Source organism: Prionailurus bengalensis, chromosome A3 (assembly GCF_016509475.1).
Source record: "Prionailurus bengalensis isolate Pbe53 chromosome A3, Fcat_Pben_1.1_paternal_pri, whole genome shotgun sequence".
Taxonomy (NCBI): domain Eukaryota; kingdom Metazoa; phylum Chordata; class Mammalia; order Carnivora; family Felidae; genus Prionailurus; species Prionailurus bengalensis.
The window spans coordinates 60,754,502-60,995,030 of record NC_057354.1 but is presented as its reverse complement, the minus strand read 5'-3'; the positions used below and the strand labels follow the sequence as shown (position 1 = coordinate 60,995,030).

Below are 240,529 nucleotides of genomic sequence, written 5' to 3'. Positions count from 1 at the left end.
AGTTCGAGCCCTGCATTGGGCTTGCTGCTGCTGAGCCCACTTTGGATCCTCTGTCTCTGTCTCTCTCTGTCTCTCTTGCTCTCTGACCCTCCCCCACTCGCACTGTCTCAAAAATAAGTAAACATTTTTTAAAAAGTGGTAGGGAACTATGTGAATAGGTTAGGAAAATGGGAAATTATCTGTTACCTAGTAGAGCAGTCACCTTCATCCTTTAAAAATGTCCCCTCTCCCACCTCCCAGGCACTTGCACCTTCTTGCTGAGAACTCCAGTCCCCAGGGCCCTGCCATGTGGCTCAAGAGAATTCTTTCCCTCCTTAATGCTTCTTGGACCAAACCTTGAAGCTGGGTGGAGAAAAAGCTAAAAATATTAGCAAGGCTTTCCTAAAGGTTCAAAGGAAAACGAGAACCATGTACAGTTTCTAGAAGCCTGTACAGACAACCATAAAGCTAAGAGCATAGCTGTTGTTTTATTTCTGTCCCTCCCTCCTTCCCTCTCCAAGTCTCAGGAAACCTTTCACGGCTATCCCTGAGAACCTCACTGATCTGGCAAAAGAAAGACTATACTATTTCTAAGTATACTGCACCTCATCTGGGGACATATTTTTATCAAATGCCAAGCGCTGTTCTAAGCCATTTGCAATTAATCACTCGTTTAAATCATTCAGTTCCCAGAAGAACCCTGAGCTGAGACCAGCCATTACCCCCACTTTACACATGAGGTTCTGCTATTATCTCCATGTTGTGGATGAGAAGTCTCAGGCATGAAAATGGCAAGTAATGTGCTCATGCAGGAAGTAGTGGCAGAACTAGGATTTGAACCCCCAGTCTGCACCCTCAGCACCAAAACAGGCTGCCTTTCTAAAAGTGGCAACTAATTCTGCAAACTGAAAACTGCCTTTTAGTTTAGAAAAGAAAGAAGGAGTAGCCCTTCCCACACTCCAGAAGAGGAATCCTTTGGAATTATCAGAAAACAAGAGTATTTAAGTCTAGTGTTTCATCCCAGGATTCTGCTCTTGGATCTTCATAAGACAAACTGCCTGTCTTTCTTCGGGTCCCAAAAATTCAGACCCCATAGGTGTAGGCATCCCTACCTGGGCAGAGAATTAGAGCCAAGGAACAGCCAGGAACCATCTAGGAAAAAACGATAGTATCCTTCTTATGACAAGAGGCCTATTGCCTGGTGAGTCTTGGTGACAGGGGTCAAACTGAACCACCTCACAGTCAGAGGCCACATGAACCCTATTCCTGAGGGACTTTCTCCACTGGCTGGCTGTCCAGCAGTATCCAGATCCCAGCCCCTGTCCCTCCCAGTCTCCTCCAGTAATAATGAGTGACCGTGTCATTTCCCTCTTTCAAAACCCTTCTGTAGCTTCCATCCAGTCAGGAGAAAATCCAAATCCCTTAAGAGGGTCTGGTCTGTTCCTTGCCCATGTCTTTCATAGACTTCCTTTCAGTGCCACCATCTGCTCACCGCACAGCAGCCAAACTGCTCTTCTTCCAGTTTCCAAAAAGCTCAACTTCTTACCTTCTTTGATGTGCTTGCTTGAGCAGCCCCCTCTCCTGGAATGCTTTGCCCCTGCCCTTCACGTTACCCTCACCCCTTTCATCCTTCAGGTTTTAACTTGAGTGTCAGTTCCTTTGGTCTTTTTTTCTGGCCTGTATTTCCCACTTGCACCTCTTCTTTAGAGCACATATCACACTTTGTAGGGGGTCATTTTTGGTTCCATACTGAACTGCCCCAGCAGAGCATGATTCCCAGAGGGCAGAGTCTGTATCTGTTTTGAACATTTTTGTTGCGTATCCAGCATTTAGCACAGTGCTGCTACATAGTAGTTGCTTGATAATATCTTAATCCATCAACTCCCATCGTGATTCATCACAACCTTGGATTGCTCTATCTACCTCAAATGCATTAATCTACAGTACCCACTCTCTCTTTTCATCTCTTTCCCACCCTGGTCTTGCTCCCTGTTTCCCGAACCTTTTGCTCTTTCGCCTTCCAGGGACCTTCTGCTCTTTGTTCTCTTGTCCTAAGAGTCATACCTGCACAGCATGTATCCTTTGCAGCCCTGATCCCCATGGATATTACCCCAACTATTCTCTTCCACACCCCCAGGGCTATCATCTCTTGGTCCTCCTGCTCTGCCTTCCTGGTTGAAACCCCACCTATACATGAGACTCCTCTGTTCTTACAGCAAGGCCTTTCCATGCTGCCAAGGAAAATCACAGAACCATGCAGTCCAAAACCACAAATATTTGGGACGCCTGGGTGGCTCAGTTGGTTAAGACTCCGACTTTGGCTCAGGTCATGATCTCACAGTTCATGGGTTTGAGCCTCGCATCGAGCTCTGTGCTGACAGCCCAGAGCCTGGAGCCTGCTTCGGATTCTGTGTCTCCCTCTTTCTCTGCCCCTCCCCCCCTCAGTAATTCCAATCCCAAAGGAATCACTGTTGCCATTTTATTGTTTTCCTTCCAGTTTCTCTTTTATAAAAAAAAGGCATTGGAGTTAGCCTGCAAAACCAAATGTCTTCTGCATAGTTGAGATGAAGCCAAACACACAATTCTGAGTCCCAATTTTTTTTTTTGCAACTACATTATAACACAAGTATCTTCCATGTGATAGCTAAGTATGTTAATCAAGTATATAACCAAGTAAAAATAAATTTTAATAACCGGCTAATAGTCCATTATGTAGATATATCATAATTTGTTTTACCATTTCCCTGGTGCAGTTTCCAACTTCAAAGTATTCCAAACCATTCTTTGACAAATATCTGTGTACATAATTTGTCTGCATTCATAATTATATCCTTAGGAGAGATCCAGAGGAGGAATTCCTGAGTCAATGGCTATGAATGGGTCTGAGAGTCTGATTGAATCAGAGGTAGAAGACCCAAAGGACACAATTGGACAATACTTTCATTTGTTTGTGGGCGGCTTCTTCCCCTGTTCTCCAGAGCAACTAGCCCTGACTGCTCTCATGCGGCGTGTGTTCTCTGTCCCCATCATACTCTTTTGAACAGATGGTTTTGCTTCCTTCTTCAGAGAAAATTAAAGTTATCAGGACTGAACTTTCTCAGTGTCCCACCCCCACCGCAACAACACTTATCTCTGTACCAAGATGTAAGATGGTATCTCCCTGACTCTTAAATTTTAAATAAGATTGGCTTGCACCTCCTTCCTCCAAGATTAGCACCTAGGAAGATGGATCAAATATGTAAATATGATCATGATACCTATCATTTCCTGAGTACCTATTATACATAGTACTATACTAGTTGCTTTCCAAGATCCCCATTTGAATTTCTCTTGTGACTAAGTGTCAGAGCCCAGATATGACTCTAAAGTTTTGACATTTACATAGTATTTCTAAGTATCTCCTACATACAGGGCTGAATTTTTACAAATTTGAAAGGGGGTCCATCATAATCCCATTTTTCACGTGAGTCTGGAAATGTGGTCTAGAGATCAGGGATTCTCATCTACATCATTTGATGTTGATGCTTTGTTTTAAGAAATTCTATTAACATTTAGTCAGGCATTGAGCACCTGTTTGCTTTCTTTTATATTTCCTACTTCCTTACCTGTTATTTACATGGCATCATCTGTCACCACACATCCAGGCAGGTACAGTTTTGTTCACACAATCGAGCAGCAGTGTGCATTTCAGCTCTAACTAGTGATTAACTCTTTTCAAGACAATTCTAACAGTCATGAGGCTCTGCACTGAGATCATATCTTTATTTCCATCGTTCTGAATGTTTTCTCATAAATCTTTACAACATTTTTTAATAGGTGGCAGATTATAAAACCAAATGGACTTATGTTCAGAATAAGTTCAGAGCATTCTATATTTTCCCTGGTGGAATGCATTTCCTTAGATACTTTTTATCCTTTGGGGCCAGTTTATTGATCTGTACTCAGGTATTTCAGGTTAGTGAAATAGGAATACTCAATAATCCTGGTTTAGTGTTGGCTGGGCCTGGGAAGTTCCAGTTGTGAGAAATTTATCACAGATGCTAAGTTTCATAAAATCTTACTCTTTCGATGGACTGGAAGAATAAATATTGTTAAAATGTCAATACTACCCAAAGCAATCTACACATTCAATGCAATCCCAATCAAAATTGCACCAGCATTCTTCTCAAAGATAGGACAAGCAATCCCAAGTTTTGTATGGAACCACAAAAGACCCCAAATAGCCAAAGTAATATTGAAGAAGAAAACTAAATTGGGAGGCATCAGAATCCCAGAATTTAGCCTCTACTACAAAGCTGTAATCATCAAGACAGCATGGTATTGGCACAAAAACAGATACATAGACCAATGGAATAGAATAGAGACTCCAGAATTGGACACAAATGTATGGCCAACTAATCTTTCACAAAGCAGGAAACAATATCCAATGGAAAAAAGACAGTCTCTTTAACAAATGGTGCTGGGAAAACTGGAAAGCAACATGCAGAAGAATGAAACTAGACCACTTTCTTACATCATTCACAAAAATAAACTCAAAATGGATGAAGGACCTGAATGTGAGACAGGAAACCATCAAAACCCTAGAGGAGAAAGCAGGAAAAAAACCTCTCTGACCTCAGCCACAGCAATTTCTTACTTGAAACATCTCCAAAGGCAAGGGAATTAAAAGCAAAAATGAACTATTGGGACCTCATGAAGATAAAAAGCTCCTGCACTGCAAAGGAAACAATCAACAAAACTAGAAGGCAACCAACGGAATGGGAAAAGATATTTGCAAATGACATATCAGACAAAGGGCTAGTATCCAAAATCCATAAAGAACTCACCAAACTCCACACCTGAGAAACAAACAATCCAGTGAAGAAATGGGCAGAAGACATGAAAAGGCACTTTACTAAAGAAGACATCCAGATGGCCAACAGGCACATGAAAAGATGCTCAATGTCACTCTTCATCAAGGAAATACAAATCAAAACCACACTGAGATACCACCTCACGCCAGTCAGAGTAGCTAAAATGAACAAATCAGGAGACTCTAGATGCTGGAGAGGAGTTGGAGAAACAGAAACCCTCTTGCACTGTTGGTGGAAATGCATACTGGTGCAGCCGCTCTGGAAAATAGTGTGGAGGTTCCTCAAAAAAATTTAAAAAAATCTACCCTATGACCCACCAATAGCACTGCCAGGAATTTACCCAAGGGATACAGGAGTTCTGATGCATTGGGGCACTTGTACCCCACTGTTTATAACAGCACTTTCAAACAGCACAGCCAAATTATGGAAAGAGCCTAAATGTCCATCAACTGACAAATGGATAAAGAAGATGTGATTTATATATACAATGGAATACTACTTGGCAATGAGAAAGAATGAAATCTGGCCGTTTGTAGCAATGTGGATGGAACTGGAGAGTGTTATGCTAAGTGAAATAAGTCAGGCAGAGAAAGACAGATACCATATGTTTTCACTCTTATGTGGATCCTGAGAAACTCAACAGAAGACCAGGGGGGAGGAGTAGGGGGGCGGAAGTTACAGAGAGGGAAGGAGGCAAACCATAAGAAACTCTTAAATACTGAGAACAAACTGAGGGTTGATGGGGGGTGGGGGGGGAGTGGAAAGTGGGTGATGGGCATTGAGGAGAGCACCTGTTGGGATGAGCACTGGGTGTTGTATGGAAACCAATTTGACAATAAATTTCATATTAAAAAATAAATACAAAATAAAGTAACTTGTAAAAAAAATAAATAAAGTTTATTTTTGAAAGAGAGAGTGGGGGAGGGGCAGAGAGAGAGAGAGAGAGAGAGAGAGAGAGAGAGAGAGAGAGAGAATGATAAGCAGGCCCTGCACTGTCAGCACAGAGCCCAATGTGGAGCTCAAACTCACAAACCATGAGACTATGACCTGAGCCAAAATCAAGAGTTAGACGCTTAACCGACTGAGCCAGCCAGGCACCCCTTTGTGTCTAACTTCTGTTACCATGATGTCTGTGAGAGTCATCTTTATTGTGTGTATTCATTCCTTTTTATTGCTGTGCAGTATTCCATTGTAGGATATACCTGAATTTTACCCATTCTACTCTTCCTGGGCATTTGGATTGTTTCCATGTTTGGGCAACTACAATAAATCTGCTATGAGCATTCTCATACATGTTTTTGGTAGGCATAAGCAATTTTACTGGGTATTACCCAAGAGTGGAATCCTGGGTCACATGCATTTGTAACTAGTTAATACTACTAAACACTTTTCTGGTGTGGGTGGAACAATTTACATTACCATGATTAGTGTAAAATTTCTGTTGTTCATATCTTTTCAATATATTTGCAGTATTGTCAGCCTCTTAATTTTAGTCATTCCAATGGGTATTGTAGTGGTATCTCATTTAGGTTTTAATATTAATTTCTCTGATACCTAATGATAAGCATCTTTTCATTTTTCATTGGCTATTTTGATATCCTCTTTTGTGAAGTGCCTATTCATGTCCTTCACTTCTCTATTGAGCAATCTTTTACTTATAGGTTGGTAGGAACTCCTTATATATTCTAGATATAATTCATGTACTTGAAATATATATATGTGTGTATATATATATATATATATATATATATGTATGTATCGAGAGAGAGAGAACAAATATCCAAATACCTTCACCTAGTCTGTGGCTTGCCTTGCTTTTCAGCATCAACCTCCTCTCTTCCTATGGCCAGAAATTTCCATGCAAGGAAAATCACAGAACCATGCAATCCAAAACCACAAGCATTTATAGTCTCCAGTTTTATGTGGGCTGTAATACCTTTAAGCATTCTCTGAAAAACAAGTGGGACAATACATAAAATAAGGACGAAGGAAATATTCCAACCCCAGAGGAATCACTGTTGCCATTTTATTGTTTTCCTTCCAGTTTCTCTTTTATAAAAAAAAGGCATTGGAGTTAGCCTGCAAAACCAAATGTCTTCTGCATAGTTGAGATGAAGCCAAATACACAATTCTGAGTCCCAATTTTTTTTTTGCAACTACATTATAACACAAGTATCTTCCATGTGATAGCTAAGTATGTTAATCAAGTATATAACCAAGTAAAAATAAATTTTAATAACCGGCTAATAGTCCATTATGTAGATATATCATAATTTGTTTTACCATTTCCCTGGTGCAGTTTCCAACTTCAAAGTATTCCAAACCATTCTTTGACAAATATCTGTGTACATAATTTGTCTGCATTCATAATTATATCCTTAGGAGAGATCCAGAGGAGGAATTCCTGAGTCAATGGCTATGAATGGGTCTGAGAGTCTGATTGAATCAGAGGTAGAAGACCCAAAGGACACAATTGGACAATACTTTCATTTGTTTGTGGGCGGCTTCTTCCCCTGTTCTCCAGAGCAACTAGCCCTGACTGCTCTCATGCGGCGTGTGTTCTCTGTCCCCATCATACTCTTTTGAACAGATGGTTTTGCTTCCTTCTTCAGAGAAAATTAAAGTTACCAAGCATGGAAATAAGTTTGCTAATCAGCTGACCTTAAAATAGGGAGATTTTCCTAGATTATCTGAGTGGGCCCGATGTAATCATAGGAGTGCTTAAAAATGGAAGAGAGAGGTGGATGAGGACCAGAGAGATGGTAGTGTGAGGACTCAGGTCAGTATTGCTGATTTTGAAGGTGGAGGTGTGGGGCCACAAGCCAAGGAAAGTGGGCAGCCTTTATAAGCCCAAAAAGGCAAGGAAATGAATTCATAATCCTGCTGACACCTGGATTTTAGCTTAATGAGACACATATCAGAGTTCTGACCCCTAGAATTTTAATTTGTGCTGTTTTAAACCACTAAATTAATGGTGATTTGTTACTGCAACAATAGGAAACTAATACAAAATTTATTTTAGAATTCCTTACTCATTACTGGAAACCCCACTTCTCCATCCCTACTTACTGACGCAGTCTATAGCAGAGGTCCCGTTAAACACGCCTTGGCTGAATTCCAGCTGAAAAACTTTAATATTTTAAATGGAGGTTATCATTCAAACTGCACTAAAGGGACTCAGACTCTTAGCTGAATCTCTTCCAGGCATTCCCACTTTTTTCCCCCACAAATGCCAAACACTAATAGTCTGAAATTTTGGATACTTGGGCAGCCATTTAATACCTTTCAGCAATTTAGAGACCTTTCAGAAATGTCCAAACAGTATCTTCTGGTAACTCAAAAATACTTTTGATTTTAACCTGGCCAAATTTTGTAAGACTTATTTTTAGTTCTTCCCTCTAAAACAAAGTGTGTTCATTATGCCATCTAAGAATCATAGTTTTGCTGGCTTTTAACATTAATATTGTTACTTTCCATAAAAGTCTTACTCTAACCTAACAAATATTTGTTTGCCCAGTTATCAGCTTCCAGGACTGGGGATGACTCTGAAAGATTATTTTGGCACAATGCCCATAACAGTCTTTTATGTTTGTATGCAATCATACTTTAAATAAGAGAAATGAGAACTTTAATTAAGCCTATGAAGAAAAAGTCTAAACTGCTACTTTTCTTTTGGGCAGAGAGATAAAACAAGCATATATCTGATTTATGTGCTGGCCCACATAGCTTCTTTTGCAAATGTGGCTTTAAATCAGCTAATCTTTTAAAAGTCTTTACACTGACTAATTTAGAAGCAAGGAGAACAAATGTGGGAGTATAAATGTAAGGCACTGAATAAGAGTGATAATCTCTGCCAATGAACACACTGCTGTGTTTCTGAGTACCCAATGCGGTTCACGATTTTCATTTAGATGGAGCTTCCTGGAGCTTGTCTTGCCTCCTCAGCATGATGTGCTACGTGACTAAAATTCAAATTTGGAAGGCGAGGTATGTCCAGGGTCTTAGAGATCATGTTTTTCAGTCCCACTGTATGGGGGCCACGTTGGGCAACTAGCCACAGGTTATGCAGTGATGACTGAGCTACGCCTCACACCTGCCTCTAAAAGAGGCTGTATTATGCACCTGCCCACCTCTCACTCACTCTGTAGCTTCCTTAGTCTCTGGTAATCAGCAGTAAAATTCTGACAGGAAGCTGATCTTCTTGGTAGAACAAATTAGCAACATTTGATAGATGTTATTCATTTGACAGATTATAAATAAAAGATAAAATATAAACAAATATAAAAAAGGAAATGTACTTTTTAAAAAAATCATGGAACGTTGTCGCTGTTTGGGCAGTTCCTTATTTTTGACTGAGTTATAAACAAAAACATGTTCATAAAGCAGTTGTTTGGTACCCAAAACATATGCTCTCTTCTGGAAACTGCTGGAGAGGCTCCCCTTGTCTCTATCAGTGAAATGATATGACATTAGGTGAAAGAACTAAGTGAATGTTTCCATAGCAAATGCTAACACTAAAAATAGTGTTTGGAGTGAAAGTAGGATGAGGAATAATTTCTTCATTGTTTCCATGGAAAAACAGGAAAGTGGAAATGATGTATCCACTGACTGTGCCTATGATGCCTTAGGTAGATTTGGAGACTTCCTTAAAAGAAATAGAATGGTGTCTGCTGACATGATAGCTCTCCAAACAACTGCTAATCATTTCACTGCCATCTCTATGATTTCTTCCCATTTCAAATGTCTGTGAGTCTGATTTATTTCATGTGTATATCAAAGTTCTTATTGACTATATTTTTATAGGTAAGTTTCCTATGGCCTGATCTGCATTTATTCTATGCAAAATTGCACAGGGAGCACCGGCCCTATGCAAAGTTGTGATGTAAGGGAAGCTCATTTTTGATGCACTTAGAGTCGTCTTGCAGTTCAGAGACTTATTCTGCAGGTGCCCTACACCTGTGTTAAACCAACATGCTAATAAACCTATCCCTTCAAAGATGTAAATGACAAGTATTGACTTACCCTATTCCTGCCTCTATCTCCGTTTAATAAGGGTATGTGTAATTTTTTTTAATTCTGAAGTAAAAGCTCTAGAAAATACATGCCTGTGGGTAAAAACCACCAGACGGCATTGGGGGAGCAGATGCTGGGGTGCAGGTCTCTAGTAACTTCCCACCACAACACCAAGCCCAAGCTGTTTTTCCATGAGCCAGTCATACATCAGGCTTTAATGGTAGACACATGTTCCTATTTAATTCTCACAATCCACCTATGAAATAAATATCTCCATTTCAGGAGTTAGGAAACTCAGAGGGGATTGCCGAAGTTCACATAGCTAATGATTGAAGAAGACAGAATTCAGACCTAACCTGGTCTAGCTCTAAAGCTAGAAAAATAAATAAATAAATAAGTAAGTAAGTAAGTAAGTATGGGGCCTCTCCTCCTTTCCATTATAAAGATTTTGGAGATTCTGATAATTGGGTTAAGATGATTTGGTGGTTCTGAACTCAAATGTTTGGTAGAAACTTAAATGTATTTCTTTTCAGCCTATGGTGCATAATATTAAAACCAGCCAGCTGGGAGCTCCTGAGAGGCTCAGTCGGTGAAGCATTCGACTTAGTCTCAGGTCATGATCTTGCGGTTTGTGGGTTTGAGCCCTGCGTCGGGGTCTGTGCTGACAGCTCAGAGCCTGGAGCCCCCTTCAGATTCTGTGTCTCCCTCTGTCTGCCCCTCTGCTGCTTATACTCTGTCTCTCGCATTGTCTCAAAAATAAATAAACATTAAAAAAAATTTAAAAACAAACAAAAAACCAAACCAGTCAGCTGTGTGAGCTTCATGTGGTGAAGCTGAGTCCCAAGCTTCTCTGCGATTGCCTGAAGCTTAGGGATGCCACCCCTTTGTCTCCTATGACGTATCTTCCTCCTGTGGCCTGAGAACAAATTTAGCTAAACTAACACATTCCTACTTACTCGTACACAAACAGGCTATGGCTGAGAGAAGATCTGTGATTAACGTCATTAATGAGCTTCTCAAAGGTGGCTCTGCAGTCCTTTTAGTTAGGCCATATTGAGCAAGTAGCACATCCCAGTATTTGATGCTCCAAAGACTTCTAAAAGTTGTGAATTTTACAACACAGATGACTTTATAGCTCAGCTTTAAAAGTAAAAGCTTTTATTTTTAAATGTTTATTTTTGAGACATATTGACAGAGAGACAGGGTGTGAGCAGGGGAGGAGTGGAGAGAGAGGGAGACATAGAATCCAAAGCAGGCTCAAGGCTCTAAGCTGTCAGCACAGAGCCAGGTGCAGGACTCAAACTCACGGAGGGGGAGATCATGACCTGAGCCAAAGTCGTATGCTTAACCAACTGAGCCACCCAGGTGCCCCATAAAAGTAAAAGCTTTTAAAAGTTCACCCCAGGGGCGCGTGGGTGGCTCAGTCGATTAAGTGTATGACTTCAGCTCAGGTCATGATCTCACGGTTGGTGGGTTCAGGCCCCGCATCGGGCTCTGTGCTGACAGCTCAGGGCCTGGAGCCTGCTTCAGATGCTGTGTCTCCCTCTCTCTCTGCTCCTCCCCCATTCATGCTCTGTCTCTAAAAAATAAATAAACGTTAAAAAAAAAATTTTTTTTTAAGTTCACCCTGAATTTCTGCCCTGGAGTACAATGGTGTAAGAAGGACCAGACTTAATAACTAAAAAACTGGAACAAAGATATAAGACAATTATGTTCAGACATTTAAATATAGGTAGCATAGGATCCTTGATCACCTTGCCTTTGCCTGAAAGTGATTTTGGGGCTGTACAGACAGAAAGACTCCAGACAGAGGTGGCAGCCTTGCTTAAAAGAGAAATGGAACTTAGAATTAGTAAAGGCTGAAGACGCTGGAATTTTCAGGACAGAGTTCTGGAAAGGAGGGAGCCATGGGGCAAAGAGCTCCAGAAACCTAGTCTCTTCTGTACCAGGCCATACATGCATAGAGTGAGGCTCCACAAAGCTGAGCAAAGGATGATATGAGTTAAAAGCTGAGAAATTCCCAGTACTCACACAGATCAAGCATATAGGCAAGCTTTGACCAACCAGAAGGGAGCGTCTTTGGAGATTATACAGCTTATTCTGGGAAGCACCCCTTAGTAGTGGGGCTGAACTTTCCCTGGATTAACTATACCCTAGAACCACCCCAGCAGAGAGTTATGGGTTGACTTGTGTCCTCACCAAAATTCACATGTTGAAATCCCCACCACCTGTACCTCTGAATGTAACCTTATTTGGAAAAGGGTCGTTGCAGATATAATTAGTTAAGATGAGATCATACTGGAGTCAGGTGGACCCCAGTCTTTGTCCTTATACAAAGAGGACATTTGTGGGGCGCCTGGGTGGCCCAGTCGGTTAAGCGTCCGACTTCAGCCAGGTCAGGATCTCGCGGTCCGGGAATTCGAGCCCCGCGTCAGGCTCTGGGCTGATGGCTCAGAGCCTGGAGCCTGTTTCCGATTCTGTGTCTCCCTCTCTCTCTGCCCCTCCCCCGTTCATGCTCTGTCTCTCTCTGTCCCAAAAATAAATAAACGTTGAAAAAAAATTAAAAAAAAAAAAAAACAAAGAGGACATTTGAACACAGACACACACACATGTACCCACAGGGAGAACACCATGTGAACACAAAGGCAGAGATCAGGGCAATGCTTCTACCAACCAAGGAATGAAGTAAACCACCAGAAGCTAAGCAAGAGACAGGGAATAGTTTCTTGCCCCACAGCCCTCAGAAGGAACCAGTACCACCCACATTTGACCTCAGATGTCTAGCCTCCAAAACTATGAGATAATAGATTTATATAGTTTAAACCACTCAGTTTGTGGTACTTTGTTACAGCAGGCTTAATGAGCTAATATATAAAACCCGAAAGTGGATGAGGAGTGGGTGTGGTCAGCAGGGATACTGCATGCTGCAAACATCCACAGCTAGTCCAATTGGTACCTGTTCTGCCTCAACCAGATTCTAAACATCAAAAAGCCAAATGACCATTTTATGTATTTAAGGAAAACAGAAACTTTGAGAGATCAAGTATCTCTAGGTGATACTCCTGTGAACGACTGGCAGAAGACATGTTGGACTTTTTAGGAAAGTTCTTTAAAGACTTTTCAGACAAACTTTACATGTTTAAGGATCATATTTCATTTGGGAGTTTTGACTAGATATTTATCCAGTGGTTTAACTTGTGATCTGAGGACCTACATGATCAACAGGGAGACCAAAAGTGAATCTGGTTGTCTTCTCCTTCCAGTAGGCTCAAATGTTATGACTGGAGTGGAAAAAACTGGATACACTCACATGACAGCATGTCTCTCCATGAACTGCTAGCCAGACAGCAGTGTGGTGAATTAACAACTGAATTAAAATTATCCTCCTTGGCCTACTCAGGAGAAGGTATTAGATGGCCAGCGAATTTCTTAATACTTTAAAAGCTGTAAATCCAAGACTACAGCTTTGTTCTGCAACTGAATTGGTGTCTTATCTTTTCCATTCCCATTTTTGAGACAGTTGGACTGTATGTAACAGCTTTTACATCAGGTTGAAAAGAATATATCATTTTATGCCCCATCCCTGAGTTTAAATTTTTAATATCTGATGAGTTGTTTTAGATATTTTGTTTGATTTCCTCACACAATTTCATCTTTTATTATATCTACAAATGTGTATGTACTTTAAGATAGTAACCTTACAAAAAAAAAGGAAAATAAAAAGAAGGAAAAACTCTTGGAAGAAATATGAATAAGTCTTCATACTCTGAAGGAATCACTGCAAAAACTTACATGCAGAATGACAACCCAACCTTTCTATTCCTTATCAAAGTGAGAGTCATTAAAGAGTAAACTACCAACAATCCCAGGCCCCTTTGAAAGTATAAGATCACTTCTGAGCCCTTTTGTGTTGAAGTGACAAAGGCAGAATGGGAATTCTCAAACAAGACCATTTCTCTTGTGACTACCAATGTGTGGCCTGCAGTAGGACAACATAGGGAGACTTGCTATGGTTTTTTTCCTATAATTTTTTTAACATAAGGTAGAATCAGCTTCAGAACCACTGGCGTTCTAAGAAACAAATATTTAAAAATCTCCCAAGATTCTCTCCTAAAGAAAAGTGGGAAATGCCATCTCCATAGGATGAGTGGTATGACATAATAAACAAGGTCAAAAAGCATGAGAAGGTGCTACCTAAATTGTGAAGGGTAAAATGAATGTAAGTGGTATTAGTGTTAGTAAAAAGAGCTCTGGCCCTAGACTTGGCTCAGCCCTGAAATAGTTGCCTATCTGTAGGCAAGTTTCAAAAACTTCCTAAACTTTAGTTTTCCTATCTGTAAAATGAAAAGATGGAACCATTTAGAATGTATTTGATTTCACATTCAGACATCCAATGGTTCTGGCAGAAGACTAACAGGCTAGCTTTCCTTCCTTCTTGGTAGATGAGAGATTGATTTACCATCTTGTTATTTGTTTTCTGTTTGTCCCATCTATTCCTTTGTTCATTGTGGGTGTGTATATGGAACTTCTAAAAGTGAAAAATACATTATCTGAAATTAAAAATTCACTAGATGGGCTTAACAGCAGACTAAACATTGTGGAAGAAAAAAACAAGTGAATTTGAAGGCCTACCTATAGAATTTAACTAAAATAAAACAGAGAAATTAGACTAAAAATAAAATTGAACAGAGCCTTAGTGACCTGTGAGGCATATCAAGTGTTCTAACATACATATTATTAGACTGCCAGTGGAGAATAGAGAGAAGAAATTTTAAAATATTTGAAGGAATAATGGATGCAAATTTTCTATATTTGATTTTAAAAAGTTGGTTCTTTGAAAAGATCAATAGAACTGACAATTTTTTTAATATTTATTTATTTGGGGGGAAAGAGAGAGAGAGCATGTACATGTGAGTGGGGGAGAAAGGCAGAGAGAGAGAGAGAGAGAGAGAGAGAGAGAGAGAGAGAGAGAGGGAATCCCAAGCAGGCTCCCATGTTCAGTGTGGAGCCCAATGCAGGGCTTGAACTCATGACCATGAGATCATGACCTGAGCCAAAATCAAGAGTTAGACACTTAACCAAATGAGCCACCCAGGTGCCCTACAACTGATAAATCTTAAGCCACATTGACTGAGAAAAAACAAGACTAAAATTAGGAATAAAAAAGGCATCATGATCAACCTTACAGAAATAAAAAGGATTATAAAGGAATACTATGAACAACTGAATACCAACAAACTAAATGCCTAATGAAAAGGAACATTCCTATACACTTCCCAACTCTATCTGTGAGGTTGATAAACCTTGTTACCAAAAACAGAAATGACAAAAGAAAAGAAAACTAAAGACCATATCCCTTATGAATAATGCAAAAATTCTCAATGAAATACTAGTAAAATCAATACAGCAACATACAAAAAGGATTATACACCATGAATAAGTGGAATTTATCCAGAAATGCAAGGTTGGTTTAACATAGGAAAATCAATCAATGCAATAAATCATATTAATAGAATAAAGGACAAATAGCATTTGACAAAATCCAACACTTTTTCACAATAAGAACACTCAACAAACTAGGGATTAAAGGGAAATTTCTCAACCTGACAAAAGGAATCTGTTACAAACCTACAGCTAACATATTAAATGATGAAATGCTAAATGCTTTCCCCTTAAGATCAGGAACAGAACAGGGGCACCTGGGTGGCTCAGCCGGTTAAGCAGCCGACTTCGGACCAGGTCATGATCTCATGGTCCGTGAGTTCAAGCCCCACATCAGGCTCTGTGCTGACAGCTTGGAGCCTGGAGCTTGCTTTGGATTCTGTGTCTCCCTCTCTCTAGCCCTCCCCCATTTGTGCTCTGTCTCTGTCTTTCAAAAATAAATAAATGTTAAAAAAAAAAAAGATCAGAACAAAAATACTCTCACCACTTCTATTCAACATTGTACTGGAAGTACTAGCCAGGGAAACTGGCCAGTAAAAGTAAAAAAAGACATCCATTTGAAAGGAAGAGTAAAACAATGTATATCTGCAGATGACATGATTCTGCAGACAGAAAATCCTAAGAAATCCACTAAAGACTTATTGGAACCAATAAGAAAAACATCAGAGAAGGTTGAAGTATACAAGGCCAATAAACAAAAATCTATTATATTTCCATACACTAGCAATAAATAATCTGAAACAATATTAAGAAAGCAATCCACTTCATAGTAGCATAAAAAATAATGAAATACTGGGACCCCTGGGTGGCTCAGTCAGTTAAGCATCCGACTTTGGCTCGGGTCATGATCTCACAGTTTGTGAGTTTGAGCCCCGTGTCAGGCTCTGTGACTGCTCAGAGCATGGAGCCTGCTTCAGATTCTGTATCTCCCTCTCTCTGCCCCTCCCCTGCTCACACTCTGTCTCTGTCTCTCAAAAATAAATAAACATTAAAAAATAATAATGAAATATGTAGAAATAAATTTAACAAAATAAGCATAAGAGTAGTACACTGAAAACTGGAAAACGTTATTGAAAGAAATTAATTAAGACCTAAATAAACAGAAAGTTATCCCATGATCATGGATCAGAAAACTAAATATTGTTAATATGGCTATACTTCCCAAACTGATTTAAAGATTTCATGCAATCCTGACCAGAAATTCACATGATGCTAAAATTCACATGGAAATACAAGAAACCCAAAATGGTCAAAATAATCTTGAAAAAGAAGAACAAAGATGGAGGACTCACATTTCCTGGTTTCAAAAATTATTGAAAAGCTACAGAAATCAAGACAGTGTGGTACTGGCACAGGAGAGACATATATATTAAGGCAATAGAATTGATAATACAAAAATAAACACTCATAATTGGTTTTTGACAAAAACGCTCAGATGATTCAATGGGGAAAGAATAGTCTTTTTAACAAATGTTATTAGAACTGGATATCCATATGCTAAAGAATTAATTTAAATATTTTCTTTCCATTATATGCAAAAATTAACTCACAGTGGATCATAGACATAAATGTAAGAGCTAAAACTATAAATCTCTTAGAAGGAAACACAGGAGTAAATCTTTGTGACCTTGAGTTAGGCACTGATTTCTTACATATAACACCTGAAAGAAAGCACAAGTGATAAAAAGGAAGATACGTTGGAATTCATCAAAATCATAATCTTTTGTGTTTCAAAGTATATCATTAAGAAGGTAAAAAGAGTGATGAATGGGGCGCCTGGGTGGCTCAGTCAGTTAAGCATCCAACTCCAGCTCAGGTCATGATCTCGTGGTGAGTTCGAGCTCCGCATAGGGCTCTGTGCTGAGCGCTCAGAGCCTGGAGCCTGCTTCAGATTCTGTGTCTCCCTCTCTCTCTGCCCCTCCCTTGGTCATGCTCTGTCTACCTCTGTCTCAAAAATAAATAAAAACATAAAAAAAAAGAGTGATGAATGGTACAACTTTAATCTTCTTTTAAAATACATTTTAGGGGCGCCTGGGTGGCTCAGTCGGTTAAGCCTCCGACTTTGGCTCAGGTCACGATCTCGCGGTCTGTGAGTTCGAGCCCCGTCAGGCTCTGGGCTGATGGCTCAGAGCCTGGAGCCTGCTTCCGATTCTGTGTCTCCCTCTCTCTCTGCCCCTCCCCTGTTCATGATCTGTCTCTCTCTGTCTCAAAAATAAATAAATGTTAAATAAATAAATAAATAAATAAATAAATAAATACATTTTAATTGTATCATATTGTACAGAAATCATTATAGCAGGTATCTTTTAATAGATCTGTATGAATACATATAAAGTATGACAAAATGTTACATAAATAACAGCATAAATGAATTTTCTGTAAGTGTTGGCAGTAAGCAGCTAGACCAGTGTTTTTTGACTCCAAAACTACCTATTCATGTGAGAATTTCATAGTATATCATAGATGTCACTAGAACCTTTGTTCAGCAAACTGACATCAGAATCACCATAAACTATTTTAAAGAAAAAGAAAGTAAAAAGACAATGAAAATATTTGCAAATTGTATTTTGATAAGGTACTTGTATGCAGAATATATAAAAACTCTCATAACTCAATAATAATAAAAAAATAACCCCACTAAAGGTGGGCAAAATATAGAACAGGCATCTCTCTAAAGACATGAATGGCTACTAAATTAATTAAAAGATGCTCAACATCATTATTCAACAGGGAAATTTAAATCAAAGCCACTACACACCCACAAGAACGGGTATAACGAAAAAAAAAAAGAAGTTTGGTAACTAAGCAGTATAATTAAAAAATAATCCATGAGTCAAAGAGGAATTGCAATGGAGATTATAAAATATTTTTACTAGTCATCAATGAAAATATGATCTATCACAACTTGTGAGATGCACCTAAATACTTTGCCTCAGTGGAAAATTTATTCTGTTCAAAACCACATATATTAGAAAAGAAGACCGAAAATCTGATATACACATCCATCCTCAAGAATATGACAAAATAACAACAAATTATCCTCAAAATGGAGAATAGAAAAGAGAAGAAAGTAGTAAAATAGAAAACAAAAAGCACAGTGAAAATGATCAACAATGCCAGAAACTGATTCTTTGAAAAGACTAATAAAATTGTTATATTCCTGTTGAGATTGACTTTTAGAAAAAAATGAGAGAAAGAAGGCAAAAGTAGTCAACATCAGGAATGAAGAAAGGGACATCATTATAGATCCTGCTATATTAAAAAGATAATTGCAGGATTTTATGAATAATGTTATGTCTAAAATTTTGTTTAGATTAAATGGACAAATTCCTTTAAAAAATTCAAAACACCAAAACTGATTTAAGAAGGATTATATTTGAATAGTCCTATTATTATTTTAAAAAATGAATTTGTAATTGAAAACCTTCCCACAATGAAAACTGCAGGCCCAGATGGCTTTACCACTCTTATAATACTATCCCAGAAAACAGATAGTTCCTAATTCATTTTTGGAGGCTGGCTTAGTCTTAATACCAAAACCCGATAAAGCCATTGCAAGAATGAAAATTTATACTCAATTTAATTAATGAGCAAAAATATCAAACACAATATTAGCAAATCAAATCTACCAATATATGAAAAGGTTAACATGTAAAAAACAAGTTGAATTTATTTCAGGAGTACAAGGTTAAATTACAACTTAAAAATCAATCAACATAAATTAGCTGCATCAACATTATAAAGGAAAAAGCAATATGATCAAAATAGTTGCAGAAAACCTTTTGATAAATTTCAACATCCATTCAGGATTAAACCTCTTGCATTAGAAATTAAAGTTAACTTTGTTAATCTGTTAAATAGCACCTTAAAAAAAGGAACACTAACTAATAGAAAACATATGTAATGGTGGAATGTTAAAACCTTTCCCTCTTTAGTGATAAAGAAGACAATAGTGCCATTATCACTACTTCTATTCAGTTTCAAATGGGTGATCCTATCCAGTGTACTAATAACTCAAGGAAAAATAAAAAGTATAAGAATTGTGACAAAATAAAAATATTATTTTCCATGGATGATATGATTAAATATGCAGGAAATTCAAAAGAATTTATCACTAAATTATTACAATAAGACAGTGACTTTTAGCAAGGTTGCTGAGTAGAGTACATGGTGAAAATATGAAAATCAAATGAATTTTATACATCAGCAAGAATAAAAAAATAAAAAATTTTAAATGATATGTACTCATTAACAAAAGCACCAAAAAATTCAAATACCTAGTGACAAATATTTTTAAATCTGTGGATCAATCTCAACACAGAAAATTATGAATGTTATTGAGAAAAATCAAATAAATAGAAGAATATATGTTCATGAACTAGAAGGCTCAATATGATAAAGATGCCAATTCTCTCCAAATGTATTCATAGATTTCACTCCATACATTTAAAAATCCTAACAGGTTTCAAACGGAATTTCACTAAATGATTTTTAAATTATGTAGGAATGCAAAAGCAAAAACAGCCAAGATACTTTTGAAGAACAATAACTTGAAGGAATACACTCTAGTGGATAGCAAAACTTCATGGTAAAGCTACAGTATCTAAAACAATGAGGTGTATTTGTCAGATAGAAAAATAGACCAATAGAATAGAATAGAGCCCCAAAACAAAGCCACACAAATTTGGATAGGTGATAGGACAAGTAGTGATGCATACCAATGGGGAAAAGACCATCTTTTCAATAAATGGTGCTGAATTAGTTGGAAACCTAAATGGAATTTTTAAAAATCTCAATGTCTACCTCAATTGTACACAAAAATCAATTCCAGATGGAAAATAGTTGCAAAATTAACAAGAAAACCAAAAAAGTTTATAGAAGAGAATATGAGACATCATTATGATATTAAGGTATGGAAAAATTTCTTAAACAGGACAGAAAAAATGCATATTCATCAAGGAAATTATTGATAAATTGGACATTATTAAAATTAAGAATTTGTTTATTAAAAGACACCATTAAATGAGTGAAAAGCAAGCCTCAGCAGAAGGTACTGTGCTTGTATATAGAATATATAAAGAACTATAAATTAGTAAGACAGAAAACTCAACAGAAAATTAGGTGAAAGACATGAATAGAAACTTCACAAATACTATACCAATTAGGAAATAAGCATCTGAGAAGGTGTTCAATCACATTAAGACATTAATAAAATGCAAATTATAGCCACAGTGAAACACCATTTTATACCCACCACCGTGACAAAAAATAAAAAGAGAGACCATACCAAGCTTGTGGGGCATTGTGAACTCCCTTAGATTCCCATTGTGCTGGTGGGTGTGTAAATTAATGCAAGTACTTTGGAAACAGTTTGGTATTATTTATTAATGTGAAAACTCTTGTTAATGTGTACACTCTTTAACACAGTAATTCCACTTCTAGATATATCGTGTGCACCAAGAGACATGCACACAAATGTTATAGTAGCATCATTCTTAAGAATCCAAATTAGGAAGCAATCCAAATGCCCACTTCCAGAAGAATGAATAACTTGTGTCATATTTGTACAATGGAGTAATGAAAATGAACAAAATGAAACTACAGGAGTAATTTAGCAATAGGGGTACATTTCAAAAACACAATATTAAATTAAAAAAAATAAAAGAAGAATACATACACTATGATTCTATTTATAAGTCTCCAGGTAGGCAAAATTAATTTATAAGAAAATAAATTGTAAGAAAATAAAATAATCAGGGGGAGGGGCCAATGGAGGAACAGTATGCAAGTTTTTTTTGAGACTCTTGTCCCCGAAATTCAGACAGATCAACACTAAACCTACACCCCTAGAAAAATGACTTGAGAATTAACACAACAATCTGCACAACATGAACCACAGAACTTCAGGAGGCACATGGCATGGAGAGGTGAACTGGGGGAGACAGAAGCTGCAGAAGTCAGGGAGCTGTTTTTGCTTGCAGAGAAAGGATGGAGACAGGGAGAATATGGGAAAAGCAGCACCTCCCAAAGAAGCTGGAGAGAAAGAGGAAGAGTGGAAATGGCCACTGAATAAAAAGGGACTGAACAAAAAAGGGAGAAAGGAGAAAGAAGACGGTTTAAATTCCATTAAGATTCTGTAAACGGGGGAATGCAGAGTCTGAAACTCCTTATTTGATACCTGGTGGTGCTCTAGTGGGAAGGGCAAATCCCTGGGAGCAGAGAGCAAGGTCTGAGGGGTCCTCAGGCCACATGGAGAGAGGCAGTTTCCCTCCTGGGAGGACATTTGGTAGAGGCTGTGCAGCTTCCCCACAGGCAAACCCCAGAGGATGGCCACATTTGCTGGTATTGGAGCGAGGAAGTTAAGGGTGAAGCCTAGAGCCAGATGTGTTATGATTTTCCATAATCCCTGAAATGTGGCTGCTACATAATTTTTTCTGGGGAAGGCTGGTCCCCAGCCATAGCCTCTGGGTAGTGGCAGTGGCATGGTCTCACGAACATTCCTGGAGGTGGGCAGGCACCCGGCCATTGCTAAGCAAGACCCTCCCTCAAAGGGTCAGAACAAGTCAAAGCCAAAGTCCCTCAAAAGTGAGGGATTGGGAAACACTGCCCCATCTGAGATAAAACTGAGGAGGGAGGTGCTGCCTGGCAGCCTGACAGAGTGGTCACAGACAGTGTAGAGGCAGGGAGTGGACAGAAGCTGGAGACAAAGGAGTGCTAGATTGTCAGTTGAGGAGAGCAAGAGTTCTGCTACTAGAGACTAGGTAGCTGGGTGATGCCATTTTCACCCCTCCCGTGCATATGCATACACACCTACATGCGCCACAACAATCCACCCCAGTAAGCTAAGCAGCGCCATCTAGTGGAGGACAGAGCCATTACACTAAGCCCCACCCAACTGGGCCAACTGCGCTCTTGAGAAAACCACAAGTCTCTCCACCTGCTTAGTTTACAAAACTGTAAAGTGCTTCACAGTTTGACTTCAGGGGAATCTGGATATAATTTCAATCATATTTCATTTTATTCACTGGTCTATCTATTCAATTCTTTTTTCTTTTTTTTTTCTTATTCTTGAATACAGAAGGGAAAAAAATTTATTTTTATGTTCCATTGTTATTAAAAAGATTTTTCTTTACTTTTTTCTACTATATTTTTTACCTTTTTGTAAATATTTTAAAATTCTATTTTACTTCCATCATTTCATTCTATTCTATTATATTCATTTTTTCAAATTTTCAAACATTTTCCCTTTTTTTCTTTTTTCCCTTTTTTTCTTTTCTTATCTTTCTCTTTTTTCTCTAATCTATCAAGCTTCTTTCGACAACCAGTTCAAAACACATCTAGGATCTAGCATCCTTTATTTAATTTTTTTCTGTTGTTTTTAATTAAAAAAAATTTTTTTGTTTATTTATTTTTGAGGGACAGAGACACAGAACCTGAGGGGGGAGGGGCAGAACCTGAGCAGGGAGGGGCAAATTCACACAGAATTTAAAGAAGGCTCCAGGCTCTGAGCTGTTAGCACAGTACTCAACATGGGGCTCAAACCCACGAACTGCGAGATCATGACCTGAGTTGAACCCAGACACTCAACTGACTAAGCCAACCAGGTGCTCCTTTAATTTCTTAATATTAATTTTTATTTTTATTTACTTTATTAATTCCTTTTCTTCCTTCAAAATGACAAAATGAAGGAATTCACCACAAAAGAAAGAACAGGAAGTAATGACAGGGACTTAATCAACACAGATATGGGCAAGATGTCTGACCCAGAATTTAGAATCACTATAATAAGAATACTAGCTGGGGTTGAAAATTGATTAGAATCCCTTCCTACAAGGTAAAAGAAGTAAAAGCAAGTAGGGATGAAATAAAAAATGCTATAACTGAGCTGAAATCTCGAATGGATGCCATGGCAGCAAGTATGAATGAAGCAGAGCAGTGTATCAGCGATATAGAGGACAAACTTATGGAGAATATGAAGCAGAAAAAAAAAAGAGGGAGACAAAGGCAAAAGAACACAATATAAGAATTAGAGAACTCATGATTCATTAAAAAGGAATAACATCAGAATCATAGGGGTCCCAGAAGATGAAGAGAGAGAAAAAGGGGTAGACCGTTTATGTGAGCAAATCATAGCAGAAAATACTCCCAACCTGGGGAAAGACACAGACATCAAAATCCAGAAAGCACAGAGAAATCCCTGTAGACTCAACAAAACCAACCAGGCACCACCAACCAACCAGGCACCACCAACAAGGCATATTATATTCAAATTCACAAAATACTCAGGCAAGGAAAGAATCATGAAAGCAGCAAGGGAAAAAAAGCCCTTAACCTACAAGGGAAGATATATCAGGTTTGCATCAGACCTATCCATAGAAACCTAGCAGGCTAGAAAGGAGTGGCAGGATACATTCAATGTGCTGAATCAGAAAAATATTCAACCAAGAATTCTTTCTCCAGCAAGGCTATCATTCAAAATAGAAGGAGACATAAAAAGTTTCCCAAACAAAAATTAAAGGAGTTCATGACCACTAAACCACCCCTGCAAGAAATTTTAAGGAGGACTCTCTGAGGAGAGAAAAGATGAAAAAAAAAAAAAAAGACCAAAAGCAACAAAGACTAGAAAGGACCAGAGAACACCACCAGAAACTCCAATGCTACAGGCAACATAATGGCAATAAATTCATATCTTTCAGTAGTCACTCTGAATGTCAATGGACTAAGTGCTCCAATCAAAAGACATAGGGTAACAGAATTGATAAAAAAAAAAAAACAAGATCCATCTATATGCTATTTACAAGAGACCCATTTTAGACCTAAAGACACCTTCAGATTGAAAGTAAGGGGATGGAGAACCATCTATCATGCTAATGGTCAACAAAAGAAAGCTGGAGTGGCCATACTGATATCAGACAATCTAGATTTTTAAAAAATTATAACAAGAGATGAAGAAGGGCATTATATCATAATTAAGGGGTTATCCACCAAGAAGATCTACCAATTGTAAACATTTATGCTCCAAATGTGAAACACCCAAATATATAAACCAATTAATCACAAACATAAAGAAACTCATTGATAATAATACATAGTAGGGGAATTCAACATCCCACTTACAACAATGGACAGATCATCTAAACAGGAAATCAACAAGGAAACAATGGCTTTGAATGACACACTGGACCGGATGGACTTAACAGATAAATTCACAATATTTCATCCTAAACTAGCGAAATACAAATTCTTCTCAAGTGTACATGGAACTTTCTCCAGAATAGATCACATATTGGAAGACATATCAGCCCTCAACAAGTACAAAAAGATTAGGATCATACTGTGCATATTTTAGACCACCAGAAACTCAAAATCAACCACTAGAAAAAATTTGGAAAGATAGCAAATACTTGGAGACTGAAGAACATCCTACTAAAAAATGAATGGGCTAACCAAGAAGTTAAAGAGGAAATTAAAAAGTACATAGAAGCCAATGAAAATGATAACATAACAACCCAAAACCTCTGGGACACAGCAAAGGTGGTCATAAGAAGAAAATATATAGCAATCCAGGCCTTCCTAAAGAAGGAAGAAAGGTCTCAAATACACACCCTAACATTACACCTTAAGAGCTGGAAAGAGCAGCAAATAAAACCCCAAACCAGCAGAAGACAGGAAATAAAAAAAATTAGAGCAGAAATCAATGCTATCTAAACCAAAAAAAAAAAAAAAAAAAAAAAAAAAACCCCACAAAAAACAAGAAACAGTAGAAGAGATCAATGAAACCAGCAGCTGGTTCTTTGAAAGAATTCACAAAATTGATAACCCCCTAGCCAGTTTTATTCAAAAAGAAAAAGGAAAGGACCCAAATGAATAAACTCAAGAATGAAAGAGAAGAGATCACAACCAACACAGCAGAAATACAAACAATAATACGAGAATATTATGAGCAATTATACACCAATAAAATGGGCAATCTGGAAGAAATGGACAAATTCCTAGAAACATATAAACTACCAAAATTGAAACAGGAAGAAATAGAAAATTTTAACAGGCCCATAACCAGTAAAGAAATCGAATACTAATTCGATCAAAAATCCCTCCAAAAACAAGAGTCCAGGGCCAGATGGCTTTCCAGGGGAATTCTACCAAACATTTAAAGAAGAATTAACACTTATTCTTTTGAAGCTGTTCCAAAAAATAGAAATGGAAGGAAAACGTCAAAACTCATTCTATGAAGCCAGGATTATCTTGATTCCAAAACCAGACAAAGACCCCACTAAAAAGGAGAACTACAGGCCAATTTCCCTGATGAACATGGATGCAAAAATCCTCAACAAGATACTAGCCAACTGGATCCAACAATACATTACAAGAATTATTCACCATGACCAAGTAGGATTTATAACTGGGATGCCCGGCTCATTCAATATCCACAAAACAATAAATGTGATATATCACATCAATAAAAAAAAGGACAAGAGCCACACGATCCTCTCAATAGATGCAGCGAAAGCATTTGACAAAGTACAGCATCCTTTCTTGATAAAAACCCTCAAAAAAGTAGGGATAGAAGGAGCATACCTCGAGATCATAAAAGCCATACATGAAAGACCCACTGCTAATATCATCCTCAATGGGGAAAAACTGATACCTTTCCCCTTCAAGTCAGGAAGAGGTCAGGGATGACCACTCTTGCCACTGTTATCTAACATAGTATTGGAAGTCTTAGCTTCAGCAATCTGACAACACAAAGGAATAAAAGGTATCCAAATCAGCCAGGAGGAAGTCAAACTTTCACTCTTCACAGATGACATTACACTCTATGGAAAACCCAAAAGATTCCACCAAAAAACTGCTAAAATTGATCCTTGAATTCAGCAAAGTCACAGGATATAAAATCAATGTACAGATTTCGGTTGCATTCCTATACAACAATAATGAAGCAATAGAAAGAGAAATCAAGGAATTGATACCATTTACAATTGCACCAAAATCCATAAAATATCTAGGAATAAACCTAACCAAAGAGATTAATAATCTACACATGAAAAATATAGAAAGCTTATGAAAGAAATTGAAGAAGACACAAAAAAAATGGAAAAATATTCCATGCTCCTGGATAGGAAGGACAAGTATTTTAAAATTTCAATACCACCCAAAGCAATCTACATATTCAATGCAATACCTATCAAAATAGCCCCAGCATTGTTCACAGAGCTAGAACAAAAATCCTAAAATTTGTATGGAACCAGAAAGGATCCCGAATAGTCAAAGAAATCCTGAAAAAGAAAACCAAAACTGGAGGCATCACAATCCCGGACTTCAAGCTGTATTACAAAGCTGTAATCATCAAGACAGTATGGTACGGGCACAAAAACAGACATTCAGATCAATGGAACAGAGTAGAGAACCCAGAAATGGACCCACAAACATATGGCCAACTAATCTTTGACAAAGCAGGAAAAAATATCCAGTGGAATAAAGATAGTCTCTTCAGCAAGTGGTGCTGGGAAAACTGGACAGCGATATGCAGAACAATGAACCTGGGCCACTTTCTTACACCATACACAAAAATAAACTCAAAATGGATGAAAGACCTCAATGTAAGACAGGAAGCCATCAAAATCCTCGAGGAGAAAGCAGGCAAAAACCTCTTTGACCTTGGCCGCAGCAACTTCTTACCCAACATGTCTCCAGAGGCAAGGAAAACAAAAGCAAAAATGAACTATTGGGATCTCATCAAAATGAAAAGCTTCTGCACAGCAAAGGAAACAATCAGCAAAACTAAAAGGCAACTGACGGAATGGGAGAAGATATTTGCAAACGACATATCAGATAAAGGGTTAGTATCCAAAATCTATAAAGAACTTATGAAATTCAATGCCTCCAAAACAAATAATCCAGTGAAGAAATGGGCAAAAGACATGAACAAACACTTCTCCAAAAAAGGCATCCAGATGGCCAACCAACACATGATAAAATGCTCAACATCACTCATCATCAGGAAAATACAAATCAAACCACATTGAGATATCACCTCACACCAGTCAGAATGGCTAACATTAACAACTCAGGCAACAACAGATGTTGGGAGGATGTGGAGAAAGAGAATCTCTTTTGCACTGCTAGTGGTAATGCAAGCTGGTGCAGCCACTCTGGAAAACAGTATGGAGGTTCCTCAAAAAATTAAAAATAGAACTACCCTACAGCCCAGCAACTGCACTACTAGGTATTTATCCAAGGGATACAGGTGTGCTGTTTCAAAGGGACACGTGCACCCCAATGTTTACAGCAGCACTATCAACAATAGCCCAAGTAAGGAAAGAGCCCAAATGTCCATCAATGGATGAATGGATAAAGACGATGTGGTATATATATGTGTATATATACATATACATATATATATATGTGTGTATATATATATATATATACACATACATACAGTGGAGTATTACTTGGCCACCAAAAAGAATGAAATCTTGCCATTTGCAACTACGTGGATGGAACTAGAGGGTATTATGCTAAGCAAAACTAGTCAGTCAGAGAAAGGCAAATTTCATATGACTTCACTCATATGAGGAATTTAAGATATAAAACATGAACATAAGGAAAGGAAGCAAAAATAATATAAAAACATGGAAGGGGAGAAAACATAAGACACTCTTAAATAAAGACAACAAAAGAGGGTTGCTGGAGGGGTTGTGGGAGGGGGGATGGGCTAAATGGGTAAAGGGCATTAAGGAATCTACTCTTGAAATCATTGTTGCACTATATGCTAACCAACTTTGGATGTAAATTAAAAAATAAATAAATAAATTTAAAAAGAAAAAACAGTGTTGAGGGGGCAAAGGCTACAAATTATGCCATACAAAATAAACCTATAACTCTGTTTTGGATAGAAGAAAGAAGAATGAAGAAAGAGGAAAGAAGAAGGAGGAGGAGGAAGAGGAGGAGAAGGAGGAGAGGAAGAAGAAGGAGAGGAAGGAGAAGAAAAAGAGGACGAGGAGGAAGAAGGAGGAGGAGGAGAGGGAGGAGGAGGAGGAGAAGAAGAAGAGGAAGAAGGAGAAAATAATCAGAATACTGGTTATTTGGGAAGACAAGAATAGTGATTGAGATGGGGTGCCAAGATAAGTGCTGAGATACTTGATGTGCTCCATATCTTCACCCAGTAGTTCTATGGGTATTTGTGACAATTTAGTTCACTAAACTTTTGTATTGTGTACTTTTCTGTATGGTTGTAATACTTAACAATAAAAAGTACCTTCTGTGAAGTATTGCTAAGTACTATTATTATTAGTATTCATGATTAAATTTTTCTAATAATAAAACGCAGAAAACTGAGATCAAATATTTCTCTCATCCCTATGGGTGACTTTTTCTCAAGGTCACCTTTGAGGAATTTAAGATACAAAACATGAACATAAGGAAAGGAAGCAAAAATATCTGGCATATCAGATGTCAGGTCTGTGATCCTATGAGATCATGGTCACAAAGACATTGTTTGCCAGAAAAAGAAAAATTCCTACTTCCCATTGTAGAATTCAGAGATGTCTGTTTTATTTTGCCCCAGATAGCTTTAAAACAATGAGCATTAATACACAAGAAGATAATGCAAAGAAGCACCCAGAGGGACAATAGTCTGCCTTGTTTGGTTTTGATGATCTCTGGAAACTCCTCAAATAGATGATTTTTATTCATTCTGTCTCATCAAGAACTACCCTATATAAACCTGCCATTCATTGCTATAAAGGGAGATACTATTCTATTATCTCATGTACAAATTACCCACTTACCCCAGTGAAGATGTTTGTTTCAAAACCTTTGAAGGTTAACCTATTGTTAGATGGGAGCTTGTTGAAAATCTGAAGTCATTTATCTTTTCATCTACTTGCTAAAAATCCTTGTCTCTGAACAACTCAAATTTCACAAATAACTGAGGTTTGTAGATAAGCAGAGGGACCTGAAAGATGTCACACTGGGGATGCAATAGCAGATCAGTTACAGCAGTAGCTATAATTCAATCAAGGTACAAAATTGAAGAAAAAAAAGCTCTTCCCCTTTTTCTAGAGCAAGTGTAAAATTCTGATCACAAATATAGTTTAGAACTTCTAACACAGAAAACTTTTGCAATAGGAAATTGAAAGTTCTGGGTTTATGTGGACATATTATATATACATATACATTTATGTGGGTTTATACATAAACCCAGAACTTTCAATCACCTGTTATAAAAAGTTTTTACCAGTCTGTGTGGTTGTTACTAAGTGGCGTTTTTCTTTAAGGCATTCAATATGGCTTTCCTCTAAAAGAGGTAATCAGGCCTCACATTAATGCCTACAAAATCCAGAATTAATTGCCTTCTTCAAAACAGAAGTCCTGAAAATATTCACATTTTTTCATCATGGGTTAACTTCATTACCAAATTTTAACAACTCCAGGATGCTGAGGAAGTTTTCTTGAATTGTTTCTTGCTTGTGATCACCTTCTTCAGTTTGCCTTTCACTCACTTTTGCAAAGATCTGCTGTCTGCTTCTTTCTGAAGAAATGATTATGGAAATCATTACATAGACTCACTAAAGCTATGTTTTGTTTAGTTAGAAATGTTTAGAAAGTGGAGATAAGTGGCCATGTTTCAAAAATGTAAATGCAATTGAAGAGAATCCTTCTGTAGAGCAGAGTCTATATTGCCAATGGATAGGCATGTACTTTACCAGCCATTTGGCACATGTATGGGAAACATGTTAAGACTGCATGCACTGGAGTGCAATTTCAGTGAGTAACTGGAGTTACGGAAAAGTACTGAGAGAAACCCTTTCCCCGATAAATGTAAAAAAAATAGGTTTCACTCATGTGCTCATTCAACAAATATTTATTGGACATCTATTAAATGAAAGCCACTGGTGCATAAGGCTAAATTGGTGAAAAGTGTTGCAGTAGTCCAGTGAAAGAAAAATAGGAAGAGCTATACAAAATTAATACCAAATTAAGCTTATACTTAAAAACAGACAACATTTTCCTTTGCAATATATACAAATATCAAATCATAATCTATACCTGAAACTAATATAATGTCATGTCAATTATACCTACAAAAAAACCGTTTTCCTTTGAAAATAGCAGAAACAAGATAACCATGAGACATGTTCTTGATTCTCTCCATTACTGTCATCAGAAGTAAAGCAAACTGTAGGCCTATTTGTCTAGAGGTCATTATCTTGAAGTACAGATAGTTACAGATGAAGTTAATTAGCTGTCCTTGCACTAGGCTTACTTCAAATTATCTTGACTTTGATGGAAACCATTAAAGAAACTCATCCTTTAATAACAATTCTTGAGATTCCACGGCCTTTTAAGAAAACTGAGGAAGCAGAAGATATTTCTTTTTTTTAATGTTTATTTTTGAGACAGAGAGAGAGAGAGAGAGAGAGAGAGAGAAGGAGCAAGCGAGCATGAGCAGGGAAGGGGCAGAGAGAGACAGAGACATGGAATCCAAAGGAAGCTCCAGGCTCTGAACTGTCAGCACAGAGCCCGATGCAGGGCCTGAATTCATGAGCAGTGAGATCATGACCTGAGCCAAAGTCAGATATACAACGACTGAGCCACCCAGGCACCCCAGGAGACATCTCTATCACATTAAAGAGTTGGAAGACTTCTGTTTCAGAATACTGCAAAATAGCATCTCTATTATGTAGGATGCTATAGCCTAAGGGATGATGCAAATGCATTAATAATTACTATAGTGTGTGTATTATACTGAGATAAAACTGGTTTAAATATAGCTCAACAAAATACATTTAAGTAGGTAGCAACCAGAAGATGGATTTTTTCCTTAAATCATTAAAACAGGACACCATATTTGTCATACCTAAATAGATACCATCTCAGTGTTACCATACACATAATTAACATTACCTCAAAAAGTGAAATAAACATAAAATAATAATTCTTAATTTCCTGAGGGACAAAAATGAGATATTTATAAATTTCACTTTTTCTTGTTTATGAAATTTGGTCTTCATTTTACTAAATGTACAGATATAAGCTATAAAATTTCCTCTATGTATAGCAACAAAAATTTAAAACACAAAAAGCTTCTGCACAGAAAAGGAAACCTTTAACAGAATAAAAAGGCAACCTACCAAATGGAAAAAGGCAACCTGCCCAAATACAACATGGGCAGAGGATCTTAAAAGATATTTTACCAAAGAAGGTATACACATGGCCAATAGCTGCATAAAAAGGTGCTCAACATCACTAATCATGAGGGAATTGCAAATCAAAACCAAAATGAAATATCTGCCCACCTCAACTAAAAGTAATAAAGATGCACTCTCTAACCACATTCCAAAGAAATTACAAACTATCATCCATGAATTTGGGTATGCAATCTGAAGGCCAAAAGGAAAAAAAATGAAGAAAAATGAACAGAGCCTCAGAGAAATGTAAGACACTATTAAATTCAGTAATATACATGTACTGGGAATACAGAGAACAGGAGAGAAAGAAGCAGGAAATATACCTCCAGAAATAATGGCTGAAAAGTCACAAATTTGACATAACATTAACCTACACATCTAACAAGCACAACAAACTGCAAGTAGGATAAACACAAAAATATCAATACCCAGACATATCATACTCAAGATGTTGAAACTAAAAACAAAACAAAACAAAAAATTTGAAAGGAGCAAGAGAAAAACCACTCAGTATGTACCTTAATAAGATTAACAGCTGACTTCTCAACTATTCTAAGAGAATTCCAAAAGACTGACAGCTGATTTATCATGAGAAACAATACAGGCCAGAAAGCAGTAGGATGACATGCAAAATGCCAGGCAAAATAACTTGTCATTCAAGATTTCTATATCCAGCAAAACTATCTCTCAGAAATAGAAGTGAAATAAAGACATTCCAGTTAACCCCAGAATATAACAAGTGTTGGTAAGGACATAAAGAAATTGGAACCTTTTGCTTTTGGGGGGAATATAAGATAGTTCAGCAGCTAGAGAAAGCATTATGGCAGCTCCTCAATAAATTGAAAGTAGAATATCATATGATCTAGTAATTCCACTTTTACGTATGTTCACAAAAGACTTGAAAGGAGAGTTTCAAAGAGATATTTGTACACACATGTTCATAGCAGCATTATTCCCAACAGATGAAAGACAGAAGCAATGCAAACGTCCATCAATGGATAAATGGATAAACAAAATTTGGTATATACATACAATGGACTATTATCCAACCTTAAAAAGAAGAAAATTCTGACACAGACTACAACATAGATGAATCTTCAGGACATTATGCTAAGTAAATAAGCCAGGTACAAAGGGACGAATATTGCATAATTCAGCTTATACAAAGTATCTAGGGTAATCAAATTCAGAGAGACAAAAAGTTTAATGGTAGTCATCAAGGGCTGGAGAAAGGGGGAATGGGGAATTATTGTTTAATGTGCACAGAGTTTCAGTTTTACAAAATGAAGAGTTCTGAAGATGATAGTTATGGCTGCACAACAATATGAAAGTATTTAATACCACTGAACTGTACATTTAAAATGGGTAAGACATTAAATATTGTTATCTGTATTTTATCACAATTTTAAAATAAATAATTTTTATGAACAATTATATAAAACAATATGTATATAATTATACTAATGGGCTTATATAGAAATGTAATTCATTTGACAGCAACATCACAAGGGGGATTTGTGGTAACAGAACTATATTGGCATAAGGAAATAAAACCAGTTGGTAATTTGAATTCACAAGAAGAAATGAAACACTAAAAATGGCAAATAAGAAGGCAAATATATTTTTTAACTCTCTCTGTATACTTATTCTCTCTTTTCTTCTCTAAGCTTTTTAAAAACTATAAAATTACATGAAGTACCTATAACAGTGTAATATTGCATTTTATAAATAAATAAAATATATATCTTATACTTATTTATATACACACATACAGACAAAAAGGGAGAGAATAGAGCTATATAGGAGTAACATTTTCATATATCATTGTAATTAAGTTAATAAAAATATGAAGTAGTTTCCAATAAGTTAAGATCTACATTATAATGTATAGAACAATCACTAAGGAAATAACTCAAAATTAGGGCTAAAAAGTCACTACATCAATTAAAATGTTATATTAGAAAATATTCACTTAATACAAAAGAAGACACTAAAATGGCAACAGAAAAAGAAGACATGAGATATATAGAAAACAAAATGTTAAGCAGTAGTGGTAAATCTAACCATACCAATAATAACATTAAATGTGAATGTTAAACAATCTAATCAAAAGGCAGTGATAGACCAGGCCAGGGGGTGGGGGGGTGGAAACAAGATCCAACTATATGTTGTCTACAAAATATACATTTTAGATTCAAAGATAGAATGAAAGTAAAAGGAAAGTAAAAGTAAAAGGACACTTTTTCATGAAAAAAAAAAAGGAGCAAAATAGGAATAAAAGGGAACTTCCTCAATGTGACAAAGGGCACTTATGACAAACCCACAGCTAACAACACTTACTGTGACTACATACTGTTACTCTTAAATCCGGAACAAAACAAGGATATCTTCTCTCATCACTTGTATTCAACATTTTACTGAAGATTCTAACCAGGGAAACAGACTAAAAAAAAAACAAAACAAATAAAACAAACAAACAAAAAACTTCCATATTGAAAAGGAAGAAGTAAAACTCTATTTGCAGATGACATGATATTATATCCAGAAAGTCCTAAGGAGTGCACTAAAAACATATTAGATAAAAGTTCAGCAAGGTTGCAGGATTTAAGATCATTATATAAATATCAGTTATATTTCTATAGAATAGCAATAAATAATATGAAAATAAGATTTAAAAATAACTGAACAATAGCATATAAAAGAATAAAACACTTTGAAATAAATTTATCAAAAGAGATGCAATGAAAACTATAAAACATTATCTAAAGAAATCAAAAAAGACCTAAATAAATGAAAACATATCCCATATCACACATTCATGGGTCAGAAGACTCAATATTGTTAAGAAGGCTATATTCCCTGAATTAGTCTGAATAGATTCAGTGCACTTCTGATCAAAACCAGCTGCCTTTTTGTAGATGTTGACAAATGGATCCTTAATTCATACAGAAATGCAAGCCACTCAGAGTAGCTAAATGTTTTATTATTTATATTGAAAAAGAAAAACAAAGTTGAAGGAAACCATACTTCCTGGTTTCAAAATTTACTACGAAGTTGTAGTAATCAAGACAGACTGGTACTGGCGTAAACAGAGACACGTAGGTCAATAGAACAGAACTGAGAGTCCAAAAATAAACTCATATTTATGGCCAGTTTATTTTCAACAAGGAATCCAAGTCAATTTGCTGTTTGGAAAACACACTGTAAGTTCCTAAAAATATTACTATATGACCCAGGAAATTCACTCCTAGGTACATTTAGAAAAGATATATCCATACAAAGACTTGTATGTAAATGGTTATTCATAATAGCCAAAAGGTGGAAAGAATCCAAATGCTCATCAGCCTCTAAATGGATAAATAAGATGCAGTATATCCATATAATGCAATGTAATTTAGCTATAACATGAAGTACCAATACCTGTTATAAAATAGAAACCCCTTGAAAACATTATGTTACATTAAAGAAGCCAGTCACAAAAGACCACATGTTGCATGGTTCCTTTTGTGTGAAATGGCCAGAATAGGCAAAGAAGAGAAACAGAATATGATTAGTGGTTGCCTAAGGTAAGGGGTTGAGTGTGTAGAGGGGAATGGAGGGTGAGTGGCTAATGGGTATGTTTTTTCTTTTGGAATGACAAAAATGTTCTAAAATTAGACTGTTGTGGGGGCGCCTGGGTGGCTTGGTCGGTTAAGCGTCCGACTTCGGCTCAGGTCATGATCTCACGGTCCGTGAGTTCAAGCCCCGCGTAGGGCTCTGTGCTGACCGCTCAGAGCCTGGAGCCTGTTTCAGATTCTGTGTCTCCCTCTCTCTCTGACCCTCCCCTGTTCATGCTCTGTCTCTGTCTCAAAAATAAATAAACGTTAAAAAAAAATTAAAATTAGACTGTGGTGATGGTTGCACAACTCTGTGAATATACTAAAAACCATTGAGTTAAATACTTTAAATAGGTGAATTATAGGCATGTGAATTATATCTCAATAAAGCCATTAAAAGAAAGACAGAGAGAGGGAAGAACTGGAGTTTTGACTCAAAGGAAATGTTTTGAGGGACAGGAACAAAATGTATATATTCTCATTACCAGAGAACACCATAAATAGGCCCCAATGTGTACAAGTAAAGGAAAGAACATTTATGAAGTACATGAAGATAATGAAATAGAGTGCTGTAAAGCTATAAAAGATATAAATGTACTTTATTTCTCTAGAACATTAGAATAATGTAGGTTGTTTTGGAAAACTAGTTTTTGTATGCTAATAAATTCAGTTATCTTGTTCAAAATTTAGAGATCTTTTAATCATCTTAGCATTCATAAATAACCACTTACATTTTCATTATGGTGAGAGATGAAAAAAACTTAAAAACTGAGTCCAAATATATCTAATGAAACAAAGCAAAAACACATAAAGTGGGGACACAGTTAAATATACTTTCATCCACTCAACATACATATAAAGACTACCTGTCATGTATGTATGAAGAAGAAGTCTGGGGATAAAGATATAATTGGGTAAAAATATATTCTTTCACCTCAAAATATCCAAAGTCTATTAGAAAATGAGTACATGAACACAAATATGTGTAATACAAGGCATTACATGATACATGCCTAAAAAGGTAAGCATTTTAGTAGGATGTCAGAGAAGGGTAAAATAATTGAGAGCTGATGGGGTTAGAGAAGACTTCAAAAGCCTTCTAACTATTGACCCATCTTTCATCTTCTCTTATAAACCAAAAGAATAGGAAATGGAATTTGGGGTGGCGGCAAGATGGCGGCTTAGGAGGACGCTGGGCTCACCGCACGTCCTGCTGATCACTTAGATTCCATCTACACCTGCCTAAATAACCCAGAAAACCGCCAGAGGATTAGCAGAACGGAGTCGCCGGAGCCAAACGCAGACGAGAGGCCCACGGAAGAGGGTAGGAAGGGCGGCGAGGCGGTGCGCGCTCCACGGACTGGCGGGAGGGAGCCGGGGCGGAGGGGCAGCTCGCCGGCCAAGCAGAGCCCCCGAGTCTGGCTTGCAAAAGCGGAGGGGCCTGACGGACTGTGTTCCCACAACAAGCGCGACTTAGCGTCTGGGAGGTCATAAGTTAACAGCTCTGCTCGGAAAGCGGGAAGGCTGGAGGACAGAGGGAGGGAGAGCTGCTGAGCCCCCGGACAACAGAGCTCAGTTTGGTGGGGAACAAAGGCGCTCGCCAGCGCCATCTCCCCCGCCCATCCCCCAGCCGAAATCCCAAAGGGAACCGGTTCCTGCCAGGGAACTTGCTCGCTCCGCGCAAACACCCAACTCTGCGCTTCTGCGGAACCAAACCTCCAGCAGCGGATCTGACTCCCTCCCGCTGCCACAGGGCCCCTCCTGAAGTGGATCACCTAAGGAGAAGCGAGCTAAGCCTGCCCCTCCTGCCCCCGAGCACCTTGCCTACCCACCCCAGCTAATACGCCAGATCCCCAGCATCACAAGCCTGGCAGGGTGCAAGTAGCCCAGACAAGCCACACCACCCCACAGTGAATCCCGCCCCTAGGAGAGGGGAAGAGAAGGCACACACCAGTCTGACTGTGGCCCCAGCGGTGGGCTGGGGGCAGACATCAGGTCTGACTGCGGCCCCGCCCACCAACTCCAGTTATACACCACAGCACAGGGGAAGTGCCCTGCAGGTCCTCACCACACCAGGGACTATCCAAAATGACCAAGCGGAAGAATTCCCCTCAGAAGAATCTCCAGGAAATAACAACAGCTAATGAGCTGATCAAAAAGGACTTAAATAACATAACAGAAAGTGAATTTAGAATAATAGTCATAAAATTAATCGCTGGGCTTGAAAACAGTATACAGGACAGCAGAGAATCTCTTGCTACAGAGATCAAGGGACTAAGGAACAGTCACGAGGAGCTGAAAAACGCTTTAAACGAAATGCATAACAAAATGGAAACCACCACAGCTCGGCTTGAAGAGGCAGAGGAGAGAATAGGTGAACTAGAAGATAAAGTTATGGAAACAGAGGAAGCTGAGAAAAAGAGAGATAAAAAAATCCAGGAGTATGAGGGGAAAATTAGAGAATTAAGTGATACACTAAAAAGAAATAATATACGCATAATTGGTATCCCAGAGGAGGAAGAGAGAGGGAAAGGTGCTGAAGGGGTACTTGAAGAAATAATAGCTGAGAACTTCCCTGAACTGGGGAAGGAAAAAGCCATTGAAATCCAAGAGGCACAGAGAACTCCCTTCAGACGTAACTTGAATCGATCTTCTGCACGACATATCATAGTGAAACTGGCAAAATACAAGGATAAAGAGAAAATTCTGAAAGCAGCAAGGGGTAAACGTGCCCTCACATATAAAGGGAGACCTATAAGACTCGTGACTGATCTCTCTTTTGAAACTTGGCAGGCCAGAAAGAATTGGCACGAGATTTTCAGGGTGCTAGACAGAAAAAATATGCAGCCAAGAATCCTTTATCCAGCAAGTCTGTCATTTAGAATAGAAGGAGAGATAAAGGTCTTCCCAAACAAACAAAAACTGAAGGAATTTGTCACCACTAAACCAGCCCTACAAGAGATCCTAAGGGGGACCCTGTGAGACAAAGTCCCAGAGACATCACTATAAGCATAAAACATACAGACATCACAATGACTCTAAACCCGTATCTTTCTATAATAACACTGAATGTAAATGGATTAAATGCGCCAACCAAAAGACATAGGGTATCAGAATGGATAAAAAAACAAGACCCATCTATTTGCTGTCTACAAGAGACTCATTTTAGACCTGAGGACACCTTTAGATTGAGAGTGAGGGGATGGAGAACTATTTATCATGCGACTGGAAGCCAAAAGAAAGCTGGAGTAGCCATACTTATATCAGACAAACTAGACTTTAAATTAAAGGCTGTAACAAGAGATGAAGAAGGACATTATATAATAGTTACAGGGTCTATCCATCAGGAAGAGCTAACAATTATAAATGTCTATGCGCCGAATACCGGAGCCCCCAAATATATAAAACAATTACTCATAAACATAAGCAACCTTATTGATAAGAATGTGGTCATTGCAGGGGACTTTAATACCCCACTTACAGAAATGGATAGATCATCTAGACACACGGTCAATAAAGAAACAAGGGCCTTAATGAGACATTGGATCAGATGGACTTGACAGATACATTTAGAACTCTGCATCCCAAAGCAACAGAATATACTTTCTTCTCGAGTGCACATGGAACATTCTCCAAGATAGATCATATACTGGGTCACAAAACAGCCCTTCATAAGTTTACAAGAATTGAAATTATACCATGCTTACTTTCAGACCACAATGCTATGAAGCTTGAAATCAACCACAGAAAAAAGTCTGGAAAACCTCCAAAAGCATGGAGGTTAAAGAACACCCTACTAACGAATGAGTGGGTCAACCAGGCAATTAGAGAAGAAATTAAAAAATATATGGAAACAAACGAAAATGAAAATACAACAATCCAAACGCTTTGGGACGCAGCAAAGGCAGTCCTGAGAGGAAAATACATTGCAATCCAGGCCTATCTCAAGAAACAAGAAAAATCCCAAATACAAAATCTAACAGCACACCTAAAGGAACTAGAAGCAGAACAGCAAAGGCAGCCTAAGCCCAGCAGAAGAAGAGAAATAATAAAGATCAGAGCAGAAATAAACAATATAGAAACTAAAAAAACTGTAGAGCAGATCAACGAAACCAAGAGTTGGTTTTTTGAAAAAATAAACAAAATTGACAAACCTCTAGCCAAGCTTCTCAAAAAGAAAAGGGAGATGACCCAAATAGATAAAATCATGAATGAAAATGGAATTATTACAACCAATCCCTCAGAGATACAAACAATTATCAGGGAATACTATGAAAACTTATATGCCAACAAATTGGACAACCTGGAAGAAATGGACAAATTCCTGAACACCCACACTCTTCCAAAACTCAATCAGGAGGAAATAGAAAGCTTGAACAGACCCATAACCAGCGAAGAAATTGAATCGGTTATCAAAAATCTCCCAACAAATAAGAGTCCAGGACCAGATGGCTTCCCAGGGGAGTTCTACCAGACGTTTAAAGCAGAGATAATACCGATCCTTCTCAAGCTATTCCAAGAAATAGAAAGGGAAGGAAAACTTCCAGACTCATTCTATGAAGCCAGTATTACTTTGATTCCTAAACCAGACAGAAACCCAGTAAAAAAAGAGAACTACAGGCCAATATCCCTGATGAATATGGATGCAAAAATTCTCAATAAGATACTAGCAAATCAAATTCAACAGCATATAAAAAGAATTATTCACCATGATCAAGTGGGATTCATTCCTGGGATGCAGGGCTGGTTCAACATTCGCAAATCAATCAACGTGATACATCACATTAACAAAAAAAAAGAGAAGAACCATATGATCCTGTCAATCGATGCAGAAAAGGCCTTCGACAAAATCCAGCACCCTTTCTTAATAAAAACCCTTGAGAAAGTCGGGATAGAAGGAACATACTTAAAGATCATAAAAGCCATTTATGAAAAGCCCACAGCTAACATCATCCTCAACGGGGAAAAACTGAAAGCTTTTTCCCTGAGATCAGGAACACGACAAGGATGCCCACTCTCACCGCTGCTGTTTAACATAGTGCTGGAAGTTCTAGCATCAGCATTCAGACAACAAAAGGAAATCAAAGGCATCAAAATTGGCAAAGATGAAGTCAAGCTTTCGCTTTTTGCAGATGACATGATATTATACATGGAAAATCCGATAGACTCCACCAAAAGTCTGCTAGAACTGATACATGAATTCAGCAAAGTTGCAGGATACAAAATCAATGTACAGAAATCAGTTGCATTCTTATACACTAACAATGAAGCAACAGAAAGACAAATAAAGAAACTGATCCCATTCACAATTGCACCAAGAAGCATAAAATACCTAGGAATAAATCTAACCAAAGATGTAAAGGATCTGTATGCTGAAAACTATAGAAAGCTTATGAAGGAAATTGAAGAAGACTTAAAGAAATGGAAAGACATTCCCTGCTCATGGATTGGAAAAATAAATATTGTGAAAATGTCAATACTACCCAAAGCTATCTACACATTCAATGCAATCCCAATCAAAATTGCACCAGCATTCTTCTCAAAACTAGAACAAGCCATCCTAAAATTCATATGGAACCACAAAAGGCCCCGAATAGCCAAAGGAATTTTGAAGAAGAAGACCAAAGCAGGAGGCCTCACAATCCCAGACTTTAGCCTCTACTACAAAGCTGTCATCATCAAGACAGCATGGTATTGGCACCAAAACAGACACATAGACCAATGGAATAGAATAGAAACCCCAGAACTAGACCCACAAACGTATGGCCAACTCATCTTTGACAAAGCAGGAAAGAACATCCAATGGAAAAAAGACAGCCTCTTTAACAAATGGTGCTGGGAGAACTGGACAGCAACATGCAGAAGGTTGAAACTAGACCACTTTCTCACACCATTCACAAAAATAAACTCAAAATGGATAAAGGACCTAAATGTGAGACAGGAAACCATCAAAACCTTAGAGGAGAAAGCAGGAAAAGACCTCTCTGACCTCAGCCGTAGCAATCTCTTACTCGACACATCCCCAAAGGCAAGGGAATTAAAAGCAAAAGTGAATTACTGGGACCTTATGAAGATAAAAAGCTTCTGCACAGCAAAGGAAACAACCAACAAAACTAAAAGGCAACCAACGGAATGGGAAAAGATATTCGCAAATGACATATCGGACAAAGGGCTAGTATCCAAAATCTATAAAGAGCTCACCAAACTCCACACCCAAAAAACAAATAACCCAGTGAAGAAATGGGCAGAAAACATGAATAGACACTTCTCTAAAGAAGACATCCGGATGGCAAACAGGCACATGAAAAGATGTTCAGCGTCGCTCCTTATCAGGGAAATACAAATCAAAACCACACTCAGGTATCACCTCACGCCAGTCAGAGTGGCCAAAATGAACAAATCAGGAGACTATAGATGCTGGAGAGGATGTGGAGAAACGGGAACCCTCTTGCACTGTTGGTGGGAATGCAAATTGGTGCAGCCGCTCTGGAAAGCAGTGTGGAGGTTCCTCAGAAAATTAAAAATAGACCTACCCTATGACCCAGCAATAGCACTGCTAGGAATTTATCCAAGGGATACAGGAGCACTGATGCATAGGGCCACTTGTACCCCAATGTTCATAGCAGCACTCTCAACAATAGCCAAATTATGGAAAGAGCCTAAATGTCCATCAACTGATGAATGGATAAAGAAATTGTGGTTTATATACACAATGGAATATTACGTGGCAATGAGAAAAAATGAAATATGGCCTTTTGTAGCAACATGGATGGAACTGGAGAGTGTGATGCTAAGTGAAATAAGCCATACAGAGAAAGACAGATACCATATGGTTTCACTCTTATGTGGATCCTGAGAAACTTAACAGGAACCCATGGGGGAGGGGAAGGAAAAAAAAAAAAGGTTAGAATGGGAGAGAGCCAAAGCATAAGAGACTCTTAAAAACTGAGAACAAACTGAGGGTTGATGGGGGGTGGGAGGGAGGAGAGGGTGGGTGATGGGTATTGAGGAGGGCACCTTTTGGGATGAGCACTGGGTGTTGTATGGAAACCAATTTGTCAATAAATTTCATTAAAAAAAAATAAACCAAAAGAATAGAGAAAGTTAATCTTTATGCATTTTTGTTTTGATTTTAATCAATATTATAAAAGATTCAAACAGTTCTTCAAGGTTATTAAGTCTTCAGCCAGCCTCATTCTCACCTCTACACTTCTCCCTCCGAAAAACAATCATTTTTACCTCTTTAGCTGATTGCTTAGGTATCCTTATAGTTAAATAACATACTTATATTGCTATTTCTTGATTTTTCAGTTTTAGGCATATCTATTGACTTATCACTATGGAAGAAGAAAATGTAGCTTTAGTTCCTTCTCAGCCTTTATCACACGTTGCTTCTTTCCCATTCCTTCATCCTCTCATTAATTAATTTTATAATTTTTCTTAGATTTATATTCAGTGCTCACATTGTTATGACTGTGAAGTAGTATTTACAACTAAGCCATCTGGTAAGCTATAGTTAATCTTTCTCTTCCTGAACTACTTTTTGTTTCCCCTACCTTGTTTTTCATTTGTTTGATCTCATATTGCATACCTGCTGAGAACTACCAAATCTTTTCCTCCAGCCAAGTTTTCTCTCTTGAGTCTCAAACCTATAGATTTCTTTATTAATTCAACAAACAATAAAAACATCTACTGACCACCTACTATATTGTCTGACATTATACTGAGACATATTAAGACTCGAGATATATTATTATCTCAGTTAATCCACATGATAACTATCTTAAGTTGGGTACTATTATAAACATATCTTTTACAAATAAGGGAAATAAAGTTTAGAGAGCTTAAGTTTAACTTACCCAAGTACACAGCTAGTAAGTGGAGACATGATGTAAAGTCAAGCAGTGGGGCTCTAGAATCTATGATCTTAACTACCTATACTCTATATTCTTTCAGTGAAATATATATTAGCTGGAAGCCACCATAAGTCTAGCACAGTCTGTACCATGATAAATAAATCAGACTATTCTCCTTGCCTTCATGGAGCTCACAGTCTTAGCAGGTATAACATACAAAGAAGACCACACAATAAGAATGCAATGGAGCACAAAGGATAAGTAAAATTAATAACAAATAGAAGTTAGACAAGAAATCCAGTTAGACTTTCATTTTTTAAAGCAACTATTTGATAAGCACATATTATGTGCCAGGCACTATGATAGGTGCTGTGAACACAATGTTAAGCCAAACAAGAATTTTCCAGGCTTAAGGGGGAAATGGGAGAGAAAGAAAATGAGCAATCCAGGCAGAGGAAAGAGCATGTGCAAAGGTCAAGAGATAAAAAAGCATAAACAGTTCCAAGTGCTGAAAGTAATTCAGAGTAATATATCAGTGTAGGGTAGGAAGAGTGAGATATGACATTCAAGAGATTAAAAAAAGAAGAACCAAATCAGAGAGACCTATGAAGGCAATGTTAAAGAGCTTGGACTTTAGTCTAAAGGCAAATCTGATACTCATCGGGTATATGTGTGGAGAGGAATGTGATTGTATTTGTGTTTCAAAACTATTTCTTTGATGACAGTGTGGAGAATGGATTAAATGGAAGTATGACTGAAACAAGAGAGATTAAATAGGAAGCTGTTCCATTATTCTAGACTTAGAGTTTATTATGGTCTGAATTACAGTGAGAAGAGAGAAAAGTAGATTTATTCCATAGATATTTAGGAGACAGACTTGCTAGGAATTGAGGATAATTCATTCCTTTATTTGTTCCAGAAGAATTTACAGAATACCTAGTATGTGTCAAACATTGTGCTACACCCTAGCAGATATAGTGGTGAAGGTAGATACCATCCCTTGCCTTGATGTATCTTATAGTACAGAAGGAAAGACAGATAATAGACAAATAATTATACAATTAATTACAACTGTCCTTTAAAGGACAGTTAAAGGAGATGGATGTTTTTACAGGAGAATCTGAGCCAGTTAGACCAATGTTAGGAGTCAGAGAAACCTTGAGGAAATGACCTTTTTATTGTGGTAAATACATTTAATATTTACCATTTTAACCATTTCAAATTGTACAATTCAGTGGCATTAAGTACATTTACAATGTTGTACAAACATTACCATTATCTGTTCTAAAACTTGTTTATCACCTTAAACAGAAACCCTGTACCCACAAAGCAGTCCTTCCCCATTGTCCTTTGACAGTCACTAATCTGCTGTCTCTCTGGATTTGCCTATTGTGGATATTTCATATGAATGAAATCTTAAAATATGTAGTTTTATGTCTGGATTCTTTTACTTAGTTTTCAAGGGCTATCCATGTTGTACCATGTATGAGTAATTCATTCATATTTATGGCTGAGTAATATTCTATTGTAGGGATACATCACATTCTGTTTATTCATTCATCAGTTGACATTTGGGTTGTTTCCATCTTTTGCTAATTGTGAATTAGAGCTGCTATGAATATTCATGCACAAATTTTTGTTTGAATACTTTTTTAATTCTTTGGATACATACCTAGGAGTTGAATTGCTCGGTCATATGGTAGTTCTATGTTGAATTTATTGAGGAACTGCCAAACTGTTCCACAGTGGCTGTACCACTTTATATTTCCACCAGCAATGAGTTTCAATTTCTCCACATTTTAACTGATATTGGTTATTGTCTATCTTTTCTATATAGCCATCATAGTGCATGTGAAGTGATTTGTTTTGTAGTTTTAATTTCCATTTTCCTAATTACTAATGAGGTTGAGTATCTTTTTTCATCTACATATTGACTTTACCTTCTTTGGAGAAATGGCTATTCAAGTCCTTTGCCCATTTTTAAATTGAGTTTTTTTTGTTGTTAGGTTGTAAAAATTGTTTATTTTTCTGGATACTAACACCCTTATCAGATACATGATTTGCAAATATTTTTTCCTATTATTTGGGTTATCTTTCACTTTCTTTTTTTTTTTAATGTTTATTTACTTTTTAGAGACAGAGACAGAGAGAGAGAGAAAGAGAGAGAGAGAGCACTAGCCAGGGAGGGGCAGAGAGAGAGGGAGACACAGAATCTGAAGCAGGCTCCAAGCTCTGAGTTGTCAACACAGAGCCTGACACGGGACTTGAATACACACAGTGAGATCATGACCTGAGCCAAAGTCGGATGCTTAACCTACTGAGCCACCCAGGTGCGCTCTTTCACTTTCTTGATAGTGTCTTTTGATGCACAAATATTTTTAATTCTGATGAAGTCTAATTTATCTATTCATGTTGTTGCTTGTCATTTAAGTCATATGTAAAAAACCATTGCAAAATCCAAGTTTGTGAAGATTTGCCTATGTTTTCCTCAAAGAGTTTTATAGTTTTAGCACTTGTATTTAGATATATAATCCATTTTGAGTTGATTTTTGCATGTGGTGTGTAAGGGTCTAACTTCATTCTTTTGCCTGTGGTTATCCAGTTGTCCCAACATCACTACTGAAGAGACTGTTCTTTCTCCATTGAATGGTCTTGGCACCTTCGTCAAACATCAATGTATGGGTTTATTTCTGGACTTTCAATTCTATTCCATTCATCCATATGTCTATCCTTATGCTGGTACTACACTATTTTGACTACTGCAGCTTTGTAGTAACTTTTTGTAACCAGAAAATGTGTATCCTCCAACTTTGTTCTTCTGTTTCAAGATTGTTTAGGCTATTCTGAGTCCCTTGCAATTCCATATAAATTTTAGGATTGGCTTTTCCATTTCTGCAAAAAAAAACCCTCCATTGGTATTTTGATAAGAATTATGTTTAATCTGAAGATGGTTTGGGAGAATATTGCCATCTTAACAATATTAAGCCTTCTAATCTATGATTATGAGATGTCTTTTCACTTATTTATGTCTTCTTTAATTTCTTTCAGCAGTATTGTGTAGTAGCAATTAATATTTAAGTTGAGTGAATGTGGAATGAGAGCAGAAGGGACTGACCTGAGGTGGCATGTGGGCTCAGGGCTCAGGAATCTGACATGGTACCTGGTGACACTCTACCAGGGGAAACAAGGGCAGAGAATGCAAGGGGGAGACATTGCTGGAACTTAGTTTAGGGGCATTAAGACCCAGCACCTATGAGATATTTAACTCAAAGTGTTAACAATCTTCTTTCAAAACACCCTTACTTCAGCAAGAGCGGATGTTTTGTATTGAAAGTGACATTTCAAAGCTGAGAGCTCTTTTTCAGATTTCTTTATCATCAAGAAAAGAATATGTCTGTATAGTTTTTGCATTGTGTATTTTATTGCTTTAGACAGTCTCTACCATATCAACTGGCTGTTATGTACTTATCTCAAGTGGTTTGAATCTCATTTAAAATGATATGTGTTCTTAAAATATTACCATAAGAAAAAATCCTTTCTTTGAGTTTTAACAAAGAATATAGTTGCTGTTTCCCAAACTTTGGATAACGTTTACCCCATTATATTCACTATATAATTTTCCTTTAAATATTCTGTAATTAATGGGACAAGTCAACTACAGTATACTTCTAATCAAGTATGAAAATATTTTCTCTCATACTTCATTCCTACTCTCTCATGTTCCCCTCCCCACATACTGCCCTCCACATACAACATATATTAAGTGCAAATGACAGGCGACACTCAGCTCCTTGTCAGCTTTTCTAGAAGGTACATAAACTAAAATTAATGTTGTGGTAACCTAGTGCTTAGGTCATTGCATCACCTGGTAAACATTAATTTTTACATTTATCAGCATATTAATATTAGCAAGAACAACTTTTTATGTATTATTCTCTAAAATGTTTATAAAAGGGCATCTTATTTTTTTTAAGTTTATTTATTTTGAGAGAGTGACAGAACACTTGAGAGGGGGATAGGCAGAGAGAGAGTGAGAGCGAGAGAGAGAGAGAATCCCAAGCAGTCTCTGCACTGCCAGAGAAGAACCCGATGTGGGGCTCAAGCCCATGAACTGTGAGATCATGACCCCAGCTTAAGTTGAGAGCGGGATGCTTAACTGACTAAGCCACCCACGCTCCCCAAAAGGGCATCTTATTTTAAATTATTCAATTTGTAAAACCAATCTATAATGATTGTCTTGAACTAGATGAATAAACCTCAAATTTTTCAAAAATCAAACTAAAATGAATATGTAGCATGAATTTATAGTAAAATATCACTGCTAATTATTAGACAAGACCTAAATCAGGACACTATCCTACTGCAGTGATACTGCATAGTTGCTATATAAAATGAGAAATTGTCTACTTCATAAGACTATTATTAATGATAGGACTTAGGGTTTTTTTTTATTAAAATGGCAAGAATACAAATAGCTTATATCAAACGTAAAATACAGTACTGTCCAGGCTTTAATATCAACATTAAGCCAAAGCCTATGGAGAGAAAAGATGAGATTTAGGAGATTTTAGGAGAAATAGGAAAATATCATTAAACTTATTACTGTACATTATAGACACCTGCCATAGGCAAAAAATAAAAAAATAAATAAAATGGCAATTAAGTTGATTGCAGTACTTTAATGTTTTAAAGAAAACTTATTAAAACACACATTTTTAAAAAATCTTACATTCTTGACAAATATAGCATCACCTACCTTTCTAAAAATAGTAGAGATAAACACAATTGCAGAAAATGTATGTTAATTAGTGGTACAATACTATGGATTTTAAAACTCTGACACACTCCTACTATCTGCTGCTTTGAAATCAGATTATGGCCTGGAATTTATGTCAGGTTGGTTCCAAAATGGAATATTGGGTCCCAGGCCAGTATTGGTAAACTGTGCCTATTTTGGCACAACTTCACCAGCCATGAAAGCATAAATCACAAAGAAAAAATTTAACCAACCAATTATTTGAGATATCAAGAAAGGAAAGGAAATCAGTTTTGTAAAAACACTTTTCCCTCTTTTTGTAAGCTTCTTTATTTACTCCGGATAGTTAACATAACAGTGTTCAATAGTGAAGTAAGCAGATTTTACACTCACTACTATTGCATGGATAGAAAGAGCCATATGCATTTTTGTTTCTATATATCATTTTGGACCACTGCCATATGGCACATGAGAACACAGATTCAGAGGCACAAAGTTAATAAATACATTTAACATTGTCAAGCATTCAAAAGATAAATGCAATCATATAGCAAAAAAAAAACGTTTGTAACTTTGACCTTTCCCAAGGATGTGAAGAATCTTTTCGCATGTCAGAAATCTCTATAGCAAAGATTCCTATGAAAGAGAAAAAAATTATGCAGATTAATATTTTTAACTCAATGATTTCACCCATGTATAAAAAATGTATTGTAACATTACTTTGGCAATTCTTAAGGTTTTTTTCCCCAGCGTCTGTGAAGGAAAACATATACAATGTATTTTTTTCATTCAGCTTTCACAAACTGTGGTACATCGCTATCATGGAATAATATTCAACGATAAAAAGAAATGAACTATTGATAAATACAACAACTTGGATCGATCTCATGGGAATTGTGCTAAATGAAAAAATCCAGTCTCAAAAAGTTACATACTGTGTGTAATTCCATTTATATAACATTATCAAAATGACAGAATTAAAGATAGAGAAAACAAATTAGTGTTTGTCAGGGCGGAGAAGGGGAGGCTTGTGACCATAAAAAGGTATAATAAGGGAGCAAGTTCCTTGGTGCTGATAGAGAATATAGTACAGTATGTTGCTTGTAATTGTGGTATATGTATGGTGTGTAAAAAAAACCGTGCACACACATACATATGAGTGCATGTAAAAATGAATGAAATCTAAAAGGCCTATGGACTAATTAATTATATTGTACCAATATCAATTTCCTGGTTTGTAAAATATTGCCATTAGGGATGCTGGGAAGAAGGATTATCTGTACTATTTTTGCAACTATGTGTGAGACTGTAGTCATTTCAAAATAGTGTAACAAAGCAAACAAAACTGTGACATAAACATACAAGGAAATACAACTCAGCAGTTAAAAGGAACATACGACAACATCTGATCCACACAATAATCTGGATAAATCTCTAATATATGATTCTGAGTAAAAGCCATTGGAAGCTACATACATGATTTTATTTATATGATAACACTGAAAAGGCAAAACTATAGGGATAGGAGAGAGATCAGTGGTTAGGGAAAGTAAATGAAGTACATTGACTATTGTCTAGATAATAGGTGGTAGTCAAAGTATATCATTCAAACTACCAGCAAAGCTTAAATAAGAAAAAAGGGAATTAAGGGCACTATTAAAATTATTAATAGAAAGGAGACTACTATAATAAAGTACAAACGTCTTAAATATTAAAAGAAATTATAAAAAGTAAAGAAGAAAAGTCAAATTGAAAAATACAATAAATGTCACATGATAAACAAAGTTATCATAAGATAACATGACAGAGTTGATACCAAATTTCAATCATATTAATAATGTGAAAAGTTTAACTCATCCATTATTTCAAAATAGCCCATAAAGCAAAACTTAAATCCATGCTATAAACATGAGAGGTACCTAAAATGCAGTGATTCAGAAAAGCTAAAAATAAAGAGATGGACAAAGGTTTGCCAGGCAGATGGAGACAATAAGTACTTGTAACTCTTAATACCAGACAAGGTAGACACCGAGCCCCTCCCACCTCCAAAAAATTAAAAGTACACTTTTAAAAGTACACTTCATAAAATCCACATCCCACAATGAGGATATTAGTGCACACACATAATGTTCATTATATCTATGCAACAAATAAAGCGGTACACCACCTACATAAAACCAAATTTATAGGAGATACAAAAAGAAATAAAAATATAATAATAATTGAAGATTTTTAGTAAAACAAAAGAACTAATAAAATAAAAAAGGTAAATCTTTTAAATATATATATATATATATACCAGAAATATATACCTTGATAAGAAAGAATATATCTTTTCAAGTGCACATGAGCTACCCACAAAAATTTATCATGTAGTAAAGTACAAAGAAAATATCAATAGGGGTGCCTGGGGGGCTCAGTCAGTTGAGCATCTGACTTCGGCTGAGGTTATGATCTCACGGTTGGTAAGTTCGGGCCCTGTGTTGGGCTCTGTGCTGACAGCTCAGAGCCTGAAGCCTGCTTGGGATTCTGTCTCCCTCTGTCTCTGCCCCTTCCTCACTCACACTTTGTGTCTCTCTCAAAAATAAATATTTTAAAAAAATTTTTAAAGAAAGTCTCAGTAGTTACACAAAATAGAAATATTATAGAAAATACTCTAATCACAAAATAACACCAGAAATTAAAAAATGAAACACAAACGCAAAAAGCCCTTCTTATTGGAAGGTTAAAGATTTTCCGTCAAATAACTTTTGGATAAAAGTGAAAATACAAATAGAAATTAGAGAATTTCTGAAAAATAATGGTAATGAAATATTACATATCAGAATCTATGGGATATATTTAAAGCAATGGTCACCGGAAAATTCATAGCCCTAAATATTTACATCAATAAGAATGAAAGAATGGCAATAAATGAGTTCCTAACTTAAAAATACTAAGGAAAAAATCCAACAAAGTAAATAAAAAGCACAGGAAGAAAATAATATAAGCAAAACCATAAATTAATAAGATAAAGAGGGGCGCCTGGGTGGCGCAGTCGGTTAAGCGTCCGACTTCAGCCAGGTCACGATCTCGCAGTCCGTGAGTTCGAGCCCCGCGTCGGGCTCTGGGCTGATGGCTCAGAGCCTGGAGCCTGTTTCCGATTCTGTGTCTCCCTCTCTCTCTGCCCCTCCCCCGTTCATGCTCTGTCTCTCTCTGTCCCAAAAATAAATAAACATTGAAAAAAAAAAATTAAAAAAAAAAAATAAGATAAAGAAAAATAAATCAGTAAGTCAAAATGCTGGTTCTTTGAAGCAATGAACAAAGTAAACAAAACACTGGCTAAAGTAACCAAGAAATAGGAGAGGGAAGCACACATACACAATTAAGAAATGACAATGGCATATAACTATTGATACAGAGAAAATTTTTAAATTCATAAGATATAGCATTGGTTCTTTCTGTGCAATAAATTAAAAAACTGAAAGGAAATGGGTAATTTTTAGATAAACAGAATATAGGGAAAGTTTAAAACAAGTTCGAAAAACAAAAAACAAAAAACAAAATTTATCAAGGAAGTATATACCCCACAAAACAGAAAGAACCAAATCCTTAGAGATCAGATAATCACAAACTACATAAATTGTTTCAAGGCATAGTAAATGAAAAACTCTCCAATTCCTTTTCTGAAGCAAAGATAACGTTGATATCTAAACTTGGTAAGATAGGGCAAAGAAAAAAATTCAGACCAATGTTGTTTATAAATATTAATACACAAATCTAAAATAAAATATTAGTGAACATTAAGAATACACTAAAACAAAGCAGGGTTTATACCACAAATTCAAAGATGGTTCAATATTTGAAAATATTTTAATATAATTCTCATATTAATAGTTCTAAAGAGAAAAACCATATCTCCATAGATGCTGAAAAAACACCCATTCCTAATTAAAATAATCTTGAGAAGATAAAAATGAGTGGATATTATAAAACATTTACATCTCAATCTTAAAGCCAGCATCTTATACTTATTTGACAAACCCTAGAGGTATTCCCACTTAAGGTCAGAATCAAAACAAAGATGCCCATTTTCTTCACTACCATTTATCACTATTCTGAAGATACTAGGTAATGCAATGAACTGGAGAATACAATTCAAGAGATAAAAATAGAAGAAGAAACAAAATGATCTCTTTTTGCAGATGACATGATAATATACTTGGAATTTTCTAAAAAATCAATGACAAAACTTAATGAAACAATAAAAAAATTTAGCAAGGCAACATGATAAATTTACATGTAAAAACAGCATATTTGAAGATATAATGAATGAGGGAAAAATCTAAAGATAAAATAATTAGGAATAAACTTAACAAGAAGTGTTAAAAACCTGTATAAAGAAAACTACAAGTCATTCTTGAATGACACAAAGTGAGTTTGAACAAATGGAAAGACATATCTCTTCTTGGTTAGGACATCTCAACATTATTGAGATGTCATTTCTCCACATGTTAATTTATAAGTTTAATGTGATTCTAATAAAAATCCCAAGGTTTTTTTTTTAATGGAACTAGACAAATTGACCCCAAATTTCATATGGAAAATAAACTCACAAGAAAATATAGGTCAACACTTAAAAGGAAGAGCTCTTACAAGCATTAGCCCTTTGGTATGCTGGAGCTGGCTCGTAGTTGATTGTAAATATTCAGGAATTTTGTGAGCTCGCGGTTAAACCAGCTTGGTTGCTTGAAACTGTGCAACATATAGAATTGTGTAATCACTATGTTGTACACCTGACACTACTATAACATTGTATGTCAACTGCACTTCAATAAAAGAAAGAATGCCCCCACAGTGGGCATATTTACACTACTAAAACTGTCAAATGCTACAAGTCAGGGCTTCTCCCTCGCCTTCCTTGGAGAGTCAGTTTACTAGCAAACCATCAGACTAGCCCCCCCAAAACTAAAAATATTACAAAGGCTCTATAATTAAAGTAGTGTGGGACTGGAACATAAATAGACCCAAAGGAATAAAAGAGAAAGTCTAAAAAGAAACTTGAACCACTGGAGCAAAATCTTTTCTTAGGACTACTGGTTGGTCATTTGGAAAAAGGTAAAATTAGATCCATTCTTCATACCTTGTAAACAAAAAAAGGCTCTAAAAGGATCATAAATCTAAATGTAAAAAGTAAAACCATATATATATATATATATATATATATATATATATATATATGTGTATGTAAAACATTATTTCGTCTATTATCTATTATCTATCTGAGTACAAGGAAAGATTTTTCTAACTATAAACAGAAATATGGATGCATTAAAATACATTTAAAAATTTGATTACATAAAAATAAACATTTTTCCATGGGAAAAATAGTATATGCAAAATCAAAAGAAAAAGGGCAAAGTAGAAGAAAATATTTGCAACATTTATCATTGATAAAGAGCTAATTTCTCACATTTATAAAAAAATTTTTAACAAAAAAATTCCAGTAGAAAAATGGGCAATGGAATAGATAATTCAAAAATAAGAGATATTAAAACAGCCCTTAAACATATGAAAAGATATTCAAATTCACTCATAAAAAGAAAAATGCAAATTAAAACTACACTTAAGTACCATTTCTTACCCACCATACTGGTATAAATTCAAGAACTTGACAGTATACTCTGCTGGTGAGGCTGTGGGGAAACAGGCACTCTCACCCATATCTAGTGGGAGTGAAAAATGGTACAACCCCTATATAGGAGAATTTGGCACTATTTAAGAAAACTATATACATAACACATTTACCCCTTGACCCAGAAATCCTGATTCTAGGATTTTATCCTGAAGATACGCCTCCACAATTACGAAAATACATTTGGATAAGATTATTCATTACAGCTTTATTTGTAATTTCAAATTGCTGAAAACCACCTAAATGTCCAAATGTAGAAGGTTTGCATAATTATGGTATATCCATACAAAGGAATACTATGCAGCTATAGAAAAGAATGAGGAAAATCACTATGAACTAATATGGAGTGACTTCTAAAAGAGAGAAAAGCAAAGTGTGAAGAAGCATATATAATATGCTACCTTTTGCATATGAAAAGAAAAATAAAAATATACCTGAATGTCATTATCATAAGACCATAAAGGAATATGGGGGACATGGGATGGAAGGCATACAGAATTTGCAGAGTTTTGACTTTTAAAAGCCTGTTAGTCTACATATTCAAACATAAAATTAAATCAAGGAAAAAACTAGGAAGGGGAAAAATGAAAAAACGAAAGCAAAGTGAAATAAATGAACCTAATGTTATTTCAACTGTATACTATAATCACAGGAAAAGAGGGGGGAAAAGGTTAATCCAAGTAATTTATCAACTCAGTATTTGACTATATACTCTTAAGATTTGTGCAAAGTAGTGTATGAAGACAGGAATTACAAATGGATCCTGAACTTTTAAGTTGGTCTGTTTGTTGTAGGGACACAGGTGAAGAAATTTTGAAACTATTTTAGATGCATTCTGGGATTGAGCAAATGAGTATGTGCATATTGTTGAGTAAACATGTTGATGTTGAGCCAGGGTCCTTACTATAGAGGAAAGGACATACATGTACAAAATGGAAAAAGGGAAGGAAAACACCTGAGAGGATGGTTTGGAACTGGAGAGATTGCTTATGTTTTTAAAACATGTGTGTGTGTGACTGTGCGTGTGTGTGTGTGCATATATGGAGAGAGAAGGAATATATGCAAGAGTGTGAGTACGTGAGACAGCAAATGTGTTGCCTCAAACACATCGAAAGTAAAAGGGGTAAAATTTTAACGAGTATGGGTAAAAGGTATATAGCTGTTCTCTGCATTATTTTCTTTTTATAACTTCTTATAAGTTTTAATTTATATCAAAATACAAATGTTTTTACAAAATTTGTGACTTATAGGAATATATCTAAAATATTCTCTTCTGAAAAATAAACTACTTTCCTAAAGCATAAATATTTTATGGTGCTATATTAACCAATATTTTATTAATAAAGTATATGAAAAAATTTGTTTTAGAACAAAAAGAAAATCAGATTTAAAAATATAATTTATGTCAACATTAGATAGAGTGGAGATCTTTCATTTTAGCAAATTTACATAAAGTTATCAAAATATTTTTATGTCTATATACCTATGTATATTATTATGTATATATATTATGTCTATATTACCTATGTAATTGTATTTAAATAGCACTATTAATGATAGATTGTTTTTGAGCTTCCTTACTCCCTCAAGTATTGGTATATGGTACCCAAAGAAAGGATCTTTAAATTACTTACTCTTCTAACGATCGATCTAGGCCTCGGTCAGGAGATCGATGGTGAGCACGTTCTGGTGAATGACATTTTGTATTTGGCTTCATGGTAGTATTCAAATGATAAGCATTACTTGAGTAATTCTGGCGGCGAAGTTCCTGCACGGCCCTCTCCCTAAAGCAAAATAAGGGGCTTTTAAACTTTATATCCAGTGATGTTATTAATAGTGTCATAAAACTGTAGTTCAGTTCACACTTTAAAAGCTAACCATCATGAAATTATCAAAATGTGTTGTTATCTTAAAAAGTGCCTTCCAGACTGAACACTGCAGAGAGACAAACTTACCTTTCAAAGCGCTCTGTCCCTAGTTGTCGTTTGGTAATGTCTAAATCAGCTTCCAATTGTGTTACAACATTTCTGAACTGGGCCACATCTCTACTCTGGATGGCCCTGTGTAAAAAAACATAGGAGTGACAGCTGATTAAGCTTAAAATACGGCAAGGACTTCTAGAGTGCATTAAACCATATTGGCAATGGCTTCTCAGCTGGAACCAAGCCAAACTGTGATTTTATGGATATATTAGTTCACCTAAAATATGCCAATTTTAAATGTAATAAATATGAAAATAGCCTACTTGAAAAGCTTAAGCTGTGTCAGTCCCATCCAATTAGTTAAACCTCTGTCTCAGTTTCCCTATGTTTAGATGGGATAATATTATCTATTATCTATCTATATTATCTATTTTTAAAGTACTTTAAGGTATTATATGTAAAGTAGTACTATAACCAAATAATAAAACACCATGATTAATTTAGTCTATTATATATATTTAGTAGATCAACCAAGTGCTTTACATATACTTATAATGAAATTTGATTTACACAATTTGTAATGAAATTTGATATCCAAACTGTTAAAAACATAAAATCTCTTCAATTTAGCAGGATTTTCTTTAGGGGTAAACAGTGCCTCAAAAACCCTGTCATTAGGCACACTATCATAAGGAAGACAATGACAACAATGAATGATACTTACATAGGACATTCTATCCTCTTTGCTTGCCTTCACAACTGCAATGTTAACTACTAAAATCTAAACTTTAGAGACTAAGAACACTAATGTTTATTATGCTTACTAGTTCTGAATGATAGTACTTATCAACCAGTCTAAAATAGAATGTACCCCTGAAGGTGGGGGTTTGGGTACATTTCACTAAGGCCAATTTCCACAAACCAGCTTGAGAAAATGATCCTGCTGAACCGGTTGAATCCCAGCTGTGGTGACGGAAAAGAATGACTCACAGCTGCCATAACCTGACAACAGTTTCTCAAGGAAACTGGCCCTGGCTTTGCAGCCTTTGCTCAGTCAGGGGCTCCGGAGTGACTGATTACTGAGACCATGATTCCTCTTTTCCAGGTCCCATGCTCAGATGAGGCTGGATGAAAAAGTGTCATAGATGGGACATAAGAATAGAGGCTGAGGGTCCCCATCAGTTTTTGTGAGAGGTCACCAAGTTTAGTAATAAAAACATTCACTATATAGGCAGGCATTTCTACTGAATCTTCCAGCTAAGAGTCTTGTAATAAGATGCTAATGGTGATATGGATGCTTGGGGGGTGGGGGGGGGAAGGCCAAGGGGCGCCTGAGTGGCTCAGTTGATAAGGGTCCGACTTCCGCTCAGGTCATGATCTCACGGTTCGTGAGTTTGAGTCCTGCATCAGGCTCTGAGCCTGGAACCTGCTTCAGATTCTATGTCTCTGTCTCTCTGTCTCTCTGTCTCTCTCTCTCTCTCTCTCTGCCCCTCTCCTGCTCACTCTCTGTCTCTCTCTCTCTCAAAAATAAATTAAAAAAATTTTAAGCTAAAATCAGTACTCTAAGCAAGGTCTTCAGTATTATATGAATGTGGGAGTTCTTCCAAGTACCCAGTATATACCTATAGGTACATAAGGAAATACTATGTGACAAGTCTAAAGACTAGGTAACAATACCAGGTGGGTCTATAAATAGAAAAATTCTTCTGGTTTCCTAAGTGCTTAATTTTTTTTTCTAAGAACTTGTTATAATATTTCTACAAGGTAATATTTCAGGTCATTCTACTATATCCAAAGCTCTGTCGGAAATAATCAACAGAGATGGTTAAATTTAAATTTAGATGCATTTAGGGGCACCTGGGTGGCGCAGTCGGTTAAGTGTCCGACTTCAGCCAGGTCACGATCTCAAGGTCCATGAGTTCGAGCCCCGCGTCAGGCTCTGGGCTGATGGCTCAGAGCCTGGAGCCTGTTTCCGATTCTGTGTCTCCCTCTCTCTCTGCCCCTCCCCCGTTCATGCTCTGTCTCTCTCTGTCCCAAAAATAAATAAACGTTGACAAAAAAAATTTATAAAAAAATAAAAATAAATAATAAATAAATTTAGACGCATTTAGATAAATATATAATAGAAATGAATAATAAATCTTAGGCAAATCACAATGTTTCTGGTCCTCAGTTTAACCGATGGCAGAAGATAGGCACTAAATTGTCTAAATTCCAGCTTTAAAATTCGACTACCCTACAAAGTATAAAAATTATTTAAAATATGACTTTATGCTATTATGTTGCTAACCAACTCACATTTTACTTTCTGCCAAACAAAGGTGTTCTTTGAGAAGCTGAATTTCAGATTCTTTTTCTTGAAGCGCTATCTGAGACTGATATTCTTTGTCTCGATTGGCCACCAGCAAAGCTTCTAGATTCTGCATAGAGATTCTCTCATTTGTCATCTGACTCCTGAGGAGTTCTATTTCAGAGCGAGCGGAATCTAACTCATTCTCCATCTGTACAATAATAGGAAGATATCTATACTTATTCCCATTCATTTATTGAACTGATTATCAGAGACTCATAAAATTTCTGTATTATGTTATAAATTCAAAACCCCTTTTAATTTCTTAATTAGAAATATCCTCCTTCTTACCAAATATACACACAGGATCACTTTCTCCAACTCCAATTTTTTTGATAGGATCAAAATTAATTTAAGTAAAGACTTATTAATAATCCCAAACTGCAAATAATTTCCATTTCCAGTGTTGATATTTCTTTATATAATTCTGCAAGATTGACATGGTGATATACATGACTACTGCTTTGTCCTGAGTTAGGTGAGTTACAAACACCTAACTACCTTATAGAATGTTATTGCATTTCATAGTTAAGGAAGATAAGGAATAACTGCACATTCTCTCTCTTGTATAAACCTGTGGAAAGCTTCATTTTATGAAGGTTATCTTGAGCCTCAAAAATGCTCTGTAAGCCAAATGTTTCTTCAAAAGAAGATCAGACATTGATATGTAGAAAAAAAGTATTCCTTATCTCATAATACACATTACAATAAATTATACATGTATTTAAAAAGTTAAATATGCGGGGCGCCTGGGTGGCTCAGTCGGTTGAGCATCCGACTTCAGCTCAGGTCACGATCTCGCGGTCTGTGAGTTCCAGCCCCGCGTCGGGCTCTGGGCTGATGGCTCGGAGCCTGGAGCCTACTTCCGATTCTGTGTCTCCCTCTCTCTCTGCCCCTCCCCCGTTCATGCTCTGTCTCTCTCTGTCTCAAAAATAAATAAACGTAAAAAAAAAAAATTAAAAAGTTAAATATGCAAAAGTAGAACTCTAAGAAAAAAGAATTTAATAAAAATGAAATTATTGGGGGAGGGGTGAGCAGGTAGGGAAGAACTGTCTAGACTAGATATAATTAAAAATGATGTATAGCCATATAAAAAATAAACATATTGATTATAAACCTAACCGAAATTTATAAGGAAACTGGAAAAATATACTGTTTGTATCGTGACAAATGGTAGCTATACTAGAGGTGAGCACAGCATCAGTATACCCTTATTGAATCATTATGTTGTACACCTGAAACTAATGTAACATTGTGTCTCAACTATACTCAAGTTTTTAAAAAATTTTTAAAAGAAACTCAATAAATAAAATGGTTAATATCTTACTACTAAAAGGAACTCATACAAATTGATGAGAAATATGAACTAATGATATGAACAGATGATTTATAAAATAAAGCTCATTAGTAAACATGTGGGGAAAAAAAACTACCCTTACTAATATTCAAGTGAGTATAAATTGAAATAAGATGCTATTTCTAGTACAGGGTTTCTTAATCTTGACACTACTGACATTTTGGGGTGGATAATTATTCGGTGTAGGGAGATGCCTTATGCACTGTAGGATATTTAGCAGCATCCTTGGCCTCTACTTATTAGAGGCTGGTAGCATTCCCCCACCCCAGTCTCCAGATATTGCTGAATGGCCACAGGGGAGCAAACTATCTCTCAGCTGAACCACCATTCTAGTTTATCAAATTGGCAGATTTCTTAGTGTGTATTGGTTAACATTAAAATGGGCAATGGCATGGCACCTGGGTGGCTCAGTCGGTTGAGCGTCTGACTTTTGATTTCAGCCTGGGTCATTATCCCAGGATCATGGGATTGAACCCTGCGTCGGGCTCTGCAGTGAGCATGGAGCCTGCTTGAGATTCTCTCCGCCCCCCCATCTTGTTCTCCCCTCTGGCCCTCTCCCCCACTCACGCATGCACTCTCTCTTTCTCTAAAAAGAAAAAAAATTTTTTAATGGGCAATGGCAAGTATATACACTTTGCTAGCAAGAATACAAAATGAAGCATGACTTTTTTTGCAGCAGCAGCAGCTTTATTGGAATATAATTTATGTACCATACAACTCACCCATTTAAAAGGTACAATTCAAATAAATAAAAGGTACAATTCAATTGGATTTTTTTTCAAGTTTTTATTTAAATTATAGTTAGTTAACATATAGTGTAATATTGGTTTCAGGAGTAGAATTTAGTGATTCATCACTTAAGTTAAACACCCAATGCTCATTACAAACAAGCACCCTCCTTAAAACCCATCACCCATTTAGCCCATCCCCCACCCACCTCCCCTCCAGCAACCCTCAGTTTGTTTTCTATAGTTAAGAGTCCCTTATGGTTTGTTTCTCTCTCTCTCTCTTTTTTCTTTCCCCTATGTTCATCTGTTTTGTTTCTTAAGTTCCACATATGAGTGAAATTCTATGGTGTCTTTCTCTGATTTATTTTGGTTAGCATAATACACTCTAGCTCCATCCACATCATTGCAAATGGCAAGATTTCATTCTTTTTTATGGCTGAGTAATATCGATGCAGAAAAAAAGTATTGGACAAAGTGCAGCATCTGTTCTTGATAAAAAGCCTCAACAAAGTACAGAGAGGGAACATACCTCAACATCATAAAGGCCATATACAAAAGACCCACAGATAATACCATCCTCAATAGGGAAAAACTGAGAGCTTTTCCTATGTGCTCAGGAACAAGACAGAGATGTCCACTCTTACTATTGTTATTTAACACAGTACTTGAAGTTCTAGCATTGGCAATCAGACAACAAAAAGAAATAAAAGACATCCAAATTGGAAAGGAAGAAGTCAAACTTTCACTATTCACAGATGACAGGATGCTCTATATAGAAAATCCAAAAGACTCCAACAAAACTGCTAGAACTGATCCATGAATTCAGTAAATCACAGGATACAAAATCAATGTACAGATATCAGTTGCATTTCTATACACCAATAATGAAGCAGCAGAGAGAGAAATCAAGGAATTGATCCCATTTACAACTGCACCAAAACCCATAAGATACTTAGGAATAAACCTAACCAAAGAGGTAAAAGACGAGTACGCTGAAAACTATAGAACACTCATGAAAGAAACTGAAGAAGACACAAAGAAATGTAAAAATATTCCATGCTTGTGGATCATAAGAGAAATATTATCCAAATGTCTATACTACTGCCCAAAATCTACATAATCCCTATCAAAATAATACCAGAATTTTTCACAGAGCTAGAACAAACCTAAAATGTGTATGGAACCACAAAGGACCTCGATTGCCAAAGCAATCTTGAAAAAGTAAAGCAAAGCTGGTGGCATCACAACTCTGGATTGCTATATTACAATCTGTATTACAAGCTATATTACAAAGCTGTAGTCATCAGGATGGTACAGTACTGGCACAAAAACAGACAGATCAATGGAACAAAATAGAAAACCCAGAAATGGACCCACAACTATATGGTCAACTAATTTTTGACAAAGTAGGAAATTATATCCAATGGAAAAAATAATTGTTTTTAGTATATTAACAGAGTTGTGCAAACATGCCACAATCTCATACTCTAGTGTTACAACTTTTTCATCATCCCAAAATGAAGCTCAGTATCGATTAACAGTAACTCTGCACCCACCCCACCTGCTGCAGCACCATCCCTAGGCATTCTCCAATCTATTATCTGGCTCTATAATCTGTCTTCTTTTAGACATTTCAAATTTTTTTTTTCAACTTTTATTTATTTTTGGGACAGAGAGAGACAGAGCATGAACGGGGGAGGGGCAGAGAGAGAGGGAGACACAGAATCGGAAACAGGCTCCAGACTCTGAGCCATCAGCCCAGAGCCCGACGCGGGGCTCGAACTCCCGGACCGCGAGATCGTGACCTGGCTGAAGTCGGACGCTTAACCGACTGCGCCACCCAGGCGCCCCTAGACATTTCAAATAAATGGAATAACATAATTTGTATGTGGTCATTTGTGACTTGTTTCCTTTACCTAGCATAATGTTTTCAAGGATCATCCATGTTATAGCATGTATCCATATTTCATTGTTTTTATTGCCAAATAACATTTGGTTGCACAGGTGTAGGAACATATAAGTTATTTACACCTTCTGGCTAGTATAAATAATGCTGCTAAGAACATTTGTTCTTAGTTTTAGAGTGGACCTCTATTTTCATTCCTCTTTGATACACAGGAGTAAAGTTTCTGGACTTTATGGTAATCCTATTTTTAACATTTTGAAGAACTGCCAAAATATTTTCCAAAGTGAACTTATATTTCCAATAGCAATGTCTGAATTTTGAATGCTCCAAATTCTTTACATCTTTGCCAATACCTGTTATTGTTTTTAAAATTATTTTATAGCCATTCTAGTGGTTGTGAAGTGGTATAGTTTTGATTTGCATTTCTCTGTTAATGATATTATGCACTTTTTCATGTACTTATTGGCTATTTATGTCTCTTCTATAGAGAAATGTCTATTGAGATTTTTTGACAATTTTTTTAGTTATTAAGTTGTAAGAGTTCTTTATATTTTCTAGATACGATTCTCTTATATACATGCTTTATAATTTTTAACCAGTCTGTGCATTATATTTTTAATTTATTGATGATATTATTTGCAGCACAAAAGTTTTTATTTTGATAAAATTATTTTATTTTTTCTTGTGTTGCTTGTGCTTTTGATGTGGATTACTTAACCAAAAGTCACAAAGGTTTACTTCTACTTCCTAATTAAGTTTTATAATTTTAGCTCTTACCTACAGGACTATAATCCATCTTATGGTATGTGATAGGAATCCAAGTTCATTCTTTTCCATGCAGATGTTCAGTTGTCCCAGTACCATTCATTGAAAAGACTATTCTTTCCCCATTAAATTGTACTGGCATCAATTTTTTGAAAATCATTTGGCCACAAATGTAAGAGTTTGTTTCTGGATTCTCAATTCTGTTCTACTGACTTATATGTCTTTTCTTATGCTAGTATTGCACTATCTTGATTACTGTAGTTTTGTAGTCAGTTTTGAAAATGGGAAGTGTTAGTTCTCTAATTTTGTTATTTTTCAAGATTGTTTTACTTGAACTTCCACATTAATTTTGTATCACCTTGTTAACTTCTACAAAGAAACAAGCTGGGATGCTGATAGGCATTGTATTAAATCTGTAGGTCACTTTAGGGTAGTATTACCTTTTTAACAGTGTTTAGTCTTCTAATCCATGAATATGGGATGTCTTTCCATTTATTCAGGTCCTCTTTAAATTTTTTTAGCAATGTTTTCTAGTTTTGTAAAGTATAAGTTTGGCACTACTTTTGTTAAATTTATTCCTAAGTACTTTATCTCCTCTTGATGCAATCCCATCTGATTGAATTGTTTTCATTTCATTTTTGGATTGTTCATTCCTAATATATAGAAATGTAATTGATTATTGTACACTGATCTTATATCCTGCAACCTTGATTAACTCATTTATTAATTTTAGGTTTTTAGCAGACTCCTTAGGATTTTTCATATCCAAGATCATGTCATCTATGAATAAAGATAGTTCTACTTCTTTACCAATCTGATGCCATTTATTTCTTTTTCTTGCCTAATTGCCCAGGTTAGCACCTCTAGTGCAGTGGTAAATTAGAAGAGGTGCAGACAGCATTCTTATCTTGCTACTGACAAGAAAAGGGGAAAGCATTCAGTCTTTCAACATTAAGTATGATATTAAGTCAGGGATTTTCACCAAAAACAAAACTCATCTTTTTTTTTTTTAATTTTTTTTTTCAACGTTTATTTATTTTTGGGACAGAGAGAGACAGAGCATGAATGGGGGAGGGGCAGTGAGAGAGGGAGACACAGAATCGGAAACAGGCTCCAGGCTCCGAGCCATCGGCCCAGAGCCCGATGCGGGGCTCGAACTCACGGACCGCGAGATCGTGACCTGGCTGAAGTCGGACGCTTAACCGACTGCGCCACCCAGGCGCCCCAACAAAACTCATCTTTAAACATTGGAAGAATTTACAACTAAAGCTACCTGGGTCTAAACATTTCTTTATGGATGTTTTGAAATTACTAACTCAATTTAATTACTTGTTATAGATATATTTAGATTTTCTATTTTTTCTTAAGTCAGTTTCAGTACTTTCTGTCTTTCTGGGAATTTACATTGATTTCGCCTAAATTATGTAATTTTTGGCATTTAGTTGCTCATAATATTCCCTTATAATCCTTTTATTTTCTGTATGATTGGTAGTGATGTCCCCCTTTCATCCCTAGTTTTAGTAATTTGACTTCTCTCTCTCACACACACACACACACACTTACTCATTCTAACTAAAGTTTTATCAATTTTGTTGATATTGTGAAAGAACATTTTGTGTTTTTTTGATGTTTTCTACTGTTTCCCATCTTGTTTTCTATTAATTCATGCTCTAATCTTTATAATTTCTTTCATTCCACTTCCTTTAGATTTAGTTTGCTTCTCTTTTTCCAGCTTAGATTAGTGATTTGAGATCTTTCTTATTTTTAAAAAACATATAGACATAAATTATAAAGCTATAATTTCCCTGTAAGTATTGCTTGAATTGGCATCTTATAAATTTGGGCACATTTTTTCATTTTCATTAATCTCATTTTCTTTATTCTTTGTGATTTCTTCTTTGAGTTACTGATATTGGGGAGTGCGTTGTTCAATTTCCATTTACTTGTGAATTTCTCAAATTTCCTTCTTTTATTGATTCCTAATAATTGCATTCTGGTGGGAGAATATGATTTGAATCCTTTTAAATTTATTGAGGCTTGTTTTATGGCCTAACATTTGGACTATCCTAGAGGATCATTCATGTAGTTGAGAAAACCGTGTATTCTACTGTTGTTAACATGGATATGTTAACTCCAGTTTGATTTTAGTTTTGTTGGAGTCTTCTATTTCCTTGTTGATGTTCTGTCTAGTTGCTCTCTTCCTTACTGAGAGTGCTGTATTGACGTTTCCAACTATTATTGTTGAACCATTTACTTCCAGATAAATACAGAAATATTATTACTATATAGCTCTATTTCCTCCTCCCCTCTTTAGTGCTATTAGAATTTTACATGTTACATCTATATGAAATAAGTCCCATAATATATTGTTGTAATTACTTTTTAATTAATATATCTTTAAAATAAGTTGATAGAATAAAAGAGAGCAAGTATATAATAGTCAAATTTAACAGATAAAGGATTCAAAGCAGCTATTCTAAATATTTTGGCTCAAATAACTATAAATATTTTAATATATAAGTAAATATTTTAGTTCAAAGAACTAAAGGAAACCATGTTTAAAGAAGTAAAGGAATGTATGATGACAATGTCTCATCAATAGAGAATAATAATAAGGATATAGAAATTATAAACTGTTCTCAAAGGCAGTTTCTTTTACTTGCTTTATTTACCTGTGGATGAATCACACTTTCCTGTTTCTTTGAAAGTCAAATTGTTGTTGAAAATTGGACATTTAAGATACCATATTGTAATAACTCAGAATACTCCTGAATACTCTGAATACTCAGGAATACTCCTCCCCACCTCAGGGCTTATTGTGGTCTGTACTTCCTCCTGCCCTCCCACCCTCCCTCCTCTGGACAGTTTCCATGAAGTATATTTTCCTTGCAGTGTACAGCTTCTGATGTTTCTTCTCAAGGTATGTGCACAATCACTCTGATTCATTTACCATCAGCATGTTCATAGTCTCTCTAAACCATTCTCTTGGGATGACAGTGGATTTAGCCAGCCTACCTTCTACCTGATCTTGTATTAAGTTTCTAGCTGGCCTGTCTCTACTGGTATCATCTAAATGTTAGCCTCTATTAATTGCAGGCTGACTACTCTACTGATTTTGACAATGGCCTAGGGGTATAAATTGCTTTACAGTCTGATGCAATTAAATTTGGATCCCTTCCAGGGCAGTTTTGGGTAAGTCTTTAAGGCTTGCTCTGACTCCAGGAGAGGTCCTTTTAGCTATCACTTTCCATGGTTCTTTATTAAACTTCTAAGTAGCCAATTGTTTTGCTTCTTGTTTTCATAAAGTTACTAGTTCCTTCAAAAAACTTTCATTTCATGACTAACTGCTGAAATCCTTAGGATGAATTGGATAATGCAACAGCTGCCCTCCTGGGTTCAGGTGTTGCTCGTTCATGGAATCCATGACTGAATCTGTGGTATACAACTTTTACATGACTCACTGGACTGGTCCCAGTGGTACTTCAACTTTTAGCCTTTACACCACAGCTATACTTTCTCTTCTACTTGGCAGGATAGCCACCTTTGCCACATCAACTTCTAAAAGTGGTAGGCCTTAGAGTCACAGCAGCAGCACAAGTACATCTTCTTGCCATGCTTTTCAAATGATGACTGACATTCCCTTCATCATCTCACTTCTGTGGTGCAGACTAAAGAGAAAGCACTTCTGCTTCATAATATTCAGAAACTTCTGCCCAGCAGAGAACCACTAGTTTCCTCTTAACTGTGTATCATCACTTTTTGAAAGCTCTCTGGCTATATATGCTCAAATTCCCACTTCTATGAATACATCTTAAAAATAAAATGCAAAATGTGACAAAAGTTTTATGCAACAAATAATTACAAGGTTGTTTTATATACAAATTAAAAATCTGAAATTTTTTATTGCCCAGCAATAGGGAAGTAGTGAAAAGTAGAATAGTCAATTGTAATATGCTACTATTGCAAATATGTAAAACAACATAAAAATCTGGCTAGGAAAAGAAAAGGGCTAAAAGGAAATAAAACAAAACATTTATTATAGGAGAATGGTTCTGAAATCCACTGTAACCTAAGATGATGATAACACTTTTAAAAATCTTTTGTTTCATTAAAAATTAAATGAGATTCTCCAAAGACTTCTCATATTATTCTGAAGGAAATCATCCATAACACAATTATTAATTAAAGAACATTAAAGGAAGGGTATTTGGAATTCCTGTTCTTAACACTCTTCTTGAGAAGAGTTAGATAAGAGAAAGATATACTATATTTATTTGGAAAATAGAAAACTACGACCTAGGTGAATTGGTATGGTATATATATCTTAGTTTTGTGGAACATCTTCAAAAAGATGTGACCACCAATTCACCTATTAACTAGACCTAGACACTCAAAAGCCCTTTACTCCCTCCCCTGTCCTTGAAATGTGGGTTCCACTTGCCTCCCCCACTCCCAGAGGCTGCTCCAAGGACATAGCCTTGAGATAGTAATATATGATATTGAAAACACCTACACAGTATACATGACTGAGCCGACTTTGGGCCACTTTATAAGGTTTTATGTATTGGTGGGTGAACGCAAGGATCCATTCATCTTGCTGCTGCCCAAGACAAACTTCATACATAAGTTCCTTTTGCAAACAAAACTGCCACCTCCCAACCTGGAGTGGTCTGCCTCGATTTTTGGCCTCTTCCTGCCCTCTGAGTACAGGGACTAATTTCAAATTACACCTGGGAAGCTCCCAGGAGGGTTATGAAATAACACTCAATAAATATATATTTTTTAAAACAAAGAAAACCAGGGCACCTGGGCACCGGGGCTGACTTTGGCTCAGGTCATGATCTCACAGTCCATGAGTTTGAGCCCCATGTTGGGCTCTGTGCTGACAGCTCAGAGCCTGGAGCTTGCTTCAGATTCTGTGTCTCCCTCTCTCTCTGCCCCTCCCCAATTCACACACTCTCTCTCTCTCTCTCTCAAAAAATAAACATTAAAACTTTTTTTTAAAAACATAAAGCAAAGAAAACTAAGACTATAAAAGATTCTAAAATTCCTAATTCTAGTGCTTTAAATAATTTCCATTGGAGAATGAAGAAGGAGATATAGATCTTTTTCCTTTAACCTCTCCTTTCTCATTTAAAATTATCTGAGTGATTACAGGAATGCAAGCCTGGTTCAGAGTTCAAAAATCAATTAACATAACCAATCATAACAGGCTAAAGAAAAAAAATCACACGAGTATATTAATTGATGCAGAAAAAGCAATTGACAAAAATTCAATACTCATTCATAATAAAAGTTCTCAGAAATATAGGAAGAAAGAAACTTCCCCAACTTGATAAAAAGCATCTACAAAATTGTACAGATAACAGTATACTTAATGGTAAAAGACTGACTGCTTTTCCCCTAAGATTGGAAGAAAGGACTTTCACCACTCTTCTTCAACATAGCACTAAACCACTGTAAAAAGGCAAGAAAAGGGATAAAAACTGAACATGAAGAAATAAAATCCCCATTTTCAGATAACATGCTTGTCTACATAAAAAATTTTAAGGAATCTACAGAAAAATTCCTAGATCCCGGAAGTGAGTTCAGCAAGGTCAGAGAATGTAAGATAAATATTCAAAAATCAATACTTCTATATACTTGTAATAAGCATATTGACAGCAAAATTAAAACTACAGTACCATTTACAGTAGCTCAAAAAAAGGGAAAATTTTTTGTGCTCTGTATTTGTAAATCTGACAAAACAGGTACAGAACTTACATGCTGAAAACTATGCACAGGTAATAAAAGAAATCAAAGAAGATCTAAATAAGATATACCATGTTCATCAATTCGAAGCCTCAACATGGTAAGGATGTCAGTTCTTCCCAGGGTTAATGTGATTCCTATCAAAACCTCAGCAAGATTTTTTTTTTTGCGAAAATAGACTATTCTAAAATTTATATGGAAAGGCAAGGAGATGAGAATAGCTAAGACAATTTTGAAAAAGCAGAATAAAGTGGATAAAATCAGTCTACCTGAGTTAAAGACTTATTATATAGCTATAGTAACCAAAACTGTGGTATTGGGTCAGACAGATATATAGACAAATGTAAAGCATAGAAAACCAAGAAATATACCCACTCATATACATCCAAATGATTTTTCACAAATGTAAAAAAATCCATTTAATGGAGGATGAAATTCTTTTTCAACAAAATTACCAAAACAATTGGACACCCATAGGCAAAAAATGAACCTTGATGAAAACCTCACACCTTATGCAGCAATTGACTCAAAATGGATCATGACATTAAATGTGAAACATAAAACTATCACATTTTTAGAATAAATCTTAGGAAAAATCTTTGGGATTGAGAGCTGTGCAAAGTATTTTTACACTTAAAACCAAAAACACAATTCATAAAGGGAAAATTGATAAACTCCACGTCATCAAAACTTAAACTTTCACTCTGAGAAAGACACTGATAAGAAGATGAAAACTTCTCACACTATGTGAGAAAATATTTGCAAACCACACATCTGATAAAGGACCAGTATCTAAAATATATAAAGAACTCCTAATACTCAGCATTTAAAAAGCAAACAATCCAATGATACAAAAGAGATGTTTCACCAAAGAAGATATATAAAGACAGATAATCATATAAAAGTATGTTCCACTTCCTTAATTTAGGGAAGTGCAACTAGACCATAATACACATACACTATACACATATCAGAATGGTTAAAATAAAAAAAATAATGACACCACCAAATGCTGACAAAGATGTGGAAAACTGATCCCTCACACATTGTTGGTGGGAATGCAAAATGGTAAATAGTTTGGCACTTTCTTAAAAAATGAATCATACAACTACCATATGATCTAAAAACTGCATTCCTGGGCATTTACAGAAAAATGAAGACTTAGTTTGACACAAAAACATCAAGACAATGTTTACAATTGTTTTATTTGTAGGATCCAAAAACTGGAAATAGCCCAGGTGTTATTCAATGGATAATCAAACAAACTGTGTTACACCCATGCATGGAATACTGCTTAGCAATGAAAAGGAATGAACTACTAGTATATACAACAACCTAGATAAATCTTCAGAGAATCATGCTGAGTGAAAAAATCCAATCCCAAAAGGTTACATACCATATGATTCTATTTATATAACATTCTTGAAGTGACAAAATTATAGAAATGGAGACTAGATTAGTGGTTGCTATGAGTTAAGGAGGGGCTGGGGATAGGAGGGAAGTAGACAGGGTTACAAAAGGGCAACATGATGGATCCTGTGATGGAAATGTTCTATACCCTTCCTGATTCAATGTCAACATCCTGGTTGTGATATTATACAATAGTTTTTCAAGAGGTTACCATTGGGGAGACCAGGTAAAGGATACTTTGTGTTATTTCTTACAATTGCATGTGAATCTATAATACCTCAAAATCAAATTTTAGTTTAGACAAAATTATTTGAGTGTCCCCTATATGCTTAGTACAGCTAAAGAAATACAAAGATAAATAAGATGGCTCTAACACTTGAAATTACAGTTTATTATGTAATGTATAAACACATATACGTAAATAACTAAATTTCAAGGCAAAAAATTTTTAAATATTTTTTAATGTTAATTTATTTTTGAGAGAGAGACAGAGCATGAGTGGGGAGGAGAAAAGAGAGAGGGAGACACAGAATCAGAATCAGGCTCCAGGCTCTGAGATGTCAGCACAGAGCCCAACGTGGGGCTCAAACTCTCAAACTGCAAGATCATGACCTGAGCTGAAGTCGGATGCTTAACCAACTGAGCCACCCAGACACCCCAAGGGAAAAAAAAATTTTAATTTTAGTTAGTTAACATAGTGTGCAATAGCGGTTTTAGGAGTAGAATTCAGTGATGTGTCACTTACATTCAACACCCCAGTGCTCATCACAAGTGTCCTCCTTAATACCCATCACCTATCTAACCCATCTTCTACCTGCCTCCCTCCATGAATCCTCAATTAGTTCTCTTATTTTGTTCTCTGTGGTTTGTTTCCCTCTCTCTCCCCCTCCACCCTTTCCATACATGCATCTGTTTCATTTCATAATTCCACACAAGTGATATTATATAGTATTTGTCTTTCTCTGATTGACTTATTTCCCCCTAGCATAATACATTCTGGCTTCATCCATGTCATTCCAAATGGTAAGATTTCATTCCTTTTGATGGCTAAGTAGTATTCCATTGTGTATATATACCACATCTTCTTTATCCATTCATCAGTTGATGGACATTTGGGCTCTCTCCATAGTTTGGCTATTGTTGTGATGCTGCTATAAATATTGGGGTGCATGTACCCCTTCTAATCTGTATTATTTTTCCTTTGGGTAAATACCTAACAGGGCAATTGCTGGATCATAGGGTGGCTCCATTTTTAGTTTTTTGAGGAAATCCATAATGTTCTCCGGAGTGGCTGCACCAGTTTGCATTCCCACCAACGGTACAAGACGATTCCCCTTTTTCCACATCCTCACTAACACCTGTTGTTTCTTGTGTTGTTAATTTTAGTCATTTTGAAAGGAGTGAGGTGGTATCTCAACATAATTTTGATTTGTACTTCCCTGATGATGAGTGATGTTGAGCATCTTTTTGTGCATCTGTTAGCCATCTGGATGTCTTCTTTGAAAAGTGTCTGTTCATATCTTCTGCACATTTCTTAACAGGGTTGCTTGTTTCTTAAGTGTTGAATTTGATAAGTTCCTTATAGATTTTGGTTACATGTCAGGAGTATTTTAAAATGCAGTTAGGGGGCACCTGGGTGGCTCAGTGGGTTAAGCGTTGGACTCTTGATTTCGGCTCAGGTCATGATCGCAAGTTTGAGCCCTGTGCTGTCAGCATGGAGCCTGCTTGGGATTTTCTCTCTCCCTCTCTCTCTGCCCCTCCCCTGCTAGTGTGCACCCTCTCTTTTTCTCTCAAATAAATAAATAAACATTAAAAAAATACTGTTAGACTTAGCCTGGCCACTTTGCATCCATTAAGATAGCTATTATCATAAACAGAAAAAACAAAACTAAAACATAATCAGTGTTGGCAAGGATGTAGAGAAACCAGAACCCAAGTTCACTGTTGGTGGGAATGTAAAATGGTACAGTCACTGTAGAAAAAAGAACAAAATTTCCTCAAAAAAATTAAAAACAGAATTTCCATAAGATCCAGAAATCCAGTTTTTGATATAAATACAAAAGAACTAAAAGAAAGGCCTTGAAGAGATATTTGTACACTCATGGGCAAAGAAGCATTATTCACAATAACTAAAACATGGAAGCCATGCAAGAGTCTACTGGATGATGAATGGATAAGCAAAATGTAGTATATTCAAACAATGGAATATTATTCAGCCTTAAAATGGAAATAAATCCTGTAATATGCTACAACATTGATGCACCTTGAGGACATTATGCTAAGTGAAATAAGCCAGTCACAAAAAGACAAATACTATATGAATCCACTTATATGAGGCCCTTTGAATAGTAAAAATCATAAAGAGAGAAAGTATAATGATGGTTGCCAGCGGCTTGGGAAAGGGGAGAATAAGAGGTTATTATTTAATAGGTATAGAGTTTCAGATTTACAAGATGAAAAGATATGGGCATGGACAGGGTGAAGGCTGCACAACAATATGAATGTATTTAATACCACTGAACTGTACACTTAAAAATGGTTAAGACAGAAAAGGTTATGTGTATTTTAACAAAATAAAAGAAAAAATAGAAAAAACTATGAGAAGAGTAAAGAAGCTACAAAACTTGAAGTAACCATCCTTAAAATGTTTAAAAATTAATATAAACCACTTTCAACTTTATATACTGTTGTACCTCTAAGGGTAATGATTTTAAAGCTTAAAGAAAATTATTGGACTATATACTACTTAGTCATGATGTATTACCATTTTAAGAAACTTTGGGATAATATTTTCTGGTATTTCATCTTAATATTGTTTCAGTTGTAATGACATGTGTTAGTTTCCCAATTTGAAAACAGCAAGTAAAAAATATTTTTAAAGAAAAACTTAAGGACATATCATTTGAATTTTTACAGGGAGAATCTATTCATGAGTTACTTTCATCATTAAAAAGTTCTTGCTGAGGGTGCCTGGGTGGCTCAGTCAGTTAAAAATCTTGACTTCCGCTCAGGTCATGATCTCGCGGTTCATGGGTTTAAGCCCGTGTCAGGCTCTGTGCTGACAGCTGAGAGCCTGGAGCCTGCTTTGGATTCTGTGTCTCCCTCTCTCTTTGCCCCTACTCCGCTCACATTCTGTCTCTCTCTGTCTCTCAAAAATGAATAAACATTTAAAAAATTGATTTTAAAGTTCTTGGTGAAATAATAAAGGAAGAGTTGGAAAATTCTTGCATATACCACTTAGTTAATAAAATATTAACAGTGCATTCTTTTTTACATTTTTTTACATTTATTTATTTTTGAGAAACAGTGAGACAAAGTGTTAATAAAATATTAACAGTGCATTCTTTTTTTACATTTATTTATTTTTGAGAAACAGAGTGAGACAAAGTGTGAGCAGGGGAGGGGCAGAGAGAGAAGGAGACACAGAATCCGAAGCAGGCTCCAGGCTCTGAGCAGGTGGTCAGCACAGAGCCTGACGTGGGGCTCAAACCCACGAACTATGAGATCATGACCTGAGCTGAAATCTAATGCTCAACTGACTGAGCCACCCAGGTGCCCCAACAGTGGATTCTTAGAGAAACCAACAGACTCATGATTCTCAAATCCATCATATCCTCTTCACAAACAGTAGACTAGAAAAATTTTAAAATGGGAACTGTAAAGATGACCACAATTTGTCAACTTTTTAAAAGTTTTTATTTAAATTCCAGTTAGTTAACATACAATGTAATATCAGTTTCAGGTGTATGATATAGCGATTCAACACTTCTGTACAACACTTGGTGTTCATCAAAACAAGTGGACTCCTTAATCCCCATCACCTATTTAACCACCCCCCCATCCACCTCTTCTCTGGTAACCATCAGTTTGTTCTCTGTAGTTAAGAGTATGTTTCTTGGTTTCTCTCTTTTTTTCCATTTGCTTATCTGTTTCTTAAATTCCACATGTAAGTGAAATAATACGGTATTTGTCTCTTACTTACTGACTTATTTCACTTAGTACAATACTGTCTAGCTCCATCCATGTCACTGCAAATGGCAAAATTTCATTCTTCTTTATGACTGAGTAATATTCCATTGTGTAAATATACCACATCTTCTTTATCCATTCATCAGTCGGTGGACACTTGGGCTGTTTCCAAAACTTGGTTATTGTAGATAATGCTGCTATAAACATCAGGATACATGTATCCTTTTGAATTAGTATTTTTGTATTCTTTGGGTAAATTCAATTACATTATACAACTTGTAGACATATCCCCTTAGGATCAGGGCTCCAACTATCTCTCCAGATACATCTCCAGCCACATTGACCTGTGAATGCCACAATGGCCACTGGAAATCATTTACTATTCACTCAAGAATTCATTTATTTTTTTTAAATTTATTTATTTTGAGAGAGACAGAGACAGTGCAAGTGGGGGAAGTGCAGAGATAGAGGGAGAGGGAGAAAGAATCCCAAGCAGGCTTCACACTGTCAGCACAGAGCCCAATGTGGGGCTCAAAACCACAAAGCCGTAAGATGATGACCTGAGCTGAAATCAAGAGTCAGACACTTAACCAACTGAGCAACCCAGGTGCCCCAAGAATTCATTTATAACTCCATACTGTTGTCTATGTTGCTGCTTCCTCTGAATGGGTGCTTTACTCCTTCTGAGCTCAGTAGTACATCCTTGTGAACTCCTCCCTGATACCCGTAGGCCAATTAGGAATTCCCTTTCTAAAACCCTGAATATTTTTTACCAGTATAACATTCATACAAATAATTTGCATATCAATACTGGGAGGTCCTCGGGAGAAAAGGCCTCTCTTTTTCTATTCTTTTTTCTTCCTTTTCCTTCTCTTCCTCTTCTTCTTCCTCCTCCTCCTCCTCCTCCTCCTCTTCTTCTTCTTCTTCTTTTGAGTATGTGTTATATTAGTTTCAGGAGTACAACATAGTAGTTCAATAACTCTGTATGTTAGGCTATGCTCACCACAAGTGCAGTTACCGTCTATCATCATGAATAATATTACAATACCATTGAATGTATTCCCTATGCTATACCTTTTATCCACATGACTTACTAATCCATAACTGGAAGCCTGTATCTCCTACTTTCCTTCACCCATTTTGCCTATCACCCCACTCCTCCCCTCTGGCAACCATCATTTTGTTCTCTGTATTTATGGGTCAGATTATTCATTTGTTTTGTTTTATAGATTCCACATATAAGTGAAATCATATGGTATCTGTCTTTCTCTGCCTGGTGTATTTCACTTAGCATAATATCCTCTAGATCCATTCATGTTTTGAACCTTTATTCATGGTGGCAAACACAATGTCAGCAGATACAATCGACTGAATTATAGCTTAAAATAAATTTAGCTTAAAAGAATACAATTAGTTGAGTAAATCCCAACCTCATAGTTCTTTGCTGATTTCTATGTCAATGTGTTTTATAATTCTTCTGGCTAAAAGTAAATGCATGCTCAAAGGAAAAGTTTCTGTTACTTCATGAATTGTTGGAACACAGCTCTGTTAGAAATTTATCTCTTGGACTTTAGAAATAAAATCTAAAGTTAATAGACATGGCTTGATGTAATATTTTATAAAAACAATTTGTTTTTCTAAGATTATAGTAATTTTATAGTAGCAATAATATTAAAAGAACCACTTAAAAGTGTATTACATACCATTTCTATTTCTTGATCTTTAGCAACCAGCTGTCGATTAAGAAGTTCTTTGCTTGAGTCAAGTTTAATACAAAGTTCCCTTGTGGAAGATAAATCTGCAAGGGCAGACACTTTTTCAAACTGAACCTTCTGAAGTTCCTCTTCCATCTTTACAACAGACTTGTGTAAGGTAGAAATCTGGGACTTGTAAGACCTTTCTGCATTTAAGTGCTGCAAAGACGAAATTATATATATACACATATATACACATTTTTTTAACTTGAAAAAAACAACAATATGGAAGACAAAATGAGGGAAATCTTTTGATAGTACACTTAGATTATAAGGAACTTTATACAATATAGGTGATAATAGTACATACAAAATACCCTGGGAAAGATAAATACAGCTTTCAAATGTCTATACATAAAATCCATGAGGTAAGGTGGTCAAATGGTCATTATTTTTAATGTGTTTAGAAAACAAGTTTTCCCACTTAAAAGTCTCAACTCCAAAGCTAGTTGCAACACATATATGTTTGGTCTGTAGTTCTATTCTTGCCACAGTTTCAATTATTCTATAAGATAAGTATTATTGTTGTTAAAGATAAAACTTTAGGGGCGCCTGGGTGGCTCAGTCGGTTAAGCGTCCAACTTCGGCTCAGGTCATGATCTCACAGTTCATGAGTTCAAGCCCTGCGTCGGGCTCTGTGCTGACAGCTCAGAGCCTGGAGCCTGCTTCACATTCTGTGTCTCCCTCTCTCTCTGCCCCTTCCCTGCTCATGCTCTGTCTCTCTCTGTCTCAAAAATAAAAAAATAAAATAAAATAAAAAAAGACAAAACTTTAGTCACTACTGTTTCACTCACAATACCCATTTTCCAATTCTTAAATGGAATGTTTATCTAGATCATAATATCATAAAATGAGGACTGACAGCTCTCTAGCACTTACTAATAACTCTGAGAGAAAAAGACTCTGGGCAAGTATAAAGTGAGAATACAGCCACATGGGGCACCTGGGTGATTCATTCAGTTGAGTGTGCAACTCTTGATTTTGGCTCAGGGTCATGAAATTGAGCCCTGTATTGGGCTCCACACTGAGTGTGGAGCCTGCTTAAAATTCTCTCTCTCTCTCTCTCTCTCTCTCTCTCTCTCTCTCTCTCTCTCTCTCTCTCCCTGCCTTGCTCCTCCACTTGTACTCTCTCTCTCTCTCAAAAAAAAAATACATCCACATTATGGGAAATAAGCATATTTTTAAAACTGCAATATGAAAATATTTTTTAATGTTTATTTTCATTTTTGAGAGAGAGAGAGAGAGAGACTGAGAGAGAGAGAGAGAGAGAGAATGAGCAGGGAAGGGGCAGAAAGAGACAAAGACAGAATCAGAAGCAGACTCTAGGCTCTGAGCTGTCAGCACAGAGCCCAATGGGGGTCTCAAACTCACGAACCACAAGATCATGACCTGGGCCAAAGTTGGAAGCTTAACTGACTGGGCCACCCAGGAGCCCCTAAAAACTGTAATATAAGATTCAAGTCATATAAATTTTTTCAAAAGCTCAAGATAATACCCTCCTTTTTACTGTTTCAGAGACATGTCTTAAATAAGTGCACTGCAGAGAAGTTTTTGCTATTGTGTGAAACTGACAGAACTGACAAATAAAGAAATTTTTCTGCTTTTATAAGTGCACAGCACAAAAAAATTGTTCCTGGAATAAGTTGTTTGGCCACAATTTTCCCTTTCTTCCTTCTTCACTCCCTCTATTTCTCACTCATTTTTCAGACAACCTTCTATCCATCCACCTACCCATCCATCTGCCCATCCATTCCATTTTTTTAGTATATTCTGTGTTCCAGTCAATGCACCTAGATGCATATCCAATGATAAGCAAAACAGTCTTTGCTCTCATGACATTCCAGACTATGGGAGAGCCATGCATCAATCAAATAATCACAGAAATGACTATATAAATACATATTAAGCAAATACTTGTAGAGAAAAAAAGCTGTATGACAAAGGAAATTGACCTATACTAAGAGGATCAGAGAAGTCAGGAAAAGGTTCCCTGATAAATGACACATGAACTGAGATCTGAATGGTGAATAGAAATACAATGTATGTTGGGGAAGGGAGTTTTTCGAATTGGAGGAATGCTAAGTACAAAGGCCCTAAAGGGAGTGTGTGGAAGGAGGGAACACACTGCTCTGCTCCAACAACAGAGAGAAGACTAGTATGAATGGAACTCAGAAGCCACAGAGAAGAGTGATAGGAGATGCAGTTGAAAAGGTATAAAAAAACCTCACAAGTCAGCCTGATAAGCTGGGTTAAAATTTAGGTTTTTACCCAATGAAATATTTTTTTCTTTTTTAAATTTTATTTAACACAAAGCTACAGTGTCATAATGGTTTCAGGAGTAGAATTTGGTGATTCATCACTTACATATAACACCCAGTGCTCATCCCAACAAGTGTCCTCCTTAATACCCATCTTGCATTTAGCCCATCTCCACACCCAACACCCCTCCATGAACCCTCAGTTTTTTCTCTATATTTAAGAGTCTCTTATGGTTTGCCTCCCTCTTGGTTTTTATCTATTTTTCCTTCCCTTCCCCTATGTTCATCTGTTCTGTTTCTTAAATTCCACATATGACTAAAATCATATGGTATTTGTCTTTCTCTAATTTCACTTAGCATAATACATTCTAGGTCCATCCACATTGTTGCAAATGGCAATATTTCATTCTTTTTGATCACCAGGTAATGTTCTATTGCATATCTTTATCCATTCATCAGTCAATGGACATTTAAGCTCTTTCCAAAATATGGCTATTGTTGATAGTGCTGCTATAAACACTGGGGTGTATTTTCCCCTTTGAATAAGCATTTTTATATCCTTTAGGTAAATACCTAGTAGTGTGATTGCTGAGTCATAGGGTAGCTCTACTTTTAATTTTTTGAGGAACCTCCATACTGTTTTCCAGAGTGGCTGCACCAGTTTGCATTCCTATCAGCACTGCAAAGGGTTCCACTTTCTCTGCATCCTCACCAACATCTGTTGTTGCCTGAGTTGTTAATGTTAGCCATTCTGACAGGTGTGAAGTGGTATCTCATTTTTGATTTGTATTTCCCTTCTGATGAGTGATGCTGAGCATCTTTTCATGTGTTGGCTGGCCATCTGGATATCTTCTTCGGAAAAGAATTTGCTCATGTCTTTTGCCCATTTCTTCACTGGACTATTTGTTTTTTTGGGTGTTGAGTTTGGTATGTTCTTTATAGATTTTGGATACTAACCCTTTATCCAATATTTCATTTGCAAATACCTTCTCCCATTCTGTTGGTTGTCTTTTAGTTTTGTTGACTGTTTTCTTCACTGTGCAGAACATTTTTATCTTGATGAGATCCCAATAGTTCATTTTTGCTTTTGTTTCCCTTGCCTCTGGATACATGTCTAGTAAGAAGTTGCTGCAGCCAAGGTCAAAGAGGTTGTTGCCCGTTTTCTCCTCTAGGATTTTGATGGTTTCCTGTCTTACATTTAGGTCTTTCATCCATTTTGAGTCTATTTTTGTGAATGGTGTAAGAAAGTGGTCTTCTGCATGTCACTGCCCAGTTTTCCCAACACCATTTGCTGAAGAGATTGTTTTTTTCCCATTGGATATTCTTTCCTGCTTTGTTAAAGATTAGCTGGCCATACATTTGTGGGTCCGTTTCTGGGTTCTCTATTCTGTTCCATCCATTGATCTATGTGTCTGTTTTTGTGCCAGCACTAGCTTTGTAATACAGCTTGAAGTCTGGAATTATGAAGCCTCCAGCTTTGTTTTTCCTTTTCAATATTACTGTGGCTATTCGGGGTCTTTTCTGGGTCCATACGAATTTTAGAATTGTTTGTTCTAGCTCTGTGAAGAATGCTGGTATAATTTTGATAGGGATGGCATTGAATGTGTAGATTGCTTTGGGTAGTAATGACATTTTAACAATATTTGTTCTTCCAATCCATGAGCATGGAATGTTTTTCCATTTCTTTGTGTCTTCTTCAATTTCTTTTGCAAGTGTTCTATAGTTTTCAGCATACAGATCTTTTTACCTATTTGGTTATGTTCATTCGTCGGTATTTTATGGTTTTGGTGCAATTATAAATGGGATTTATTCCTTGATTTCTCTTTCTACTGCTTCATTATTGATTTTTGAAATACAACTGATTTCTGTACATTGATTTTATATACTGTGGTTTTGCTGAATTCATGTATCAGTTCTAGCAGTTTTTTGGTAGAGTCTTTCAGGTTTTCCATGTAGAGTGTCATGTCATCTGCAAAGAGTCAAAGTTTGACTTCTTCCTTGACAATTTGAATGCCTTTTACTTCTTATTGTTGCCTAATTGCTGAGGCTAGGACTTCCAACACTATGTTGAACAACAGTGGTGAGAGTGGACATCCCTGCCATGTTCCTAACATGATTAGGGGGAAAGCTCTCAGATTTTCCCCATTGAAGATATTAGCTTTGAGTCTTTCCTACATGGCCTTTATGAAAAGAGGGAGGTGATATGACTAGCTTTATGTTTTGGAAAGATAACACTGAACATTTCAGGTTCTAGTAAGACAGTTGATTCAGCTAAGAGGAAAATAGTTTTGGGGTTTTTTTGTATAAAATAGAAAAAAATATTTTCACAATTCATAGCTGAGCTTGCAGGAAAGAAACAATCTCATATACTAAAGACAAAAAACAAAAAAACTAACAAACAAACAAACAAAAACAAAGAGCATGAAGCAAACAATAAGGCCTGAAACTAAGAGTTGGGGGTAGGGAGACCCAGTGACAGTAAAAGGCTTGTTTCAAAATTCAAGCAAGACAGGGAATAAGAAGTAGGACTAATGTAGAGTTGCCTCTGGGACCTCTACATAATCTGGAATCTTTGAAAGGAGACTCCAGAGGAAAAATCCACTCAACCTCAAAGAGATATAAGCAAAAGTTTATCTTCTTCTACCCTCTGGATAGGGAAAAACGTCTTCTGTAAGAAAACTTAGGTCTGCCTTTACTCAGTTTTGTAGTTTGACTTCACACTATCCATTCCCAATTCTCAACTCTAACATGAAATTTGTCCCACGCCAATGATAACACAGAGTCCCTTTGTAGAAGCAAACTCATCTCCCTGGCCATGTAAGATTCTTTAGAGGGGGGAAATTCCTGCTTCAAAGGAGCCTAAAAACTCAGGGGGATCCCATCCACCATGAGTGAGAGTCAGAGGAACATAACTAACACACACCAGGATCAGACTTCTAGGACTTCAAGCTAATGAACAAAATATTGGAGAAGGCATAAAAATATGCTCAAAAGTTTTGAAGATATTAAATAAAAAATTGAAAAGAATGAGATGTAGGGGAAAAAAAAACCACGAAAATCTGAAGATGCACCAAACAGAACTTCTGGAAAGAAGGTAAAAGTAGTAAAGAAAATGAAAAACAATGAATGTATCAAAAAACAGGTACAGCTGAAGAGGAATGAATATACTAAAAACACAGAGCACAGTACAGAGAGATAAACATATGGAAACTATGATAAGAAAGATTAATAAAAATTTGGACTAGGAGATCCAACAAGCATATTATAAAAGTTGAGGGAAACAGTAGAGCAAATTTAAAGGCAATAATGTTCAAATAAATAACATCTGAGAATTTTTCCAGAACTATTAAAAGGCATGAATACTCTGAAAAACTGCAAACCAAAGCCTCCCTCAAACAATACATACACATGATAGTCAAACTAAAAAGAGAAAAAGAAGATCTTAAAAGAAAAAAATGACAAAAGGTAGACTTAGAAAAAAGATCAATTAGAATGAGAACAGACTTCTCATTACTTTTAAAGTTATCAAAAGAAAATAACTGTCAACCTAGAATTCTATACTCAGCTAAACTAATACAGAAGAATAAGGGTAAAGTAAATCCATTTTAGGCAAAGATTGAGAAAATTAACTCACAAGTCAAAGAAAGGGAGTAGTTTCAAGAAAGGAAATTAAACTTCAAAGGAAGAAATAGAACACAAAAAGCAATGTTGAAAAATTCTGTAAACATATAAGTGAATATAAATAAGCATTGACTGAAAGAATAAGAACAAGAGTAGTGATTTATTTATTTATTTTTGCATGAAAGTAGTGATTTATTTTTAAGGCTATAAAAAATCAATGTGGATCTAAAATAGTACACAACCTTATGAAAGATTGGTGTGGGGGGGGGGAGGGAGGGAGAGAATAAGAAAGGACACTCACTAGTCAGCAGGATGTTGTGCTCAATATTCAAATATTCCTAGGACAACATACTGTTTAGAAGAAGGGCTGGAAATACTAACAATAGATTTTGTTAAATATGCATATTACAAATTTAACTACTAAAAGAATAGAGAATATATAACTTCTGAACCAATAAATAGTGGGGGTAGAAAGTGCATAAAGGAAACAAACATATATAAGATAAAAGGAAGGAAAGAATTAACATAAAAGAATCATGACAAGTAGAAAGTACAAAATACAAAATAAATTAGAATGATAAATATAAATGTGCCAGTAATTCAAACAAAAACAAATGGATTAAACTTATCAGTTAATAGAAAGATACTCTCAGACTGAATTTTTTAAATTAGGCTATATGATGTGTATTAGAGACAGATGAAAAGGACTAAGAAAAGATATATAATACTTCTGTTTCCAGCCTTCATAGAATAACCGAGACTGAATGTATCTCCTACTATTAACAACTGGAAAACAAGGAAGGAAGGAAGGAAGGAAGGAAGGAAGGAAGGAAGGAAGGAAGGAAGGAAGGAAGGAAGGGGGAAGGAGGGAAGGAAGGAAGGAATGCTTCCAAATATAGGACAACAGGCAGCACAGGGCTGTGATCTCTGAGAGAAGGAAAACAAACAAGATGAGCCCTACAATCATTCCAGCTTTCTATCAGGAGACAATTTTCTAGTCTTCAGTTCAGGGAAAGAAATTTCAATCAAAGCACCGTTGATATGCTGATATGAGGAGACAGAAATAAGCATGTGAAATGTGTGGGTATAATTTCAGAAATGAAGTGTCTACACACACAAAAAGACATCCAGAAATTTCCCCAGGAGTTTCCTTGAGTCTGATACTGAATACTCAGCCATGAATATATAGAGTCAAACTCTAGAAGGCTGGGAAAGAACCCCCAGAGAGCTCTAAAGTAAACAAAACCACAGCTGATACATAGCTGGGAAAATGTGTTTGAACCTGCTGAAATGAAGAGTCCTTAATGAACACCCTGGTTGGGCACTTAATAGAGAACACAGAAGGGTCACACCATAGTGGTAGGGTTATACTAGTCTTAGAGAAAAAGCTAACTTAAACCTGCCCCATCAAAGTTTAAAGATAATCTCGAAAGTATCAGTTGATCTGCAAGCAATTTAACATCCTGCCAGGAAAAATATAACACTCTTAAAAGGAAAACGACAAAGTCTAACATTCAACAAAGTAAAATTCACAATGTCCAGCACCCAATTTAAAAAATACCAGACACGTGAAGTTGCAGAAATGTAACCTACAGCAGGATACAAATCAGTCAATGTAAATAGATTAAAAATTGACAAAGGTCATGGTATTAACAAGGGCTTTAAAACAGCTATCATCCATGATACAAGAGATAGTAATATGGTCTGAATTAACCCAATGTCACAAACAACTAGACAAATGGACAAAATATAGGAAGAAAAACTTGTTTACACACAATGGATAGGTAGCAGAGAACTATGATCTCTAAGGGAAAGAAAACAAACAAGGTGAACCCTATCGTTGCCATAGCATCTTGCTTAGGTGCAAATTCTGGATGATGAAGGAAAAGGAACCAAAACACAGTCTAATTATATCAATGAGTTTGAAAGATAAATATCAGAATTCAGGGAAGCCAAGGTGTCTAGAATTTGTGGAGCAGATCACCAGAGAAAAGGGAGCTATGCAGAGATGGAGTTCCAGAAATCTGCACATACATGAGTGAAACTCATGAATGAAGCCAGGAAAAGAACTTCCTAGAAAAGAACAATTATCAGGAAAACTGTGAGCTAGGCAATTCCCACATCTGATATAGGGCCAGAATGCATTCAAAATCTCATCATTGAGAGTGGAGACACTTTGATGTCACTGACTATACAAGGCATTCAACAGAAAAGTAGGTACTCAATAGAGAACCCACGAAGGTCACATCTTAGTAGAGGGTAAACGTTATCCCTATTCTAGAGCTATCCTAAGGAGTTTATAAATAATCCTCAAAAAAATAAAGTGAATGTCAAGTAACTTAGTTTGGCAAGATAAATCCAATACTTTCAAAATCCAGGTCTCAACAACGTAAAATTAACAACATCCAGAATACAATCATAACTCACTAAGTGGGGCCAGAAGTAGGAAGATGAGATCCATAATCAAGAGAAAAGTCAGTCAACACAGAATCAAATGTGTCAGACATAATGAAATTAGCAAACAAGGACACTGAAACAAATACTATAAATGCACCAAATAGGCATTTAAGGACTTAAAGGGAAAAAAAGAAGAAGAAAAGTAAAATACATTCAAAAGAACCAAATGGACTACCTGAAGAAGAAAATATAATCTCTGAAATAAAAACTTCACTGAATGGAATTAACAGCATATCAGATATGTCAGAAGATCACTAAATGTGAAGACACAAAAAATGGCAACTATACAAAGTGAGGCAAAAAGATAAGAAGATCGGGGAAAAATGTATAGATTATTAATGATCTGTTGAGCAATATCAAGTATCTAATGTACTTTCAATTCAAGTTCCAGGAAAATATGAGAAAGAGTAAGAAACAAAAAATATCTTAGGAAATAACGGTCAAATATTTTCTAAATTCGATGAAACTTATAATTAAATATTATAAACATAAGGAAAACAACATTAATTTCAACTGTGGAACATTCTATTGCTGAAAGCCAGGGGTAAAGAGAAAAAAAATTTAACCAGCTGAACTTGACTTCAGATTTCTGTCTAGAAACTACACCAGGCAGAATATAAGGAAAAAGAAAAAGAGCAAGAGGCAAACCAAGAAACAGACTTTTACCTATAGAGAACAAACTGATAGTTACAAGAAGGAAGTTCAGTGGGGATAGGTAACAGGGATTAAGGAGTTCACCTGTCATGAGCACCAGGTGTTGTACAGAATTGTTGAATCACTTTATTGTACACCTTAAACTAATATTACACTGTATATTAACCTACTGGAATTTAAATTAAAACTTTAAGAAAAAAGAAACAACTTTGCCAAAATGCTCAAAAAAACCAACCACAACAGCAAAAAACAATTCCTACCAACTTATAATTCTCTACTCAGCAAATACATTCTTCAGGAATGAAGGTGAAATAAACACTTTTTAACACAAATAAGACCTGAGTTGATGCCAACAGAACTGCAAGAAATGTTTAAAAGAAATTCTTCTAGCAAAAAGAAAATGAGAGTCAATGAAGACTTGGATCCACTCAAAGGAATGAAGAGAAAAAAAAAAAAAAGTAAATATGTGAATGAATAAAAAAGCCTTTCATTCACCTCACATTTTAATTTATTTAAAGTGAAATGATGAGTTTAAAGTGAAAATAATAATGCACTATGGGGAACACAATATATGAAGAAGTAAAATGTAAGAACATTAGGATAAATGATAGGACATAGGAAATAAAAGTGTACTATGAAGTAATGTATTATTTGAAGGTAGACTATGACAATTAAGAGACGCATGGTATATACTGTAGAAAAAGAAGTTAAAAAAAGATGTATGGCTTATATGACCATAATTAAGATAGAATATGATATTTAAATCTCACTATAAAAGAAGGCAGGCAAGGGGCGCCTGGGTGGCTCAGTCGGTTAAGCGTCCAACTTCAGCTCAGGTCACGATCTCGCGGTCAGTGAGTTCGAGCCCCACGTCAGGCTCTGGGCTGTTGGCTCAGAGCCTGGAGCCTGCTTCCGATTCTGTGTCTCCCTCTCTCTCTGCCCCTCGCCCTTTCATGCTCTGTCTCTCTCTGTCCCAAAAATAAATAAACGTTGAAAAAAAAATTTAAAAATAATAAAAAAAAATTAAAAAAAAAAAAAAAGAAGGCAGGCAAGGTGGCACAGGCACAAAGCATCCTGGAACACTCCAGGCCCACACCTGCATTGGCTCCAGCAACCTGCCAAGATGCCCCACCCGTGGAATGCCCCAACTTGCACCCATATCAACTTCAGCCATCATACCATAATGCCTTCTATATAGAAAGACACCTCCCCCCCTGCCCCAACTTGTACCCATTTCAGCATTTCAGCTTCAGCTGTCCTGCTAGAGTGCCCTCTGTACAAGGAGTCCCAGGACCACTTAAGCTTCCACTCACTTCAGCTTCAACTGTCCAACCAAGATGCCCTCTGTGCAGAGAATCCCAGGACTGCCCAAAACCATTCTCACTTTAGCTCCAGTCATCCCACCAGGGTAGCCCCAGCACTGAGTGTCCCAGATCCCCCATCCCATCCAGCCACAGCTTGAGCCAGCCAGTGAAATTCACCAGACACACCCAGCCTACAAAGGGAAAGATTATACACAAGAAAGTTACTTCAAGTTTAGGAAAAGTAGTTGTTTTGCCTAATTCATAGAAATAAACATAGAAAGTCAAGGAAAATTAAGACAGAGGAAATATGCTCCAAATAAAAGAAAACATACAAAGCCTTAGAAAAAAAACTAAATGAAGTGGAAATATCCAACCTACCTGACAAAAATATCAAAGTAATGATAATAAACATGCTCATTACACTGGAGGGAAGACTGGATGAACTCAGAACTTCAGCAAAGAGATAGAAAATATTAAAAAAGAACCAATTAGAGTTGAAAAATATAATTACCAAAATGAAAAAATACACTAGATGGAATCAACAATAGATTAGAAGAAAGAGAAGAATGAATCAGCAATGTGGAAAACAGGGTAATAGAAAGTACCCAAGCTAAACAACAAAAAGAAAAAGGAATTTTAAAAATGAGCATAGGTTAAAGGATCTCTTAGTCAACATCCAGTGAAAAAATATTCCCATTATAGGAGTTCCAAAGGGAGAAGAGGGAGAAAAGGATAGAAAGCTTATTGGAAGAAGTAATATCTAAAAACTTCCCTAACCTTGGGAAGGAAACAGACATCCAGGTTCAGGAAACACAGAAAGTTCCAAATGAGATGAACCCAAAGAGTTCCACATCATGACTTAGTTAAAATATCAAAGATTAAAGATAAAGAGAGACTTTTATTTATTTTTATTTATTTGAAAGAAAGAGAGTGCATGCAAGAGCAGGGGAGGGGAGGAGAGAGAGAGAAAGAAAGAAAGAGAGAGAAATAGAGAAAGAGAATATCTTAAGCAGGCTCCATGCTCAGTATGGTGCCCAACATAGAGCTCAATCCCACAACCCTGGGATCATGACCTGAACCAAAATGAAGATTCAGACACTCAACCAATTGAGCCACTCAGGCACCCTAAAGAGAATTTTAAAAACAGTAACAGAGAAGAAACTAGTTATATACAAGGCAAACCCCATAAAGCTACCAGCTGATTTTCAGCAGAAACTTTGCAGGCCAGAAGAGAGTGGCATGGTATATTCAAAGTCCTGAAAAGAAAAAACCTACAACCAAGAATACTCTACTCAGCAAGGTTATCATTCAGAATTGAAGAAGAGATAAAGAATTTCTGAAACAAATGAAAGTTAAAGTAGTTCACCACCACTAAACCAGCCTTACAAGAAATGATAAAGGGACTTAATTTAAGTAGAAAATCCCATAATTACAAGAAAATTATAAAAGGAAAAAATTTCATGAGTAAAAGAAAATATACAGTAAAAGTAGTAGTCACAAAGCTAGTATGAAAGTTAAAAGGGAAAAGTAGTAAAATCAATTATATCTAAAAAAGGTAGTCAGTGAAACTCACAAAATAAAAATATGTAAAACATGACAACATATTCATAAAATACGAATATGAAGGGAAGGAGGGAATAAAAATAAAGTTCTTTTAGAATGCGTTAGAAGTTAAGTGACTATCAACTTAATATAGACTGCTACATACTTACGATGTTATATGTGAACCTCATGGAAACCACAAACCAAAAACCTATAATAGATACACAAAAAAAATAAATAAAAGGAAAGTCAAGCATAACACCAATCATAAGGAAAGAGAGCAAGAGAAGAAACAGACAAGAACTACAAAACGACAATAAAACAATTAACTAATAAGTATATACCTATCAATAATTACTTTAAATCTAAATGGTCTGAATGCTCCAATGAAAAGACATAGGGTGATGGCATGGATAAATAAACAAGACCTATCTACAGGATGCCTGTAAGATACTCAGTCCAAACCTAAAACACACATACAGACTGAAAGTGAAGGGATGGAAAAATAATATTCCATGAAAATGGAAGTGGAAAAAAAAAGCCAGGGTAACCTTATTTATATCAGACAAAATAGACTTTAAAACAAGGACTGTAATAAGAGACAAAGAAGTATATTATAAAATGATTAAGGAATCAATCCAACAAGAGGATATAACGGTCATAAATATCTATGCACCAAACATTGGAACACCTAAATACATAAAGCAAATATTAACAGATATAAAGATAGTGATTGACAGTAATACGATAATAGGAAGACACTTGAACACCCCACTTATAGCAATGGATAGATCATCAAGAGAGAAAATCAATAGGGAAGCAGGGTCTTTGAATGACATATTAGACCAGATGAACTTAACAGTTATACACAGAACATTCCATCCAAAAATAAGAGAATACACATTCAAATGCACATGGAACATTCTCAAGGACAGATCATACATTAGGCTACGAAAAAAAAATTCTCAATGAATTTGAGAAGACTGAAAACATATCAAGTATCTTTTCTGGCTGCAATGGTAAGAAACCAGAAGTAACTACAAGAAAAAAACAAACTAAATTAAAAAAACCCCAACCAAACAAAAACACAAATCCACAAAAAATGTGAGTGCTAAACAACATTCCACTAAATAACAAATGAGTCAACAACAACAACAACAACAACAAATCAAAGAGATTTTAAAACACCTCAAGACAAATGAAAGTGAAAGCACAACAGTTCAAAATCTTCAGGACACAGGAAAATTAGTTTTAAGAGGAAAATTTACAGTAATGCAGGCCTACCTCAAGAAACAAGAATAATTTCATATAAACAACCTAACCTTTGATCTATAGGAACTAGGAAAAGAACAAACAAAGCCCAAAGTTACTAGAAGGAAGGAAATAATAAAGATCAAAACAAATGAATGAAATAGAAACTAAAAAACAATAAAAAGATCAATAAAACTAAGAGCTGGTATTTTGAAAAGCGTTTGTCCGACTCTTCAAGAAAAAAAGGAGACCCAAGTAAATAACAAGACATGAAAGAGAGAAGTAACAACTGACACCACAGAAATACAAGGGATAATAAGTCTGTTATAAAATACTACATGTCAACAAATTGCACAAATTAGAAGAAATGTTAAATTCTTAGAAATACACAATTTCCAAAACTGAATCAGAAAGAAGTAGAAAATCTGAACAGAACTACTATTAACAAAACTGAATTGGTAATCAGAACACTCCAACAAAAAAAGTCCATGACCAATGGCTTCACAGGTGAATTCTACTGAACAATTAAAGAACAGTTAATACCTATTGTCATCAAACTATTTCAAAAAGTAGAAGAGGAAGGTAAGCTTCCAAATACATTTTACAAAGCCAGCATTACTCTCATATGAAACCCAAAGACACTACAAAAGTAAATAAATAAGTAAAACTAAGGGACAATATCCTGATAAATACAGATACAAAAATCTTCAACAAAATATTACCAAAACACATTCAACAATACGTTAAAGGCTCCTTCACAACAATCAATTATGACGTACTCTGGGGACACCAGGATGGTTCAATATTCATAAATCAATCAATGTGACACACCACATTAAAAAAATGAAAGAGAAAAACCATGTGATCATCTCAATATATGTAGAAAAAGCATTTGACAAAATTCAACATCCATTCATGATAAAACTCCCAATAAAGTGGGTCTACAGGTAACAAACCTCAACATAATAAAACCATATATGACAAACCCATAGCTAATATCATACTCAATGGTGAATAATTGGGAGCTTTTCTCTAAGATAGGAAATAAGAAAAGATGTCCACTCTCACCACTTTTATTCAATACAGTATTGGAAATCCTAGCTATTGCAATCAGATAAGGAAAAGAAATAAAAGGCTACCAAGTTGGTAAGGAAGAAGTAAAACTTTCACTATTTACAGAAGACATGATACTATACATACTGAAAACCCCCGGACTTCAAGCTGTATTGCAAAGCTATAATCATAAAGACAGTATGGTACTGTCACAAAAACAGACACTCATATCAATGGAACATAATAGAGAACCCATAAATAGACCCACAGACATATGGCCAACTAATTTTTGACAAAGCAGGAAAGAACATCTAATGGAATAAAGACAGTCTCTTCAGCAAGTGATGCTGGGAAAACTGGACAGCGACATGCAGAACAATGAACCTAGACCACCTTCTTACACCATACCCAAAAATAAACTTAAAATGGATGAAAGACCTAAATGTAAGACAGGAAGCCATCAAAATCCTCGAGGAGAAAGCAGGCAAAACCTCTTTGACCTTAGCCACAGCAACTTCTTACCCAACATGTCTCTGGAGGCAAAGGAAACAAAAGCAAAAATGAACTACTGGGACCTCATCAAAATAAAAAGCTTCTGCACAGCGAAGGAAGCAATCAGCAAAACTAAAAGGCCACCGATGGAATGGGAGAAGATATTTGCAAACGACATATCAGATAAAGGGTTAGTATCCAAAATCTATAAAGAACTTATGAAACGCAATGCCCCAAAAACAAATAATCCAGTGAAGAAATGGGCAAAAGACATGAACAAACACTTCTCCAAAGAAGACATCCAGATGGCCAACAAACACATGAAAAAATGCTCAATATCACTCATTACCAGGGAAACACAAATCAAAACCACAATGAGATACCGCCTCACACCAGTCAGAATGGCTAACATTAACAACTCAGACAACAACAGATGTTGGGAGGATGTGGAGAAAGAGAATCTCTTTTGTACTGCTAGTGGTAAATGCAAGCTGGTACAGCCACTCTGGAAAACAGTATGGAGGTTCCTCAAAAAATTAAAAATAGAACTATCCTACGACCCAGCAATTGCACTACTAGGTATTTATCCAAGGGATACAGGTGTACTGTTTCGAAGGGACACATGTACCCCAATGTTTATAGCAGCACCATCAACAATAGCCAAAGTATGGAAAGAGCCCAAATGTCCATCGATGGATGAATGGATAAAGAAGATGTGGTATATATACACAACAGAGCATTACTCGGTAATCAAAAAGGAAGAAATCTTGCCATTTGCAACTACGTGGATGGAATTGGAGGGTATTATGCTAAGTGAAATTAGCCAGTCAGAGAAAGACAAATATCATATGACTTCACTCATATGAGGACTTTAAGAGACAAAACAGATGAACATAAGGGAAGGGAAACAAAAATAATATAAAAACAAGGAGAGGGACAAAACATTAAAGACCCATAAATATGGAGAACAAACTGAGGGTTATTGGTGGGGTTGTGGGAGGGGGGATGGGCTAAATGGGTAAGGGGGCACTAAGGAATCTACGCCTGAAATCATTGCTGTACTATATGCTACCTAATTTGGATGTAAAGTAAAAAAATAGAAAAAAGAAATAAAAGGGGAAAAAATGACAATTAAATGTTTTCTTTTTCAAAAGATATATATACATATATACACACACACACACACACACATATATATATATGTATATATATATATATGTGTGTGTATATATATATCTGATAAGGGGTTAATATCCCAAATATATAAAGAACTTATACAACTCAACAACAACAATAATAACAAAACCCACAAATAAACCAATTAAAAAATGGGCACAATCTGAATAGAACTTTTTCCAAAAAAGACATATTGATGGCCAACAGACATGAAAATATGCACATCACTAAGCATCAGGGAAATACAAATCAAAACCATAAAGATATCACCTCACACCTGTCAGAATGGCTAAAATAAAAAAAAACATAAAACAATAAAACAACAGGGGCACCTGGGTGGTTCAGTCAGTAAGCATCCGACTTTAGCCTAGGTCATGATCTCACCATTCCGAGTTCAAGCCCCGCAGCGGGCTCTGTTCTGACAACTCAGAGCCTAGAGCCTGTTTCAGATTCTGTGTCTCCCTCTCTCTCTCTGCCCCTTCCCCACTCACACTTTGTCTCTCTCAAAAATAAACATTAAAAAAATAAAAAATAAAAAAACAAAACAACAAGTGTTACTGAGGATGTGACGAAAAAGGAACCTTCGTGCACTGTTGGTAGGAATTTAAATTGGTACAGCCACTGTGGGAAACAGTATGAAGTTTCTTCAAAAAAATTAAAAATAGAAATGCCAAATGATCCAGTAATTCAACTATTTGGTATTTACCCAAAGAAAAGAAAAACACTAATTTGGAAATACATATGCACCCTTACGTTTAGTACAGCATTATTCACAATAGACAAGATATGGAAGCAATCCACAAATTCATCAATAGATGAATGGATAAAGATGATATGGTAGATAAATACAATGGAATATTACCCAGCCATAAGAAGGAATACAATCTTGACATTTGCAACATGGATGGACCTAAAGGGTATTATGCTAAGTGGTAGAAGTCAGACAGAAAAAGACAATTACCATATGATGTCACTTACATGTAGAACCTATAAAACATAGCAAATGAACAAACAAGACTTAAACAGCCCCATAAATACCAAAAACAAACTGGCGGTTGTCATGGCAGAGGAGGAGATGGAGGGCTAGGCAAAATGGGATCTGGGAGGCATAAGTTTCTAGTTATGGAATGAACAAGTCATGGGTTTAAAAGTTATAGCACAAGGAATATAGTCAATGGTATTGTAGTAGCATTGGATGGTGACAGATAGTAGCTACACTTGTGGTGAGCATAACATAACATACAGGTTGTCAAAACACTATGTTGTACACTCGAAACTAATGTAGCATTGTGTGTCAACTATAGTTCAACTTTTTTTAATGGAGGAAAAAATTAAAAATAGAACTACCATATAATCCAGAAATACCACTTCTGAATATATATCCAAAGGAAATGAAAACACTAACTCAAAAAGATATCTGTACCCCCATGTTTATTGCAATATTATTTACAATAGCTAAGACATAGTCTTATCACAACAAGTTGTGATATACATATAGGGAACCCTCATGCACTGTTGGTAGGAATGTAAATTGGTACAGCCACTATGGAAAACAGTTGGAGGTTCCTCAAAAAATTAGAACTACCATACAATCCAGCAATCCCACTTCTGGGTATATATCTGAAGGAAATAAAATCACTATCTTGAAGAGATATCTGTACTTTCATGTTCACTGCAGCATTACTCACAACAGTGCAGATATAGAAATGCCTTAAGTGTCTGTGGGAAGATAAAGAAAGAAGGAAAAGAAGGAAATACACATACATACATATACACACACGCACACCCACACACAGAAATATTATTCAACCACTTAAAAAATGAGAAAATGGGGCACCTGGGTGGCTCAGTTTGTTGAGTAGCCAACTCTTGATTTCGGCTCAGGTCGTGATCTCATGGTTTGTGGGTTCAAGCCCTGCGTCAGGCTTTGCACTCATCGGATGGAGCCTGCTTGCGATCTTCTGTCTCCCTCTTTCTGGCCCTCCCCGACTCACACACACATTCTCTCTCTCAAAAATAAATAAATGTTTTAAAAAATGAGAAAATCCTATCATTTGCAACAACATGGATAGACCTTGAAAGAATTATGCTAAGTGAACTAAGTCAGACATATAACAACAAATACTGTGTGATCTCACTTATGTATGGAACTTAAAAACAAACAAACTCACAAAAAAATTAGACTTACAGTTACCAGAAACAGAGGTTAGGGGGAAGGGAAATAGAAGGAAGGTGGTCAAAAGGTATAAACTTCTAGTTATAAGATAAATAAGTACAAGGGATATAATGTACAACATGATGGCTATAGGTAATTCTGATACATAGAAAAGCTGTTAAGAGAGTAAATCCTATGAGTTCTGATCACAAAGAGATTTTTTTCTTTTTTCTTTTTATTGTATCTATATGAGAAGATGGATGTTAGCTAAACCTATTGTGGTAATCATTTCACATGTATATCAAACCACTATGCCTTAAACTATACAGCAATGTATGTCAATTTTTTTTCTCAAAATGTGGGGGGAAAAAGAAGGCAGAAAAATAATAAAAAAGAAACAAAAAATGGGACAAATAGAAAATAACAACATGGTAAACTTACACACAACTATGTTAATGATTACATTAATGTAAATGGTCTAAACACTACAACTAAAAGACAGCTATTGTAAGATTGGCTACAAAAAGCAAGATCCAACCATATGCCGTTTAAAGAAATATGTTTTAAACATAAAAACCTAGAAAAATTAGAAACAAAAGCATGGAAAGAGATATGCCATTCAAAAAATAATCTTAAGAAGGCTGAAGTGGTTATATTAATATTTCATAAACTATACTACAGAATAGGAAACATTATAATGGGTAAAGGGATGAATTCATTAAGAAGTAATAATAACCCTGGGGCACCTGAGTGGCTCAGTCAGTTAAGCATCCAGCTTGAGCTCAGGTCATGATCTCATGGTTTACGAGTTTGAGTCCCGCATCAGGCTCTCTGCTGACAGCTCAGAGTCTACAGCCTGCTTCGGATTCTGTGTCTCCTTCTCTGTCTCCGCCCCTCCCTGCTCATACTCTGTGTCTTTCTCTCTCTCTCAAAAATTAAAAAAAAAAAATATATATATATATATATATATGAAGTAATAATAACCCTAAATCTATATATATATCAAAAACATACCTTCAAATACATGAACTAACATGATATAAATAAAAGAAGAAATACAAATGCACAAATACAGTTGGAGATGTCAATACTCTTCTCTAAATAAGTGGTAGAACAAGTAAATAGAGATTCAGTAGGACAAGAATTGAAAAACTTGACCCAATTGACAATTATAGAACATTTCATCCTAAAGAAAAGAATGCACTTTCCTTTTAAGTGTACATGGAACATCCAGTAAGATGATTACATTGTACATAACAAAGCCTCAATTAATACAAAAGACTGAAAAATCAATAACTGGAAAGATATCTATTTAATCTCTAAATATTGAAAATTAAATGGTACAAAATAACATAAGAGTAATTAGAAAATTATATTCACATAAAATAAAATTAAAACATATCAACTGTATAAGGTAAAGATTCCACTTCTGGCATGGCAGTGTGGCAGAATCACTCCCTAGAGAAATTAGTGAAAATTATAAAAAACCAACTTTACCTTGTCTTTAAATAGGTTCTAGAAAGGGTCCTAAGGACATATAGTAGATGAAGTAACATTTTCAAGAAAACTAACAAAAACTAGGAACAGTGAAAGTCTGCAGCATCTGAACTATGACCTATTCCCTCCTTACTCCCAGCTAAGAATAAAGGAAAATCCACTACAGATGGGATGCATCCAAGAACAGTGCTTCCTCTCCCCTCAGTACCTGGTCAGGAACTAAACTATCTTTCCAGGAGAGACAGGATATCAGCTTTTCTCATCCCATCTCAAGCTATTTGTTTAAAAGGCTAAGTTCCTGGAAAGTATTTCTAGGAAATGGGGGCTCCCTTCTTATGCCCATTCTTTACACACAGGCTCGCATTTCTATCTTATTTGTGGCTTAGTAAGAATACTATGCCTCTGATTCTCCTTGACACAGGTTTTTCGTAAATGGGGGGTTCCATACTTGCAGATGCATGACAATAAGACCAGGGGCTACAGCCACACTTTCCACCATCCCTACCAAGTGCCTAGATCCTAAAGTAGGCATGCCACTCAAAGAGAAGTGCACCACTGTCTTCATACAAGCTTGAGAGCCATGGCTCAGAGATTGTGCCCGTGAAGAGAGGGAGGCCATAAAACAGGAAGTTCCTAAGTTCTTCCAAAGGGACTTCCTTCATTTGTTTTTAAAACTTTTTTTAAGTTTATTTATTCATTTTGAGAGGAGAGAGTGAGCCGGGGAGGGGCAGAGAGAGAGGGAGCCAGAGAGAACCCCAAGATGCAGAGCCCAAACTCACGAACCCTAAAGTCATGACCTGAGCTGAAATCAAGAGTTGGACGCTTAACCGACTGAGCCACCCATGTGCCCTGGGATTTCCTTCATTTTTAATAGACTGTGGGGAAGTTCAAGCCCAGGACAGTCTCAAGAATGAAGGGTCTGGTGAAAAGATTTGGAGGGTATGGCGAAAAGAAATTCAGAACAGTGGTAAACTCTTTATAGATATAAAATAAACCATAGGTCAGCTACTTTACCAGAGAGAATCAAGGAACGAGGCTGCTAAGAAGAGCATTCTCAGGTCAGAAAAACTCAAATACTGAACTAAAAACCTATCCCTATAATGGAACCCAAATTTACTTGAATCAGTATGTGAATCAATTTATGCTTGAGGGCGCTGTTGAAAACAATAAAATAAACAGCCAAGAATTTATGGAGCTTAACAGCTGAATGTAGTCTGGAAGCAAGATAATCAAAAAGGACTCACCAAAACCATAGTCATTCCAGGGTAACTGTGAACATACCCAAGGCTGCCCCTTTTGAGAAACATCAGAGGCTTCATATTGCAAGGAGAAGGGGAGGAACAGACTTCACTAAAATAATCTAACAAGTCACGAAAGATATAAACAAATAGCATTTTGGTTTCTGTTCCAGCATGCAAAGAGCTTGGAAATCATGACTCCCAACCTCACAAGATGAAACAAAGCTGAAAATCTGACAAGAAAAACTCTTCTTTGATCAATCAAAGAATTAAGAACATAGAACAAACCACTACTCCCCCAAATGCAGATAAAGGTAAGTACAGAGAATCACAGCTTATCAGGAACAGAAAGTGACACTGAAGCTAGCCACATGCAGTAACTGACTATTTATTGGGAGAGTGAGCATAGACTAGCTTGAAAGATAAAACCTCCTGGGGTCCCAGCTTTAGGGAAGCCCCCACATTTTCATTATTTTCATCTCTAAGAACCCAACAAATTTTCAGAGAAAAACCCTCACATGCTTTTGGCAAAGTGAGGAGAAAAGTAGCCATTTTGAAATAATCCTAGAGCATCCTGTTCTCCTTGACAAAGGTCTGCCCTCAAGGAAGATGATTTCTTCAGAGCATAACCATGATTGGAACAGAGCCTAATCAATGTGGAGGAATGGAATACCTAACTCAGATACTCTTCAGCTTTCCCATATCACCTAAGAAAAATAAAAAGGATGGGGCACCTGGGTGGCTCAGTTAAGTGTCTGACTTTAGCTCAGGTCATGATCTCATAGTTTGTGAGTTCAAGCCCCACATAGGGTTCTACGCTGACAGCTCAGAGCCTGGAACCTGCTTCGGATTCTGTGTCTCCCTCTCTCTCTGCCCTTCCCCAGCTCGTACTCTGATTCTCTCTCAAAAATAAATAAACATTAAAAAAAAGAAGAAAAGAAAAAAAGGCTGAGAAATACTTGTGAAGGTCACATCCCAGAGACACAAGCCCACTGAAAGACTATGACCTAATCATAGGATTATAGAATGCTTCTCCTCCACCCACAACTTACTACCACATCGACAAGCTTCCTGTGTAATAACAAGGGATTACAGTTGAAAGAACTACAAGGTTCAGACTCTATTTAAGAAGTCTCTAAGTGAACCCGAAGACAATAGAGAAACAAAAAGAACAAGAGAAAAATTTAGCTTTGACATGTACAGTTACAGCAAATGGTAATCACAACCTAACTCACAGATAAACATAAAACTTCACTCTTAAAGACCTATTTACCTCAGTAACTTTTACCCAATACAACATATTTGGTTTCAAAAAAAAGTTACAGGACATACTCAAAGGCAAAAAACATAGTCTGAGAAGACAAATAAAGTAACAGAATAAGACTTGTATATGCAGAGATTTGGAAATTATTAGACAAGGAATATAAAATAACTACAATCAGTATTCTGTGGGCTCTAACGGAAAAACTGGACAACATACAAGAACAGATGGGTAATGTAAACAGAGAGGTGGAAACTCTTAAGAGCTTAAAAGGAAATGCTAGTAATCAAAAGCACTGTAACAGAAATGAAGGCCTTTGATGGAGTCACCATCAAACCGGAACCAGCTTATGAACAAACTGGTGAGCTTGAAAATCCAATACAAATTCCCAAACTGAAATTCAAAGAGAAAATATAAAGGAAAAAGAGGAAGAAAATCTTCAAAAATTGTAAGACAATTTGTTTTTAATTTTTTTTGACATTTTATTTGTTTGTTTTTTGAGAGACAGAGAGAGACAGAGTGTGAGTGGGGGCAGGGTAGAGAGAGAGGGAGGCAGACACAGAATCTGAAGCAGGCTCCAGGCTCTCAGCCGTCAGCGCAGAGCCTGATGCAGGGCTTGAACTCATGAATTGTAAGATTATGACCTGAGCCAAAGTCAGATGCCCAACTGACTGAACCACCCAGGGGACCCCAAAAATTTTAAGGCAATTTAAAAAGGTATAATATACACATAATGAAACTATCAGAAATATAAGAGAGAAAGGAACAAAAGAAATATTTAAAGTAATAATAACAGGGGCGCCTGGGTGGCTCAGTTGGTTGGGCGACCGACTTCAGCTCAGGTCGTGATCTCACAGTTCATGAGTTCGAGCCCCGCATCTGGCTCTGTGCTGACAGCTCAGAGCCTGGAGCCTACTTCAGATTCTGTGTCTCCCCATCTCTCTACCCCTCTCCTGCTCACACTCTGTGTCTGTCTCTCAGTAATAAATAAATGTTAAAAAAAATAAAAAATTGCAAAAATTAATGACACCAAACCAACAATCCAGGAAACACAGGGAACGCCAAGTGGCAAAAAGTCTACATGTAAGCATATAGTATTCACATTGAAGAAAATAAAATGCAAAGATAAAATCCTGAAGAAGCCAAAGGGAAAAACTCACATTACCTATAGATGAACATGGATAAGAATTATAGGACTTCTCTTCAGAAACCATGCACACAAGCAGAGAATGGAGTAAAATATTTAAAGTATTGAAGGTCCTTTCTGCCTGTGGACGCCGCTGAGTAAGCATCGTGAAAGTCTCCCCTCCCACCGTGGTCATGTTTAAGTCAGAGTCTCCCAAAGAGCCTGAACAGCTGCGGAAGCTTTTCATTGGAGGTTTGAGCTTTGAAACAACCAATGAGAGTCTGAGGAGCCATTTTGAGCAATGGGGAACGATTACAGACTGTGTGGTAATGAGAGATCCAAACACCAAGCGCTCCAGAGGCTTTGGGTTTGTCACCTATGCTACTGTGGAAGAGGTGGATGCAGCCATGAATGCAAGGCCACACAAGGTGGATGGAAGAGTTGTGGAACCAAAGAGGGCTGTCTTGAGAGAAGATTCTCAAAGACCTGGTGCCCACTTAACTGTGAAAAAGATTTTTGTCGGTGGCATTAAAGAAGACACTGAGGAACATCATCTAAGAGATTATTTTGAACAGTATGGGAAAATTGAAATGATTGAAATCATGACTGACCAAGGCAGTGGCAAAAAGAGATAATTTCCTTTTGTGACCTTTGAGGACCATGACTCTGTAGACAAGATTGTCATTCAAAAATACCATACTGTGAATGGCCACAACTGTGAAGTAAGGAAAGCTTTATCTAAGCAAGAGATGGCTAGTGCTTCTTCCAGCCAAAGAGGTCGAAGTGGTTCTGGGAACTTCGGTGGTGGTCGTGGAGGTGGTTTTGGTGGGAATGACAACTTTGGCTGTGGAGGAAACTTCAGTGGGCGAGGTGGCTTTGGCGGCAGTCGAGGTGGTGGTGGATATGGTGGCAGTGGGGATGGCTATAACGGATTTGGTAACGATGGAAGCAACTTTGGAGGTGGTGGAAGCTATAATGATTTTGGCAATTACAACAATCAATCTTCAAATTTTGGACCCATGAAAGGAGGAAATTTTGGAGGCAGAAGCTCTGGCCCCTATGGTGGTGGAGGCCAATACTTTGCCAAACCACAAAACCGAGGTGGCTATGGCGGTTCCAGCAGCAGCAGTAGCTATGGCAGTGGCAGAAGGTTTTAATTACTGCCAAGAAACAAAGCTTAGCAGGAGAGGAGAGCCAGAGAAGTGACAGGGAAGCTACAGGTTACAACAGATTTGTGAACTCAGCCAAGCACAGTGGTGGCAGGGCCTAGCTGCTACAAAGAAGACATGTTTTAGACAATACTCATGTGTATGGGCAAAAAATTCGAGGACTGTATTTGTGACTAATTGTATAACAGGTTAGTTTCTGTTCTGTGGAAAGTGTAAAGCATTCCAACAAAGGGTTTTAATGTAGGGTTTTTTTTTTTTTTTGCACCCATGCTGTTGATTGCTAAATGTAATAGTCTGATCATGATGCTGAATAAATGTGTCTTTTTAAAAAAAATGAAAATAAAAATAAATAAATAAATAAATAAAGTATTGAAGGAAAAATCCCACCAACCTAGAATTCTATATCTGGAAAAGCTATTCTTCCAAAGTGAAGAAAAAATAGACCTTCTAAGGCAAACAAAACCAAAATGAATTTGTTGCTAGTAGATGTGCCTTAGAAGAAATGTCAAAAGAAAATTTTCACAGAGAAAGAAAAGGATATATGTTAGGAACTGAGATCTATGTCAGTTAAGGAAGAGAAAACAGAAAAAGAATAAGCGAAAGTGAAATAAAATCGTTTACTTTTCTTATTCTTAACTGACCTAGCAGATAACAGTTTGTTCAACATAATAGCAACAATATATGGGAAAATTATACCATATGAATAAATAAAATGATTGACAGCAATGTTATAAAGAATAAGAGAAAAGATTTTCAAACACTCTATTTCAAGATACCTGTATTATCCCTACACTTGTCAAGTGTTGTTTAAAAGTGGACTTAGTTCTAAGTGTATATTAAAAATCTATGGTCACCACTTTAAAAAGTTTTTTAAAAAGAACTATATTGGAGTGCCTGGGTGACTCAGTTGGTTAAACAGCCAACTCTTGATCTCAGTTCAGGTCTTGGTGTCAGAGTCAAAATTTCAAGCCCTGCACTGGGCTCAGTGCTGGGTGTGAAGCCTACTTAAAAAAAAAGAAAAGAAAAGAAAAGAAAAAGAACTATATTGATATGCTAACAAGAGATAAAAAAGAATCATATAAAATGCTCTATTAAAAAAATGCTCTATTAAAACCATAAAGGCTAACAAATGAGTGGAATACAAAAAAGAAACAATAGAACAATGAATAGAAAATAGTTACAAATATGGTAAATATTAATCCAACCATATCAATAATCACTTTAAATGCAAATAGACATATACACAACTAAAACACAGAATGTCAGAGGCACCTGGTTTGCTCAGTCAGTAAAGTGTCCAACTCTTGATTTCAGCTCAGGTCATGATCTCATGATCATGAGATTGAGCCTGCATTAGGCTCCACTGCACTGGGCATGGAACCTGCCTAAGATTCTCTCTCTCCCTCTTCCTCTGCCCCTCCCCAACTTATGCTCTCACTCTCTCAAAAAAAACCACTTTTTTTTAATGCAGAACATCAGGGTGAGGGGGGAAAAAGCCAACTATATATATATTTATTTATAAGAAACTCACTTTAATATAAAGATGCAAAAAAAAGATAACACTAATCAAAGGAAGGCTGGAAGAACTATATTAATTTCAGACAAAGCTGATTTCATAGAAAGGAAACTTATCAGAAATAAAAAGGAGGCATTACAGAACTATAAAAATTTAATTTATCAAGGCCTAACAATCTATGACTTCTGGGGAAAATAAAGGAGTAAGAAGCCCCTAAGCACACCTTGTTCCATAGATACAACTAGGTAACACACACATCAGTGTAAATAACCCAGAAAATGACCCAAAGATTGGCATAATGGACTCTCCACAGCTAAATGTAGAGAAGAGGCCACAAGGAAGAGTGTAGGAAGGGCAGAGACATGATTGGAAGCTAAACGACCTGTGGGGCTCTCTGTTAGAGGGAGGAATGCCGTGAGTGCAGAGAGGAGAGAGGAATAGACTCTCACACTGGGGAGCCCATGCAGGAAAGATGAAGCCCATAACATTTGGCTCTGAAAACCAGAAAGGCCAAATTTTTCAAGTTCTTACAATCAGCAGGACTTAACCCTTGGAACTTTAAAAATCAGCAGGCTTGGATCTGGGAGAGCTGGAAGGGCAAAAAGAAACTGAGTCCCTGCCCTCAAAGACACAGCGCAACAAATGGCCCAGCAGAAATACAGCACTGAAGCAGCAGTTTGAAAAACACCTGGGGTATATGGGAGATTGTTTACTAATCTAAGGACATGTGATGGAGATCTTTGGGAGACTTCTCCAGGAACAAAGGAGCTGGTGGGCACCATTTCCCTCTCCTGCCCCCAGCCTAGGCACACAGACATCTGTAGAAACCAGTGCTGCTAACATCATACCATACTTCTGACTTGAGCAGTTCTGAAAATCCACCCCCTCCAATGCAAACCTTGCTACCACCACCCGCCCTGACCCCTGTTTCTCTGTGGTCCTGCCAACTTTGATATACTCTTGGCCAGAGCTGATCCAAAGCAGTGCCACAAGCCTGATAGTGGGCAAGCATCCCTGGCAGGGGCCACCACTACTCCCAAGTGACTCCTGCCTGGGAAAGAGGGAAAGATAACCAAACACACAAGTCCAGCTAGGGCCCCAGCAACAGGCTGGGGACAGATATCTAGTCTGAGGGCAGGCCTTACCCACTAACAAAAGCTTCTCAGGGGACAAAATAGGGAAAGCACCCTGCAGTTTGGTGCTACTGCATCTCTATCAAACACCTAGTCTGATTCAACGTAAGTCCAAGATGGCCCCAATTGGCCCACTAACAACATATAGGGACTAACCCCTGTCCACAGTAAAGTGAGCCATTGCAGACAATAGGACTGAAGGCAAAAGTGGTTCAGTCACAACAGCAGAGTACATGCAACACACATAAGAGACACCCCCGAAGCACCAGGTTCTAGTGAACAGTGGACACTGCACTGTAGGGCACTACAGGACCTCTTCAAGAGCAGGAGACAAAACTGACTTTACTAACACACAGAAACATACACAATAAGGAGACAAGAAAATGTTCCAAATGGAAGAATAGGACAAAAATCACAGCAAAACACCTACACAAAACAGAGATAAGCAATATGCCTGATCAAGAGTTTAAAATAATGGTCATAAAGATACTTACTGGACTTGAGAAAAAAGTGGAGGACCTCAGTAAGACCCTCAATAAAGAAACAGAAAACTTAAAAAAGAACCAATCAGAGATGAAGAACTCAATAAATAAAACTTAAAATGTACTAGATGAAATAAATAGTAGACTAGAGGAACCAGAAGAACAGATCAGTGACCTGGAGGACAGAGAAATGAAAAACAATTAAGCTGAACAAGAAAGAGAAAAATAATAATAAAAAATGAAAATAGACTTAGGGAACTCAGTGACACCATCAAGAATAATAACATTCACATCGTAGGAATCCCAGAAGAGAAGAGAGAGAGAAGAGAGGGCAAAAATTTTATTTGAAGAAATAATAGTTAAAAAGCTCCCAAATCTGGGGAAGGAAACAGAAATCCAGATCCAGGAGGCACAGAGAGCCTGCAACAAAATCAACCTAAGGAGTTCCACAACAAGACACATAATCATTAAAATGGCAGGAAGTAGCGATAAACAGAGAATTTTTAAAGCAACAAGAGAAAAGAAAATAGTTACATACAAGGAAGACTCCATAAAGCTATCTGATTCTTCAGCAGAAACTGCAGACAGTGGCATGATATAATTGCTGAAAGGAAAAAATCTTCAGCCAATAATACTCTATCCAGGAAGGAGAATAGAAGGATAAATAAAGAGTTTCCCAGAATAAGTTAAAGGAATTCATGACCAGTAAACCAGCTTTACAAAAAAATGTTAAAGAGGACTCTTTAGGGTAAAGGAAAGACCATAAGCAGGAGTAAGAAAAGTAGGAAGCACAAAAGGAATGAAAATAAGTATACCTATACAAATCAGTCAGGGATTCACAAAATAAAAGGATTTTGAAGTATGACACCAAATACCTAAAACATTGCAGGGCAGAGGAGAAAAGAGTGGGTTCAAACATAAGTGACCATCAACTTAATGTAGACTGCTATAAACAGAAGATGGTATATACAAACCTATTGGTAACCATGAAACAAAAATGAGTAACAGATATGCAAAAAATAAAGACAAAGGAATCCAAGTATATCACTGAAGAAACTGAACAAACTGTGAGAAAAGAGAGCAAGAAAAGAAAGGAACAGAGAAGAATGGCATAAACAACCGTAAAACAAGTAATAAAATGGCAATAAGTACATACCTATCAATAATTACTCTGAATATGAATGAGCTAAACATTCCAATCAAGGGCAAAGGGTGACAGAATGGATAAAAAAAGTAAGACTCATCTATATGCTGCCTACAAGAGACTCATTTCAAATCCAAAGACACCTGCAAATTGAAAGGGAGGGGATGGAGAAACATTTATTATGCAAATGGAAGTGAAAAGAAAGCTAGGGTAACAATATTTACATCAGAGAAAATAGATGTTAAAACAGACTATAACAAGAGGCAAAGAAGGACACTACATAATCAAAGGGAACAATCCAACAAAAAGATATAACAATTGTAAATATTATTGCACCCAATATGGAGCATTCAAACATATAAGGCAGCACATAAAAAAACACAAATGAAGTAATTGATAGTAAAACAGTAATAGTAGGGGACTTTAACACCCCACTTAAACCAATGGATAGGTCATCCAAACAGAAAATCAAAAAGGAAACAGTGACTTTGAATGACACACCGGCCCAGATAGACCTCACAGATATCTTCAGATTAATCCATACTAAAACAGTAGAATACACATTCCTTCAAATGCACATGGAACATTCTCCAGAATAGATGACAGATGAGACCATGAAAGAAGTCTCAACAAATTCAAAAAGACTGAAGTCATACCATGCATGTTTTCTGACCACAACACTATGAAATTAAATATCAACCATAAGAAAAAAATCTGGAAAAAACACAAATACATGGAGTTTAAATAACATGCTACCAAACAATGAATGGGTGAACCAAGGAATTAAAGAGGAAATAAAAAAATACATAGAGAAAAAGGAAAATGAAAAAAAAAATGGTCCAAACTCTTTGGGATGTAGAAAGGTTGTTTTAAAAGGGAAGTTTACAGCAATACAGGCCTACCTGAAGAAGCAAGAAAAATCTCAAATAAACAAACTAACCTTACACATAAAGGAGCTAGAAAAAGAAGAAAAAACAAAATTCCCTAAACCAGAAGGAAGGAAATAAATATTAGTCAAGAAATACATGAAATAGAAACTAAAAAAACAATAGAGCAATGAAACCTGGAACTGGTTCTTTGAAAGATCACCAAAACCAACTAACTGAAAGTCAAACTCACCAAGAAAAAGAGGACTAAATAAAATCAGAAATGAAAAAGAAATAACAACTGACACCGCAGAAATACAAAGCATTATGACATAATATTATGAAAAATTATAAGCCAACAAATTCAACAAACTAAAAGAAATGGATCATTCCCAGAAACATAAAAACTACCAAACTGAATCAGGAAGAAATAGAAAATTTGAAGAGTCCAATTACCAGCAATGAAATTGATTCAGTAATCAAAAAACTCCCAAGTAACAAAAGTCTAGGACCAGATGGCTTCCCAGGTGAATTCTACCAAACATTTAAGGAAGAGTTAATACCTATTCTTCTCAAACTATTTTAAAAAATAGAAAAACGAAAGCATCCAAATTCATTCTATGAGGCTAGCATGACCCTGATACCAAAACCAAATAAAGACACTACAAAAAGAATACTCCAGGCCAATGTATCTGATAACCATGGATTCAAAAATCTGCAACAAGGTGTTAGAAAACTGAATCCAACAATACAATAGAAAAAAATCATTCACCATGATCAAGTGGTATTTATTCCTGGGATGCAAGGGTAGTTCAATATTTGCAAATCAATCAATGTGATATATCACTTCTACAAGAGAAAGAAAAAAAACATATGGATCACCTTTATAGATGCAGAAAAAGCAAATGGCAAAATACAACATTTAATCATGATAAAAACCCTCAACAAAGTAGGTTCAGAAGGAACATATAACATAATAAAGGCCATATGTGAAAAACCCACAGCTAACATCATACACAATGGTGAAAACTGAGAGCTTTTCACCTAAGATCAGGAACAAGACAAGGATGTTCACTCTTACCACTTTTACTCAACATAATACTAGATGACCTAGCCACAGCAATGAGACAAGAAAAAGGAATAAAAGGCATTCAAATTGGTAAGGAAGTAAAACTTTCACTATTTTCGGATGACATGACACTATATATATATACTTTCTATACAGTAATAACCAAGTAGCAGAAAGAGAAATTAAGAAAATAATTCTACAGGTGCATGGGTGACTCAGTTGTTAAGCATCCGACTCTTCATTTCGGTTCAGGTCATGATCTTGTGGTTTATGAGTTCAAGCCCCATGTCAGGCTCTGTGCTGACAGTGTGGAGCCTGCTTGGGATTCTATCTCTCTCCCTCTCTCTCTGTCCCTCCTCCATTCATGCTCTCTTTCTCCAAATAAACTTTAAAAAAAGAAAATAATGCCATTTACAACTACACCAAAAATGATAAAATGCCTAGGAATAAAATTAACCCTGAAGGTGAAATACTTGTACTCTGAAAACTATAAAACACTGATGAGAGAAATTTAAGAGGACATAAGCCAATAGAAACATATTCCATTATCCCAGATTGGAAGAACCAATATATATATTTAATGCTTATTTAATTTTGTGAGAGAGAGAGGGAGGGGGGAGGGGCATAGAGAAAAAGACACACACACATACACACACACACACACACACACACACACACACACACACACAGAACCCGAAGCAGGCTCCAGGCTCTGAGCTGTCTGCACAGAGCCTGATGTGGGACTTGAACTCACAGACCACAAGATCTTGACCTGAGCCAAAGTCAGATGCCTAACTGACTGAGCCACTCAGGTTCTCCTGGAAGAACCAATATTTTAAAATGTCCATACTACCCAAAGCAATCCTACCAAAATATCAACATAATTTTCCACAGAACTAGAACAAACAATCGTAAAATGTTATGGGAACCATAAAAGAATAGCCAAAGCAATTATGAAAAAGAACAAAATTGGAAGTATCACAACCCCATATTTCAAGATATACTATAAAGCTATAGTAAGCAAAACAGTATGGTACCAGTACCAAAATAGACACATACATCAATGGAACAGAATAGAGAACCCAGAAATAAATCAATAATTATATAGTTAATTAATCTTTGACAAATGAGGCAAGAATATACAATGGGAAAAAGACAATCTCTTCAACAAATGGTTTTGGGAAAACTAAACAAAAAGCAAAATTAAGCTACTGGGACTACATAAAAATAAAAAGCTTCTGCAAAGCAAACAAAATAATCAACAAAACTAAATGACTACCTACTGAATGGGAAAAGGTATTTGGAAATGACATATCCCATAAAGGGTTAGTATCCAAAATATATAAAGAACTTATACAACTCAACAACAAAAAACAAATAATCCAATTAAAATAGGCAGAGGACCTGAATAGAAATTTCTCCAAAGAAGACATACAGATGACCAACAGACGCATGAAAAGATGCTCAACATCAGTAATCATCAGGCAAATGCAAATAAAAATCACCATGAACTATTACCTCACACCTGTTGGAATAGCTGAAATCAAAAACACAAGAAACAATAAATACTAGTGAGGATTTGGAGGAAGAACCCTTGTGTACTGTTGGTGAGAATGCAAACTGGTGCAGCCACTATGGAAAATAGTATGGAGTTTCTTCAAAATTAAAATTAAAATTAAAATTAAAATAGAACTACTATATGATCAGTAACTCCACCACTGGGTATTTACCCAAAGAATACAAAACCACTAATTCAAAGAGATACATGCACCGCTATGTTTATTGAACTATTATTGACAATAGCCAAATTATGGAAGCAACCCAAGTGTTCATTAAAGGATAAATGGATAAAGAAGATGATTTCTTTCTTTCTTTCTTTCTTTCTTTCTTTCTTTCTTTCTTTCTTTCTTTCTTTCTTTTTTCTTTCTTTCTTTCTTTCTTTCCTTTATTTCTTTCTTTCTCTGTCTCCTTTCTTTTCTTTCTGCTTCTATTTCTAGTTCTCTCCATATATAATGGAATCTTACTCAGCCATAAAAAAGAATGAAATCTTGTCATTTGCAACAACATGATGGAGATAGAAAGTATAATGCTAAGTAAAATAAGTCAGTCAGAGAAAGACAAATACCATATGATTTCACTCATAAGTGGACTTTATGAAACAAAACAAATGAACAACAACAAAAGAGACAAACCAAAAAACAGACTCTTAAGTATAGAGAACAAACCGAGGGTTACCAGAGGGGAGATAGGAGGGAGGATAGGTAAAACAGTTGAAGGGATTAAAAGTACATTTATCATGATGAGCACTGAGTAATGTATACAATTGTTGAATCACTATATTGTACATCTGAAACTAACATAACACTGTATGTTAACTGTACTGAAATTAAATTTTTTAAAAAGTTAATAAAAAATAAAGTTGGCAATGAAGAAAAAAAAGACATAACCATTTGTAATGTATATGCACTTAACAAGAGAATATGTCAACATATGTAAGGCAAGAAATAATAGAATGACAAGGAGAGACACACAAATCCACAGAATGACAAGGAGAGACACACAAATCCACCCCTATAGTTGGAGACTGCAATACCCTTCTATATGGAACTGACATATCTAGTAGGCAGAAACTCATTAAATATATAGTTGAACCAAACACCACCAATCACCTAGATTTAACTGACATTTCTAGAGTACTTAATTCAGTAACTGCATAATACACATTCTTAATCTCAAACATTCACTAAGGCAAACCACATATAGGCTATAAAACACACTTTAACAAACTTTTAAAAATAAAAATCATACCAAATATGTTCTTTGCTCACAACAAAATTGAATCAGGAATTAATAACAGAAGGATAGCTGGAAAATCCCAAAATATGTGGAAATTAAATAACACACTTCTAAATAACACATGAGTCAAAGAAGAATCTTAAGAGAAATTTTTAAATATTTTAATAAAATAAAATAAAAATATAACTTGTCAAAATTTGTGGCATGCTGTGAAAGCAGTGCTTACATGAAATTTATAGCACTGAATGCATATGTTAGAAGAGAAAAAAGATCTAAAATTAAGAATATAAGCTTCTACCTCAAGTTAACTAGCAAAAGAGTAAATTAAATGCAAAGTAAGCAGAAGAAAAAATTAATAAAAACCAGAGCAGAAGTCTATGAAATTTAAAACAAGAAGTTAAACAGAACGTATCAAAGAAACCCAAAGCTCGTTCCTTGAAAAGATCAATAAAATTGATTAACTTTTAGGCAGGCTAACCAACGAAAAAAGAGAAGACACAGATAACTAACATCAAAATGAAAGAGAGACTACAACTACTGATCATATGAACATAAAAAGATAATAACAATATTATTGTTAATGTTTATATTCTCTAAAACTTTGAATGTTGCAACCTAATCCCCAGTCCATATTTGGATGTGGTTCCTTTGGAAGGTGGTTACAACTGAGGGTGGAGCCCTCTAGAATGGGACTAGTGCTATTATTTAAAGAAAAAAAAAAGACATCAAGGAACTCCCTCCCCTCTTCCAGCATATAAGGCCACAGTGAGAAGAGCTAGAAGTAGGTCCTTACCAGACACTGAAACTGCAAGAGTCCTGATCTTGGACTTTCCCGTCTTCAAAATTGTGAAATGAATTGTTTAAGCCATCCACCAGGTCTGGGCTATTTTTGTTATAGCAGTCCAAATGGACAAAGAAAATTATGAACAATTCTTAGCATACAAAATTGATAACTTAGATGAAACAGAACAATTCCTTGAAATATAAAATCTGCCAAAATTCATACAAGGAGATATAATCTCAAAGGTCTATAACTTATAAGAAATTGAATCAACAATTTATAAACTTCCAAAACAGAAATCACCAAACCTACATGGTTTTGCTGATTGATTCTACCAAATACTTAAGGAAGAAATTACTCCAATTCTATACAATCATTTCCAGAAGATCAAAGGAGATGGAAAAGTTCCCAACTCATTCTACAAGGCCAGAATCTGGTACCAAAATCAGAAGGAGATTTTTCAAGAAAGGAAAATTACACACTAATATCTCTCATAAACATATATGCAAAAATATTCCACACAACATTACCACATTGAATCCAGTAAGGTGTAAAAAGAATTGCACACCACAACCAAGTGAAATTTATTCCAAATATGAAAGGCTGTTTCAACATACAAAAATCAATTGATGCAGAAGTGATGTAGCAAGATGGCTAAACAAGATATTCCTCACATGTTTCCCCAACTCAATCACAACAACTTCATATCTGTTCACAGTCACAAGTGCCTATGTGGGAGCTTTGCAACCCAGGTAAGAGACTGTGAAACCCCGGTGGTCTACAAACAACGAGAGTCATTTTGAGAAGACAAGCCCATACCTAGGTAGCTGACTCGATAGCTGTGGCCTTAACTACAGACCCAAAAACAATTCCATACCTCTGAAGACTGGGCTACAGCTATCACCAGCACCATACTCCAAGGTATGCAGGAGTTGTCTCACTCAATCAAGGGCTGGGTAATAGGCTTACAGAAATTTGACCCACCTGTGGATAATGAAGTGCCCGAGAATGGCTCCAGCCTCTCTTGGCCAAGGTCTGGGAGCCCTGGGAGAACAATGAATTAGACAATTATCCATAGAAAAAAGAATCTTTGAGGGAGTCCAGAAGTCCAGGAGAGAAGTTCTAGCAACTCATTGGAGGGAGAAAATAAAAAGTAAGACTAAAGATGGTGGGGTAGTAGGATCCTAAGCTCACTCATCCCACAGACACACCTAGATAATAGCTAATCCAGGAATAGCAGCTAACCCAGGAAACAATGTGAAGACAAGCAGAACAGACTTTACACAGTTAATCATAGAGAGGAGGCTACATCAAAAAGGGTAGGAGGGATGGAGAGTCAGGAACTAGACTCCCTACAAGACAAACAGGAGGGCACCACAAGCACAGAGAAAGAAGAGAAGCACCACAGACATGGAAGACTTGCACTGGGAAGACAAATCCCCATAATATTTGGCTTTGAAAACCAGTGGGACTTAACTTTGCAAGTTTTCACAATCAGTTGGGCTTAACTGTGGGTATTTAAAAATCAGTGGGCTAAGTTCTAGAAAAGCCAGAGGGCAATAGGAGACAGAGTCCCTGCCTTTAAAAAGAGCATAACAAAAAATCCTGCAGAGATACAACATAGAAGGAATAGTTTGAAAAACAGCTAGGGTGTACATGAAGGTGGTTTATATTATGCACTGGAGGGGAAGGGATCTTTAGACTTCTCCAAGAACAAGAAAGCTGGTGGATACCATTTCTCCCCCCAACCCCACCCCAGAGTTCTCTTATGGATCCCCCCATCCAATCACCTTGATCAGCAGGAGTCCTTTCCAAAATGGCTCCTGCCGTATATCATACAATCAGCCCATGCAGGGATTGGTACCACACCAAAGGGACTCCTGCCTTGAGATGAAGGGAAAATAACCACACATACCATTTCCACTGCAGCCCCTGCAGATAGACCTGGGGGCAGACATACAGTTTAACTGTAGGCTGCGCCCACCAACAAAAGGCTCTTAAGGAGACAACACAGGGAGAACACTCTGCAGGTTGGTGTGACCAAAGCCTCAATAAATGTGCTGAGGATAGGCATCTGGCTTAACTGATAAAGGTGACACTGCCCAACTACTAGCCCAAAGAGGCCCTATATTGGCTCCTTATCAGCACAGAGACCAAACCCTGCCCACAAGAGGCAAAATGGGCTATTGCAGTTAAATATACCGAAGGCAAATGTAGTTCAGCCACAACAGTAGAGCACATGCAACCCATAAAGGAGATACCCCTGAAACACCTGGTTCTACTGAACAGGGAACACTGTGTTACAGGGCACCACAGGACCTCTTCTTCATAAGGCCACTACTTTCAAGAGCAGAAGATGTAACTGACTTTCCTAATACAAAGAAGAAAACAGAGGGGCAAAATGAAGAGACAGAGGAAAATGTTGCAAATGAAAGAACAGGACACAATCACAGCAAAATAACTAAATGAAACAGAGATAAGCAATATGCATTGTAAAAATTCAAAGTAATGTTCATAAAGTTAGTAACTGGACTTGAGAAAAGAGTGAAGGTCTTAGTGAGATTTTCAAATTAGAGATATAAAATATAATAAAGAACCAATCAGAGATGAAGAACTCAATAACTGAAATTAAAAATACAATAGAAGTGAATCAATAGAAGATTAGAGGAGGCAGAAGAATAGATCAGAGACCTTGAAGGCAAAATAATGGAAAGCAACCAAGCTGAACAGCAAAAAATAAAAAAGAATAATAAAAAATGAGAATAAGTCAAGCAAAGTTAACAACATCATCAAGCATAATAACATTATATTATAGTAAAACCTTGGTTTGTGAGCATAATTTTTTCTGGAAACATGCTTGTAATCCAAAACATAATGCATAAGCTATTATATAGGAACCTAACAGTAATGACAAATCAAAAACCTATAATAGATACATAAAAAATAAAGAGAAAGGAATCCAAGCATATCAATAAAGAAAGCCATCAAACCACAAGGGAAGAGAGCAAAAGAAGAAAGAACCAGGAGGAGGAGGAGAAAAGTACAGAGAAAAACTGCAAAAACAAAAACAAAGCAAACCTCTGTATAACAAGTAACAATATGGCAATAAGTACATATTTATCAATAATTACTTTGATTATAAATGAACTAAATGCTTCTCTCAAAGACACAAGGTAGGGGCACCTGGGTGGCTCAGTTGGTTAAGTGTCCAACTTCAGCTCAGGTCATGATCTCGCAGTTCACAAGTTCAAGCCCCATGTCAGGCTCTGTGCTGACAGCTCAGAGCCTGCTTCAGATTCTGTCTCTTTCTCTCTCCCTCTCCTCTCTCTTTCTGCCCCTGCCCTGCTCATGTTGTCTTTCTCTCTCTCTCAAAAAAAAAAAAAAAAAAAAAAAAGACATAAGGTAATTGAATGGATTAAAAAAGCAAGATCCACCTATATGCTGCCAAAAAGAGACCTACTTCAGATGTAAAGGCACATGCAGACTGAAAGCAAGGTGTGGGAAAACATTTACCATGCAAATGGAAGTGAAAAGAAAGTTGGCATAGCAATACTTATAACAAACAAAATAGACTTTTTCAAAGACCATAAAAGGAGACAAGGGAAGATACACCATATTCATAAAGAGATTAATCCAACAAGAAGATAGAACAATTGTAAATATTTATGCATCCAATATGAGAGTTCAGTCCATACACAAGGCGACTATTAACAGACACAAAAGGAAGAAATTGAGAGTATTACAACAACAGGAGGAGACTTTAATATCCCACTTACATTAACAGATAGATCAGACAGAAAATCATCAAGGAAACAGTAGCTTTGAATGATAGATTGGACCAGATGGACTTAACAGATATATTCAGAACATTCTATTCAAAACCAGAAGAACATACATTCTTTTCAAGTGTACATAGAATATTCTCCAGAGGAGATCACCTAAAGCCTAAAACAAATCTCAATAAATTAAAAATATTGAAATCATATCTCATCTTTTCCAACCACAATGGTAGGGGTGTCTGGGTGGCTCAGTCAGTTAAGCATCTGACTCTTGGTTTTAGCTCAGGTCATGATCTCATGGTTTGTAAGTGTGAGCCCCACAATGGGCTCTGTGCTGACAGCGTGGAGCTTGCTTGGGATTCTCTCTCTCCTTTTCTTTCTGCCCCTCCCCTGCTCTCTCCCTCTCTCTTCCAAAACAAATAAATAAATTAACTTTAAAAATTTACAAAACAATCACAAGAAAAAAATCAGGAAAGAACACAAATACATGGAAACTAAATATCATGCTACTAAATAATGAACAAGTCAACCAAGAAATCAAAGAGGAAATCAAAAAATGCATGCAGACACATGAAAATGAAAATATAACAGCTCCCAATCTTTGAGATGCAGCAAATGATGTTCTAAGAGGAAAGATTACAGCAATATAGGTCTACCTCAAGAAGCAAAAGAAATCTCAAATATACAATTGACCCTTACACATAAAGGAGCTAGAAATAGAAGAATAAGGCCCAACACCAGTAGAAGGAAGAAATAAAGATTCAAGCAAAAATAAATAACATAGAGACTAAAACAGATACAATATATCAATGAAATCATGAGCTGGTTCTTTGAAAAGATCAACAAAACTGCTATACCTTTAGCCATACCCATTAGAGACACAGAGATAGAGACAGAGAGAGAAAACCCAAGTAAATAAAATCAGAAATGAAGGAAGAGAAATAACAACCAATATCATAGAAAGGATTATGAGAAAATATTATGAAATATTATATGCCAACAAATTGGACAACCTAGAAGAAATGAATGCATTCCTAGAACCGTATAATCACCCAAAATTGCATCAAGAAGAAATAGAAAATTTGAACAGACTAGCAATGATATTGAATTGGTAATCAAAAAACTCCCATCATACAAAATCCAGGACCAGATAGCTTCACAGGTGAATTCTACCAAACATTTAAAGAAGAGTTAATACCAAAGGAGAAGAGGCCAAGATGGCAGAACAGCAGAGATTTTTTTGTGTCTCTCATTCCTGAAATACAGCCAGATAAACACTAAACCATCTTGCACACATAGAAAACTGATTTGAGGATTAACACAACAATCTGCACAACCTGAACCAGAGAACTCAGCATGTATGCAGGGTGGAGAGATGAACTGGGGGAGAAAACTGTGGAGAGCAGAGAGCTGTTTTTGCTTCCAGAGAGAAGACAGAGATGGGGCGGGGGGAGAGTACAGAAAGAATCCCCCCGCCTGAAAGCAGCTGGAGAGAAAAGAAAGAGTACACAAGGGACTGAACAAAAAAGGGAGAAAGGAGAAAGGAGAGGGTTTAAATTCCATTAAGACTCTATAAACAGAGGAAGCGCACAGTCTGAAACTCCTCAGCTCAATACCTGGCAGTGCTCTGGTGGAAAGGGTGAATCCCCAGGAGCAGAGACCGAGGTCCTCGGGGTCCTCAAGCCAGACAGGGAGAGGTGGTCCCCTGCTGGGAGGACATTTGGTAGAGGCTGTACGGCCTCCCCACAGGCAAAGGTCCCAGTGGAAGCCAGAGAACAACCACATTTTCTGGTGCTGGAACAAGGACATTCAAGCGGAGGCCTAGCACCAGATGTGTGTTGTGATTTTCCATAATCCCTGAAACGCTGCTGCTACACAATCGCATGACCTTTTCCTGGCTGGCACTGAGCCACAGTCTCTGGGCACTGGCAGCAGCGTGGTCTTCCAAACATTCCTGGGGACAGGCTGGCACCCGGCCATTGCTCAATGAGATCCTCCCTCAGAAGGTCTGAGCAGGTCAAAGCTGGAAACCCTCAGAAGTGAGGGGCTGGGAAACACAGCCGCATCTGAGATAAAACTCAGGAGGGAGGTGCTGCCTGGCAACCTGATGACTTGGTCAGGGACAGTGTAAAAGCAGGGAGTGGATGGAAGCTGGAGACAAAGGAGGGGTGCGCAACTGCTGGTGGGGAGAGCAAAGACTTCTGATACTAGAGACTGGGTAGCTGAGTGACACCATTTTCACCCCTCTAACGCATGCACATACACACCTACAGGCGCCACAACAATCCACCCCAGTAAGCTAAGCAGCACCATCTAGTAGAGAACAGAGCCATTACACTAAGCCCCACCCAAGTGGGCCAACCTCACTCTTCAGGAACAACACAAGTCTCTCTGCCTGTTTAGTTTACAGACTATAAAGTACTTCATAGTTTGACTTCTAGGGGAAACCGATTTAATTTCAATCATACCACAGTTTGTTTGCTGGTCCATCTATTCAATTTTTTTTTCTTTTCTTATTCTTCAATACAGAAAGAGAAAAAAATTTATTTTTATTTTCCATTTCTACTAAAAATATTTTCTTTAGTTTTCTACTATTTTTTTACATTTTTGTAAATTTTTTAAACTCTATTTTTTACTTCCATTATTTCACTTTATTCTATCTCACTGTATTCATTTTTTCAAAATTTTAAACATTTTCCTTTTTCTTTTCTTATCTTTCCCCCTTTCCTCTAATCTATCAAGCTCCTTTCAACAACCAGATAGACCAGAACCCACCTAGGATCTAGCATCCTTTATTTGATTTTTTTGTGGTTTTTAAATTTTTTATTACATTATTATTTCCTTTTCTTCCTTCAAAATGACAAAACAAAGGAAATCACCCCAAAAGAAAGAACAGGAAGAGATGACAGCCAGGAACTTAATATAAGCAAGATGTCTGAATCACAATTTTGAATCACGATAATAAGAATATTAGCTGGGGTTGAAAACATTAGAATCCTTTTCTGTGGAGATAAAAGCTAGTCAGGATGAAATTAAAAAATACTATAACTGAGCAGGAATCTCGAGGAGTGGCCATGGTGGCAAGGATGGATGAGGCAGAGCAGTGAATCAGCGATACAGAGGACAACTTATGGAGAATAATGAAGCAAAAAAAACAGTGAGACTAAGGCAAAAGAGCATGGTTTAAGAATTAGAGAATCAGTGACTCATTAAAAAGGAACAACATCAGAATCATAGGGGTCCCAGAAGATGAAGAGAGAGAAAAAGGGGTAGAAGGGTTATGTAAGCATATCACTGCAGAAAACTTTCCTAACCTGGGGAAAGTCACAGACATCAAAATCCAGGAGGCACAGAGGACTCCCATTAGATTCAACCAAAAAACAACCATCAACAAGGGATATCATATTCAAATTCACAAAATACTCAGGCAAGGAAAGAATCATGAAAGCAGCAAGGGAAAAAAGTCCTTAACCTACAAGGGAAGACAGATCAAGTTAGCAGCAGACCTATCCACAGAAATCTGGCAGGCCAGAAAGGAGTGGCAGGATATATTCAATGTGCTGAATCAGAAAAATATGCAGCCGAGAATTCTTTATCCAGCAAGACTGTCATTCAAAATAGGAGAGATAAAAAATTTCCCAAACAAAAATTAAAGGAATTCATGGCCACTAAATCAGCCCTGCAAGAAAATTTAAGGGGAACTCTCTCAGGGGAGAAAAGACAGGGGAAAAAAAGAGAGAGAGAGAGAGAGAGAGAGAGAAAGAGAGAGAGAGAGAGAGAGAGAGACCAAAAGCAACAAAGACTAAAAAGTACCAGAGAACACCACCAGAAACCCCAACTCTATAAGAAACATAATGGCAATAAACTCGTATCTTTCAATAAACTCGTATCTCACTGTAAACATCAATGGACTAAATGCTCCAATCAAAAGACATAGAGTAACAGAATGGATAAGAAAACAAGATCCATCTATATGGTGTTAACAAGAGACCCACTTTAGACCTAAAGACATCTTCAGATTGAAAGTAAGGGGATAGAGAACCATCTATCATGCTAATGGTCAACAAAAGAAAGCCAGAGTAGCCATACTTATATCAGACCATCTAAACTCCACAATAAAGATTGTAATAAGAGATGAAGAAGGTCATTATATAATAATTAAGGGATCTCTCCACCAAGAAGACCTAACAATTGTGAACATTTATGCTCCAAATATGAAAGCACCCAAGTATATAAACCAATCAATCACAAACATAAAGAAACTCATTGGCTATAATAGCATAATAGTAGGGGACTTCAACACCCCACTTAGAGCAACGGACAGACCATCTAAACAGAAAATCAACAAGGAAACAATGGCTTTGAATGACACACTGGACCGGATGGACTTAAAAGATATATTCAGAACATTTCATCCTAAAACAGTGGAATACAAATTCTTCTCCAGTGCACATGGAACATTCCTCAGAATAGATCACATTCTCGGACACAAATCAGCCCTCAACAAGTACAAAAAGATCGAGATCATACTGTGCATATTTTCAGTCCACAATGCTATGAAACTTGAAATCAACCACAAGAAAAAATGTGGAAGATAGCAAATAGTTGGAGACTAAAAAACATCCAACTAAACAATGAATAGGTTAAATAAGAAGTTAAGCAGGAAATTAAAAAGTACATTTTGTTCTTTCTTAAAGATAATTTCTATAAGTTTATTGATATTCTTTGTTTAATGAGACATTATCATCATATCCTCCTTCACTTATTTAAACATTTTTCATTTAATTCTTTAAACATATTTATAGTGGATATTTTGAAATTTTGCCTCTCAAATTTGACATCTGATTTTTCTCATAGCAATTTTTGTTGTCTGCTACCTCCATCTGCTATTCCATTGATCTATTTGTCTCTATTCCATTGATTGATTTGTCTATTCTTTTACCAATCCTGTGCCATCTTAAAAACTGCAGCACTATAGCAGATCTTTAAGTCAGGTTGTGTTCTCCTTTAGTATTGAATTTGCTATCTTGTATATTTTGCCTTTCCATATAAACTTTATAATCAGTTTGTTAACATCCACAAAACTACATGCTGGAATTCTGGCTGAGATGGAATGAATCTATACATCAATTTGAGGAAAACTAACATCTTAACAATAACAAGCTTTTCTACCCATGAACATGGACTCTTTCTCCATTTATTTGGATCTTTGATTTCTTTCATCAAAGATTTATAACTTTTCCTTATATATAACTTGTACACATTTTGTTAGATTTGCATTTAAGTGTAAACACTTCCCGACTCATTTTATCAGGCCAGTATTATTCTGTTACCCCCCAAAAAAGATAAGACATTAATCACAAGGAAAGAAAATTATAGACCATTATCTCTTAGGAATATAGGCACAAAATCCTCAACAAAATACTAGAAAACAAAATCCAGCAACATAAAAGTTAATTATACACCATGACTAAGGTGGGATTTACTCAGGAATACAAAGTTGGTTTAACATTTGAAAGCCAATTAATGTAATATACTGTATTTATAAAATAAAAAACAGACACCACATGACCAAAGACACAGAAAAGGCATTTGAGGAAAAATCCCTCAACTAGCATAATAATGGTGAAACACTAAATGTTTTCCCCCTAAGATCAGGAAAAAGACAAGGATGTCCCTCTCCTCTTACCACTTCTATTCGCATTGCTCCAGAAGTTCTAGGTAGGGCAACTGACCAAAAAGAAATAAAAACATTCAGATTGGAAACAAAGTAAAAACTATCTGTTTGCAAATTACACAGTCTTGAATATAGAAAATTGCAAAGAATCCACTAAAAATGATGAGAATGAATAAGTTCAGCTAGGTTGTAGGATACAAGATGAATGTATAAAAATCAATTGTGTTTTTATGCATTCACATTGAATAATACCAAAATGAAAATAACAACCCTGTTACAATAGCATCCAAAAAAATACAATACTTAGGAATAAATTTCACAAAAGAAGGCATAACTTATACTCTGAAAACAAAATATCATTGAAAGAAATTAAAGATTTAATAAATGCAACTAGAGCCAGTGTTCACTGATCAGAAGACTTAATAATGTTAGGATGGCTGTAGTTCCCAAATTATCTACAGATTCAAAATAATTCCTATCAGAACCTCAGGTGGCTTCTTTATAGAAATTGCAAAGTTGATCCTAAAATTCATATGGAAACTCAAAAGACCTAAAATAGCCAAAACAATCTTGAAAACAACAACAACAACAACAACAACAACAACAACAACAACCAAGGAAGACTCACACTTTCCCATTTCAAAACTTATTACAAGGCAATGGTAATTAAGACTGGGGTACTGCCATAAGGATAGACATATACATCAATGGAATATAATTAAGAACACAGAAATAAAATCATGTGCCTAAAATCTACTGATTTTCAATAAGGGTACCAAGAGCAAATGTTGATTAGACAACTAGATAGCCAGATGCAAAAGAATGAAGTTGGACCCTCACTTCACACTATGTACAAAAAATTAACTCAAAATGAAGCAAGGACCTACATGGGGGCTCAGAGCCTAATTTTTGAGGTGATAAAAATTTTCTAAAACTGTGGTAAAGGCTGCATAACTCTGTGAATATACTAAATTCATCTGAATTGTACACTTCCAATGGATGAACTGTATGGCATGTGAATCATAACTCAAAAAAGCTGTTGCCAAATCCCACAAAGATGTGTAGTATGATACAGCTAAAGCAGTGTGTAGAGAAAAATGTAAAACTCTAAACAACTATATTAAAGAAAAATGGCCTAAAACTAACCATCTAAGTGTTCACCTTAAAATTTTTTTATTTTTATTTGTTTACATTTTTTAAATAAGAGTAAATTAAACTTAAATGATGTAGAAGGAAAGAAATAATATTGAGAAGAAATCAATGAAATGTAAAACCAAGAATAAGTAAAAATCAATGAAATTAATACTGATACTTTGAAAAGATTAACATAATGATAAATTTCCAAGTAAACTGATGAAGAAAATTGAGAAGAGTCATGAATTATCAATACCAAGAATGCAAAAGGGATGCCATTAAAAATTACAAATAACTTTTTGACAACAAATTTGGCAACTTTGATGAAATGGACATATCTTAGAAAAACACAAATTGCCAAAAGTGATTTAAGAATAGAAAATCTGAATAGCTCCAAATCAATTTAAAACTTCAAGTAATTGAAAATCTACCCCTGCCCACATTTTCTGGCCCATATGGTTTCATTTGTGAATTCTACCAACAGTTAAAGAAAAAATAATAACAATATACTAACTAGAATAGAGAAAGGAACACATCCATTTATTCTATGAGGCAGCATTAACCTGGCTAACATACCTCAGTAATTTATAAAGCAGATTAACAATATCTGACAATGACATTACAAGACAATCATAGATCAATATCCTCATGAAACAGATGCAAAAATATACAACAAGATATTATAATTTAACAATTTATTTAAAATATTAGCAATCTAATAATTTTTTTTAAATTTTTTTTCAACGTTTATTTATTTTTGGGACAGAGAGAGACAGAGCATGAATAGGAGAGGGGCAGAGAGAGAGGGAGACACAGAATCGGAAACAGGCTCCAGGCTCTGAGCCATCAGCCCAGAGCCTGACACGGGGCTCGAACTCACGGACCACGAGATCGTGACCTGGCTGAAGTTGGACACTTAACCGACTGCGCCACCCAGGCGCCCCAGTCTAATAATTTATTTTAAAGGGTAATATATCATGACCAACTGGATTTATTACAGGAATATATTTTTAAAATTTTTTAATTTTTATTGAGTAAATTCTACCCTCAACACAGAGCTTGAACTCACAACCCTGAGGTTAAGAGTCATATGCTCCATTGACTGAGCTAGCCAGGCATCCCTCCATGATTGATTTTTAAAAATCAATCAATAAGGAAAAGATGGCAGCATAGGAGGATGCTGGGCTCACCGTGTCCTGCTGATCACTTAGATTCCACCCATATCTGCCTAAATAACCCAGAAAACCGCCAGAAGACTAACAGAATGGACTCCCTGGAGCCCAGTGTACACAAGAGGCCCACAGAAGAAGTTAGGAAGGGCGGAGAAGCAGGGTGCACTACACGGATTGGCAGGAGGGAGCCGGGGCAGTGGAGGGGCAGCCTGCCAGGAAAGGCAGAACCCCTGAAGTCTGGCTTGCAATAGCAGAGGGGCCGGACTCCGTGAGTTCTGACAGCCAGCAGGACGTAACATCTGGAATGTTAAAAGTCAACAGCTCTGCTCTCGGAGAATGGGGAGGGCGAGAGGACACAGGGAGGGAGAGATGTTGAGCCCCAGAAGACAGAGCTCAGCTCGATGGAGGAGCACAGGTGCTGGCCAGTGCCATCTCCCTCTCCCATCCCCCAGCCAAAATTCAAAAGAGAACCAGTTCCTGTCACCAAATTTAGAATAATTTATAAATTATTCTAATAGTCACAAAATTAATTGCTGGACTTGAAAAAAGTATAGAGGACAGCAGAGAATCTATTACTACAGAGATCAAGGGACTAAGAAACAGTCATGAGGAGCTAAAAAATGCTCTAAATGAGTTGCCAAATACAATGGAGGCAACCACAGCTTGGATTGAAGAGGCAGAGGAGAGAATAGGTGAATTAGAAGATAAAATTATGGAAAAAGAGGAAGCTGAGAAAAAGAGAGAGAAAAAAAATCCAGGAGTATGAGGGGAGAATTTGAGAACTAAGCAATGCAATCAAGCATAACAATATCCATATAATAGGGATTGCAGAAGAGGAAGAGAGAGAGAAAGGGGCTGAAGGTGTACTTGAACAAATCATAGTTGAGAACTTCCCTGATCTGGGGAAGGAAACAGGCATTGAAATCGCAGAGGCACAGAGAACTCCCTTCAGACATAACTTGAATCGATCTGCGTGATATATCATAGTGAAACTGGCAAAATACAAGGATAAAGAGAAAATTCTGAAAGCAGCTAGGGATAAACACACTCTAACATACAAAGGGAGACCGATAAGACTAGTGATGGATCTATCTACTGAAACTTGGCAGGCCAGAAAGGAATGGCAGGAAATCTTCAATGTGATGAACAGAAAAAATATGCAGCTAAGAATCCTTTATCCAGCAAGTCTGTCATTCAGAATAGAAGGAGAGATAAAGGTCTTCCCAAACAAACAAAAACTGAAGGAATTCATCACCACTAAACCACACCTAGAAGAGATCCTAAGGGGGATTCTGTGACTGAAATGTTCCAAGGACCACAAAGTACCAGAGACATCACTATAAGCATGAAACCTACAGACATCACAATGGCTCTAAACCCATATCTTTCTATGATAATGCTGAATGTAAATGGACTAAATGTTCCAACCAAAAGACATGGGTATCAGAATGGATAAAAAAAAAAACAAGACCCATCTATTTGCTGTCTACAAGAGACTCATTTTAGACCTGAGGACACCTTCAGATTGAAACTGAGGGGATGGAGAACTATTTATCATGCTACTGGAAGCCAAAAGAAAGCCATACTTATATCAGACAAACTAGACTTTAAAGGCTGTAACAAGAGATGAAGAAGGGCATTATATAATAATTACAGGGTCTATCCATCAGGAAGAGCTAACAATTATAAATGTCTATGCACCGAATACGGGAGCCCCCAAATATATAAAACAATTAATCACAAACATAAGCAACCTTATTGATAAGAATGTGGTAATTGCAGGGGACTTTAATGCTCCAATTACAACAATGGATTGATCATCTAGACACAGGACCAATAAACAAACAAGGGCCCTGAATGATACATTGGACCAGATGGACTTGACAGATACATTTAGAACTCTGCATCCCAAAGCAACAGAATATACTTTCTTCTCAAGTGCACATGGAACATTCTCCAAGAGAGATCACATACTGAGTCACAAAACAGCCCTTCATAAGTATACAAGAACTGAGATCATACCATGCATACTTTCAGACCAAAATGCTATGAAACCTGAAATCAACCACAGGAAAAAGTCTGGAAAACCAGAGAGCATGGAGGTTAAAGAACATCCTACTAAAGAATGAATGGGTCAACCAAGCAATTAGAGAAGAAATTAAAGAATATATGGAAACAAATGAAAATGAAAATACAACAATCCAAATGCTTTGGATGCAGCAAAGGCAGTCCTGAGAGGAAAACACATTGCAATCCAGGCCTATCTCCAGAAACAAGAAAAATCCCAAATACAAAATCTAACAGCACACCTAAAGGAAATAGAAGCAGAACAGTAAAGACACCCCAAACCCAGCAGAAGAAGAGAAATAATAAGATCAGAGCAGAAATAAACAATATAGAATCTAAAAACACTGTAGAGCAGATCAATGAAACCAACAGTTGGTTTTTTGAAAAAATAAACAAAATTGATAAAACTCTAGCCAGGCTTCTCAAAAAGAAAAGGAAGATGACCCAAATAGATAAAATCATGAATGAAAATGGAATGATTACAACCAATCCCTCAGAAATACAAGCAATTATCAGGGAATACTATAAAAAATTATATGCCAACAAACTGGACAACCTGGAAGAAATGGACAAATTCCTAAGTACCCACCCACTTCCAAAACTCAAACAGGGAGAAACAGAAAACTTGAACAGATCCATAACCAGCGAAGAAATTGAATCAGTTAACAAAAATCTCCCAACAAATAAGAGTCCAGGACCAGATGGCTTCCCAGGGGAATTCTACCAGACATTTAAAGCAGAGATAATACCGATCCTTCTCAAGCTGTTCCAAAAAATAGAAAGGGAAGGAAAATTTCCAGACTCATTCTATGAAGTCAGCATCACTTAGATTCCTAAACCAGACAGAGACCCAGCAAAAAAGAGAACTACAAGCCAATATCCCTGATGAATATGGATGCAAAAATTCTCAATAAGATACTAGCAAATCGAATTCAACAGCATATAAAAATTATACACCATGATCAAGTGGGATTCATTCCTGGGATGCAGGGCCAGTTCAACATTTGCAAATCAATCAATGTGATACATCACATTAATAAAAGAAAAGATAAGAACCTTAGGATCCTGTCAATCGATGCAGAAAAAGCACTTGACAAAATTCAGCATCCTTTCTTAATAAAAACCCTTGAGAAAGTCGGGATAGAAGGAACATACTTAAACATCATAAGCCATTTATGAAAACCCCACAGCTAACATCATCCTCAATGGGGAAAAACTGAGAGCTTTTTCCCTGAGATCAGGAACACGGCAGGGATGTCCACTCACCGCTGTTGTTTAACATAGTGTTGGAAGTGCTAGCATCAGCAATCAGACAACAAAAGGAAATCAAAGGCGTCAAAACTGGCAAAGATGAAGTCAAGCTTTCACTTTTTGCAGATGACATGATATTATACATGGAAAACCCAATAGACTCCACCAAAAGTCTGTTAGAACTGATACATGAATTCAGCAAAGTTGCAGGATACAAAATCAATGTACAGAAATCAGTTGCATTCTTAGACACTAACAATGAAGCAACAGAAAGACAAATAAAGAAACTGATCCCATTCACAATTGCACCAAGAAGCATAGAATACCTAGGAATAAATCTAACCAAAGATGTAAAAGATCTATATGCTGAAAACTATAGAAAGCTTATGAAGGAAATTGAAGAAGACATAAAGAAATGGAAAAACATTCCATGCTCATGGATTGGAGGAACAAATATCATTAAAATGTCAACACTACCCAAAGCAATCTACACATTCAATGCAATCCCAATCAAAATTGCACCAGCATTCTTCTCAAAGATAGAACAAGCAATTCTAAAATTTGTATGGAACCACAGAAGACCCCGAATAGCCAAAGTAATTTTGAAGAAGACCAAAGCAGGAGGCATCACCATCCCAGACTTTAGCCTCTACTACAAAGCTGTCATCATCAAGACAGCATGGTATTGGCACAAAAACAGACACATAGACCAATGGAATAGAATAGAAACCCCAGAACTAGACCCACAAACGTATGGCCAACTTATCTTTGACAAAGCAGGAAAGAACATCCAATGGAAAAAAGTCTCTTTAACAAATGGTGCTGGGAGAACTGGACAGCAACATGCAGAAGGATGAAACTAGACCACTTTCTTACATCATTCACAAAAATAAACTCAAAATGGATAAAGGACCTGAATGTGAGACAGGAAACCATCAAAATCCTAGAGGAGAAAGCAGGAAAAAAACCTCTCTGACCTCAGCTGCAGCAATTTCTTAGCAATTTCTTACTTGACACATTTCCAAAAGCAAGGGAATTAAAAGCAAAAATGAACTATTGGGACCTCATGAAGATAAAAAGCTTCTGCACTGCAAAAGAAACAATCAACAAAACTAAAAGGCAACCAATGGAATGGGAAAAGATATTTGCAAATGACATATCGGACAAAGGGCTAGTATCCAAAATCCATAAAGAGCTCACCAAACTCCACACCTGAAAAAAAAATAATCCAGTGAAGAAATGGGCAAAAAACATGAATAGACACTTCTCAAAAGAAGACATCCAGATGGCCAACAGACACATGAAAAGATGCTCAACGTCACTCCTCATCAGGGAAATACAAGTCAAAACCACACTCAGATACCACCTCACACCAGTCAGAGTGGCTAATATGAACAAATCAGGAGACTATAGATGCTGGAGAGGATGTGGAGAAACGGAAACCCTCTTGCACTGTTGGTGGGAATGCATACTGGTCCAGCCGCTCTGGAAAACAGTGTGGAGGTTCCTCAAAAAATTAAAAATAGATCTATCCTATGACCCAGCAATAGCACTGCCAGGAATTTACCCAAGGGATACAGGAGTGCTGATACATAGGGGCACTTGTACCCCAATGTTTATAGCAGCACTTTCAACAATAGCCAAATTATGGAAAGAGCCTAAATGTCCATCAACTGATGAATGGATAAAGAAATTGTGGTTCATATACAGAATGGAATACTACGTGGCAATCAGAAAGAATGAAATATGGCCTTTTGTAGCAATGTGGATGGAACTGGAGAGTGTTATGCTAAGTGAAATAAGTCATAGAGAGGAAGACAGTCCATATGTTTTCACTCTTATGTGGATCCTGAGAAACTTAACAGAAGACCATGGGGGAGGGGAAGGAAAAAAAAAAGGTTAGGGAGGGAGGGAGCCAAAACATAAGAGACTCTTAAAAACTGAGAACTGAGGGTTGATGGGAGGTGGGAAGGAGGGGAAAGTGGGTGATGGGTATTGAGGAGGGCACCTGTTGGAATGAGCACTGGGTGTTGTATGGAAACCAATTTGACAATAAATTTCATATTTTAAAAATAAATAAATAAGGTAAGAAAAAAATTAAAATATAAAAATAAAAATTAAAAATATAAAAATAAAAATGATATGACCACCTCACTATTTGCAGAAAAGGCATTTGATGAAATTCTATACCCATTCATGATAAAAATTCTAAGTAAACTTAGAAGAGAAGGTCTTCAACCTGATAAAATGTTTCTATAAAAACATGCAGCTAATATCATAGTCAAAAAAGAAATACTGAATCCTTTCTCCTTAAGATGACAAATGAGGCAAAGATGTCCACTCTCATCACTTTGTTCAATACCAGACAGAAAAGAAACGCATTCAGACTGGAAAAAAAGAAGTAAAACTATCTTTATATGCAAAGGACATGACTGTATTATGTAGAAAATCCTTTAAAATCTACCAAAAAAAAAAAAAAAACCCTACTAGAACTAAAAAAATTGAATTTAAGCAATATTATAGAATAAAAGATAACAAAATTCTACTTTATTTCTGTGTATAGACTATCAAAAACTGCAATACAAAATTTAGGAATGAAATATCATTTTCAATGGCATTTTAAAAACCCATGAGATAAGGATAATAACAATATATGTATATAATATCTATACACTAAAAAGTATAAAACATGTGGATAGACTATATTTATGTCCCCAAAGATTCATTATTGTTAAGATCTTCAACTTGCTCCATATTGATCTGTACATTCAATACCATGCTATCAAACTCCATATAAGTTTTTTTCTGTAGAAAATAACTCATTCTAAAATTTATATGGAAATGAAGAGGCCCCATAACAGCAGACCTTCTCAGAAAGAACACATTTGGAGGATTCACACTAATTCATTTGAAGACTTTCTGTAAGGCTATATTAATTAATGAAGCTTTATACGATACTGGCTTACTATGACACTGGCTAAGAATAGACATATATATATCCATGGACAGAAGAGTTCAGAAATAGATCCATACCAAAAAAAGAAAAAAAAAGAAATAGATCCATACACACAGGATTATTTTATTTTTGCTAAAAGTTCTTAGATAACTCAGTGGTGAAATACCATCTTTTCAACAAATAGCACTGGACAACTTCAGATCATGTGGGGAAAAAATAAACCTCGATCATTATCTTACATCATACATAACTATTAATTCAAAATGTATCATAGACTACAATACAAAAATGTAAGATTTCTGGAAGAAGAAAAGAAGAAAGCCAATGCATCTTGCTGTCTGCAAAGATTTATGAGATAGGACACAGAAATACCAAGTAGGAAAAAAAAAACTGATAAACTGGACTTGACCAAAAATTTAAAACCTCTGCTCTTCAAAAGACTTAAAAAGGCAAGCCAATGACTAGGAGAAAATATTTAAAAGTATACATATCTGACAAAGAAACATCTAGAGTGTTCCAAAAAATTCTTACAACTTAGTAACAGGAATCATAATAAAAAGATGGGCAACAGATTTGAACAAGCGTCTGCTTCGCAAAAGATATTTTCATGATCATTAAGAATGTGGAAAGCTGCACTACATTATTAGTTAAAAAGGAAATGCAGGGGCGCCTGGGTGGTGCAGTCGGTTAAGCATCCGACTTCAGCCAGGTCACGATCTCGCGGTCCGGGAGTTCGAGCCCCGCGTCGGGCTCTGGGCGGATAGCTCAGAGCCTGGAGCCTGTTTCCGATTCTGTGTCTCCCTCTCTCTCTGCCCCTCCCCCATTCATGCTCTGTCTGTCTCTGTCCCAAAAATAAATAAACGTTGGAAAAAAAAATTTAAAAAAAAAAAAAAAGGAAATGCAAACTAAAACTACAATGTGACAATACATGTGTCAGGAAAAATGGAGAACCACTGGAACTCTCATTCAATGCAAATGGGAGAGTAAAGTGATACAACCAGTTTGCAAAATAGTTTGTCAGTTTCTTACAAAGTTAAGCCTACTTATATGATCCAGCAATTCCGCTGCTAGTTTTTTACCCTAGAAAAAGTGAAAATTTATGCACAAAGACTTGTGCATGATGTTCATAGCTGTTTATTCATAATGGCCAAAAATTAGAAACAATCTGTTATAAACTAAATTGTGTCCCTTAAAATGCATATGTTGAAGCCCTAACACCCCAGGATGACTGTACTTGGAGACAGGGCCTTTATGAAGGTGATTAAGGCTAAACGAGACCATAAGAATGGGGATTTAATCAAATATGACTGTGCCCCTACAAGAAGAATCACCAGGGATGCACATGCACAAAAGAAAGGCCTTGTGAGGACATAGTAATAAGGTGGCCAATCTGCAGACCAAGTTAAGAGGCCTCAGAAGAAACTTAAACTGCCATCACCTTGATCTTGGACTGCCAAACTCCAGAACTGAGAGAACATAAATTTATACTGTTTAAGCCACCCAATCTGCAGTATTTTATTTCACCAGACTTAGCAGACTAATGCACACATTAAATGTCCATTAATAGGTGAATAAACAGATTGTGATATGGCTATGCAATGGAATACTATTCAACAATATGAACTAATGAATGAACTAACATGCAACAACATGTATGAACTTCAACATCATTACGGTGAGTGAGACAAGTTAAGACACAAATGAATACTTACTGTCTGATTCCATTTGTATAAAATTTTAGAGAAAGCAAATCTTATCTATAGTGACAGAAAGAAAACCAGTAACTGCTTAGGGATTGGTATGGATTGACTACAAAAGGACTTGAAGGAATGTTAGGAAGGTGACGGAATGTTCTATACTATAACATGATTATACAGATGACTGTGAAAACGTATTCATTTGTCAAAACTCATCTGATCATAATGAGAATTTTTTATTGTATGTAAGTTACATTTCAGTATAGATGGTTAAAAATTAGTTTAAGTAGAGAGTTATTCAGGTGACTCATTACACATTTATATTTTCATCATAAATATATAAAATGCTGAACCAATAGCAGCCTTAAAAATATGGCAAAAACTGAGAAAATCATTCACAGAAAAATAGACAAATCCACAATTATAGAGGAGGATCTTAAGACATTTCTTTCAGTAACTAAAAATCAAAAATACAAATTTGGTAAGGGTTTTTAAGAACTGAATGACACTGTTAACAAGCCTAATCACATGTATATATAAATATGCTATATATAAATACATATACATATGCCCCCCGAAATAAGTGAATACACCTGCTTTTCAAGCTCATTTAGAGTATTATCAAATATTGTGTACCCTGCCACTAAGCAAGCCTTAACAGATATCAATAAGTTAATATCATATAAGCCATATTATTTCATCATAAATACAACAAAACTAGATATAAAAAATAGAATAATAATATCAAGTCCCCTGTGCATTGGAAATTTTAAAAATAGCTTCAGTGATCATAATTACTTTGCATATAAACAGACCAAACACTCCAATCAAAAGGCACAGAGTATCAGAATGAATAAAAAATCAAGATCCATCTATATGCTGCTTATAAAAGACTCATTTTAGACCTAAAGACACTTGCAGATTGAAAGTGAGGGGATGGAGAAACATTTATCATGCAAACCAATGTCAAAGGAAAGCCAGAGTATAATGCATATATCAGACAACTACACTTTAAAACAAAGACTATAACAGAGACAAAGAAGGGCATTATATAATCATAAAGGGGACAATCCAAGAAGAAGATATAACAATTGTAAAAATTTTTACACTCAACATGAGAGCACCCAATAATTAAAACAATTAATAACAAACATAAAAGAACTCATTGATAATAACATAATAATAGTAGGGGACTTTAACACCCCACCTGTATCAATGGACAGATCATCTAAACAGAAAATAAACAAGAAAACAATGACTTTGAATGACACACTGGACCAGATGGACTTAACATATATTCAGAATATTGCATCCTAAAACAGCAGAATATTCATTCGTTTCAAGTGCACATGGAACATTCTCCAGAATAGATCACATTTTAGGTCACAAAACAGGCCCCAACAAGTACAAAAACATTGAAATCATATCATGCACCTTTTCTGACCATAATGCTATGAATCTAGAAGTCAACCACAAGAAAAAGTTCAAAAGACCACAAATACATGGAGGTTAGATAACATGCTACTAAATAATGAATGGGTCAACCACGAAATCAAAGAAGAAATTTAAAAATACCTGGAAACAAATGAAAATGAAAACACAATGGTCAAAAACCTTGGGGAAGCAGCAAAAGTGGTCCTAAGAGGGAAGTATATAGAAATACGGCCTACCTCACGAAGCAAGAAAAATCTCAAATATACAATTCTAACCTTACACCTAAAGGAGCTAGAAAAAGAACAAATGAAGCCTATCCCAGCAGAATGAAGGAAATAATAAAGATTAGAACAGAGATAAATGATATAGAAACTAAAAAAACAATAGAACAGATCAATGAAACTAGGAGCTGGTTCTTTAAAAAAATTCATAAAATTGATAAACCTCTAGCCAGACTTATCAAAAACAAAAGAGAAAGGATCCAAATAAATAAAATCATGAATGAGAAAGGAGAAATAACAACCAAAAAAAAAAAAAAAGAAATGCAAACAATTACAAGAGAATACTATGAAAAACTATATGCAAACAAAGGACAACCTGGATGAAATAGATAAATTCCTAGAAACATATAAACCACCAAAACTGAAATAGGAAGGAAAAAAAAAACTTGAACAGACTGATAAACAGCAAAGAAATTGAATAAGTGATCAAAACAAAACAAAACAAAACAAAACAAAACAAAACAAAACAAAAAAAACCACACTCCCAACAAACAAAAGTCCAGAGCCAGATGGCTTCACAGGCAAATTCTACCAAACATTTAAAGAAGAGTTAATACCTATTCTTCTCAAACAATTCCAAAAAATAGAAAAGAAAGGAAAACTTCCAAATTCATTCTATGAGGCCGGCATTACCCTGATACCAAAAGTAGATAAAGACTTCACTAAAAAGAAAACTACAGGCTAATACCCCTGATGAACATGGATGCAAAAATGTAAAAATTCTCAATAAAAACTAGCAAAACTGAGTCCAGTAACACATTAAAAAAATCATTCACCACAATCAAGTGGGATTTATTCCTGGGTTGCAAGGGTAGTTCAATATTCATAAATCAAACAATGTGATACACCACATTGATAAAAGAAAGCATAAGAACCATACAATCATTTCAACAGAAAACACATTTGACAAAGTACATCTATTCATGATAAAAACCCTCAACAAAATAGGTTTAGGGAGAACATACCTCAACATAATAAAGGCCATATATAAAAAACCCACAGATAATATCATCATCATCAGTGGGGAAAAGCTGAGAGCTTTTCCTCTAGAGTCAGGAACAAGACAAGGATGTCCACCCTCACCACTGTACCAGCACTAGTACCACTAGTACTGGAAGTCCTAGACACAGCAATAAGACAACAAAAAGAAATAAAAGGTATCCAAATTGGCAAGGAGAATGTAAAAGTTTCACTATTTTCAGATGAGATGATACTCTATATAGAAAATCCAAAAGCCTCCGCCAAAACCTGCTAGAAATGATACACAAATTCAGTAAAGTTGCAAAAGTTCAGTAAAGGATACAAAATTAACATACAGAAATCTGTTGCCTTTCTATACACCAATAATGAAGCAGCAGAAAAAGAAATTAAGGAATCAATCCCATTGGCAATTGCACCAAAAACCATAAGGAACCTAGGAATAAACCTAATCAAAGAGGTGAAAGACCTGTACTATGAAAACTATAAAACACTGATGAAAAAACTGAAGAACAAAGAAATGGAAAGACATTCCATGTTCATGGATTGAAAGAACAAATATTGTTAAAATGTCTCTACTACCCGAAGTAAGCTAAAATTAAAGGCAATTCCTATCAATATACCAATCACATTTTTCACAGACCGAGAACAAACATTCCTAAAATTTGTATGGAACCACAAAAGACCTTGAATAGCCAAAGAAACCTTGAAAAAGAAAAGCAAAGCTGGAGGTATCAAAATTCCAAATTTTAAATTACATGACAAAGCTGTAGTGATCAAAACAGTATGGTACTGGCCCAAAAATAGACACATAGATCAATGGAACAGAATAGAAAACCCAGAAATAAACCCACAGCTATACGGTCAACTAATCTTCAACAAAGCAGGAAAGAATGTCCAATGGGAAAAAGGCAGTCTCTTCAACAAATGGTGCTAGGAAAACTGGAGAGCAACATGCAAAAGAATGAAACTGGGCCAATCTCTTACACCAAACACAAAACTAAATTCAAAGTGGATTAAAGATCTAATTTTGAGACCCCAAAACATCAAAATCCTAGAGGAGTACACAGACAGTAACCTCTTTGACAACAGCTGTAGCAACTTCTTTCTAGATATGTCTCCTGAGGCAAGGGAAACAAAAGCAAAAATAAATTATTGGGATTTCATCAAAATAAAAGCTTCTGCACAGCAAAGGAAACAATCAACAAAACTAAAAGGTAACCTATGGGATGGGAGAAGATATTTGCAAATGAGAAATGAGGAATGATAAAGGGTTAGTATCCAAAATCTATAAAGAACTTATCAAACTCAACACCCAAAATATGAATGATCCAATTAAAAACGGACAGAAGACACGAATAGATACTTTTCCAAAGAAGACATCCAGATGGGCAGCAGACACGTGAAACAATGCTCAACATCACTCATCATCAGAGAATACAAATCAAGACTATAATGAAATATTACCTCACTCCTGTCAGAAGGGCTAAAATCAAAAACACAAGAAACAGTAGATGTTGGCGAGGATGTGGAGAAAGGGGAACCCCTCCTGCACTGTTGGTGGGAATGCAAACTGGTGTAGCTACTCTGAAAAACAGATGGATGTTCCTCAAAAAGTTAAAAAAAGAACTACCCTATGATCCAGCAATTGCATTACTAGGTATTCACCCAAAGAATACAAAATACTAATTCGAAGGGATACATGTACCCCAGTGTTTATAGCAGCATTAACTACAATAGCCAAATTATGGAAACAGCTCATGTGTCCATCAGCTGATGAATGGATAAAAGAAGATGTGGTATACTTATACAATGAAATATTACTCAGCCATCAAAAAGAATGACATCTTGCCATTTGCAACAACATGGAAGGAGCTAGAGAGTATTACGCTAAGTGAAGTAAGTCAGTCAGAGAGACAAATACCATATGATTTCACTCACGTGGAATTTAAGAAACAAAATAAATAAGCAAGAGGGAAAAAAAGAGAGAGGGAGGCAAACCAAGAAACAGATTCTTGACTATAGAGAACAAACTGATGGTTACCAGAGGGGAGGTTGGTGGGGGACTCGGGGAAATAGAGGATGGGGATTAAGGAGGGCATTTGTGATAAGCACTAAGTGTTGTATGAAAGTTTTGAATCACTATATTGTACACCTGAAACTAATATTACACTATATGTTAACTAACTGGAATTTAAATAAAAACTTAAAAAAAGAAAATAAAGTAGTTAAAATTTTTGAAAAAAATAAATAACTTCAGTGATCAAAAATAAATCGTTATTAAAATAAATCATTATTGAACTAGGTGATACTTTTAAATGAATGGCAATAAAAGCATTACCTCAAAACTTGTAGGATGCAGCCAAAGAAATATTTAGAAAGAAATTTCTAGTCTTAAATTCATACAAAAGAAGAAAGATGTTAAATTATGGAATTTGATATATTTATTTTATAATGTATTTGAAAGAGTTTAATAAGGACAAAGGATAGCCAAAATAATTTGGGGGAACATTAATCCCAGATATCAAGACTTAACATAAAACTATAGAAGTTTCAAGAGTTTATTGTTGGCAAACAGATAAGGTTATGAATGGAGCAGAACAAATGGAAATTTATTTTTATGACAAAGTAGACTTATAATTCAGTGAATAAAGAATGGGGATATCCATCTACAAAAATAAAAAATTACATCTCTATGTCAAACCACACACAATTCAACTTCAAGTGGATTAAATATCTAAATGTAAAGGCCAAATTCCACATACTTTTAGAATTTTAGAAGAACCTTTAAAAGAAAATATAAGAAAATATCTTTCTATTCTTGGAATAGTAAAGGATTTCTTAAAGAAGACATATAAACATAAACCATATTTGGGAGAGATTGACAATAATTCTGACAGCATCAAAATTTAAAACTTCTGTTTATATTCCAAGCACAATGAAAAGACAAGTAACAGCAAAAGAGGATAACTATAATACCTTTAAATTTTTTTAAGTTTATTTATTTATTTTTGAGAGTGAGAAAGAGAGAGTATGTGTGTGTGTGCACAAGCAGGGGAGGGGCAGAGAGAGAGAGAGAGAGAGAGAGAGAGAGAGAGAGAGAGAGAATCCCAAGCAGCCTCCACAATGTCAGCACAGAACCCTATTTGGGGCTTGAACTCAAACCATGAGATCATGACCTGAGCCGAAATCAAGAGTCAGACGCTTAACTGAGCTACCCAAGCATCCCAGCTATAATATCTTTCAAAGGATTATTACCAAGAGTATATAGATAATCCTGATAAGTCAATATGAAAAAGATAAATAACCCAATAGAAAAATGAGCAAAGTTTACAAAAATTCATTCAAGAGAAAATTTATAGAGGAGGAATTCTGAATGGCCAAGAAATAAGAAAAAATTCACTTGTAATCAAGGCAACAGAAAACAAAAAGTATAGAAAACATTTTAAAGTTTGATAATATCAAGTATTGCTTAGTACTTGAGAAAATACCAACTCCATGATTTCTGATGAAATGGTAAAACTTTAGACAGCAATACAATACTTTGAAGAGTTAAACCTGCCCTGTTATTCCACTTCTAGTCATAAACCCAGAGAAATATATACCCGAGCAGAAACATAAAAGAATGTTTGTTGCAGCATTTTATTAAAGAAAAAGTGAAGACAATTAAATTTCCTTTAATATGGGAATGAATTTTAATATTTACACAATGACTATAAGATGCAACTGTTTAGATCTATACTTTGTGTATCACATAGATAAATTTCAAAATTATAATATTGAGCAAAAAAGGCAAATTACAAATGGATATCTAGAGTATCACTTAAAAACCTAAAGCACACAAAACAACGTTATATATCATTTGTGGGAGATAGATATGTAGAAGAAGCATAAACATATGCAAAAGAGTTATACAACTGACATGAAAGTTATTCACACCAGTCATTAGGGAGGCAAGAGGGAAAAGGACGAGTTCTATCTGTAATATTTTGTTTCTTTACATAAAGAGAAACTTGAAGCAACAGTGGAAAATATTAGCATCCTTCAACCAGTGAGATGTGTGTATGTGTTTTATTTACTTTTTTTTGCACTTTTTTGGTATGTTTGAAATAGTTCCTAACTTTTAAAAATGTTAAAGATTATTCTAGTTGTAGGGTAGATAATAGATTAGAGCAAAACCAGAGTGGGTACTAGAGAACAATTAGGCTACAATTCATAGTATATTTAAATAATTTAAGTGTTTGTTTATATATTTAATTTATGGAATGCCAAACAAAACTCTTTCAAAATGATGTAGAATGTCCCACAAATACATTTTCCCAAACTTACCTGCTCGACCTCTCTGTTGAGAGAATCTACTTTTTCTTTTAATCTGTTACCTTCTGCCTCAGCAGTAATAAGTTCTAATTTGAGGGTATTGTTATCTGCCTCTGCTTGACGGGCCTTATTTTCCCAGTTTTCAGCATCTTCATTGGCTTTTCGGAGTTGGTCCATAATTTGCCGGTTCTCAGATTCCTAAAAAGCAATTTTAGGGCTTACTTTAAAAGATGTAAAATGGTCAACATACAATATAAAGTAAACATTATTTGCCAGGTCAGGGGAAATTTATTTGCTACAGAACCATTTGTAACATAATCTCAAGAAATCGTATCTATATTCTCCATTTAGAAAATTGGTCATCCTGTAATCAACAAAAGGGAGTGGGACCAGGATCTGCCCTGCCTCCTGAGTCACACTCACCCATCTAGTAAAGTCAAGTTGGTTCCTATATTTGCTTTTGTTCAAACAAAATCCTTCATTGTCTCCTCTCCCTATGTATCTGTTTAGTGACTATTTGCTACTCTGGTTTTTGAGTTTCTGCCTTGGCCAACCTTCTATACCTGTGCATTCCTTTGTTCCTGACTGCTTTTCTAGATTGTACTGGCTACAGAACTTCTGACTAATTACAAATTTCAAGCATAAATCTCTGATAATTCTGTTGATTTGGCACATCACCTGTCTAGTTCCTGCCTTTCATTCATAACCTCAGTCTTAATTTTCTCTATCATGGACTGTTCTATGATTTATGATTTACTTTTGCTTACTGTTCTAGTAACTTACCTAAAATTTCTAAGAAATAAAACAACAAACCTATGCCAACAAACACTACTCATAACTATACAGTCATATTGGGCATACAATATAGAACCACATTTTTAAAACTTTTTAATTTTTGTAGGTTTATTTATTTTGAGAGAGACAGAGAGTACACACGCACACAAGCGAGAGGTAGAAAGAGAGGGAGAGAGAGAGAATCCCAAGCAGGCTCTGCATTATAAGTGCGGAGTCCAATGCAGGGCCTGAACCCATAAACTGCTATATCACAACCCCAGCTGATATCAAGAGTTGGACGCTCAACTGACTGAGCCATCCAGGTGCCCCAAACCACATGTTTAAAACCTTAAAAGTTCTATCATGAGAGACTGACTAAAAAGTGGGATCTTATTTCTAAAGGAATAACTCCACAAATACACAAATAGTATACTATATTGAGTAATCATTATGAGGCTATTTTTAAAAACATGTTTTAGTAATATGGTTTGGCTAACTCATTCTTACAAAGTCATTTCTAATTTTGGTTATTATTAAAAAGGTACCAGACCTCTCTCTCATTAATACCTGTTAATAACCAGTGAATTTCTATCAGAACCATAAAATGATCACATTGCAATAAATGATATCTCACCCTAAGAAAGCTTTCAAATCAGATTTAAGTTTTCACAAATGATTAACCATGAGACTGGTTAAAATTCAGTTAATATCGCCACCTTGTGGTTTGGTTACCTATGACTAATATAGAATCTTGTCAAGTTTGTTAACATGCTCAACTACTGCACTGACTTTCAAGATTTGGATATTCTCAATGTGCCTGTAGGAATCTGATGTGTTTTTCCATTATTGTACTAAAAACAACAGCTTTGCACTTAGTATGTACCTGGGAAACACACAGTACAGTATGTATAAACTGAATTCTACCCCCATCACTCTTCACCCTCTTTAACTTTCTGTGGCACTCACTGTCTATGCCATTCTCTTAACACAGCCTGAGAGTTTTATGTTGTTAGGTGTGGATGTCCAGTCTCCCCAGTAACACTCTTGAGTTCCTCGAAGATAGAAACCATTTTTTTATACTATATTAAGTTTTGTAAAATACGAACCATTTCTTATATTAAATGTAGTTTTGTGACTCCCAGGTAACACATGGTTCAAGGTTCAAGCAGTAAAAAGGGGCTGGCATGAATGTGTACTCCTGGTCACCAAATACCTGGTGCACCTCCCTCTGGTCAACCAGAAACCATATTTTCCCTTTTTTTGTATCTACTCAAAGCAACCAGAGCAGTGTGGAGCCCAAGATAGGCAACAGAAATCAAAACCACAATGAGATACCACCTCACACCTTTCAGAATGGCTAAAATTAACAACTTAGGAAACAACAGATGCTGATGAGGATGCAGAGAAAGAGGATCTCTTTTGCACTGCTGGTGGGAATGCAAACTGGTATAGCCACAGTGGAAAGAGTATGGAGGTTCCTCAAAAAATTAAAAATAGAACTACTGTACAACCCAGCAATTGCACTATTAGGTATTTATCCAGAGGATATAAAAATGCTGAATTTGAAAGGGCACATGCACCCCAATGTTTATAGCAGCACTATCAACAACAGCCAAATTATGGAACGAGCCCAAATGTCCATCAACTGATGAATGGATAAAGAAGATGTGGTACACACACACACACACACACACACACACACACACACAATGGAATACTACTCAGCGATGAAAAAGAATGAAATCTTGGGACACTTGGGTGGCTCAGTCGGTTAAGCATCAGACTTTGGCTCAGGTCATGATCTCATGGTTTGTGGGTTCGAGACCCATATTGGGGTCTGTGCTGACAGCTCAGAGGCTGGAGCCTGCTTCGGATTCTGTATCTCCCTCTCTCTCTCCCCCTCCCCTGTACATGCTCTGTCTCTCAAAAATAAATGTCAAAAACTTTTTAAAAAAGAATGAAATCTTGCTTGCCATTTGCAACAATGTGGATGGAACTAGAGTCTATTATGCTAAGCAAAATAAGAGAAAGGCAGATATATGACTTCACTTATATGTGGAATCTGAGAAAAACAACAGATGAGCATAGGGGAAGGGAAGGAAAAATAAGGTAAAAACAGAGGGAGGCAAACCATAAGAGACTCTTAAAGACAAAGAACAAGCTGAGGGTTCCTGGAGGGGAGGTTGGTGGGGGGATGGGTTAAATGAGTGATGGGCTTTAAGGAGGGTATTTTTGGGGATGAGCACTGGGTGTCATATATAAAAGAGCAATCACTGGGTTCTACACCTGAAGCCAAGACTACACTCGAATTTGAATTTTTTTTTAAAGTGAAACTATTCTTTGGTATTTTCCAATTCCCTTTCAGCATCTGTTTACCTCTTTCTGGTGCTGTCCCCACCTCAGTACCCTCCACCTCTGGTCCATTATTGGGCTCAATACTATACTTCCCCACAGCAAAACTGGCTGCCTCAGCTGTAATCCTTTGTGCTACTTGACTGAATTAAGGATACAGCCTCCCCTAATTGATCTCCCTCTTTCTGATTTTGTTACCCTTCTGATTTATTCCTCCCCAAATCACCAGAATGATCTTTCTAAAAGGCAATTCTTCAAATAACTTCTGGGCTCATGTTGTAACAAAAGCTTCCTGAAAACATTCTACCTCTGTATTATCACTACCTATACCCTCCCCTCTAGCTACAGAACCTACTTTTTTCCCCTTACACCTTTGTTCAGATTGTCCTCACTGTCCGGGGTGCCATTCTGTTTCCTACTTTTCATCTCTGGCACCTCAGCACCTACCATACTACATGCTGAATGAGTGAATGAATCAAGTGCTCAACAATTCTTAATGGACCTGTGGTTTATTCTCTCAGGGGACTGCCAGGATCCATCCAGTTTTGTTGTGAAACAAAATAAAAGAACTCACAGGACACCAACAGCTGAGAGAAGCCTGATGTGTGATGTCTGAAAATACCATTCCACACTCTAAAAGCCCCGATCCCTAATGGTGGAATTTCAGATAATGTGACAAGCTAGGGAGAAAAAGGGAAGTGTCTAACACTGACTGAAATCTTACTACATTAAATGCTTAGATATTCATTTATTTATATTCTGTTCTGTTCCAGAATATACTTAAATGGTTCACTGTGCTAGGTCTATCTTACTTACTTGGGCTTTCTTTCCAATTACAGATGGGATGCTGAGACTCAGATTGAGTAGCCTACATAAGTTCATGTTATGAGTGAGAAGGGGGGTCAGACCTATCTGACTTTGAAGCTTCCATTCAATTATAGTATTACATTGCTGGCACCTTAAAATTAAGACATGTAAGAAACGACCTGCTTTTCCAATGTAAGGCTGCCGACTTATTGCCTTACCTGCAATTTAGAAATCCTCAGAATCTCTTCTCTCGCAAAGTCTTAAACAGTCTTATGCACACTAAAAATGAATGCTCAAGAAATGTTTACAGACTGATTTTAAATGAGATGTTAAATAAAACAAGGAAAACAGTTTGGGGGTGGAAAGTTCCTATTAATGGTTTGAGTGGTAGGTAGGAAACACTATACCTATTATATTAATTAAGGCAACTATATTGTTTTAGATAATATTTTACCAATGGGCATACCTAACATCCTTGGTCAAGCTGTCTGTTTATTCCAGGGGGACCACACATACTCTAGATTTATTTGGTCATTAACACAGAAGTACAGAGCAGAGCCATCTACTCTGGTCCTAAGAAATAGATGATCCCTATAAACATTGGGGTACAAGTGCCCCTATGCATCAGCACCCCTGTATCCCTTGGGTAAATTCTTTCAACAATAGCCAAATTATGGAAAGAGCCTAAATGTCCATTAACTGATGAATGGATAAAGAAGATGTGGTTTATATATATAATGGAATACTACTTGGCAATGAAAAAGAATGAAATCTGGCCTTTTGTAGCAACATGGATGGAACTGGAGAGTGTTATGCTAAGTGAAATAAGTCATACAGAGAAAGACAGGTACCATATGTTTTCACTCACATGTGGATCCTGAGAAACTTAACAGAAGACTATGGGGGAGGGGAAGGGAAAAAAAATTTAGAGAGGGAGAGAGCCAAAACATAAAAGACTCTTAAAAACTGAGAACAAACTGAGGGTTGATGGGGGGGTGGGAGGGAGGGGAAAGCGGGTGATGGGCATTGAGGAGGGCACCTGTTGGGATGAGCACTGGGTGTTGTATGGAAACCAATTTGACAGTAAATTTCATATTAAAATATATATGTGTGTGTATATATATATATATACATACATATTCATATATACATATTCATAATATTCATATATATATATATATGAAAGGAAAGAAAGAAAGAAAGAAAGGATGGCCCCACAACAGGGTGATCAATTCTGATCTTCTACACAATCAGGCAGAGCCTCTTTTGTCAAAGGTTTACAACTGAAAATTACCATTTTCAAATATAAGTGAGCTGAAATTGATTCTGATCTCTTGTCCTTCAGCCAATTAGGAGGATTCTACTTATCTAGGATGGCTGAATATATAATTAATCCATCATTGTCAACACTAAAATATGCTATGTATTTTAAAAAGCCTTGATTCAGCTGTCCCTATGAGAAATAACTAGCAAAATTTCATCAGTATCATGAGCAAACAGAAAAAAAACGTATACATACTTCAGACTTTAATATACTCTTCAGCTTGTTAACCTCCAAATTAGTATCTTGGACCTTCTGTTTTATGTCGTTAAGTTCATTATGTGTATCATTCAATTTTTTAGACAGGGCCTATAAAGAAAAATATAGCTAGATTTGACAACAAAAAATAAAAATAGAAACTTTCTCTATGTCAAAACCACTATTAATTTTAAATATTTATAGTAAATGTGATAAATAAAATTTAGTATACCTAATATATAAAGCTCATAAAAACCAAAAACACCTCAGCTCTTCATGCTTTCTAATATCACATTCTTTGCCATAACTCCTTCCAGTGAGTTGAAGTCTATTTAACCACATTTCTATCTAATCTTGCCTTCACAATTTTTTTTTTTTTGGCTAATTGGACAATAAACAACAGGACACAAATTGAAAATCTGAAATTGTTTATTTATTGGGACTTCCTGCTTGTTGCTCTTGGAAATACTGCAACAATCACCATGTGAATAAGTCTGGACAAGACTGTGAGATAATGGGAGACATGTGGCCTGTCACCCCACTAGCAAAAAAATAAAACAAAACAGAAAACACATGAATCCAAATAGTAAATGAGCAAAGAACCCAACAGACAATTCACAAAAAGGAAGCCCAAGGGCATAGTCCTTGAAAAAAGTTAAAATTTATAAGTAATAAAAAAAATTTTAATTTTCTAAACTTTTAAAATTTTACTAATTTTAAATAATTTTTAAAAAATGAAATACTATTTTGTCTATCAAATTAGCAAAGAATTAAAGTTATTCTGTTAAACCCAGGAATGAGCATTTCCATATATCTTGAAATAAACAAAATTTGCAAAAGCAAATCTGTTATCTGCTATCTACAATCTACATCAGGAGACATTTTTAAATGCTCATAAGAGAAGGAATAACAAGTATGTTGCTTTTTGTTGAAGGTGGGAGATAGATTCATGAGTATTCACTACATTTGAAAATGCCCACTTAGAAAGGCTTTTTTTTTTTAATTTAAAAAAGAAACCTCATAAGCTTTGATTTAATTTAAAACTAAATCTAGTGAATGAAATTAATGAAAAGAATGTTCACTAAGGCATTATTTGTTATGATGACAATATCTATGCACGTTAAGTAAATGAAGGCAGTAAATAACAGTATCTACACAGTGGCATACCACATACATTATGTATCTACCTATAAGAAATTGTTTAGAATAATTTTTAATAACAGAGGAAAATATCCATCTATATTTAGTGAAAAAGTCAGGATAAAACACTAAAAATACTTCATACCAATTTGTTAGAAATTGTGGTATTGAGGATGAGATTTTTTTTTAAAGGTTTCTGTTTTCCAAATTTGCTGTGATCTGGGTTTTAACTTGTGGTCCACAAAGGGATCCAACTTCTACCCTTGGGCCTATAACCCAAACAAAGGAAAAAACTACTCTTGAACAAACGTAAATTGTTATAACACCAATTTATTCTGATTATAAAAAATGTTTTTGAGGGGCGCCTGGGCGGCGCAGTCGGTTAAGCGTCCGACTTCAGCCAGGTCACGATCTCGCGGTCCATGAGTTCGAGCCCCGCGTCAGGCTCTGGGCTGATGGCTCAGAGCCTGGAGCCTGTTTCCGATTCTGTGTCTCCCTCTCTCTCTGCCCCTCCCCCGTTCATGCTCTGTCTCTCTCTGTCCCAAAAATAAATAAATAAACGTTGAAAAAAAAATTTTTTTTTAAATAAAAAAAATAAAAAATGTTTTTGAAGTTTTAACAAAGCAAGGGAGTGCTTATGATGTCACAGTAAGCAAGTAACAGCAACAAGATATTTGTCCAGTGATTGTGCTAGACACTCCAATGAGTACTTTCTAGGCATGTTCTCATTTCCTCTCCATTTTTACATATATAAACTGAGACTCAGGAAAGTTTAATGGTATGATCACACAGCCAAGCAGGGTATTCAAACTCATGAGTCTTAAATACTCCAGGCCTTATCATGTAGGAAAAACCATGATATAAAGTGGTGTGTGGTTTTATCCCACTTACATTAAAAAGTTCATTATGTAAATTAAAAATATTTAACAATTAAAAATACAGACTTCTATGATGCAGACTAAACACTGAGAGTGACAGCAAGTGGGGGAGTCATTTAGACTGAATCATTTTAAGAGGGGAATAAAGCTTCCAAATAGAGTTTTTTAATGTTCAAATTAAAATACTGATATTAGAAATGAAAAGAGTGGATAAACTGAAATATATTGTCTTAGAAAGAAAATAATTATAAAAGAAAATTTCTCAAGTAGAATCACAGTGCTAAGGAGGACCAAAATATGTGGCATAGTCCATACATATATTCATCCTTAAAGAGAGTAATAGTCCACCAAATAAATCTACCCCTTTCTTAAAAGTTTCTGAAGGTTTTTCTCTTCCTTTGTTGATTTGTTCAAATATTTATCCTTCAGTAAGGAAGTACTTCCTAAGATTTAATACAAATCTATTATATCACCACTCTCTCCTTTAACACTTCATGTTTGAGAATTTCATTTATAAAATATGAGGCATAATCTGCAGAGTAAAGGCAAAAAAAAAATGGCTGATTCCAAAGCCTGAGGTCTTCTACAAAATAAAATGAGGACTGAGAATCAGAATAAAACAAAAATTTTTCTTGGAGAAGAAAGATTCTAGGAACAAGTATACCTGGTTTTCTTGTTTGGCTTTAGAAAATTGTTCTTGGACAGTATCATTCTCATGAGCCAAGATATCTCTTTCCCTGGCAATCTGAGCCAGCTCATCATTTGTTTCATCCAATTGCCGACGCATTCTGGAAATGTCTTGTTCACACATAATTAGGGCTTCAGTAGACTGTCTATTCCACAAATCAGATAGTACATAAAAAGAGACATTTTATCAAAAACAGAATAACAAATTCTCATAAGACAGAAGTTGGACAGTTAGCATGAAAACGTTTGATGTTTTAAATACATTTAAATTTTAAATACAGTCCATTGGAGTTTCTCAATGTTTCCCATATTTCACTCTAAAAAAGGATGCTAAATATACATAATAGTCAATGATTTGCTAAGTATTTCAAAACTTCTAATACTCCAGTATAAGAAAGCCTTTATTCTACCTCTGGCTGCTATAGCTTTGTCTCCTTTGCAGGTTTCCAGTCCTCTGCCATCCTAAAAATTAATGGTTCTCAGGGCTGAACCCTTAGCCTCCTGATTCTTCTCACCCTTATCTCAGAAAATCCTATTCAGGCGCACCTGGGTGGTTCGATCGCTTGAGTGTCCAACTTGACTCAGGTCGTGATCTCACGGTTCATGAGTTCACACCCTGCAATGGGTTCTCTGCTGTCAGCACAGAGCCTTCTTTGGATCCTCTGTCTCCCTCTCTCCCTGCCCCTCTTCTGCTTGCACTCTAGCTCTCCCTCTCTCAAAAAGAAGTAAACATTAAAAAATACATATTAAAAAAAAAAAAAGAAAATCCTGTTCATAGCCATGGCTCCTAGCCCCATCTTCAGATGATTCTGAAATCTTATTTCCAGCCTCTTCCTCTTCCTTAACACTCCAAACTCATATTTAACTGCTTACTAGACACATCTATAAGAAAGCCTCAAAGGCTCTTCAAATCCAGAGGAAATCATGTGTTTCCACATACTTTCATAATGTTGAATGTTCATCCCCAGCCAGAAACCTAGCATTCTCCTAGATTCTCCTCCTCACAAGAAGCCCATCACTCCTGTCTCCCAATCCCTCCATCCTATCTATCATCATCTCTTTGGCTCAGTAATCTAGCACAAAAATCTCCTTAATTTCCTTTAATGATTTCTTATTGTCCAAAACATAACATTAAGACTCATTTGTCTATACCACAAGCCTCTGCCTATTTAGCCTTTCCTTCCATCACTTCTCTTACCCTTTGGGTTCCAGCACACTCAACTACTTGTCATTCAAGAGGCTCTTGAACATGATCTGGGGTTCTTTGCTATTCTCTTTACCTTGAATGCCCTTCCCATTCCTTTACTTGGCTAACACCATATTTTCTTTTACTTCCGTACACAGACTTGTGCCTCCTTTCAAACATTAGAAAGTTATCACCTGAGGTGCCTGGGTGGCTCAGTCGGTTAAGCATCTGCCTCTTAATCTTGGCTCAGGTTATATGACCTCACGGTTCATGAGTTGGAGCCCTGCATCAGGTTACGCATTGTCTATGCAGAGCCTGCTTGGGATTTTCTCTCTGTCCCTCCCTTGCTTGCATGCTCTCTCTCTCTCTCACAATAAATAAATAAACTTAAAAAAAAAAGTTATCACCTTATACATAACACTAACCCCCTTGTCTCCTACTATCTTTGTACCTAACATAGTATTTTGTCCCCAATAAATCTCAAATTCTTGTTGAATGATTTACCTTGATGCCTGTTCCATCTCAGCAATGATATTCTTCATGCCTGAAATGGTCTTTTCCTTGAAAAGTAATATAAGTATTAAATAAAAAATATTTTAAACTATTTCTCTTAAAACTGAATGAACAAAAAAAATTTCTCCTCCCTTTTTGATTTCCATTTGGTTTTAAACATTTATGTTCTATTCTTCTTTTTTATACTTTAAAACTAAAGCCTAATACATCGGTCTGAGTATTTGTACTGGATAAAAACAAGATTATGTTGACTAAAGACTACACTTACGTGCACTAATATGGGATCAGTATATCAAATACTTTGTTAAAATGTTTTGTGTTGTCATGCAACTATACAAGGATCCCATAAGCACCCTGTTTTTGTTGGCAAACCAGTGGTTTAGCATTGGAGTGTTGTATACTGGGAATATAAAACCCAGGAATGTGGATCACATAAAACTAATTTTAGTTCTTAGGAATAATAACTTTGATCAAGTAAATTATTTATATTAGTCATTGACAATATCTTCAAAAAGCTGTTCCAATTGAATTACTTATAAAAGTGTACCTATTAATTTTAGATGTGAGCTAATAAAGAGATAAACCTTAAGCCTAGAGAAAAGGTATAAAAAAATAAACTACTGACATTCTCCTTTTTCAAGGGTGTGTGAGAGTAGAATTAATGGAGTCAGTTAAGGCTGAAATGATCTTAATGTCATTAATACCACTCCTACACCTCCTCCTTTTAAAACTTTCATTGATCCTTAACTAGTTATAGGTAACTATACACAGATACTTAGGGCTAACGTTAGATCTAAAAAAAGTATGAAGTTATTCTTTCACTAAATAACTATATTTCATTTTGCCCTTTGAATTTTCAAATCCTTAGTAACCAAGTAGCAAGATAAACTAAACCTAGATTTCCCAACAAATCTTGTTTCTGTTCTTTAGAGACAGTTAGTCGTGTGTGTGTGTGTGTGTGTGTGTGTGTGTGTGTGTGTTATCTTCCTTTATTCATGTGCTCCTCTCCAGGTTATTTTTAGCTCCATTTTCCCATTCTGCTTTCTGGTAGAATGGTGCAGAGTCCACATTGGGCAGTAATGGATATCAGGGTATGGTTAAAATGGCTATTAGTAAAGCAGTTAAACTGCTTTAAAAAGCACAGGCCAAAAAAAGAGAAATTCTGCTTAAAATGGAATATTTTTACAAGGTTTAAAATACAACAATACATTTCTAAATAAACTCTGAAAAACTAATTGAACGTCTAGTGTTTCTAAAAGCAATTACTTGGTTAAGCTTTAAATATGGTTTATAAGTCTATATAGGACTTCTCTTTATCATTGGAAATTCATATTGAAAGTAAGATGCTCTGAGAACATTGTAAAGCATCCAGGACAACAAAATTACTGGGTAGAATCTAGTAATATATCCTATTAGCCTATTTTTCTCTTACTATGACCCTAATACCATCATTTCTCAAATTGCTGAAATCTAACCCATCATTATCAATTTAATATTCCTCGTACAACATCAATATGCTTATCCAGAGGTAAAGACTCAAGTTAATTATTAAAAATTCAATCTGAACAGGATGGTAAAAGAAACAAACTAAAATGTTACACAAGGAGTTCTATCTTTTATTATTCAAAAATATGTGAACTTGCTGTTGAGTTTTCTAACTTTAATTGGTAGCAAGTAGTAGAACATCTTTTAAAACTATGATTACCAGAAAAAAATTTCCCCTTCTTCATTATAATGTAGACTTTCTCCGCAGCAATTTATTTCTGTAATCTCCAGATTAGACTGTAACATTACTGCTTTTCACTTAAGGGTATTTGTAAATTCAGCTCTGAGATATCACTGTAGAGAACATTTCCTCTTTTGAATGTCTAACACTGTTTTAAAAGTTATTTTCCCTTCAGAGGATGGATGTGTTTATATTCATGATCTTATATGAAGTTCTTGATATTGAAAATAGACTTGCAACTCAATATTCTTTGTGAAGAAAAAATTAATGTCAGTACATGTTAGCAAAATTGAAGAAATATGAAATATTAGATATAACAGAGGTAAATGATTCAAAAATTTCTAAATAATTTGTTTCTAATTGTTTTTAAAGAAAATCATGTTGACTATTAAAAAACTGGTCTGAATACAATAAGAAACTCCACCCACCCAAAACCCCATAAAATTAAATTAAAAAAATTATTAAGGGGCGCCTAGGTGGCTCAGTCAGGTAAGCATCCGACTTCAGCTCAGGTCATGATCTCACAGTCGTGGGTTTGAGCCCTATGTCAGGCTCTGTGCTGACAGCCCAGAGCCTGGAGCCTACTTCAGATTCTGTGTCTCCCTCTCTTTCTGCCCCTCCCCTGCTCACACTCTGTCTCTCTCTCAAAAATAAACATTTAAAAATTTTTAAATTATTAAGGCATAACTATAAAATAATAACTCAGTGTTTTCAACAAATTAAATTTACTATCCCATGGATAGCAAGATTTCAGTTGTGCTCATGATTCCCAAATCTATTAACTTCACTTCAACTTACTCTCCAAAGTTAAAAATCCAAGAGCCTATGAATATTTCAACTACGTCCCAAAGACATGTCAATAATCTTCCTCTGTAAGCCTGTTATATTTCTGTTTCCTGCTTCATGCACAGGAACTATCCATGTGGTCCCTAAGTCAGAAAGCACATCTCATCAATCTTCCTTAAAACTCTATTTCTCTCATGGATACTACCACTATCCTAATACAATTCTTATTTTACTTGTAGCTACTGTCCTTGTCATTATTCTCATTTCCCTATAAACCCATCCTTTACATGGACTAACAAGTAACAGAATATTTGTTTCAAAATAAGGATCTAATTGTGACATTTCATTTACATTATTTCAATAATCCTCTACATCCATGATGATAGAGTCTAAACTCAATATTATACATATTTCTATGATTTGTTGCTTATCTGTCCCATCTCAACTTTTACCCCCCAGCCCTGCTCCCATACTGACCTTTCCTAAATTCTCTTATGAAAGCCACTGGGCTTTCATTGAAGCTGCTTTGTCTGTCTGAATCATCCTTTTTCTCATTGTTCCCTTTCTCTAAGTCTTGTCCTGGCTATTCCTAGTCATCACAGGGCAGTCCAGGCCCCATCACTTCCTGGAAGGCTCTCTAGAGATCTTCCTTCTCCCCAATCCAATCCCCAGAGTGAATTAGGTGTATTTATGCCTAACTCTAATGGCACATTGTAAACACATCACTATGGCACTTAGCGCACTCCATCATGATAACATCTTAATTTATCTTTCTCCCAATCATATTATAGGCTTTTGGAAGTCATGACCACTCACCCTCAGTTTCTAACATTATACCTGGAACATGTCAATAAGTGTTTGTTGGATGGATGGATGGATGGATGGATGGATGGATGGATGGATAAATGAATGAATTCGATCCCTTAGAGAGGGAAAAGACCTTATTCCAATCATGCTGCCTTTGCTTAAACCATCTGTGGAAAACAGTTTAGGAATTATCTTCAGAACTGGTTTATGAAATAGAAAAGGGTATTAATATTTCCCTGCCTTTTTGGCAACACTTTTGCTATTATTGTTTAAACAAAAAAAAATGTGGGATGGAGATTATCATCCAGTTTTATTCACCAGCTACATATAATCTATTCTCAAAGGCTGAGGATGATGTAAAAATGTGCTCCTAGTTTTGAGCACAATAACAAAGGCGGTTTTAATGTTCTTAATGTTTACTGCTTCCTAAGATGGCTACCTGAAAATATAAGTTCTGGTGTTCTTTTACAAAGAAATCAGTTTTACTGCTTTATTACCATGCTTCACATTTTGATACGTGAAATAGTTGTTGTAGTGAGTGTTAATCACAATTAATGAGAGAAAATCAATTTAAAAATATTAGTTAGTGGATTTGAACACAAAGTTCCTAAGAGTATCTGGAAAAATTTCAAAATCAGATTTTATAGTTTCAGCTCTCTAGGAAAAAATTTGAGAAAATCCTATTATTTTATTCAAACTCAAGTCCAAACATTTCCTTTAAACCACAGTTCTCAGAACATACTTTCATTGCCAAACTCTCTCCAAGGGATGCAATGTTCTCAGATTTTTTATCCAAACATGCTTGTAGGCATTCCTTTTCCTTAGCCAGATCGTTGAGGGTTGCACCAAGAATGCTGATTTCTTCTCTCTGGGCAATACTTTGCCTGGTAAAATTATCTAAATATGTAATCATAAAGGCATTGTTTTAATCAAGTTAATTTTTTTCCAACTCAAGCAAATTGAAATACTTTTCAAAGTAAGTTCTCCTGTATTATGTTCAATGACTGCAAATAAGTACTGTATCCCAAATAAAAAATGGCTTTTGTTGTTAGTGATTAAAAACTAAGATGAATCATGAAATTCCAAACGACACATAAATGTAAAAGCACAATTAACACATTTAAATTAGAACAGCAAAGGAAAGCTCTATATCACAAGTTCTCAGAGTAGATTTACATGTGTGGTAGGGGAGGAGAGGGTGAATGGACAAAATGAGTGGAATATTAAAACAAACTGTGACTTTTCTCCCTCTAATTTCCCCTCCCTCTAGCCTAGAATCACTGTTGCATGTAAGTTGGTAACTACAAGATCTTAATAAATAATTAGGTCATTTTCAGAATCAAATGTCTCCTGATATTCTGATTTTTCTAAAGCAGGGTTATAAAAATTCCTAGGGAAAAAAACATCACAGGAAGTCTGATTCGATTTGTGATAACACCAACAAACCAATGTCAATGTTGAAGACCTGACTGAATGGTATAAAATAATGGTTTTCAAGTTGTGGGTTCTCATCCAGCACCATTGGCATCATCTGGGAACTTGTCAGAAATATAAATTCTTGGGTCCCACACCAGACCCACTGAATCAGAAATTCTGAGTGGGCAGAGCAATTTATGTTTTAACAAGTACCCCTCCCAAATGACTTTAATGCCTAACAAAGTTTGAGAAGCACTTGAGGAAATTAGTTAAGATACAAAAGCCTTGGCCATATCTTGCTTCAAAGAGCCTAGCTCCAGTGATGTTTATTAGCACTCCAGGTGATTCTTTTTTTTTTTTTTTATTTTTTTTTTTTCTCAACGTTTTTTAATTTATTTTTGGGACAGAGAGAGACAGAGCATGAACGGGGAGGGGCAGAGAGAGAGGGAGACACAGAATCGGAAACAGGCTCCAGGCTCCGAGCCATCAGCCCAGAGCCTGACGCGGGGCTCGAACTCACGGACCGCGAGATCGTGACCTGGCTGAAGTCGGACGCTTAACCGACTGCGCCACCCAGGCGCCCCAACTCCAGGTGATTCTAACACACACCAAATTTGAAAACCACTGTCGAGAGCTCTACAAGGGAAGTTCTGCTAGACCTCTATGTAAATCCTTCCAACAGACGTCCAGTGCAGTGCTAGGAGAGGTAGCACCATATACTAAGAGGATGATCTATATAGTACTTGAGAATACATCATGTCCCTTTTCCAGAGAGCACTGTCATTAAGGCAAAACGCATGTTTTGGGTGTTCAGATATTTGAGTCCATTCCCACTGGCATTAAATAAATAAATTTAAAAACTCTAAAATAGCTCTAGTATCTCCTAGCTTTAAAAAAAAATCTCAATTTCACATCCTGCTCAAGCTACCACGCCATTTTTCTGCTTCTGTTAATAGGTAAGCTTTAAAAGACTTCTATTCTCTCATGTCCCTACTTCTTCATTTCCCAATTATTCCTCAACCTACTCCATCTTCCCCATCCAATAGTCCATTCACACTTTTTTGTCAATGTGACAAAACCCTGCAATGTGCCAAATCCAATCAATAATTTTTCATCTTCATCTTATTTTGCTTCTCAAACATATCTGACAATTGATCTTACTCTCCTTGTAAAAATATTTTGCTCTCTTGTCTCCCAAAATAACACTCACTTCTAGGTTTTCTTCCTACTTCTTTGGCTTCTTCTTACTCAGTCCTGGATCCTCTTCTCCTCATTCTCTATATCTTCCCTAGGCAATTTCATGGTTTTAAAATATCATTTATATACTGATGTGCCCCAAATGTATATCTTTAATTTAGATTTATCTTCTGAGATAAAAACTTATCTATTTAACTGCTTACCTTACATTCTTACTTAGACTTAAAATATCCAAAAATGAGTTCTTTAGTATTTCTTTTTTATAGTTCTGTTGTAATATTTCCTATCTCAATAAAAACCTAATCTAATGGTTTATGCCAGGCATTTTTGAACTACAAAATAGGAACTTAAAAATATTGCCCATTTACGGGGCACCTGGGCACCTGGGTGGCTCAATCAGTTAAGCATCCAACTTTGGCTCAGTTCATGATCTCACAGTCTGTGAGTTCGAATCCCATGTTGGACTCTGTGCTGATAGCTCAGAGCCTAGTGCCTGCTTCAGATCCTGTGTCTCCCTCTCTCTCTGCCCCTCCCCTGCTTGCACTCTGTCTCTCAAAAATAAATAATAAACATTAAAAAAAATTTTTTTAAATAAATTGCCCATTTTGGGGTGCCTGGGTGGCTAAGTTGATTAAGCATCTGACTCTTGATTTTGGCTCAGGTCATGGGATCAAGCCCCACATAGCGCTCCATGCTGGGTGTGGAGCCTGCTTAAGATTCTCTCTCCCTCTCCCCCTCTTCTCCACTGGTGTGCTCTCTCTTCTATCTCTCTCTCTCTCAAAAAACAATATATTCCCTGTTTTTAAATGGGCTTTTTTATAGTCTTAACAAAAATTTTACTTTACAGTTATAAGTAGATTAAGTTATGACCATAGAGATCCTGGTAAGAAACATAAATAGGTCACTTTATAAAAACAATTTTCTCTGAACCCAAGTGATAAAACAGATATAGCCAAATAAACATATGTATGCTTTCCACCAAAAGTAATACACAGATAGGTACCATGTTTCATTATAATAGCTATGGACAAGCCACAATGGTACGAGTTGTAAATTTATAAGCGTTCATCATAAATTTACAAAGTGTCACTGCTTTGTTTAGCTATTCCTTCATTCAAAAATATGATGCCCTAAGTATTTGTGGTCCTAAATATAAGGAAAAATTTTTACTATCAAAAACCCCCCACATTTTTCACTATTTTTGATTCATAAACTTTTAATTTATGGGCCTATTTCCAAGTTTCTCTATGTTATAACTGAAAAGAAGAAAACATATTTTCTATCAGACTTTAAATATATATATATATATATATATATATTAGGGAAAAAACTCACCAATTTTTTCATCCAAGCACATAATTTTCTCCTGAGTAAGCTGTAGTTCATATTTTTTCTTAGCAAGATGTCGCTGAGTATCAGAAAGATCTTTTTCTGTGTTTTCATATAAAAGTCTGTAAACGTTTTAATAATAAAACTAATTCTGAAATTTTTATGCTTTATCAACTTTTTAGTGTATTTAAATCTAAAAACTGGTAAGCACAATAATACACATTTTTTTCTTTTTAGCATTTTCTTTATAATACTACATTGTAGGAAGTTTGGAGAAAAAGAGACCCTCAAATCCACTACTCCACAGAAAGCTACTATTAGCATTTTGGTGTTCACTTTTCAGTATTTTTTACAGTGTATATTTAAAGTTACCATACTATAAATTCAAAATTAAATCCTGAGTTTTTTCACTTACACTTAGTCTTTAATACTTTTCAGTCCTATAACACAGCCTTCCAAATCACCTTTTTCTTTTATTTTTTATATTAAACATAATTTATTCTCAAATTGGTGTCCATACAACACCCAGTGCTCATCCCAACAGGTGCCCTCCTCAATGCCCATCACCCACTTTCCCCTTTCTCCCACACCTCCATAAACCCTCAGTTTATTCTGTTTTTAAGTCCCTTATGGTTTGCCTCCCTCCCTCTCTGTAACTTTTCTTTTCTCCCCCCTTCTACTCCCCCTTTGTCTTCTGTTAACTGTCTCAGGATCCACATGAGTGAAAATATATGGTATCTGTCTTTCTCTGACTGACTTATTTCACTTAGCATAGTAGCTTCCAGTTCCATCCATGTTGTTGCAAATGGCATGATTTCATTCTTTCTCATTGCCAAGTAATACTCCATTGTATATATAAACCACATCTTCTTTATCCATTCATCAGTTGATCGACATTGAGGCTCTTTCCATAATTTGGCTATTGTTGAAAGTGCTGCTATAAACATTGGGGTACAAGTGCCCCTATGCATCAGCACTCCTGTATCCCTTGGGTAAATTCCTAGCAGTGCTATTGCTGGGTCATAGGGTAGATCTATTTTTAATTTTTTGAGGAACCTCCACACTATTTTCTAGAGCGGCTACACCAGTTTGCATTCCCACCAACAGTGCAAGAGGATTCCTGTTTCTCCACATCCTCGCCAGCATCTGTAGTCTCCTGATTTGTTCATTTTAGCCACTCTGACTGGCGTGAGGTGATATCTCAGTGTGGTTTTGATTTGTATTTTCCTGATGAGGAGTGACGTTGAGCATCTTTTCATGTGTCTGTTGGCCATCTGGATGTCTTCTTTAGAAAAATGTCTATTCATGTCTTCTGCCCATTTCTTCACTGGGTTATTTGTTTTTTGGGCGTGGAGTTTGGTGAGTTCTTTATAGATTTTGGATACTAGCCCTTTATCCGATATGTCATTTGCAAATATCTTTTCCCATTCCATTGGTTGCCTTTGTACAGAAATCGGTTACATTTTTATACACAAATAATGAAGCAACAGAAAGAGAAATAAAGAAACTGATCCCATTCACAATTGCACCAAGAATCATAAAATACCTAGGAATAAACCTAATCAAAGATGTAAAAGATCTGTATGCTGAAAACTATAGAAAGTTTATATGAAGGAAATTGAAGAAGATACAAAGAAATGGAAAAACATTCCATGCTCATGGATTGAAAGAATAAATATTGTTAAAATGTCAATACTGCCCAAAGCAATCTACACATTCAATGCAATCCCAATCAAAATTGCACCAGCATTCTTCTCCAAGCTAGAACAAGCAATCCTAAAATTTGCATGGAACCACAAAAGATCTGGAATAGCCAATGTAATATTGAAGAAGAAAGCCAAAGAGGGAAGCATCACAGTTCCAGACTATATCCTCTACAAAGCTCTAGGGGCTTTAGCTCTTACAAAGCTGTAATCATCAAGACAGTATGGTATTGGCACAAAAACAGACACAAAGACCAATGAATAGAATACAGACTCCAGAACTGGACCCACAAATGTATGGCCAACTAATCTTTGACAAACCAGGAAAGAGTATCCAATGGAAAAAGACAGTCTTTAAAAAATGGTGCTGGGAGAACTTGACAGCAACATGCAGAAGAATGAAACTAGACCACTTTTTTACACCATTCTAGATTATATGACTAGCCCTATAACTTCATATTATAGCATTATCAAATAGAAACTTAAAAACAGATGTGCTTAAATACAAAGACATAGAAGAATATATAATAAGAAAAAAGTCTAGATTTTTAAAAGAACCTAAAAGAACTTCAGGAAATTAAACTAAAATCATTGAAATTTTTAAAAAGAAACAATATCAACAGATAAGTTTAAGAACAAAATAAACACAGCTGAAGAGACAATTAGTAAGCTGGAAAAAAACAGATCAGAGGAAATTACCTATAATAGAGTACATATAAAAAGAGAAAAAATACAGAAGAGGTTAAGCAATATAAAGAAAAGAACAAGAAGGTCCAATATTCATCTAATTCCAGGATAGAATACACACAATATTCAAAGAAATAATGGCTAACAAAATATATAAAATCTTAGAATAAAGAATGACCAGTGAAAAATACAAACACCAATATTAAAGGAACATAAGTTCTGGGAAGAAAAAAATAAATCTGTATCCATTAAGACAATTACAAATGGGGGAGGTGAAAAGACTTAATAGGAGTGAAGATTTCTACACTTAAACTGATAAATGTGGCACCAATAGACTGTGATGAGTTACATATATAAAATGAAATACCTACACCAACAGAGAAAATATCTATACAGAGATACTAGAAAGTATTACAGATACATTAAAATGGAGTTCTAAAAATGTTCAAGTAACCCACAGAAAGGCAGGAAAAAAAAAGAAAAGAGGTAAGAAAAACAAATGGAGGGGTGCCTGGGTGGCTCAGTTGGGTGAGTGTCCAACTTCAGCTCAGGTCATGATCTAGTGGTTGATGAATTCTAGCCCAGCATCAGTCTCTGTGCTGACAGCTCAGAGCCTGGAGCCTGCTTCGGAATCTGTTTCTCCCTCTCTCTCTGCCCCTCCCCCACTCCTGCTCTGTCTCTGTCTCAAAAATAAACATTTAAAACAAAATTTAAGATTATTAAAAATAGAAAATTTCTGCTTCACTTAGTAACAGTTTCAACTGTTCAGATCAATGCTTTCAGTGAGAACAAACTAGGAAAGCTGGGAAGCAGGTGGCAGCAGAGAGCTAGGGGTGAAGAATTACTTGAGCAAGATTTGAGAAGAGAAGACAAGAGAAGAGAAAAAGAAATAGGTAAGTCTGGAATATGATAATTGTTTTCCCCTAAAGAAATCTCTGACTCAGGGAAAGGTAGATAAGAGGCTGAAAAGCTGAGTAGCAACTGTGACAATTTCAAGAAGTTAGGGTACAAAAACAGGAGTCAAATCCCACCAAGAAAGGGTAAAATACTGAGTAAACCACTGTCTCCTACACATACACATTTGTTTGGGACCCTGAATAGTTAGAACAAAAGATTTAAGCCCAGATTCAAATTATCTCAGTTCTGACAAAGCAAATTATATATATATACATACCCCTCAAATTATCTCAGTTCTGACAAAAGCAAATACATATATCCTCTCTAGAGGAAAACAATATTCTGGTCTCAAATGATTTCTATACATTTTCATATTCAGTATTATATACTCAGTCAAAAATAACCAGACACACAGAAGACAATATCACATAACTGGAAAAAATAAGAGAAACAAAAGATAACAAGAATAGACTCAATAAAAATAGAACCATGCAGAATCAAGATAACAGGGTTATCAGAAACAGAACTTTAAAAAAAACAACTATGCTTAATATATCAAAGGAGAAAAAAAGCCAAGATTGAAGATTTCTCAAGAGACTTGAAAATATATATTTTAAAAGTGTCAAATACAAATTCCAGAAATGAAAAATGCAAAAACCAAAATTAATTCAACTGATAAGGTTTAACAGCAAGTTCAACCACAGTCAAAGAGGAAATGAGTGAACTAGAAGAAAGGTCAGAAAAAAATTCAGAATACAGTATGAATGGGCAAAAGTAACATCTGAAATGAAAACAGTGGAGAGTTCTCTAAAACTGCTGAAAGATATCAAGCAACGAAGCAAAAAAATCCTCCAAACCCAAGGATAAGTTAAACACACACACACACACACACACACACACACACACACACACACACACACCTAGGAATAAAAAAATCCTCCAAACCCAAGGATAAATTACACACACACACACACACACACACACACACACACCCTAGGAACATATAGTGGATTAAAAGGAGCCATATAGAGAATACCTTATAAGTAGAAAGGAAAAAGACAAACTATATTCAACAGTTTGTATCAGATAAAAAATAGACTGATATGGGTATAATTACTATGAGTGCTCTGACCATGGGCACTCTGGCTGCCTGGAAGGCATTAGGAAAGCTATCACTGTGTCCCTTGGCTCATGGAAGGCAGCAAGGGGTTTCAGTGGTGCTATTACAAAAACTTACCTAGCTTTTGGCAGAGAACTACCATGGACAATTAAGACAAAACATTCTCTGTACAATATCTGACTATTACAAAATCCTACCTAATTCCTACTTTTATTTGGCATGCATTTGGGGGAAAACACAACAAACAAAACATTGTCTGCAGAATGGTACGATAAATCAACAATAAGAAAATATTTGAAAATATAGTAAAGTTCTACTTTAGTCCAACTGAAGAATCTTTTCAAATGCCTTGACAGATTATTTTCTTAGCTTTTTTTCTTGTAAAACAGTATTTAAAAATTCATGCTGGGGGGGTACCTGGGTGGCTCAGTTGGTTAAGTGTCCAACTTTGGTTCAGGTCATGATCTCCCAGTTCATAGGTTCAAGCCCCACCTCAGGCTGTGCTGACAGCTTGGAGCCTGCTACAAATTCTGTGTCTCCCTCTCTCTCTGTTCCTCCCCCATTAGCACTCTCTTTCTCTCTCTTTCAAAAATAAAGATCACACACACACTCTCTCTCTAAAATAAATAAAAGATTTAAAAAACTTTTTTTGAACACATGCTGGGGCACCTGGATGGCTCAATTGGTTAAGCACCCAATTCTTGATCTCAGCTCAGGTCTTGATCTTAGGGTCCTGAGCTCAATCCCTGTGTTGGGCTCCATGCTGAGTATGAATCCTACTTAAAGAGAAAAAATTAAAAAATGCATGCTAAGTGGTGCCTGGCTGGCTCAGTTGGTAGAGTGCGCAACTCTTGATCTCAGGGTTGTGGATTTGAGACCCACGCTGGATATAGAGATTCTTTTTAATCTTAAATAAAATGCATACTAAAGTCAGAAGTATAAATGTAATGAGCCTATCAATTCATATGATAATGATGAATCCTGAAAGATACACGGGAGGATTGGCAAAACCTTCCAGTGTACACTGTGGCTATTTCTATGCTGTTAAATTGCATTACAGCCATCTATTTTCCAAAATAGCCATATGCCCCTGTACAACAGAGATCCATCTAATACAAAAAACAAAATGGAAAACTACACACATAATCAGAAGCTATCAAATCAGATCTTTAAATCACTGATCAATAAACCCACACCTAAAGCACATTTAAGCAATAGAAACTTTAGATATAAAGCCAGTAGCTTCTTTTGCAGACTCTTATAACTCTAATGTCAGAAAAGACTCTTACAACTCCTCCAAGAAATATTTAGAACTTCATAATTTTGCTAATGTTTATTTATTTTTGAAAGGGAGAGAGACTAAGAGACAGAGCACAAGCGAGGGAGGGGCAGATAGAGAGGGAGACACAGAATTGAAGTAGGCTCCAGGCTCTGAGATGTCAGCACAGAGCCGGATGCAGGGTTCAAACCCACAAACCACGAGATCATGACCTGAGCCAAAGTCAGACACTTAACCAAAGGAGCACCCAGGTACCCCAGAACTTTAAACAGCTATCTATATATAGTTTTTTCAAATGCCCAGAGTCCTAGACTCGATTTTGGTTGCTTCCAAGTTTGGGCAATTATGATTAGAGCAGCTATAAACATCATGTCCACATTTCTGTGTGCACATAAGACTCAATTACTTTGAGTAAATACCATGGAGGGCTGTATGTTAAGACTGTGTTTAGCTTTGTAGAAACTGACTGTCAAATAAAGTGGCTGTACCATTCTGAATTCCCACCAGCAATTAATAGGAGCTCCTATTGATCCACGTCCTCACCAGCATTTTTGTCAGTGATCCAGATTTTGTCTATTCTAATAAGTATATAATGGAATCTCATTGTTGTTTTAATTTGAATTTTGCTGATGACCTATGATGTGGAACATCTTTTCATACGCTTATGTGCCATCTGTATATCTTCTTTGGTGAGGTCTGCTAAGGTCTTTGGCCCATTTTTTTAATTGGGTTGTTTTTTTATTGTTGAATTTTTAAACAGTTCTTTGTAGGTTTTGGTTAATAGCTCTTTATCAGATGTGCCTTTGGCAAACATTTTTCCCAGTCTGTGGCTTGGCTTCTCATTTTCTTGACACTGTCTTTTGCAGAGCAGAAGTATTTGATTTTAATGAGGTCCAAATAATAATTTCTTGCATGGATTGTGCCTTCGGTATTGTATCTAAAAAGTCATCATGGGGAGCCTGGGTGGCGCAGTCAGTTAAGCGTCCGACTTCAGCCAGGTCACGATCTCGCGGTCCGTGAGTTCGAGCCCCGCGTCAGGCTCTGGGCTGATGGCTCGGAGCCTGGAGCCTGTTTCCGATTCTGTGTCTCCCTGTCTCTCTGCCCCTCCCCCGTTCATGCTCTGTCTCTCTCTGTCCCAAAAATAAATTTAAAAAAGTTGAAAAAAAAATTAAAAAAATTAAAAAAAAAAAAGTCATCAACATACTCAAGAAAAACTAGATTTTCTCCTGTTGTCTTCTAGAGGTTTTGAAGTTTTGCATTTTACATTTAGGTATACAATCCATTTTGAGTTAATTTGAAGGGTGTGATATCTGTGTTGCTTTTTTTTTTTTTTGGCATGTGGATATTAGTTGTTCCGGCACCATTTGTGGAAAAGACTATCTCTGCCCTGTTATATTGCCTTCGCTCCTTTGTCAAAGATCAGTTGCTTATGTTTACATGGCCTATTTCTGGACTGTCTATTCTGTTCCATTGATCTATTTGTCTATTCTTTTACCAATACCACACTGTCTTGATTACCGTAGCTTTTTAGTAAGTCTTGAAGTCAAGTAGCGTCAGTGTTCCAACTTCGTTTTTCTTCAATTTCTGTTGCCCATTCTTTTGCCTCTCCATATAACCTTTAGAATCTGTTCATTGGGGTGCCTGGGTGGCTCAGCCAGTTGAGTGTCCAACTTCAGCTCAGTCATGAACTCACAGCTTGTGAGTTCGGGCCCTGTGTCAGGCTCTGTGCTAACAGCTCAGAGCCTGGAGCCTGCTTTGGATTCTGTGTCTCCCTCTCTCTCTGCCCCTCCCCTGCTCATGCTCTGTTTCTCTCTCTCTCTCTCGAAAATAAATAAACATTAAAAAAAAAATTAAAAAATAAAAATAAATAAAAAAAGAAGCTGTTCATTGATATCCACAAATAACTTGCAGCAATTTTGATTTGAACTTATTCAATCTATAGAACAAGTTGGGAAGAATGGACATCTTGAAAATATTAAGTTTTCCTATCCATGAACATTGAATATTTTTCAATGTATTTAGTTCCTCTTTGATTTCTTTCACTAGTTTTGTAGTTTTCCTCATGTAGATTTTACACATAATTTGTTAGATTTATATTTAAGTACCCTGGAATCATGACCTGAACCAAAATCAAGAGTCAGACGCTTAACCAACTGAGCCACCCAGGAGCCCCTAGAATAGATTTTAATACTGAAATCTTTTTAGTTGCAAATAACCAAACTCAAACCAAACCAGTCTTTGGAATCACTGAACATAAAGGCCCAAACTAACTTTTTGTTAACAGATAGCTCTATCAATCATTCAACTATATGAGAAATTCTTCCTAGAAATGTTTGATACTCTGATGCAGACACATAGATCTTTTTCTTTTTTTTAATCTCCTTTGAGGAAATACTCTGAAAACAATCCTACTTTTTACTATTGTTGATTTATCTGACATAGAAACCCAAATAGAAGAACTGCTGCTACTAAAACATACCTATTTAGAAAGAAAAGTTCATTTAAGCCATATAGAAACACAGATAATGAGTACTTGTTTTGAAACACTGGAGATTTTCTTCTTCATCAGCAGGTAAACCCAAACAGAAATGCATCCATTTCTTTGTGGCCGATTTGACTTAAAACACTATGGAACCTGTTAGACATATAGATATCCAGACATGTGCTAACCTGTGCTTAGGACTCAACTTCTAGTGAGTGGAGTTCACACATGGGACAAAACTTATAATTTTCCCATCAACTGACAAAAGAGAGAACAGGAAGAATATTTTAACTATACTTGAATGTAGTTGGATTACATAACTCCTATGTAGATTCTCTGTAATTCTTTGCCTTTTGTACATACAAATACGAAACTATGATATGAATATATTACAAAATACAAAATATTGATCTATAAGAAATAAGCTGACACTTGACTACTCAGCAGAAATAATGCAAGTCATAAGATACTGGAAAGAAAGTATCAAAGTGTTAAAAATAATTCCCAACCTTTAGAATTCTCTACCTTGCAAAAATATCCTTCAATACCAGCATGGTTGCAACAACAGTTATGAGAAATGCTCTGCTTTTGAGTGTATTTTGAAGACAGAACAAACTGGATTGGATATGGATACATGAAACAAGAAACCATAGATTGCTTCAAGGTTTCAGGCCAAGAATTGCATGAACAGACTTTCCATTTGCTGAGATGGGAAGACTGAAAGAATAAATTTGTGGGTGTTGGAGGGTGAAGGATAGTGGATAGCAGAACTCAGGTTTGGAAATGTTAAGTTTTGAGATGTCAATGAGACATCCTAGTGAAGATGAAAAGGAGGTGGTTGTACATTCAAGTCCGGAGTTCAAGACAGAAACCCATGCTACAGATACACATTTGAGAGTCAAGAGTAAATACACAAGACTAGATGAATTCACTGATGGATGAGTACATATACAAGAAGAGAAGCAGTCTAAGACTGAGCTTGAGGATACTCAAACATTTGGAGGTCATGGAGGATGAACTAGAAGAGCCTGAAACAGGATAGCCAAAGAGATGAAAAGAAAATCAAATGAGCATGGTACCTCAGAAGCCAAAGGAGTAGCTAAAAACACAACTGATTATATTTGTCAAATGTTGCTGATAGGTGAAACAAAATGAAGACTGAGGATCAACCACTGAATTGAGCAACATGAAAGTAAATATTGCCTCGTAAAAAGTTTTCATAGAATGTGGGAGAAAAGACAGATTACAGTAGATTTAAAAGAGAATAAAATGTAAGATTCTGGAGCCAGAAGTTTAGACAACTCTTTCAGTAAAATTCCTGTAAATGAGACACAAAACTTAGTCCAAATTTGTAATATCTGAATAACATGATTACAAATCTGAACTAAGGGACAAATACGAAAGTATTGCAGAATTTATAGACTATTTCAGATTTTTCAAATTTCTTAAGTATACACAGATAATTACCAAAAACTGATCATAAAAGTAGAGGGCAACAAATTTCAGAAATTTGAAATCTAACAGTATGTTCTGCGAAGCAATGTAATTAGCAAGAAGTCAATCAAAGATAAGTGAAAATTCATTATGTTTTTGGATACTTAAAATCACACTTTTAAACAACCAATAGATCAAGAAGTAATGATGGAAAACTGGAAAACATTTCAAAAGTACATAACAAAACTTAAGGATAGATTCAAATAAGTATTTTGAGGAAAACTTATGGCTTTAAATGTTTATATCAGAAATAAAGCTGAAAAGTAATAATATAAGCATTTGTCTGAAAAACTTAAAAATAAATCTAAAGAAAATAGAGACAATAAAGAACAAAACTTAATGAGGATCACCAAAGCAAATGTTAGTCCTTTGAAAAGACTAATGACAACAGACTAAAAAAGAGGAAATCACTACAGATTCTGTAGACATTAAAATGTTCATAGGCTATTGTAAACAAAATTATTCAAAAAATGTTTTAAAATTTAGAGAAAGTGAACTAATGCCTCAAAAGTATCTATTGAATGGCATAAGAAGAAACTTCTAATTGTTTCTTTATCCATTAAACAAATAAAATAAATCCTTCCCTCAAAAAAAAAAAAAAAGTTGGGCCCAAAAGGCTTCATTGGTTAAGTACTAAAACTCTAATATTATTCAAATTCTTCAAGGTAATAAAAGAAGACAAAATGAATTGAGAAGATTATTATAAGGTTTACATGACATTGATAACAAATTCTGATTTTAAGTAGTCCTAAGAAAGGCAAGTTATTGGCCAAAATCAATTATAAAAATAAATGTAAATATCTCAAACAAAACATTAGTTAATGTACAACAGTAATCTATAAAAAGTATAATATATCCTGACCGATTTGACAAAGCACATCTATTCCTGAAAAAAAAGTTCTCAGTAATCTGAGAATAAAAGGAAACTTCTTCAACCTGATAGAAGACATCTATGAAAAACATACAGCTAACATCATACTAACTGTTGAGAGTCTAAATGCTTCCCCCTACGATGTGGAACAAGACAAGGATGTCTACTTCACCATTTCTACTGAACACTGTTAGTAGATATTCTAGCCAATGCAATAAGAAACAGAAAACAAAAACAAACAAACAAAAAAAAAGCATGCAGACTAAGCATGTAAAACTGTCTTTATTTGCAGATGCTCTAAGTGTCTATGTAGAAAATTAACCAGATTCTACAAAAAGGCCACTAGAACCAAAATGTAAATTTAGCAAAGTTGTAAAATACCAGATAAATATACAAAAATCAATTGTAGGACTTCTGATTTCAACTCTGACAAATAAGGAGCTTAGAAACTGTCATTTCCATTGTTATAAGAACAAAAAGATGAACAAAATGAAAATCAAAGACTTGCTGTGACACATTAGAAGAGTCAATTACAGAGCAAACTGCCAATTCAAAATCTGAAACGAATAATCAAGATCTGCTCATCTGGAACAAAAGCCAGCTGAATCACAAATGGTTAAGAAATTTAAATGATAAATTTGATGCATTGCTGGAAGCTGAGTTTGTACTAATATGAGAGTGTTCTCATATTAGTGTGAGGGGCCACACTAGGGGCCACAATCTTAGAAGGGTCCCTATATTTCAGTGTGTTTACCTCCAGGAACTCCAGTAGGTTCTCACAGTAAAGATCTGAGAAAGATCCCCTTATGACTCTGACAGGGGAAAAGTAATTATTATGAAATATGCCCAGAGCATTCTCCATAATAGGCTTAATCTTCAAGTAAAAAGACTTTACCAGAGCCTTATCCCAGCTAGAGAAGGGCATTTCTGCCACTTTACCCTCTCTAGCCTTCCTGTTTCACATAAGTGGATAAAAAAATAAAAGTTATACCACTGGAAAACATGTTCCCTCCTCTCACCTAACCAACACATTAATAGTGCTCCATGATAATCACAGTGAATTACAAGCAAAAGAGCTGCAAGATGCAAGCTCTCACTTAGGAGGGATACTTAAGGAAGCTTAAAGTCAAAAAGAGAAACAATCAGAACATAGGAATTTGAAGTCTCTGGCATCTGCATCTACAACACACACTGAACTTAGATCAACTTCCAGTCAAATTAACATAAACATTTACACTAAAGGCTTATTTACTTCAGTTAACACCCAATATGTGTGGCTTCAACAAAAAAAAATTACAAGGCATGCCAAAAGTCAAGCAAAAACACAACCTGAAGAATGAAACCAGACTCAGATATAACACAGACATGGGAATTATCAGAAAATTTAAAATAACTATGATTAACTGGTTAAGGAGATTAATGGAAAAAGTAGACAATATGCAGTAATAGGTGGGTAACATAAACAGATGAAAACCTGAGAGAAACAAAATGAAATGCTAGAAAGTAAATTATTGTGACAAAAATGAAGAATATCTTTGATGGTCTCATCAGCAGATTAGACACAGTCAAGCATAAATCATTGAGCTCGAAAACAGGTCAATAAAACTTCCCAAACTAAAATGTGAAATGAAAAAGAAAAAAAAACAAAACAACAGAACATCCAAGAACTGTGGGTATAATTGAAATACCAAAAGGAGAAAAAATAAGAGAATAAGAGCATAAGAAATATTTGAAATAATTATAAAATAAGTCATGGGGATGAAAAGTACAGCATAGGGAATATAGTCAATAATACTGTAATAACTGTACAGTGATCCATGGAAACTACACTTGTTGTGGCGAACATTTCATAATGTATATAAATTGTCAAATCACTGTTACACACCTAAAACTAATACATATCAACTACACTTCAATTTTAAAAATGTTTTAAGTAGAGGCGCCTGGGTGGCTCAATTAAGCGTCCGACTTCGGCTTAGGTCATGATCTCGCGGTCTGTGGGTTTGAGCCCCGCGTAGGGCTCTGTGCTGACAGCTCAGAGCCTGGAGCCTGTTTCAGATTCTGTGTCTCCCTCTTTCTCTGACCCTCCCCTGTTCATGCTCTCTCATTCTCTGTCTCAAAAATAAATAAATGTTAAAAAAAAATTTTTAATAAAAAATGTTTTCAGTAATAACAGCCTAGAACTTTCCAAAATTAATGTACAGTATCTATAGGTAGAGAACTGTATAACAATGATGAAAGAAATCAAAGATCTAAATACATGGATAAATATTCCATGTTCATGGATTGAAACATCCCATATTAAGATGTCAGTTGTGGAGCACCTGGCTGGCTCAGTGGGTTGAGTGTTCAACTTGTGATTTCGGCTCAGGTCATGATCTCACAGTCGTGAGATCAAGCCCTGTGCTGGGCTCCATGGTGGGCATGGAGCCTGCTTAAGATTCTTTTTCTCCCTGACTCTCTCTGCCCCTCCCTCACTCCCCTCTCTCAAAAAAATTAAAAAATAAAAATAAAATAAAATAAAGATGTCAGTTTTCCCCAACTTGATCTACAGATTCAATGCAAACCCAATTTAAATCTCAGAAAGCTATTTTATAAATATTTATTGTAGAATCAGAGAAACTGATTCTAAATTTTACATGGAAAGGCAAAAGACCAAGAATAGTCAATACACTATTGGCGACAAGAAAGTTGGAGGATTCACAATACCTAGTTTCAAGACTTACAATAAAGCAATAATAATCAAAACAGCATGGTTTGGCAAAAGAATAAACAAAATAGATCAATGGAACACAATGGAGATCCCAGAAATAGGTCCACACAAATATAAGCAACTGATCTTTGACAAAGGATCAAAGACAACACAGAAAGGGCAGTCTTTCAACAAATGGTGCTGGAACGATTTTAAGACATCCATATGCAATTTAAGTGAACTGAGATACAAACTTTATATCTTTCACAAAAATTAACTCAACATAGATCACTGACTTTAAGCATGAAATGCAAAACTATACAACTTCTAGAAAAAAACACAAGAGAAAAATATGTGCACTTGGGTTTGGTTATGTGTTTTTAAACACATTAAACACCAAAAATACTATCCATGAAATAAAAAAGTAAGTTGAACTTTATCAAAATTTAAAATTTCTGCTTTACAAAAGACACTTTTAAAAGAATGAAAAGACAAGGCACAGATAGGGAGAAGATATTTGCAAACCACATATCTGATAACAACATGTATTCAAAGGATTCTTAAAATTCAATAGTAAGCAAACAAACAAAACAACTGAAAAATTGGCAAAATACGTAAACAGATACCTTATCAAAGAAAAGATACAGATGGCAAGTAACAATATGAAAAGATGCTCCACATCATTTGTCATTAGTGAATTGCAAATTAAAACAATGAGATATTGCTACATAGTTATTATACCTATTAAAATGGCTAAAATACAAAAATCTGACAATATCAAATGCTGATAAGGATATGGAGCAACAGAAACTCTCACTCATTGCTGGTGAGAATACAAAATAGTACAGTCACTTTGAAAGAGTTGGGCAGTTTCTTATAAAGCTAAATACAGATTTACTCAATCTGTATTTCAACAATTCAGCAATTATTCCCCTAGGTATTTACTGATTTGAAAACCTATGTCCACACAAAAACCTACACATGAAAGTTTACAGCAGCTTTATTCATAATTGCCAAAAACTGATAAGCAACCAAGACGTCCTTCAATAGGTGCATGAATAAACACACTGTGGTACCTACATCAATGATAAGAAGAAATGAGCGATTCAGTTATGAAAAAACACAAACGAACCTAAAATGCACATTGCTAAGTGAAAGAAGCTGGTCTGAAAAGGTTGTATACTGTATGATTTCAATTATATGACATTCTTGAAAAGGCGCACAATTCCTCAGCAAGGTGATAAAGATCAAAATCAACAGTAATAAATCATATTGATAATATGTACCCATGATACCCTGGATATATATGTACCCTAAAATGGCATTTTACTTTTGTGACCTTTCTCTCAAAAACATATTACCCAGTCTAATCATGAGAAAAACAGAAGATAAATCCCAATTGAGAGACATTCCACAAAATACCTGATCAGTACTCTTCAAAACTGTCAAGGTCATCAAAAACAAGGAAAGTCTGAGACTGTCATAGCCAAGAGAAGCCTAAGGAGACATGACAACTAAATGTAATGTAGTGTCCTGGATGAGATCCTGGAACAGAAAAAGGACATTAGGGGAAAACTAAGGAAATCTGAATAAAAGTATGGACTTCAGTTAATAATAATGCATCAAGTAATAGATTCTTTAATCGTAATAAATGTAATGTACTAATGTAAGATATTAATAACAGAGGAAACTGGGTGTGAGGTAAGTAGGAACTCTACCATCTTCACAATTGCTCTGTAAATCTAAAACTGCCCTAAAATACAAAGTTTATCTTTAAAAACAACTGTATTTTCATATACAAGCAATAAAAATCAGAAAGTAAAATTTTAAATTTCCATTTATAACAGCATCAAAAAATAGGAAATACTCAGAGATAAATCTGACAAAAAAAGAAGTACGAGAACACTCTAAAAACTATAAAACATTGCTGAGGGAAATTAAAGATGTAAAGAATGGAAAGACACACTGTATTTATGAGTGGGAACACTTGATACTCTAGATGTCAGTGTCCCCCAGTTCCAATCAAATTCCCAAGCAGGCTTTTTTTGTATACACTGTGAAGCTGATTCTAAAATTAAAATAAAATACAAAGGAACTAGAATAGCCAAAACTACTTTGAGAAAGGACAAAGTTAAAGACTAATATTACCTAATGTGAAGACTTTAAAAATAAAACCAAAGTAATCAGGCAGGTAGTATTGGAATCAAGATATATAAACAGATCCATCAAGCAAAACAGATCTTCAAGAAACAGACCTACACATATATGGACAAATGACTTTCTACAAAGGCACAAAAACAATTCACTATGAAAAGGATAGGTTTTTTGTTTGTTTGTTTTAATTTTTTTTTTAACGTTTATTTATTTTTTGAGACAGAGAGAGACAGAGCATGAACAGGGGAGGGTCAGAGAGAGGGAGACACAGAATCGGAAACAGGCTCCAGGCTCTGAGCTGTCAGCACACAGAGCCCGACGCGGGGCTCGAACTCACGGACCGCGAGATCATGACCTGAGCCGAAGTCGGCCACTTAACCGACTGAGCCACCCAGGCGCCCCTGGAAAGGATAGTTTTATAATAAGTGGTATTGGAACATTTGGTTATCATTATGCAAAAAAAAAAAAAAAAAAGTGAACTTTGATTTATATCCTGTGTACTAAACACAAAAACTTTGAAATGGATCACAGATTTAAATGTTAAATTTTAATGTTAAACTGCTAGAATAAAACACAGAAAAAAAATATTACCTTAGCCCTGATAACAATTTCTTTAAAAGAATACAAAAAGCTGGATAAAATTTTTAAAAAATCAATAAACTTCACTTAATCAAAATGAAAAACATTTGCTCATTAAAAGACACTTAATAAAAAGGCAAGCCACAGGCTGGGAGAAAATATTTGCAAAATACATGTGACGCAGGACTTACAATATAGAAAGGACTTTTACAACTTGATAGTAATTTAAACAATTCAATAAAAGTGTGCAAAAGATTGAACAGACACTAAAGAAGACAAATGTATGGCATATAAGCACATGTACAGATGCTCAAAATCATTGGTTATTACGGAAGGCAAATTAAAACCATAAAACCTACCTAATAGAATGTTAAAGATTAAAAAGATAATGCACACCAAGTGTTGGTGAGGCTATGTAACACCTGGAACACTTATACACTACTGGTACAAATGTAAAATAAAATAATACAACCACTTTGGAAAGCAGTTTAATGGTTTCTTTAAAAGTTAAACATACAAACATCACAAGACTCAGTCACTATACTCTTAGGTATTTATCCAAGAAAAATAAAAGCTTATGTCCATACAAAGACTCATATAAGAATGTACATGAAAGTTTTATTTTTTATAGTCCAAAACTGGAAACAACCAAAATGTCCATGAGGTTTATTCATACAATGGAATAAACTATTGATTATATAACATAGATAAATTTCAAAATAATTATGCTGAGGGAAGGCAGCCCGATAAAAGAATATATACTACATGATTTTATTTATATAACATTTTAGAAAATCCAAACAAATCTCTATAACAGAAAACAAATCAGTGGTCGTCCAGAGATTGGCAGAATAAGTTAGAAGTTACAGAGGGGCAGGAGGAAACTTTTGGGAATGATGGATAAGGCCACTATTTTGACTGTGCTACAGGTATATACATATGTCAAAACAAGCTAAACACTTTTAAAAATATGTGCAGTTTACTGTATGTATGTCAATTAGACTCTAATAACACTGTTAAAAGAAAACAAGTGTATGCAAAAACCCTCAGAAGTATTATACTTCTATCTGTTAGAATATTTTAATAAACTACTTTCAAGGAACTTTTAATGACACAGGAAAATGCTTATGATATACAATTAAATGAAACTGGGCAACATCAATTGCACAGAAAGTTTATATAATACGGATGGAAATATTTCTGATTAGAAAGAGACCTATATTAATGATAGTTTTCAGTGAGTTACAGAATCATGGATGATTTAAATTTTCTTTACCCTTTTCTCTATTTTCCAAGGTTTTCTTTGTTGTTGTCATCTTATTTTATTATTTTTATTTTACCCAAGGCTGCAGTATCCTTTTAAACAGGAAATTAAAAAATAAATGAAGCGAGGGGCACCTGGGTGGCTTAGTTGGTTAAGTGTCTGACTTCGGCTCAGGTCATAATCTCGTGGTTTGTGAGTTCAAGCCCCACATTGATCTCCCTGCTATCTCAGCACAGACCCTGCCTTGGATCCTCTATCCCCCTTTCTCTGCCCCTCCTCCGCTTGCTCTCTGTCTCTCTCAAAATAAATAAATAAACTTTAAAGTAAATGAATGAATGAGTGAATGAATGAATGAAAAAAATTTGAGTGATTATCTATCCTGACAAGTGATTTCAACATATGTACTACAGACCCATGAATGAATGATTGAATGAATGAATGAATGAATGAAGGGAAAAAATTTGAGTGATTATCTATCCTGACAAGTGGTGTAAAAATATGTACCACAGACCCTTGAAAGATCAAACAGGAGACTCTTGGAACTCTTATGTGAACCAAGAATTATCTGTAGACTTAAAAATATATTTCACACTCCTATGAACAACTATTTTTCAAATATTCACAGACGCGCTGCAATTCAACATTACCAAATCTGTAAAACTCTATTTTTCACAGCAGCAGATACTAAAAGTAAAATTCCTAACATGGAGGTCCTCAAAAACTTATTCCCCTTTTTTATTTTTAATATGAAATTATTGTCAAATTGGTTTCCATACAACACCCAGTGCTCATCCCAACAGGTGCCCTCCTCGATGCCCATCACCAACTTTGGCATATCTTTTGCTACCATACCAGTCAGTATATAGGAAGGGCTAAGTACCCACGTGGCCTTCAATTAACAGAAGTTCCAATACATGTTCTTACACATTCAAACACCAAAGTCAAATACGCTCTATACCCAGAAGGACTTTGTAAAAGCTATGTCAGTTAAATATTAAGGCTTTATGCAAATGTAAGATGAAGATTACTGGAAGTTTGATTCCTAGTTAAATATGGCATTACTAGTCTGTAAGTGATCTTGGGAAAAATCATTTAATGTGTGCTGAGGTTTCTACAATTGCTTCATAATAATCCTCTCAGAAATTAAAGTCAACAAATAACTTAATTATCATTATAAAATACACTATAAAAACAGATCTAGTAGTTAAACTACTTGTTTAAAGGTAATTTAGTTTACCTCAAAGAATTATTCTCTGCCTTTTGTCTTCCAAGTTCACTTTCTGTATCCATTGCCTTCCTTGCTAGTGATTTCATTTCTTTTTCCACAGTGGTTATGGTTTCCTTCATCAAAGTCATGTTTGACATTTGCTCCATACGTTCATCATCAAGCTATACAAGTAGAATGACAAGGTTACTGCCATCACTAACAAAATCTTCCTAAAGAGACATCCTCTCTTTGTACAAACTGTGGCATATGACAAGATTTACACTAGGAGATGATCAGATGAGACCTGAATATTGTGGGAGGCTGTATGGACAAGGTATTGTGGAGCAGGAACAAGAATAAGCCACTGCACGGCCTGTGCATAATGCCTATCACAGTATATGTATCTATATGTTCAATCTGGTTCATTTTGAATGTAGCATATGTATCTTATTTGCACAAAGATTTATTTGTTGTTCAACATTAATAAGATACACATATAAAGTGGAATTATGAAAAAAAAATGTTTTCCTCTCCTGAGTAATGCTTTTTTTTTTCTCTTTATAACAACATTGACAAATTTATAAATATATTCAATTAAACCTGGTAACAGAAAAGCAACTTCCTCTAATTGTTTATATAGTCATAACATATCAAATATATATTCATAGCATCTCAAATCCTTGACTAGTAAAAAAGTGATGCTTCACATTTAAATTGTTTAAATATATTATTCTCATTAATTTTCATTCCATAATAATTTTCTCTACCTTAGCTACTCTTTAGGTAGAATAAGCCAGTTTCTCTGTATCTGGAAATGTTATCTTTAATGAAATAGGGAGATGAGAAAGTTGCTAACGTCCCTGAGAATGCATCCCTAATGGGTTGTTGGTTTTTTTTTTAAAGAACACACTTTGCAACCTAACACAAAAAACTTTACTTACATATTTTTTTGGAAGAAAATAAACACTGATAAGGAGATAATTTATACCATACATACCACCTTAAATATTTTAGGACTACAAACACTGTCTTAGAAAAATGAAAGAACCTCTCTGAACATAGGAAAAAAGAGAAAGGGGGAAGCCACTGACAATTTATAGCCAAAAGCACAACAGTGATGTTTCTTTACGTTATGAACTGTACACTCCAGCTCCTCTATCCTTTGTTCCAAGTGAGCCTTCTCATTAAATGCTGTCTCTTGGGCAATCTGTTAAAAAAAAAAAAAATGTTTTCAATGTTGCTGCACTATGTTTCACAAATGGTCACACAGATAAAATTCGTCCAAACCTTTAGCCTTTCCCTCAGGCTATCTCGTTCTGTGGTCATTCTTCGTAAATCAGTGAAGGCCACATCTCTTTCAGTCTCCACCCGTCGGAGGATGGCATGTGCTGTTGTTGATTTAGGAGACTTACAGTTTTTCATCATTTCTCGTCGAAGTCGGGCAATTTCTTCCTGTGCCTATTATTTAAATGCAAGACTTCTATTTAACAAAGCTTTGGAATAGACATAAATATAGCTATCTTATATCCAGCCAGTTAAAATACAAACCATATATAAAAATGCATACAACAGGATAATGAGTTTATACTCATTTTTTTTTTAATGAGTTTATACAAATAAACTCAAATGATGTCCAAAAATGCAAGTGAATGTATAATTAGAAGTTTGGTTTATAATATTTTTGCCAAAATTTTTTTTTAAATTAATTTAGAGACAGTCAATGCAAGACAGAATGTTTTACTAAGAAATAGATACGTAGATATAGAGGTCTGGGCAAGATGGCGGCTTAGGAGGACGCTGGGCTCACCGCACGTCCTGCTGATCACTTAGATTCCATCTACACCTGCCTAAATAACCCAGAAAACCGCCAGAGGATTCGCAGAACAGAGTCGCCGGAGCCAAACGCAGACGAGAGGCCCACGGAAGAGGGTAGGAAGGGCGGCGAGGCGGTGCGCGCTCCACGGACTGGCGGGAGGGAGCCGGGGCGGAGGGGCGGCTCGCCGGCCAAGCAGAGCCCCCGAGTCTGGCTGGCAAAAGCGGAGGGGCAGGGCGGACTGTGTTCCGACAGCAAGCGCGACTTAGCGTCTGGGAGGTCATAAGTTAACAGCTCTGCTCGGAAAGCGGGAAGGCTGGAGGACAAAGGGAGGGAGAGCTGCTGAGCCCCCTGACAACAGAGCTCAGTTTGGTGGGGAACAAAGGCGCTCGCCAGCGCCATCTCCCCCGCCCATCCCCCAGCCGAAATCCCAAAGGGAACCGGTTCCTGCCAGGGAACTTGCTCGCTCCGCGCAAACACCCAACTCTGCGCTTCTGCGGAGCCAAACCTCCGGCAGCGGATCTGACTCCCTCCCGCTGCCACAGGGCCCCTCCTGAAGTGGATCACCTAAGGAGAAGCGATCTAAGCCTGCCCCTCCTGCCCCCGAGCACCTTGCCTACCCACCCCAGCTAATACGCCAGATCCCCAGCATCACAAGCCTGGCAGGGTGCAAGTAGCCCAGACGAGCCACACCACCCCACAGTGAATCCCGCCCCTAGGAGAGGGGAAGAGAAGGCACACACCAGTCTGACTGTGGCCCCAGCGGTGGGCTGGGGGCAGACATCAGGTCTGACTGCGGCCCCGCCCACCAACTCCAGGTATACACCACAGCACAGGGGAAGTGCCCTGCAGGTCCTCACCACGCCAGGGACTATCCAAAATGACCAAGCGGAAGAACTCCCCTCAGAAGAATCTCCAGGAAATAACAACAGCTAATGAGCTGATCAAAAAGGATTTAAATAATATAACAGAAAGTGAATTTAGAATAATAGTCATAAAATTAATCGCTGGGCTTGAAAACAGTATACAGGACAGCAGAGAATCTCTTGCTACAGAGATCAAGGGACTAAGGAACAGTCACGAGGAGCTGAAAAACGCTTTAAACGAAATGCATAACAAAATGGAAACCACCACAGCTCGGCTTGAAGAGGCAGAGGAGAGAATAGGTGAACTAGAAGATAAAGTTATGGAAAAAGAGGAAGCTGAGAAAAAGAGAGATAAAAAAATCCAGGAGTATGAGGGGAAAATTAGAGAATTAAGTGATACACTAAAAAGAAATAATATACGCATAATTGGTATCCCAGAGGAGGAAGAGAGAGGGAAAGGTGCTGAAGGGGTACTTGAAGAAATCATAGCTGAGAACTTCCCTGAACTGGGGAAGGAAAAAGGCATTGAAATCCAAGAGGCACAGAGAACTCCCTTCAGACGTAACTTGAATCGATCTTCTGCACGACATATCATAGTGAAACTGGCAAAATACAAGGATAAAGAGAAAATTCTGAAAGCAGCAAGGGGTAAACGTGCCCTCACATATAAAGGGAGACCTATAAGACTCGTGACTGATCTCTCTTTTGAAACTTGGCAGGCCAGAAAGAATTGGCAAGAGATTTTCAGGGTGCTAGACAGAAAAAATATGCAGCCAAGAATCCTTTATCCAGCAAGTCTGTCATTTAGAATAGAAGGAGAGATAAAGGTCTTCCCAAACAAACAAAAACTGAAGGAATTTGTCACCACTAAACCAGCCCTACAAGAGATCCTAAGGGGGACCCTGTGAGACAAAGTCCCAGAGACATCACTATAAGCATAAAACATACAGACATCACAATGACTCTAAACCCGTATCTTTCTATAATAACACTGAATGTAAATGGATTAAATGCGCCAACCAAAAGACATAGGGTATCAGAATGGATAAAAAAACAAGACCCATCTATTTGCTGTCTACAAGAGACTCATTTTAGACCTGAGGACACCTTTAGATTGAGAGTGAGGGGATGGAGAACTATTTATCATGCGACTGGAAGCCAAAAGAAAGCTGGAGTAGCCATACTTATATCAGACAAACTAGACTTTAAATTAAAGGCTGTAACAAGAGATGAAGAAGGACATTATATAATAGTTACAGGGTCTATCCATCAGGAAGAGCTAACAATTATAAATGTCTATGCACCGAATACCGGAGCCCCCAAATATATAAAACAATTACTCATAAACATAAGCAACCTTATTGATAAGAATGTGGTAATTGCAGGGGACTTTAATACACCACTTACAGAAATGGATAGATCATCTAGACACACGGTCAATAAAGAAACAAGGGCCCTGAATGAGACATTGGATCAGATGGACTTGACAGATATATTTAGAACTCTGCATCCCAAAGCAACAGAATATACTTTCTTCTCGAGTGCACATGGAACATTCTCCAAGATAGATCATATACTGGGTCACAAAACAGCCCTTCATAAGTTTACAAGAATTGAAATTATACCATGCTTACTTTCAGACCACAATGCTATGAAGCTTGAAATCAACCACAGAAAAAAGTCTGGAAAACCTCCAAAAGCATGGAGGTTAAAGAACACCCTACTAACGAATGAGTGGGTCAACCAGGCAATTAGAGAAGAAATTAAAAAATATATGGAAACAAACGAAAATGAAAATACAACAATCCAAACGCTTTGGGACGCAGCAAAGGCAGTCCTGAGAGGAAAATACATTGCAATCCAGGCCTATCTCAAGAAACAAGAAAAATCCCAAATACAAAATCTAACAGCACACCTAAAGGAACTAGAAGCAGAACAGCAAAGGCAGCCTAAGCCCAGCAGAAGAAGAGAAATAATAAAGATCAGAGCAGAAATAAACAATATAGAAACTAAAAAAACTGTAGAGCAGATCAACGAAACCAAGAGTTGGTTTTTTGAAAAAATAAACAAAATTGACAAACCTCTAGCCAGGCTTCTCAAAAAGAAAAGGGAGATGACCCAAATAGATAAAATCATGAATGAAAATGGAATGATTACAACCAATCCCTCAGAGATACAAACAATTATCAGGGAATACTATGAAAACTTATATGCCAACAAATTGGACAACCTGGAAGAAATGGACAAATTCCTGAACACCCACACTCTTCCAAAACTCAATCAGGAGGAAATAGAAAGCTTGAACAGACCCATAACCAGCGAAGAAATTGAATCGGTTATCAAAAATCTCCCAACAAATAAGAGTCCAGGACCAGATGGCTTCCCAGGGGAGTTCTACCAGACGTTTAAAGCAGAGATAATACCTATCCTTCTCAAGCTATTCCAAGAAATAGAAAGGGAAGGAAAACTTCCAGACTCATTCTATGAAGCCAGTATTACTTTGATTCCTAAACCAGACAGAGACCCAGTAAAAAAAGAGAACTACAGGCCAATATCCCTGATGAATATGGATGCAAAAATTCTCAATAAGATACTAGCAAATCGAATTCAACGGCATATAAAAAGAATTATTCACCATGATCAAGTGGGATTCATTCCTGGGATGCAGGGCTGGTTCAACATTCGCAAATCAATCAACGTGATACATCACATTAACAAAAAAAGAGAGAAGAACCATATGATCCTGTCAATCGATGCAGAAAAGGCCTTCGACAAAATCCAGCACCCTTTCTTAATAAAAACCCTTGAGAAAGTCGGGATAGAAGGAACATACTTAAAGATCATAAAAGCCATTTATGAAAAGCCCACAGCTAACATCATCCTCAACGGGGAAAAACTGAAAGCTTTTTCCCTGAGATCAGGAACACGACAAGGATGCCCACTCTCACCGCTGCTGTTTAACATAGTGCTGGAAGTTCTAGCATCAGCAATCAGACAACAAAAGGAAATCAAAGGCATCAAAATTGGCAAAGATGAAGTCAAGCTTTCGCTTTTTGCAGATGACATGATATTATACATGGAAAATCCGATAGACTCCACCAAAAGTCTGCTAGAACTGATACAGGAATTCAGCAAAGTTGCAGGATACAAAATCAATGTACAGAAATCAGTTGCATTCTTATACACTAACAATGAAGCAACAGAAAGACAAATAAAGAAACTGATCCCATTCACAATTGCACCAAGAAGCATAAAATACCTAGGAATAAATCTAACCAAAGATGTAAAGGATCTGTATGCTGAAAACTATAGAAAGCTTCTGAAGGAAATTGAAGAAGATTTAAAGAAATGGAAAGACATTCCCTGCTCATGGATTGGAAAAATAAATATTGTCAAAATGTCAATACTACCCAAAGCTATCTACACATTCAATGCAATCCCAATCAAAATTGCACCAGCATTCTTCTCGAAACTAGAACAAGCAATCCTAAAATTCATATGGAACCACAAAAGGCCCCGAATAGCCAAAGGAATTTTGAAGAAGAAGACCAAAGCAGGAGGCATCACAATCCCAGACTTTAGCCTCTACTACAAAGCTGTCATCATCAAGACAGCATGGTATTGGCACCAAAACAGACACATAGACCAATGGAATAGAATAGAAACCCCAGAACTAGACCCACAAACGTATGGCCAACTCATCTTTGACAAAGCAGGAAAGAACATCCAATGGAAAAAAGACAGCCTCTTTAACAAATGGTGCTGGGAGAACTGGACAGCAACATGCAGAAGGTTGAAACTAGACCACTTTCTCACACCATTCACAAAAATAAACTCAAAATGGATAAAGGACCTAAATGTGAGACAGGAAACCATCAAAACCTTAGAGGAGAAAGCAGGAAAAGACCTCTCTGACCTCAGCCGTAGCAATCTCTTACTCGACACATCCCCAAAGGCAAGGGAATTAAAAGCAAAAGTGAATTACTGGGACCTTATGAAGATAAAAAGCTTCTGCACAGCAAAGGAAACAACCAACAAAACTAAAAGGCAACCAACGGAATGGGAAAAGATATTCGCAAATGACATATCGGACAAAGGGCTAGTATCCAAAATCTATAAAGAGCTCACCAAACTCCACACCCGAAAAACAAATAACCCAGTGAAGAAATGGGCAGAAAACATGAATAGACACTTCTCTAAAGAAGACATCCGGATGGCCAACAGGCACATGAAAAGATGTTCAGCGTCGCTCCTTATCAGGGAAATACAAATCAAAACCACACTCAGGTATCACCTCACGCCAGTCAGAGTGGCCAAAATGAACAAATCAGGAGACTATAGATGCTGGAGAGGATGTGGAGAAACGGGAACCCTCTTGCACTGTTGGTGGGAATGCAAATTGGTGCAGCCGCTCTGGAAAGCAGTGTGGAGGTTCCTCAGAAAATTAAAAATAGACCTACCCTATGACCCAGCAATAGCACTGCTAGGAATTTATCCAAGGGATACAGGAGCACTGATGCATAGGGCCACTTGTACCCCAATGTTCATAGCAGCACTCTCAACAATAGCCAAATTATGGAAAGAGCCTAAATGTCCATCAACTGATGAATGGATAAAGAAATTGTGGTTTATATACACAATGGAATATTACATGGCAATGAGAAAAAATGAAATATGGCCTTTTGTAGCAACGTGGATGGAACTGGAGAGTGTGATGCTAAGTGAAATAAGCCATACAGAGAAAGACAGATACCATATGGTCTCACTCTTATGTGGATCCTGAGAAACTTAACAGGAACCCATGGGGGAGGGGAAGGAAAAAAAAAAAAAAAAGAGGTTAGAATGGGAGAGAGCCAAAGCATAAGAGACTGTTAAAAACTGAGAACAAACTGAGGGTTGATGGGGGGTGGGAGGGAGGAGAGGGTGGGTGATGGGTATTGAGGAGGGCACCTTTTGGGATGAGCACTGGGTGTTGTATGGAAACCAATTTGTCAATAAATTTCAGAAAAAAAAAAAAATAAATAAATAAATAAAAAACATAAAAAAAAAAAAAAAAAAAAAAAAAACCTTAGAGGAGAAAGCAGGAAAAGACCTCTCTGACCTCAGCCGTAGCAATCTCTTACTCGACACATCCCCAAAGGCAAGGGAATTAAAAGCAAAAGTGAATTACTGGGACCTTATGAAGATAAAAAGCTTCTGCACAGCAAAGGAAACAACCAACAAAACTAAAAGGCAACCAACGGAATGGGAAAAGATATTCGCAAATGACATAGCGGACAAAGGGCTAGTATCCAAAATCTATAAAGAGCTCACCAAACTCCACACCCGAAAAACAAATAACCCCGTGAAGAAATGGGCAGAAAACATGAATAGACACTTCTCTAAAGAAGACATCCGGATGGCCAACAGGCACATGAAAAGATGTTCAGCGTCGCTCCTTATCAGGGAAATACAAATCAAAACCACACTCAGGTATCACCTCACGCCAGTCAGAGTGGCCAAAATGAACAAATCAGGAGACTATAGATGCTGGCGAGGATGTGGAGAAACGGGAACCCTCTTGCACTGTTGGTGGGAATGCAAATTGGTGCAGCCGCTCTGGAAAGCAGTGTGGAGGTTCCTCAGAAAATTAAAAATAGACCTACCCTATGACCCAGCAATAGCACTGCTAGGAATTTATCCAAGGGATACAGGAGTACTGATGCATAGGGCCACTTGTACCCCAATGTTCATAGCAGCACTCTCAACAATAGCCAAATTATGGAAAGAGCCTAAATGTCCATCAACTGATGAATGGATAAAGAAATTGTGGTTTATATACACAATGGAATATTACGTGGCAATGAGAAAAAATGAAATATGGCCTTTTGTAGCAACGTGGATGGAACTGGAGAGTGTGATGCTAAGTGAAATAAGCCATACAGAGAAAGACAGATACCATATGGTTTCACTCTTATGTGGATCCTGAGAAACTTACCAGGAACCCATGGGGGAGGGGAAGGAAAAAAAAAAAAAAAAGAGGTTAGAATGGGAGAGAGCCAAAGCATAAGAGACTGTTAAAAACTGAGAACAAACTGAGGGTTGATGGGGGGTGGGAGGGAGGAGAGGGTGGGTGATGGGTATTGAGGAGGGCACCTTTTGGGATGAGCACTGGGTGTTGTATGGAAACCAATTTGTCAATAAATTTCAGAAAAAAAAAAACAAAACAAAAAAAAACAAAACAAAAAGAAATAGATACGTATTACTACAACCATTTTGTGATATAAATTTGAATTCAGCAAAATTCAGGTAGAATACAGTTGTTTTTGTTTTTGTTTTTGTTTTGAGGGGAAGGGGCAGAGAGAGAGGGAGACTGTCAAGAAGACTCTACACCCAGAGAAGAGCCTGACTCTGGACTTGATCTCATGACTGTGAGATCATGACCTAAGCCAAAATCAAGAGTCAGATGCTTAACCAAGTGAGCCACCCAGGCACTCCCAGGTAGAATACAATTTTAATAAATATTAGTGTTCCTGTATTTCTCTACAAAAATATATAAGCCATTTCCACATTCTGGCTACTTTTACCCTGAAAGAAAGGCCCATCAATCCTTACCAACAACCCGACATACTCTCACACACTTGTTCAACCACCCTCAGGTCCCAAACCTATTCCACACCTAAAGATAATTTCATCTCCTACTTTGCTGCTCCAATCCCTAATCTTCCTTCCTCTTGATTTTGATTGCTACCTATTCAGCTGGTCCCCAAGTCTCAGAGGAAGATGTATTACCTCCCAATTTCCACAGCTAAGACTTCACCAGAATCCTGGACCTCATCTCCTGAAATGTCTTCTAAGATACTCCTGACTCAGGAGTTAACCCATGAACAACATGGGTTTGAAGTGATACAAAGGTCCACTTATACACAGATTTTTTTCAATAAATACAGTATAGTACTATAAACGTATTTTCTTCTCCTTATGATTTTCTTAATAACATTGTGTGTATATATACACAATATATGTACATAAATGTATGTGTATATATATGTACACAAAATATGTACATATATATATATGTACATATATAAGAGATGTGTTAGTTGATTTTGTGTTATTGGTAAAGCTTCTGGTCAACAGTAGATTATTAGTAATTAAGTTTTGGGGAAGTCAAAACTTAGATCTCCAACTGTGCAGGAGGGTTGACATCCCTAGCCCTGCCTTGTTCAAGACACAACTATATAATTATTTCCTCTCACTTTGAATAGCACCCTCTCCACTAGCTCTTTCTCCCCTGCCTTCAGCCATGGCACAAGGCTCCCATATCACGAAAAACTGTCACTAAATCTTGCTGCCCACTTACCATCCTGTTATCTCTTTTGCATTGGCATATAATTTTTTTTTAAGCACCATGGTCTGTACCCATTGCCTGTTCTTCAGCACCTACTCTCCCATTCCAGTGTAACCTGGCTCCTATACCTACCATTTTGCAGAATTTCATCTAATGACCTCACCAAATGGCCTTTCCTCAGCTCCTGTTTTTGATATTTGGCAACATTTGACATTGTCTTTAACACACTCTTTGAGATTCTTTCCTCTCTTGGACTTAATATTGTTCTACCTTAGTTTTCTGTCTTTATCTCTTTCAAAGCTCCTCTACCAATTAAATAAAATGTCCCAACATAACATCTTGACTTCTCTGTTCCTCTATAGCTTTCTCATTCAGAGACCTCATCCACTCTGAAGGCCCAAAACTTACCTCTAAGCAGATGAATTACCCATCTACATATTCAGCTCTTACCTCTCTTCCCACTCCAGTCCCATGTTTCTTTCTGCCTGAATACAATTACTTTCTGAATGTACAACCATCATCTTACTCCATCTGTCTGAAACCAACACATTTTTTCCCTCAAGTCACCAATGGCTTTACTATTTCTTTTTCTACTACCACAGTTCTTCAGTCATTCAAAAAAGAATTTCAGTCTTGGGGCGCCTGGGTGGCTCAGTCAGTTAAATGTCCAACCTTGGCTCAGGTCATGATCTCAGAGTTTGTGAGTTCGAGCTCCGCATCAGGCTCTGTGCTGATAGCTCAGGGGCTAGAGCCTGCTTCAGATTCTGTGTGTGTGTCTCTCTCTACCCCTTTCCTGCTTGTGCTCTGTGTCTCTCTCTCAAAAGTAAAAATAATACATGTTAAAAAAAAAATTAGAAAACAAAAAAGAATTTCAGTCATTTCCATTCATCCCCTCTTTTTGCTAAAACCAAATCTTCTCAAGGTTTCCTTTATAGTGTCTTTTACACCTGTCTCTATCTTTATTTCAACAGATAGCACCCTAAACTTACTTTGTGTTTCTTTGTTTAGATTTATTTATTTTGAGAGAGACAGAGAGCATGAGCGGGGAGGGGCAGAGAGAGAGGGAGACAGAGAATCCCAACCAGGCTCCACACTATCAGCACAGAGCCCAACACAGGGCTTGAACTCATGAACTGTGAGATCATAACCTGAGCTGAAACCAAGAGATGGCTGCTCAACCAACTAAGCTACCCAGGCACCTCCCACCCCCGCCACCACCACTGGCCAGTTTAGTTCTTAATGCCTCACGAACAGACTGCTTTCACAGCCTTCTAAAAAGTCCACAGTTTCTCCTTCCTCCAATTCTCTTGAAAGAAAAATTGTTATATAAAAAGATAACAGAGGGGCGCCTGGGTGGCGCAGTCGGTTAGGCGTCCGACTTCAGCCAGGTCACGATCTCGCGGTCCGGGAGTTCGAGCCCCGCGTCGGGCTCTGGGCTGATGGCTCAGAGCCTGGAGCCTGTTTCCGATTCTGTGTCTCCCTCTCTCTCTGCCCCTCCCCCGTTCATGCTCTGTCTCTCTCTGTCCCAAAAATAAATAAACGTTGAAAAAACAAAAAATTAAAAAAAAAAAAAGATAACAGATTATGAAAAAAAATAATATAAAATTGTTAACAGGTTAAAATTGTAAAAATGTGGCTTTGGTCATTTCTTCTCTAAAAATAACCAGATTGCCAGTGCTTATAAAGCAAAGTATAAACCCCGTGTAAGACCCATTGAAGAGCTTCTACCATGTACTCAAGAAGTTGGCAAACTACATAAAGCTCACAGGCCAAACCTAACCCGCCTCCTGTTTTTGTAGGTCTGTGGGCTGAGAATGTTTTTTATGTTCTTCAATGATTAAAAAAAAGCAAACGAAGATTTCACAATATGTATAATAAGTGAAAATAATGATATTCAAATTTCTGCGTCCAAAAGTAAAAGTTATACTGTATATAGTTATATGCAAAAGTTACATTGTAACACAGCCAAAAATTTGTAGATTGTCCAAAGCTACTTTCATACTACAACACAGTTCAATAGCGGTGATAAATTGCATGGCCTGCAGAGCCCAAGATATTTATTTTCTGGGCCTTTACAGAAAAGGTTTGCAGACCCCTGCTCTAGTCCAATTTACCTCTCAAGACTTAGCGCCCTCTTACTCCAATGGCACAAATTAGTCTTAAATTGAGCCATTTATCTACTCATTTTTCTGCCTTTGTTCTTTGCCTCACACAATTCCTTTAGTCTGGAATGTTCCTTCTTACCCCTTTTAAGATAAAAGGAACTCCATTCTTCCTTCAGGACTCAAATTCCACATCATCTAGCAAAGATTTCCTTGATCACAACAACTAAGAAATACACACTTCTTTTATTTCTTACAATATCTTCTGGACTACTTATGCTAAAGTAACAAAAAGTAAATATAAGACAATATACTTTATCTCCCCCAATAAATTGCAAACATAGAAAACAGTGTTCGTATTTTATCATTTTTTTCTCTCTTAGAGTGGCAAGCAGTAATTCTTACTAAAATGTATTTTTATTTAAAATTTATTTACTTAAATTTAAATGTAAAATTTGTTTTATTAAAATAAAATTTTATTTATTTATTTTAATATTTTATTTCTTTTATTCTTAAAATTATGTTGGTGATTTATGGGGTTTAATATTTGTTGAGTAAATAAGCTATATGATTAATAAGGACTATATGTATATAACTTTAAGCTACAAATAGAGATAAACTACAAACTGATCTTACTCTCCTAAATTAAGCAAATTATATGTCAGCTCCTAAAGTGACTGACATTACATCTAGTGATGTTAGCGTTTTCTAACCCTAAAATCAAAATCTTTTTACCTTGAACTCACCATCCCCTATCATTTAACACATTTCTCATACCCCATGCCCAAAATCAGACTATTTCTATGCATATATATGATCTTTTTTGGATATGGGGATAATGTGTGTGCATGTGTGTGTATGTACACATACACTTATTGTATTGGAAATATATTACGTTTCATTAAGAATATCTTAAGAACGAAGGTAATTCCCAAATGTTAGTTGATCAATTTGGCAGATTTAAGCATTCTTATAGAACTTAAAGAATTACATATATTTAGAACTGAATATTTTTACTTAGGTATTTTCTTTATAAATAAGTTTACCTGTTCATAAAGAAGAAAGGTCTTGTCTCTCTCAGATGTAAGAACCTTGACATTACCCTGAATTTCTGCCAAATGGCGCTCATATTTTTCCAGCATGCATTTAAGTTCTTCACGATCTCTTGTTGTCTTCAAAAGCTCTACATCACAGTTTGTACCCTGCAATTATTATACAAGAAATTTGAAATTCTTCTTGACATGTGCTTTTAAGGAAATGGTGCCACTAATAGCAGTACATGATCTCTACTCAAGCAAAAATGACTATATAATGAAATGATGAAAAAAAAAAAGTTTAAAAAAATCACTTCTCTTTTAAACAGCTTCATCCCAAATTGGTCCATATTTATCTGATTACTTCCCAACCACTACTAACACTGGGGATAAAGAACCAATTTCACTGGTCCACTGTGCTATCAAAGAGACTGCTGTCTCTCCCAACTTTTTGATACACCAATTCATACCAAATCAAAATAAATTATTTCCATATTAGGTAAATCAAAGAATAAAAATCAGTGTTCAAACAATGAACTCCAAAATACTTACAAATTACCAAAACCTACCCGAGAAGATGGAGACGGGCGTCTTGGACTTTTAGATCTACTTCTGATCATCTTTCTCAAATTTTGAGCTTCACTCTTGTAATAATCTCTGTCTGCTTCTAAAGTCTTGACAAAGGAATCAAGTCTAGAAGGAGATTTATTTTGTGCTTTTTCAGTCTCTAAAATTATCTTGCCAAGGAGGAAAAAATTAGGTCATTATTTCAAGCAAAACTATAGCATTATTTTCTAAATGCAAGTTGAATAAACAGGATCCTTAAAAATAATAAAGTTGGTATTTTAAAGATAATTCATCAATATTCTTTAAAAAGCAGTTAGATACCTTCTTTTTCCAGCATTTCTGAATTTACTATATTTTTGTCTAACCGAAAGCACCCCTAAATTTAGTCAATAATTTTAAGAAAAATGGTAAAGAAATTTTGGGAAAGCCAGAAATATCCACAGATCTAATTACAAGTCCTAGAAATTGAATTAATTTGCTGAGAAAACTTGTATGCTAACATTAAAGCATCTGTTCACACCATCTATGTTCAATAATTTTTCAATAAATGAATAAATTAAATGAATGCTATATATGGTATACTTGTAGGCACTTTCAAGTACATTCCCATTCACTTTAATGCGTTTAGAAGCTTTTGTTTGTTTTTCATAATCTTTATTGTACTAATACTTTATTGGGAGAAAATTACAGATATACTTTCAGAGAGAGTGTTTTAAATATTTCAAATGATGACAAACTATCTAAACAGAGCAGTTTCACTTTGCATTGTTAGGTAAAGAAAACATATTCCTCAGAATTAAGTTTTAATATTTGACTTAATATTTATTACTAACGGGAATAAGCTAATGTGTAAACAAATGCACCTTATATTTTGAGAATCAAATTACTCACAGTCATCATTTTAAATCATGTAAAGCTAAGGGCACTAATAGAACCAACCAAAAGTTCTCTCCACCTCTAGGAAAGAAAGGTGCAATGATGAAATGGAGCGAGAACACTGATACTTTTACAGATGGGAAATGCCCCTGTGCATCAAGCAGAGTACTAATTTTAGAAAACAGATATTTTTTATTGTTCACAAAATACATGAGAGCTAAAACACATGTACCATAGAATACAAATGATTCCTCAACACACATTTATGAAAAATGCACTTACAGATCTAAGCCTTTTTATTGTATCTTCCAATACTATTATATTATTTTGCTGGCAAATGAGTTCAATCTGAAAAGACAGAAAAAAATTGTTATTTAAATTTAAAATATTTGAACAGATTTAGCTAAAAAGAGAACATCAAAAAGGGAAGCCACTTGTAATAACAGGCGTTGTAAGAATGTGGAGCAAAAGAAACCCTCTTGCACTGTTACTGGGAATGCAAACTGGTGTAACCACTGTGGCAAACAGATGGAAGTTCCCCAAAAAGTTAAAAATAGAACTACCTTACAATCCAATAATCGCACTACTGGATATTTACCCAAAAAATACAAAAACACTAATTCGAAGGGATACATGTACCCATTTCTTGCAGCATTACCTGCAATAGCCAAGTGATGAAAGCAACCAAATTGTCCATCAATAGATGAATGGATAAAGAAGATGTAGTGTACACACACACACACACACACACACACACACACACACTAGAATATTATTCAGCCATAAAAAATGAAGTCTTCCCATTTGCAACAACATGGATGGAGCTAGAGAGTATAATGCTAAGTAAGTCAGAGAAAGATAAATACATGATCTCGCTCATATGTGGAATTTAAGATACAAAACAAATGAACAAAGGGAAAAAAAAGAAAGAGAGACAAACCAAGAAACAGACTCTTAACCACAGAAAACAAACTGATGGTTAGCAGAGGGGAAGTGAGTGGGGATGGGTGAAAAAGAGGATGGGGATTAAAGAGTACACTTACCATGACCAAAAAAAATTTTCTTTAATTTTTTAAAAAGGAAGCCACTTAAAAATAAAAACATGTAATGAATATTTTACAAAATAAAAGATAATCTACCCCTTTCTGTTCACCTACCTTTAGATGGTAAAACAACATAGCATGAAATATAGCAGTTCTTTTATATTACCAGTTTGGTATGAAATATTAATTGGTTATATTTTACCAAATTACTCTCTATAAACCACAATAAAATATTAATACTACTTATAATTCTGAAGATGAAAATAGGGAAGAGATAAAAGAATTAGTAGGATAAAAGTTTTCCGATATCACAAAAGTCATAAGTGATTGCTTTCTCTTCTGAACTCTTCTAATAGGTTAGTTCAATCAAACCTATAAAACACTTTTGGTATCAGTTTTAGGACATTGAACATACCCAGTCTTACAGTATAGTCATCTATAGTCATATACTGAGTATATGACTAGATTGTAGGTTTCTGGAGGACAGTGACTATGTTTTTATTCAAAGATCCATTTGCTATAATCTATATGCTATAAATTAGCTTATTAGTTTAACAAATTTATTTCTCAATTCATAAACCTCCCCCTCATTATTCTAAACTGTTTCCTGTTTTATTTTAAATTTGACTTTTCTGTAATTATTGCTCCTCATTTGTTCTTTAGGCCCAAGTTCTTTTCTAAGATTTCTCTGGCAATCATATTTTTGTAATTTATGAAATATTAAGGGTTGTTATGGTATGAAACAAAATTCATGTACAGTTTGGATAAGTTTATATAGTTTTGGATAGACAATTTTCAATGCTTTAATTTATACTATTGTGTAGACACCAAAAAGAAATGGATCTATATTACATATAAAGGTGTCCATATTAAATTAACTATAAAAACTCATAGAGCCAAAAATTTTGTTTGCTGTAAAAAGAAAATTTATATACACATAACCTAGATACAGATGGAGCAAACCAGTAATATTTAAACTGAAGATAATCATAGCAAGGTGTGATTCCAGTAAATGTTATTTTCTTCATACTCTTCTATATGGACTGAAATTTCTATAAGCAGCATATATTACTTTTATAGACATAAAAAACATAATGCTGATTCCACTCTGAAAAATTAATTTAGGGGTACCCAGCTGACTCAGTCGATAGAACATGTGACTCTTGATCTTGGGGTTTTAAGTTTGAGCCCACATTGGGTGTAGAGATTACTTAAAAATAAAAACAAAATTATAACTGGCCCAAGAGAAAAGATGCTGACCCAGTGTTTTCATTTATTTGACAATTGATTAGTGAGGACCTACTATGTGCCTGATAATGTGCTATATGCTGGGGACAGTAAGGAATAAAATAGACAAAAACCTCTGCCCTCATGGAACTTACATTCTAGTTGAAAAGAGAAAAACAAAATATGTAAAAATAAATATGTAAATAGATAGTTACTGTGTTATTCAAACAATAAATGAGCATTCACATCTGTTCTAGGCACTTCAGACAAAAACGTTAAAAAAAACAGACAAAGATCCCTGTCTTTGGGCCAACCTTACATTCTAGCTGAGTAGACAATAAAACATAAACCTAACAAATAAATTATGTACTAATGTAGGGGGAAAAAAGAGCAGAGTTAAGGATACTGGGAGTTTTATGAAGGAATAGTTTGGAATTTTAATAGGGTTAGCAGATAAGTCCTCATTGAAAAGTGACCTGTGAGCAAAGAGAAAGGGGGTCAACCATATAAAAATCTAGAAGAACATTTCAGGCAGAAGATACGACTATAGCAAATGTCCTAAAGCAAAAGAATGTCTGCCAAATTCCAAGGAATGGTAAGGAGGCTAGTGTGGCTGGAGTAGAGTGTAGATAGGGGAAAGTAGCTGGACAATGCTATGGAGAAAAATAAAGCATGGGAGGAAGAGGAGAACTAAGCATGCAGAGAAGGGACAAAGAACTTAATAGCCTTTACACTTCATCTTCCACATGGTCAATTGTGAAATATTTTTGATTGATTGAATCAAACATAAATGTAACAATAATGACAAGAGCTACCAAAGTTCCAGTCCAATAATAACCCTTAGGTTAATTAAAATATAAATTGTGTGAAGGAACTAGTAGTGGTAAAATTGCAATTCTGCTTATTTCAAAAAATTATGTTCAATTAGCTAGGAAACACTGTATTATTAAGATATAAATGATTTTAAAAAAAAACCTCAAGGGGCGCCTGGGTGGAGCAGTCGGTTAAGCGTCCAACTTCAGCCAGGTCACGATCTCGCGGTCCGTGAGTTCGAGCCCCGCGTCAGGCTCTGGGCTGATGGCTCAGAGCCTGGAGCCTGTTTCTGATTCTGTGTCTCCCTCTCTCTCTGCCCCTCCCCCGTTCATGCTCTGTCTCTCTCTGTCCCAAAAATAAATAAAAACGTTGGAAAAAAAAAATAATAATAAAAAAAATAATAATAATAAAAAAATTAAAAAAACCTCAAGATGAGAAGATAAAAGGAGACATGTAATTGGGGTGGTTTTAAAATATGTCTACAAATTTTGATATTCCGTCCTTCAAAACATGGAGCTTAATTTCTTCCCCCCCAATTATACTTAGTAACTCATTTCTAATGAACAGGATGTGATGGTATGTAACCTTTGAGATTAGTTCATAATAGGCATTGCAGATTCCTCCTTTCTGTCTCTCTTGGATGACTGGCTCAGAGAGAAGTCAGCTGACATAAATACATCACACAACCTTAGGGAGAGGTGCACCTGTCAAGGAAGTGAGGTTTCCCCCCAAAAGCCAACAGTCATCTGAGTAAGTTTTCTTAAAAGCAAATCCTCTGAGGTGCCTGGGTGGCTCAGTCAGTGAAGTGTCCAACTCTTGATTACAGGTCAAGTCATGCATCTCATAGAGCCTGGAGTCAGGCTCTGCACTGACAGCACAGAGCCTGCTTGGGATTCTCTCTCTCCTCTCTTTCTCTGCTCCTCCCCCCACACATGCTCTCTCTCAAAAAATAAATAAACATTTTAAAAAAAAAAGCAAATCCTCCACTACCAGTCAAGTCATGATTACAGCCTGGCCATCATCTGGATTACAATTTTCTGAGAAACCATGAAATAGAACTACCCACCTACGCTATAATTGGATCTATGATATACACATGTTTCTCATCTGAGGACATTAAGGTTGAAGGGTAATTTTTTACATGATAAATAATAAAAGAGTAAATACTCAAAACATTTTAATGTAATAAATGATGGAAGAAGTTATTCTGTTGACCTTTAAAAATATGACTAAAAGTAAACTCTTCCAAGTAAATAAATTTAATACTATATATCTCCAGTCTAGATAAACAGATTTAACCTGACTCTACCTCACTAGAGCATAACTGCAAATAGTGCAGGAACATAAACATTCTTTCTCAGCTCAAATTAGAAATTCTCTTGCTTCAATCCTCATCCCACAAATCAGACAAGGATTCTCTCCCCAGTAACTGAATACTGAGACTGCACATCCCCTGATTTAAGGATGTAGGCAACATGCATTGGTGTTCACATCCCCAACACTGGTTGTGCATCTTTCTTATCCCCATTCTACCTGTAACATTCACTTATTCAGGTTGATGATTTCATTTCAACACATTTAAACAACCCAAAGGACCTATTTCTACTTTTCTCTCTCTGTATTTACTATCCAATGTCTTTCCTGCATCAGCAATGCTATCTCTACTCTAGCTTTCCAATTCTTAGATATACCAAATGTTCCACATCAATATGTGAATATCTATTTCCTAGAAACACTCTTTTCTGAACCAGGCAGAATTTCCATCTGTAGGTTTAATATTTTCAGTTTTAGGTAAATCCTAGCTCTTATTTTAGATGTTTCCCACTCATTAAAATTTCCGTTTTGATAGCAGAGGATCACCCTGACAGAGTACTCACTCTCTAACACAGACACTAACAATCCTTTAAAATTGATGACTTCTAAACCGGGCACTCTCTTAAAGGGAATTTGGCCAACTAGGCCTCCCAGACTGGGAAGCGATGCAGTTAAATTTTAATCTGAAGAAGAAAACAAGGAAGAAAATAAAACATTAATATAGTGTTCTTTAATTTGGTAATTTTTATTATTAAGACTGAACTTAATTTATCATAAACTGTGATTGAAGGATAACTGTTCTTAAAGAAACAATACAAACAAGAGTTTATTGAGAAATGTTTAAAATATTCAAGCTATTTTTAAATGTCCCTCAAATACTTTAGTAGCAACCATTACAAGATTAATTCATGAATTAAAACATCATTCTTATCTACTCTCTCAAGTAGTTCTCCTAAGGACCTCTTCCAGGTAACTGTTAAAGAAGACTGTGTCCTTACTTTAAAGTAAGAAACTTCATATGTTTCAATATTCAATTACTCAGATTTTTCATTAATTCAAGCTTACTTATCCTTCACACCATTTTAATAAGCAAAATTACTGCATAAAAAAACAAATACTACCTTAGAGTTTATTCACTGGGCTCTTATATTTCAAATTACTATAATAGATAATACCTATAATAACACTTATGTTCTCAGCCTGATCATTTAAGTGCTTTATCATATGATACCAAGAGTAACATATAATGCTTTATTATGTGCTACCAAGAGTACATTAAAAGGATGCTTAAGAAATAACACGGAACAGGGGCACCTGGGTGGCTCAGTCAGTTAAGCATCCAACTCTTGATTTAGGCTCAGGTCATGATCTCCCAGTTCGTGAGATCAAGCCCCAAGTTGGGCTCCATGCTAGGAGTGGAGTCTGCTTAATAATCCCTCCCCTTCCCCCCCTCAGGGCACCTGGGTGGCTCAGTCAGTTAAGTGTCCAACTTTGGCTCAGGTCATGTTCTCAGTAGTTCGAGCCCCATGTCGGGCTCTGTGCTGACAGCTCAGAGCCTGGAGCCTGCTTCTGATTCTGTGTCTCCCTCTCTCTCTGACCTCCCCTGCTTAGGCTCTGTCTCTCTCCCTCTCTCTCTCTCTCTCTCTCTCTCTCTCTCTCTCTCTCAAAAGTAAATACACATTAAGAAAAAATTTTTTAATTAAAAAAAAAAAGAAAGAACATGGAACAACAACGAACTTTAGGAAACTACCTTGTTACAAACAATTAGTAATGTGGTGATTAATAAAACCAAGACAATGGAGCACATTCACACCTTTAAAAACTCAATAGGTTGCTTTTGGCTTTCAAATACACTATATCATGCTTATAAGCCATTAGGCAGCAATGAGAAATGAAACTGTCTTCATTTTTAGAATTCTGTTTACATTCCTAGTTTCTAAATTTCATTGCAGGGTACTAAACTCAGTCAAGAAATAAAATGTTTGAGAACCCTCTTGCACTGTTGGTGGGAATGCAAACTGGTGCAGCCGCTCTGGAAAACAGTGTAGAGGTTCCTCAAAAAATTAAAAATAGACCTACCCTATGACCCAGCAATAGCACTGCTAGGAATTTACCCAAGGGATACAGGAGTGCTGATGCATAGGGGCACTTGTACCCCAATGTTTATAGCAGCATTTTCAACAATAGCCAAATTATGGAAAGAGCCTATATGTCCATCAACTGATGAATGGATAAAGAAATTGTGGTTTATATACACAATGGAATACTACGTGGCAATAAGAATGAAATATGGCCTTTTGTAGCAACGCGGATGGAACTGGAGAGTGTTATGCTAAGTGAAATAAGTCAGGCAGAGAAAGACAGATACCATATGCTTTCACTCTTATGTGGATCCTGAGAAACTTAACAGAAGTCCATGGGGGAGGGGAAGAAAAAAGAAAAGAGGTTAGAGAGGGAGGGAGGGAGCCAAAGCATAAGAGACTCTTAAAAACTGAGAACAAACTGAGGGTTGATGGTGGGTGGGAGGGAGGGGAGAGTGGGTGATGGGTATTGAGGGCACCTTTTGGGATGAGCACTGGGTATTGTATGGAAACCAATTTGACAACAAATTTCATATTTAAAAAAAAAAGAAAGAAATGTTTATCAAAATATTATAAAGCTACACTAATTAATACAGTAGTGGCACAGAAAATAGCAAATGAATCCATGAAATAAGAGTCCAGAAACATATCCATGCACATGAAAATTTAATAGCTATTAAAATGCCATTTCAAATCAGTGACTAAAGAAAGGACTATCCAACCCTACCTCATGCCAGAATAAAAATTCCAGAAGGATTAAAACCTTATTTATTTGTTTATTAAAGTTTATTTATTTAGAGAGAGACAGAGAAAGTGGGAGGGGTAGAAAGAGGGTGAGAAGGGAGAATCCCAAGCAGGCTCCACACTGTCAGCCCAGAGCCCAATATGGGACTTGAACTCAGTAACTGTGAGATCATGACCTGAGCAGAGACCAAGAGTCGGATGCTTAATAGACTGTGCCATTCAGGCACCCCAAAAAACTTTATTTTTTTTAATATTTATTTATTTTTGAGAGTGTGAGAGAGAGAGAGCGCGTGCACGAGCAAGCATGCATGAGTAGGTGAGAGGCAGAGAGAGATGGAGACAGAGGGTCTGAAACAGGGTCTACACTGACAGCAGAGAGCGTGATGTGGGGCTCAAACTCACACAACGTGAGAGCTGAAGTCAGACACTTAACTGAATGAGCCACCCAGGCGCCCTTGGGAGGATTAAAAGTTTAAAAAATTATTTAAGAAGTATTAAAAGTTGGGGCTCCTGGGTGGCTCAGTCGGTTGAGCGTCCGACTTCAGGCCGGGTCACGATCTCGCGGTCTGTGAGTTCGAGCCCCACGTCAGGCTCTGGGCTGATGGCTCAGAGCCTGGAGCCTGCTTCCAATTCTGTGTCTCCCTCTCTCTCTGCCCCTCCCCCGTTCATGCTCTGTCTCTCTCTGTCTCAAGAATAAATAAACGTTAAAAAAAATTTTTTTTTTAAAGAAACCATAGAAGGGGCGCCTGGGTGGCGCAGTCGGTTAAGCGTCCGACTTCAGCCAGGTCACGATCTCGCGGTCCGTGAGTTCGAGCCCCGCGTCGGGCTCTGGGCTGATGGCTCGGAGCCTGGATCCTGTTTCCGATCCTGTGTCTCCCTCTCTCTCTGCCCCTCCCCCGTTCGTGCTCTGTCTCTCTCTGTCCCAAAAATAAATAAACGTTGAAAAAAAAAAAATTAAAAAAAAAAAAAAAAAAAAAAAAAAAGAAACCGTAGAAAACATTCTTGTAGTTCTTGAGGTAAGATCTTCCTAAACAGGGATCAAAACTAGGTGGAGAAGAGAGGATTTTTAGGCTAGACATTACTCTGCATGATACTATAATGGTAGATACATGTCATCCTACATTTGTCCAAACTCTTAGAATGTACAACACCAAGTGTAAACCCGAATGTAAACTATGGACTCTAGGTGATAATGATGAGTCAATGTATGTTCATCAATTTTAACCAGTGTACCACTTTGATTGGTAGTATTGATAATAGGGAAGGTGTTCATACATAGGGATAGGAGCTATATGGGAAATCTCTGTACCTTCTGCTTAATTATGTTATAAACCCAAAATCGCTCTAAAATAAAGTCTATTCAAATTTTTTAAAAGGAGGAGAACTTCCAAAAAATAAAAGAATCAAAACTCAGAAGTCAGTAAAAATTGATGAATTTTATCACACAGACATTTAAAACTTTGACTTAAAAAATGCTTCAAAATGTGAAGTAAATCGTGTGTGTGAAAACAGACAGGAAAAAAAAGGATGGAAATATGTGCATCATCTATTTGCTGGGAGATCTCTCTACAGAAGAGAGAAGGATTAGGAAGGGAGAGCACTGTCTTATATACAGAACATTCCTGGGGCACCTGGGTGGCTAAATCAGTTGAGCATCTGACTCATGATTTCAGCTCAGATCATGATCTCAGGGTTCATGAGGTTAAGCCCTGCATAGGGCTCTGTGCTGACAGTGCAAAGCCTGCTTGGGATTCTCTCTCTCCCTCTCTCTCTGCTCCTCCCCCACTTGTTCTGTCTCTTTCAAAATAAAAATAAACACTAAAAAAAAAAAAAAGGAACATTCCTATTGTCTGAAGTTTTTACCATGACTACAATTACTTAGGAAATTTTTTGAGCAAGAATTTTTAAAAGAAATAAAGTGTGCAATACAATTTAATCCTTAGAATAGACATTTAAATGTAATGTCAAATCGAAAAAACTTTCAAATGATATAAATGAGAATGTCACTTTTTCCACACTGCATCTAATAATTATATGATGTTTAAAGAGGAATTAAAATCCTGATCAGTAGTTAGATGCTAACTAAAATTATTGCAGTGATTACTGCACAATATGTACAAATAGTGAATCATTTTGTCATATACCTAGAACTAATATAATGCTATACATGTCAATTGTAACTCAATAAAAAATCCTATCAATGGTAAATGTAATACCTTTGCTTCTTCAAGTTCTTTGTCAGCGGTATCCACCACAAAATTTTTTTCTTTTTCTAGTTGCTCTGCTAGTTGGTCAATTTTAATCAATTCTTTACAAAGATGCTCATTGTGGCTGGTTAAATCGTCTATTTGACTGCTTACCACCTCCTTACTATCCAAGAGTTTCCTAACATATTCTTCCAAGCCATGATTTGTCTGTTTGAGATCTTCAACCTGTTGTAATGAGAAAGAAAATAATCGTATTAAAATATTTCCTTTGCTTCAAAGGAGAACAACTAGGTGAATGGAATCAGGAAGGGAGGTTTGCTTCCCTGGAAAGAGACTTAGCTATATATATTTTTTTCGTTTTCTGAATTTTGTAGCATGTAAATATAATACCTATCTGAAAAAATATATTAAATGAAAATTTAAAGGTTTATAGCTACATCTTACAAGATAATTTATAGTTAATAAAAAACTTAATTACTATTGATTTATTAAACAAACTATTAGAAGACTGGCCAAATATTTATATCTGTATAAAAGAAACCACACTCTTGAAATTATTTAATTTTAATAACTCATATCAATTATATTTCTAATTACTGTTACCAAAATACGTTAACTCTTCAAAAGAGGTTCTTTTGAACATATTAATAACTTACTTGACTAAGCTAAATACCAAATCAGTCAAGTATTTGCTAACTAATGTGGAGGACCACAGCTTTCCTTCCCAGCCCACTATTAAACCAACGGATGAAGAAAATGGCCTTTTCTATCACGAAGGTATCCAAATGCCTTTAAAGGAAGAAATATATATTAGACCCATTGAACATGATTATATGTCAGGAACTATGTTAAACCCCATAGATACAAAAATAGGTTAGGTACCTGCCCTCACGGAATTTGTTTACTTGAAAAAACACAAAAAGAATATGTTAAGTGCTATAACAGAAATATCTATTAAGGATGGCACAAAGGTCCTTTTCCATTTCTCTCACTGTGTACTTAAACATTTACTGAGCACCTATTATATTCATGGCAACATGTTGGTACCTATAAAAAATGTAAAAAGACAGAAGGAAAAACAGACTCAGTCTTTGAGGAGCATCAAAAATTGCTAAATCCCTCATCCAATGGTATCCTTATTTCTAACTTCCAACCTTGCCCATTTCAAATAACTATAGATATCACTCTTTTCAAACCATCAGAAGCAACAAAGTTTTCTTTAAAAATACAAACTTGGGGCGCCTGGGTGGCTCAGTCAGTTAAGTGTCTGACTTCAGCTCAGGTCATGATCTCACAGTCTGTGAGTTCAAGCATCGCGTCAGGCTCTGTGCTGACAGCTCAGAGAGCCTGGAGCCTGCTTCAGATTCTGTGTTTCCCTCTCTCTCTGTCCCTCCCTTGCTCATGCTCTGTCTCTGTCTCAAAAATAAATAAAAACATTAAAAAATTTTTAAAAAAATAAAAATACAAACTTTATCTATAATTTGTCACTATATAAATACCCTAAAGGTCATGAATTAGATTTAGCTAAATATATTACCAAGACATTTATTATACTCAATAAATACATACCAAGAAGCACAATAAATTCAACTCTTCCTTTGGCATTTTGTAAGCCACGCTAACTTGAGAGATTTAGAGGTAAAGAATTTATATACTCCTGAAATCATTGTTGCACTATATGCTAACTAACTTGGATGTAAATTTAAAAATAAATAATTTTAAAAAATACAAGTAAAGAATTTAAATTATCAAATCCAGGAAACAAGAAAAATTTTGAAAAATTAAAAAAAAAGAAAAACCAAAAACAGAAACTGTATATGCACTTATTTCCTTAGTTGAGTCTTTAACACAACTGGCCTGAATTTCAGCAATACCTCCTACTTTCTTCTCTTTTGGCGTTTTACCATATACAGCTACAAATTCCTTGAAAGTGCAAATTGGAGTTAACTCCTGTAACCTTATGGTGCTTTATCACACTGAGAGTAAGATTTAAAAAATGTTGTGATGCCAACCCTACTGACCTCTCCAGTTTAACTTTCCACCATCCCCTATGTATCTAAGTTCCAGGATGCTAGACTCATTTTAAAAACTTTACTAAGTTATTGAAGATGTTATATATTATGTCCTACAACCCTCTTTATAAGAATTCCCAAAGAAAACTTGGCTCATGTCTCAATTTCAGGAAAACATGCTTCTCTTGGATACCTGGTTTGTTCTTATCCTCGGGACAGTGAATTATTTAACTAAAATTTCCTTTTTGCCCTTGTCTCAAGGAATTTTTAAAACAATCTGCAACCCATCTCTAGTAACTAGCACAGAACCTGTGTACAATGATCTCCTGTTTGGTATTCCTGTCCCATGCTTTCACTAAGTTTATTTTCCCCTGTTCTTATTACCTAAGCTATTTTCATTACTTGTATCATTTTTTAAACTATAGGATGTGGGGGGTGCCTGGGCGGCTCAGTTGGTTAAGCGTCTGACTCTTGATTTCAGCTTAGGTCATTATCACACAGTTTGTGGGTTCAGGCCCCTAGTCAGGCTTTGCACTATCAGTGAGGAGCCTGCTTGGGATTCTCTGTCTGCCCCTCCCCTACCCTCTCTCTCTTAAAATAAAAAAAAATTAAAAAAAATTAAAAAAAAAAAACATAGGATGTGGGATAAACAAACAGATAAACTTCAATTTATCTATTTATATATATTTTTGTCTTTGTTCATGGCTTCTACAGTGTCATATTTCTGAGCAATAAGAGCACACTAAAAATGTTTGCTAACCTTCCACTATACCAGGTTAAATGCCTCTCCTGTGATCCATAAAGCCTCTTACACAGTTTAATCTTAGTATTTTATAATGTATATTATATGTTTACCTCCCTGTCCCACTAAATTCTAAGCAACTTTAAAGTGATAGTCTCTATTCTAGGGAAGCCTGGGTGGCTCAGTCGGTTAAAGTGTCTGATTTTGGCTCAAGTCACAATCTCGTGGTTTATGGTTCGAGCCTTGAGTCAGGCTCTGTGCTGACAGCTCAGAGCCTGGAGCTTGCCTCAGCTTCTGTGTCTCCCTCTTTGCCCCTTCCCCCCTCCTTAAATAAACATTAAAAAACAATTTTAAGTGATTGTCTCCAACTTCCGTATCAACACACCTCTCATTTATCATTTATTATATATCTAGCATATAATGCTCAAATTATTTTTAAATAAAAACAAATACATTATAAATAAATACTCATTCCTCTCACCTTTAACATCAAGCCCTACTTTCACTGAATTCTAAGACACAAGTACTTTAGAAGAGATAGTTTCAAGTAGGAGAAAGGATGTAGGCTTTGCAATTAGGCAGACAGGTTCAAATCCTGTTGCAGTTCTTTACCAGTTACTTAACCCTGGGCAATTTACCATATTTTCTTGATCCTAAGAGATACATCTGACTTCAGAAAAAATAAATGGAAGCCTCTTAACTTTCATCTGCTAAACAGAGAGAATACCTACAATTTGTAGGGTGTAGTCAGGTACAAAATTTCAAGTAAAATTTCTGGTTGATAACAGGTAATCAAAATGTAACTTAAAAAAAAAACTTTTGGGGGGCACCTGGGTGGCTCAGTCAGTTAAGTGTCCGACTTTAGCTCAGGTCATGGTCTCACAGCTCATGGGCTTGAGCCCTGCATCTGGCTCTGGGCTAATAGCTCAGAGCCTGGAGCCTGCTTCAGATTGTCTCTCTCTCTCTCTCTCTCAAAAGTAAATAAACATTAAAAAAATTTTTTTAACTATTTATTTTGAAATAAGTAAAGATTCACAGGAAGTTGTAAAGAGTACAGAGAGGTCTCCTATACCCTTGACCCACTTTCCCCAATAGTTACATCTTAAACAATTATAGCACAATATCACAGAGATTTGACATTGATATGATATGTGCATATTGTTTTCTATTCCATTTTATCCCATGTATAGACTGCTGTAGTCAGCATCTCAATAAATACAGAATTATTCCATCACCACAAAGATTGCCCTACTGACACCCCTTTACAGTCACATCCACTACCCTGCCCATCCTTAACTCTTAGCAACCACTAATCTCTATAATTCTCTTTTCAGGAATGTTATATAAATAAAATCATGTGATAAAGATCATAGTATGTGATCTCTCGTCATTGGCTTTTTCACACAACACAGTGTCGTTGAGATCTATCCAAGTTCTATGGACCAATAGTTCAATCTTTTTTGTTGCTGAGTAATATTTCATTTGTATAGATTATCACAGTTTGCTTAGTCATTTACCTATTAAGGGAAATTGTAATTGTTTCCAGTCTTTGACAAACAATGCTGCTATGAACCGTCATATACAAGTTTTTGAGTGGACATAAGTTTTCATGTCTGTGGAATACCCAGAACTATCTGGTTTCTCCTCATCCTTGTCAGCATTGGGTATTGTCACTATTTTTAACTGTTCTTATAGGTGTGCATTGTTATTTTACCTTGGACTTAATTTGCATTTCCCTGATGTTTGGAAAGTTTGAACATTTTCATGTGCTCAACATATATCCTTCTGTGAAATACCTCTTCATGTCTTTTGCTCATTTTCTAATTGAATTGTTGCTTTTTACTGCTGAGTTTTAAGAATTCTTCATGTACCCTACATATGATTCTTCTGGCAGAAATATGGTTTGTAGGGGCACCTGGGTGGCTCAGTTGGTTAAGCGTCCGACTTCAGCTCAGGTCATGATCTCGTGGTTTGTGGGTTTGAGCCCTGCACCGGGCTCTGTGCTGACAGCTCAGAGCCTGAAGCCTGCTTCAGATTCTGCGTCTCTCTCTCTCTCTCTCTCTCTCTCTCTCTCTCTCTGCCCCTCCCCTACTTGTGCTCTGTCTCTCGCTCGCTCAAAAATAAACATTAATTTTTTTTTTTTTTAAAGAAGTATGGGGGGCGCCTGGGTGGCGCAGTCGGTTAGGCGTCCGACTTCAGCCAGGTCATGATCTCGCGGTCCATGAGTTCGAGCCCCGCGTCGGGTTCTGGGCTGATGGCTCAGAGCCTGGAGCCTGTTTCCGATTCTGTGTCTCCCGCTCTCTCTGCCCCTCCCCCGTTCATGCTCTGTCTCTCTCTGTCCCAAAAATAAATAAACGTTGAAAAAAAAAATTAAAAAAAAAAAAAATAAAAAGAAGTATGGGTTATCATTTTTTTTCATCCTGTTAACAGGGTCTTTCACAAAGTAAAGTATTTAAATTTTGGTGAAGTCTGAGTATCAATTTTTCTTTTATGAATCATGCTTTTGGTGTCACACTAAGAACTCTTCACCAAGCCCAAAGCCCTGAAGGTTTTCTGTTACCCTATAAAAGTTTCATAGTTTTGTGTTTTATATTTAAATCTATGATCCATTTTGAATTAATTTTTATATAAGGTGTGAAGTTTAGGCTTAGGTTCATTTTCTTCCCTAAAAGATATCCAATTGTTCCAGCATCTTTTATTGAAAAGATTATCTTTCTTCCATTAAACTGCACTTGCACTTCTGTCAAAAACCTTTTGGCTGTACTTGCATAAGGCTATTTCTGGATTCACTATTCTGTATCATTGATCTGTGTCTATCCCCCCCACCATACAGTCTTAATTACTGTAGATATATACAAAGTTTTGAAACCAAAAGAGAATGACTCTTTCCACTTTATTATTCTTTTTCAAAGCTGTTTTTGCTGGGGTTTTGATGGGAATTGCATTAAACCCGTATATCAATTTGGAGAAAACTGACATTTTTATTATGTTTAGGCTTCCAATCCATTAACATGATCAGTCTCTGGATCCAAAGCAGGCTCTGTGGTGACAGCAGCAAGCCCGATGCGGGGCTCGAACTCACGAACCATGAGATCATGACCTAAGCCAAAGTCAGACGTTCAACCAACAGAGTTACCCAGGTGCCCCTCAGGTGCTTTCTTGCCATTTGTAGGTCTTTGGAAAAATGTCTATTCAAAAATGACTATTCAGGTCCTTTGCTCACTTTTGAATTTTTTTTTTTTATTGTTGTAGAGTTCTTTGTATATTCTCAATTATTAATCCGTATCAAATGCATGATTTAGATATAACTTCTCCTATGCATTTTTTTTTAATTTTTTTTTCAACGTTTATTTATTTTTGGGACAGAGAGAGACAGAGCATGAACGGGGGAGGGGCAGAGAGAGAGGGAGACACAGAATCGGAAACAGGCTCCAGGCTCTGAGCCATCAGCCCAGAGCCCGATGCGGGGCTCGAACTCACGGACCGCGAGATCGTGACCTGGGTGAAGTTGGACGCTTAACTGACTTCGCCACCCAGGCGCCCCTCCTATGCATTTTTTAATAGACTTTATTTTTTTCTTTAGAGCAGTTTTAGGTTTACAGAAAAATTGATCAGGAAGTACAGAGAGTTCCCATATACCCCTTCTCCCCACTCCACACACAGTTTTCCATCTTATTTAAATCTTGTATTTGTACAGTACATTTGTTACAATTAATGACAACATTGACACATTTAATTAAAGTCAGAGTTTATATTAGGATTTACTGTTTGGGTTGTAGATTCTATGGGTTTTGACAAATGCATAATAACATGCACCTACCATTACTATATCATATACAACAGTTTCACTACTTGAAAAATACATGTCCTCCATTTACCCCTCCAACTCTCCTTTCCACCAAATCCCCGGCAACCAGTGATCTTTCTAATGTCTCTATGTTTTGTCTTTTTCAGGTCATATAGTTGGAATCATAAAAGTATGTAACCTTTTCAGTTGGCTTTCCTCACCTAGCAATTTGCTTTCAAGGTTCCTTCATGGCTTTTTGTGGCTTGATAGCTCATTTCTTTTTATCAACGACTAATATTCCATTGTACAGATATACCACAATTTGCTTATCTATTCACCTTTTGAAGAATATCTTGGTTGATTCCAAAATTTCCACTTGGTTCTTCTTTATATCCTTTCTTTCTTAGATGAGATTTTCTATTTTTTACTTATTTCAAACATGCTCAGAATTCCTGTTGGAGCATTTATATGACAACTGATTTAATATCTGTGTGAGATAATTGTAGTATCTAATTCATCTTTGTGTTGGCATCTCTTGGTTGTCTTTTCTCACTGAGGTTGAGATATTCCTGATTCTTGAGATAAAAGGTAATTTTTTTTTAATATTTTTAAAATTTATTTATTTATTTTGAGAGAGAGAGAGAGCACAAGTGAGGTAGGGGCAAAGACAGAGGGGGAGAGAGAGAGAGAATTCCAAGCAGTTTCTGCACTGTCATCAAAGAGCCCCATGCGAGGCTTGAACTCACAAACTGTGAGGTCATGATGTGAACCGAAATCAAGAGTCAGATGCTTACCCGACTGAGCCACCCAGGCACTCCAAGAAGTGATTTTTTTCATTGAGATTTGCTCTTGTGTTATGGTAGGCTTCCTGTCACACTTCCTGGTATTTTAGTTCTAGCTAAAAAGGTGGGACACTACCTTCTTACTGCTAGGTGTAGGTGAAGTCCAATTTCTCTACTAGGCCTCTCTTGACACCTGGAGAAGGCGCTCTCCTTGTTACTCTAGGCAGGGATGGGAGTTCAGGGTCCCCACCAGGCAGGCCCCTGCTGACACCACCACAGTGAGGAAGAACAGAGGCAACTTGTTACTGTTCCCATGTGTCCTCCACCACCACTGCAGGTGAGTAAACCGGTTAATGCTAAGAGGTGGCAAAAGTCCTGACTCTGCATTACGTCTCCTCTGACACCACCTTAGCAAAAAGGGGACACTTCTTACTCTGAGTGAGGGTGGATATCTAGGTGCCCCACATGGTCTTTGCTGACTTTATGGGGTTGGAGGATGTACTTACTGCCTGGTGGGCACTAAAGTCTTGGCTCCCCAGCCAGCATTCCTCTTTGATAGCACGCTGGTGCGATGGAGGGTTGGGGACTAGGGCATGAGGCATGGCCAGGACTCCTTGTTACAGCATGGCAAAAGTGGAAGTCTAGGCTCTTAACTCAGCCTTTGCTGGCAGGAGTGGGGCTACAGAGTGTTTTTCGTGGTATTTGAGTGGGCAGGTATTGTCTAAGAGTTGTCTGCATTAGAAACAAACCTATAAATACAAAGAACAAAATGGTGGGGGAGGGAATGGAAAAATGAGTGAAGGGGAGTGGGGGATATATAGGTTTCCAGTCATGGAATGAATAAGTCATGGGGATAGTCAATGGTATTGTAACAGCATCATATGGTAATAGATGGCAACTACTCTTGGGGTGAGGATAGCATAATATATAGAGCTGTCAAATCACTACACTGTACACCTGAAACTAATCTAACACTGGATGTCAACTGTACTTCAATACAAAAATTAAAAAATAAAAGAGAGAAAAAAAGCAACTTCACCAGGGAAAAACCCAGAAGATATCGCTTTAATCGAAAGATCCAAATAAAGATCATTAGTAATAGAACAAATTGAAATTGTGTGCTACTTGATGGGATGCAATGAAAAGAACCCACCACCATTTCTGTACTATTCCTGTCTGTATTCATGTTGTACCTTAAGCCAACATTTATTATGTCACAGTTTCCGGGGGTGAGGGATCTGGGAGTGGCTTAATTTGCTAATTCTGGTTTAAGGTCTCTCACAAGGTCAGAAGAGTCAGCCAGGGTGACAGTCACCATGGCAAGGTTTAACTGGGACTGGAGAATCCACTCCCAAGCTCACCCAACACAGTTTGCAGGCCTGTTTCTCACTGGTTACTGGCTAGATGATTCAGTACCTTGCCATGCTGGCCTGTTCACAGGGCTACTCACATCATGGATGTTTGCTTCCTTCAGAGCAAATGATCCAAGAGATCACTCTATAACTTAATCACTTCTGCTCTATGCTCTTGGTCACAAAGATCAATTATGGTACAATATGTGAAAAGACCGCATAAGAATGGGAGTAACATGAGGTGGGGCCAATTTGAAGGCTACCACACAGCCAAAGGTTCATTAACATAATCATGACAAACCCAAATCAATGGCCATTCTACAAAATAATTCACCTGTGTTAATTTTTTTTTTTTTTTTTTTTTTACATATATGTATTTTTGAGAGACAGAGCACAAATAGGGGAAGGGCAGAGAGAGAGACAGACAGACAGACAGACACAGAATCCAAAGCAGGCTCCAGGCTCCAAGCTGTCAGCACAGAGCCTGACACGGGGCTCGAACTCACAAACCACGAGATCATGACCTGAGCTGAAGTCAGACGCTCAACCGACTGAGCCACCCAGGCGTCCCTCACCTGTGTTCTTTAAAGTGTCATAGTCATGAACATCAAGGAAGAATGGGGAACTGTTCCAGAATGAAGGAGATAAATGGACATGATAATTAAGTGCAATGTGCAATGCTGGACTAGATCTTTTTGTAACTGAGGACATTATGGAACAATTGGCAAAAACTAAGCCAGAGGCTTAGCTGGCAGCGATGTATTGAAATTCATTTCCTGATTTTACTAGATTGTACTGTGATCTTGTAGGAAAGTGTTCTTATTTATAGGAAATACCCACTCATATTTTAGAGAGATCAGGACAGCAGGTCTGCAATTTACTCTCAAATGGTTTGAAGGACGATAGTCTTTGTTCTGTACTTGTGACTTACATAAGTTTGATATTACTTCCAAATTAAAAAAATACATAAATTATAAAAACCTAGGACAGAGGGGCACTGGTTGGCTCAGTTAGTCAAGCATCTGACTTCAGCTCAAGTCATGATCTCAAGGTCATGGAATCAAGCCCCACATCAGGCTCTGCAGGACAGTGTGGAGCCTGCTTGGGATATTCTCTCTCTCTCTCTCTCTCGCTCTCTCCCTCTCTCTCTGTCCCTGCCTGGCTCACACTCTCTCTCTCCCTCAAAATAACTAAATAAATTTGGGGGAAAAAAATAATAAAACCTAGGACAAAGGAAAAAAAAAAACCCATATTGCGAGGCTGCTGCCTTCCTAGTTCTTTTGTCTGGAAGAATGGCTCTTCTGAGAACTGTTTTTTGTCTGCATCCATTGCTATTTCTAGATGCCAGTTTTTCCAGCACTCTGAGATATATGGAGCAAAAGAAAAACCCAGGAATTCACCAATGTGTCACTTAATGTGTGCTGAGGTCCCTAGCCAGTCTTCCTCCTCCTTCCCACCTTTCAGGATGTCCTTATATTTGTTTTATAACAAAACGCTCAGCATTTTTAGCTGTACTTGGTGGGAGAAATAGGGCAAAGTAAGTCTACTCCATTTTCCTAAAAGAGGAAGTTTGTTTTAATAGCCTTCATTAGTAGCCATACGGCACATCATGCACCAGGTGAACAGACAATACAGAGAACTGGGTTCAAATCTTAGCTAACTTGGAAACTCAAACAAATCCTACTTAGCTCTGTCACTCATTACTCAAATATCTTAATTCTCTAATCTCTTGGAACCTCAGCTTCCATGTCTTTAAAATGGAAATAACATCACTATTTCACAAGGTTGGAAATGATTAAGTAACATTATGTACTTAAAAATACTGGATACAACACTTGCCACATAGTTTGCACTCATTATATGTATCTGAATCTGCATGTATCAAAATGGTTAAGATAGAAATGGAATGATTTTAGACTCATAAGATGTCAATGAGCACTGAATTAGTATTTATTCTCCATCTTCTTGTTTTAAAATAGGCCTCCATCCCAAATTAATTCAGGGAAATACAGAAATTAAATATAACCTGTAATTTCAGTGCAGAGATGAATTTGTCTTGATTTCTCACTTCTTGCTCTAGCTGGAGAGTATTCTGGTATTTTTCAGCTTCAGAAAATGGAGCCCCTAGACCAAAATCATGTTCTCTGGTGGTAACCTAGTGGGAAAAAATGAGAATGATGCAGAGATTTTTTAGTTTAAAACAGTTTTGTGATTCCTTACAACAATTAATGATTTTGGAAATTAACAATATTTTTAGATACATTTTCAATTGTTTTTAACCTTGTCCCACCAGCTAAGAGGATTTTCATCAAGCTTTACTTTCTTAAAATTTCATGTTATAAACTTTTTGTGTTTTCCAAATATAAAACTGCAATATTACACATGCTTTTCAAAAAAGACATACCCCAGGGGCGCCTGGGTGGCGCAGTCGGTTAAGCATCCAACTTCAGCCAGGTCGCGATCTTGCAGTCCGTGAGTTCGAGCCCCGCGTCAGGCTCTGGGCTGATGGCTCAGAGCCTGGAGCCTGTTTCCGATTCTGTGTCTCCCTCTCTCTCTGCCCCTCCCCCATTCATGCTCTGTCTCTCTCTGTCCCAAAAATAAATAAACGTTGGAAAAAAAAAATTTTTTTTTAATAAAAAAAAACAAAAAAGACATACCCCATCCTATCCACTTGGTAATCATTGTTCTAAGGAAATACAGGTCAGCAACAAATTATGTAGTCTACCTTTAGGCCTGTGTTGTCCAATATAACAGCTACTAGCTACATATTTGTTGCTGCTTTTGTATATTAACAAAAAGCTTTGCTACACATATCACAAAGGGCTAACTTGCCTAATACAGAAATGATTCTTATAAATACAGAAAATACTCTAAAAGTTGATGAAGAATATGGATATTTCACAGAAATGGCTCTCAAATAGGTTAAAAGATACTCAATCTCACCATTTAGAAGGATACAAATTAAAACAACATGGAGATACCATTTTTTAATCTCATAATGGCGAAGATCAAAAAGTTGGATATATAATGTAACTTTTTTCTTAATGTTTGTTTATTTTTGAGAGAGAGAGACAGAGACAGGGCTGAGCGGGGGAGGGACAGAAAGAGAGGGAGACCGAGAATCTGAAGCAGACTCCAGGCTCTGAGCTGTCAGCATAGAGCCCAACGCAGGGCTCGAACCCATGAACCATGAGATCATGCCCTGAGCCGAAATCGATGTCCAACTGACTGAGCCACCCAGGCGCCCCTATAATTTAACATTCTTATACATCACTGGTGGTGGGTTAAATTGACACAATATTTCTCGAGAACAATTATGTAAAATCTAGCAACACTATAAATGCACGTAGCTTCTGCACAGATAATTCTACTTCTAGGAATTTTTCCTACATATATATTTGCCCAAGTGCAAAATAACGTGTTAAAATATTTTTCACTTTAGTATACTGTACATACTACTCCACACTGTGTTTTTTTGTTTGTTTGTTTGTTTTTAAGAGAAAGATAACACGTATGCGCCAGCAAAGGAGAGGAGCAGGGGAGAGAGAGGGAGGGAGGGAGGGAGAGAGGGAGAGGGAGGGAGGGAGAGAGGGAGAGGGAGAGAGAGAATCCCAAGCAGACTCCACACTCAGCTTGGAGCCTGACAAGGGGCTTGATCCCATGAACCTGGGATCATGACCTGACCCGAATCAAGAGTTGGAAGCTCAACCTACTGAGCCACCCATGTACCATCACAATGTGATTTTTCTACATGAGAATGTATCTCAGAAACTGTGTAATTTAGGAAAGTAATTTTTTCTTTCCCTGAACCAAAGCTAACATTATGTTAAGGAAGAAAGAATTTGCCACAAGCATCCTAGACCTCTCCCGGCCACACAGATGCTATTGTCCAAAATCTAGTGTTTGGGAAAATGCAGGATCAGGATCCCCCAGTCCCTGACCTTGTGTTATACCCTGTGCAATCCAGCACTTAGCAGTCTGACAGGCTTATTTTCCTTTTTTCCTTTCCCTAAACTAGACATAAATCTACTTTTCTGTTTTTCATTCCAACAGTTACTGCCTCACCTGGAATTTCAGCATTAGATCTCACAGAGTATTTCTTTTTCTCTTTTTTTTTTTTTTTTTTTTTTTGGAGGGGAGAGGGGCAGAGGGGGGGAGAGAGAGAGAGAGAGAGAGAGAGAGAGAGAGAGAGAGACAGAGAGAGAGAATCTTAAGCAGGCTCCATGCCCACCATGGAGCCCGATATAGGGCTCAATCTCACAACTCCAAGACCATGATACCGCTGAAATCAAGAGTCGGATGCTTAACCAACTGAGCCACCAAGACATCCTTCACAGACTAATTCTAATTTATAAATCATTTAAGATTGTATAGGTTAAGCCAAAATCCCAAGTACCATTGCTTACATAGTTTCTGTTGAAAAATGTATTCCTAGTTATAAACATTTGACTTAGAATAACAGATTCAGACTATTCACTATAATTAACAGTACTTTTCAAATCTTCTGAACATCTAAATCATTTAGGAATTTTCTTATCCATGGTAGGCTTGAAATACTGCATTTCTAAAAATGCTGCTCAGTAATTCCTTATTTGGTTATTACAGAGACTACACTTTGAATAGCAAGGATCTCTTCAAATGAAGTGGAAACCTGCCATGCATTCACAGTTCTTCATAATGTGGTTGCCTCCCACTTCTCCAAACTTATCTCCTAATTGATATCTCCAAGAATCCCTTTATGAAAAAAACTATTCTACATTCTTTACACATAGGTTCATATTATCATTATAGAAACATACTATCTTTTCTCCATTTAACGAAAGACACTTCTGAGGCACAGCTTGAATTCCATATTTTCTAGTAGGTGTTCTCAGTATTCTCCATCAGATAGTGATTACTTCTTTTTTTTTTTTTAATGTTTACTTATTTTTAAGAGAGAGACAGAACGTGAGTTGGGGAGGGGCAGAGAGAGAGAAAGGGAGACACAGAATCTGAAGCAGGCTGCAGGCTCCAAGCTGTCAGCACAGAACCCAAGGCAGGGATCGAACCCATGAACCATGAGATCATGACCTGAGGCAAAGTCAGATGCTTAACCAACTAGCCACTCAGGCACCACAGTGATTATTTATTGAGACTTCTGTATGTATTGGTTATACAATAATCTGTGTAGCTATTTATTTTTCTGGATATGTCTTCCTCACACAATTATTAGAATCTTACAAACAAGCAGTGTCCTAGAGTTCTCTGTAGTCCTACCAACCTGCACAGAATTCTTTGCATAATAGGAAACTGCCAATAAAAATTTGTATAGGTTGATAAGGAAGCAGTGTACAAAAGCAGATAAAATTGAACTTTCTTCTCTTTGGTAAACTGAATAGTCAGGTAGGGATTCTATAAAATTACCTATCAGGTTAGACTAGAAATTAAAAGTAGCAAGAGGCCAAAAGTCTACCTGACAATTGTGGGCAATCATATTAGAGTTGCTACGTTCTCTGCACTATCTTTGGAGGCAGTGAAAAGGGAGAGAAATCAGTGTATCTGAAATGCCCATGCCTGGCCTGCCAGTTTCCCCACCTCAGACCACTGAATATCCTCCACACTCCCATAATCTCTATCTAAATGGAACTTGTGTTCCTGTACAGATCTTAAAGAATACAAGTGAAAGTACTTTGGAAGCAGCAAATTGTTACGATAAACACTCAAGCTAAAATCACAACCATTCTCAATGAGGAAGCATCACAGCATAGTGGTTAGGAGCTTGTTCTTTAGCATCAGACTGCTTATGTTCATTATGCTAGTTGTGCTGTTTCTTAGCTGCCTATGAGCAAGTTAGATCTCTGGCCATGGCTTCCCCATCTCTGAAACAGGAATGATAATAATACTTGCGTGATAGGGTGTGAAGACTAAATGAGTTCGATAAAGCATTTTAGAACACTGCCTGGCAAAAAGAAGTGCTATATATATTATCGGCCATCAAGTCCTACTAGTCTTTTCACTAAAACCTCTCTTAAATACATTTTTTTCTAACCCTACTGTCACCATTTCTATTTATATTTTAAGATTTTAACAACCACATTTATTCACTTACAAAACAAATTTATAAATAGCTAGAATAAGAACGAACCAACATTAGATTCTGGGGATAGGAAGATGGAAAACAAAAACCTACAATTTTTAGATGGATCTAGGGAAGTCCAGAAAAAATAAATCAGAAATTATAGTCAGTATTAACACCATATCAGTGGAATGTAATGTATGCCAAGGGAATATGGAGAAAAAGAGTACAAAAAAACTATTTTTGACTTCAACTTCCCCCAAAAAGACTTAGAATATATTTTCCATGTTCCCCCAAAACTATGAGCAAAAGTTAGAAGACCACAGTTGTTGAAGGGTTGTTACAAAAGAGAAGAATTTGTTTCTTAATTCTCCTTGTATCAAGGACTCCCTTCAGAATTAAACAAAAGCCCTGAGTCCCCTCCTCAGGAAAATAAAAACGCATACAAAATTTTACAAGCAACTTCAGGGGGTTCAAGAACTCCCTAAAGCTTTTACACTCTAGCTTAAGAAGTCCTAAGGCATAAACACAGTGAAGATACCTAAAACATGGTTAATGTTAACTAATGAAGGAAGACCACTGACCCAATAAAAGTAAACCCAAAGAGGGGCACCTGGGTGGCTCAGTCAGTTGACCATCTGAGTTCAGCTCAGGTCACGATCTCATGGTTTGTGGGTTCAAGCCACATGTTGGGCTCTGTGCTGACATCTCAGAGCCTGGAGCCTGCTTCAGATTCTGTGTCTCCCTCTCTCTCTCTGCCTCTCCCCCTCTCAAGCTCTCTCTTTCAAAGAATAAACATTAAAAAAAAAAAAAAGTAAACCCAAAGAAATGGTCTGTGCACTGTCATTGGAGACAAGAAAGAGAAAAGCAAGGTCAGGTGAAGATTTAGGTAAGAACGGATAGAAATGTGCAAAAGGTCCTGCCTGGAAGAATTTTCATTTTTCATGAAATAGGAGGTAAGATCATGTGCCAAAAAATATCATCAGTCTTGAGCAAAAGATCATGCATATACTACAAGCTCAACAAATCTACGCAACATTTTGGTAGAAAAATTAAAAATACTGGAGTACTTTATATGGGATTCTGAAATCTGTTTCCACAAAAGTTCAACTTGTTTTCTTTTTATAAAGTTGTCTCCAAAAGTTTACATTAACATTTTGAAGTAGGAAGGAATAGCCTCACTAACAGAAGGATGAAGAAAACCACAGTTTTATGAATAATTTTGAGATAGATTTTGATTATAAAAATGAATGAATAAATGTTTTGGGAATTCACTTCAAACAAAACAGTAAAGCCACAATGTTTAACCTTTCTTAGGAAAAAGAAATAATCTCTCTAGTCATTGCATCCAAACCCAAGCTGACTTTTCTTCTATCCAGACTATACTGTAAAGAAATAACTTGTCTTTTTATTTTTTTTTAATTTTTTTTTAACGTTTATTTATTTTTGAGACAGAGAGACACAGCATGAACGGGGGAGGGGCAGAGAGAGAGGGAGACACAGAATAGGAAGCAGGCTCCAGGCTCTGAGCCATCAGCCCAGAGCCTGACGAGGGGCTCGAACTCGCGGACCGCGAGATCGTGACCTGAGCTGAAGTCGGTCGCTCAACCGACTGAGCCACCCAGGCACCCCATAACTTGTCTTTTTAAAGGAGCATAAAACAATGGCCTTAGAAGTATCATTTATCAAGACCTCTAAGAAACATAAGAAGTTAAAGAATTGTTTTTAAGAGGCTTTTCTGAACTAAAAAATATTAATAACAGACTGATGTTAATCACATTCGTTAAGACAAAACTACCTTACTAATCAGCTCACTTTAAAAGATTATCATGAGGGACATGTATAGGAAAAGTCCACAGCAGTGTTGCTCATAGTTACCAAAAACTATAAAAACCCTAATACTAGAGTAAATAAATTGTGGTATAGTCTTAAAATGGAGCACTGAACAACAAACTATAAGCAACATGGATAAATCTAAAAAACATAACATTGACTAAAGAAGCAAACTACAAAGGAATACTTACTACAATTCCATTTATATAAAATTCAAAAACAAGCCAAACTAGAATGTCTGTTCATACACAAAGATGGAGAAACTATAAGGAAATGCAAGAAAGAGATTATCATATAAGTTAGGATAGTGGCTACATCTGGGGAGAAAAAGGGACATGTGATGGAAAAGAGAATGGATAATACTTCTCTAATTGCCTCTGTATATGGAATACTCTAAAAGCAAATTACCCTAAAACTGATCTAAGCAACTGAAAAGAATACAGCAAAGGAGCCAACAGAATCTCTACATCTGATTATATGCTGGACAATAAGCAGTGATTTTTTTTTTCAGACAGTAAACAAAATAAGATATATTTTGGAAGCTGCCATTAAATAATGCCAAAGTTTATTGTTTACAATAAATATTTCCTTAATATATGTTCCTAGTTATTTCTCACTAATTAAAATTGAATGGTTTAAGTTCATTGAGCAATTAAACTACAAACAACCAGTTTTATCCTGGAAGCAGATTTGAATAATGTGACACTTTCCACTTATGTTTATAACTAACCTATTTTCTTCTAGTTATAAACTATTTTTCTACTCATCTCCTTCCATGTTTAAAAAACAAAACAAACAAACAAAAAACAGTGTTCTTCAAATGCAGAAAACCAGAAGAGAAATTTTAAAACAACGAATATTTTGCGATATAAGGGTCTGGAGTGGAAGAAGGAAAACACTGGGACTCTGTCACTATGCAAATCTTTCTTAAAGCCATGATGCTTGACTTTATTTAAAGAAAAAAAAACATATTCCTATACGTATTTAGGTATCAGGTCCACAGATGCCACAGTTACTCAGATTGTCTCAAATATTTTTTCAAACAAAACCCAATTCACTCTGACTTTCCTGCGTATAATTTCCAGTGAAATTATTGGAGATTTCCATGCAAATACCTACGTAATCTCGGCCCTTCACCTCCCAAAATCTATAAGGAGGCTTAAAAATGAGACACCGGGAGTCAGGAAGAGCAGGTTGAACTCCCGAATCTCTGACTTTCAAATTCCTCAGCTCCACTCCAAGCGTTTCTAAACAGAACAGTCCCCACAACTACCAAGTGGAGAGCTGTGGCAGGAAGCGAAGCGGTCACCATAGGAACTCGGCTCAACGCTAAGAGCCCAAGAAACGACAACAGGGGAAAAGTTTGCTCCTAGAGGACTTCCTTGGACCGCGACTCTGCTCTCCACCGTCCCTCCCAGCGGGTCAAGCAGTGAATACCCACCTCGGAGATCACCCATAGCCCCTAATTCCCGTCACATCCGACCTGTTGCAGGGCCTTTCGGCCCAGGAGCTGCTTTATCCCGACCCGGCGCATCCCTGCTGCTCCCACCTGGAGCTCCGAGTCCCTCCCTGGGCTTCGCCGCCCAGCTTCCTCGCTGGAGCTCATGCTGACGACTGGCGGGCCTTTGCCTGCCCCAGAGATCCAGGTCCCTCCCCGTCTCCATCCTCCGCCCCTTTCCCCTCCCCTCCCACACCTAAATCGACGTGGCCCCGCCCCGGTGGGGGGCAGAGGAAGGCGGGACCCTGAGGGAAGGAGGCGGAGGCGGTTACCGACGGTCGGAGCCGCCGTCGGCCCCGCCCTCACGCTCTGTACCTGAGGGGGGCTCGTCCTCCACCTCCCCGGCGCCTTCGCTCGGCTTCCTTTCCGCGTGCCCCTATTTCCCGTGCGCACGCGTACCTGGCTCGACCCTCCCTCTCGCGGGGACTACAAGCCGTGCGTGCGCACCCACGCACGTAGCGACGCGTACGTCCACCTGTCCGCCTTTCAGGCCGCGTAGCAGAGGCCTCTTCCTGGTCCATCCGCGCCGCGCAGGCGTACGGCCACGCAGAGCCTAGTCGGACCACCCGAGCGTCCCGTCTCCTAGTAACCAGCCGCAGCCCCCTTTTCCACCACTTAATTCTTACTCTCTGCCTGCGGTGTCGCACCTGGATGGAACGCGCATGCGCAGGGCTGTGTATCCTCCAGCCTTCTTCCCTCAGCTCTAGGATACGTGCTGCTTTGCTGCTGCAGCTTTGTGCCATTTTTCTTAGGGATCTTACACCGTTCTGGACACATGTTCAGTGAGTTACTCGGAACGTGTTACTCCCCAGAGCTGCTTTTGAGGGCTGGGAGGGTGGTTAGCTCTCCTGCCGCAGCCAGGGGCCGGTTTTCGGGGAGTCTCCCCGGTGGGGTTCTGCTGCTGCAGCCTCTCGGGAGAGAGCAGTTCTGCTCGGGTGAGCACCGGCAGCCTGCAGCCTTGGGAGCCAGCGGACCCATGACCCGGTCAGCCCTGCACAATTCAGTCATGGTTGAATCGGGAAGTGGCAGGCGCTGATTCCTGACCGGTATTCCTTCCCCACATGTCAGTTCTCTAAAACCCCTTTCCAGAAAAACCACCAGATCGTTAACCAAAAAAGTAAAGGGTATACTACCTCACTTGATATTTAATGTTGTGTCGATTATTTTCCTGTGTAAAACCATTTAAATTTGTGTTCTCCCAAGTAGGGGCCTTGAGTCTTGGAACACTGTAACTTAACCAGGTGTAATATTTTTGGCCATCCAGCTATGTTAAAATTAGCCACGTTACCTAAAAGTGGAAAAAGGGCTTTTTAGTGAAAAAGAATAAGGGTTGCATTACTCTGCCAAAGTTTTGGAGCCCGGCTTGAAAAAAAATACTATCTTTTTAACATTTCTTAATATTAAATAACTTGTCTTAAATAACCCAAAAAACTTCAGAACTCTAATGGCTGTATCTCCCTGCCTTTTCCTACAGATTAAATAGGTAACTAGGTTTTTAGGGCTGTTCTCTGATGATCAAGTTTTCGCCTGTGTATTTCAAAAGTAATTTCACATTTGAAGAGACAATTCCTGTTTTTGCCAGGTGAGTACTCATTCCCCCCACCCATATATTATTGGCATCCATAAACACATTTTATGTTAGAACAAATTACTTCGTAGAAGTACGTTTAAATATGTGACATGTTTTCCCCATTTCTGTTCTGATTTCTTCACCTGTTTGTGCCATTACATCTTCTCATATTTCGTAGCATTTATTTTCAGCTAGCATATACTTTGTAAGTATAGCTAGACACTAAAAAATTAAGTTGAGAATCCTTGTTATTTTAGACAAAGTCAGAGGTCCCGAGAGGTATTAAAGTGTAATATTACCTAACTGATAAAAATAATTTACAAAGAAGCATGAACTGGGGCACCTGGCTAGCTCAGTAGGTACAGCATGGGACTCTTCCTTTAGGAGTCATGAGTTCAAGCTCCACATTGGGCATAGAGCTTACTTAAAAAAATTTTTTTTAATAAAAAAAATTTAAAAAACAAAGCATGAACTCTCAAAGACCATCCTAAAAAGTTATTTTAGGGAGAACAATGTATAATCTCATTTCCTTTTCAGATACTAAGATATGGTGAATAAAATGGTCTCAGTATCTAGCATTATTGAAAAGAGGGGAAAATGTATGAACCTCGAAAGTCTGAGTTGAAGACTTGGAATGAGGGACTTATTAATACGGAAGTTAGGAAAGTACTTCCCTTAGGGAAAAAATAAGAAAACCTTAAGCATTTGTGTACACCACCTAGATGTTTCTGAAGATTCTTTGGGAAGAATGTAAGGAAAAGGACATTTTAAGGCCAAACCAGAGCATGAAGATTTTCCTTTCTTTTCCTATCAAGGACTGTTGACTTCGTCCCCCAATCCAAGAAAGTGAACATTTTCTTTCCTCTATGGAAATCCAAAGAGTGGTAAGTGCTCCATTCTGCCCCAACTAATCCTTTTATATAGTACATATGCTTTCTCACTTGTGACAGGTACTCCTGGGTAATTCTAAGGTCTGGGTTTTCTGTTCCCTTAGCTTCTCCATCATTTCACAGCTTCACTATGAAAAAATCTGTTTTGCCTTTTTTTCCTGTACCTCCTTGATACCCTAAAAAAATGGGGGACTCCAATTAAACATATGTTTGGGTTCTTGATGTTGTCCCACAACTAACTGATGCTGTGTTCATTTCGATACATCTTGTGATATATCTTCAAGGTCACTTTCCTTTGGCAGTGTTAATCCCATCCACCATATTTTTTATGTCAGAATTATATTTTTCATCCCTGGAATTTTAATTCTTTTTTAATATCTTCCATTTCTAACCTCATTGTGCTTATGATTTGCTTTACCTTCTTGAAAATATGGAATATATTTTAAATGGCTTTTAAAGTCCTTGAGAACTAATTCCATCACCTGTGTCATTTCTGGGTTTGTTTTTATTAACTGATTTTTTTTCCTCCTGTTTATGGGTCATATTTTTCTGCTTGTTTTCATGCCTGGTTAATTTTTTTGGCTAACAGACACTGCAGATTTTACATTGTTGGGTGCTGGAGGTTTTTGGTTTTGTTTTTCTTTAAATATATTTAGGCTGCGTTCTGAAATGTTACTTGGAAACAGTTTGACTCTTTAGAGCTGCACTGTTAAAAACAGTAACCATTGGGGCACCTGCGTGCCTCAGTTGGTTGAGCGTCCGACTTCAGCTCAGGTCATGATCTCACGGTCTGTGAGTTCAAGCCCCATGTCGGGCTCTGTGCTGATAGGTCGGAGCCTGGAGCCTATTTTGGTTTCTGTATCTCCCTCTCTCTCTGACCCTCCCCCGTTCATGCTCTGTATCTCTCTGTCTCAAAAATAAATAAACATTGGAAAAAAAAAAAAAAACCAGTAACCATTAGGGGCACCTGGGTGGCTCAGTTCGTTGAGCATCCAACTTCAACTCAGGTCATGATCTCACAGTTCGTGAGTTCAAACCCCATGTCGGGCTCTGTGCTGACAGCTCAGAGCCTGGAGCCTGCTTGAGATTCTGTGTGTGTGTGTGTGTGTCTGCCCCTCCCCAGTCCATGCTCTCTCTCTCAAAAATAAATAAACACTGGGGCGCCTTGGTGGCTTGGTCGGTTAAGCGTCCGACTTCGGCTCAGGTCATGATCTCACGGTCGGTGAGTTCGAGCCCCGCGTCGGGCTCTGTGCTGACCGCTCAGAGCCTGGAGCCTGTTTCAGATTCTGCGTCTCCCTCTCTCTCTGCCCCTCCCCTGTTCATGCTCTGTCTCTCTCTGTCTCAAAAATAAATAAACGTTAAAAAAAAATTAAAAATAAATTAAAAATAAATAAATAAGCATAAAAAAAAAACCAGTAACCATTAGCTAGCTACATGTGGCATTTTGGATTTATATTAATAAAATTAGGTAGAACTTAAAATTCAGTTCCTCATTTGTACTATGTACATTTCAAACTCCAAAAGCCACATGTGGCTAGTGGCTAGTATAATGGACAATAGATATAGAATATTTCAATCATTGAGGAAAGTTCTGTCAGACAGCACTGCTTTAGAGGCTTGCTTTTAAGCTTTGTTAGGTCCAAAATACTCTCAGGGCTAATTTGGCCCCATTGCTAAGCCAATACCTTTCTGAGGACTCTGTATAATGTCCCCTGTGTTAGGAGTTCTTTATACTCAGGCTGGTGGGATCTGCATTTTTGGCCCTGTGTAAGATCTATGGACTTTTTGGCCTTCTACTTTTTGGTGGTTCTTTCCCAGGCTTCAGTAGTTTTCTTGCACATGTGTTTCCTGATCAGTACTCAGCCAAAGAATTGTGGGGAATTCTCTGCAGATCTCTGGAGCTCTTTCTCTCACTGTACCTCTCTCCTCTCTCCACAAATTCTAGTGACCCTGGTCTCTGCAGACTCTGAACTCCTATCTCCTCAACTCACTGAAATAACCAGACACAGTTTGGGTTCCCCCTCTTTGTGCTGAAGCCTGAAATTTCCAGGCAGTGAGCATTTATTTCCTTTCGCTTAGGGATCTCTTAGGGATGCACTGCCTATTGTCTGTTATTTAAAAACCACTGTATCATGTGTTGTCTTTTTTTTTTTAGATGTTGAAGACATGAAGATAAATCTGGTCCCTGTTAACTCCCTCAGGGCTCAAAGTCAGCTAGCTATTGATAGCCTCAGACCCCATGTTAGTAATCATCCCCAACAGAAGTGCTTTGCACAATAATTGCTTCAGGCTGAGGTAACTGTAAATGCATGAAACTTAAAGCAGAAGAGGGTTTGGCATAGCATATTCTTGAGGAATAGCAATAAGATCATGGGGCAGAGTGAGAGAGGAATTTGAGAATGTTAGCTGGTTGTATTAGTCTCCAATTGCTGCTGTAACAATTTACCACAAACTTAGTGGTTATGTAAGCAACACAAATTTATTATCTTACAGCTCTGGAGGTCAGGAGTCCAAAATGGATCTCACTAGACTAAAATCAAGGTGTCAGCAGAGCTGTATTCCTGTTGGGGGTTCTTGGGGAGAATCTAAGAATCCAGCCTCCACAGGCTGCCCACTTTGTTTGGCTTGTAGTCTCCTTCTAGCTTCAAAGCCAGCAATGGCCAGTCAGGTCCTTCCCACATTGCATCATTCTAATAGTGACATTCCTCCCCTCTTTCACTTGTGAAGACCCTTGTGGTTACAGTGGTAATGACCAGTGAGTCCAGGATAAACTCCCTACCTCAAGGTCATTTGGCTGGGAACCTTAATTCCATCTGCAACCTTAATTTCCCCTTGCCATGTGACATTCACAGGTTCTGGGAATTAGGATGTGAATATCTTTAAGGGCCATTATTCTCCTTACCACAGCTGGAGACTCAAAATGTCGAGAATTTGGCTTTTACTCTGACATGGAAAGTACCTAGAGCAGAGTGGTGAGCAGAGTATTGATGAGATCTGGCTTATGTTTTAAAAGGCTCATTCCAGGGGCACCTGGGTGGCTCAGTTGGTTGAGTGTCTGACTTTGGCTGGGCCATGATCTTGTGGTTCATGAGTTCAAGCCCCACGTTAGACCCTATGCTGACAGCTTGGAGCCTGCTTCAGATTCTGTGTCTCCCTCCCTCTCTGCCCCTCCCCCCACTCATGCAATGCACTCATGCAATGCACTCATGCATACGCACTCATGCATGCTCTCTCTCTCTCTCTCTCTCAAAAATAAATAAACATTAAAAAAAACTTTTTTTAAAGGCTCATTCCAGGGGTGTGCTGGGTGGCTCAGTCGGTTAAGTGTCCCGACTTCAGCTCAGGTCATGATCATGGAGCCTGCTTTGGATTCTGTGTCTCCCTCTCTCTCTGCCCCTCCCCCACTCACACTGTCTCTCTAAAATGAATAAACATTGGGGCGCCTGGGTGGCGCAGTCGGTTAAGCGTCCGACTTCAGCCAGGTCACGATCTCGCGGTCAGTGAGTTCGAGCCCCGCGTCGGGCTCTGGGCTGATGGCTCAGAGCCTGGAGCCTGTTTCCGATTCTGAGTCTTCCTCTCTCTCTGCCCCTCCCCCGTTCATGCTCTGTCTCTCTCTGTCCCAAAAAAAATAAATAAACGTTGAAAAAAAAATTTTTTAATGAATAAACATTAAAAAAAAATTTTTTTTAACACTTTATTAAAAAGGCTCATTCCAGGGGATGCCTAGCTGACTCAGTCGGTAGATCATGGGATTTTTGATCCCAAGGTCATGAGTTCAAACTGCACATTGGGCATTGAGCCAAAAAAAAAAAAAAAGCTCATTCCAAATACAGTTTGAAGAATACACAATAGGAAGGGTTGGGCAAGGGTAAAAATAGAAACAGGATTCACTGAAGGTTTGGATGTAGAATATGAAATTGGAGCTAAAAATTACTCTACCAGCAATGTACAAGGTTTCCTGTCATCCTGTATTCTTTTTTTTTTTTAATGTTTATTTATTTTTGAGAGAGAGACAGACATTGAGCAGGGGAGGGGCAGAGGGAGAGGGAGACACAGAATCCGAAGCAGGCTCCAGGCTCTGAGCTGTCAGCACAGCCTGATGCGAGGCTCAGACTCACAAACTGTGAGATCATGACCTGAGTTGAAGTCAGATGCTCAGCCAACTGAACCAACCAGGCGCCCCTCGTCATCCTGTATTCTTAATACTCCGTGTTATCTACCATCTCCGTGTTATCTACCTTCCTAGAGTCTGTCATTCTGATGGTGGTAAACTTGCATTGTTCTGACTCCTAGTAAGTTCAAACATCTCTTTATGTACTTGTTATCTATTTGGGATTCCCCAATCTGTGAGTTACACATTATATCCTTTGCCCACTTTTCTATTGGGTTTCCCATTTTCTTGTTGATTTGTAGTTATACTCTAGCTGTAAATTCCTTGTCCGCTTTGTACAGCACATCTTCCAATTTTCATCTTTTTAACTGTTTATAGTTTCTTTATTGAAGTTCTTAATTACGAGTATTCAGATCCATCCGTTTTCTTCCTGTTTAAGCTTGTTAGTTTTTATTCAAGAACTCTTTCTCCACCCAAGGTAACAAATATTGTCCTACATTTTAAAAACTGTGTTTATAGTTCTGCAATTCACATTTAGGTCTTTACTGCATTTGGAGTTCACTTTTATATATAAGATAGGGATCCTACTTTATTTGCATCTACATAGTGAGCCAGTATTGACAGTACTATACTACTAAACTTAGTCTGTTCTGTCTAAACTTAGTCTGTTGTATGGTGCCACCTTTACCATGTATGAAGTGCCTACACACAACTAGGTCCAAATTAGAACTCTGTCATGTTTCATTGGTCCTTTATTTGTTCCTGCACCTGTACTAGACTATTTTTTTATTTTGACTTTGTAGCATATCTTAATGTCTGGTAAGGCAAGTCTCTCTGTGGTGTGTATATGTCAAATTTATTTAGTTTCTTACTTGAGTGTCTGACTTAGGCTCAGGTCATGATCTCATGGTTTGCGGGTTTGAGCCCCACATCACGCTTGCTGCTGTCAGCACGGAGCCTGCTTCAGATCCTCTGACCCCCTCTCTCTGTCTCTCCCCTGCTCATGCTTGCTCTCTCAAAATAAATAACCATTAAAAAAATTTTTCTTGAATGGCTATCTGAATGCCAGGCCAAAGAGGTCCCAAATATACTTGTTCTTTCTTTATGTCCTCAAGATTTCAGACAAGTGAAGGTGACACTCAGAGGGCCAAATATACCCTATTGCATTTGGTTCTTCCTCAATTTTGCTATTAAACTGAAATTTAATGTGCTTGTTGAGAATCTATATGTTACCATTATCTTACCATTGTTGATTTCATATGCAGTATAATGTTTCACAGAGTTTTGTTACTATAGTTGACTCTTGAATAATGCAGGGTTAAGGGGTGCCAACCTCCCCTGCCCATGTGGTTGAAAATCTAATGGCCTACTGTTGACTGGAATCCTTACCAATAATATAAATAATTAGCACATATTTTATATATGTATTATATACTGTATTCTTATGAGAAGTAAACTAGAGAAAAGAAAATGTTAAGAAGATCATAAGAGGAAGTACATTTACAGTACCATACTGTATGTATTGAAAAAATATTCACAGGGGTGTCTGGGAGGCTCAGTGGGTTAAGTGTTTGACTTCAGCTCAGGTCATGATCTCATGGCTTGTGCAGTTCAAGCTCTGCATTGGGCTCTGTGCTGACAGCTTGGAGCCTGGAGCCTGCTTCAGATTCTGTGTCTTCCCCCCTCTCTCTCTGCCCCTCCCTGCTTGCGTACTCTCTCTCTCTCTCTCAAAAATAAATAAACATTAATTTAAAAAAAAAGAAAAGACAAAATATTCACACATAAGTGGACGTATGCAGTTCAAACCTGTGTTGTTCAAGGGTCAACTGTATATTCTTCTTAAGTTTTTTCAACTTGGTAGTTTGAAAAAGTTTTAAACATACAGAAATTTAACAAGAATGATACAGTGAACAATTTTTTTAACCCTTTCCACCTAGATTCAACAGTTGTTAACATTTTTCATATTTTACTTTCTCTTTGTATCTATTGCTGGAATATTTGAAAACAAGTTGTGGAAAGATCCTTTACCCCAATTTCAGCATGTATCTCCTAAGAATAAGGACATTCACTTATATAACCATAGTAGGTACTACATTTGGGGCATTTAACGTTAATACAATATTATTATCTAATAAACCATCAATATTCAAATTTTCCAGTGGTCCAAGAAATGGCCTTTATAGTACATTTCCCTCCCCCACAACTAAAGGATCATTAACTGCATTTGGAAATCATGTTTCTTTAGTCTCTTTTAATCTGGGACAATTCTTCAGTTTCCCTGTGTCTTTCAAACATTGACATTTTTGACTAGAGGCTATTTTTTTTATATATAATATCTCTCCGTTTGGGTTTATCTGATTGTGTCCTCAAGATTAGATTCAAGTTAAACATTTTTGACAAGAGTACTTCCTTTTTATTTTTTTATATTAAATATAATTTATTGTCAAATTGGTTTCCATACAACACCCAGTGCTCATCCCAACAGGTGCCCTCCTCAATGCCCATCACCCACTTTCCCCTCTCCCCCACCCCCATCAATCCTCAGTTTGTTCTCAATATTTAAGAGGCTCTTATGGTTTGCCTCCTTCCCTCTCTGTAACTTTTTTTTCTCCCCCTTGTACTCCCCCCTTGTCTTCTGTTAAGTTTCTCAGGATCCAGATATGAGTGAAAACATATGGTATCTGTCTTTCTCTGCCTGACTTATTTCATTCAGCATAATGCCTTCCAGTTCAATCCATGTTGCTGCAAATGGCCAGATTTCATTCTTTCTCACTGCCAAGTAGTATTCCATTGTATATATAAACCACATCTTCTTTATCCATTCATCAGTTGATGGACATTGAGGCTCTTTCCATAATTTGGCTATTGTTGAAAATGCTGCTACAAACATTGGGGTAAGTGCCCCTATGCATCAGCACTCCTGTATCCCTTGGGTAAATTCCTAGCAGTGCTTTTGCTGGGTCATAGGGGTAGATCTATTTTTAATTTTTTGAGGAACCTCCACACTGTTTTCCAGAGCAGCTGCACCAGTTTGCATTCCCACCAACAGTGCAAGAGGGTTCCCGTTTCTCCACATCTCTCCAGAGTCTGTGGTCTCCTGATTTGTTCATTTTAGCCACTCTGACTGGCGTGAGGTGGTATCTGAGTGTGGTTTTGATTTGTATTTCCCTGATGAGGAGCGATGTTGAGCATCTTTTCATGTGCCTGTTTGCCATCTGGGTGTCTTCTTTAGAAAAGCATTTATTCGTGTCTTATGCCCAGAGTACTTCCTTTTTAAATAATCAAAGAGGACAGACCAAAGAATAGAATAAATTCAATTTTACTAATTTGAAGATAGTATTATATATGTGTTTGATGAGAAAAAATATTCACTTCAGTTTCCAGATCTAAGAAACGGGGAGACCTAACATTTTAGAATATCATCAGAGAGATCTTTTCAAACTTTAGCTAAATTATCTCTGATTCCTAGAAAGCCATTTCCTAATTTTCATATTAACAGTATTTGAGTAACTAGTATGTTTAGGATACTGCAACAGGCCCAGGACTTTGTTCTGTTGTAAATACTGATATTCAATCACACATATGGATTAAGGTTTCAAGATGATATCATTAGAGATCTTTTGTCAATAAAATGATTACAGCTTGATAGGGATGGAATTCTAAACTCAGATACCACAGTGCCTAAATATTAAAGAAATAATACATTGTTGGGGTGCCTGGACACATTCCTGGCCCAGTCGGTTAAGCATCCAACTCTTGATTTCGGCTCAGGTCGTGATCTCGTAGTTGGTGAGTTCCAGCCCAGCATTGGGCTCTGCACTGAAAGCACAGAGCCTGCCTGGGATTCTCTATCTCCCTCTCAGAAAGAAAGAAAGAGAGAGAAAAAGAAAGAGGGAGAGGGAGGAGAGGGAGGGAGGAAGGAAGGGAGGGAGGGAGGGAGGGAGGGAGGGAGGGAGGGAGGGAGGGAGGAAAAGAAGGACAATATTCCAAAAAGTGGCAAAGTGCTCTCATTCACAACTTGGAGTCTGTTTCAGATCTCACATTGCTGCTTAAGCACTTTGGTCGGTCAATCACTGTTCTCTAACAAGCACTAGACAAAACTTCAGAAGTCCTCACTGTCTTCCTTGTGCCAGGAAGCTGGTCCCTTCTTCCAACCTGGTCAATTCTGCCTTTCAAGTTCCTGCCCATCTTTCAAAGCCCAACCCTGACCTAGGCTCCCCTCCTTTCAGAACCTCTCTGGGCCCTTCCTTCATGTTGCATGTTCATCTCTCTTGACAGATTGGGCATCTGTACTGAAAAGTACTGTATCTTTATTGGACTCTTTTTTTTTTCATTTTTTTATATTATGGTAAGATATACATATAACTTAACATCTTAACCAATTTAGTGTGTACAGTTCAGTGTATTAAATACATTCATAATGTTGTGCAACCATTACCACCATCCCTCTCCAGAATTATTTTCATCTTGTAAACTGAAATTCTATACCCATTAAACAAAAACCACCATTCTTTCTCTCTGATTTTGAGTATTCTAAGTAATACACAAGAAGAATCATACAGTGGACGATTGTGACCGATTTGTGACCAATTTATTTCACTGAGCATAATGTCCATCATGTAGCATATTACAGGATTTCTTCCTTTATAATATTAAATAATATTCTATTGTATATATATGCATTACATGTTGCTTATCCATCAATGGACACTTGAACTGTTTCCATGTTTTAGCTGTTGCGAATAAGGCTACTATGAACATGGGTGTACAACTATTTGAGACCCTGATTTCAATTCTTTTGGGTCTATACCCAGAAGTTGGTTTGCTGGATCATATGGTAATTTTAGCTTTTGGGGGGAACTGCCAAATTATTTTCCACAGCAGCTGTTCCATTTCCACCAACAGTACATAAGGGTTCCAATTTCTCCATACCTTTGCCAACACTTGTTTTCTTTTTCTTTCTTCCTTTCTTTCTTTCTTTCTCTTTCTTTCTTTCTTTCTTCTCTCTCTCTCTCTCTCTCTCTCTCTGTAATAGCTGTCCTAATGAGTGCAAAGCAGTGTCTCACTGTTGTGATTTGCATTTCTGTAATTATTAGTGATGCTGAACATCTTTTCATGTGCTTATTAGACATTCATATATCTTCTTTGAGGAAATATCTAATTCTGTCCTCTGTCCATTTTTTAATTGGGTTTTTGTTGTTGAATTTTAGGAGTTCACTGTATATTCTACTGGTCACTTACCAGATATATGATTTACAAATATTTTCTCCCATTTTTTCTGTTGCCTTTTTACTCTGGATAGTGCCTTTTGACACACAATTTTTTTTTAATTTTCATGAAGACCAAGTTGTCTGTTTTCTTTTGTTGCCTATGCCTTTGGCATCATAATCAAGAAATTACTTCCAAATCCATGGCAAAGCTTTTGCCTTACGTTTTCTTCTAGGTGTTTTATAGTTTTAGATCTTATATTTAGGTCTTTGATACATTCTGAGTTAATTTTTGCATATGGTGTTAGGTAAGGGTTCCACTTTTTTTTTTTTTTTTTTTTTTGCGGGTGGATATCCAGTTTCCCCAGCACCTTTTGTTGAAAAAACTGTCCTTTTCTCCATGAAATGATCTAAGCACCCTTATCAAAAATCACTTGAGCTGGGGCGCCTGGGTGGCTCAGTTGGTTAAGAATCCAACTCTTGATCTTGGCTCAGGTCATGATTTCACCCTTCCGGAGATCAAGCCCCAGTGCAAAGCCTGCTTGGGATTCTCTCTGCCCACCCCATCCCTCCCCCATTTGCATGCACATTCTCTTTCAAAATAAATAAATAAACTTAAAAAAAATCATTTGACCATATATGTGAGGGTTTATTTCTGGACTCTGTTACATTGGTCTGTACGTCTGTTTTTGTTTTTAGGCCAGTACCACATTATTTTGATTACTGTAGCCTTCTATTAAGTTTTGAAATCAAGAAATGTAAGCCTTCCAGCTTTATTCTTTTTCAAGATTATTTTGGTTATTCGAGATTCTATATGAATTTTTGGATGGATTTTTCTATTTCTGCAAAATATGTCACTGGGATGTTGATAAGGATTGCTTTGGATGTGTAGATCACTTTGAGTAATATGGACATCTTAATAATATTAGGTCTTCTAATCTGTGAACATGGGATGTGTTTTATTTATGTCTTCTTTAATTTCTTTCAGCAGTGTTTTGTATTTTTCATCATACAAGTCTTTCACCTTGGTGAAGTTAATTCCTAAGTATCTTATTGTTCCATTTATGCTAATGTAAATGGATATTTTCTTAATTTCCTTTTCAGATTATTCATTGTTAGTATATAGAAATGCAGCTGACTTTTCTGTGTTGACTGTATCATGCCACTTTGCTGAATTCATTTGTTCCAACAGTTTTGTGTGTATGTGTGTGTGCCATCTTTAGAATTTTCTGCATATAAGATCATATTATCTGTGAATAGAGATAATTTTACTTCTCCCTTTCCAATTTGTATGCCTTTTGTTTCTTTTTGCTCTGGCTAGAACTTGAATAGAAGTGGTGAAAGTGGGCATTCTTGCCTTATTCCTGATCTTAAGGAAAAGCTTTCTCTGATTATGATGTTTGCTGTGGGTTTTCACATATGGCTTTTATTTTGTTGAGGTATTTTCCATCTTTTCCAAGTTTGTCTGTTTCATCATGAAAGTTTGTTGAATTTTGTCAAATGTTTTTCTGCTTCATTGGGTTGATTGGTGGTTCTTTTCCTTCACTCTGTAATGTGATATATTACATTGATCAATTTTTATATATTGAACCTTTCTTGCATTCCAGGAATAAACCCACTTGATCAGGATGTGTAATCCTTTTAATATCCTGCTGAATTTGGTTTGCTAGTACTTTGTTGCGAATTTTTGTATAAATGTTCCTTAGGAATATTGGTCTACAGGTTGTTGTGGGGTTTTTGTTTGTTTGCTTGTTTTCTTACAGTGTCTTGGCCTGGCTTTTATATCAGGGTAATGCTGGACCCATGGTAACATAAGGGGTTCTCTCCTTTTCAATTTTTAGAAAAGTTTGACAAAGATTGGTATTAGTTCTTCTTTATGTGTCTGGTAGGATTCACCAGTGAAGCCATCTGGTCCGGGGCTTTTGTTTGTCAAGAGAATTTTGATGACTATTCAGATGTTGTTTCTTCATGATTTAGTCTTGGTAGGTTTTCTGTTTTTAGGAACTTGTCCATTTCAGCTAGAATATCCAATTTGTTGACATATAAAATAGAGCACTCTCTTATATTCCTTTTTATTTCAGTAGAATCAGTAGTAATGTCCTGCTGTCATTTCTGATTTTAATAATTTGCGTCATCTTTTCTTCTTAATCCATCTAAGAAATTGTGTCAATCTTGTTTATCTTTTCAAAGAACTACTTTTGGTTTCATTGCTTTTTCTGTTGTTTTTCTATTTTCTGTTTTATTATTTATTTTATTATTTTATTTCTATCTTTATTATTTTCTTCTTTTTGCTGTCTGTAAATTTAGTTTTTCTTCTTTTTCTAGTTCTTTATGTTATAAAATTAGGTTGATGATTTAAGATCTTTCTTGTTTTTTTAATGTGTTAATAGTTATAAATTTCCACCGTAGCACCGATTTAGCTGTATCCAGTAAGTTTTGATATGCTGTAAATTTAAGTTCATCTCTAAGTGTTTTCTAATTTCCATTGTGATTTCATTGATCCATTGGTTGTTTAAGAGTGTGTTAATTTCAGGATGCCTGGGTGGCTCAATAGGTTGAGCATCCAACTCTTGATTTCGGCTCAGGTCATGATCTCACAGTAGCGAGGTTGAGCTACCGCACTGGGTATGGAGCCTGCTTACTCTCTCTCCCTCTTACTCTGCCCTTTCCCTACTCATGCTCTCAAAAAAAAAAAAGTGTGTTCATTTCCACAAATTCATGAATTTTCCTGTTTTTTGTTATTGATTTCAACTTCATTCTGTTGTGGTCAGAGAAGATGCCTTATATGATATCGACCTTTTAAAATCGGTTGAGACTCAATTTGTGGTCTAACATGTGGTCTATCCCGGAAAATGTCACAAGTGTACTGGAGAAAAAGGTATATGCTGTTGATGGGTAGAGTGTTCTGTAAATGTTTGTTAAATGTAGTTGGTTTAGGGACACCTGAGTGGCCCAGTTGGTTAAGTGTCTTGACTCTTGATCTCAGCTGAGGTCTTGATCTCAGGGTCGTGAGTTCAGGTCCCACTGGGCTCCATGATGGACATGAAGCCTACTTAAATAAAAAATTAATGGGGCGCCTGGGTGGCTCAGTAGGTTGAGCGTCCGACTTCGGCTCAGGTCACGATCTCGCGGTCCACGGGTTCGAGCCCCGCATCGGGCTCTGGGCTGATGGCTCAGAGCCTGGAGCTTGCTTCCGATTCTGTGTCTCCCTCTCTCTCTGCCCCTCCACCATTCATGCTGTGTCTCTCTCTGTCTCAAAAATAAACGTTAAAAAAATTTTTTTTTAAATTAAAAAAAAAAATTAAAATTAGCGGCACTTCGGTGACTCACTCAGTTGAGTGACTTCAGCCCAGGTCATGATCTCATAGCTTGTGAATTCTAGCCCCATGTTGGGCTCTGTGCTGACAGCTCAGAGCCTGGAGCCTGCTTCAGATTATGTGTCTCCCTCTCTCTCTCTGCCCCTCCCCCACTCATGCTCTATCTCTCTCTCTCTCTCAAAAATGAACATTAAAAAAAATTAAAATTAAAAAATCTAGTTGGTTTGTTGTTTAAGTGCTCTATTTCCTTACTAAGTCCTCTATTTTCTTATTTCTATCTAGTTGTTCTATCCATTATTGAGAGTGGAATATTGGAATCTTCAACTATTATTATAGAACTATTTCTCCCTTCAATTCCTTTTTAAGTTTATTTATTTTGAGAGACAAAGAGACAGTGTGAGCATGAGCAGGGAAGGGGCGGAGAGAGAGAATCCCAATCTCCATGCTGTCAGCTACAGAGCCTGATGTGGGGCTTGATCTCACAAACAGTGAGATCATGACCTAAGAGATCAAGAGCCAGACACTTAATCCACTGGGCCATCCAGGCGTCCCCCATTAATTCTGTTTGCTTCATAGGTAAATGTTTACAGTTGTTTGGGCATCTGTATTTTTGGCAGAATACCTAGCAGAGTGTTTGGCCTTCAGTTATTATTTCTTTAATCCATTAATAATTTATTAACAATTTTTGATAGGAAAAATGATGTAAAGGACTAAGTAGAGAAGCTCTCTTATTTCTGAAAGGTGATAAAGCACAAAATCTGATAAATTCCTTTTTAAAAAGACTTTCACAGAACCTGTAGAACTGCAAATCCTCCTACAAAGAAAATGTAAACATTGAGAAGTGGAAGGCAATTTTACTTTTAAATTTTTTTTTAATATTTATTTTGAGAGCGAGAGTGCAAGCGCGCACACACACACACACACACACACACACACACACACACACACACACACGAGCAAGCGGGGGAGGGGCAAAGGGAGAGGGAGACACAGAATTTGAAGCAGGCTCCAGGCTCTGAGCTGTCAGGATACAGCCTGACTGGGGGGGGGGGGGGGGGGGGGGGGGGCTTGAACTCACGAGCCATGATATCATGACCTGAGCTGAAGTTGGACACTCAACCAACTGAACCACCCAGGCACCCCAAGGCAATTTTACTTTATATTTTTGGAGTCACCACCATGATGTTTCATGAAAACAAGCACTGCCATGAGGTTAGTTGAAATTACCACTGTATTCACCTGTTATCATTTCTTTCCAAGCAATCAAGTTGAAGAAACATTTCCACTGCTTACAGAGATACCTGCCAACTATATTATTCAGCTCTCCCAATGGGATTTTCCCTTAGTAAATCTGCTACTCGGGTATCTGCTATGCGTGTGGATTCAAAAGTGGACGATCATTTAATGCAAGGGACTGAGAAAAGCAAGTTGGAACCAGTGACTCAGTTATTTCAAAACATCAAGAAAATAAGATTAGAAAACACAAGCCAAGAAAACTTTACAAGAAGTAAAGAGATTGGCACAGGATCTCTTTCAGAGAAAACCTTGGGTTCTGTAGTATATGTTAAAGAAAATGATGGAATAGAAATGACAGATGTGGAATGAAGTTATTTGTACATTCTGCCAAAGAAATTGCTTTTGACTAAGAGAGCATGTTGAATGAGAACTTAACCTTATTAGGAAAACCTAACAAAATGAAGGATGATGATTGCTTATTTTTCACTATTTATGAATCACCTTAGACTGCACTTTTTTGATACATATTCAAAACAGTTGTTTTAGGGGGAAAAGCTTTTCAAAATTCAAAGCAAAATTCTCTGGTATTCTATCCTTGTCAAAAATCAGAATTTTTGATTAACAGTATTTAAATGGTACTAAAACATTTTAATTATAATGTTTCTCTAACAAGTGATCAAAAAACAGTGCCTGAACAATTTGACATCTGTATTTCATACTATTTCTAGTGTACCAGTTTTTTAATATTTCAAGTTTGGGATTTTGCTTTAGGGTACTTTATCTTACTGCAGTTTTGCATTTCTGTTCTGTAAAAGATCACTTCACATAAACCCTGCAAAAGACCAGTAAATTACATATCTTGAGAAGTATTTCACATTTTAAATCATCCTTTTAAAACTATTTTTCCCCACATTGAATTCATTTCAGAGTTACAAAATAGTTATTTCCAAGTCTAATGGTTTATCTTATAGATACTACCATTTTATACCACCAATATTTAATGTAAGAAAAATAGTCTTGTGTTAAAAAATTCTTGTTTTTGGATGGAACTGGAGAGTGTGATGCTAAGTGAAATAAGCCATACAGAGAAAGACAGATACCATATGTTTTCACTCTTATGTGGATCCTGAGAAACTTAACAGAAACCCATGGGGGAGGGGAAGAAAAAAAAAAGGTTAGAGTGAAAGAGAGCCAAAGCATAAGAGACTCTTAAAAACTGAGAACAAACTGAGGGTTGATGGGGGGTGGGAGGGAGGGGAGGATGGGTGGTGGGTATTGAGGAGGGCACCTTTTGGGATGAGCACTGGGTGTTGTATGGAAACCAATTTGACAATAAACTTCATATATTGAAAAAATAAATAAATAAACCTAATATATTGATAAAAAAAAATTCTTGTTTTATATGCATCAGTTTGCCATTCTTATAGAAATGTCTAGTAGTTTGAGACAGCAGTATTGTCCCAAGTATTGTTAGATGAAAGTAAAACCATTTTGTGTTGACATATAGTGACCTTGTAACTATTTATATTACATATGTATGTATGTTTTGAACATTTTCCTGTACTTTAAAATTTACTGGCTATCTCTAATGGCTAATTGTGAGAAATTTCCTTAATATTCATAAAAACAAAGATGAAAAACCATCTTCTTTCAGGGGAAACTATTTTATAAATCAGAAAAATACAAATGTATTGTAGGGAATATTGATCCTAGAGTTAAATAAAATTGTTGAATTGGACATAAGCCAATAAGACACTGCTTTTTATCATTTACAGAACATAATTCTTTGGGAGAGGAAAAAAACATAAGTCATTCATTTGTTCACCTAACTTGGCATTATGTTTCTTGGTGGGGATATAGTAGTGAGTAAAATAGCCACCATCTTCATAGTGCTTACTGTCTACCAGGGAAGATAGAGTATCAGACAGTAATTCTATAAGATGCATATTATGATGTACCATGAAGAAAAAGTAAAATGTTCAGAAAGACAGGAGACTTAACACATAAACTTGATTTTTAATTGTTGGAACTAGGAAGTTTTCATAGCTTTTGCAGTGACATGGTTGTCTAAGTAACATGATGGTGATGGTTGAAATCTTGAGAAGGGTTAAAGTCCAAATGAAGTTTAGCAGGAAAGAGTGATGGTTTGAAAGTGGAGGAAAAAGAAACGATTTCTAGCCAAAGAGACTACATGCATGGAGGTTCCTTAGGGAAAAGCTCAGGAGCATGGTTTGGGGACATAACCCAGCTTCCAAGGCAAGTAGTCATTTATATGTATGAAACTAAAAATACAACTTTTGAAGTTGTACACAGAAATGGCATTTAAAGCCTTGGGAATGAATGAAATTGCTTAAGGTGAATGTATAATGTGAGCTAAAGTCCTGAGAACTCCAACATTTAGGAGCTAGTCAGCACAAGGGAACTAGCAAAGGAACTGAGGAACTGGCATTGAGGATGGTGGAAAACCAAGACAAGATAATGTCAAGATTGCCCACAGTAGTCATTAAGGTGGAGGTAGTCAACTGCAAGGCTAGACAAGAATTGGATCTAGCAACGTGAAATGTCACAATGACCTTAGCCAAATCACTTTTTTTTTTTTTTAACAGGGGCTTGGCTCAGATATTTACAGCCTTGTTTTTCATCTCCATGAATGTCCAACAGGATATTTGATAGTCATGGTGATGCTGAATGTGGGATGATTTTTCATTGTGCATGATGCCTCATGCATTGCATGATGTCAAATATGTCAAGTCACTGAGACAATAAAAATGCTAACATTAATCACCCTCATTGAGAACCACTGCTGCTAAGATACCAAAAAACTGGAATCCTCAAATCCAACCTAAGCCATAGTTTTAGCAGCACACTTGACAAGGGAAATCCACAAAGACTTCCTGGAAGAGGTAAAATGGAACAAGCTTAATAAGGATAACAACCTCACTTAGGTGTTTTGGGAGAATTCTACAAGTGGAATCCTAAAATGAGTACTTTTCAGAGTTCTGCCACTTCTAATAAGATAGTAAACTTCCCATAAAAAAAAAAAAAAACGTAGTTCAGCAGAAATGAGGATGTTTAGGAGACTTTAAATTCAACATATCCATAAAATAAGGTGTCTAAACCTATTATGTATTGCATCTAATGATGTTGTCATAGATGCTAATAATAAAAGCTTTCACTTATTGAGCTAGTGTGTGATCTCTTAGTTGGGATTCCCTAGAAACTGCCTGAGACAGGAATTCAGATGCATGTGATTTTTGAGAGTGTGCTCTTTAGAAAAAGCATATAAGGGAGTGAAGGAAGCAAGACAGGGAAATAGGAGTCAGCTGAGGATGAGGGCTCAGATAAATTCTTGAACTGATCCACAGGATGCTTTGGAAGGATATGACTGTACAGCTGTTCCATTACCCATTTTGAGGCAAAGGGTGGCACTATTGTGCCCCATACTAGTCAGACCTTGATTGCTACCACAAAGCCCAAGGGGGAGGCTGGAGGAGCAGGGAGGTAGCATGAATCACTAACGTGTCTCTGGACACAACAGCTCCTACACTCATAGCAGCTGGAGAATGCATGGGGGCACTAACAGTCTTTATTACAGTGTCAGACACCTAACATATATTATTTTCCTTTTATTTTGAAACAATCTCAAATTTACAGAAAAGTTGCTAGTACAAAGGCCTTCTGTCTCCCCACAACCATTTGAAAATAAGTAGCTGACCTCATTCTTCATCAGCCCTGAATACATTTTTAATGATTTAAAGAGATTTATTTATTCTTTATTTCTATTTTTTAATAGAAATATAATTGGCATATGACATTGGGTTAGTTTTAGGTGTACAACATAATGATTTTATATATGTATATACCGCAAAACAACACAATAAGTTAACATCCATCAAATTTTTTTCTTGTGATGAAAAATTTTAAGATCTACTCTCAGCACCTTGTAAACACATTAATACAATATTGTTAACTATAGACACCATGCTGTACATTAGATCCCCAGGACTTACTTATAACTGGAAGTTTATACCTTTGACCACCCTGACCCATTTCACCACCCCCCACCCCCCACTCAAAAGCACTTTTGACAGAATGGGGACAGAAGAAATATTGGAAGTTGATTATGAATGGGAAGTAAGCAACTGGATATGTAGCAAGTCCTTGAAGCTCTGCTCTTTTAAAGGGAAGTAGACAGGATGAAAGGTGGAAAAAGAAGTGGGGTCACTGGAGGATTGTTATGATGAAGCAGAGTTCATGTTTGGGTGTCAGTGGAAGAAGGTTCCAGTGGAGGTGAAGTAGGAGAAGGGTTAAGAATAACCAAAGGACACAACCACCTCAGTAGGAAATAAAGAGGAAAAAATTATCATCTCAGATTTGAGAGAAATGAAATTTAGGAAGGATGTAATATAAGCAAAGGGAAACAGTATTGTGTGGCTATTTTTAATAAAATTCCTAGAGGGACTAACTGAACAAAATCCATTCCATCTGCGTAATACAAGAAAGAGGAACTTCAACCAAAAGGGCAATGATAAATGAGCCATTTGTCTTTATTGTAGCTTTTTAAAAAAATTGTAGCTTTTTATGGAGCCCTGTGAAGCATCACCAAATTGTGAACCCTGGATGCTGCTTATTCCAAGATGCAGGCCTAGGCAGTTTCTATTCTAACTGAAAATTTTCATTTCTGTGGAAGATTGAAAAAGACCACAAATTCTTTGGGCTCCTCTTATGAAGAGGTGAGGTCCATTGCTCCATCCCTTATCTCTGGCCTGACTTTGTTGTTGTTTTGGCTAACATAAGGTGGCTGAAGTGTCTCTTCCAAGGCTAGGCGTGAATTGAGGTGCCCCAGCAGCCAGTAAACACTAGTTGCCAGGGTGTGAATAAGACCATCCTGGACCTCCCAGTTCAGCCAACCCTGGATGAATAAAGCTCTGGTGAAACCGTATAAATGTTAGAAATAAAAAATCGTGTTAAGCCACTGATGTTTGAGTCAGTTATTATGCAGCAATAGTTAAATGAAACTTTGGCTTGCCGGAGGAATTGCCCATCTGGCTGAGCCACAAGAATTTTCTTGCCAACTGCAAGGGTCACCGCAGATAGGTAACATTCATTAGCCTAAGTGTGAATTTTCTGACCCACTCCTTCCCAGCAGTTTCCATCTCTGTATTGGGAATACCAGCGTTTATTCCTTTAAATGCAATTTGTCTTTTAAAACTGATTTTAGTTTTCTCGCCTTCCAAGTGGAATTATGTGCTCTTTGGACTGTGAGGAGATACGGAAAGACCTGGAGCAATGACTGCACATTCAGTAGGCATCTGCTGGTGCTCTGGCCTGGCCTGGCATGCGACCTGACCGCTCTGGCTTCCTGGCGTCCTCCCTCTGGCCTCGCTCTGCGAATGCCCCCTCCAACCTGACACAGCCGCCCTGTTCTACCTTCGCCCTGGGTGACCATTAGCTCTGCGCTGTCACGTGGGGAACTCCATCTGAACTGCGGGCGCTATGACTTTCCATTGGAACGTATGCCCGTCTCTAATCTGGTTCAGCGCCAGCTGGTCGACTCTGTCGAGAGCCCCTCGGCTACGCACAGCCAGACACCAAAGAATGAGAAGGAAGGGCTCCCGGCGCGGCCCCGCCTCCTCTCGGCGCTTCCGCCGCCCAGCCTTCCTCTGGCCCAGTGGGCAGTGGGCGGGGCTGGCCGCGCGCGCAGCCTGACGGGCCGTAGGTCCTCGCACGCGTCCTTCTCCTGTAGGAACCGGCGTGCGCCGTGCGCGCGACTGGAAGAAGCAGGTGAGCTAAGCTGTAAGTGCCGTTCGGGGGCGCTGGGGCGGGCGGCCCTTTGGGTGTGAGTGGTGGGTGGACACCTGGGACTCTGAGGCCAGGCCGCCGAGGCCGGTGCTGTACACGCCGTGGTTTTCGCTCACCGCTTGGGACGACCTAACTCCACGGTTAGGAACAGCTTATCCCCAACGCAGGAGGGTAAAAAACTAAAACGTTTGGGTGCCAGGTGTGTGCGTTCCCACAGAGAGCCAAGAAAGCGAAATAAAACATGCGACCGTCGTGAGACTCTGGGTCAGTTATGTACTGTCAAAGATGTGGCAAAATAACAGGTGTTTTGAAGGAGCTGGGCCTACATAGGAGGATAGATGGAATTGTTATCTTTTGCTTTCTGTTCAGTGTTGAAAAGCCTGTTTGTAATGCAAAATGGTGGTATCAAAGCGTCCCCCTAGAATATGGAAATAAGGTTGTTGTCTGGGGGAAAACTATAAAATGTAAAGAAACATTTTAGGGAGGCCTGGGTGGCTCAGTCGGCTTCTCCGACTTTGGCTCAGGTCATGATCGCACAGTTGGTGAGTTTGAGCCCAGCCTGGGTCTCTGTACCGATAGCTCAGAGCCTGGAGCTTGCTTTGGAGTCTTGTGTCTCCTTCACTCTGCCCCTCCCCCACTCGCCCTCTATCTCAAAAATAAGCAAACATTTTTAAAAAAGAAAAGAAACATTTTACCAGACCTTCAAGGCTGATCTGTTACTGAACCATTGAATAAAAAGAGATTCACCGGTCCCAGATGAATCCAAGCCTCCTCTAGGAGAAAGAGGATATCCTGGCTTTAACAGGATCTCTCCAGAGCCCAGAAGTTGGGAAGGTGGTTTCCACAAGGCACATTCCATCAGACATTGAAACTCTTCTTCAGGTTTGTCTTCATTTATTTCCTTTGAGTACTCTGTTGTAGAGTTGTTAAAGACTAACAATAAAGCTAAAAGGCAAGCAAAGCAACTGATACATTAGAAAAATTTTGATTAAATAACCGAGAATCAAGAGCTAGAAAATGCAATTAAATTTTCTTTTTCTCAATTAACTTGTTTCTCTTCCATTTTTAAAAGCATGCTGATCCCATTTTCAATGAAGAATTGCTTCCAGTTACTTTGTAACCTCAAGGTCCCAACAGCTGGCTTTAAAAACACAGTAAAAAGTGGGCTTATTTTACAATCGATTTCTAATGATGTTTATCAAAATCTGGCTGTAGAAGACTGGATCCATGACCATGTGAATCTAGAGGGCAAGCCGGTTCTTTTCCTTTGGAGAAATTCTCCCTCTGTTGTAATAGGTAGACATCAGAATCCTTGGCAGGAATGCAACCTGAATCTGATGAGAGAAGAAGGTATAAAACTGGCTCGGAGAAGAAGTGGAGGAGGAACAGTCTATCATGATATGGGTAATATCAATCTGACTTTTTTTACAACCAAAAAAAAGTACAATAGGATGGAGAATTTAAAATTAGTTGTGAGAGCTCTGAATGCTATCCAACCCCAGCTGGATGTGCAGGCCACCAAAAGATGTGACCTTTTACTTGATGGACAGTTTAAAATCTCAGGAACAGCTTCTAAGATTGGCCGGACTACTGCTTATCACCATTGCACTTTATTATGTAGTACCAATAGGACCTTCTTGTCATCTTTGCTGAAGAGCCCTTACCAAGGGATCAAGAGCAATGCCACTGCTAGCATACCTTCCGTAGTAAAAAATCTTTTGGAAAAAGATCCCACTCTGACCTGTGAAGTACTGATGAATGCTATTGCTGCAGAATATGCTGCTTACCATCAAATTGATAATCATATTAACCTGATAAACCCAACGGATGAGACACTGTTTCCTGGAATAAATAATAAAGCCAAAGAACTACAGACCTGGGAGTGGATATATGGCAAAACTCCAAAGTTTAGTATAAACACTTCCTTTAATGTATTATATGGACAGTCATATTTGGAAATTAAAATAGTCATAGACATAAAGAATGGAAGAATTGAAATCTGTAATATTGAAGCACCTGATCATTGGTTGCCACTGGAAATATGTGACAAATTAAAAGCAGGTTTTATTGGCAGTAAGTTTTGCCCAATTGAAACTACTATGCTAACAAGTATATTACATAAAACATGTCCTAAAGATGATGAACTACACAGTAAATGGAATATTCTCTGTGAAAAAATCAAGGGAATAATGTGATTCCAAATAAATTTCTTAATGGTTTTAATGATAATAAAATGTTTACTTTGTATGTCTTTTTTTTTTTTTTAAAGTAATCTCTACACCCAACATGGGGCTTGAATTCACAACCCTGAGATCAAGTCACACGCTGTTATCGACTGAGCCAGCTAGGCACCTTCATTGTATGTCTCTTAAAAAAAACGTAGTCTCTTTCAGTAACTATTCCTCATTAGGAAGTGTCACCTAGTCCATATTTTCTATTTTCTGGCCTATAGATATGTTATCTCTTTCTTCATTGCTTTTTATTTATTTTTTTTAACCTAGCACAGATATGTATTTCTGCTCCTTCCTGTTACCACCATGGAGATGTATACTTTATTTGACAGTGATCTCAGAATTAGTTTTCTTACCTCTAGGGAATACAACCCAGGCTTCCTGTCACCTCTGATACCTTAAATTCTAAACTTCTTCCTTTTAATCATACAGTTGACCTTGAACAATGGGTTTGAACTGCATGGGTCCAATTATATGTAGTTTTTTGTTTTTTTTTTACAGTGCTATAAATATTTTCTTTCCCTTACGATTTTTTTAAAAAAATTTTTTTAGCATTTATTTTTTTATTTGAGAGAGACAGAGCATGAGCAGGAGAGGGGCAGAGAGAGAGGGAGACAAAATCCAAAGCAGGTCTAGGCTCTGAGCTGTCAGCACAGAGCCTAACGGGGGGCTTGAACCCACAAACAATGAGATCATGACCTGAGCTGAAGTCAGATGCTTAGCCACTTGAGCCACCCAGGCACCTGCCTTATGATTTTTAAATAACATTTTTTCTAGCTTACTTGAAGAATACAGTACATAATACAAAATATGTGTTGATGGTTATTAATAAGGCTTCTGGTCAGCAGGCTACTAGTTAAGTTTTGGGGAAGTCCGAAGTTATATGTGGATTTTCAACTGTGCCACGGTCAGTACCTCTAACCCCCATGTTATTCAAGTGTCTTATCCTCCATCCTCTCCCATTAAAGAGGAGCCCACTGCACTTTTCTAACCCCTTAACTCTCCAAATCTCTTGCCTCCTCTCCCTTCCTACCCAACCCTGAATTCTTTCATGTATACTGTCCTTTCTTATCAGCATTCTCATTTGCTTTTCTCTCTTGATCTATGTGGCCATTTTTTAAAATTATTTTTCTTCCAACAACTGATTTTTTACTCCTATGATACCCAGATGGCAGGCAAAGCTGGAGGAAAATTCACGTAATCATGCAGATTAACCCAATTTAATATTTGCAGTTTCCAACTTATATTCTCTATTGGCGTCAGGTTCAATTCCTCTCCATTGACTCCCTCATTCTTCAAAGGCCTTAATCACAAATGTTTCCTCTTAAGTTCAGAGCTCCACTGCTCTTGTCACAAACCTTGACTCCTAATTTGACAGTGGAAGCCTTCATAAATGAGTTCCTTCAGTACCCCATGTCTTCTCAACAATTGTCCTTCATTCTCAACTCCTTGTCCTTAAGGCTAACCCCTGTAATTGTACCTGGATCTTTGTCCTTTCCAACCTGTTTGGGCCTTGTACAATCAAAAAATTATCTTCTTTATCTTGCATTTTCTCTCTCCATTTTTACTGGATCCTTACCCAGAGTGAATGAACATGCCCATGTCTCTTCTTTCCCCTAAACCCCTGCTCAAGTTTTGTTCTGTCTCTGTCTCTTCAGTGCCAAACTTCTTCAGAGTAAAATCACTGCCAACACTTTGTGTCTCTACAGTTCATTCATATATTTCTCTTATTTCTACAGTATTTACTGTGTGCTTTTTGAGTGCCTACTGTGTGCCAGGTACTTTGTAGTTGCTGGATGTTCATGGTGAGTAAGATACAGATACGACCTCAAGAATTGACAGTTTAGTGTAATGTCTTTTCAAACTTGTTAAAAACTAGAGTAAAATAGATTTTATATTGTGTGCCAGCACAGATATTACCTATACCTAACAAGTTTTACAATGCAATGTTTATCCTATACTATTTATTTGGTATTTTATATTCAATTTTATTTCAGCTTTTAAAAACTGATTTTATGACCCATTAGTAGTTAAAGACCTGAGTGTAAAAAACTCAAGCCTAATAGGAAATGTAGACAGACAAATCAGTGTACAATTATAAAACAAACAAACAAAAGCCCAGGTAGCTATAATAGAGACTACCTAGCTAGACCTATCAAGGAGAGGACATTGAAACAGAGACCTGAAGAATGAGAAGAAAGCAGCCATGCACAGGGGAGTCAGGAGGAGAGTATTCCAAGTTTTATCAGTTATCTATTGCTAACTAACAAACCATTCCAAAACTTAGTGTCTTAAAAAACGTTTATTTTATTCACAAATCTACAATTTGAGCTGAGCTTTGATGGGGATAGCTCATATGATCCAGTGGGATTAGCTAGGACAGCTTAAGGGGCTGGAAATACCTACTTCAAGATGGCTCACATGGCTGGCAAATTGGTGCTGGCAGTTGGCTGGGAGCTCAGCTGGGGCTGTGAGTTGAGGGC

General features: G+C 36.8%; 3 protein-coding genes and 1 pseudogene across 11 annotated transcripts; 3 read left to right on the top strand and 1 right to left on the bottom strand.

Annotated features, from left to right (window-relative positions):
- Positions 1-47,354: 47,354 nt before the first annotated feature.
- TSGA10 (testis specific 10) lies at positions 47,355-214,090 on the bottom strand. 6 transcript variants are annotated; one of them, XM_043603185.1, is made up of 21 exons: positions 213,734-213,835; positions 206,323-206,451; positions 195,631-195,846; positions 186,475-186,540; positions 185,319-185,486; positions 184,762-184,917; positions 172,892-173,062; positions 172,734-172,811; positions 171,635-171,786; positions 153,182-153,297; positions 149,976-150,130; positions 145,906-145,961; positions 144,193-144,361; positions 141,511-141,621; positions 136,071-136,256; positions 75,224-75,433; positions 57,583-57,785; positions 55,318-55,422; positions 54,997-55,146; positions 48,267-48,324; positions 47,355-47,467 (listed from the first exon to the last, which is right to left on the bottom strand). In XM_043603185.1, exons 1-20 carry the CDS (start codon positions 213,788-213,790, stop codon positions 48,300-48,302), a joined length of 2,679 nt encoding a protein of 892 aa, XP_043459120.1. In that variant the 5' UTR covers positions 213,791-213,835; the 3' UTR covers positions 47,355-47,467; positions 48,267-48,299. The 6 variants fall into 6 exon arrangements, with proteins under 6 accessions (XP_043459120.1, XP_043459121.1, XP_043459119.1 ...); XM_043603186.1 differs by lacking the exons at positions 47,355-47,467; positions 213,734-213,835 and adding an exon at positions 213,998-214,090 and having other exon boundaries at positions 47,597-48,324; XM_043603184.1 differs by lacking the exon at positions 47,355-47,467 and having other exon boundaries at positions 47,597-48,324.
- Positions 98,539-99,674, top strand: LOC122496732 (annotated as a pseudogene).
- CA3H2orf15 (chromosome A3 C2orf15 homolog) lies at positions 214,083-231,154 on the top strand. 3 transcript variants are annotated; one of them, XM_043603191.1, is made up of 5 exons: positions 214,083-214,464; positions 215,157-215,264; positions 216,068-216,136; positions 218,298-218,437; positions 230,038-231,154. In XM_043603191.1, the coding sequence occupies exon 5, from the start codon at positions 230,107-230,109 to the stop codon at positions 230,380-230,382; it is 276 nt and encodes a 91-aa protein (XP_043459126.1). In that variant the 5' UTR covers positions 214,083-214,464; positions 215,157-215,264; positions 216,068-216,136; positions 218,298-218,437; positions 230,038-230,106; the 3' UTR covers positions 230,383-231,154. The 3 variants fall into 3 exon arrangements, 2 of the variants coding, with proteins under 2 accessions (XP_043459126.1, XP_043459125.1); XR_006300918.1 differs by lacking the exon at positions 230,038-231,154 and having other exon boundaries at positions 218,298-219,283; XM_043603190.1 differs by lacking the exon at positions 218,298-218,437.
- Positions 231,155-235,680: 4,526 nt separating this feature from the next.
- LIPT1 (lipoyltransferase 1) lies at positions 235,681-238,062 on the top strand. Of its 2 annotated transcripts, none has more exons than XM_043603182.1 (2): positions 235,681-235,797; positions 236,888-238,062. In XM_043603182.1, the coding sequence occupies exon 2, from the start codon at positions 236,889-236,891 to the stop codon at positions 238,008-238,010; it is 1,122 nt and encodes a 373-aa protein (XP_043459117.1). In that variant the 5' UTR covers positions 235,681-235,797; position 236,888; the 3' UTR covers positions 238,011-238,062. The 2 variants fall into 2 exon arrangements, with proteins under 2 accessions (XP_043459117.1, XP_043459118.1); XM_043603183.1 differs by having other exon boundaries at positions 235,729-235,809.
- Positions 238,063-240,529: the final 2,467 nt, after the last annotated feature.

Coding starts and splice junctions, on each gene's coding strand:
- TSGA10 (XM_043603185.1), bottom strand. CDS start 213,790: ATGAGCTCCAGCGAGGAAGCTGGGCGGCGAAGCCCAGGGAGGGACTCG. Junction 186,541..195,630: donor AAGAACTTGAAGAAGCAAAG/GTATTACATTTA, acceptor CTGTCTTTTCAG/ATTGAACTCATTTGCCAGCA. Junction 153,298..171,634: donor GCAGAGAATAATTCTTTGAG/GTAAACTAAATT, acceptor AAACGTTTACAG/ACTTTTATATGAAAACACAG.
- CA3H2orf15 (XM_043603190.1), top strand. CDS start 230,107: ATGGGATTTTCCCTTAGTAAATCTGCTACTCGGGTATCTGCTATGCGT.
- LIPT1 (XM_043603182.1), top strand. CDS start 236,889: ATGCTGATCCCATTTTCAATGAAGAATTGCTTCCAGTTACTTTGTAAC.